This window comes from Thermobia domestica, chromosome 1 (genome assembly GCF_964235325.1).
Source record: "Thermobia domestica chromosome 1, izTheDome1.hap1.1, whole genome shotgun sequence".
NCBI classification, from domain to species: Eukaryota; Metazoa; Arthropoda; class Insecta; order Zygentoma; family Lepismatidae; genus Thermobia; species Thermobia domestica.
In genome coordinates, this window is record NC_137454.1 from 139296985 (window position 1) to 139576893 (window position 279909).

The 279909-nt window shown below is 35.8% G+C and overlaps 1 protein-coding gene across 3 annotated transcripts; it reads left to right on the forward strand.

Annotated features, from left to right (window-relative positions):
- The first annotated feature begins 13759 nt into the window (after nucleotides 1-13759).
- LOC145666620 (coiled-coil domain-containing protein 125-like) lies at nucleotides 13760-163211 on the forward strand. Of its 3 annotated transcripts, none has more exons than XM_081734074.1 (8): nucleotides 13760-13880; nucleotides 23221-23329; nucleotides 130134-130232; nucleotides 149823-149980; nucleotides 153587-153788; nucleotides 158817-159013; nucleotides 161274-161388; nucleotides 162089-163211. In XM_081734074.1, the coding sequence occupies exons 2-8, from the start codon at nucleotides 23228-23230 to the stop codon at nucleotides 162221-162223; spliced, it is 1008 nt and encodes a 335-aa protein (XP_081590200.1). In that variant the 5' UTR covers nucleotides 13760-13880; nucleotides 23221-23227; the 3' UTR covers nucleotides 162224-163211. The 3 variants fall into 3 exon arrangements, with proteins under 3 accessions (XP_081590200.1, XP_081590192.1, XP_081590186.1); XM_081734066.1 differs by lacking the exon at nucleotides 13760-13880 and adding an exon at nucleotides 19429-20138; XM_081734060.1 differs by lacking the exons at nucleotides 13760-13880; nucleotides 23221-23329 and adding an exon at nucleotides 121672-122007.
- Nucleotides 163212-279909: the final 116698 nt, after the last annotated feature.

Here is a 279909-nt window from a genome sequence, read left to right on the forward strand (position 1 = left end):
GTGATCTCCAGCAACAACCAAGTAATTTAACAAATATGGCAGCCGTCAGGTGAGTGAAACATCATTTAAAGTAGCTCTAATCGGTACGTTCTTTTAGTATATGCGTTAATGAAGGGATAACAGACAATGATTTCAGGACCAATCCCTGTATACCACAGGTTTCGATGCCAAAATTCACAATGAATTACAGAGGTGACATCTAGCTCAGGAACCCATCTTAAATTGGTTGTAAAAGGGGTTCAAAGAACTTGTTCTTCTTTTTCAAGTGTAATCAGAGGCATTCCCCAAGGTTCCCAAGGCATCGCCTCTCAAACCTCGTGATTCTTTCCGTCCTCTATTTTCACGAGGCCTATCTTCCACAGGTACCTCGCGTTCGATATGAGATGTTCCTGGTTTCTCTGATAAATTGTGCAGATCTATACACTGGCTAAGCACAGTAATTGATCTTTCCCTCCGTCTCTCACACTACTATTTTCTTTCAACTTTTCTCTTACCAGGCTATTTCTTGCGTCTCGTCCTATGACTTTTAAGCTTCTCTTCTGATTCGGATGCAGAATCATTCCCATCAAAATCCGGAGCTTTTACGCTATCATCTGAATATAGTAATACAGGAGAGGAATTTTCACTCCTGGGCCATTCCACGCGAAAGTGAGCCTGAACCCAAATTTTCGAAAACTGTGAAAACCAATGCATTTTTACATATATATGAAGTAAATAGAACGAAATTTACTTTTTCACAAATAAAAACTTATTTATACTTAGAATTCACGTAAAATTTTAAATCTAAATTGTGAATTTGTAACATGACAGCTGCGAGGAAATTTTTTATTCTTTTCGGCAGATTTTACGGAAATTTGTGCATGTTTGGCTGAAGTAACTTCTAGCTATTCAAGATGCTTCTTTTTGCTACAAGCTGCAGTTGAAAAGGTGTTTACAGGATAAAAATTGTTTATAATATCATTAAAGATATAAACGTCAACTTGCGTGTCCTGCCCGTGACAGAAAACTACCAAAAGTTATTGTACTGAATTATTAAATTTGAGAATGTGGTTCGTACTTAGTAGAAGTAACAATTTGCATGCGTACTTCACATTTACCAAATTTTGGACTAATGCTAATAATATATTTCGATTTATTTCAATTTGAAAACTTGTCCTGCCCGTGACAGTGGGCATGCCATTGGTGGGAAAGTTTGTGTACATTGGTTATTCACGATAGAAATTGATTCCATGAGTACTAAAATAAAGTTTTCTAAGCATGAACATTATTTACTTAAATAGAGGATTATTTATTACTGTCAGTATGATGTTTTAACTTAAAATAAGTGCCATATAAATATTATCATTAGCGTCACCTTTCTGTTCGTTTCAAGGGAGCAGTAGTTGGGATTGGGGTACGTACAAAACGGCCAGTATGGAACTTGGTGAAACAAAAGAAAGTAATTTTAGAATGTGCTGCTGATTTCGTAGCAGTTATAAGCTCTTCGTTTCAAAATATATCTGTTTTACTACTATCATCAGCAGAAACTGAAAAAAAAAAAAAAAAGACGCTTTGAATAAGAGACGGGAAAATGCTCTTGTCAATTGAATGTCCCCAATCAAAACAGTTTTTCCTGCAATTTGACAGCGAAAATTTGGTAGTTCGTCGAACTTTTAAATCAGAGCTTCATCCCGTGTAAAATCTTTAACTCCTGACAGACTTTTATTCAGATTCTGAAAATGATAATTCCGAAAGACATGAAGCTATCCTGAGCGACGACTTAGGTTTGCATGTTAACAAGGCTTGTGTTAGGCCAGCTGTTGAAGATATAACACAAGGAACATTTTTGTTGATGGAATTTTTCTCTAGTGGACAGAAAAAGAAAGCATAGACATGCAACCAAAGATGTTATAAAATATTAGATATATTTTATAAGATCCTTGCATGCAACTATCTCACATAGCCCAGTGGAAGAGGACGAAGAAGTCAAGGAAATTCGTATGAAGACCGTAAGCGATTGCGGTAAAATTTTCAAGACTGTTGAAGTGTCTTACATGCATTTCAATCAAACCTATGATACCAACAGTGCCGTGGCGTTGGGGGGAAGGGACGAGCGGGGCGACAGCCCCGGGCGTCAAAGTGTGGGGGCGCAAAATTCAGGAGGAAAAAAATAAAAGATATATAAAAAATGGAAGGAAAAAGTATTAAATAGTGCTCAAAATCAACGAAAAGCAGGGTTTATTTTTGAACATTTTCTTAGACATGGCGCCAACCATCGTGACGCTTTGCGTCTGGTCTGTCGACCTCACTCATATTTACGGGGGCGCCGTCGTATACTCTCGCCCCGGGCGCTGATTTTCAACGGCACGGGCACTGGATACAGCACCTATTTTATATACTGTTAGATAGTGTGTTGTACGAAGTTCCCTACAAGGTGCGTGTAAATGGGCAAATAAAACCATTTCCTAAAGTGTAGGTGGTGAGAAATAAGTGTACTACATATTTTTACATTATGTGATAAAAGCGAGTCACAAGTAAAGTAAATAGAACTATTTGTGTACAATGATATAACAGAACAGCAGAAATTGACCTATTTTCGATTTTATTTCAGTTTTCAAATCATTCTTATTGAGATTTTGTGTGTTGATTCACACGGTGTCCTGCCCGTGACAACCATGTGTCCCGCCCGTGACACAGTAAAGTTGAGTTTTTTCATTAATATAAATATTTGGCAAATTTCTCTTAAGTAAAGTTTGGTAAAAAATTTCATCATTTATACTTTTCCGTTTAAATAAAAACATCTTGAGCTAAGAATTCACAGAGTTTTGTAACATTCACTTGGTGTGTCGAAAGCCACTTCTCTTTTTTGTCCCCACCCGTGACAGACGTTTAGGAATTAATATTTTCTACTCTAAACAGAAAAAAATACTGAAAACATCAGCTACATATACTCCTAAGTCTGTACTGCTCATGTATCATACAATTAGCAGGATTTGTGTTGTATTTTTAGAAATATACAACATTAAAGCATCAAAAATGTAGTGTAAATGTCCTGCCCGTGACGATGGAATGGCCCTCCTGCAGTCTGTAATGAAGGAAAGAAATTTTGTATTGGCTGAATACTACAAACTCTCTCTTTCTCTCTCTCTCTCTCTCTCACACACACACACTCCACACATCCATCCATACACTCACTCACATTCTCTTTATTCTCTTTCAACACATACGTTCTTCATAAAATCGTATAAAGAACTGGTTTCATCATTATACATACACTCTTGGTTTTAATTTGTTTTCTGAGTTCAATCTATTGGATCATGTATTAATAACTTGGAGAAGCAGTTAATATGATACACTGTTTGGAAAGTGTCATAGGTTCGACCCTACCTCATGCTGGGAGCCCTAGCCCTAGCTAGTGATTTAGTATAATTTTTTATCGAGATTTTCAGGACTCCATTTACCTTCACCCTATGCATTACTCACATCCGTCTCTTAGAGACCTGCACGGGCCGACTCTGTTATTTCTTTGGGCCGGGCCGGGCTTGGGCGGACCGACACTGATTTCTCTTCAGGTCGGGCCGGGCTGGGGCCGATTAATTGCAATTCTTTAATAATTATTGACTTTCGTTAAACGATAATTAGATTAAAGGCAACTGTTGACGAAGTGTGCCCGTGAAAAGTGTTACAAAATGAAACTATTAAAATTTTCGAGCCCGGGCCGGGCTTGCGCCAATAATTTTAAAAATCTTATCGCCAAGGTGACCAGACGTCCCGTTTTAGCCGGGACAGTCCCTTTTTTCCAACCATTGTCCCGTTTTTTTCTGATTCTCGAACGGGACGCCTAAATGTCCCGTTTTTAAGTAAAAATGGCCTAGGTGTCCCGTAATTATTATTCAAAATATAAATCGTCAATGCAAATTCTCTCTTCCGTACCAACACTAGTATCCAAGGTTCAGCCGTGAACTTCTGAATTTTCAAATGGAAATTGAGCGTTCGTGGTTCAAGTGAGAATTGAGTGGGAATTCTGATGTTCAACTAGTTAAAAGAATTGTTGGGTAGAATTTGCAATCGGAAACCATTATTTGAAATGAAATCTTTGAGTTTTACGTCCCACGATTATGCCGGTTATGCTAAAGGAGACGGTGATTATGAGAAATGAGTGAAATGGTGGAGTGAAGAAAGTGGGAGGAAACGTGAGAACCCCGAGAAAACCCACACACACGGTATTTGTCCACCACAAATTTCACTTGGCGGGGGCTGGGATCGAACCCGGAACCCCAAGCACCAGTGGTGAACGCTCTACCACTGAGCCACCGCGGCCCAGGGAACCATTATTTGTTGTGTGGTACACGCACAGTTAGAAACGGTGTGTTATTTCTCTTACTTTTGTATTTTGTAAATTGAGAACACTGCTGAGTCCCAAAATGCAATCTGGAAGTCAGATACGCTCCCTCCCCCGTAGCCGATTCGTATGCGTCCCGTTTTCGCAAGTTAAAATTTTGGTCCCCTTGCTTATCGGGCCGGGCTCGGGCCGAAAATCTCCAACACTTTTCGGGGCCGGACCTAGGTACGTACTTGCCAGAATACATAATTCCACGCTGTAGGTACTTGTGTTAGCAATCTGAAAAGAAATTGAAGAATAAATACACATATACGTACAAAGAAAAGGGGGAGATGTCAGCCATCTAAAAAAGAAAACAATGAATAAAAATACACATACATACAAATGAAAAAAGATCGTATCGTAGCCATTTAACAAGTATTTATAAAAGTTCTTCCCCATTCTGTTTCTCTCACAAGTAGTATTTTGGGGATAACACTATATTCTTAGCATTAAGAGTACTGGGCTACTGTGGCTCAGTAGTAAAACTTTCACCTCTGGTGTATGGGATCTTTGGTTTGTTCCCAGCTCTCGCCAAGTGAGCTTTTTGGGGAACAAACATCGTGTGCGTGGACTTTATCGGGGTTCTATAGTTTCCTCCCACTTCCTTTATACCACCATTATCATCATCCATTCCATTATAACCTTCTCCCTTAGCCTCAGTGCATAATCATTGGATGTTACACTTAATTAAATAAATAAAATTAAATATGAGAAATACTGGCTGCTAAGAACATTATTTCAACAATAGAAAGGAACAATAGAAATTCGTTTAAATTATAAAATTTTGAATTTACTTTATTTGTTGTAATTGTTTAAAAATCTATTACCATGAATACACTATTTTTTATGTTAAGAATATATTTATCCGCAAGATATGAATGCAAGGTGAGTTGATAGTAATTTCTCTCATTCTTTCTTTCATTTTTATTCATATATTTTGATTAATTCATTTGCAAACTTTACGATAAAATCTGGAGAATTTGGATTTTTGGAGGAAAAAATACGTATGTGGGATTTTCTATAGGTAATATTTATTTATAAATAATAGTGGGTGTGTAGCCTAAGTATCTACGACGATGTTTGAATTTAATCTTATTATAAAACAATAGGCCAATGGAAGAATGAAAATTTACATATATTGGCCTAAACTATTTGATGAAAATTTATTTGCATGTAAGCATATTGTATGTTAATAGTGATGATTAGTGTTTCCAGATTGACAACTCTAATGCTTTAAAATTATTTAGTAAATCATTCGTTTATATATAATGGATATAGCAAAATTTGGTGGTAATTCTCATTTGAAACTGGATATAATTGTCCTTATCTACCATAAATTAAATTAAATCTTTAAGTTTTACGTCCTACGATTATGCTGGCTAGGCTAAAGGAGACGGTCCTCACTAACAGTTGGAAAGATGAACATAATACATCTATGGTGGGGATTAGGCACATAATTTTAACAAAAGGAATTCGGGTACTCAAACTCATATTCTATCAGTACAAACGTGACTGAACTTTACTTTTTCATAATATCTTTCTCAATGTGGAATTAAAACCCGAAAATCCCTCTGACAGATTTACCTGTACTTCGTAATATAAGCTCCAATTCGCCTTTACGGGCACCGAGAAGTAGGACTCGTTTTCGAGTGTTTTGCGACAGATTACATTGATGCAACTTTCGGTTAGCTCAGTAACTTTGTCTTCGTTATGTCAAGGTTAAGATTGAATTACTTTTCGCGACAGATGGTGTAACCTTGGGTTTAGCTATGTAGCATGTCTTTGTTGTGTCAAATTTGATGTAAATTTATATTACCTATCGTCTCTGCGACAGATGATATTGATTAAAAAGTGGATCAACTTTTCACGATAGATTTGTTAATGCAGTTGTGGTTTATCTGTATAGGCGTCTTATGCTATTGGAGGAATTTTCTTTTTAAATGAAATTGAGTATGCATCAAGTTGTGCAGTTTACAATTCTGATGTGTTTTTGTTTAAGATTAAGCGGGTATAGGGTCAGACATAGTTTTATTGAGTATGAGCTTGGCTATTGTCTCAGACGATTGTTGATCTATTTCATAGAATGCTTATATTGTTTGGGAGTTAGGGAGTGCCGCTCAGTAGGTGAGAAGAATACTAGCTACAGTGTTGTAGCTGGAGCACACTTTTTTAAGTTGACCATTATATAATAATGTAAACGTATTTACGTAATGCATCGTGAGGAGAAGCAAATATCCACAATATAAACCCTCTGCCAAAGTCCTCATAGCGTTTCTCTAAGTTACGATTAAAACTTGTCGACTGGTGAAATTATGAGCGTGGCTACTATAATTTGCTACTGCCAGTTAATCAAACATGATTTAAAGTTTAAAAAGAAAGAAATCGTTAAAGAATCATTTAAGACAACACTTTAATTGGCTTTCTAGCTTTAGTTGTAAAAATATCAATGAATTTCCATATTTCTAACATTGTTATGTTCCAACGTGGATCAATAGAATTGGAGGAAGTTGAGAGAAAATAAGTTGAAACTCGTGAGAAACATTGAAAAGTATATTTAAAGAAGTATAATTTATACAAGGAAATATATTTTAGTTATATTTAAGGAATAGCACAGCGAGAGGACGATCAACACAGCATTCAGTTAGTAGAGCATGGACAATTGAACAGGAAACATACCATATGCGTATGTGTCAATATGCCTCGTCAGCATAGGAGGGCTCAATGTAGCCTATTAATATACTGTGTTCAATGGAGTTCTAGGTTTTCCTACAAAAAGGAAGACCATGAGAAGTTTGTGCACGTGCAAAGCACGCCGCCAAAACAGTGATACGCGTGTGGAAACAGAAGATAATCATACGCAGGAACGATTGGGACGTGGACACACCACTGGATAACAGACATATTTTTCAGATGGCTATGACAGTGAACACCGTCGTCCACAGCATCAGCTAGACGCTAAAGGATAATGGATGTAGATCTGTTTGAGTTGACTGTTTGACAGCGTCTGTGGGGCACACATGGCTTTACTTGACTTCCATTGACCCAGAACCAGAAACGTCTCAGGCCACAGTGGGCATGTGAATGCCGTTGCTTACCATGTTGAGCGGCCCAGACGAGTCGTACTGTGACGGCTACCTAGTTTTAGACGCTGTCATTATGAGTGTAATCTGCTAGCGTATTGTCGAGTATCATGGCAGCTAAAAGACAAGCATTACGGTTTGAGGCGACAGCACTGGGCGCAACACACGATTTCAGCTACTACCAATTCAGAGCAACCTTACGAGTTGCCAATAAATCAGAAAAGTTCCTTCACACAACAAGGATGCTATTTTAACAGGATAATGCCCAACCACATATATCCCAAAATGTAGACGCCTTCTTAAAGGAATGACACGTACGCTGCTTCCCTGATCTGTATGTCGCTTGATATGTCACTCGTCAAGTGTGATATTGTTGGTCGGTAACTTGTTCATCAGAGACCTTTAACAGACAGTATCGATACCTTGTTGACACGAACCTTAGCTAAGATTACCTAACTCAGAGAATCCGTGAACTTTTCAATTTCTGTCAAGGAACATACATATTTTGCTTTCTAGTAACCTTAATTTCAGCTGCGTGGCAGGCGATTCCTGGGGGATACATTCAACGCCTATTTGATTGGTAGACGTAATCTTGATGAATCAGAATGCAAGGGTAGAGGGTTGTTCAGTTCTGTAGTTGTACTTATTTCTGCATAGTCATGTAATGAATTTGTTACATAAATTTCACTCCACTCCCACAAGTCTTTCTTGGCGTGCAATTTTTGCATACAGTGATGCATTTGTTGTACACAGTCTATCAGGGACGTCATTTTCGAGTTTTGATAAATACATATTTTTAATCAAGGAATACTAATAACCTAATAAATAAAACGTGACATTCTTATTTCGGTAGAGGATCTTGTACCCCCAGAAACAAAATCTGAAACGACGCCACAGTTGTCTATAGCTACATAAGGGAAACAGCAGAAATGGGCACGATAACTTTCATCTATTTCTTTTGATCCATTTAGAATAATCAACACCTGAAATAGAGAGCGATGGATAAGCACTATAAGTACGGTACAGTCAGGGGTGTAACAGCTTTATCTAGGAGGGCCCCGTCGCTTTTGAAGGGAGACCAGCCACAATGTACAAACCCCAAAAAAGTTGTGTTACAGCTCATGATTTTGAGACCTGAAAAAAAAATTGAAAATTTTGCTTTCCGTCCGGTAAACTAAAAACAGTTTTTTAGCTTTTTTTTCTTTTTCTCCATAAATATTATGTTCCAGGTAGTTTTTAATATGCTCAACCAAGAACTATTGCCCCGGACCAAACGTTATACCTTTGTGCATAACTATTTGAATTTAAGCCCTTCTACATTGAATCTGTATACATAAGACTGATTTTCTTTGACATTTCACTTATTTCTTTACGATTTCCTGACAAAAATATTTATTTATCATTCGTGACTAAAAAAACACGAAAATTATTTTATTAATATCTATATTTCACTTCCTGTTTTACATCAAGTAGAAAATAATGATATCCAAACTTAAGAACTGAATAAAAACGTTGTTTTTCACCAAATTTTCCATCTGATAAAAGTTTTTTTAAAAAAAAAAAAAAAACACTTGTTACAGCATATAAAAATATACTTTACAAATCAGTTTAGTACTATTGTTTTATGGCAGTATTTATAGTACATTGTTAAAACGTTTGTCTTCAAACTGTCAAATATAAATAACAGTAAATTGCGTAATCTGCTATCACAAAAAAAGTATTTTTCAAAGTCCATTTGTTTATTATGCAGTTTACGTTGACACAAATCTAAAAAAGAATTACACACACACAAATTATAAATGGTATGGAATAATATAGTTCTATTATCTAAAACTTTTCCATCCAATTTGGATGTAATTGAAACTGAAATAAAAGAAGTTCACAGTTTTTTTTTTTTTTTTAACCACTTGGGTTAAAGCAGCTACAACTTCTGTTTTTCACAGAACCGTTACAAAAACTTGTCAGGAGAGATATTTTGCAATATGTCACTCTACAAACACAAGCAAAGTTAAATTCGGTAAATAATTTACCATAAATTATTAATTATATGTAAATTTTGTTATTTTTAAATGACTGAAGCGAGGAATCTTACAATGATGTTTTAAAAACTGGTTATTTGAGGGGTCTAGGAAATCATTTGCGGGGTCTGGCCCCGATGCCCCCCTATGGCTATACCTCTGAGTACAGTTGATGTTGTTGGTAGTACAGTATCATTTATCTTGGTGTGTCTATTTACAACAGAATGGCAAAACTCTTGAGTTATGCTTATAGGTGACATCATGGAAATTCTTGCCAGAACTTTGCCAGATTTGTTCCGATTTTTTCACTGTTATAGCAGTTAATGCTGTCGTTAACAACAACTCCTGTTGCTAAGGACATGACGTTGTGATTTCGGAAATCAAAAGGCAGGTGATCTTGTGGTCATTTTTCAAACATTTCAATATCTTTCATGTCACGGAAAGGTGCGGAAGTGTGTTGGTTTCCTCCAACATATGATTAACAAACATTTCAAGTTGAGAACAAACTTCAATACAAGCTGGCATTTCTAAAAACCCATTTGGATAACGTTGATGAGGATACTCCCCTTTCTTGAGTCAGGCCTCCAGAAGTCTTCATGGATCGCATCAGCGTCTGCTCAATTGTCATGCCAGTCCATGTTCCTGTCCATGCTCTTCCATTTCTCCGTACGGTGAAGTACCCTTCTTCCACAAAATCTTCATACTCTTGGGTAGTAAGTCGATTTGTACGTTCAAGCATTGCTTGCAAATATAATAGAAAACTCTTTTCACAACTATAAATTGCGTGTCCTGTAGTGAATTCCACTGACCTTTAAGGTCCCGCGGACCACCTGTTGGAAACCACTGCTTTAGAGAATTGCAATTTTCTTCAATGTACTGGAAATTTAATGCTTTACAAGAAAGGTCCAATAACATTTTTGCGTGTCTTGCATAGTTTTAGCACAAAAAACAAAATTGTGAAGAAAAAAAATGACCAAAAATAGTTTTTTCAAGGTGGCGGCAATTTCCCAGGTTTCCCACCATTGCCATCAATTGAACTCTCCAGTGTTGCTTCTAATGCTACTCTGAACGTGTGTACCAAAAATCAGCTTGTAACTAATTTTTATCAGCAGTATACAAGTGAACCACTGATTGGAAAAAGGGAATAAGTACAATTTTTTGCGATTTTAACCTGAGATAGCAGATGTGTTCCTTTAAGATAGTTACATCGTTGAGTAGAAAATAGGAATGTTTGGGCAACTCTATATGACCAATGTAGAAGACAAAATATCTCACTGATTAGAAAAAGGGAATAACTACGTTCCTTATTTCCTTCTTCCAGTCACTTCAGGACACCACCACAACTGTGAGACTATGTGTAAGTAGACTACCACCAAAGCCCTCTGCTGTCGTTACGATACTTCACTTTCTTTTCGCATTGCACAATCTATAGAGAACTTTTTTGCCCTAACCAGTTACAGATTTACATGTTTTCAGTGATACAAGTGGTGGTCAAAACTGCAGTCATGCAATGACATGAATGCTTTTCAGCCTGACCGTGTCATAACGGTTCACCACTATACAGCAATATTTGCCTGTCAGTGGTCACAGTTTTTACCATGTGACCGAAATTTTGCTTTAATCAAACGAGAACTCAAACGACACTTACCAGCACAGTATAACCACATGACTGCGAATGCAAGAAATACTGATACTCCATTTCAGGTTTACGAAGTTGTCAATGAAGAAATCATAGATTTTAAACGTTGGTGGTAACCGATTTACAAGAAATCTTCAGGTAGCATTGTGGACAAAACAGTGAAATTCCAAGTAAGTAAATAGAGACCTGTTTACAAAGCAGAATTTCCAGGTTATGTGCAAGCTCATAGGTTTATCAATGGAGTAAGAACTGATATTTTTCGATTACTCAAAAGTAATGTCACAAACGTTCCACTGCTAACGTCAAAGGCATACGATTGGCAAGTCTCGATCAATCAGAAAAAGATCAACGATTCTTCACAAATCATCCAATACATACCTGACCAATACAGTTTTATAGGATGATTTGTTCATGGAAAACCACTGATCAAAAAACTGTAGAAGACGAAGATGCAGACGGATAGGACCCTATGTAAACCCATTCTACTGTGACAACGTATTTTGCTACGTATTTTGTTCAGTTGTCTATTTTATTACTTTTCTTGCTGTACGAATAACATGTGCTGTACAGAAAACGATGACAATAAAAGTGTTAGAAGCCTAACATGCGTGATATTTCGAATAAATATATCCAAGATTTACATACAACATTGCATTCAACATGTAAATTTTCATAGCTTTCTATCATAAACTGCACATTACATACCCTACAAACAATTACAATTGCGTCCAACCTTAATTGATTGGAAAAAGGGAATATTTTTTCCATTTTTAAGCTTTTCTATCCAATTGCAGTGCTGCAATACAAGATTCTTCTTAATGTCTTAGTGTTTGTTAGTAGCTTTGCTACAAGTAATCAATTATACACTTTTTGCAACAAATACAAACAACGCCTCTAGAAGGTTTTTTAGCGTTATTGAAAACTTAGGTCCAATGCACTTATTCCCTTTTTCCAATCAGTGATTCAAGTCCATTTACCTGTTTTCTATTGTCACCAGGAGGAACAAGTAAGACTGATCTATTCTTCCTTTGAATAGTCTTCAGTGTTATAAACAAACTATTTTAAAAAATCAAAGTAAGAATAAAATACAACTCATTCAACGAAGTAATTTCCTCTCGCATTATTATTATTATTATTATTATTATTATTATTATTATTATTATTATTATTATTATTATTTCTTGTTGATGTTTTTTGTGCAACTTAGAATCAATCTCATATAAAGCACTTACTAGACCAGGGATCTCCAAACTACGGCCCACGGGTCAACACCGACCTGCGAGCACCATCAATCCGGGGTGCCACAGTTTATTTTGAATTGTAAAATTTACTAAGTAAATCATGCAAAATAATAATCAGGTATTTTATTCGATCAATTAAGAAACACATTAACTGACATACATAATAAAATTCAACATTTAAACTGAAATTAAAGATATGAAATTTATTCTTAAACTTACAACAAGTTACATACATAGGTAATTCATATAATTAAATTAAAAATTATACTTATGATTAATGAGATTTATGTAATTTTCCGTTGGCAATTGTCCATTTGTGGATGAAATTTACTAGTGGAAATTACCAACAGTGACTTCAAATGCTCATCAGTTAACTTGAATTTGTAAATATTTTTCTTTTTGTATATTTCATTTTGGATATTTTTTTTTCACACAGATAAGCAGTTCCGAAAGTTGAAAGAATGCTTCGAGCAAATTTGTGCAACTGATCAACCTGTGTGAGTGCGACTCTTAGAAAATTTCACCAATGAGGAATTTAAATATTTTTCTTTAAAACTATCGCTACACTGCAAATCAATCTTTTCCAATATATTTACGTTCTGTGGCAAGAGCCTCTATGTCGGCGTTAAAAGGATTTTGAAAAAATCTTAATGTCGTTTGTAGTTGTATCACAATTTGAAAAACGAGACTCAAAATTTAGTTTTAAAGTATCCAAAGCTTCTATTGCAAAATCTACCGGAAATGGAGTCTCAGTTTGCTGACTGAATGTTTGACATGTATTAAAATGCGTGAAACTTTTTCTTTTAAATTGGGATTGAAACACAATCATTTTGTCCAAGGGACTTAGTGTCAGAGCATAAATCAGGCAGAACCTGGTCTTCTTCTAGTAATTTTAAATTAAACTCATTCATATGTTTAGTTAAATCTGTATAAAATCCTTTCATAATCACTCACTGTTGAGTAACTCATCCAGAGGACGATTCTTCTGTTTCAAGAAAATTTCTATTATTGCTCGACGTTCAAAAAATCGCGTTAGAACTTTCCCTCAGCTAAGCCAACGTACTGCAGTATAATATGGTAGATGACAAACGATCCTTATAAAACAAGGCGAAATTTCCATTGCATTTGCATAACACTTCATAGTATACGCACATTGTATTTTTTCTTAAGGTACACTAGCATCGTCAGCACGAAATACACAAATTTACAAACTTACGACTACTTTCGCAAAGTTAACCAAAAGACCCGTTTGTTGAAATGTGTAATAACTGTCATAAATCTGTAATAAATGTGTAATAATGTGTAATTTAAAAGTTCTCAATTATAATTTGGGCACCCTGTGTTATTCGGAGTTTTTAAACAAATAAATAAATTACTTTAAACTGCATGCCAATTATTATTTATTTCATTTTATTTCCAGACTTTCCCTGATGTCACTGTGTGACCCTACATATGATATTTAAGGAATGTTATTCCTTCAACTGGTGAAAAAATCTGTCTTGATCCGAGTGGGTCACGTGTGCTGTGTAGGCAGCTTTGGTAAGCTCCTTATCAAGTAGAATAAAATAATTGTTTCTTCTATTGACCTTTTTTTGAAGGTTATCAGTGAGGAATGTCATTAGAGAAAAATATTAAAGGCATCACGTTCACATTAGTATGTCGAAACCATGAATACAAAATTTCAATTAACATAATTGTCCATAGTAGAATTTATTTTTAGTGCCTCTTTTCAGCATTGAGTCTATATGAGACAGTATACTGACAATTTGATGGGATTCGAATCAATGTAGAGCTTTGTGACTACGGTTATCGTACGCGCTTTCGGTCCGAGAAATTCCATCATAGACTGACTGTCCGTGAAACTACGGAGGCGTTAAATATATCAGTTGACTCCAAATTTTACCAAATCATACATGAAGATCTAGGCGTGTATTAGCGAAATTCCTGTCGAGGATTCTCACATAGTTCCAGAAGAACGCTCATGGCACCATCAGCAGGGGATTGAAGAAAACAGCCGCCAATGGTCCGAAAATTCTGGGTAGTATCGTCATACAAAATGAATGATGGGTTGACGGGTACAGAAAACCGAGCTAATGCCATCCCATTGAAATCATCCTAAAAGGCAAGAGAAGGCCAATCCTGCTGAAATTGTTACTGTGTCGTATTTTATTGGCATGTTCGGAATCGCACATCGTAAATTTGTTCTATGTGGCCAAACTGTCAATAAGGACATGTACGCAACTGTGCTACGACGATTACGCGATTCCGTTTGACGTAAACGTCCGGACAAATGGGCATTTGGATAGCAGCATTTGCACTATGACAGTGGTCTGCGTCACACTTAAGGAATGGTGTTTAGCTTCTTGCAGAAAGACATCACCGTCGAACACCATTGCTCCTAATCATATGATCTAACTCCATGTGACTTTTTCCTGTTCCCTACTGTTGATGATTGTGTTCGAAAACTCCATGGGTTCGATCCTCGTTGATGTCAATTCAAGAAATTATCTTTAATTATATATATATATAAACACATTATTGATGTGGTCTCAAGCTCTCTTGAGCGCTTTTGTAACTTTTTTTAAAATTAATTTTCTCTGTACAATAAACTCAGGTACATTATGCAGACTTCCTTCTTAGCCGACTTCCGCTGCTTTTCTCTTTTACAGCAATTCCTTATTCTCTCTCCTGTCATTGCACCCCTTTGCCTGTATTTTGCTTCCCCATGTGTCAGCTTGTGGAAATACAATGGATTGCTGATGGAGTAGAATTAAAACTTCCTAGTTGTTTTTAATGAGGACGAAAAAAGTTCAAAGACTCTTCCGTAATTTTGGTCACCGTCAAGAGTTTCATTCCGCTTTTTATCTACAAGATTCCACGATGTAGTACGATGGCATCAAAGAAGGTTTCAAGAAGACGTACGTATCTGAGGTTCACAACCTTCATGGACACCCGAGATGACGGCTATCTTCGTCATAATTGTAGATGTTACACTAAGTACCAGTTTACAAATTTGCAATTGGAAGAGACCGAAGGTGGGGCCCGAAAAACGAACCGAGAACAAAACTATCAATCAGAGAAAGGGATTGGAGAACCATATTTCGATGGATTCACATCAGCTGATCGACCAGCGAGAGAATGGATCTTCACCTGCAAAGCAAGATGATGTGCCAAACCGAGACTTGGGAACTCTTACGCCAAACACTTTAAGAGCTCATACACAAAGTAATTCACAGCTGTATACCTTAACTTTAGTCTGCAGTGTCTTTCAAAAAATAATGTGTTCATGTTTTATTTAAAATTCTATAACATCAAATGAAATCCCCTAATAGATTATGTTACTTTTGGCATACAGCTGTCAAGCCTGTTAAATCTTTAAGTAAATTGTGTTTTATGACATACTCATTTTATGTATAATAGCTTTAGCTATAACTCTATAACATACCATTTAGGTTACGTTTCATTACCCTGAATCGCATTTAAAAGGAAACTATTATTGAGAGCATTTGGGATAATACAAAGGAACTCCGGCACATTTCACAGTTTTAATAGACCATTTGCTGAAAGAACATACAATTAATTAGACACCTTGGTTCCAAAATTGCAAAAAATAGTGATCATATTGACAAGAGCATTGCAAAAAATAGTGATCATTATATCCAAAGTACGGTATTGTCTTTTGCATAGCCGGAGCTAGGAATTATCTGCTGGAAGGGCAGTGGGGGGCAGACTTTTTGGTCTGTCTCGGAGGTCTTGGTAGGTGGCCATCTTATAGGTGGCATTTTTATTTTTTCTCAAAAAGTTGGGGGGCAATTCCCCATGCCCCCCATAACTCCGCCTAGGGATGCGCACGAGACAAGATTTGTGGCTGTCTCGTCTCGAAAATATGCTGAAAAAGTGATGTCTCGACTCGAAAAATATATATTTCTCTATTGGAAGAGCCGTGTCTCGACTCAAATTTTGTCAGGAAAATCCTATCTCGACTCGTCTCGTGCGCATCCCTAACTCCGCCCATGCTCTTTTGGTACATCAAGGCTCATGTCCTTCGGTACAATCATCGACCTACTCATAAACAAAATCAAACTCTAGTAATGAAGAGCATCTGAACGTAGAAACAGTGGATGCGTTATAAATGTACTGGAATATTTGCTTGTCACCTTCATTTATATGTAGCAGGGTAAATAATTTCAAATATTGAACATAAAAATTACTTTTATACACGAAAAACAAAATGACCTTTCCGCTAACTTGTTTTATTCCAGTACGAAATTATTTCATGGGATGCAAATCACTCTTAGAAAAATGACATCACTGGAAGAAGAAAAAGTTGCCAAAGAAATTCAGGGGGGCTGCAGGTGCGGTGTTCCTGGCATATGCTATCCCTGGAATAAGCAATCACCCCTACACATTTTTTCGTCTGACTGTAATCTGGGAATTTTAGTAATGTTTTCATTCTATTATTTTATAGTTTCCTTCCCTCGGAGTTTCACACTCCAATAAATAACTTCATCAAACACATTTTGGAAAACAAAAGCGAAAAGATCTATTGCAATTTCACGTCACAAATGACAACATTATCTAATCGAATTCTCTGCTCAGATTTCAATTGCACTAAACTGTAGAGTCTCAAACAGTTGTTATGAAAATTATATATAGCTTTTGCTATAGTTCTATAGGGATTTTGTTTACATGACTCATACAAGCAGATCTATCTGTATAGAGTACGAAGTAGCTAGGAAACGAATACGTACATTGATGGAAGGAACAATTATTTTATTTTTGCACGATTATTTTTTCTACTTCTTCCGTAATGTATGCTGGGTCAATTATAACTCTGGGTGGCGTAACTAGAAGAAACTTTTCCCCAACAAACAGAGGTTTTAAACTTTTTTAAAATTATGAAACTAAAGTTATATTTGTTTACAATTAATTACTGTACTTGAATTATTCAGAGTTTATTTCTGCCACCTCCAATTTCGTCCCCCATTCACTAATCACCATCTCTCGTTTAAGGAAACATTCCGAGAACAGAACTTGTGTCCACAGAGTATAAGCGGCTCATTTAACATCTGTGTGCACCCAGGAGGAATAGCATAGTTGATTAACAAAAAATAAAAGATAAAAAAACGAAAACGAGCCCCCAAAGTATCTTTCTCTAAGCAATGTACTCAGATTAGTCTAGATGCATAGGGTTTAAACAAAGCTTCAAAATACTCCAAAAAAAAGTTCTAATAACCTTTATGGGAAGATAAAAAGGAAAATGTCCAAGGATTAACCTATAGTAAATCTTTATTCATACTAAGAGGGAAAAAAATGTCTCGGATCATTTTATCTGGAAGTAATGAATCCAGCCCTTTATAGGAGAGAACCATTTATCACGCATATCCCCCCAAAATTGGCAGAAGAATACTAAAAAATCGCGATTTTAACGAAAACATCAGATTAGTCTAATCTTCCCCCACCTATGATTCTCCTGCTCTTATATAGTAGTCACAGTCAACGGTCACAAGCCAGAAAAAATTTAAAAAAAGCAAGATTAGCGTTCGTAACTGGCTCTCCCCTAAGTGAGCTGTTAAAAAAAATTGTTTCGTAAAGGAAAACTGCTGTTAGTTAACAAGTAAGCTAAACAAAATTATATTAAAAATAAGAATTAATATACTGTAGATTATATATACTGGAATAATTAATTTGCCCGGCCGAAATTTCTTTCTAAATCAATATTAACTAAGAATACATAAGATATACAAGAATAATAAACAAAATAGTAATTGCAAATATTAATAGCAGCTCCCTAAGAGGGGACTGTATTTCTGATTACCATAGTTGAAAGCGAAATGTGTTTTTGAAAATACAGTATTTACGAACAGATAAGACTTTGATGTGTTGGGCGATTAGTGCGTTCTGTCTTCCTGTCAGAGAGTTTCAGAGAGTTCGCACAATATTAACTACTAAATGTAATTATTTGCTGTTGTTTGTTTTCATTAGATTCTTAGCCTGAAATTATGAATATACGAAATAGTAATTTATTCAGATATTAATAAATTTTAAGAATTTGAATTTATGAAGGCTTGCTCCAACATTAGCAACAAGTGTGTTTTCTCATCAAAAGATATTCTCCACTAGCAACATATCTGTGTTGCATACTCATCCCCAAAATCACTTTGATGTTTTATACTTATTGATGAGCTATGTAATCTTAAGTACAATAAAACAAAGCACAATTCTCAGCTAGGAATCAGTTTCTTCCAAAATGTGATGATAGTACATTGATTAATAGGCAATATAATTGAAATATCTAATATTTTAAGAAGTGTAGACTCTTTAAAGCGTTTTGTCTTTACAGGCAGATTCTCATTCGTCAGATCTACCAATCAAAGGTTTTCCTTTGAATCCAAAAATACTCCTTCAGGAATCAAAACGATGGAAGAAGGAGTTACATGTGTTTAGAAGGAGTAATGGATCTAAACTTACCTTGGATATATTCTTCGCAGAATGGAATTAAAGAAAAGAACTGATATTCGTTGTGCCATGAGTACAAGACCTACAGAGATAACTTGTGATGCAGAGGGAAAATGTGTACATACAGTCCTTAATTACATCTTTAAGAAATGCTTGGGTTGGATGATTAAGAGAACAATATAGCGCCTAACTTCATATTATAGGAAGAAATTAGTAAAATATACTGAAAAATATAGTTTGATAAAGCAGATAGCTTCGACATGATCATGAGTAACACAATGAACACATCTGTGAAACAGATACGGTAACTCCTTGCTTTGAATGCACTAATCTTATGTACTTCTAATACGCTAAAAAAAAAAAAAAAAGTTAATTTTAAGAGGGGTTCCATAACTTTTGTGATCCATTTATCAGAAGGTTGTAACGGAAATAAATTTGGAGAAGAAATATTCAATATAAAACCACTGCATTTGCAAAAACAGTTGCTCTTCTAATTTCAAAGGGACTTACCAGGTTTTAAATATAAAAGAAACTAAAACTGTGTAAATCGATAATATCTATCACACACCAAGACTTTTTTTGAATTGCCATTAAATGCCAATGCAAAGTGAAGAACAAGTCAATTCAAATAAACGACCAGAAGAATCTAGAAAAGATGAAGTTGAAAGAATATACAATTGTGTACAACCTTCGTCAACACAATATTTTTCTTCTTTTTTCCATGGACATAATGTTGCTGAAGATGGAAAAAATATATACTCAATCAATTATAAACTACATGGACAGGAAGTCCCGATATGAGATGGAATACTTCGAAAACTTCATAACATACATACGACAAGACAACATTCTGTACAAAATATTTTATGACTAGTTGCATGTGAACAGTATACACGAAAACTCAAAAATTATTGAGGTTTAAATTGTGAATAAACAAAGAAATTCAAATTTTTAACTGGCAGTGTCCATCCAAAGAAGAATCTAGAGTACAAAGTTGCTTCTCAACGCTTAGTAAATGATTGTCGAGACATCGAACAACCTCCCGTGATTATTTTAGGGAAGATTCTGTAATGTTTCAGCGCTTATAATTGACTGTTCAACACTCTTTAACCTCTTCAAGACTTTGCTATTAACTTTTTATAGTGCATTTGAGATTATCATACTCAATATTACATGCAATTAGCAGAAGATTCTAACGTTACATGTTCAAAGAACTGAAATATCCAGTACCTGCAATGAAGTGTCGCTGTTACTGATGGATGTTACAGTTGTAGATTTTGCAACCAGCTTCTACGTTAGAATTGCTGTCTACGCCTGCTTTAAATGCTATGGATGTTAGTAAGTATAATGATAGATCTAAACATTATGTTACTATAGCATCTTTCTCTTTATTTTCAGAAACAAGCTTGTTGAAGAGTCAAAAATTATATACATACACACACACACACACACACACACACACACACACATATATATATATATATATATATATATATATATATATATATATATATATATATATATATATATATATATATATATATATATATATATATAACCATTTGAATTGTTTTTCAGGAAACTCGCTGAGCAAGTTCAATTTTATCGCTGTTCCAGACTCTCACAAATTCCTTGGAAATGACTTTCCCGAAGTCAAGAGTTGGTTAAATCGCTTTCACTTACCTGAAAGATGTGAATTCATCTTATTTGGTGGTAATTGTTAAGCAATCAAAAGAAATAACTCAGAAGACAAGAGTTAAAGGCTGTTAGTCAATTTTACACACACCTTGTTTTCACCAGTAAAAGCTTCCTTAGAATTGTCCAGTAGCACAGGCCAACGCCCTAATCTCTCTGATGTATCGATTTCTGTATAATCATTGCTGAACTTGGGCAATACTTAGATGAGATGAATGGGAAAGCAGATGGTGATGGCAGTGTTGCTTTTACTTAGCGTTCATCCTTCCCTTGCCGGTGGCCATGGTCCTGGTCCAGTTCCATACAATGCATGTCGTATTTCATTTGTATAAATTGGGGATAGAACATGTTTTGAATAAGCATCATTAATTTTGACTTGGGTTTCGACCTTTCCTCTATAGCAGGAGAAAGCAAAAGTCATAAAATCTTTTGAGAAACTTTGAATTGATGTACCAAGTTACATAGACCTTTTCGACGAACAGCTTTGTAGGTGATGGCCGACCTTTTCCACAAACCCTTGACCTTTAGGTAAATTTAAGCTTCCTGCATTATAACAACAAACATCCAGCGGTACTAAATAGGTGGCGCTCGTACATCCTTCTGCCCTTGCTCTTTTGCTCCATAATGTTAACGCATGCAGCTGCCCTTGCGGACAGTTTACAGCCTCAATTTGTAATGGATTGCACGTAGGCCACATGTAACCGTTTGACCGTAACATGCTGAGGTAGTGGGTTCTCATAGGCAGCCATATCTCAGATCTTCTTTAGCTCAGATCTTGTAAGTTCCACTGATGTCCTCTTTAGATGCAATTCCTTTGGTAATAAGAGCTGTAGAGAAGAATGCTGTGCATAACGTTTAATTAAATCACTAATGGCCCGTCTCATGACAAAGTCATTATTTTGACACTGTTCTACTATGAAGGATATGTTAATGTTTCCATGGGTCAGAGCCATGACGTACATATCTTCTTATCAGCATTTTGCCTACTACAAGACCTTCACTCTGCTACATAAGTGAGAGATTGATTCACATTGCGTACAGTTTTCTTGCTCTGTAAAACCCAATTTGACAGGTGTCACTGTATTCAAGTTGTTTGGATGGAAAAAGGAACCGTTTCTGCAGTGGAGTGGAAGGAGGAGTGAACTCAATGCTTTGAACTAACTACACACGTTGTTTGTTGGAGATGGTCTTTTCATTATTTTTAGTTTACTTCTGTTGTTATTTTTTGAGCTGAGCGAAGCGAAGCTCTTATACTCGGGTTAGCCGTTTGGTTGTCCGCGAACTCCTCCTAGACCGTTTGGCCGATCTCAACCAAACTTAGCACGCTGATAGAGTATGTCGTGCTGAGTGACAACATAGGTCGAAATAAAAAATCCGATGTACCATCGAGGAATAATCACCGAAAAACGCTTCCTCCTAGACCGTTTGGCCGATCTCAAGAAAACTTAGCACGCTGATAGAGTATGTCGTGCTGAGTGACAACATAGGTCGAAATCAAAAATCCGATGTACCATCGAGGAATAATCACCGAAAAACGCTTCCTCCCAGACCGTTTGGCCGATCTCAAGAAAACTTAGCACGCTGATAGAGTATGTCGTGCTGAGTGACAACATAGGTCGAAATAAAAAAGCCGATGTACCATCGAGGAATAATCACCGAAAAACGCTTGCATAGACTTAACATGGGGAAAAAGTTTTCACGCGATTTTTTTGTCAACAATTAAAAATGGCATTTATTATTGCATAATGGCCAGGAATGATTACGTAGTTTAAGCTCGCTCAGCTCATTTCATTGCAATCGGGTACATCCATTGCATTCCTAGTATTAGTTATGCATTTATTGAATTCTATGATCCATGATTTTGACTGACAAGATAAAAAGAGCAAGTAAAAACAACTGCAATGAAAGAATGATATGAAAGGGGTTATCCGTTGATTTCTAAATTGTTGATATTGAGAATGTTGAATTCTAACTTAAATATAATACAGTGAAAGTTGTCTTTAGTGGAATCGAGCGAGACTCGTAAAAATTTCCATTAAATTCAGGTTTCCGCTTAATGGAGGTAGAATTTTCCTTAAAAATATATGCTAATAACGGACATACTGGGAAAATATATTGCTGTACGTACGTTGTTCAATTACAGTACTTCTTTCTTCTACAAATTAATACACAAAATCTTCAAATAAACATAATATATGCTATGCACACGTTACCTTTATTTTTTCCAATAGTCAAGTAGGCATTTTTGTATATATTGCTGCTTGGCTGCTCCATTTTCTGCACACATTTTAGCCTCAGATACTACACTTTAGTAAACCAGAGACGTTTTTCCGTAAGGAAAATTGTCCAGAAAGATTTAACAAAGGAACAGAGAATTTATTGCAGATAGTATAATGTATATGTTTGCCCCTCACAGGATGTTTAAAAATTTTCTAAACGCTACAGTCCGGAACTCAGAATTTTCCGTTAAAGGTTTATTTTGTCTTCCGTTGTCCACATAACACAGTTTTCACTTAATGAAGGTACTTTTAGGCGTTTTTTAGTCCAAAATTCATGAGACTGTGAAATATTTCCGTTTAAGACAGTTTTCCGTCTAATAAAGGGTCCGTTGAAACCAGGTTTTACTGTAGTAAACAAGGTAAGAAAACTCTTACAGAGAACATATAACTTCTTAAATATCATTGAATAAAGTGAACAAAACTTTAATATTCTTCATTCTTTTCAGGTTTTAGATGTCTTCAGAGAAGAAAATATGGTTGAATCACCTTATTCTTGCCAACTACCTTGAAATTTACATAAAGAAGAGCCAGATGTATCTCTTCCCTCTCAAGAAAGTAAGCTTTTTCTTTATCTTTGTTTAATTATAGACATTCCTTCTACTTCCATTAACAGTAAAATCTTGGTTTCAATTACAAGGAGTGTAATGTTTTTGTATATTTTTAAAATGTTACTCATATTCTCGAGGATCTCAGCGCTTTATATTTCTTTCTATTAACGGTTTACTAATGTGTTATGCTCCCATCGAACCACAGGGCCTTCTTGCAATGTCTTTCATGAACTATGGTATCGAGCTCGATTCCTGACGAATGCATAGCATTCTTTTGTTGTCTCACCATCGTGAGACAATCGGGACCATTGGATTAAAAGGAAACGAACTCCAGTCTATACAGAACGAGACAACAACGAAGTAATGTGAAGGGCTGACCACACACCAACCAACTGAAATCCGTCTAATCGGCCATAATACTTCCTGGGTTGAAATAATAGAAAGAAAAAATAGTAGTGGTTATTATTCATTTAGCTATGCTATTAATTGGTTTAGTTTAGATTTAGCGTCCCTCTCAGCATCGAAGCTATGTGAGACATGAACCTAGAGTGTGTGATCCGAACCACATGATCTCCAGCCGGGAATCGAACCCGGAACTTTATTAAAATCACTGATTCTACATAGTATAGGGGTTTGGAAAGAATTTAACCGCTTTTCAAGAAAGATAGAAAACATTTGAAAAAAAGAGAATAAATGAAATACAATATATTTTCGGTCGTACGATCGGAATGTCTGCTTTTATGTTTGCAAAGAAACCACTCTCTATAATGCAGCCAATGAATAAGCCGAAATCACGCGTACGACTTCACAAACTCAGTAGATGTTCACTAAACAAACTGAGGTGCCCAGTCAGTCAAGATGAAGTGTATTGTTCAACAGGATCGGAGACCACACAGTTGTGAGTGCTTACTCTTTACGAGCTTAAACTGAGGCATTCTACTATCTAGTCGCGAAAAACATCAACAGTGCATTTTCTTGTCTGTGACTAGGGATTGATAAATGAGAACTACAGCAATCAACAAAAGGGATTTCTGGTGAGTTCCTCAGCAATATTGTGGAAGCAAACCCTGGAAAAAGTATTCGTATCATTGCAGACGAGTTGGACGTAGACTCTCACCAGTGACTTTCGGTGGCTTCCTATAATCGGTAAGGTGATAAAGTTGGATTGGGTGTCACATGAGTCGACACTGGGCGACAAGGATCCTCATCTGGTAGTGTGCAGTTCTCTGAGTGTACTTAATAACCGGGAAGGTTTGCTACATCAGAGTGTCAATTGGATGAAAAATGGCTCTGCTGCGACAACCACAGACGGTCAGAACTGGTTGGATCGTGATCAACGTCCAAACTCACCTCTCCGCCCTCATCATGTTTTTCTCCATCAAGGTGAAACCGTCACTGCTAAACATTATAGTGGAGAACTCCATCAAATCACCGAAAACTTGTCTACAACCATCCAGCAAAAAGTGGCAAATATAATGTCTTTTTATTTCACGAAAATGAACTTCCATGTTACGCTCGAAGGATGGCGCAGACACTCTATAAATTGAAGTATGAAATCCTTCCTCGCCAATCATATTCTACTGCTCTATTGTATTTGACTATCGTCTCTTCTGGCATCTTGATCACTTCTTGGCAGGGAATCCATGACAATCGAGCGGTGCAATGTGCATATGTATATATACATATGTGCAATCGGGCGGCACATATGTATATATGCATATGTGTGTGTTGAGTTATGACGTCTGTAAGCAGTGAAGTACTTACGTTCGTTTTTTTTTTTTTTTCACCATCTTCAAAACAGATATATCGCTGTCGTTCCATGTTTGGGTGAGTAGTAAATATGATATATAACAAAAATAATGCAAAGAACTAATCTCGTTTGGAATTTTTAGATTGATCATAAACTATGTTCTCATACTTTAAATTGGATTAGCTATAGGGAAACAAAAGGAACATTATGGGTTTTATAGTTTTAGTTCTTATAAAATTTTGCTTTATATTTTTAGTTCTAGTTTTCTTCCACATAATTGTGAGAATAGCATCTCGGTGGTATAAAATTCTCTTCTGGCTTAAAGTATCGTACTTTAATCTCGGGCCATGTGTGTTCAAATTAATGACATTAATCCCGCAGATTCTGCTATTTTCTTCCACTTCCTAACTTTTCCCCCCAAATTTATTCACTTGCATCTATCAACTAAAAATTTTTATTCCATTTTCTTTCTGCAGCACAACTCGTCCCATGAAAAATATCTTGGGTAGTATATTAAACAGAATCTCCTTCTTTTGTATTTAGTCATATGATTGGTGTGAACCAGTCCATAATGCACGGTCATTTGGAAGCCCCTGTCAGTGTGCCTTTTGTAAGTGTTTCGTAGCTTTTGCAACCGGTATCTTCAATTATCTGGTGTATGTACTATAATCTAGGTCTTACCCTAGGATTCTCTCCCTCTCTAAATCCTTCTAGCAACCTTTTAACTAGTCATCATGACGTACGATGTCTTCACACCAGATATTCCTCTTTTCTCGTATCTAATCCTTTTCAATATTTTCTGATTTGTTACTTTGTCCACTCTTGGAATTTGTTACTTTGGAGCACCACATTTTAAAGGCTGTTATGCGTTTCTTATCTATTTAGCCGAGCATCCAGGTCTTGCTACCATTTAAAAATAAATTTAGTTAGCAAGCTCTTGTGAATTCTCGTATCAATATTACAGAAAGTAAATATGTTCTGTTTACTGTTAAAAATGGCTTTAGTTTGATTTATTCTGCTAACAACTTTTACCTTTTACATCTGGTGTTATATTACAACCAGGCACGTGAAAGCTGACACATTCTCCAACTTCTCAATAAAACATCTTAACTTTGTTTTGTTCTTGCTTGCTACCATTATCTTTGTCTTAGCTGTCTTAGAGCAATTGATCTTCATATTATAATTTTTGAGTACTTCAACCAATCATATTAAGCATGGCCTCCTACTCTTGTTTATCTTCTGCTAACACAGCCATGTCACCGGCACTTCCAAAGAAGTCCACTTGCTCACTATGTATTCTCACTCCTTTATTTATTTATTTATTTATTATTATTATTATTATTATTATTATTATTATTATTATTATTATTATTATTATTATTATTATTATTATTATTATTATTTTACTTATTTTCTCTCGTAATTCGTCCATTCTATTGAATATATCCATTAAATAGAATAGGTGATAAAGAACCTTGCTTACACCTTACCGGGAACCTCGCAGGTTGCCTTACACCTTCTTGATAGCATCTTCCTCAATATATTCGCCACATCTTATCACAGTGGTTTCATCTCTATACAGCCGTTGTATTACCAGGCTATTTCTATAATTTACGCTCAACCTTTTCAGCATTTTAAACATTACTTTCCAATCAACTCTACCAAGTGACTTTTCCACATCGACAAAGGCAATATACGTATACTTATCTTTCGTATCCTGTTCTTCAAGATTAAATGCAAACCCAATACTCCTTCGCGTTTCCCCTTCCTCTTCTGAATTCAAATTGATCATCTGAATTACAGATTGCAGCTTTCTTTCAGTTGTCCATAGAACTTTGGCCGTTAGTATTTTCGTCACGTTACTGAACTCATGGTTCTATATCGTTCACATTTGACGCCAGACGCTGTTTTGCGTAATGATACAGTAAGACACTTTTTAAAGCCTTCTAGAAGTTGTTCTATGGCATAGATCCTTTTGCACCTGGCGAAACAGATTATGTATTTGACAACCTGTGTCCTTGATAAGTTTTGTTGGAACGATATCAATACCTCCTTTCTTCTGTTTGTTTATGGTCTTGTCAAATTCAGCGCGCAGTATACAATCTTCTTTCTCATCCTGAGCAATCTTATCTTCCTCTTTCAGTTCATTCCATCGTAGAACTTTTCGATGTACTATTTCCACTGAATAAACGTATAATACAGAGTACATTCTGTGAGCCACTTCAGATAAACATAAGTATTCTTTGAATAATACATACATTCAGTACTGAATTTAAATATAGAAGAGAATATAATAAAATATTCTATTGCCGTTAAACCTTACAAGCAATAGACAATGTCTAATTAGTATATAAACATAAGTAAGATTATTCATCAGTAATAATAATCAACCATAATATACAAAATTCAGTGGTGGTTGATGTAGTAACAAAATATAATAAACTTCGTAATATTACAGAGATGACGAACCTTACCCCGAGCTGACACTCACTCTTTTTCTTTTCTTTTTTTTCTTAAAATATATAGTTTAGCATATAAGTCCATATGTTAACTAATACTACTAAATACTTTGTACTAGGTACATACTTAAGTGTTCTGTGGTAAAAGGGAAAGATGTCATGGGCTCAGTTTTATAAAATGTTAATATTGATTTCATTATCATAATCATAATTTCTCACCATCATCCTTGTTTCTAAGATTATAGATGTGAAATGTAAAATTCAAACAAATAAAATTAGTTAATATTTAAAAAAAAATTAACCGAAAGAGGTATTGAGAGTACGAAAGAGGTTGAGAAGTGACAAAAAGGGGAATAATCTACACATATAGTTCTTAGGGCATTATTGTTTAATAACTTTACCTGGCCTGGAGAAAACTACTCTTTGTACTTATAATGTCTGAATTTCTCAAAATTTCAGTCTATGTTAGTAAATAGATTATAATCATAGTGAATAGAGCGGATTGTCCATACATTGAACTACAAATCCTTTAAAACATTCAGTGATTTACTATCCTGATTTGAAAAAGATTTGTTCGTGAAAAAATAAATGTATCTTTTTCTCTTGGTTTTCTTTCAACGCTTTCAATTATAATCTGCATTAGTTCTTTGGCCCTTCTGATGATAGTTTGCATTTGGTAACCTTAGTTTGCAGTTAATAAAATAATATATAACAAATAAGCAAGCAATTGTTAATTTTTACATGTATACTATATATTATGTATGGTTTGAATTAAGAATCTATTCCTATTGTTTCTATTTGTTCCTCATTATAAATGTGTTTAATAGTTCTCAATATTTGGCGAGTTAAATCTATTTCTTTTCAAATTTTCAGATCACTAGGGGTATGCAGAACTGATTTTAGGTTACGTAGCTTTGATTAAATGGGGTGGTCGGATCAATGGGTGGGTGGGGATAGTGTACCATCAATCTTCAGAGACTTCAAAGGGTCAAAGGTGAAGATTGATGGTGGCTGGATTAACAGACAGGGGAACAGGCAGTGGAAGGAGGGCGTTTGGGCCGCTGGGCAGACGGTCGGATGTAGTTACGTCTTTTTTTTTTTTCAAAATCGGCACTATACATATTGATCTTTTTTTTCCTTGGATGGCATTAGATTGGGTGCGTGGGATGTCTTACAGAGGCAATGCCAATTAAATCTAAGAGACATCCCAATTAAGAGGCAGACCGGTATTACTCTGACACACACACATCTACACATAAACATATACACTTATGACACCACTTCCATGCACGCATACACACGTACATATGTATAAATATATTAAACTACACGCCCCCCATCTACATCACTAACACCTCCACCCCCACAAATACCTACCCATCCACACACACACACACACACACATATATATACACATATAGATAGTAATCTGCAAGTGGTCTAGTTGCGGAAATTTGTCAGCAAAAAGACCACTTTCCATTATCTACTTTTATGAAAGTGGCCTATTTGCTGATTGAGGTGGTCTATTGGCGGAATCTTGGTGGTCTATTTGCTGACTTGAGAAATTTGTGGTCTAAATGCGTAATAAGGCTTGCCAACCTCTGCATTTTCTACAATATAACTATGCTCAGTAGATAGCCTCATTGCTTGGCAATCATGCGATTTAAGGTTTACCGCTAGTCGGCAATATTTGCTTAGGTTTATATGGGTAAATCCCACTTCAGGGGTAGACGTAACATATCATTTCCATCAGAATTTATACTTTTTCTCTAAAAATTTCCACCTTCCTAGTTCATCACATTTTATTTCTCTCACGCTAGTGACTACGCCTTCTTCTACTCATTTGACATAGTTCTTATCAGCTTAAGCCGCTAGGCGGTAACAGTTAAATTCTTTTCAGGGGTACACATTTTATAAATGAAACCAAAAAAGTTATATCGCTTTTTCACCCACCATCTTCTAACACCAATATGTCACCTAAGACGTACCTCGAAGATCAAAAATGATCCCCAAAAACATCGATGAGCTTGCCAACGTTTCGGATGACCATGGATTCCATCGCGGTGGGCCGTGAAGCAAAGAAGGTATCAAGTGCATTTTGCAGCTCTACTAGGAATTTGAACTGGCGTCCTCTAAGGTGATTGTCCAAGGAATGTAACAGGTAATAATCTGAGGTGCAATGTCCGGGGAGTGTGGCGGATGCAATAGGGTTTCCAATCCAAGGCGTAGAATGGTGTCCCGGATCATCCTAGCCTCGTGGGGCTGAGCGTTGTCCTCTTGTTCCTTTGCGATTCAGAAATGCTGGCTCCAGAGTTTTGACTTTTTCTTGAACGCGGTTCAACTGCTTGTAACAGATCTCGATGCATGATGCCGCGAGCAGTCCATCAAACACACAGAAAGACGTTCTTCGGTGCAGTGCTGGTTTCGGCTGTTTTGGAACCGCTTCATGGGATGCTAACCAATGATGAAGGTACCGTAAAGCTTCATACAGGACCCACTTCTCATCACATGTCAACACCCTGTCCAGAAATGGCCCCTTCTTCAGACTAGAAGACAAACAAACACATGTGTCTGCTCGTGTTGCCTTCTTTCCCGGAGTCAATTCATGTGGAACCCATCTTCCCAACTCGTAGTGCTTCCCAAGTTGATGGAGGTGCTGCCGAATAGTTTATCCACTTACACTGAATTGTAGTTCCAGTACCTCGTATGTCTGGAAACCACTCGCCTGAATCGCTGGCTGACGATCTTCATTTTGTACATGTCTTCTGGCACGTGGTGCGTCTTCGAGTGTTACGTCACCGTCCTTAAACTTGTTAAACCAATGCTGCACTGTCCGCGTATTTCACCAAAGGCCTGGTATATCTTCCGCCCCGCTGCAGCAGGGATTGACCCGAATTTGAACTCGTACACCATACATGCACTTATGACGTTCTGTGGAGGTCCCATGCTCACTCTGTCCTTAAGCAAGTTCACGGTGTAAATGAACTGCCACAACCAGGTAGTATGTTGGATATACCCACAACAACAACTGGCCTTGGCATTATCTCCATCCGGTTCAACTCACGATGTGGGAGCCAATTGAACATAGGTCTCAACAAAAATCGACAGAATTTTCTTGGTTACCTTTATAATAAGTTGTCGTGGAAGCCCGTCAGTACAGTTTTGTTAATAGAGTCATCTTTTAATACTCTCAAAGTTATAAGACACTGATATTCTTGGATTAGGATTTCTAAACGACCGACAGTTTATGTTAGTGAAACTTGTCTGCTTTTCGTTAAATAGGTAAAGAACTCAACTATAAATGCTCAATGGTAAAGCGCTTATCTATGGTGCGTAAGGTCCCCGGTTCGATCCCGGTTTTCATTAAGTTGTTTTTGTGGTGGCAAATCGTGTGTGCATCGACATTTCAAGGGATTCTCCTGTTCTCTGTCGTCTTCATTCCATAATTTCGTTCATTATCATCATCATCATCTCCCTTAATTTAGATGCATAACATGAGACGTTAACTAAAGAAAACATTGTGTTCGTGGGTTCTCCCTTTCCTCCCATATTCTCCCTCTGCACCCCTACGAGTAAGTCTATAATCTCGAACAAAATACACACTATGTTTTATAAAAATAGGAGACCTATGAAATTGCTATTGAAATATTCTATTTACAATCAGGAGGGATTCACTCCCTCATTATTGACATATCAAAATAGAACAAATGTTACGTATGTAATTGTAGAACACTTATATATTTGAACACCAGGGAAATGAGATAATTTCAATGTCTAGTTCTTGATTGATTTTAAATTCAGGTAGTAGGGATGATTGTGAAGCCTCAAAAAATATGCATCATATTGAGTCAAATTTATTATTATTATTACGAAAGGTATAGTATAGCTTATCCTGCAAAATTGTTTTGAAGGTTTACAACATGGGGTTGCTTTGATCCACCTTTCCCCCCTTTAGGGGGAATTTATCCTATACTAGGGGTAAAGCCATCGATTTATTCCTGACTGGTCCCAAGCACTAAAGACTATGAAGAATCCTAAAAGAAAATAGTAACTAAAAAACTTTTATCAAAATCGATTAACATTTATTTGATATCTTGGATTTTTTAAAAAAATATTCGGATGGTGTGTAATCAATCTCTTTATACTTCACTGATTTCAGCTCCTCCCAGAGAGATTCAAAGAAAATATATGCCATATTGCGTCAACATTTTTTTTTAAACGAAAGTTACCCTAGAACATATTTCTTTAAATGAGGTATAAATTCACCTTTCCATTCTTGGCAAATTTTCGTGGCGAACTGGGATATCATTGGAATCCCATAAAAAATTACATTGTGTTTTCTCAAAATCGAATAATTATTAAGAATATTAATATAATATATATGCAATTATTAATATATATACATTTATAACTAATGTAATGTATTGATCAAAAAGGAGAATGTCGTAAAATAAGCTACTAAATGTTTTATAAAATAAAGTACGTTACATTGTGTTTTTGCAGGGAAGAATTTGCTATTAACATTATTCCTAACAGGAATATTTTGTTCTATGAACTAGCTTTCGTTCCTGTATACACTGAAACTGATGGAAGGATGTAACTACAGGAAATTTTATAGTAATTTATTCATGCAATAATCTACTTCTACACTTAAGGTTTATAAGATGTTCGTATTAATACACTTCTAAAACAACTACATATATTATCTGTTTAAATTCTACAATAGATTATTGTACAAAATTGTCCAAAGATGAGATATGCATATCAATCGATAAAGCTAGTTGAACCTAAGAAACTGATATGCGGGAGGACAAAACCTTATGTGTACTTTTCGAGAAACTCTGCAAAAATAAATACTTATGGTGCTAAAAAAGTGTTATTAGTGGCCACAAATAGCAGACTCAGTAACATTACACCTATTAAAGCGAAATTCATATAAAAAAAACTTCATAAATCATTTCATTATGACACCAGCAAGAAGTCAGTACACTCTTTGGTTAAAAATACAATAACTTAAAATTTTCATTAACTTTATTTTTAATAGAATATATAAAAAATCCAGGATTGTAATTCTAATAATTTATCCCCTTTAACGAGGACCATATGAGTCTTTCCGCCTCGGACAAGGCGCTGATAACAACTATAGCAAATATATGAAAGACGTTTGTGAATTGCCCACCCGCCACTTTCTAATTTTGATTCGGAACCGAAGTCATACATTAAGACCCGTATTTACGTAAGTGCTATTCTGTGCTCGAGCACAGAGCGGTGGAATTTAGTGAACTGCAAAATTTTGGCCTTTTTTACGATTCACAATAAAGTAACATTTAAAACTAGCAATTCGCAGAGTCCCGCGCAAGCGCGAGAAAATATCTTAATGTGTTTAATTCGCTCTAATTACAGTAGTTACTAATAAGCTAGGTTATCTGATTATTTTAAAGAAGTCACTTTCTCCCACACTCACCCTAAGGGGTGAGGATGAACTTGAACATAATAAAAACTGATACCATTAAACTCAGCGACCTCGAAAACTATGAATTCAACACTAATATTTGTCGCTTTCTATTACCTTTAAAATCTCGCTCCCTCCCTGGAGAGTGAAGTAAGACCTTAAAGTTGAATTGGACTAAAACTGTCACTATTTATCTCATTGATCTCAAAACCTATGAATCAACTCTAATATTGGTCGTTTTCGATTATTTCTAAAATGCTCCTTGTTATTCTTGTGGGTACTTTGCACCACCCATATCTCAGCTCAAGTGTGACCTAAGAACCTGGAACGGTGATTTGGATCATTTCTCTTAGAGCCTTAAAACATATTAAAATTTCATTTTTCTATCCATTATGGTTCTCGAGTTGAAAAGCGCTACAGACAGACAGGCAGACAAACAGCTTATTGTATCATTAATATGGATGCTATTAAACCATTGCTGATGGTTAATAATGCAAACAGTTATTTTTCTTATGTTATCACCAATAATTATTGGTGTCTCAGTGATGGATGTCAGCCAATCCCAGCTTCGAAATCACGCCCCCATTAGATCTCTAGTAGACTACTCTCTCTCTCTCTCTCTCTAGAAATTAATAAAATGTATTTTCTCCGAACAGTAAATTATGAAAAATTAATAATAAATGAATAAATTACATGCCAGTATTGAGAGAATGTGTCCCCAATGAATGAGCGGTTAAGCTCATTGCCTTGTAATCAAAGGGTTCTGGGTTAGATTCCCGGTGGGGACACAAGAGGTTCGGATCCCAAGTTAAGTTGTAGGTCCCGTCCTTGGTACGTCATCATCATCCCATGGAAGGCAATGGCACTATCCATGGGTTCAGCTTGTCCAGGAACCTTCAGATCAAACACCTATCTTTGGACAGAATACCACATCATAGTCATCATTGAGAGAATTAGGCTATTTAAAATTACGTTGTAACGTTTGTAACTTGTAATACCTAAACTGCTACTTAACAAGAGCTGATATGTTTGCAAAATCAAAGCTTGTTTCCTTGTTTGAGACATAAGTTTGTTTGGAGCTCCTTCGTGGCTAAGCGGTTAGCGTACGCACTTATGGCGTAGGACACCCGAGTTTGATTCCCGGCGGGAGCTCGTATGGTTCGGATTTCACGTTACTCAGTAGGCCCACGTCTCATATAGTCTCGCTGCTGAACGGGACGTTAAACTCAATATCATAATCATCAATCATAAGGTTGTGTGAGAGGGGGTGGCAAATTATGTAGAACACAGGGGCGCACAATTAATAAATACGGGGCTACAAACCTTTGCTTTTTGTTTGGTATTGATTATTTTGAATAATAAATCGTTTGTTTTGAAAACAGAGATATATACAAAATTAAGTTAGTGTGGGTAGTGTGAAGTGGTTCTCTATCAAATTTCGATTCAAAACCAAAATCAATAACATGTTTTTTGTTGGTTATCGATTCTTTTGAAGAAAAATATTTTGTTTCAAAAATCTTCAAGAGATATTTATAAAATAAAGTTAGGGGCAACTTCACACTGTCCCTCCACTTTCAAATTTTGTTTTAAAACCGATCTCAATCGTTTGTTTCTAGTTTGTTATTGATTGTTTTGAAGAAAAAAATCGTTTGTTTCGATAAACGTACTGAGATATTTACAAACTGGACTGTAGTTAACTTTCGGATTGGAGTGTAACTAACTTTACTTTCGATTCTCACATTTCAATTTTGATTCAAAATCAAAGCGAATCGTTTGTTTTTCGTTTGTTATTGATTCTTTTGAAGAAAAAATAGTTACCTTCAAAAATTATAAAGAGATATTTACTCTTTCACTGTAATTCCCCTACTTTTAAATTTTGATCCAAACCCAGAGCCAATCGTTTGATTGTTTTGAAGAAAAAAATATTTATTTCGAAAATCATAAAGATATATTTACAAAACAAATTTGGAATATGGACAGGATAGCCCTGGTCCCTGTACTTACAAATTTCGATTGAAAACTAAAATCAGTCGTTTGATATGGGTTTGTTGTTGATTATTTTGAAGAAAAACAAGAATATATTTACGATATGGTTTTGGATGAAAGTGGTTTGTTTTTTGATCGTTGATTGTTTTGAAGAAAAAATTTTAAAAAAACAACTAGAGGTATTTACAGAATACATTTGATGGGCTACTTCACGCCGCTTATTCTACTTTTAAATTTCGATTCAAAGCTCAAGTCAAGTTTGTTTTTCGTTTCTTATTGATTAGTTTAAGAGAAAATAGTTTGCTTCGAAAAATATTAAGAGCCATTTACGAAATAAAGTTGGGTGGGTCAACTTCATACTAGTCGTTTAAATTTCATATTTCAGTTTTAAAAAACTCAATCATTTTTTTGTGTGTTTGTTATTGATTGTTTTGAAGAAAAATCGAAAAACATTAAAATATTTTGATAATAAAGTTGGTGGTCATCTTCACGTTTGCCCTGCACTTCCAAATTGCATTCAAAGCAAAAAGTAAAAAAAAAAATGTGAAGAGGAACACAATCAGTAGCGTACGCAGAAATTCATCAAGGGGAGTCCATACTTCAAAGTTCATATAATTTCAAGTGTTTATATGTATGACAGAATATATAATATCAATTGAAAGTAGAACATATTTTATGATAAACTTTAAAAAGGAAAAGGCCAAATAATAATACCCGATACGATACAGATTTCATAAAAAAACAGTACGATATTTCATTACTTTCTTTTATATTTTTATAGTAAGAAGTGAAACACAACGTACTTTATTTACTACAAATTGAAAAGAAAGAAAGTAATACTATTCGATGGAACAAAGACTGAATAAAAATAGTCTTCATTCTCCCTTTATACATTAAACAAGTGTCACATATACACCACGTGATGGTGTTTAGTTTTAATGGCATATTTTTTCAATTATTATTGAAATCATAAGTAGTTAAAATTTATATCACTTCAAAGTTTTAGTAGAGATATTAGAGTGGAGACCAAATATATTCTTGGGATGCTTAATTGATTAGAGATGATCGCGTATTGCTAATGCCGGTCATCTGATAATACCGTTTTCACTTTATGATGATCAACGTCGGAAGCGGACTCATATTGTTTTTGTTATATATAGAGCAATACTTAAAAATTTTCGAAGAAACTATTTCTTTCAATAGAATCAGTAACAACTGAAACACAAACAATTGGCTTCGGTTTCGAATCAAAATTTGAAAGTGGGGTCAGGGTGAAGTTAGTCCCAGCTTTATTTTTAAATATCTCTTAAAGTTTTTTCGAAATAAATTATTTTTTCTTTATTCAAAACAATCAACAAAAAATGAAAAGAAAACGATTGATTTTGGTTTCGAGTCGGATTTTGAAACTGAAGGACAATGTAAAGAAGCCCCAAACTTTATTTTGCAAATATCTCCTAAAGTTTTTCGAAACAAACTATTTTTTCTGCAAAACAATCAAAAACAAAAGCTTGATTTTGGTTTTGAATTGAAATTTGAAAGTGAGGGAGTTAGTGTGAATTTGCCCCAACTTTGTTTTGTATATATCTCTTAATGTTTATCGAAACAAACGATTGTTTCTTCCAAAGAATCAACAACACACCAAAAACAAACGGTTCATTTTAGTTTCAAGTCGAAATTTGAAAGTCCAGGGGGAGGAGGGGGCAAGCAAACTTTATAGATGTATGTGAAAGTAGTCTCACAAATATCAAGTATGACTAACTTGTAAGATAAGAAAACTCTGTCTCTGTCTGTGTAATTTTCTGCATCTCCTCCCTAATGTTCGTAAATATATTTTTTTTTGCCAATATAATTGTATTTTTCCATATTTAAACGATTCAAATCTAGTTTTAATTTCGTGAAAAAAACATTGTATGGCAAGTAAAATTCATTTTCGACATCAGAAAATTTTATCTATTGTGTATCGTTATATTGTAGTTTATCTACTGTGCAAGGTTGGCAGCCTTGCTCCGCATTTAGACCACAAAAACACAATGTTGCAAACTAAGTAGCACGAAATAAAACATTAATTGGGCAAGAAAATTAATCATGTGACGATTGAAAGGAACTGCATGGTGCATTTTCTAATGTCAATTAGGAATTCATGTTCATAAATTGAATGTCACCATTAACTTACACTCGGTTTTAAGTATTTGATTTAAAACACCAGTCAAATGACATTGAAGTTTTCAGATAGGAGATGGTGACACTGAATTCTGCAAATAGACCACAAGCAGCTTTAATTATTGTATGTGCATCATTAAGCATTTTATTGAAAATATTGAAGTAAAAAATGTCATGTACAATCTCACCCTAAAGGGAAATATGTTTCAAACCTTATTTTCGTTCAACGTTTACAGAAAATTAGATTATTCCGTTTTTTCGCGAAATCTGGTTCTTTTTTCCGCATATAGACCACTTTTTTCGGTTTATAATAAATATTTGCATATTAAACGCTCAATCAAGATGGAAAACCTATTTTAATGGCTAATAATATCACATTAAATAATTACAGATACTCACAATAGTTAATATCAGAAATTTTAAAAATTCATTTTTTTTCACTTTTCCCTCTGATGACTGAACATCATTCTTGACTAACACATTGACTTTTTTGTCCCAAAAATGCAAACTTTTTTATTTGAAGGTTGATAATATAGTTGATAAAGATTAAATTGTTCCTTTCAGCTCTCTAATGCCTATCAAACATCAATATTCCAAAAATAAAACACTTTTCTTTGTGATTTTCATAGTCGGCAAATAGACCACTTTGGGACATGTTTTTCTCAGTTGATAGCACAATTTTGCAAAGAAACAGTAGTCGGCTTTTGCTTTTTTGGTTAATTCTACGCAATTCACTGTACCTACTATAATGTATTATGCCGTAGTACTATTTTTAGACCTATAAATTGCGAGTCCGCAAATAAGCCACTTTCAAGCAGCTATAGATAGATAGATAGATAGATAGATAGATAGATAGATATGACACACACACACACATTTTGACGCGGGAGATCCGGGTCCGATTCTCGGCGGGAGCTCAAGTTATTTAGATCTAATGTTAAACTGTAGTCCATGTCTCATATAGCCTCATTGCTAACGAAAGAATTCTAAACTAAAAAATCTAATACATACACACACACACACACATTTGACACTGCGACACCCACATCCATTACGTCATTCCTAGAAGATACTTGTTAATTGAATCCTGGGAATATCCAAGTAATCCTAACTTTTTCGATGACTGTGCCTTACAGTTTCTTGCCAACAATAATCAAACGTTAATATCATTCCAATTGCATCTATAAATAGTTATGAATTTACTTTTTAAAACTAAGTCTACTTCTTACAGTTTTTCTCTCCATTCCTAAAACCGTACAAGGACACCATTCAATTTTAATAATATAGAGAAATGCCGTAGATTAGTCTTCTCTTTCATCCACCAAATTCCATAAATGACGTATAAATCATAACATGTTTTGATCTTAATTTGAACTTCGGAAATAGTGACAACCGTATGATTCATTCTTTACCAAATCCAGTGTTATTCCTATCATTATGTTTTTAATATGCATTTGTTATCCTTTTTATTATATTCTTTATAATATCTATAATTGTTTTTTCCTTCTCTCTCTACAACTTTTATTCCAAATGAATTAGGTGTTTAGTGTTATCTTCTTTTGTTTCAATTCCTTTGATATAATCACTTTTCTATAATTTATTTTCCAATTCTTTTACTTTCTGAAGCTTTCACCATATTTTTCTTTTAATAATAATCATTTGTTTCTACATCTTTTTATCAAATTTCAATCCCGCTCTTCTTTCATTCCCAATACTCTGTTCTTTTCTAACTATTCGTTTCATTACTCCGACATTCACCATAATTCAATAGTTATTTTGGAAATAAAATACTACCCGTATGGTTATATCCATAGATATGTCTTTGATGCCTCAATATTATAAAGCTTATTTTTAACTTTTTACAGCTGGTATGAGCTTTTGGCTTTTCAATTTACCGCCAGTGTTCCATACAGACTCATACCGGCTTAATTCAATCACTGCCTCTATCATCTCGTATCGTAATCTCGACTTTACATATTTCTACTCATCAACATGTGTACTACGCATAATGACACCCTTTCATACGTAAAAGTTATATACATAGTAACAACTTATTATTTTCAAGTCTTTTTCTTTCTTCCTTAATTACTGATACTACATGAGACGTGGATCTATAGCTTAACATGAAATCGAAACCATTTGATCTTCCAAAGATAGTGGAACCGGAGACACCTGCTATTTGTAGAGATTGTTTAACTTTTTTTTAGTTTAACGTCCCACAATTATGCACTGAGGCTAAGGAAGACGGTGATGATGAGATGAATGATAATGATGAAATGACGAAAGTGAGAGGAAACGGAAAACCCTGAGAAAATCCATGCACACGGTGTTTGTCCATCATATAGTTTACTTGGCTGGAGCTGGGGTTGACCCAAGGACTTACGCATCAGAAGTGAGCGCTCTAGCACTAAACCTCGCCGCATTCTTTTACATAAATATACTACACTACACTGATATTTCCAAATACGCGCACTCTAGCACTTCAGTTCGTAAGTAAGAGGGAATACCCAAACCAACCAGAATTGCAACACAACATGCACGCATTTTGTGGTTACGGAAAGCATGTCACTAGCCGAGTGGTGTCACCTATTTGTGGAGTTGGAATTGTTTATCATTAATATTGCATTGTGTATGTTCCTGCTCATAGCGTCCAGTGTGATGTATGACTACAAGGACTGAAGGGTGAGCCTGAAATTTCGTTGTTACTCGACGACTGTTACACTTCCTTGATGAGTTCATCCACTTTAGCAACATGCTGGTCTGTAACACGCTTCGGTGCACCATCCTGCTTGTCATCCCCGAGCGACGTCCGTTCTTCGCGAAAGCGCTTGTTCTACTCATGAACTTTGGACGGTGATATACTGTCTTCTTTTCTCTTTTACTCTTTCTCTGCTTATGTGGGATCGATATTTTTGAAAATTTGATTCCACCTTACTCAGTTGCAAACCCCAGTCTCTATTAACCTCTTTTCTTCTAAGTTAGGAGTTATACAATCTATCCATCTTCCTTTTGGTCTTTCTCTTCCTCTTTTGGCTTCTGCTTCCCCATTTTCTTATCGGCATAATCATCCTTTTCTCTCATAATATGACTATACCACTGGAATCTTCTCTCTCATAATTTTTATTTATTTATTTATTTATTAGATATCTCAGTCTTTTTAAAGCTATCTGTTATTCTTTCGTTTATGATCTTGTCTAACATTGATCTTTTTGTAACACCACAATTCATCTGAGCATTTTCATATTGGCCACGTCTAGTTTCTTCTCCTACATCTTTTTTGATTTCCGAAGTCCCTGTTCCATACAATATTGTGAGTCTTATTATGCTTGTAGACTCTTCCTTTCACCCTGAAACTTACTCTTTTATTACAAACAAAACCTGAGATCTTCCATTTCATCTATCCCATCTTAATTCTCTGCTCTACTTCCGCATCTAAATTACTATTCTTATTTACTGTGGAACCTAGGTATTCAAATCTGTTTACTTTCTTTAGAACCTGTCCTTCCATCTGTACGGTTTCGTATCCATCTCCTCCAAAGTTCATATATTCAGTTTTCTCCCCACTGGTTTCTTATCCTCTATCCTCAAAGGTCTTTTCCACTGTTCCAACTCTTTTCTGTTGATATTATATTAAACAGTGTCATCTGCATATAGCATACCCCAAAAGTGATTGGTCTTTCATACCTTCCTTATATGTATTTTGGATGAGGCGAACAAATTTTCTGGTAAACCTCTACTTCTTATGAATTTTTAGATCTCTTGACGCGATATACAGTCAAAGAGTTCTTCAGGTGAAAAAACACTACATGTAGTTCTTTCTTCTTTTCTTGATATTTTTTTATCATTTGTCTAATTGCAAAAATCATACCTGTTGTTCTTCAACATCCATCAATCTGAATTATTCCTCTCCTATTGATGTCTCCTCCCGAAGCCATTTCTCATGGATTCTTTCCCAAATCTTCATTTTATGGGACATTAGCTTAGTCCCACTATAATTATCGCAGCCTTGAATATCTTCCTTCTCCTTGAAAATTGGTATTATTGTACTCTTCATTCTTTGGGGTATTCTTTCTTTGGCAAATACCCTGCATCAAATTTAACAATAGATTTTTCCTTCTTCGCCGAGGCATATCCATATTTCCACAAATATTTCATTCGGGCCGGTTGCGTTCTTATTCTTTGTTTTGAGTACCGCTAATATTACTTCTTTTTCCCTTATGTTGTCTTCAACCACTTTGTTTACTACACTGTTCTTTAAGGTTACTTTCAAGTTTTCTTCATTTAACAGCTTTTTATAGTAGTCCCCGATCTTCTTTTGACTTTATTCTTCCTGTGGTACTTCTCCTGTTTCATTCTTTATCTGAAAATATCAGAAAAATATTCTGTTTCTTCATCTCGTTCCCTGGTTATCTATAGGAGTTCCCTCTCATTTTTACTAGTTTCAAGTTCTTCGTACACTTTTCGCTAGGCGTCACTTTGCTTTATTCTACTCTGTTTTTAGCTACTGTGTTCAGTTTCCAGGATAGTTTTCGATCCTCGTTAATTTCTAATTTATCGCATTTTACTTTCATATCTTCTTTCTCTTTGATTGCTTCTGAACGTCTTCATCTCACCACCAAGTGTGTTTATTTACTAGACCACCTTTCTCTGAAATCTTACCTAATACTTCTTCCCCTATCTTTTTAATGACTACAGTATTTATCTCCCACCATTTGCTGGCACCTTTCATGGGTTGTATTTTGTGTAGTAAGCTTCTTTGAACTCGCACCTTAGATTTGGATCTTTGAATTTCTAGTACTTAATGTTAGCTGTAGTTCTCTGAGCGATTCTTTTCATTTTGCATTAGAATTGCAATCAAGTACTAGGATTCTGTGATGTACTGCTTCTTTGTGGTTGATTTTACAATTCTTTGCAAGTTGTCTTCTGCATAAGAAAGAATTTATTTGGCTCTCCCTTGTTCTGCTTTTATATGTAACTAATTGCTTTGTATTCTCTTGGAATAATGTGTTACATATATAGATAGTATACTCACATGCCTGTGCAAAATTTAATATTCTCATCCTTTACCCATCCCTTTCTCTAGCATTCCAACCTTCGTGGACTTTTGACGATATAACTCCTCCTCTGCATCAACATACCCGTTTAGATCGCCAATTATTCTTCCTTCCTTTGTTATGTTCACACCAAATAATTCCAGAAAGTGTCATTTTCTTCATCTTCGCATCCAACTTGCAGATCGTACAGGCTCATAATACTAAACATTTCTTCAAGACAAGATTTGACACCAATTGTTCTATCACTCCTATTTGCATTAACTACACATTGAATTAGCTCACTAGTCAGGACAATTTCTGCTCTCATTTCTATCTTGTTGAGTTGCTCCACCATACAGTAGTTTATATCTACTTCTTAGGTTCTTCGCTGTATATCCTCTCCATCTTGCTTCCTGAACAAACAGTGCTTCTATTCTTCTTCTTGCCATTAGATCTGCCATTTTCCTTCCTCTTCTGCTCATTGACCCCACATTTAAGGTTATTATTTGTAAATTGAGTAGCTTGTTGAACAGTTCTCGCGCATTACTTGGCAGTCGTTCCTCATTTCTTACAGGAGGCAGGCTCTTACGCGTTGCTTCCGAAGAACTCTATCATTTTCCTAGGCAAAATGTTGGTTTTGGCTAGGCAATATGTTTTTACGTCCGGATGCACTTCCTAACGCTAATCCTCACCATTTATTCGGGCTTTGAATCGGCACTAATTATACTGGTATGCACCTCCAGTAGTTGGTTTAAGAATGATATTCAGTTTTCCCCATAAATCCTTTCCGTCCTCTTTATTCCTTGTGGTCATACATCACAATAACCGCAGAACATTAAGAGTAGGAGGATACACAATGTAGTATCAAGAAGGAACCACTTCACAAAGACTGACGCTACTCATGACATTGGCGAGGAAACCCCAAGCTATAATGTCTAGTGGCACATTCCGTAACTACAAAACGTATCCATACTGTGTTGTAATTCCGGTTACTTTTGTGTATCCTCTCCTATTGCTGATTGTTATATGAACAATTACACTTACACGACACCATACCCTACCTGTCTCTCCATATGTTATGTATGTTTCTTCATAGCTTATGGCATTTTAATCAGCGCCCTAACACTTGGTCTGATGCCTACATTTTCATCTGACCCGATGTCCTATGGCCCAGATGTCTCTCCTGAAGTTTTCGCGCTCCTCTGTCTGTCTTCCCCCTATCTAGCCATTCTTTCAGCCACCCCATTGAAGCTGAAGGAGGAAAGCTGTTCTAAAGTTGGTTTGATAAAAAGGAATACTGAACCAAAAGCAATGGAAGAAAAGAAGAGGATCAATACCCAAGATAGAAAATACTCTTTCATTAAGAAGAAAAGTCATGCTAGAAGAGATTCGTGATTTAAAGCCGAGTTGAAATCATAATCCAAGGAGAGGGAAGAAGATCAGTGAAGTACTAGTAAATGGAAAGCTGTATCATCAATGGAATGAAAAGAACATTTAACTCAAAATTGGATAGATTTGATGTCAAGATCAATTATGCACATACTTAAGTTTTATAAATAAATGTCTTTGCTTTCAATCCAACGGGTCTCTTTTAATTTCTTCAGCTTGTTTCTTAAAATATGTTTCTTTGAGACATGTTTTAACGGTGTTGAATACCTGCGCCATCTTTATTTTTAGACCAGTGATTTTTTACGGGGAAATATTGTTTCTTTGTTTGAAGTGAAATTTAATTTTTAGTAGTATTATTGTATTGATTTCTCTTTGAAATCTACTTAACTTGTGAAAATTAAGTTTTATAATACAACTAGCTGAACCTGCGCTGTCTACTCAGCGCATCGTTCTCTTATGACCATGAATCTCCTTCCCACTGTGCATCTCTTCTTACTCACACAAGTAAAGGATAGGAGACTTACAAAGGAAGTGAATTGCTATGTATAGATGTTGAAGTGAGTTTGTGTCAAATTTCTAGAAGTAACACGATATCAAGTGGAAATATTTTTTCTAGTAAATTCATATCCGTCCGAGTACGCCTCATTGCGTCACTTGAGGCATTTGAAGTAGGGATGGCCAGAACCGTTCCTGGTGGAACCGGTTTTCGGCTCTAAATTGATTCGGTTCTAGAAGATCCGGTTCCGGAACCGATTTTTTTCGGATTCAGGATTGGAACCGGTTCTCAAGATCCGGTTCCGGAACCAGGTTTTCAGATCCAGGCCTGGAACCGGTTCTGAAAACCGGATATGCAAGAACCGGTTCCGGCGGAACCAAAACTTTGTGGCCATCCCTACGCTAAACCCGAGCTGCTGCCAGGCTGTGAACAGTATGCTAGATGAAATGGTGAAAGCGACAGGCAGGCACCCAGGCGGCGGCCGCTTGTCTCATTTGGCTAAACAAACTGGGTAACTGACAAACTCATTTGCTAAACAGGCAAACTCGCAAACTCATTCGGCTAAACATTCACTGGTGGACGAGGGATCCCTCGTCCCTGTCTACCCTTGTCCAAATAGAAAAACAAATGAATGATGAAAAAATAATAAAGCAAAGAAGATTGCAATGATGATAGCCCTGTTTCGGTTAAACTTTCAGGTGCCGAAACTGAAAGGCGAGATCTGAGCAAAAAAAAAAAAAAAAATCACTGATGGACCGACATTTTTTCTCGGGGGCACAAACGGTTCTGGGCGGGAAGGGCACAAGCGCGTGGTCCTCTTTCCAGTGTTTTAAAGGTGAACTTTGTGCCACCTTGTCTTTGAGAGCTTTCGAATCCAGGTCTGTAAACGGTTCTTAAGATACGGTTCTGGAACCGTGTTTTCAGATCCAGGTCTGGAACTGGTTCCTAAGATCTGGATCTGGAAACGGGTTTTCGGATCCAGGTCTGGAACTGGTTCCTAAGATTAGGTTCTGGAAACTGTTCCGGAACCGGTTCTGAAAACCGGATCTCCAAGAACCGGTTCCTCGCGAAACCGTTCCCGTCGGAACCGGAACTTTGTGGCAATCCCTACTTTGAAGTCGCCAGCATACAATAATAAGTTTCGCTATTCATATTTAAGCAAAGCGCCTGCAATATCCGTCAACCCGCCATACGTAACTTCTCTACTGGTTGCCTAACACCGTAGTTTCGGTCTGCAACAATGTTAATCTTATGGGCTCAAAATGACCCCTAAAATGTTGAATAAACCAATAACGATACGGTTTTTGAAATTTTGAATGAGAACTGGACAACCTACACAAAATTTGGAATCGACCAGTGAAAAACGGCATGTTTCTAGCACTTTTGGTTTTCGAGATATCATTGTCGAAAGGATTGACGACAAACATATAAACCTAGCATTTTAATATGTAGACTAGCTGAACCTGCGCTTTCTATACAACGCATCATTTGCATATGAGCATAAATATCCTTCTCATTCCTCACATCATCAGTACATGTCCCTTTACAGACACAAGTGAAAGACGTCTTGATAAAAAAAAAAATCGGCAAGGCGTATCATAAAGGGGAGATTTTATCGATTATTTTTTCCCAATGTCTCGCGCTGTTTGCAAGATTTTAGCCTTCATCCGGTTGGAGTTTCTAATTCATGCATGGCCAGTGTTTTCTTTCTTCTAGCATGTAATAAGCAAATACATTACATACACAATTAATTATAATGGCAGTTATATATGGTGTTCATTGGAAAAAACACTCCAAAAATAAAGATTCATCTTACACTGGAGAAATGGTTATATTTCCTTTTTCATTATTATTTGGCCGTGAAACAATAAACACCTGAGACATATGCAACCCCTATACCCAACAGTATGATGATGGAATGTATAATGCTTTGGATATGATGCTTTAGTTTTTTTTTTTTTTAATTTCAACGCTTCCAGTGTACCCTTAAAAATGTAATAAAGAAATAATGGCCATGTTGTTTTGAAATATTCAATTAGAAGTGGACAATCTACGCAAAATTTCCAATCGATCAGTGAAAACGTCATCTTTGCAGAGCCTGTAGTCTCCGTGATCTCATTGTCGAAAGGATTGACCACAAACATATAAACGTCCACAACATATAGTTTAAAAGAACTCGGAAGATGGAAGCATAATTCACATGCATAGATATTAGAGAAGGATTATTAAAATACAAAGGCTTTGAACAATAATTTTAAAACAAACTTTATGCAAAAGATCTAGTTAACTAATTTATTTAAAGTACACATGCTCAAAATGTTTGTCTCTGTTAAATGTGAAATCACACATAACCGTAAATGAAAGATTTGAAAGCCAAAATTATAGGTTGGAGCTCAGTCGCTTTTAATACAATTATTTCTTCTACAATTTTCTGCCACTTATACAGGTCCACATGCTCACTTTTCCATAACATCTACCAAAACAGATCCAGAATGGCCATCTCTGTAAATACAAAACCCATCCAAACAACTTTTCTCATGTTCTCAATCACCATGGCAGTCATCTTCCTCTTCCTTAACTTCGATCTCTTCTCACACACAAAGCAGTTTTTGAACAACTTCTCCGAGAGGAAAAAGTACAGACTTTTACCCTAAATGAAACTTATCTCAAACCTACCGATTATATCCGCATTCCTCAGTTTCAAATACAACGTCATGACTGTCCTAGACCTTATCAACGAGCAAATGGTGACACAGCAATTTGAACCTATCATACTATTCCTGTGCGCTCTCATACTTTCCCAAAACCACATGATATCCCAGAATATACAACACAAATCTTTGCACAAAGATCATTACTCTCTGTACCATATATGTTAGACCAGGCCACCCTATTCCCTACGAATTTTTTCAATACATCGACAATACGTTCAGACTTTATATAATCATGGCAGACATCAATATTCATAGTCGCCCACAGGCAGAGAAACAACATTTTCAAAACTATATTTCTAATATTCTAGCCGTTGACTACCATAATCTACCATCGCAATCACGCCCAATAACAATACTTCACCGGACATAGTTATCAGTACTCCTTCTCTGACTATTCACAATCTCCGAGTTCTAGCACCTTTCGGCAGCGATCATGCTGCGATACTCCTTGATCTTATTATCACCACACCCCCTAAAACACAACCCCCGCCGATTCACTTCTTTGATTACACTCATGCAAACTGGGCTAATTTTCAAACCGACCTCACAACTTCACTACAAAATATACAGGAGCCCAGTAGTGAAGAAGAACTCTATAACCTTGTGGACCAAATCACAACATACCTTGACACAGCCACCCAAAACAACATCCCTCTTCGTACACGTCATCCGCACAAACTTCTAATACCTCCACAATATCAGTCTGTCGTTGCTGCTTCTAGATGCTCTTTCCGTGACTTCCAACGTACACGTAATCATATATCATTAGAACATCTTCGTCGCTGGAATCGCATGCTCCACATTACCTAGATGCCTCTATAAACGAAAACGTTGAATCTCAGCCTGCAACACTCTATCCGCTACCTCGCACCCTACCAAATTCTGGCAAAAATTTCATCAGTTAACTGGAAAAAACCGTCATACTGCATACCCTATCATCTCACATAACAACCCTTTTCAAACCGATACTGACAAAGCAAATGCTTTCGCCTCTTTCTTTCAAGACATTTTTACCCCAACCACACAACCACTTCATCCAACTCTCACCCTCCGTGTAGAATATCTTGCAAACCCGCACACACCCCAACTCCAACCCAATGTTCACCACCAACTTACCGTTTCCCCTCTTAACGATCTCATAACTCCTGAAGATATCTCTTCCACCATCCGATCAAAACGAAACACGTCCCCCGGCCTTGATCACATTACCTATAAACTCATCAAATCATCTCTTCCCATCCTCTTTTCAGTTCTCGCAACCATCTACAACTTCATTCTTCGCAAGGATTTTACCCTCTCCAATGGAAAATCTCAAAAACTCTCCTTTTCATCAAACCAAACAAACCTCCTACTGCACTTTCATTATGCTGATCCATCCAACTAACATCAGTCCTTAACAAAATCTTCGAAATCATTCTAATCATCCGTGTGCATACCCATCTTTCCGACCATAATCTCATCCCACTACATCAAGCCGGCTTTCGTCCACATATTAGTATTTCTGACCAGCTTCTGCGCCTCACCACTGCTATAACAATTCATTACAATACCTCAAAACCATCTTGTCTTTTACTGTTCGATCTGGAGAAGGCTTTTGACAAAATTTGGCATGCCGGCCTCATCTCAAAACTTCACTCTTTCAATCTTCCTATCCCATAATCCGATGTATACATTCTTTCCTACCCAATCGTATGACTTATATTAATATCAACCAATCCGTTTCCTATCCGATCTTTCTTCACTGTGGCGTCCCTCAGGGATCTGTCCTTTCACCTCTTCTATATATTCTATATGTTGCCGACATGCCCCCTCTCCCACCAAATGTCTCAGTACACCAATATGCAGACGATACCGTTTTTCTTGCCACATCTAATACTGTTCAAAACATAAATAAAACACTCCAACAGGCAATAGACGCCCTTACCTGCTGGTGTTCAAAATGGCACCTTACCATCAATTCTCTAAAAACACAAACCCTTATTTTTCTCGCACCTCGTTGCCGCTCACGAATCCATCCCATTCCTTCACTTCTTCACATTCATGTAAACGGCACTTTCATCCGCCCATCATCACAAGTTACCTACCTTGGGATCATCTTTGATTCTAAACTCAGTTGGAAACCCCACCTACAGAAGATTCGATCACAGGCAACGAACCGCTTAAACCTCCTCCGACGGCTAGTGGGCACACCCTGGGGCTTACATACCGACACAGTCATAACGACCTATAAAATATTCCTCCGACCTGCTCTCACACATGGCCATATCTGCTGGATCTCTGCCCCTGATGAACTATATAATAGACTTGCCATCTCCAAAAGATATGCTCTCCGACTTGGTTATCGTATCAAACTACCAGCACTGACTGCCGACCTCTATCGCCGAATCACCTTTCCAACCATAGTTCCACACTTAGAAGCACTTCGCACTAAATATATTACAAAAGTCATTGCAGAAGGAAATCCGATATTCCTAGACACCTTTCAACAGGACATAATACATGATACGCCTCCACATCACCAAGCCAATCCTCTACAACATCTCACTCTATACCATAACACTTTAGACGACAATAACCCTCAAAAGGCCGATTTGTCATTTACCATCCACCTCATCTTAGTCCATGCATTTATCCATCTCTGCACTAGTGTTCCATCAATGTTGCTAGCAGCGCGCTTCATCTGTCTTCATCAGTCCTGTGACGCCCCAGGGCAGAAGATAACCATTCACTCGTCCATACTAACATTACCTTTATGTCTGTGATGTTCACCTGCACTTCACCTCATCTCTCATAACATGCCAATAGCCCGGCCTCGAATTACAATAGTGAATAATAAATGCCACCTACCTACTGCAAATTGATGTCTCCAAGGATATATTAAAAAATAAATGATGCCCACAGCTAAGAATGAAATAAAATAAAATAAAATAAAACAATGCTCCCAACCCTCAATGAACCCTACAAATAAAGATAATTCCCCATACCTATAATCCTCGCCCCGAGGAAAGGGCGTAACCCTAAAAAATCGTTTCTAATTGCTATTGTAGTATTTTAATAGATAGATAACTTTAATATTTAACTGGGTGAACCTGTGCTCTCTACACAGCGCATCATTCACATATGGGCATAAATATCCTTCTCATTCCTCACATCATCAGTACATGTCCCTTTACAGACTCAAGTGAAAGACGTCTTGATAAAAAAAAATCGGCTAGGGGTATCATAAATGGGAGATTTTTCGGTTATATTTTCTCAATATCTCGCACCGTTTCCAAGATTTGGACCTACTTCCGGCTGGAGTTTCTAATTTATGCATAACCAGTGTTTTCTTTCTTCTTGCATGCAGTATGTAATAAGCAAATACATTGCATACACAATTAATTATAATGGCAGTTATATATGGTGTTCATTGGGAAAAACACTCCAAAAATAAAGATTTATCTTACACTGGAGAAATGGTTATCCTTCCTTTTTCATTATTATTTGGCCATGAAACAAACGCCTGAGACATATGCAACCCCTATATCCAACAGTTTAGTGTTGGAATGTATAATGCGTAGGATATGATGCTTTCGTTTTTTTTTAATTTCAATGCTTCCATTGTACCCTTAAAAGTGTAACAAAGAAATAATGGTCATGTTTCTTTTAAATATTCGATTAGAACTGGACAATCTACGCAAAATTTCCAATTGATCAGTGAAAGCGTCATCTTTGTAGAGCCTGTAGTCTCCGAGGTCTCATTGTCGAAAGGATTGACCACAAACATATAAACGTTCACAACATATAGTTTACAAGAACTCGGAAGATGGAAGCACAATTCACTTGCATTAATTTTGGAGAACACTTATTAAAATACAAAGGCTTTGAACAATAATTTTAAAACAAATTTTATAAAAAAGATCTAGTAACTAACTTATTTAAAGTACACCTACTCAAAATGTTTGTCTCTGTTAAACGTGAAATGACATATAACCGTAAATGAAAGATTTGAAAGCCAAAGTTATAGGTTGGAGCTCAGTCGCTTTTAATGCATACTGAATCAAGGAGCATAACCTCTCTTGTGTCAGTTAATGTGATAGCTAAGACCAAGTGTTGCAATATGCATTTGTGAGTAAAGCACATATACAACACTTAGAGGATTGACGGAAGTTTTCACTTTCGGATGGTAAACTTGCTTCTTGAACTTCATTTCATCATCTTTTCTTTCACATTCATCTTAATTTGGGCTTCGGCCCTAGGCTACCTTCTTACGATGCCGGACTCTGGCATCACTAACGGGCAATCGATTCTCGGTAGACATATATGATTAGCAGCCTCAGTTCCTACAAACGCAAGCACTTTACTTGTTCAAGCTGCACCCGTTGGAACTTCCAGCTGCACTAGACCTTTCTCATGGGGAAGTCAACCGGTAGCGAGTACATTTAGGGATAGACACCCATCCACTGATTCTACCCAGTCTGGAAAAAGATTCCGCGGTGGATCCCATCTACTAACATTCAACCAATTCATGTGGACAACGCCATGGGCACAGGATCATTATGTTCAGAATCATCATCAGCTTTTCTCGGCAGAACTCCAGACCCGGTTTATAACTTTCTCGTTATTGATTTTGATTCTAAATACACACATCCGAAGATTATCTTTCTGCAGATCATTAAATGCGTTCCACGTGCTAATGTTGAGCAAATAGTTCACACTAGAAATGGCTATATCATCAAGTCAAAAGATCCGAATTTTGGCACCCACTTGAGAAAAAAGACATCCTACGAAATCTTTGGGAAAAATGCCGAACTTACTAAGAAAACGGATTCTAGGATCAAACAACCTCTCCCTCCGAAGAAGAAACGCTCTCTGTGTCATTCGTAGTGTCCTACCTGAATTTACAGATGAAGAAGTTCGTGAAGAACTTATTTAAGAAGGCATAAATGTTGACAAATGCATTCGTATCAAGAATAATATGGTTCGGGTATTATCCCAAAACCAACAAGCTATTGATCACTTATTAGCCTACGGTGCACCCATTTACGAAAAGATCCATAAGGTAGAAACGTCAAAAACTACTGGACCAGTGCCTATCAAATGTGAGAAATGTCAAGTTTATAGTTCTCATTTTACAAACTCCTGCCCTAATTAACCTAAATGTGGCTATTGCTTTGAACAACATAACACTAGGTTGTGTAAAAACCAACAGCAATCTCCAAAATGTGCCACGTGCGGAGACGCACACCCCACTTACAACAATCGCTGCAAGGCAAAGCAGCAGGCAGAACCTACTTGTCCAGAGTTTACAGCACCCCTCCGAAGTTCTGATAAACCAACGCCACCAGCGCAATCAATCTTACACCCTGTCAGTGTTGAGGATCTTCGCTGTTTGACTATAGTGCTTCAAAACATACTGCCTTTTCAACGTGATCATATCCTTCGCACTATTAGTGACACAGCTAAATCACTCTTCAATATCAATCTCCTTGCTACCTACTCCAGACAATATGCTAATTTTCAAATCGCACCACTTGAAACAACCGTATAAAACCATGGCACTCGTATTTCTCATTATGGCATTATGAATATTCTATTTCTTAATATACGATCGTTTCTACAACATAAACTTCTACTGGAACAGCTACTGCTAGAGGAACACATTGATCTATTTGCATTAAATGAATCTCCACTCAAACATATCACCACAATACGTCTACCAGGTTATCAAATATATCGCCATGACTATCCAGGGCATGGTGCGAGAGCACAGGGTGTGGTCGCAGTTGGGTTTTCCCCTAAGATATCGTTAACGTCAATATCATCAACAGATTTTCACCAATCATCTGGAGCATCTTCTTTCGTCAATTTATTACCCATCACTTGTTATCAATATTGCTACAATTTATGTACGGCCGCGACACCCGATCCCATTTGATTTTCTTCATTACATAGCATAACTTCCGAAATGTCATAATGTTGGCCGATATGAACATTCATAGTCGAGGCGACCGAGAGAAACAACACTTTTTTGACTGTGTAACTCAAAATTTCAATTTACATATACGTCGTTTATCTAGTCATTCACGACCAATTAGTCAAACAACACCCGATGCAGTGATAACGTCTCTTAATCTAGTCAGTGACTGCACTATACAAATTGTTGACACTATAGGCAGTGATCATGCAACAATTAAGCTATCGTTGATTAGGGGCCGTTGCCCACAGTCTAAAACCGAGTCCTGTGCTGTCAAACTATATGATCGAGCAAACTGGAGCACATATAGGCAGAATATTGATAGAGATATTACGGATATTGCTGCACCGAGTAGCGAACACGAATTATATAATACTCTCACTCTCTTACTGGCACCTTAACAACAAACTCACGTGTAATTATTCCTGAAGACAAAATATGTGCGTACAAACCAAAATTACCACCTCAATATCTTGCACTTGTAAAGCGTTCACGTCAACACATTAGAGAATATCACCGAACTGGTAATGAGGAAGAGCTCCTTTACCACAGGCAATGACAAAGAGCACTTAGGAACTACCTTATTGCATACAAACAGAAGCACTGGATTAGTACTTGCAACAAACTGCGAGACAAAGTACATCCAATCCGATACTAAAGAAATTTCACCAACAAACGGGTGAAAGTACAATAAATATGTATCCGCTTCAACTTAATGGTGTGCCACTTCACACTGATATAGATAAGGCAAATGCTTTCGCTGACCAATTACAGACAGTTTTTACTCCATCAGAATCGCCTTGCCGTGATGAGCGGATTGATATCTCCACCCTCTGTTCTCTACAACCTTTTACATCACATCACATTGATCACAATCATCTTCTTACAAGGCCTATTACACCGAAAAGATTCTAGTAAATCGACTTCATGCTCATCTTAAGGCATATGATTTACTACAATCAAACAGGTTTTCGGCCTAAATTCTCTATCAGTGATCAACTGCTTCCTTTAACTACAGTCATCACAAATCAGTACAATAAGGGCCCTCCATCCTGTCTAGTCCTCATGGATTTAGAAAAAGGATTCGATAAAGTGTGGCATTATGGCTTACTACGTAAACTACAGTCACTTCGCCTGCCCACTTGCTACCTTCGACTCATATACTCCTTTAAAAGTAACCGTATCGCATATGTTTCAATAGGAGATGCACTATCAAGGCCCATTTTCCCACATACAGGTGTACCACAGGGTTCCGTTCTTAGTCCATTATTGTATATATTATACGCTTCCAACATGCCGAGCCCACCGCCTAATGTGTACAGCTTTCAATACGCAGACGACACTGTCTTTTATCGCTTAGGAAAACAATCCTTCAGGTCAGCAGAAACCTACAAATAACCTTAAACAACTTTCTTTCTTACTTGGTGCAGTAAATGAAAATTAACTGTTAACACTGCGAAAACACAAGCCCTTGTTTTCCTCCCTTCAAAACGACGCAGTAAAGTACACAGAAATCCTGGAAATGTTCGTGTGTCAGTAGATGGTCATTTCCTTAGACCAGCAGTTTCTACAACATACTTAGAAGTGGTCTTTGATTCAAAACTCTCGTGGAAACCACATTTCCAAAAACTGGCGTTGCAAGCAAAGCGCAGGTTAAATCTCTTCCGTCGTCTCACTGGCACAACTTGGGGACTAAATGCAAAGTTACTACTCAATACCTATAAAGCATTCTTACGGCTTATATTACATTTGGTCACATTACCTGGTGCCATGCCTCACCTACGCTATACGAAAAGCTTGCAATTCTGGAACGCCATGTTATTCTCCTTGCATGTCGTATTTACCATATCCAAATTACCTCACGTATGAACACACTGATTTTCCCAACATCATTGACCATCTCTCTTCTCTTAGGGCACGATAGGTACGCTCTCGCATCACTACTTCTCCTCCCTTATATCTCGATACATTACGAGTTGATGCCCTACCGACGCACCGTACAGATTTCTACCCTCGCCACTCAACATCCTAACAACGATATATATTCAAACATCGAATCTGGACGCAGCAGAAAGAGATATCCTTGCCATTACATGATTCACGAACATTTACCTCACATTCTACCATCTTAGCACTTGTTTTCCATTCATGATTAACAATGGGCTTCCATCCTGTCTACATCAGTCTGGAGTCGCCCCGAGACAGAAGATATAACCCTCATATCCGTAAACTAACTTACCCATTGTGATTGTGGCGTGAATGCACTTCATTTCATCTATTCATATCCACATTATATTTATTTACAATTTCAAAATATGTATTGTTTTTCATATCCAGCACCTTAGTATCTTGAATGTATTCCTGCACTTATGTTTCCTCATTATATATATATATATATATATATATATATATATATATATATATATATATTCTCATCAAGATTATTGTATTTTGTTTTTTGTGTTAAATATTAATCTACTCACAGTCGCACTTAGACCAACTACAATCCTTTAAATTCAATTAACTTGTCTTAAAATCTGTGCCAAAGAGAGGGCGTCACGCCATTCGACTTGCGCATCGCATAAGGCTGCCGTATCCCAACTTTCTCACTTAAGAGCATGTCGATTTTCCTCAACTGACTCAACATCTCGCAAATATCCGTTTGAAATACATACTTTCTCGTCTGACAGTCTCACACCCATTTTTTCTTGATACTTTAGAGACTGATGCTGAAACTGACGCCCCGTATAGGTACTTGCACACACCATTAAATGTCCTTCTTATGTAGTATCTCAATACTGAGCATCCTACCGCCAACGAGCGCGATATCTTCCATATTTATCATATACCATATCACCTTCCTCATTTGTTTCCATCTTTGCACCATGTATAATTTCATCACTAACACTGGGCTTTTCTCATGTCACCATCAGTCACGAGCCGCCCCGAGACAGAACTAATCTGCATTTGTCTTCTTAACACTGTGTCTGTGATTGTGGCGTGCATGCACTGCACTTCATCTTTCATCTGCATTGTATTTATTCCTAAAAACACAACTCTCTGTTTACACACTCTTTTCTCTAAATAGTCATACAAAAGTGTTTCTACTTGCACTACTTATGTATGTATGTTTATTGTATATATATAAACACACAATTGCACATAGTCCATCAACCAATGCAATAAAACTAATGTGTAATAACACCTTTGCTAAACAGAGGGCGTAACCCTTTAATGGCTAGGGTTAGGAATATTATCCCCATGACAACAAATGATGAATAAAGAATTCCCTAAATCCCTAACCTTTTACTATTAAAAAACGCTTTTAATGATACTATTTCAATTCCTAGCTTTACTTATAGCTTTCGGTGCATAATACAGTGATCAGATAGTGTATACGTATCTGTGAGACATATACATTCACTCTATTTCAAGGACTGAGAAAGATCATCTTTCGAAAGGGATTGAGTTACTTAAATCTTGCGCTTATCATCTGTACATTGTTCACAGGTGATTCCTTGTGATCTTGCTTTGTTTCATACTAACACGGTTTGTCAGTCCACTCAAAAGTAAGGCGATGCGCAACACTTCAGTGTTAGCGGTACGCCGAACTATTACTAACAAAAAATCAGAATTATAACTTGTTTGGCATAACTTAACAACTGGTAAAGTACTGATCTATACGTTCAACCTCATATCCATAAGTCAACAGTTTCGACTTTTCCACCCTCTTTACCTCCTCAATACTTACCACTGATCAAACGGTTCCGACAGTTTTATAGAGATTTTGCTGCCACTGGCAACCTTGACTCCATCATTACAGGCAGTTGCAACGAACGGTGCATAACTATCTTAAGGCTTACAAATTGCGATGCTGGGTCAAAGCTTGCAACAATCTCGGCTCACTTTCACATCCCACTCAGTATTGGAAAAGATTCCGACAGCTTACAGGTCACAGGGACAGGATACTCGTACAACATATCCTCTTATCGACAACAATACTCCGCTGCACACTGATACAGACAAGGCCAATGCATTTGCAAGATATCTCCAGGACATCTTTACGCCTCTCGCACCTGAAATTCCACATCATTCTCATCCAGTCGACAAACTCAATCTGAATTCTCCTCATCTCCAGCCTAATGTTAATCACACTCTGCCTGAAAACAATCCTCTTACTGCACCGATCTCTATATCTGACATCAATTCAGCTGTAGCTCACAGACGTAATACAGCCCCTGGCATGGATTCTATTACATATAAACGCATTAAAGAAAGTCCGTACGTAGTGTTATATCTGCTTTGTCACATCTTTACCTTTATTCTTCGCACTGGCTTTGTACCTGCTGACTGGAAAACTTCAAATAACTCTTATGTTTCTCAAACCACATAAACCTGTTGCTTCTATTAGCTCATACCGTCCTATTCAACTAACATCAACCTTCAGCAAAATACTGCAACGCATCATTGTCAAACGTCTTCATTCATACCTGGCACATTACGACGTCATTCCACTCGAGCAAGCTGGTTTCAGACCTTCTTTCAGCATTAATGACCAATTGCTCCGCCTCTCAAATTCCATCTATAATCACTTTAACACAGGCAACCCTTCCTGCTTGGTCCTGTTTGATCTCGAGAAAACATTCGACAAGGTCTGGCATCCCTCTCTCATCTATAAACTCAAACAGCTCCGCCTGCCTATTGCTTACCTTAGATTCATCTTTAATTTTCTTAGCTGTCGATTGGCTTATGTCTGTATCAACACTAGTTTTTCATTTCCTATTTTTCTTCATTCTGGAGTTCCCCAAGAATCGGTTTTGTGGCCCTTACTACATATTCTATTCGTTTCCGACTTCCAGCAATCCCAGATACTGTTAAGCTCTTTCAGTATGCCGATGACACTGAACTTTTTGCAACGGGCAAAACAATTCATCAGCTTAATCTGGCTCTCCAGGATGCTGTCAATGCCTTTGTTGATTGGTGCTCCCACTGGAGACTGATAATAAACCCAGCAAAAACTCAATGTATTGTATTTCTTGCCCCGAAGCATCGTTCACGTGTACACCGCGACCCAACACTCTTAAACCTCTCTGTACAAGATGTACCTTTAAAACCTACTCGCAGTGTCAAATATCTAGGAGTAACCTTCGATCATCAACTAACCTGGACAGCACATCTGAAAGATATCTCCAAGAAGGCGTACTCTCGCCTCAATCTTCTGAAAGGTCTTGCTGGAACTACCTGGGGACTCCATACTCATACACTTCTTAACACGTACAAAGTTTTCCTCCGCCCTATTCTGACGTACGGATTTATAGCTTGGATATCTGCTCCGACCTCATACTATGAGAAATTATGCATCTTGGAACGTCATGTCTTGCGAATTGCTTTTCGTATCAAATTACCAAGTCCCACTCAAGATCTCTATCATAGACTTACATTTCCGCATATATTATATCATTTAGAAACATTACGCACTAAATATATCACCCAGCGCCTGCACAACAATCATCTACTTCTTCAGCAAACTTTTGACGACCATGCCCGAAGTACCTCCCCCGTTGGCGCTCTGTTCCCTCCGCTCTCATTACTATTCACTTTGTATCGTTACACTCTACCTCCAGACCACCCTGACGCCGTCTACTACGAGCCATACACTACAGCCGCTCATCTATCTCACATATGGCCATTATATGCACAGTGACACCTTCTAGACTAACAGGGCTCCTCTGTCCTCATTGATACCTAGCGCCGGCCCTAGGTGAGAAGATAACCAGCATTTGTTCAACTAACAGAACCTATGTGTTGTAGTGAGTTTCGCACTTCATTTCATCATTCCACATCATATCACTTACAGTTATGGTTTTCCCTCACTGCAGTTTATGTATTTACCTTTCCTCATGATTATGGTTAAAGGCCATAATGACTGTGAAAGTTTGAATAATAAAGTTTTCTGTACCTACCCATAGCCCAACCACTGTTTCCTGAACAGCACAATATACTAATATACCTCTTCCCTTACAGAGGGCATAACCCTCTTCGGGTAGTAGCTAGCGTAGGCTAACTGGTTAAAATTATAATAAAATAATATAGTTTTAGAAACTCCAAAGATAACAGCACAATTCATTTGCATTTATCTTGAAGACGGCTTATTAAAATGCAAAAGCTTTGAACAATAATTTAAAAGGATAAACTTTATGGAAAAGATCTCTTTCAGTAATTTATTTAAAACACATACTTTAAAATATTTGTCTTTGTTATAAACGTGAAATCACAAATAACCGTAAATCAAAGGTTTGAAATCCAAAGTTATAGGTTGGAGCTCAGGCACTTTTGTTGCTATTGTAGCATTTTAATAGATAGATAATGAAATTTAATTTGAGTAATATTGTAACGTAAATTGATTTTGAAAAAGCAAGCCAACTTAAAGAAGGAATCAGTAAAATAACATAATTAAAATCCCACCCAGTTCATTAAAAAAAACAACAGAAAAACAGAAAAATAATTTTCCAGACAATAAATCAATGGACTAAGGAATAAGGATGAAGAAAGACATTTACCTAACATCGCGCATCTACATAACTTTTAACAATAACGCTATCCATGAATTTCTTAAGAATCCAGAAAATATACAGTATCCATCGTCACTACTACCTATGTTGAGTGTCTTACCTTTCCTCTACAAAGAGGAGGGGCGGAAAGCTGCTATTTTTGTGTCTTACCTTCAACTGGGGTGACTTCGCCCAATGATCGAGAAAAGTACTGATTCGACATTAATATGTTTTTTCTTCTTTAAAATAAATGTTTTTACGCTTGTTTACCTTCCCACTCACTAGAAGTGCAAAGTGTATCTTACCTCCACAGTTTTTTCTTTTATGTGTGTGTGTGTGTGTATCAAGTTTAGTTGAAATTTCTCCAAGTGTCCCAGATATGCTGTAACATACACACACTACTACGTACTACTATGAGCAAAATAAATGACGCGACTCTTCATTTTGAAGTTTTTTGAAAATATCTCCGTTTTTTTTATATATTCGAAATTTCGGAAGGTTTCCCCAGCAGGACAGGTTAATAACAAACCCGTTTTTAATATTTGTGTTAGATATTAGCTTAAAATAAAGAAATTAGAAGCAAAAAAACATTAAATCGACAGAAATCTCGAGAATTACCAACTCTGCTAAAGTGGGAAATTTTCAAGAACGCGAGGGAATTCTGCAGTTCAACACGAAGCAGCGACATCTATGTCATTGAGAGAAACGTGGATTAGATCTACAAACGAAAATTTTAACGAAGTATTTCTAATATGTCTTATTATATGCATTATCAGCGAACTCCAAATATATGACTCTATGCTAAGTATTAACGTATAGATAGAGCAAATAGTGGAAATTGCCTATGGAAAACGACGAATTGTTAGCACAATCGTAATGAAAAATAGTCTTTACCGTAAAACAGGTTCAGTTCACGTAAGAAAGCAAATAGCTCAGTTAGATAAAGAAACGGGTCTGTGTGCCAAAGATAGTGGGTTTGAATCTCATGGAAGTGCTGTTGTCATTTTTATCACTATGTTATTTTATTTATTTATTTTTTATTTAGGAAAGAATCAAATTGTAACATATGTGTAAAACTCATGACGATACCAAAAAAAAAAAGAGAAAATATCGTTGTCGCATTTGCATTAGTGTCTCTAATTTTTGTTTGCAAACAGTTTCGTAATTATTTCCCCTGTGCTCACTGCTCACTACATGCTTACTGATGCATAACGAATGTTTTTCAGTAAATGTTAATTCTAATTTGGAGAATTTTATAAAGTTTCACAATGTTTCTCACTCGATAGTCTTCTATCTACGTGTTTGGATATTTTGATAACAGATTTCCCTATTAAATGTTTAATTTTCCCTATAAATATTTGTCTTAAATTGAAATTGTTTTGAATTTACTACATAAGGAAAGTTGCCCGAAGGAGAAGAACTCAAGTAATTGATATTCTACGTAAAAGCGACCTATTGTAGAATGATGATGCCTCTTACCTTCAGCACATAATCTTAACGTTAGAGAGTCAGACAGAGAAAAATCCTGTTTTTTCCTCCCCTATGACCACTCATCATAAAGCTCTACATGTAATGATTCGTGTCACATAATTTCGACTCTCCAAAAACATTCATATATTATTATTATTATTATTATTATTATTATTATTATTATTATTATTATTATTATTATTATTATTATTATTATTATTATTATTATTCCTGAATATGCCACCCTTACATAATGTAGTAACTTTAGATATCTTAGTTTAAAGTGCTTTCTTTAGTAATAATTCGAGCAACCTCGTCACAAAATTTAAAATGTATGAGGGGGCACGACGTTTTATTTCCCCCCTCTTTTTTCAGCACCCTCCAACAGAAAGTATATATATTCTGAGAAGCAGGGCAGAAAAAATGAATAAGAAATATATTTACAACATCCTTTCCTCCTTCGTGAATGGAATATCACGTAGCATTTTTTATTCTACCGAAGACGACCCTAGGCCGTTATAGTTAGGTAACAATACCTAATATATTTATAGCGCCCCTTGACTGTAATATTATCTCTTCTTTATTTGTTCGAAGCTGCCCTACACAACCAAGGGTGACAAAAAGAATAGGAAAAGTGTCTAAAGATTACAAAGCACTTTATATTTTGTCAGAAACAAGGTAGTATATACACAGCATTGCTTTCGTTAACAAGTGTTTCACCCTTGAGTCGCTTATAAAATTAGGCAGAATAAACTTTTGCCGATCATTGTTCTAGAGGGATTTGTCCAGGATGGTTCGGTGTCGGGCTAATAACGATGAGTATGTTTATTTACATCACCGTTAAAGAAATAGCAAACTTTCTGAAAGGAACTTACTTACGAAACATCAGATCTTCCTTCTACTTAGCCAGAACACACTCTGAAAAATTGCATCTGGCGATCTGAGTGAAAGTTCTATGGGACTATTAGAAAAATATATATTCCCGTTTCCACGCTGATGGTAGAATTTCTTAAGCAGTTATTGAATTAGTTCGAAGCATAGGCGTAAATAGCGCCCCCGCAACCCTGTGGCGTGGGGACCGCACAAGCCGCAAGGCCAAAAGATATACAGAAATTACGCAGGGGAGGACCTGGCCAAATTTTCACACGTGCAAAGTGACTTTTTGGCGCCCTCCCTCTAGTACTAGCCTATATTTTACATTTTATCATAGTGTTTTTAATATTTTAAACCCATTTTTCAAAAAGAAATTCATTACCTAGGAAAATTTCACAAAGAATATGGCCCGCTTTAAACAATACGAACTCCGCCCTCCCCCCGCTTGCCACGCCTGCCTTCTGTGGTGCCGGGCCCAATTCGCGGTGGATTACTGTTGAACGATAAAAGTGGTTCGGATTCCACTATAATTAGTATCCACATCTCCCCTGGCCATTAAGGCATAACCGTGGAACGCTAAACTCAAACAAACAGACATATAAACAATACTTACTCCCCCGTCACTCTTTATTCTACACGCCCTCTCTCCATTTTTCGATACAGCCCCCTTAATACTATGAAACTCTATTCTTCCATGGTGAAATGGAAAAAGATCATGTAATTGCCACTACTTTACAAGAATATAACCAAAAACGTCAGTAGAAAACACATTATAAAATTTACTTTTTGAGGCTCGTTTTGGCGCCCCGAGCATTCGCTCAGCTCTTGGTCCACCCCTGAAAGTACGAAAGCATAACTAAGGACTGCGGAGGAGAGGTTAAGCTTCATGTTATGCCACTGGTTTCACGTGTTTGAAATGTTCAGTAAGTGATCGGTTAGTGAAATTATTTCGACAGTTACTGATGTTTAAAGTTTAGCTAAGACAAAGTTACCTAACCAAATACATTTGATATCGCGATGACACAATTTGATTTTTCCTCACATAAAAAAGATAAAAACAATAGTCATAAAAACCCTTACTCATACTGGGCTCGAACTAAAAACCTAATTCGTACAGACTAGTTGCTCTGACCAACTGAGTTTCGATTTCTTACGCGAAAGAAGTCTGTTATATTACGAGGCATGCTTTTCATTATCAAAACTGTTCGAAGTAATACGAACATGGCTTAAGAACAGAGACGTAACTGAATTACCACTCGATTGACCTTGAGAGCAAATCACCAAAAGGTAGCTATAAACGTAAGTTCAGCATGCATTTCTTTGGAGTTCTGTTCAGTATTCCTATCTGCCAATCATGCTTGTTCGTTGGAGTAATATTTTACAAACCTAACCTTTCGATAGAGCACAATGCCAGAGAAAGGGAAGGAATTCTTGTCCTTGTGAACGTGGGATACCACTATGTGCAATAAAACTGTCGCGTCTCCTTGAAGTGATATTTCATCGGAAACAACTCGTTTTCCTTTATATATCCGAAGTTTTTGAGATTTTCAAAATGAGGAAACGTTACTGACAAACAAGGACGCATTTAGAATTGGGTCCAGGGGGTCCGGACCCCCTCTGAAATCCCAACTTTTCTGTAAATTTAGCCTAATTTTGGGGGTTATCTTAATTTTATTATAATTTATCCTAATATTGAAGTCGGACCCCTCCCGAAATAAATTACTGCATACATGTCTGCTGACAATTTTCAATATATTCGTTAAATAGTAAAGTAAAATAACTAAATTAGGAGCAAAAAGCTTCAACACGGGCTAACTTTTGTCCACTGCCAATATTGTTAGAAGGGATATTAATAGCAAAAACTGCTAGTCAATGCTGAACCTTGGAACGTCACCCCGAACAACAAGTCTATTATTGAAAACTACATATGAAACATGTTACCAAAACTAATCCAGCTTTTATCTGGCATGAAATAATTATATACACCAAAATTCACTCTCCTAAAATGTGTATCTAAACATTGCTCTACTTATCTATGAAGCAATGAAAATTTTTTATCGAAATATGTGAGTAGGAAACTAACAGCCATTTTATTTAAATCGTAATAAACCCTGTAACCGTGCATTAACGTGAATACAAAGCTTGGTCCATTGGTAAAGAGTTGGAAGAATGAAAACTCAATGTTCGTAGATTCGAATCTATCCACTCATCACAACATTTTATTCTTATGTGTAACGATGAAATAAGAAAAAAATGTATAATCGTTAAGACAAAACTTCAACCAAATCTGAAGAGAACAATACTAAAATAGTAACACAATACGTCAACCCAGAATTATTTCATGTAGCGTTTGGACGAAATTACAGCTGTCAACAATTGCAGAAGTAAAAACAGGTTGATAGGTGTAATGCAGTCTAGACCTCTGAATGCATCTACTTCCTGAAAACTTCCGTCTCGTCATTGGTATGCCGTAAGTCACGGTAAAACCTTTCAATTGGAAGTGAAATGACACAAACTAAAACAGTTTTAAATCAATAAATGTCTGTGTAAAAGTAGGTGTCTCTTATCTGTAGTTCTGAGTTCCTTTTACTTTGAAGTGACAAATGAGAGAAGAAAGTATGGTGTTCGAAAAAAAATTAAATTTGAGATTTCAACGAATTTACACGTATTAACTTATAGCTCCTAACACCGAAAAAGTTATTTGTCGATACATGTCCATCTGTTCGTCCATCCGTTCGCTACACTTTTCTGTGCACTCGCCTAGAGGCCATACCGTTCAACTTATCTGCACCAAATTTTAGTTTAAGATTTTCATAGTATTTCCTATAGTTTTTTTTATTTCCCTTCTACTCCCAAAGCAAGGGTAGTTTCCTGTACGATGAAAATAGAAAAAAAGATATTTTCTCATAACTGGCTCTAACGGTCTTGTTTTATTTCTTTTATATATATATAAACAAATTTTTAATTAGCAACCCTATTTTGTAGTATAAGGCATTTATCTAAGAAAAATCTACAAGGGGTAGTTTATACTAAGGGGTGAGTTTTTTCTCAGTGATTTTCTCAAAATGGACTCAAGCGTTTTCGTTCATATTTTATAAATAAATATTTCATTAATAACTTAACAATATGGCATAACTCGTTTGTCCTAAAAAATTCGAGGGGTAGTTTATTTTTGGTGGAGTGTGTTGTCTGGGCGATTTTCTCAAAAACGACTCAAAAGAGTTTGTTCATATTGCAAAAATAAATATTTCGTTAATAACCGAACAATATGGCAAAACTCGTTTGTCCTGAAAAAAATATGCGAGGTGTAGTTTACTCTTGGGGGTGTTTTTCCTCCACGGTTTTCTCAAAACTGAGTCAAGCAATTTTGTTCGTACTAAGAAATAAATATTTCATTAAAAACATAATAATATGGAATAACTCGCTTACCCTGAAAGAATCCTCAAGAGATAGTTTATTCTGGAAGTTATTTTTCCCTCACGATTTTCTCAAAAATTACTCGGGCAATTTTATTGATAATTCATAAACAAGTATTTCATTAATAAGTCTATATTTTAGTATAAGTTATTTTTATGAAAAACAATTACTACGGATGTTTTATTTTGGGGGTCAAGGTTTTTTCCCGACTATTTTCTCGAACGACAGGCGATTTTGTTCAAATTTCGCAAATAAATATTTCATTAATAACCAAAAGTATATCTTAACTCATTGTTCGAAACAATTCACAAGAGGTAGGTTACTCCTGACGTGTCCTTTTTGAACGACTTTCTCAAAAATGACTCATTTGATTTTTTTCATATTTCATAAACAATGACTGCATTAATTGGTATATTATATGTCTAATGAAAATGTACTCAAAGTGTGAGTTAGTTTTGTAGTGTGGATTTTGTTCTTCAATCGAAGTTTTTTATTCGATAATCTGACATTCGATGTAATTGAATAATACGATAATTTTATTCGTATTATCCAAATACACACTTCAGTAACAACTGCGGCCTAACACAGTTAAGAAATTGAATTTAAAAAGTTTAGTGCGGTGGCCCTGTAACTGAATATTTTTGGCAAACTCCCTAGCTTTTTGTGGTAAACTCAGGCTTTTCTTTTTCGAGAGAAGAGAATATAGTGATTGTGAAAATAATATATCAAATTCAGATTTCAACGGATTTACATGTTTCATGGCGTCTACATACCGAAAATGCGACTTTTCCACACCCGTCCTTCCGGTCCGTCCGTTCGGTACACTTTTCTATGCACTCGCCTAGAGGCCATACCGTTCAACGTATCTACACCAAATTTTAAACTTAGGGTTTACATAGTATTCCTACAGGAGATTTTCCAATTTTTTCCTACCACCTAAAATAAGTGTGGTTTACCAACAGCCGAAAATCGAAAAAAGCTATTTTCTTAAAAATGGTTTTAACAATTTTGTTTATTTTTCATTAATCAATATTTAATTAACAACCCTATATTGCAGTATCAGATATTTCTCTTAGAAAAATTTACGAAGGGTAATTTATTCTGGGAGGTGACTTTTTCCCGACGATTTTTTCAGAAAAGACTCTGGCAAATTTTCTACACACTTCATAAATAAATATTTAATCTTACAACATGGTATAAGTCAATTGACCTGAAAAATATATGAGTAGGAGTTTATTCTTGGAGTTGAATTTATTCCCAGTAAGTTTCTCAAACACGACCAGTTGGCAACCCTGTATCTCGACAACGAAGCTAAATTCGAAAACTACAAGAGGATCATTTGTCTCCTTTGGATGTCACGAATCCTCTCCCAAAGTTTGTGGACATCTTTCAGATTCACCCTTAATGAAGCTTCTTTTCGAAAAGTTAACTATTAACTTTAGGCATTGTTTATCTTTTTTAAATCACAAATGCCGTTATTAATTTTAAGGCAGAGAGCTATTCTGAGAGAATAGATCTTGAAAAATAATTTTAAAACCTAGACTTTTGTTTTCGAGCCATTCCAGACAAGACGAGACATTTTACAAGCTATCTCTTGTCCAAAACATTTGTCTCGTCTTATCTTGGATGTCACAAAGCGCGTCTCGTCTTTCTCGAGACATGTTTTATCTCGTGCGCATTCGTTAAAACTTGGAAAGGATTATCTTTCTACTCAAAGCATTGTTTTTATAATGATTGCATATTTATGATAATTGCTGTCAACATAAATTACAGTCCTTTCAGTTGAATTAATTTTTATTATTATTATTGAAATTAAAATTAAATGCAATATCTAGTTTAACGTTGCACGATTATGCACCTACGCTAAGGGAGAATGATGATGAATGAAATGGTGAAATGAAGAAAGTGGGAGGAAAATCCCAAGAAAACCCATACCCATGCACACGGTATTTGTCCACCTCGAATTTCACTTGGCGCGAAGTGGAATTGAGCCACGGACCCCATGCACCAAAGGTGAATGCTTTATGATTATTATTATTATTATTATTATTATTATTATTATTATTATTATTATTATTATTATTATTATTATTATTTTATTATTATTATTATTGTTGTTGTTGTTATTGTTGTTTTTGTTAATAATAATAATAATAATAATAATAATAATAATAATAATAATTGAAGCGAGCTTAACGAGTTGAGTTGATTTTGAGTTTAACGTCCTGTTCAACAGCGAGGCTATATGAGACGTGAACCTACTGATTAACGTGGAATCCGAACCACATGAGTTCCCGCCAGGAATCGAACCCGGTTCTCCCACGCCAAAGTCGCGTACGCTAACCGCTAGCCACGGAGGAGCTCCGAGCTTAACGAGTTTCAACCGTCCGACTCAACCAACGTTTGGGTGCCTGTTCGTTCGTCTGCTCCATGACAACTTCTCATAAAAGACATTGTGCCATCTTTTAGCTTTGCGAAGTAACTATTGCTTCGAATTTGAATCTGTAAAGTATAAGAGGTTAAAGTAACCAAATGGTGCAAGTTTCCACTCATGTATACAAAATAATTTTGCAATATCAACTACGTGAATCTTATCCCATAAAGAAGCCGACACCCCTACACCGAAGAGCCCTCCGAGATTTGATCATTGTCCACACGGACTGAAATTGTCGTTTGAAGCCAAGACTTTAATATGAAGCCAATAATTTCTTTAAAATAGACGAAAAATTCGAAAGTTAAAAGCATTTTCATATTTTTGCCTTTTCCCATAAGGGAGCCGTAGCCCCCTATACTGAAGACCCCCCCCCCCCCGAGATTTGATCAGTGTCTACTCGGACTGAAATTGGCATTTGGAAACAACACTTTAATAAAACTAACTCTATGGCTTATGGAACCCGGAGGTTCAATGCCGCGTTCACAAAAACTCTCCACTGACTTCTATCCTTAGCTAACTGCATCCAGTTTCTACTTTGTATTCCAATCTCTGCGAAATACCAACACTTTAATACGAAGCAAAATATTTCTTTAAAATAGACGAAAAATTCGAAAGTTATAAACATGTTAATATTTTTGCCTTTTCTCATAAGGGGGCCGTATTAGCCTACACTGAAGAGCCCCACGAGATTTAATCATTGACCACTTGGACTGAAATTCTCATTTGAAACCAAAACTTTAATATGAAGCCAAAAATTAAATTTTTACACCAATTTAAACTGACTGGGTTCCGGTTCACCCCACTATTGTTGAGTTTAGTTAAATGGTAATTTGTGACAGCTTCACATCATCAAAAGAATGTTTCATTTCCCCCCCCCCCCAGAAGTTCGTGCTGGATCCGCCACTGGATTCAATAGACACTTTTTTCCTATTCTTTTTGTCACCCTTGATTGTGTAGGGGTTCCCTCGTACAAATAAAGAAGTAGTAATATTACAATCAAGGGGCGTTATATATTAGGTATTTCTTTAGTTGCCTTCCCCTAACCGCACAGGGCCATCTTTGGTAGAATAAAAAATGTTACATGATATTCCAATCATGAAAGGGGAGAGGATGCTGTAAATATATCTTATTCATTTTGTCTGCCCTGCTTATCAGAAATTATTTTCTGTTGGAAGGGTACTGAAATGAGAGGGGCAAAATAAAACGTCGTACCCCCTCCTACATGGTTGCTCAAACAATTACTAAAGAAAGCATTTTAAACTAAGATATTTTAGATTTAAACTAAGAAACTAAGATATCCTTACATTATGTAAGGATGGCATATTTAGGATTATTATTATTATTATTATTATTATTATTATTATTATTATTATTATTTTATTATTATTATTATTATTATTATTATTATTATTATTATTATTATTATTATTATTATTATTATTATTATTATTATTATTATTATTATTAGAATGTTTTTGGAGCACCGAAATTTTGTGAGACGAACAATGGTATGTAGAGGTTTAAGATGGGTGGTTATAGGGGAGGAAAAACCAGGATTTTTCTCTGTCTGACTCTCTAACGTAAAGATTATGTGCTGAAGGTAAGAAGCATCATCATTCTACAATAGGTTGCTTTTACGGAGAATATCAATTACTTGAGTTTTCCTCCTTCGGGCTACTTACTTTATGTAGTAAATTCAAAACAATTTCAATTCAATACAAATACATTGTAAAACTTTTCCGTAATTAAACATCTAGGGAAAATTAAACATTTAATAGGGAAATCTGTTATCAAAATATCTAAACACGTAGATAGAAGACTATCTAGTGAGAAATATTGTGAAACTTTATAAAATCCTCCAAATTAGAATTAACATTTACTGGGAAACATTCGTTATGCGCCAGCAAGCATATAGTGAGCAGTGAGCACAGAAGAAATAATTACGAAACTGTTTGCAAACAAAATTAGGGACGCTAATGCAAGTGCAAGAAATTAATCATATTCACGGCGAAATTAAATGTCGACTAAAAGCAGGGAATTCGTGTTACTATTCGGTTCAAAATCTCTTATCGCCGCGAATTCTGTCGAGGAATTTGAAGCTTAAAATATACAAAACGATAATCATGACTGTTGTTCTGTATGGTTGCGAAACATGGTCACTTACTCTGAGGGAAGAACATAGACTGAAAGTATTTGAGAACAAGATCCTGAGACGAATATTCGGATCCAAGAGGAACGGGAATGGGGAATTGGGAAGACTTCATAACGAGGAACTACACAATTTATATGGTTTACTCAACATTGTTAAGGTCGTCAAGTCTAGGAGGCTTAGGTGGGCGGGTCATGTAGCTAGAATGGAAGAAAGTAGAGACGCTTTCAAAGTCTTGACTGGAAGACCAATCGGAAAACGACCATTAGGAAGACCTAGGCGCAGATGGGAGGACAATATTAAAATTGATCTCACAGAGATTGGAATACAAAGTAGAAACTGGATTCAGTTAGCTAAGGATAGAAGTCAGTGGAGAGCTTTCGTGGACGCGGCATTGAACCTCCGGGTTCCATAGGCCATATAGTTAGTTAGTTAATGCAAGTGCGACAACGACATTTTTTCTTTTTATGGTATCGTCATAAGTTTTACACATATGTTACAATTTGATTCTTTCCTAAATAAAAAAATAAATAAAATAACATAGTGATAAAAATGACAACAGCACTTCCATGAGATTCAAACCCACTATCTTCGGCATATAGACTAGTTGCTTTAACTAACCGAGCTATTTGTTTTCTTACGTGAACTGAGTCTGTTCCGGTAAAGACGATTTTTTATTACGATCGTGCTACCAATTCGTCCTTTTCCATAGATAATTTCCACTATTTACTCTATCTTTACGTTAATACTTGGCATATATTCATATATTTGGAGTTTGCAGATAATGCACGTAATAAGACATATTAGAAATATTTCGTTAAAATTTTCGTTTGTAGATCTAATCCACGTTTCTCTCAATGACATAGATGTCGCTGCTTCGTGTTGAACTGCAGAATTCCCTCGCGTTCTTGAAAATTTCCCACTTTAGCAGAGTTGGTAATTCTCGAGATTTCTGTCGATTTAATGTTTTTTGCTTCTAATTTCTTTATTTTAAGCTAATATCTAACACAAATATTAAAAACGGGTTTGTTATTAACCTGTCCTGCTGGGGAAACCTTCCGAAATTTCGAATATATAAAGAAAACGGAGATATTTTCAAAAAACTTCAAAATAAAGAGACGCGTCATTTATTTTGCTCATAGTAGTATATTCGGGCTGCATTGGGCTCGGGCCGAAAAATTCGGCCCGTGCAGGTCTCTACCGTCTCTCTACTTTGCAAAATACTCAATTTGATAAATCAAAAATAGTTTATTTTCATCCCTGGGGTGTTGAATTAACTTTAAAAGTGTAACTTATTGAATGAAATACTCATAAATTAAAAAAAGAGTGAAAGTTTTAATAAATAAGACCATCTTACCTTTCTTATCAGAGGCGTCAAAAATTACATTTCCTGAATCATTTGAATGGTATATCATTGCTAATATTCGTTTTCCTCTTGAAACATCCATCTTTGGTGAACAATATAAGATGATATGAAAACACACTTTACTTTCCTAGTTGCTAAACTACGAATGAGTTCCTTTACAAGTTCTGTTTCGTGCTTTATTAAAAAGAAAAAGATCATAGTATACCGCACGAAGGCTAATACATTGTTGACAACAAGGAAAAACAAAAATTTCTATTGTTGCGCATTTGTGTTGCTCATAAACATCCTGGAATTGTATCCTGGGGGGCAGACCGTTTGTCTGCTGGGGGGCACGGTAAATTCAAATGAGAATTGAAGGATCTTATAGGTGGTATTTTTATTTTTTGTCAAAAAGTTGGGGGCAATGCCCCGCTGTGCCCTCCATAGCTCCACCTATGTGCACGAAGTTGGGAAAAACATGTTAAGTCCACATACCACGGTCTTAACTTGTTTTGCACGAAATATAATCAGTATGTGAAACGTGACTGAAAACGCACGGGTTTGTAACATCATTGAAAAACCTGATAGGACTTAGCCGATCATACACAGTTGTAGAGAAAAATTTTCTTATTCAGGTAGCGTGAAAAGCTCATTTTGGACCATTTTGGACTTAGCATGTTTTGCACACCCACCCGAGAATGCTTCTGTCTAAAACTAGCCTTATTAAAGAGAATGGACCCAATGATGCAACCACATTACTTGTTAAAGGCTCATCAAAGTATATTATAAATTTGGTCAATAACCGACCATGTGGTTAAATTAATATTTGACATGCTTTTTACTCGCAGAAGGAGATAAGTAGGACCATCCAAAATTTACAGTAAGGCCTAGAGAACATTTACTTAATTTTATTTTATGACAATTGTCAAATTTATAGGGTGAGCCAATTTACCCTTCCCAAATTTTTGAAAGTGTTTGCATCAACAATACTCATATATTATGAAAAAGAAATGGACACTATAGGCCTATTCAACTATATAATCATATAACGTGATAAACATTTATTGAATGGTATTAATTAGGGATGGCATCGAGACGGAACGAGACGAGACTTTGTACAGTCTCGGTCTCATCTCGGTTGATAAGTAGCGGTCTCGATCTCGTCTCGAGTCAAAAATCCCCGTCTCGGTCTCGGTCTCGTCTCGGTCAACAGATGCTTGTCTCGATCTCGGTCTCGAAGGCAAAGTCTCGGTCTCGTCTCGAAAGTCTCGAAATAAATAGTATGAAATTAAAATTGTGAAAGTATTATTATCGTACAGTCTGTCGTTTCCGGTTCTTACTTTTTGCCTTCATTCTTGACAGAATTCTGGTATGATGTACTTCTTCGTAGCTATTTGCTAGCGCTAATGCTTTCCATGCGTGTGTTTCGAGTTCAATCATCAGTGGGTATATCATACCTGGGATAAAACCCTAATAGTAACCCATATTTCACTTTCAGCAATAGACTTTGTCTCAAATAGCCTCAGTACTGCCTATACCATTAAACTCTATCAAATTAACTCCAGTACTATACAGTAGTTTATTTACTTCCTCTGAATCAGAATTGTTCAATACCTCCTAACGGATAACGTAACACATAGCAGCACGAATGTATTTAATCGTACCGAAATTGAAATTTTACAATTTCTCAGTTATTATCCAAAACACTCTCCTTTGATTGTCATTTTAAAAACAGAATATAACGTTCATTATCTTAACAAATAGAGTAAATTATTACTACCATATAGTTTGTTTCAAATTGATCAATTGCTTTATTACCGTTTAACATCTCAGTGTTTAATTGACACTTTAAAACAGGCACTTCCTTAACCTTATGGTGGGAGCTAAGGGACTCATCTTTGCTATCTGTGGTCTCGGGTTGGGTCACCAAACAAGTTAGATTTAAAGTCTTATGTTTCGTATAGTTCGCGTCTCACTTTAAGTACATTCTGTTTCTTATACAAGTTTATAAAGTCGTAATGTATTGTCGTATAAGCATATATCCAGTGCCGTAACATAGATTAAGCTTATTCCTGAGTTCTCAGCGGTGCATGGGGCCGCGGTGGCTCAGTGGTAGAGCGTTCATCTCTGGTGCTTGGGGTCACGGGTTCTATCCCAATTCCCGCCAAGTGAACTTTGTGGTGGACAAACACCGTGTGCGTGGGTTTCCTCAGGGTTCTCCCGTTTTCTCCCACTTTCTTCATTCCACCATTTCATTCATTACTCATCATCACCGTCTCCTTTAGCATAACCGGCATAATCGTGGGACTTAAACTAATCATACGTTCATTACGCTGAAATTTTACGCTTGAAAATTACTTGCGAAACATGGACATATTGTACATATTATGTAAGTATATAGGTAATTCGAGTTATATGTATCTATTTTCTCTGTCCCGGCAAAACAAGTGATTCTTAACTTTCTAGTTTTCTTTAGTATTAATTTTCGTAGTTTTCCTGCAATATGAAGGATCAAATTTGTTTTTCGCTGTACGAATTTCATTAATTTTTTTATGAACTTTAGAGGTAGACTATGCTAAGTCATTTTTTGGTCGAAATTGAGTTAAGAATACTTTTTAAATAGATTATGTTCTTTCTAGTTGTGTAACAATGTTAAGTCTAAAAGCATCCTATTACTTTGTAACTACTTAGTATAGCTTGAAAACAGTACTATAGGTCTTACTTAAGGAACTGGTGTTTCGCTTCTCTTGTAAAATTACGAAATTATGACTTGGTTTAGTTTACCTCTGAGGTCCAGATATAATAAAATCATAGCCATAATCATAATCAACCATTGTCAATCCACTGCTGGATGAAGGTCTTTTCAAGTCTTCTCCACAACTATCTATCTTGAGCAATTCTTTTTCAGATTACTACCCAGTTGTTCTTGATTTCGTCAAACCTTCTTGTATAAGGACGTTTTCTAGGCTGTTTTTATCTCGTGGTGTCCTGTCTAGAATTGTTTTTGTTCATCGATCATAATTTCTTGCAATATGTCCAGCACATTTTCCAGCCCGTGTTAAAAATTATTCAATTAGTACCAGTCATTAGTTGCCAAATAATTCATTTCTACTGTATATATTTGGCCTACAAATAGTTCAAATCCGCTACTTTTGGAGCACAGAACGCTACTTTTTGATCTTCGAATCTGGCAACACTGACTCAATGATTTAAATCAACACAATGTGAAGACCTTCATTTAGTCTAGCGGCTAGCACGCTTGACTTCGGTTCGCGTGGTCCCGAATTCGATTTCCGGTGGGGGTACAGTTGAACGACCGAAGTGGTTCAGTTTTCATTATAATCATTAGCTCCACGTCTCCTTTAGACACCCTAGCATAATCATGGGACGTTAAACTAAAACAAACCAAACAAAAATCAACACTATGTGTATTCTATTACTAACTGTAAGTCATTGAATAATTGCATATAGCTAATGGTATGGATCGAGTTTGAGGTGGTCAGTGGTCAAACTAAAACAAGTGAAATGTAACTAGAGTGTATTTAGAACTTTTAATTAAGCATGGTTTTGTGTACGTCAGGCCTAAGGCTTAGGGGAACAACTAGTGTTACTGAAAAGTTATCAGTTACAATTAGCATTTACATGTATTGCTGGAACGAAAACTTTGACATTAAAATTATAAATAGCCCAAAGACTATGAAAAACGTCGTCTTTTGAAACAATTCTTGCACCATAAAATAAATTACGAGTTATTAAAATATTTTGCAGCTTAGTTACGTTGTTTGCACTATATTTAGAATAATATTTAGCAATTTATTTAAGTTGGCAACACTGCTTAAAATAATGGAACTGCAACTTGTTTTAATTAAAACAACCAAAAATTATTGTTATAATGTTATAGAAGCGAACTAAAACAACAATCATTATAAAAACTTAACACAAATGCGTTATTTTAAACAATAAAACAATCACTATCCATGTGTTTGGTATTTCAGAAACGGTTTGAAATAACAATTCTTGTAAATGACATAATGATCACTTAAGTCTTTTGGAAGCATCTACATGATGACACGTGATATGTCAGCACGTTTTCGAAGTAAAGTCTTTAGAAAAAGTTAAATTTTTCATTTCTTATAACTTTGTTCCTTCATTCATTCAAAATATATTATACCCATGATCATAGTATTTGACGCTAAGATACAAATGATGCGCATTGCACCGTCTATGCTATTTGAGTTATTAGAGATCTCCAAAGTGTTGATGTTAGTGATACTGTATTGTCTTTTGTTACACTGAATAATATATGTGGTATTGTGGTTTTATTTAATATCTAAATTAGAAATAGGTAATACCTTACATAGTGCAATTTGAGAAAATATAACTTTATTTTGCGTTGGTAACACTACTTGTTTATATATCCAAGGGAAGGGCTATACGGACTATATCCCCCCTTAACGCTCAGGTATACACTGAATAAAATGAGCTTCAATCCTGCTTTACACTGGATAAGGAGGCAAAGTATGGTTTAGCCTCTCCCTTGATCATATCCTGGATCAGTTCCTGTATATATATATACCGGAAAACGGTTGAACATAAATAAACTGAACAAAAACTCAAGTAGGAAGTACTATGGGACAAATCGAATGGTGATAACGTGGTGTCCCCCAGGGCCGCTCTTCAAGGGCGCCCGGGGCCCAACTTTATAATTTTAAATGGAAACATGGGGCGAGTGACACGTCGTTTGATAGATCTTTAAAAACTGAAAAGGAATGTGGCAAAATATTTTTTCATATCGGTCACCGTTTTCAAAATAGCAGCCAAGATAATTATGTTACCTGTATCAGTTAATTGTCCAGTAGCACTAATATGAAAACGGTTGAACATAAATGAACCAAAGAAAAGTTCAAATAGGAAAGTTATGGGGGCACATCGAATGGTGTTGTCGCGGTGTCCCCAAGGGCCGCCTTTCATGGGGGCCCAGGGCCCAACTTTAAAATTTTAAATGGAAACGTGGGGCAAGTGATACCTCGTTCGATAGACCTTCAAACACTAAACAGAGTTGTGACAATGAACAGAACAAAAAGTGAAACAGGAAAATCACATAAAGCACGTCGGATGATGTCGTGGCGACCCCCAGGGCGCCTTTCATGGGAGATCAACTTCAAAATTGTCAATGGAAAAAACATAGGACAAGTGATGTCTCGTTCGATAGATTTTTAAAAACTAAAAAGTGTTGTGGTAAAAGATTTTTCATATCGGTTACCGTATTCAAAATGGTAGCCAAGACATGGCGCCTGTATTAGATAAAACGTTCAGTACCACTAATATGAAAACGGTTGGAGATAAATGAACAGGATAAAACTCGTATAGGAAATCGCAAAAGGTATTTATCATTCCAACGGAGAAAAGATTATTCAAGTATAAGTGAGATAATGCTAAAGAGGAAATCTAATTCTTAGAAAATTATCTTTCCGATCTCCCTCCGTAAGTGGGTGAAGCGGAAATGAATGGTAAAATCTCAAATGAGCAGGGTGCGAATTACTGGGGGGGGATGAGGGGGATTTCCCCCCCTCAATCACATTTGTCCCCCCCCCAAAGAAGTCAGCTGAAGTATCCCCACCGGGGATGCTCGCTTTCCCCCTCAAACTATGCTTAGTATAACTCCAAATTTCACTAATTTTTGTTATTTCTTGTAAATTTAATCTTCTAGCTGTATTTTGAAATGATCGATGTAAACTATTCAGTTTGGTCATTTCTACTTACCACCTAATTACCCACTATTTTCAACGTTGTTTAGTAGAACTATATTATTATGACTACGGTTGTTACTTGCAACTCTACCTTCGTACCCTTCAATTTGTCATCGTTTGTGAATTTGAATGTACTAATTGTGTATAACAAAGCCACATATAGATTTATAAATGTTCTTAGCGGTTGGCCAAGAAGAAGTAAACAAATAGTTTCTTCTACCATACTTGGCGAAGTTCGGATATGTCATATTCATCCTCTATATTTGTATTATCATCTTATTTTAATTTTTGTTAGAACATGTTATTTCATTTTCCAGTGTACTCTTTGTTAGCACATGGTCTTCATTCCCTAGTAGGTTGTGTGTATGCAACTCAAAAGTTGCATTTAATTTGTGATAATTAGCATAGTAATCATGCTTTTACAGTTTACGGAAATGAACTTTTGAAACTGTACTCAAAATCTGAGATATAGGTATTCTCTCGTAAGTATATGTTAACGTACACGCTGGGGGATACGCTCCTAGTGAGCAGACATGTTAATGAAGGTAATTTTTAGGTGAATAAGCGAATAATTCAAGATTTGTTTCAGCATTTGTTAATACGACTGGTTCTCCGTATCATTGTCCGTGTCTGTATAAGCATTTCAACTGGAGCGGGTTTTTTAAAAGTTAACCCTTCATTTTTCCATCTTTTCGCTGTACAGTTTGCTGTCCACGCAATTAATGTTGTCTGAAAAACTTCAGTGTAATGTTTTACTTTATTTGAATAACCTAGCCCATAGTGAATCAACTCATCTTCAACCTAACAGTAAAGTAATTTTTAAGTGTTGACTTTCCGTGCCCATCACGGAATCGATATTTGGAGAAAAAAAGTCGTGATGAGCACAGCTTTAGCGGGAAGTAGAAGCACAAGCTCGAAATTTGAATTGAGAAATTTTAAATATTTGGCCTTCGATTTGACCTTAATGTGAGAAATCGGGACCAGCAACAATCCATTTCTTATTTGATAAGCTAATATCTAGATTTTCTTAAAAAAAAAAAAAAAAAAAAAAAAGGTCCAGTTTAACTGATAATTTTAGTGATTTTCACAAGAGTGAAGTAGGTTTCTTCTCGCAACCTGTATGTATTAATGCAAAGTGGAAGCTTTCAATATGAGTGGGAAAATTAACATATGCTTGTGATCATGGCTATCGCTCAAGCCGAATTATTAACTAAATAAACCTTAGAGAGCTACGGGGACAAGAGTGAGTACATTAAAACACGTTCAGAAAGGTTTAGTGGGGTGTGTGTATGTCAGACAATATATATGTGCATAATTATTGTCGGTAGATTTATTAAATTAATAAATCTCTTATTTATTACAGATGTCACACACACACACACACACACACACACACATATATATATATATATATATATATATATATATATATATATATATATATATATATATGGGAGGTAAGGCATTTATTGTCTCATTTTGAAATTTGAACCTTCAGACTATGTCCTTTGGCCTAATTTTATCCCCCCCAATATAGATTATCTAATTCGCACACTGCAAATGAGAATCCCACTTTTACTTGCAATAGGTATGATTTGTCTGAAACACTTGGGTGTATAAGTGAGTGGTACTGTAATGAAGTAATGAACCAATATTGTGCAGACGACTTTTGAGCAAAACCAACATTTGTACACGTTGTTCTAAAATTGCATTGTTCGACAAATTCGTTTCGTATTTCAGTTGATTTATTTTTGCATAAATCATTACCTGCAATCAAAATAGAAAGTAATATTTAACAAGAATTTTACCTACTTTTTTTATATATAAAATCACATTTCAGATAATTTTGTTGTGTAGATACAATTTGCAAAAACTAAGGTTCTCATTTGCAATTTCACCGTTTCTTCCCGTCCCGCTTCACCCACTCACGGAGGACGTTGGAACGATGATTTTCTAGGAACTAGATTTCCTCCTATGCATTATGGCACTTTAGCTCTAGGCATCTCCTCCTCTATTGCAACATTTTAGAGTCCTAGAGTGATAAATACCCTCTGTGATTTCCTATAGAAGTTTTATTCTATTCATCCGTTATTACCTTCAACCGTTTTCATATTAGTTGTACTGGACTTTTTATCTGATACAGGCGTCATGTCTTAGCGGCTATTTTGAAAACGGTGACCCATATGAACAATCTTTTGCCACAACGCTGTTTAGTGTATGAAGATCTATCGAACGAGGTATCACTTGACCCATATTTTTGTTTAAAATTTCTAAGTTGGGCCTGGGCCCCCATGAAAATAGGCCCTGGGGGGCACCGCGACAAAATCACTCGATTTTCCCCGTGGATTTAATATTTGAATTTTTGTTTGGTTCATTTATGTTCAACCGTTTTCATATTAGTGCTACTGGACTTTCATCTGGTGCTGGTAACATATCTTGGGGGCTATTTTGAATACGGTGACCGATATGAAAAATCTTTTGCCACACCACTTTTTAATTTTTAAAGACCTATCGAACGAGGTGTCACTCGACCCATGTTTCCATTTAATATTTTAAAGTTGGGCCCCGGGTCTCCTTGAAGAGCGGCCCTGCGGGGCACCATGACATTGCCATTCGATTTGCCCCATGGTATTTCTTATTTTAGTTCTTGTTCAGTTCAATTATGTTCAACCGTTTTCGAGATATTTCCGTGGAAAAGTTAAAATGAGCCACCCTATATATATATATATATATATATATATATATATATATATAGAGAGAGAGAGAGAGAGAGAGAGAGAGAGAAAATTATATACAATAGCAGTGGATTTTGTTTCGGGAGAGGCTTGAGGAACGGGTAACAAACATTTGTGTTGTACTTGCAATGCGAAAAATGATTACAAATTTATTTCGGGAGGGGCTTGAGCCCGATACCTACCCCCTAAAAACGCCACTGTGCAGATACATCAGTCAACCGTTCCCATATTATCTTATACAGCAACGAAACAAATTTTGAGTAAAGGAAAAATAACTATCAATATTCGAGACGAGACCGAGATTTTCGAGACTGACCATGGTCTCGTCTCGGTCTCGTCTCGACTTATAGAGGTCTGGCTCGGTCTCGGTACCATCCCTAGTATAAATTATGTCAAATCCATCCTAAGTTTATTTATTTATTTATTTTTTGCACTTTTATATCCATGAAAGGGAACGACTTAGACCACCCTTTATAGTGGTATATATACGCACTTAGCTAACATTTACCAATTACTGTTTTTCTGACAATTCCCAAATTTTAAGGGATGGATACATGTACTCCTCTCAAAATTTAAGAAGGGAGCATCAATGTACTCATGCCCTATGAAAAGGAATGAACCCCTGTACACATTTATATAACCATATAAAGTAATAAGACTTCATAAAAGAGGATAAAATTTGTCAAAATCTGCGAAACTTTAAAATTTTTGGCGATTTTATATCCATAAAAGAAAACGAGATACACCACCCGAGCTTACAGTAGTATATATCTTTGATCCTAGAGAACATTTACCAATTAATGATTTTTACAATTCCGAAACTTAAGGGTTGGTCCTAGATACACCTACCAAAATTTAAGAGGAGTTCATAAATGTATCCATGTCATATGAAAGAAAATGGACCGTTTTACTCCCTCATATAACCATATAAGGTAATAAAGCCCAACGAGAGAGGATAAAATAGGTAGAAAACCTACTAAATTTTCATTTCTGACAATTGTTTACCCATGAAAGGGAACGTGATGGAGCACCCAACCTTACACAGGTGCATATTCCGGTTCTATGACACTATACCGTACCAAATTATTAAATTTGACAATTTCTAAAATTTAATTGGGATGATCCTTTGTACAACTTCCAAAATTTAGAGGGTGGTCTTATGTGCCCCTCCTAAAATTTAGGGGTAGGCCAAGGTACTTCTGCCAAAATCAAGAGAGCATTGACCTTCATGACGTCATAGCATATGATTAGCTCACGTGACGTCCCCACCAAACAGAAAAGTGCAACCAACTATCCCCAGTACTACTTTTGTAAAAGAAAATCAGATGAAAGTATATCATTCTTTTTTAAAAAATTGGGACAATATTTTGTCTCTCAAAACAGTATATTCCCGATTAATCTGGGCGTATAATCACAGTATGTGCACGTGCGCTTTCAAGTTTACAATATGGTAATCACATTAGAATATAAATCTAGAGATATACAGAAATAAGAATGTGGAAGAAGAAATATCGATAAGAAAAAAATATATTTATTTAGTAAGGATCTACATCATTATTACACTTTTTTAAAACTGTGTATAATATGTACATTTCGTACCTTGGAACTTACCCTTACCAGCAAAGCATGTTAACAATTCATTGCATTTTAATAAATTTAATAACTGAAATTAATTACCGTGACAATAATGGTAATTCTAATGTCTTCACTGCTAGAATATTAGAGATTATCACTACTATACTAGGATGCACATAAGAAATTATGGCAAAGGGTGTTGCTGTACTTTCGAATCCAAATATTTTTACGCCAAGAATTAGTGCCGAATTAGCGCTAATTAGTGTCCGAGTCCAAGAAGTAGCACTAGTCTCATTAAGAATTTAGGGCACATTAATAGTGGCTGGCCAACAATGCGTGGTGAATTTACACTTCTAATGTAGGGTGCTTCATAGACTGGCAAAAAGCATTCGACAGGGTCAATTGGACCAAACTTGTGCAAATACTTAAAGAAATTGGGATCAACTGGAGAGACCGACGACTCATTTGCAACCTCTACGTAGGACAAAGAGCTAAGTTGCGTTTGAATGAAGGAGAAACCAATAGTGTGGAGATCGCAAGACGAGTCAGACGAGGATGTAGTATGTTACCCCAATTATTCAACATTTACAGTGAATGTTTAATGAAGAAAGCATCACCGAGAATTGGAGATTTCAAGATTGGAGGGCAGGTCATTAACAAAATCAGATATGCAGATGACACGGTTTTTATAGGTAGAACCGAAGAAAGACTACAGGAGTTTATTGACAAAGTAGTTGACACTGGAAAACTATATGGAATGGAAATCAACATTGAAAAATCGGAAGTCATGAGAATATTCCGTAGAAATGCGCATTAAGGGTCAGAATAGAACAAAGAGAGCTTAAAGAGGTCGATCATTTCAAATATCTGGGAAGTATTTTGACGAAAGACGCATACTGTACCAAAAAGATCAAGTCAAGAATTTCCATAGCCCCCCCCCCCCAAAAAAAAAGTTCAACAAGAAAAGATCACTCTTAACTAGCAGCCTTAAGGCTGTGTCCAACCCTCGAAATGCGTTGGGATTTCCCAACATAATAACATAGTATCCAAAATATTATGAAAACTATTTACTTTATACATTTCAAAATTCGTCCAAATGTTTGTTAGTATTAATATTGCATGTTCACTTTTAGTTTTTCTTGCTAGGGTAATATTAGAGCGCGCTAATTAAAAATTAATTTTCTTCCATTTAAAAGCTGTGTAAGATAATGGCTGCATGTTGCAACAGCGCAGAACAGCAGATAGGAGGCTAATCAGGTAGGTTTCTTTCATTCTCTGTCCCCCGCTAGGTCACGTGCAGGAACTTAGGGTTGTCTCCGGAGATGAAGAAACCAATGGAATGCAGATTGACAGCAGATAAGAGCAAAGTCTGTTTTTTCTTTCTTCATAGATTTTCAAGATTCCATTGATTCTACATAAACATCTCCACGAATAGTTACCTGTAGAGGCCTATTGGAGCTAACGACGTACTAAAGTTCCAGAAAATCTGTCTCTGTTCCTTTCAAGTGAGGGAAGTGTTCATTTATACAAGTAGTTTAGAACTGTATAGTGTAAGAGTAAATTAGCTTATTTGTCGCATCAACTGACGAACGTTTACGCAGAGAGAGAGAAAAAAAAAGGATTTATTCTGTTGTGATATGTAACGAGCTGCAAAATAGTTAAGATATGTGTAAGAAGAAAACGACCGAGAACTGATTTTCGATATATCATATCGTTAATGCTCTATGAGCATCAATATTGAAACCGAAAATACTAGTAAATTTCTACCAGTTCCAGTTTTCAATAGAGAGATATGATTGGAGATAGTAAGTACACTTTCTAGAGACGTTGAATCAATTCCCTAAAACCGCTTGTCGCTAGGTATATAGTTTTTCATTTATGGCCCGTAAGTGGTCCATCTCTATTACTTCCGATTTATATAGAAGATTGACGGAGGAGATGGAACCTATTCTTAGGACGCTAAATCGATTCCAGAAAACCCTTCTCGATATCTCTTGCCGCTTTTCATATTTTTTCATATTCATTTTTTTTTTCATATTTTTCATTTTTTCATATTTTTCATTTTCTTTTAAATTTATACTATTAATATTTTAATTTGTTTTTATTATTTAACTTGTATTTTTCCTTGTTTACATGTATTTTTTTTATTTCTTTCAGTATATAGATATATATGTATTTCAAATGTAATTGTGTGTGTGTATACATATGTTCCTCTGTAAATGGAGTTTGGCTCTGTAGAGGACTATTATAAATAAATAACTAAATAAATAAATAAATGATGCCTGTTATGTTAACAGACAGACGGACATAGCCGTTCTATTAGACTTTCGAAAGCTTTGCATAGAATAGTTTGGAAGAAGAAATAGTATTCATCAAATCTATTTTCGTGCAGATTAAAAATATGGAAATTTCAAAGATTCGTTTACATAAGTTATTATGCCCTAAAGAATAACGGGGACCGCGGTGGCTCAGTGCTAGAGTGCTCACCTCTGGTGTGTATGTGCTCCCGGTTCGATCCCAGATCGCACCAAGTGGGCTTTGTGGTGGATAAACATCATGTTCGTGAGTTTTCTCATTTTCTTCCATTTTCTTCATTCCACCATCTCATTCATTCTCATCATCAGCGTCTCCTTTAGCCTAGTCGGCATAATCGAGGGACGTAAAACACAAAGATTTCACTTCATTTCTAAATAATAACCTAATGCATTCTACAGTGTTCTGTTCTTGGCTAATGCCCAGGCTCGTGCTGGCCCACCGGGACACCGGGACATGTCCCGGTGCGCCCTCCGAAATATCACAGTATAAATAAAGGTACAAGTTTTTAATAATAAATTATTACAGTTTTATTGGTAAAGAACCCGTGAAAGGTGCAGTGCGCCCTTTACATTAGGCGCCCTTCCGAGACCACATCAAAGATGAACGATTTTATTTACTCTTCTGGTATAGCACAGTTCTGTACAATAAATACACACAGTTACTGTTGGCGAAGAACCCGTGAAAGGCACAGTGCGCCCTTTACATAAGGCGTCCTACGAAACATCACATTATAGATAAGTGGTTTTAGTTATCCTGTATACCAGCTTTGTTTAATAAATTCAAATACTGACTGGTAGTACAGAAGCTGTGAAGAATACAAGGCACCCTTTACATAAGATGCCCTGAGAAATATCACTTTTTATTTTATTTCATTCTTCTGTATTTCAGTTTTGTATTATAAATTCATACAGTTGCTATTGGCAGAGAACAGGTAAACAGTATAATCACTTACAAAAATATTATAAAGTTATATAGCTATAGAACGAAACAATGTGATACATCAAGAATAGTTCGCGTACGATGCATTTATGTAATACTACACTGACACTGACACTAGTCTCTAATTTACGATTTTTACGGCATCGAAGATTTCACGGTCTTAATGTGCATCCATATATCCGAACATATTCATTGTTCATGTGTGTTTTTATGCAGTGTTCGGATAATCAGTACCTGTTGTATTTCTGAAATATAGCTGTATTAATTTCCGTAAAATGTGGTCTTCCTGTCACCATGGCACGGCGCGTCCTCAGGTTGTGGATCGAGGGGAAGGCCTCTAGGTATAGAGGTTAGCTGTGAATATACTGAGTAAGCAGTCGCGGACAGACAAGGGGTGATCATCCAGCTTCAGAATTTGGTATGAGGCTAACAACCTCATCCTGTAAAAAAAAAAAAAAAATGGTTCAGATAAGTTCGCAGAATACTCGGATCAGAACTGATAACTTGGCACGAACTCCGCAAAGTAAAATCGACATGAGATTTGGAACATGAAATATAAGAAGTCTCTAGGGCAGGCGCGTTAAAATTTGTAAAAAATGAGTTTAGAAATAGAGGTTGGAACTATTGAGATATCAGGAAGTTAGATGAAAATGAAATGAAGGAGTCAAGTTGGGAAATTTTACGTTCTTTTACGGGGAACAAATTAAAAATTACCAACTAGAAACAGGACTTTTCGTTTACAAACGAATACGTAATATCAGCAATTACATAGGTTGAATTTGTAAATGATAGATTTTCTTTTACTTCTCTTAAGGGTCGGTTGTGTAATATTATCGTTTTAAATGCACATGCCCCAACAGAAAATAAGGATGGCGATTTAAAAAATACAGTTTTTATGAAAGAATAGAACGGGTATTTGATCATCTTCTGCAATACCATATGAAAATTCTGTTAGACGGTTTCAATGCGAAAGTAGGACCAGAGGGTATTTTCAAACCGATTATAGGAGAATCAGGTGAGAGGGGAGCCAGATTGAAGTGTCGAATAGATTCTCGGTTTTAGAAGGTTCAGACTGCACTAGTGTTCAAGATACTTGGTTGAAATTAGAGATAACATTAAAATTTCAGCAGAAGAAATATTGGAGCACGCAGAAATACGTAGGAACAAACCATGGTTCAACCAGGAATGTACTAAAGTAGCAGAGAAGAGAAAACAGAAGAAACTGCGTTGGCTACAAAATCCGAACGAAATAACTACATAAAATTTCATTGTCATCTGGCAGAAAACTTCTAAAACTTTTAGAACAAAGAAACGCGACTTTTGAAAGTTAAAATTAATTAATTTGAAGATAATAGTGAAAACAAAAACATTCGGGACATGTATAAATGTATCAACGAACTTAAGAAAGGCTATCAACTTCGTGCTTATATATTAAAGAAACCTAAAGGAACAGTTCTCACTGATACAGATAGCATCTTAAATAGATGGAAAGATTTCTTTGACGATTTGCTTAACACATAGCCAAAAACTAATGCGCGTGAAGAAGGTGAAATGCATGCAGCATAACCGTATATTCCAGAACCTAACCAAACAGAAATAGAAATCGCTATTTAAAAAAGTTAAACACACATCTCCGGATGTAGACGAAATTCTGGCTGACTTAATTTTAGCTGGAGGGGAAAAATTGTAGAGCAAGATACACAAACTCATTCTCATTATCTGGAACAAGGAGGAATTACCACAAGAGTGAAGAGAATCAGTCATTGTTCTAGTTCAGAAGATAAGCAACAAAACAGATTTAATAATTATCGAAGCATTTGTCTTCTGTCAACATCCAATAAATCCTCTTAAACATTGTATTAGCAAGATTGACTCCATACGCAGATGAAATTATTGGAGATTATCAGAACGGAATTAGGTAAAATCGATCAACTATCGACCAGATATTTACCATTCGACTAATACTTGAAAAGAAATGAGAGAATACAACATCCTGGCATATTAATTATTGACTTTAGAGTCTGGTAGGAGGGTAACATTGTACAACATGCTTACAGAATTTGCAATACCGAAAAAGGTAGATTAATTAAGATATGTTTAAATGAATCCCAAAGTAAGGTTCGAGTAGAGAAGTTCTTGTTCACGAGCTTTCACGTTGAGAATGACCTGAAACGGAGACGCGTTGTCGCCATTATTGTTTACTTTGTTCTGGAGAACACGATAAGGAAAATCAAAGACAGCAATCAGGTCCTAGAGCTGAACAATTGTATTTGCCAGGTTATAGCATATGCTGATGATGTAAATTTAATAGGTAATGATAGAATAATAGAAAGGAATGCAGAAATCTTAATTAACACTTGCAGGGATATAGGCTTAAAAGTAAATGCAGAGAAGACTAAATAAATGGAAGTTTGTCGGGATCGTAATACTACATTTTATGGATGCGTTAAAATTCCAAATAATATTTTCTTTCGATAAAATGGATACTTTCAAATATCTAGGATCATTATTAACAGATCAAAACCATAATCACTAAAAAAATTGATGTCAATTGAAAGCAGGGATTTCATGCTATTATTCAGTTAAAAATCTTTTGTTGTCACTAATTCTGTTGAGGAATTTGTAGCTCAAAATACAAAACGATAATCATGTCTGTTGTGCTGTATGGTTGCGAAACATGGTCACTGACTCTGAGAGAAAATCGCAGACTGAAAGTATTTGAAAACAAGATTCTTAAACCAATATTCGAACTCCAAAAGGAACGGGAATGGGGAAAGGCAGAAACTTCATAAGGAGGAACTGCATAATTTTATACCGTTTACCAAAAATTGTTAGGGTCATCAAGTCTAGGAGGCTCAAATAGTCAGTTTATGTAGCCAGAATGGAAGAAATTAGAAACGCTTTCGAAGTTGTAACTGGATATCCAAATAGGAAAATGACCGTTAGGAAGACCGAGGCGCAGATGGGAGGACAATATTAAAATGGTTCTCGCAGAGATTGAAATATAAAGTAGAAACTGGGTTCAGTTTTCTAAGGACAGAAATCAATGGAGAGCTTTTGTAAACGCGGCAATGAGCTTCCTGCGTCCATAGGCGTGCTATATTAAGTTGTTGATATATTTAGCTTCTTTTTGACAGAAATGTTATTACAGGTTAAAAAGTTTTTCTGTAGTAAAGAGGATTTCGATTCGAGATTAAAATGGCACCCGTACTTTCTTTCAAAGTCTCTCTCTCTCTCTCTCTCTCTCTCTCTCTCTATATATATATATATATATATATATATATATATATATATATATATATATATATATATATATATATATATATATATATATATATATATATACACCCCCGTTTGTATGGGCGCCCTTTTAGTAGACTTGTCCACCGCCCTCATTAGTATCCCAGCACGGCCCTGCTAATGCCCCAATACCCTAATTGCACCAGAATGATGAAACACTTGCAGATTGATATGCCACAAAATCGATTATTATTCATGTCAAAAAAATGTTGCACCAATATCTGCCAAGATAATCACTACAAGCAAGAATCTATCTATTTCGTTCAAATAGTGTTCCCCATGAGACGAGATGAGAAGTAAGGTTTTTTCGTCTCGTCTCCCAAATTTAATAGGTCTCGTCCGTCCCGATCCGCGAAGACTTCTTTCGCTCTTGTCTCGACATTTTATTGTTCTGTTTTGGTAATTTATGTTTTTAATAAATTATGCCCTAATTTTTCTTAATTTCATCTGGAAGTGTCACAACCGTTCCTCCTCACGATTGGTCCACGAATAATGTTGAATAATAACATTTAAACCATACTTATTATTGGTCTAAATTGTGTAACGATTTGCATATTTTAAACGTAGATAAATGCTCTTCATTGCTTTTGTATCATCATTTTACCAATTTGTAGCTTTTTACGCATGAATCATGTAACACTAAAACAGTGTTTGAGATCAAAACTTGGATGAATCAGTGTTGCCCACGGGACTCGAGAAATTTCTCGTCTCGAAAGTGAGACGATAATTGTTGTATTTCTTGCGCCGGCCGTCTCGAATTTTAAAAGATACTTCTCGAGATTATAATCGATGAATTTCTGGTCTCGTGGCCAACAAACACTCAGAATGGGATGAACTGGTGGACTTGCGCGGGGGTGCGTCTGTAGGGAGCAGGTGCGTTAGCAACGGTGGGTATGCGCGTAAACTAGAAGTTTATCCAATCAGTATGTGAATAGAAATAAAAAATACATACGTTTCGAATTGCTAAAATTTAAATACATTACTAATATCGACCGATATCCAGTTTTTGTTTTTCTTACGCCATAGTGAAATATTAACCAGTATAAACTGCCAAAGCGCTTGTCGAGTACCTATAATATCGATTCAAATGTTATCATAACCAGTGGCGTATTTAGGATCTTGTTCCGGAGGGGGAGGCTTGAGAACCAGTAAGAAGCATTTGCGTTGTACGTATAATTTGAAAAAAAAAATAATAATGAAATTATTTCGAGGAGCTCTTGAGCCTGATAGCCTCCTAAATGCGCCACTAACCAAAACATATTTGTTATCATTATTCAGGAGTGCCTACAAGGAGGGGCTATGACGCAAACTGCGTCATTGAAATATTTGGAGGGGTTAAAAATCTATATAAATATTTTTGAGGGGGTGTAAAAATTACTCAAAGTTTTTTTTTATGGAAGAACACCCTTACGGATAGACAATTAAGGGGGGGTGCATCATGGACATGAGGGGGGGCACCACTACATTATTAGAGCATAAATGTAAATTATCCTTCATAATATTAATAATGGAGCAAACTTTTCAGTGTTGTATCTCAGTTACATAAGTTACATGTTATCCAGGTATTCGCCAGGCGAAATTGTAGGCCGCGAGATTTTGATTGAGATGTTTCACCCGCAAATCATCATCAGATTAAGTATTAACTCTCTTCTGATGGATGGTCAACTACAAAATAGAAGTAAGCCTATGTACGAATGTGGATATATGGACTAATATAGCTTTCTGTGGATATACTTTTATTGATTCAGTGCGATTTGTGATCATTCCAATTTGCGACAAGGTTCATGTATCGGCCAAATTTGATTGAAAATTTGATATTCCTCAGTTGAAAATAGTAATTCTAGTTTGCGACCAACCATACTTCGTTCTTTAAATGAATCAGGAGAGTAGAAATAATACACGTTGCCAGATATTTTTTCCAAAAAATTATGGTGTTATGAACTACATAGGGGAAACACAACGATAAACATCTCTTTGTTCAAAAGTGACGTAATTGTAGATTCATAAGATGTAACGTAACTTTGATCAGTAAACTGAGTCCAAATATACTATATAACACAACACACACACATATTATATATATATATATATATATATATATATATATATATATATATATATATATATATATATATAGATAGATAGATAGATATAGATATAGATATAGATATAGATATATATAGATATAGATATAGATAGATAGATAGATAGATAGATAGATAGATAGATAGATAGATAGATAGATAGATAGATAGATAGATAGATATGCATATTACTGTTATGCACACGCATGAAATGCCATGATTTGTTCTTTCATCTTCCCAGATATTTCTTTTAAAGTTTTATTTTTTAAAGTTATATTCCTTATTTTGGAAAGCAAAATATTGATGATAGTGCTTTTTAGTGGAGTAGGGTAATGTCACGAGATAGGGGAATCTTGCAAATCATGATACAAAGATGCCACTTAGTAATGTAGTAGATATATACCTAAGAATGAAATTTAGATGTAGACTCCAAAAATCAAATCCTTTGTTTGCCCCTGTGACGTCATCATACAACATGGCCGACATGGGCATTACAGAAACACAGTAAAGACACATAAACCGTTGATTACAAACGATACATTCTATATTTTGATGTGATGAACTGAATTATTTCTTGATTAAGGTCTTCTACATTGCCATAATAGAAAAAAAGTATCACTATATAACGAGTATTAAGCAGAGGCGGTTCGCGAGGGAAGTCACAGGTAAGATTTCGATTTTTCTATTAAAACTCAAAGATGGAAACTTTCCTAATTTACTGATTGTTATATATAACAATTATTATATTAATTAACTTTTTTTTTACTTAATTTGAAGAGAAAAAACATTAATTTTTACCGGTGCAACTTCCCTTACAAGCCGCCTCTGGTATCAAGATTATCAAGAGTGTGCAGATTACACGATATTTCTTTCCTCTAACATTAACATACCTCCGTCACTCACAGATCACTAATTTCCATTGAAAGTATTTGTTTGACACTGACCATCGCACACACACAATGGTTTGCAGGGAAGAGATAATTTAGCACATTTACATGTACGCGAATACAGTGATTTACACTCACAGTGAACAAGCTCTTGGCAGTGTTCAGACATTTGTTTCAGTAAAGACCATAAAGGTGAGTATGAAGCACCAGCTTTCTTCCAGCCCCATTGCTGAGGATCGGGTATATTAGGTTTTAACTTATGCCACTGAGACCAAATATGTCCACCTTGAAACACAGCTTGTTTCACATGCTGAAGAAGTGTTCCCTCAGTTGGAGGCACACTTTCCAGTGAACGACCTTGCTTGGTGACGAGAATTATCCGACATTCGTTAACACTTTCTGCGTTGCTGCTCCAATCATACAAGTACACAGTAAAGCGCTGCACTTCTCTAAAAGAACTGTCTGCAATTTCCGAAGGACACTGTGAAAGCTCCACAAATGCATCAGTGACACATGAGTTTGCTTGTCAAGCTTCCCAGGCTGTTTTCTTCCCACGTCCTGCAAAGGCTGATACAATATCGCAGCCCCTGAATGCGTGCCAGAATGGAATTGCTTTGCAAATCTTGGTTTCAAGCTCTTTTGCATACTCATGGACAGGAAGATATCTTCGATTCCTTCCAACTCCATAATCAATCCATAGATGAGACAGGGTTAGGTTGGGAAAGGCATGTAAAACTAGCCCCACCACATTAGAATCAACTGTTCTGATGATAATCGATTTCTGACCAGAATCACTGGCATGTTTGACATGCAGAAGTAGTCGCGTATCGGCTTCTTCATGTGTACAGGGTGCGAGTTTGGAAACATCAACATTGGGTGAGCTCCATATGCCAATGTCTTTAGTGCAGACCCCAGTCTTGCCTTCTAGTGTGTCAATATTTGACAAGAAGTCTGCAATGAGTTGGAATAACCTTTGTTTGTTGTCTTCATTATGAAGAAACATGGTCCAATTATTAGGAATCCGAGTAGAGTCCTCAACTCGTACTCATGGCGAAATCCCTCGTTTTCGACGCTCTTCACTTTTCAGGCTGCCTGGTAGATAGCGGTCAAAAAGAAAGTCCACTCTAGTTTTGTCAGTGAGGATTGATAATATATATGGTTTCACTTTCGTATCAAAGTAATCTCCAAAGGTTTCTGTAGGAGATGGTTTCAACATATGTATGACAGCAGAACCATCAAGTATCACACATGTGGCCTGGGGAGCATTATGCTGGGAATTTCCGAACTTTTCCAAACACGTAACAACATCTGACTTAGTTCCCTTGCAAATGAAACCATCGTCAGAAAGTGATGGAGGATACTCCAAATTTTCATGAGCGAAGAAGTCAGAAAGATCGCCTTGTCGGCTCTGACAAGCAATAAACATTCAGCTGAAGAGAGAACAATCATTTTTCATGATATTAACTTTGCAGTGTGCGGCAGTGGTCTTTGTGATTTGTTTGCGTTGAAGGGCTAGATTATTTCGATGAATTGGTTCAAAAATTGATTTACTGCACTGCATTAAGTGTTCTTTTTTAAAGTGTCGTACTGGTTTCTGCCGAGCTTTTCAGCATTGTACACTGATGCAACTGCATCTTCGCTCATAATGACGTCAGACACTATGCTTACAAGGTCAGTGCCGTCTTGCGTGAAAGGATTTCTGTTGTCTTCTGAAAATGTACACACTAGTCTTGAGACGTGTTTTACAAATCGTTTATTGGCAGCCACAGTGTCTTCGTGATATGTCTGACAATCACCTTCATCAAGGAACAACCTGCATTCCTCTTCAAAATTGGAAATGAGATTGGCAATAACTGGATCAGTCACCATCCACTTCAAGAGCGCTGAAGGATTGTCAATTATTCCAACTGCTCCACCTTCAGACTTGACGACTTTGTTGCATTGTTCATGCATTTGATTATGACCCATACAAGAATGAGGACGACTTCTCTTAGTACCAACGAAACCTCCTCGCACAAATTCTTCATAAATGGTACGGTGTCTGCAACTGAGCTCCTGTAATGACTCAACAAATATTGGCATCCAACGTGCGTAGTGCGTGTGGTCCAAGGCGAACATCCAGGGACACAACTCTGATAGGGAACTGGTGTAGAGTTCAAAATCTGCAGAACGCAAGATGTGCAAGAGTCTAAAGAGAAGCATTTCAAGTTCCAATACTGTGTACCAGTATTTAAACTGAACGGATTCATTCTGTCTAATTTTAACCCACTCTTCAATTCTTTGGGGCACATTCAAGCGATACACTCTCTGAGTATGCTTTCTTCAGCATTATGTATAGGGCTGCAGATGTCACTTCGTGAGTATATCTCGCCCGCTTCTCGTGGAATCCATTTAAGCAATTATCTGCTTTTCCAGAAGTGGTTACGCCTGCTTCCACTAGAAGATTAGTCCAACCACTCTCAGTCAACCAGTTACCCAACATTTCTAAGGTTGCCATTTCAATATGAAGTGGACCCATCATAACTACCATCTTGTTATCCCCATACTGAAGAGGCTGGGACCACTGAACTTGCTTCGCTACAGCAAAAATGGGTTGATCGCAGGTAACCACGGGGACTTGAGAAGGATTAAGTGATGACACAGTCTGAATGATTATGTCAAAGCAATGACGAATCATGGCAGGCGAGTTTATGGAGTCTGGCAACAAGGGTAGTAGAACACATCAACTTGTAGGTTGAATCTTACCACAAAGTTGCTGGAAATGGAAAGCTGCCCAGGTAATATGTTTTTCGGAAATACTGCCGTTCTCTGTCAATAGTCTCGATTGCTTTCAACCACATATTTGATAAAATATCTTCCTGTAGCGGTAATTCAATACTATTAACGGTAGAAAGAGGCACATATGATTTTAGGATTGACATCTGAGGAACATTTGTGAACCATGCAGGGAAGTCACCTTTGCATTTGCGGGACCACTTGTTAATTATAACCCCAGTATCGCTGCGAGGATAAGATGGCTGAATAATAGATATCCCTATGCCGTGAAATGCTTGCGTAGAAGTTGCTGACGACGGGTTGTGATCGATATTATCTATGGTACCACAAGCAAAACGCCTGCTTGAAGACTATCTTGATGCAATCTTTTCTTTATTTCAAATTGTTCACACAGTGCATTGGTCATGGTGGCCGATACCTCCCGAACTCGATCATATGATACACTCACAGCTAGTTTATTCAGTCTATCTATAATCCCTCTGTTCCGCGTTTTTGAATGGATCATTAATCCAATGTACAGGGGCAGGGGAGTCTCGCTAGATAGTGGATGGCGTACATTCATCTGTCCTTGCTTTCTTTCAAGTCTCACTGCGTTATACCAGAGTAACTGAGACACTAACAGTGCAGCACGGCTTACATGAACGGTTTCTTCATTTGGAATATTAGGACCTTCAAGAATCATCCGTACAAGTGTTACTAGTGATTGTGGATCTGATTGCTCCTGGCAAGCTGTGGTAAAATGCCCATTGAATTGTGGGAAAGCTTTAAACATGTGCTTCCGCACGATGGAAGCAGACCTAGCCAAACACATTCCATCTTCTTCTGTATTCTGTAAGCAAGCACCGTAAATCAATTCTGCAACGTCTCCCTCACTCAGATATATACCTGGACTTTTGACTATTATAGTTCCATTACTTGAGGTTCAGGTACTTCGCCCATTTCCAACAATTTTTCTCCTTTTACATTTCTTTATTTCTGCAATAATAACGGAGTTGGCCGATTTCAACGGACTTTTGTTTCACCCTGTATAATACTAATTACAGCATTCAGTGACAAAAAATGTACTTTTTATTAGCAATTATGAGTAATAGGAATTCAAAATTTGATGTGAATCGTTTGTAATCACCGTTTTATAAAATTTTACTGTGAGAAACGGAGTTTCTGTAATGTCCGGGTGGCCATGTTGTATGATGACGCCACAGGGGCAAATAAACGGTTTGATTTTTGGGGTCTACATCTAAATTTTATCCTTAGGTACTGGTCTACCACGTCACCAAATGGCATGTTTGTATCACGATTTGCAAGATTCTTCGGTTACCCTACCCCACTATTTAGTTTTGCGATTCCTCTGACATGTCTCCTTTCTTCTCCACGCAAGAATCAAGATATAGGATCAAAAATAGTTGAAATATGAAAATAGGGAAAGCGCACGCTGTTTGACAAGAAGGCTTGTTACAAAATACAACTAAAAAGATACATAGATAGATAAGATTGTCTCATTTCTGACAGCAGCCAGTCTTGCCTCTCGCAACCTTATGTTCTTCCGACCATGTGATCAGGTTATCAACGAACATAACTTCGAAGATAAACACTCTCCGCATTTTTAGATAAACGATCTTATCTCATTTCGTAACTTGTTTCCCTCCCCTACCAACTTTTTGAAGATCACTGAGGAACAATGTTGTGAATTGATCAGGTATCTGCACCTCCACGAACAGGAAAAGAAATCCTACTTATATGCTTTCCAGCTTTCCAACGTTGTCATATTTATTTGTAAAAAGTAATATTAATGAATAATAAGAGCTAGATTAAAAATAAAAAAGTGAACATGTAGTATTGGGGTAGGCTAACATCTGGAGAAATTTTGAATTGCATAAGACAAATAGTTTTTATAATATTTTGGAAAGAAGTTCACCATGTTATTATATAGGGATTGATTATCTCAGCTGAAAACGTTAGACACGGCCTTAATATTGGGCTAAGGAAGAAATTGGTCAAGTGCTATATATGAAGTAGTGGACTTTATAGTTCAGAGACTTGAACATTATGGAGATTAGAGAAGAAATATTTAGAGAGCTTCGAAATGTGGTTTTGGAGGAAGATGGAGCATAAAATGAACAGAAAAAGTAATAAATGAAGATGTTTTAAAACGAAATAGGAGAGAAGAAGACGCTTCTAGCCACCATTCTTCGTAGAAAGGCCGACTAAATTGAATACATCTTTCAAAGAAATTGTCTTCATCATATCGCCATAGAGGGAAAAATGGAAGGAAAGCGAAGAATAGGAAGAAGAACACAAGTGATCGATGATTTGAAAAATAGAAGAAAATATTGGGAGTTAAAAGAGGAAGCTGAAAATCGAGACATGGAAGAAACATTTCCAGGTCCAACCTGAACATTAAGAAGAAAAAACCCTCATTATTTCCAGGACCTGCCAAAAGGCAGAATTAATAATAATAATAATAATAATAATAATAATAATAATAATAATAATAATAATAATAATAATAATAATAATAATAATAATAATAATATAGGGGTGAATTCTTTGATTTTTAAAAAATAAGTTCCAAAAATATCTATCGTAGAAAGACAAATTTTGATGCAATGTGATGCATGTTTTTTGATGTTTCACATTCATATCCACTATTTGAATTTAAACCAATTGATAACGGGACAATGAACTTTCCCGTGTCAAAAAATATATGTTCCTCGATTTCTTACACAATATTTATTCCATTTTGATTCAATATGATGGAACAATGAGTACATCCGCGAGCATCAATGCAGCTGCTAAAACATGAACATTGCATTCGCGTCAGGAATGGTGAACGAACGGTCCATATGACTTTGCTTTAAAAACTTTCGTGCAGGTGACAGAACATTCAAAAATTATTCATGCTGTTACTGACCAATTATACCTTCTGATGGATCTCTAAGAAACACAATGGAAGCATACCTTCGAATAAGTGTTCGCTACAAACATGTTAGTCATACTACTTCGTTTGAGGACTTCGTCAAGAATGCCACATGAATGACGACAGTCAATGAGAATTACGTCTGAAAGGCTACAATTCTTTGACTGTACGAAATATCTGGTATTGTCTCCTGCATCAAATTTTCACTTCTGACGAGAATGTACAGTCATAACAAATTGTAAATAGTAAGAACAGTGGTTTAATCCTGACCAACGTCTCGGACGGTTTCCAAAACACATTAGAGCTGTTATTGGTGGTATGGTGGTCTATGGTTGAAAAGATCCATCATGTTTTTCTCAAGCAAGGTCAAAGCATCTCTTTTTATTGTTAGAGTGCTGAACTCCATGAAATACACCCTAAACATGACTGCAATCAACTAGCAATGATCAATAAACATTTTCCTTATGTTGCACAAAAGTGAAGCCTACATCTAGCTCAAAAGATGGTGCATACTCTCCATGAGTTGCAGTATGAAACCCTTTGTCACCCAGCTTATTCTCCTGACATCTCAGCCACCAATTTCTACCTGTTCCAGCATCTTCTTCGCTTGTTGGCAGTTATGAACTTCCCTGATGACAGGAGACTGCAATGTGCGTTTGAGAAGTTCTTCGTATCGCGGAATCGACTTCTTTCGTTATGAAATCGTGGCTTGGTGTAGGTGCCACGAAACCAATCCATCTGATTCCTAAGCAACTCGATATGATCGAGTTTATTTTGGGTTACGATAATTTATGACACCATTCAGACGCCTGATGCTTTTGGTCCCCTTATAGAGGAGAAAAGAGGGTGTTAAAAGTCGCACATAATAAGGCAGTGGAACGTGAAAGAAAAAAAGGAACAGAAAACATACTGCGTTTCTTCTGTCGAATAAGAAAGAGCCTATCTTGAAGTAAGTTTCAAAACAAATTACAAACTTCCCATGTTTTATTCTTACGATGTTAGGCGTATATATATGAATCAAATTGCAAAGGTATGCAGCCACGGGGGAAAAGGGGGCCCTGTCTTTCCAAACTATTTCCAACTCCAAAACGAGGTTCGTCTGGTATATTTAATAAACTTATTTAACACTTAATGCAAATGAGGAACGTTTATAGTGAAATATGAAAATTAAAAAAAAGCAAACATCATCAATACGGTTTCTATACCTAATTGAAACAACTCAAATTAATCATATGCTTTATATTCTCATTTCCCTAACTGGGGCACTGTGAACTCGCTACTGTATTATTGCATAATAATATCTGAGTTGATATTGTTTCGAGCTTTTTCCCTTTAGTATTTTAACCTACATGAACACAAAGTCAGATAAACAGACTGCTATAAACAGCATTTGTTTTCTTATGAATAGCTTATTCATTTATGTCTTACAATCCGGTTTTCAACTTCAGTGCTGTAAAGATCCGTCTTTTGATAAGGTAGCATCGTGAAAACATAATATGTGTATAGCAGAGTTGGCGTGGGTCAATGAAAACTTGACCCACGACCAACTGGCCCACCACCCACCGTGACCCACTCTGACCCACTGTGACCCACCACCCACCATGAACCACTCTCATCCACTGGGACCTACTCTGACTCACCAAAATCCATCGTCATCAACTCTGAACACGATCCACGGTCTCTTCTGTACTGACTAAAGTGTTTACACTTGTAATAAAACAAGACTGTGAAATTGTCACTAATCGGGGTTTGAATTTCTAGTCAATCGCTCAAGCACCACTCTGTTACAATAACGGTGGATCTGACCTTTACGATATAATATGGTGAAGTATTTGTCAGTGAGGAAATTGAAACAGTTCGAGGTGGAGGGAAATTAGTGTGTGCCTAAAATATACTTGTACTAAGAGAGTATTCTTGCAAGTGTTAATTTCTGAACGCATTCCAAAAGTAACTTCTATTCGCAGGGAAATACCACTGTACAATATGGAAAAGGTTATGGTTTCTCAGTTTACAGAATATTTTTTCACAAAAGATTTGAAAAATCAGTTTTCCATAGTGTATAAAGGTGCTTGGGTACCCTATGTGAGAGCATTTTCATAAACTATGTTAATAACTAGCTCGTCTACTTTGAGCTTGTCTAGCAGTGGGCCATAACATTGATGAACAACAAGTTAGACAATGTTTGAGCACTTAGTCTATTTCTAATATCAGTCATCTGTAAATTCATAAGGGGAAATCCCAGTTCGCACTCTGTCGTGGAAATTGATATTTCTACCTGATTTCTGCAACTCCTCATCGACAATTTGCTTGCTAGACTTAAGTCTGATAACGATTTTTCTCGGTCAGTTTTGAAATACTCAGCAAGAAGTATAATCTATCACCATACATCTTTTCCATATCAACCATGTCAGTTGGCAATGTCAACTCATGGAGAACAGAAACTTCATCTACCACACCTTCGATAGGGAATCTTGTGCATAAATTATCAATTAAAGCCTGATAAACTGATGATTTCTTATGTGTTTATAAATTTAATTTTTGTAATTACACATGAAGGTTTGATGCCATTACCAAGTTTCCTCCCCCCTCTAGAAAGCGAAAGGGAACGAGGTTCCTGCAAAGTGTTCAGAGGTGAATGGGAATTTCACTCCTTCTTCCCCTTCAATTACCACACTGCTGTTTCCTATGTGCCAAATTACGATGAATTTAAATTAAATTATCATAGTATAATTATTTCTTTGTTGAATCATCGACACTTTTCAGTGGAAGATAGGATGAAATTTGAAAGTTCCAAATCAAGGTAAGTAGACCAACGTAAAGGGAAAAAGAAGTGTAAAATTTTCCATATAATTATGCGTACAATCCAAACTTCAAATTTCCGTGTAATTAAGCTTACAGTACAAATTTTATGCCTATTTTTCTCACAACTTTATGGGTTGATTGCCCTGTGCTGTAAGCGCTCCATATAATAAACATAAGCTTCAGCAATTATTATAGTGGAAAGCAATGGATATATGAAGCCAAGCACTGTATTGTTTTGTTTCTGATTGTTTTTCTTAAATAACATCGATCGTTTTCGATCCTTTTTACAAACCAACTCACTACCAATTTTCCATATATAGAAAGTGCCACCCCCGTATAAAGGAGAATTTTAAAAAATGCTAGGACACATTCTGTTTATTTTCAATAAAGAGTTAATACACTGAATTTCAGCTCCGTAAGTTTAACGGCTTGCGAGATACTCATTTTTTTTCGCAAAAATTCGGATCCTCATACCTCCAGTTTGGATTAAGGCCTAACTATATACAGGGTGCGGCACGTAAAACCGGCCCGTAAAGTGAACACATAAAATGAAATGTAATGTATTGAATATGATTAACTACAACACATAAATGAAATGTAATGTATTGAATATGACTACTCACCTTCACAGCAGCCTTCACAGCAGGTGCTGAAAGTGTCCTCCGCCCACTTCAACACACATGTGAGCACGATTGAGGAGATTCATATATACCCTTGTCAGTTCTTGTGTTGTAATGCTATTGGTGACATCCTGGATCCTGGTCTTGAGTTCTTCAATTGTATGTGGATTTGTTTCGTATACTCTTCCCTTTAACAGTCCCCATAAGTAAAAGTCACACGTGGACAAGTTTGGTGACCGAGAAGGCCACAAGCCTTTGCTGATTGTCCTCTCTGGTGTAAACATCTCATGCACAAGGGACAATGATGCAGCTGATGTGTGGCATGTTGCACCGTCCTGCTGAAAGTAACACAACTGACGCTCCTCTTTGGTCAAGTGTGTATAAAAACTCCTCTAGGATTCCCATATACACATCACTGTTCACTGTCGTCTCAAAGGATATGGGCCCAATAACGCGTGTGGCGGAAATGGCACACCGAACACCAATCTTCTCATCATGCAAGAGTACCTGGTGGATTGCGTGTGGATTTTCTGTCGACCAACACCGGTTGTTTTGGGAATTTACGTACCCAGACAGGTGGAACCACGCCTCGTCACTCATGATGAGCATTAGTGGATCCAAGAAACCACTGGCAACATTGCTCAACAGCCATGAACAGAAATGCACCCTCATCTGCAGGTCAGGCTCCTTCAGTTCTTGCACAACACTTATCCGGTAGGGTTTTAACTTCAGTCCCCTTAAAACACGTCTGCAACTTCTCTCACTCGCATGAACCTGTTGACTCAATCTCCTGGTTGACTTTCGAGGACTTCTTGTCACTATCTCCTCCACCTGCATCTTTAATTCAGGTGTGCAGACAGATGGCCGTATGTTCCTGGGAGCATTTTGAACCGATCCTGTACGCCGCCATTTTTCAATCAATTCCTGAATGGTGCTTTTTGCTGGCACAGAACGTCCTGGAAATTTCTCCCGAAACAATTTTTTTGTTTTCACAAAAGATCCAGTGAGAATGAACCCTTCAACAATGGCAACACGCTCGGGTATCGAATACGGCATTATCACACACTGACACTCACCCGGCTTAACACAACGAGGCCTTTTTCTCAACTGGTTTCGACAAGTTTCACTGGCTGCGGCTGCACGTGACTGCTGCAGGTCACGTAAGTCGACCCGACCTCGACACGCCATCTCTTGATAGGAAGGTGGATTATTTAAGTGTTGCCAAAAACACAATATATCAGAATATTACGACGGGCCGGTTTTACGTGCCGCACCCTGTACCAAAAGTATTTTCATTTGACTTGGCAATTTGACCGTGATGATCAGGCACACATAGTTATATTCAATTTTTATATAATAATTTATATATTACAGTGATTCAAAAATGTATTTTTTCCAGTAATTAGCTCCTCTAAAAACTCACAGGTCTCGAAAGCCAAGTAGTAGTATAAGCCTATTGCTATTATTACAATTAAAAATATCAATATCCAAAAGTGCCTGAAGTTCTTTTTTCACTTGGTTAGATATACTCACCTCAGGTAAGTAGACAGAAACAAATGGAAAAGGAAGGGAAATGAAAGTCTTGAAAGTAAAACGAAGACAAATTTACCAGTCTTCAGAAGATACTGTCTACAATGCAGTGAGCAGAGTGAGTCGGTAGATCATCCTGAGTCGGTTGGTCCCAGTGGGTCACGGTGGGTGGTGGGTCGCAGTGGGTCACATGCTGTTGACCCACAACTCACTGACCCACTCAGAAAACTTGACCCACTCCATCTCTGGTGTATAGTATACATGGTGAGTTAAAATGCTTTCATATTCTGAAAGAGGTCTGTTCTGGCCATTCCACATTTTAAGAAACGTAAATAGTTGCTCGTATGTTCGCTCTGTTTTATATGGCAGCAGTGCATAGAAGACTGGTATAAGCAACGTCTTATTATGTGTGCTTCCCATATCTGCATGTATGGTGTACAATTGAGAACAATACTTGCAGCAACTCTAACAGTCCGTCAAAAAACCAATGCTCGCTGTCCCTCAGAGTACAGAGTGAACTAAGAACAGGAAAAGAACAATCACAAATTAAAAGTTTATTTAATTCATCTACCTATTTTTACACAATGGGCCCCGATTTGATTAACAAAGTGCTTATTTTCTTCTTTATTGCTGGAATACGTTTGTTTTCGATAATACAGAATTTGACCAACTTGGCCACAGTATGCCTTGAAAGTTGATCTGTGGAAACGATATCAATTTCTGAAAACAATGGATTGGAAACCAGCAACACATTTTAATCTGTTTTCGTAAGACTATCTTTTTTATTTTTATTTTCATCTACTTTAATTTGCTATTATTTTTATTATTAGTTTCTTTTTTAGTTTTTGTTATTTTTTGATTCTCCTTTTTTGTAACTTGTGTTTGCTCTTTTTCTGTTCTTACTTAGTTCATATTTGTTCTGTCCTCCCTTCCACTTTAGTAAAAGTGTATTCGGAATGAATCACGTGATTGACAGGTGGACCCTGTGAAAATGCACCACACCTGCAGAATGATTAATCCGATAAACAGGACCGTGTGAAATTGCTCGATAATGAGCACCATGTAAAAATTCACGGAATCAATATCTTCAAATATTCCCTGGAGCTTGACCAATATTTTTCTATAATCGGAATTTCAATTCGCTGAAAAAAAAAATGGCAAGAGATGTTCTGAAACACTATCTTCTGCAATGCATAAGCATACCCGGACAGTGTTCGGAGTACCGTTCAGGATAGTTCCGCAGCCGACCGCTCTGGCGCAGCGCGATCAGTTTGAAGCACCAATTTCGCCCGATTGGCAACAAATGAAATGCCGGTGGTGAAAATGATATTCGTATTCATTGTCAGTGCCAGCCTATAGTGGATAATTTATTTAGATTAACTTTATTTTAACAATAAACTGATTTTTGTTTTCCACTTATGATAATGTGTTGTGCGCCCCAGTGCTGCAAAATTTTTGTTGGACAGCTTATCTGAGCAAAACAACACATTAGTGACAGAGCCTTTTAAGAAAATATTGGTCTTACTCCTACCTACAGAAGGGAAAGAACATCACAATATAGATTATCACAAGATTAAGTATGAATACCATGACGTTTTTAATTTAATTTCGCACGCCTGGCAATACGTTTCGGAGACAAATGTCATTGTTCAGTTTGAAGGTGACCACACAGGAAAGTGGTATTTGAATGATAATACAGCCGGATAGAGGTAGCAAATACATTATATTACCTTATCGATACTGTGTGCCAAACAGAAGGCAATTTGCTAGTTGTAAGATGCCATTACCCTTCACCCCCTCCCCAATAGGTGCCCTTGTCTTGCAAGCTGCTTGTTTTTACCTCACCACTATGTTGGGTATCCCCCAAAACTCCCAGAAATAAGGCGTCTATACTCAAAAGTGCTAACTTCAAACTATTCGCAAAATCTGTTCAACTTTGAACGCTCGTAATTCGAACACACTTCCGATCGAGGATTTCTCCGTTTGCGTAATTGCTTCAACTGTAAAAACGAGTCGATTGAGTATAGTATGTGTACCTCTCGACCTTCCCTAGTTAGATATGCTGCGGTTTAACTTATTGCACCAACCCTCCACTGGATTGTTTGTTCTGTGTCTTTGACCATTGCAGTTCTATATTTCTCTGAATGTTTTGAATGTCCATCCTTTGTTCAACGAAATAATCGTTTAACTCTTCGATTTTCTAGCCAGACGGACAGTCCTCCATGACGATGAGACGTTATCGATCCTGTTGATGATATTAATGCTAAGGCATTATATATTAGGGATGGCCAAAAATTTTCGGATCCGGATATCCCGGATCCAGTGAGATCCGGATCCGGATCTTGCCGGATCCGGACCTAGATCCGGATCTCGGATCCGAATCTCAGATCCGGATCTCGGATCCGAACCTCAGATCCGGATCTCGGATCCGGATCCGAAATTCGGATCTCGGATCTGGGTCCGGATCCCGGATCTGGATCCGAAATTCGGATCTCGGATCTGGATCCGGAACTCGGATCTCGGATCTGGGTCCGGATCTCGGATCTGGATCCGAAACTCGGATCTCGGATCTAGATCCGAAATTCGGATCTCGGATCTGGATCCGAATCTCAGATATTGATTCGTATCCAAACCTACATCTGAAATTGTGATGATAAAATTGAATATCTAAAATTCGTCAAAACTTTTTTCGGATTTACTAATATAGTAGGATGCTGTGCTTTTAAATGTTTCCATAACACGTTTGTGCTACCTTTGTTTTTTATGTTATTTTAACCTTGCAATATTTACTTTCTTATATAAACTTTCTTATTTTCTCATATACAAATGAAATATCTTTTAAATAAGACCCTTCTAATCGCAGGAATACTGGACAAAACAAACTCTTTATTAATAGTAGTTTCTGACTCACTAGAGTCCAACCATCAACAAATCTTTCACTTCGAAGGTACAACAAAAAATATAGACTGGTTGGCGTGGAACAACAGTAGATCTTTAAACATACACACGAGAATTTCAGGAGAGCGATATGGCTGTGTAGTATTATTAGTATTAATAAAAGTGTTCGTTGTACGACTTTATTACCTAACTTATGGCTTGCCCTTCTGAGGTCAGGAGTTTGTTGAAGGAGTAAATATAAAAAGAGATTTCTGTTATTTCTTCTTCACCCTCCAGGTTTCTTTAATCATACATTGCAGGACGTAACCAAAACATATCCATGCATCGTATCATTGAAGCGTTTTGTGTTTTGTATATTAGTGTTCAAAAATATTTAACATATTCGCATTTGTTCATGTGATCTCAGGTTCAATTCTCGGTGGAACATACATGAGATAATTGAAAGCTGAAACAATATGAAAATAGTATTTAAAAGTCAGGAAATTAATATTAAAACTTTAGCTATCTATTCTGACTGTAAGGCTATAGTTAAATTAACCCACACGTTTCGTGAAGATATATTAAGTCGTTATTGTTTATTTACTATAAGCTACCAGATACATCCTCAGAGGCCACTTTACACTGTAATAATCAACAGATGAAAACATTGGGAAAGGAATGGAAGGAAGGTCTCCAGAGCCTTAGATCAAGGTACTAACCTAGCATTTGCCCAGTATAACTGAGGAACAACCCTGGAAAATCCTCAGTCAGGATAGCTGGTCTCCGAATTCGAACTCGGTATAATCCAATTGCGAAGCAAGAATCCTAACAAGTAGCCTGAGCTCACTCCGTATTATTATTATTATTTAATTAACGTAATGTTCTAAAATTAGTGCAAATTAAACCCTACTTTCTTTATTGCTGATGATATAGTTAATAAGCCTACATGAGACATCAGTCTCCCATTATAGGCCTTGCTCAAGAAAGAATACCAGAACTGGAATTCAGGAAGCGGGGGTGAAGAGATTAATGAGGATGAGGAAACTATGTGCGATGCAAAAACTGAGAAATTATGACTTCATCACAGATATATTCACTTACATACGTCAATTAATATTTCTCTGATACAGGGCACTCTACTTTCTATAGTGGCAGGGAAATGGCCCGCTTTTGTAAACGAACACATTAAGCACGTGCATATAGGCACAATATCCGTGCAAAGAAACATAGGTAAAACTAGAAAAAAAAAATAGGGAAAGCGAGGGGAAAGTGATAAAACGCCATTCAGCTTTTTTTTTTAAAAAAAAAAATGAAAATAACTTAGAGCTACGAAAGACGCGAGGCGAATTTTATTGAAATGATTGTTTTTCCTTAGTGATTAGCTGTGCTAACTATGAATATGAATTAAAAAGAAAACAAGTAGCTAGCTCTGAGTTTCGCAAACTGGTTGAAAAGAAAATATTGGATAAAATTTAATAATAAAGAAGGCATTTATGATAATTAAAACAAATTAAATTCTTGGCACGACAGTCCTTTGGTTCCTACCATCGGGCTTACGTTCATTTGAAGCGGGATTTGAATGCAAGACATTTACAGTAAAAGGATCCACAGCCTAATGCCGCAGACCACTCGACTATGGCTGTCGGGTTTTCTCGGCTAATCTGTAGCACATTTACAGTAACTGATTATTTTAAAAGTTGCTCCTAAATACTGACAATCTAAGTTTTATGTATCAAATATTTCCTGCGATAATACCATACACTCTCCGACTTCTATAGACGAAAAGCTATAGTTACCCACATTATCTAATACAGAAATAAGTTCTGATTCTCTAATAGCTGCTGATGGTGATAGTCAAAGTTCACCGAAGCATGATCCCAAACCCAAACTTGTAACACAATTGGATTGTGTTGGGTTCGGTTCCAGTTCGGGGCAGGTATACTTACGACTTGTGGGGCTCGTGTCTTGATCGGTACGCCTGGATTATGATTTCACTAAGTATAATTATTTTATTTAGACACTGAGAATTCCCATTTGTAATGAATGTGAATGATGGAACGGAGTATAAAATTCTCTTTCGTGCAGTAGTGGTTAGAGATTGTGGGATGAATTGCATGTAGTCATTAATTAAGATGGGTTCGATCCAAATCAGTTTATGCGCGTACCCACGCTCAGTGACACGCCCGATGCACATCCGTACAATTTCTACACCAACCAAATATTCTTACCGTTCCAGTAGTGATTTGCGTGAGAAACTGGTATGGAGCAACTGAAACATAATACATGTAGGATATTGATTTACTTAAACACAAGTATTATACATACAACATACATACTTACTTCAACGTTTTAGTTTGATACCTCTGTAATTTTTATATTTTAGGATTTTCATTTGTCATTTACCATATTGAATACAAGCCCATGAATTTTATTGGAAAAATAAATAAAAATAAAAAGGGTATTTTGAACACTTGAATTTGAATTTTGAACTATAACGACGAAGCCGGCAAATTGCTTAACAAATCACCAATTCACACACGCACTGGGGCTTTGGAGATTTTGAAAAAGGAAGGGGGAGGCCAATAGATGTATTGGAGGGCAGTTTTCTAGAATCTTCTTTCCATTTTTCTTCGAAGGGATGTCCTGTTTTCCAACATAGTTTCTATTCTCATCATTCAGCTGCGTAGTTGGCAATGTACTGGCTTATGTTTCCACTGATTGACAATTTACAAAATATATTGATCTCTTGTTTTACCTATGTTCCTTTACCATAACATGAGTGAAATTCAACATTAGATTTGTTGTTTAGAGCTGAACAACAACGCTGTCACAAAACTGAAAAGGTGTGCTCGTACTTAGTTGGAGCTGTTTTGAGGCATTTTGTATTATTTTCGTAGAACTTCACTGAAACTTACTTGAAATATAGAATAACACAATTTCTGCAGTTCACTTCGACTTATATTGATGCGATTTCCCAAAGGATTGGTGAATTAACTTAGGATTTTGATGCTGTCCCAAGTACCTCTTCTATTCATTGCTGCATCCATTTTCGCGCACACCGTTCCCGCCTTCTTCTTCTAGCGTCGGTTAGCTTACTCCAATCACACCAAAGGATTATTTTTAAAAAAAATATCCATAAGCAGTATTGTTAACAAAAATATGGATCACGGGTGATAAATAATCTTGCCATTGATATATTATACTTAAAATTCTGAAATCAATAAAAACAACTTAGGATGGCTTTTGAAACTACGGCACTATTTTTTGGAACATCACCACATCACGTCCTTTTTGTTCGGTCAACCGGAAATACAAGTTACTGCTCACAGCACTGCCAACTCATAAAAAGGATAAAACTAACACAAAGTTTGCGTCGACGTATAATCCATGCGGCCTCATTCCAATTCAGCCAAGGAAAACTGGGAGAATTTAAAATGGAATGGGAGTGAGGGGGGCCACACGCTCACAAACTGAGATATTGATGTCACTGGAACGCCTGAAAAGTCATTGTGGGTAAGTGAATTGCCCACTTGTCAGGATGAAGGGCGATGGTGATGTGAAATGCAGGGCTGTCAGAGGTACTACTTATAATAATTGGATTTGTAATATTCTATGTTGCCGTAAACCCTCTTCAAGAAGATAACTGTTAATTTTAGCTTTGAAAATGTTACATAAAGAGTTTTATTGCTATCATTAGGTTGCATATAAATCTCTTTATTCCGGAATTATCGGATTTATTTTACCGCTTAACTTTCACATCTCTTCTGATTTACGAATATTTAAATCACGATTATCCCCTTAAGGTCAATTAGTGATATTTTAACTTATTTTGAACCGACTATGTATATGGCTAGTCTTGTTATATGGGAATAATTGAGACTAGAAGCAGTCTACAGGCTACGTTCAAAAGAATCTTGTCCGACCTCCTGATAAACCACGTCTTTCAGCAAGGTGAATTGTGGCAATCCGATACTAACATGCGGAAATCTTCCGGTTCAAGTGAAAGCTTCCATAAGAATCAGCACCCTAATCAGTGGTACGTGCCTTGCTAATTTTTCTCCAATGTGAAAGTACCTAATTTTATTGTTAAAAATGAAAAGGTTTTTATTTCAAACAAGTTGTCATTACAGTTTTCATATTTGAACACAACACTCATGAAAAGTCATGTTAAAGCGCGACTTACTCCTGAAAAAGAATATTTATCTGTTTTTAATTTCTCGTGTTCCTCAAACTACATGCGGAATTAGTGCAAGTGCCTTCCGCTCGCATTACCTAGGTACAAACGCAATGGCGTATTTAGAGGAGAGGCTTCCGGGCTTAAGCCCCCCCCGAAATCTTACTTACTATAGTAAACTATATGAAATATCTTGCAGAATTTTCACATTTTCAGGCAAAGCCTCCCCCCGAAAGTTAGCAAAGCCTCCCCCCGAAACAAAATCGTAAATACGCCACTGTACAAACGGCTACGATCTTGGTACTAGCACATGTTTCGGTTTCCAGATCTCAAATATTTATTTTTCAGCCTGATTCTATGTATGAATCCGAAATTTCAAATCTAGATAAGAGGCACCAAAATTCATAGTTTATTCTCGGTGCTCATATTGTGATTTACTAAATAATTATTAAATCTAATTGTAAGGTATACATTTGATATTTTGAGCAGACTGAGCAAGATAAATTTACGTAAAAAGTAGTCAATACTTGTCTTAACTGTTTATGTTTTCTTAACTGTCAATAGGAATTTTAAATATTCATCTCGGTCCTGCAACCGAGTGGAACTAGATTCGACATTTGAGCTCTCATCCGGATCATTTTTTTTCTTAAGTAAGCAAAACATTTGATCTTTAGAGTAGAATGAAGGAAACAAATAGACTTGTCAATATTCGTCTTAATTTTCTGTTCTCTTCTTCACTGTCAGGACTTCGTGAAATTACTTTCGGCGAATTTTAGATATTCATGTTTATCATAATTTGGATGGGATGTGGGTTTGGATAAGAATCAAGATCCGAGATCCGAATCCAGATCCGAGATTCGAGATCCGGATCCAGATCCGAAATCCGAGATCCGGATCCAGATCCGAAATCCGAGATCCGGACCCAGATCCGAGATCCGGATCCAGATCCGAAATCCGAGATCCGAGATCCGGATCCAGATCCGAAATCCGAGATCCGGATCCAGATCCGAAATCCGAGATCCGGATCCAGATCCGAAATCTGAGATCCGGATCCAGATCCGAAATCCGAGATCCGGATCCAGATCCGAGATCCGGACCCAGATCCGAGATCCGGATCCAGATCCGAAATCCGAGATCCGGATCCAGATCCGAGATCCGGATCCAAAGGATCCGGACCCAATCAGATCCGGATCTTCGGATCCGGCCAGATCCGGATCCGGCCATCCCTATTATATATAGGAACATCTGTGGAAGTACCCTTCGACGAGACCTAAAAAGCTCCCACCAGATGCTGTGGTTAAAATGGTAATAGTAGCCAGAAACCTATGAATTAGAAAACAATGCATTGATTACAGCTAGCTCAAAATCCACCTTCAGCATCCGAAATTCGTTCTAGCCAGAACACATTTTAAGAAATGTAAACAATTCCTTGTATGTTCGTTCTATTTTATCTGGCATCAATGCATAGGTGTCTGTGTCTGTTATAACCACTGTCTTATCATATGTGGTTCCTACATCTGCATGTATGGTATACAACTAGGAAAAATACTTGAAGCTAGTATTAATTCAATTGCTCGCAGTGGCGGTGTAAGGGCGGGGCGAGCGGTGCCCCCGCCCCGGGCCCCACATTGTGGGGGCCCCGACGGTAGGTAAAGAATAATTACTAAGGAACCTTGTTAGCATGAGCCGTACAAGGGCCGTCAAGGTTTATAATCCATACCTTCCCTAAATGTAAACGCAATTAATTGTCAATCAATATTACACCAAATAACGCATGAAACATCACAAATATATCTATAATAAAGCTAATCAATGCTGGATTTCCGTATAAGTTGAAAGCATCGGGCCTCACTCTCTTGGGGACCCGAAAGGAATTTAAAGAGAAAACTGATTGTAGATTAAAAATAAATAAAATAAAAGTTTCATTATCCTGGAGGCTCCCAAAGAAATTTAAAGGAGAAAGCTCCGAATATAGGTGAAAAATAAAGTAAAGGTTTCATACTCTTGGGGGCCCCAAAAGAATTTTAAAGGAAAAGACTGAATGCAGGTAGAAAAATAAAACAAACGTTTCAATTTCTTGAAGTCCCCAAGAAAATTAAAGAAAAATTTGAATGTAGGTGAAAAAATAATAAAATAAAAGTTTCACTCTCTTGGGGCCCTAAAGAAACTTAAAGGAAACAATGTATGTGTATTGAAATACAAATAAAATAAAAGTTTCACTCCGTTCAATAACCTCAGAGAAATTTAAAGGAAAAAGCTGAGTGTGGATTAAAATATATTAAAAGAAAGTCAAAGTATATTGTGTTGTTTACATTGTAAGGTCTTAACGATGCAAGTAATGGGGCCCCGTCTGCTAGCCTGCTTCCTAAAATATCACTGTTTATTTATTTATTTATTTATTTACTTATTTATTCGTATACCAGTTCAATAGAAGGGTAGAAAGAAGGAATCAAAGTACATAATGCTTTATTAGGGTACTAGCATTATGTTGCTAACTAAAAGCTCTTTGGTGCAGACGCTATAGTCGCTGATTCATTTCTGTCTTTTTTTCTTTTGTCCTTTACAAGTCGAATTTTCAGCGACCGAAATCCTTTTGCATAGCTGTTTTCCCCATTTCTTCTCTTTGGTTTTTGGCGTATGAATTTACATTTCAGCCCACAAATTTAGAGTGAAGAAAATGTTCAATAAGAAAACCAGAGTTCCAACTTTGATAGGAATATAAGTCCTTTGACCATTTTCGTTCCTTGTAACAATAATTCATTGAACCTTGTGGCTTACATGCTGCACACGTTAACGTTATGGCGGTCACTTTGTTTGGAGCAGTGGAACGTTTGTTGGTATTCTTCCCTAGATCTACTCACCGATGGAATGTGCTGTAAAATCATATAAAGATTGGTCTGAAACATGAAAATATTCAATAGCAGAAGATTGCGTTCAAAAGCAGAAGCTTTAAAGGCACTTTCTAGCCTACATTGATCTGTTGGAAGATCTGCGTGACACTTCGATTGAAACGCTTGATATTAGAGGAGATGCTGGTCTTCTTCTTGCAAGCATCCAGTCATTTAACTTTATGAGCTTTACTATATTTCTGGTCTGTAGATCTCTCATATTTTGATCGGATCCAAAAATGCCTTCAATCTCAGGATATGAGTTTCAATCAAACTCTTGTTCAGTTATAGAGCCTGGTTGACACCATCGATACCTGGAGACTTGAGCTGGGCAAGGAAATCTTATCTGCAGCTGAAGGAAGTTGCAGGGCATGGAACATAACTGTGGGTACATACAGTAGAAAGAGATGCATGCCTGAAGAAGCAAAGAATGAACTCCTGACTGCACATTCCGAAGTGAAGCGCTCTATCAATGAAATTCTAGATGAGATGAGACAACAAATGTAGGATTATTTTACTCAGATGCATGAACTGAAAGACAGATTTGTATTCCTGTGTTCTATGGCCAGCTTTGTGCAACAGCTAGGTGATGAGAGCAAGGAGAGGCTAAAACCATGTTGCTATGATTTGGCTTTGTTCTACCCGAATGACCTGGGTGGCTTAAAATTATTTCAGGATTGTAAGGATATAATCCGTTCACTACGGTGTACTCAGAAAGCTAAAGAACAACTTGACTTTTTCCCACAAGGCATACTGAAATATGTATCTTAAAATGGGGGTTGAAATTTACTAAAGATTGGCAACCGTTCTTCAGATTTTGACAACACTGCCTGTATCTGTCGCATCATGTGAAAGGTCTTTCGGCAAATGAAATTGATAAAATCATACTTGCGTTCCACAATGAGTCAGGAAAGATGCACGAATTTGGCTATTCTTTCTATCTAAAATGAAATAGCATCCACTTTGGATTTTGATAATATAGTTGAGACTTTCGCAGCTACCAAAGCAAGGAAGGTATCATTCTGAATGTTGGTGGAACACAGGCTAATATGGTAGTGGAAGTATTGTCGAAATAGTTTCATGTTTCAAGTAAAGAAAATAAAATACAAAAGCCCCAAAAGAGTAATAAAAAGCCGTCAAGATCTATCAATTGACTGGTGATAGGTTGTAATGAAAAGTAGCATCGTATAACCCGTAGAAGAATTCTGTGCTCATACATTTAATCTATTATATATTCTCAATTATTCAATATATTCAGGAATTTTTGTTATAATATATTATAACACTAAGTACGTTAGTCAGTTGTAATGGAAATAGTCATAAGTGGCAGAATATAAACATGACTGAACTATTAAATACAATATAATATAATCATAAAACAAGTGTAAATTCTGGAAACAATAGTAAAAAGGAAACTATTCATTGATACTTCGGCAAAAGCAGTGGGACTAAATGTACCGTGTCCTGCGAAAACGAACTAAGCGACACTTTCATACTTTTGAGAAAATTACGTATAAAGATTGATGTCCAACATTAATGTAGCCATAATCAAAAGTGAAATTATGTTTCTTTTTTTTGAAAAGGTGTTGGTTTTCCTCTCTTTTTGATTGTTCAAAACGTTCTAATGCCTATCAGGAACCAATCGTCGCATTTACGTGGATTTTCAAAGTTTGGCGCTTAGTTCATTTTTGCATAACACGTAATAGACCGTACATTATCACTGGAGAGAAACTAGTAAAGATGAATGAAGAAGACACGCAGGGGAGAAAGAGAGATATGGGGGCCATTCTCCCCCCAACTTTTTGACGACTTCACTATCTTTATTTTTGACTTCATGACCATCTTTATTCCTGAAATGAAAAATCCGAAACCGACCAAAAATTTGCCTCCCTCCAGCAGACAATTCCCAACTCCGCTTATGCTGCGAGGTAATTTTCTTTCAAAATTTGTAAACAAACACTTTGCATTCATTTATACGATATATACGCCATTGAGTCTGGCAACGAATGCACTAGTTTAGTTGAGTTAAAGCCTTGGTGCTTGAAGTATTGAGTTCTATCGACGCATTCTTGCGCTTTGCGTATTTTAAGTTACGTTATTGTATCTCAACTTCGGTTTCTTTTCTTTCTTTTAAGAGCTCATCCGTGGCTAAGCGGTTAGCGTACGCGCCTTTGGCGTGGGAGGCCCGGGTTCGATTCCCGGCGGGAGCTCATGTGGTTCGGATTCCACGTTAATCAGTAGGTCCACGTCTCATATAGCCTCGCTGCTGAACGGGACGTAAAACTCAAAATCAACTCAACTCAACTCAGTCGTTTGGAATTTGTGAATTAGTAATTATGAGGATCTAGCATAATTTGACTGAATCTAGCATAATTTCGATCAGGTTTTGGAATAATTTTGAGCTGTGAGTCTGGCAACGCTGAATACATCCCAGATTAAAATGATCTAAACACACACACCAACGGGAAAGGGGGAGGAGTATACAGAAAGAATGATTATGTAAATGAATGTCAAACGTAGAAGTGTATGTCACGATTTTTCGAAAAGGGGCCCCGATCTACTTGACTGGCCCCGGGCCCTAGTTTGCCTTACGCCGCCACTGATTACTCGTATTTATTTTACCTTGTGTTTGCTCTGTTTCTGTTCTTACTTAGTTGACATTTGTCCTGTCCTCCTACCCTCTATAATGAAAGCGGTTTCAGGAAAAATCACATGCTTGACAGGTGGATCGTGTGAAAATGCACCACACCTGCAGAATGATTAATCCGATAAGGAAGACAGTGCGAAATTGCTCGATAATAAGCACCGTGTGAAACTGCACTGTGCGAAATTGCATCGAATCGTATCGAAATTAGGCCTAAAGTCACTAGTTTAGAATTAAATTAGATGATTCCGTTTGGAAAACTAAATTTGATTATCTGTGAATTATGAAGGTGTTTTAACAATAACTGACATTGGTGAACAAATTCCAAACGACTGAGTTGAGTTGAATTGAGTTTGAGTTTAACGTCCCTTCCTGTAGCGAGGCCATATGAGATAGGATCTACTGATTAACGTGGAATCCGAACCACATGAGCTCCATCCGGGAATCGAACCCGGGTCTCCCACACCAAAGGCAGGTATGCTAACCGCTTAGACACGAAGGAGCTCTCCAAACAATAAAATCAGCATTATGAACAAATTCGCAAAGTACACAATAACGCACGTATTACATCATACATAAACGCAGACAAGTATTGTGAACATGCATTCCGTTTCCTGATTCAGACACAGAAGAAGTTAGATATTCTGTAACATTACCTAGATATTTTGTAACATTATAATGGTTCTTTTGTCTTTCTTCTTACTCAATTAAAATTCATTTTACTGAAAATATCTAGCTTTAGTTTTAAATAGCATAATGAAAATAGAGGAATCATCCTCCAAGCCGGCTTTCCTTTTTTTATAACTGTTTCATTGTATTAATAATCTTAACTATATATAAAACTATATGAGCTTACATAAATTATTGAGCACTTCCTGTAAGGCTACAATGATTAAATTTGGCATGGTTGTAGCTTTCCGGAACTAACTCACAGGAAAATTGCCAAAAGTAAATATTTTTAATTTTTAGGGGGTCTAAAGAGGGGATGCAAAAATTCCCCATGTTATTTAAATGGGCCTTTTTTTGGACATATAATCTCATGTTTTAGGTACGTAGAATTGGAATAAAAACTTAAAATTCGGTATGCTTGTATGTTTTCTTTAGCATTACCTAAGTAAATCAGTAAAAATTAAAAAAATCCAACTCTAGAGTGGTTTTATGGAGAACTGAAAAATCTTTCCCGTGTTATTTATATGGAACACCTTTTACACTCCCAAATTACTGAGCACTTCCTATAGGGCTACAATGATTAAATTTGGCATGATTTTAGCTTTCCGGGACAAACACACAGGAAAATTGCCAAAAGTGAATATTTTTAATTTCTAGAGGGTCTACAAAGAGGATAAAGAATTTCCCCATGTTATCTAAATGGGCCTTTTTTGGACCTATAATCTCATGTTTTAGACACTTAATATTGGAATAAAAACTTGAAATTCGGTAAGCTTGTACGTTTTCGTTAGCGTTACCTAAGTGAATCATCAGAAATGAAAATTTCCAACCGTAGAGTGGTTTTATGGGGAACTGAAAAATCTTTCCCATGTTATTTATATGGGACGTCTTCTCCACCCCAAAATGTTTAGGCACTTCCGTCAGGATTAGAATGATGAAATTTGGCATGATTGTAGCTTTCCAGGACTAACCGACAGGAAAATTGTCAAAAGTTAATATTTTTAATTTTTAAGGGGTCTAAAGCGGGGTGAAGAAATTCCCATGCTATTTAAATGGGCGTTTTCTTGGGATACAAAATCTTATCTTTTAGGTAGGGTAGTTGAAAAAGGAGAAGAAACGATAGAATTGTGGGTTGAAGGGGTGCGAGGCTGTAGGCGAACAAAGATAGTGTGTGGGGGCGAAGCCCCCGGATGGGCAGATTCAGAAAATATGAAGAGCAAGTTCACGAAATTCACTGTTGATGCAATGGCCGATAGATAAGAAATGCGAGGCCGTAGGCCGAGCAGACTCGGGGCTCTGAGGGCGGAGCCCCTAGCTAGCCAAAGGCTAGTCTTTCTATAAAACTCAAATAACAATTTATTATTCCAAAGCAGTATAATTGCCTTTTTATCTGATTAATTCCCTTTTCTGACGATTAATTGTCCTCTTACGATAAAATTAAACTTAGCTGGGCCTTATGCAGAGTCGTTCTGACGCGTGATTAGTGCCATACTAAAGAATTCGACTAACATATGTTTCATGCAGTAGTCAGGCCTTTAGAATGACGCTAATCGTACGTCAAAGCGACTCCGTATAAGGCGGAGCTGGGTCCAACTAAACTTTACTTTCCAGTACGTTTTCTTACTCGCATTATATCGACATTCATTTTTTTATATAGTTTTAAATCTTAAGTTTTTTTTTAAATAAATAAATTTCACAGATTATCTTGTAGATTCACACGTTCTCCCAATTGTCTTAAATCTACAGGGTGCGGCACGTAAAACCGGCCCGTCGTAATATTCTGGTATATTGTGTTTTTGGCAACACTTAAATAATCTACCTTCCTATCAAGAGATGGCGTGTCGAGGTCGGGTCGACTTACGTGACCTGCAGCAGTCATGTGCAGCCGCAGCCAGTGAAACTTGTCGAAACCAGTTGAGAAAAAGGCCTCGTTGTGTTAAGCCGGGTGAGTGTCAGTGTGTGATAATGCCGTATTCGATACCCGAGCGTGTTGCCATTGTTGAAGGGTTCATTCTCACTGGATCTTTTGTGAAAACAAAGAATTTGTTTCGGGAGAAATTTCCAGGACGTTCTGTGCCAGCAAAAAGCACCATTCAGGAATTGAATGGTGGCGGCGTACAGGATCGGTTCAAAATGCTCCCAGGAACAGACGACCATCTGTCTGCACACCTGAATTAAAGGTTCAGGTGGAGGAGATAATGACAAGAAGTCCTCGAAAGTCAACCAGGAGATTGAGTCAACAGGTTCATGCGAGTGAGAGAAGTTGCAGACGTGTTTTAAGGGGACTGAAGTTAAAACCGTACCGGATAAGTGTTGTGCAAGAACTGAAGGAGCCTGACCTGCAGAAGAGGGTGCATTTCTGTTCATGGCTGTTGAGCAATGTTGCCAGTGGTTTCTTGGATCCACTAATGCTCATCATGAATGACGAGGCGTGGTTCCACCTGTCTGGGTACGTAAATTCCCAAAACAACCGGTATTGGTCGACAGAAAATCCACACGCAATCCACCAGGTACCCTTGCATGATGAGAAGATTGGTGTTTGGTGTGCCATTTCCGCCACACGCGTTATTGGGCCCATATTCTTTGAGACGACAGTGAACAGTGACGTGTATATGGGAATCCTGGAGGAGTCAATACATTACATTTCATTTATGTGTTGTAGTTAATCATATTCAATACATTACATTTCATTTTATGTGTTCACTTTACGGGCCGGTTTTACGTGCCGCACCCTGTATAACGCAAACTCCATGACTTTTCTGAAACATCAACCTTGTGACGCCCAGAGTGTGCTCACATTGGAGCATTAGAACATATAACTAAAGTAAGGAGTCACTATCGAAATTTCTCGAATTTATTTATTTATTTATTTTTTTAAGAGTATTAAGAGTATTCAAAAGTCATATTGTTGTAAATTCTATTTTGGGATCTTAAACATTTTGTTGAGAACCGGAGTTCTTATGTTCTAAGAGAGAGCAAAATGAGGAATAAAACGAAAAGCATTTCCTGTGTCCATACCTTCTGATTCTTATCATTCTTTCCTTTCCTTTTGTCTTGAACTTTTATTAAGCGGACGCCGTCCCCTTACATACCTCCTTATTTCCACCCCTTGATCCGTGCAGCCCACACCATCCAAGAATGGCTGACCGACAATTTTCATAACCATATCACTCCCAACATGTGGCTCCCCAGCTTCCCAGATGTTAATCCAATGGAACTATTACATTTGAGAAGTGATTGAAAGCGACTACACTTCAATAAGCATCCACACAACACTGTTGCAGCTCTAAGGACAGCTATTGTGGATGTAATGGCGAACATTTCGAAGATTCATCTTACTAGGCCTACTGCCTGCAGGCGGTTTCGACAGTGTATAGAGGCTGTTGTTTCGGCTGACGTTGGTTTCGTTGCATGATGTTGTCCGTTGTTAATGTGATCCAGGGGGGGGCAATCGCCCCGATCGCCCCCCCAGAAGAGGAAACTTTCTTATTTTATATATATATAAATAAAACCCATCCCAAAGTTTGGAGCCCTTAAAATTAGCAGTATGACAACCCACCGCCCCCCCAGAAGTCGGTCCTGGATCCGCCCCTGATGTGATCACCTATACAGAATGTTAAAAACCAGCGGCGTAGCGTAAGGGAACGCCGGTATGCCCGGCATCCCCTATTAATAAGAAAAAATACGTATTTCATTGTATATAAATTGTTTGCTTGTAATTATCACAATTATTTCCACTGCAATCTTCTGGATGTGCTCTCTCGCCCTACTTTGATAAGCGGAACATACGCGTGCGCGTCACTCAGATGCACATTTTCTATCTTTCCTCTTGCGTATGCTATGTTCCTTGGGCATCCAGGCCTACTGCAAGAAACGGGGTTTTCGTCTGCTTTCTGTGGAGTGCGCATGCGCAACTACTTGCTTTCTTAACTCCCTTCACCCCTTGCAACTCTACATTTTGCTTTAGATATACGCTGGCATATCTTCAAGTATTTCCAACTCTATTTTGAACTAAGCTATAGTTTCTGTACAGAACGTACGAGCGCTAACGTCAAGAAAAGACAACAAAACAGAAATGGCTAGTTCAATGCCTTTTTGAAGCATGTCGGTTATGTAAAGAATAGTATAAAAATAGTTATACTTTAATCGTAATTAAATGCATCGTAATTGTAATCGTAATTAAAGGAGAACTATTAATCTTCATCATAAATACATACCGTATTTACTCGCGTAATTTTCGCACTCTTTTAGACGAAAAAAGTTGTTTTGAAAGAAGGGTGCGTAAATTATGCGGGGGAAAAAATTAGCCACAACAGTGAACATCATCTATCTTTCCCCCAGTCAAAATAACACGAAAATACCGGTACACATTTTCTTTGTAGCATGAATTGACAACAAACAACTAATTCTAAATTTGTATAAAAATAACATTAAAAAAATGATTAAGAAGTCGTGTGGTTTCTTACCTTAGAAATCACTGTCAAATCCTCGCGTGCGCAAATTACGCGAGGAGAATAAAATATACAGAAAATGCTCTTCATAATTGGGATGCGAAAATTATGCGAGGGCGAAAATTACGCGCGTATTTACGGTAGTATGTCCAGTGGCGTGGTCAGAAATTCTTTGAGGGAGCTCACACACACAAGCATAAATATAAAGCATTCTGTAGAATCACGGTTACCGATCTGGTACACCAAGAGAGCCAGCATTCTCGCCCCTCGCAAAGATTGCTTGGACCCTTCAGTCATTGGCACATAACCCGAGGAGATGAGAGGGACATGTCCCCTCCACCCGATTTGAAATTGTGATGATTTGTATTCGAATGCCACAAAGGAAAGTGGGATGAAATTGTTTCCCTTGACTTGTTTCATTTTTAAAAAATCGTGTTTTTTTAAATATTTCATTATCATTTATTATTGTTAGTCTATTTTCAACTATTTGTTTAATTCCTGTAACGATTCCTATAATGCTATTGTGATCATCATAATTTTGCTGAAATAAGAGTATTGTTGCGCCATACATAGTTGATTTTCTTTCATAGTTTTGGGGAAGTCATTATTTATATTATTATAAAACAAGTGTCCTAAAATTTTAATGTGGATCATTGTGGATGCGTAAATAGAAACATATCAATTACTAGCAGCGTTCACCCCGCTTCGCTGCGGTCACCCCGGAACGCAATAAACTTTGTTACTTAGATAATTTTTACTTTTTCGCTTTCAAGTGATATGATGAAAACCATAGAAGATTGCAGTAATGGTACAGCAGAATCGCCTGTCATTTATGTTAACCCGCCCCGCTTCGCTGCGGTCATCCCGCTGCTGGCATATTGTAAAAGTGTCTGTAAAAATAAGCAAATCAATTAAAAAATTTTAAACAGAAGATTCAAGCTATTTTCCGCTGTATATCGCCTGTCATTTATGTTAACCCGCCGAGTGACACGGTCATGCGGGTTGCATATAAATACGTTTATTTTTACCTATGATGAACTAATAACAAAGGATTTGTGGACACCTGAATGGTCAATTATCTCAAGACACTGGTAATTAAAAATTAAAGTGATATGATAAAAACCATCTAGGGTCCAAATCCTAATAACCCCCCAAAAATGAAAGAAATTGGTTCAGCCGTATTAGCGTGATGAGCGGACAAAGGATTTTGTACGTTCTCTTTTATATATATAGATAAATATGCATGTATTCAGATTTCAGAATGTGTTCACGACACTTGATACGTATCACAATTTTATCTACATCGCCTGGTATATAATATACAACAGGTTCACCTCAGAAATCAGATTCATCTACCGTAATATGAGTTTCATCACCCCTCCCCCCAGAGTAAGCCTCAAATCTGCCCTCCTCCCTCAAATCTGCCCTCCTCCCTCAAATCTGCCCTCCTCCAAATGTTGAAAACAACTCTGATCCTCCACAGCATTGTTTTTCAACTTCATAAATATTTTGAACATCGCTTTAAAAAATGGGAACGGTCTTACCCGTTCCCCGAACGTTGGAGACAGATTTGCGCCCCTGCCTTCAGTATCTGGATATCTGACAACGAAATACATACTCAGAAGCAGGCCCCCAGAGCTGGTTTAAGTGTTTTCTATTTACATCTTCAAATGATATACGTATACACTCAGGCCCATATTCACGAATGGGCGTCTGAATTTCGGACTCAAGATGACAAATTTCTAGGGGGTGACTTTTTGAAGAACGAGATTGAAGTATGGTATGCGGAGAAAGAAGCTGCCCACGAGAAAGAAATAAAGGGAACTATACTGGAAACAATGTTCATACAACAGCGGGGCCGAGTTTTCTTGTCACACGGTAGTGGTAAGAAGAAGCTGAGACAATTGCTTATTGGCTTCTGACGTAATCCACGCATTTGCTTCTGTATGCCCCACTAGGCCACCAATTAGGGGGCCTCCCCCCTAAATTTTTTACAACCCTATATTTCCCATCGGTATAGCTATGTATTGCTGATTTTGGTAGTATTGTATCGCACAAGTGACTAACTTTGGCATCCCCATTTCGGAATACCACGCTACGCTACTGTTAAAAACTGGTGAATAGGTTACATTTCAATCACAGAAGGCTGTAAATAGAATAATGAATACAGCTTCTCTTACAGCTTCATAGTAAAGTTTTACGCTTTCTTCAAAATGTAACATCGGAAGTAGTATATCTCCTTAATGAGCATTATTATTATTATTATTATTATTATTATTATTATTATTATTATTATTATTATTATTATTATTATTATTATTATTATTATTAAATTACGTTGGTTTATTATACTATGCCCATTCAATAACAGGTTTAAATTAACTTTAATGAGAGAGTTTAAAATAATTATATACGTTATATGTTTAATTGTATGTTTATAATTCTGTAATTTCTGCACAAAGATCTGCACAAAGATTTACAAATTAATCGAAGGTAGTATTTTTGTTAAGAATGAAATCTAATTCAATAAATCATATATCTATACAGCTGAAGAGGAAATCAACTTCTATAGGAACTAAATAAATGTTTATACATCACTGCTATCCAGGTACATAAACATTATGGAAGAATACTTTCGTATGTGTATGTAAGAGAACATACATACGTTCTATTCTTCTATTCGATGTGTTTCTCGCGTATCAATGGTTATTTGCTGCCGTCATGCATTGCGACTTTTATGTGGTTTTATGTGACGTACACATGAGGAGGAAACAGCGGGAGAGTAAGAGAGAGATTTTATTAGCACTACGTGTCGCGATAAAGGGAACCCATTTACAACATGAACATCTGTGTGGAAGGTGATTTGGGGCTTGGTTTCGGCTTAAAAACAGGACGGCTTTATAATACACTTTTATTTCACGATTTACAGAGATCTGTTTCCGAATCAAATGGTATTAGTATTGATAAAAAGAATTCATCTAAACCTCGTCTTTGGCGTTCTGACTCTTGTCCGCTGTTAAATGTGAAGACAGATGATAAACAGAAATGCAAGAAAAGCAGCTGTTCTCATGAAAGTGTTATGTCTGAATTCGACTCCTGTCATTTGCACTGTAGTCAGGTAAGTTGGAAAATTACCTTAATTCTCTCTTCTATCATGGAGACTAGAAGTAAAATTACATATGGGGGAGGGGCATCGTAGAACCAAAAGAGGGAGAACAGGACCAGAAATACAAGATTCATTATGCGGGTAGCCCATAGGCATCATATCTATGTCTGGTTAGGATGTACTCAGTGACGGCTCTTGGGGGAAGAAACATGATAAAAATGTAAATTTTATCACTACAAACCTAAAAAAGTGAAATGCAATTTTTAGTTGGTCTCATGCATATGCCCTTTAGTCTAATAGAAACGGATGTTTAATGAAAGAAAATGGAGGTCAAATAAAATTTTCTTTTCTCTTCTTCCGGGAATCGAACCCGGGACCATTTTGTTCTCTTCTGTAGGCATATACAGAGCCGCCCACAGGGGGGATGTATGGCGCAAGCTGCGCCACTGACAAAAATTTTTGGGGGGATTTTACTCTACTTTCGAACTAGCAATTTTACTGTCGGAATAGCATTAAAACACGATTTTGAGAAGCTAATTTTCAAAAATTTTCCGGGGTGAAGCCCCGTACCCCCTGCTTCGATACTCGATGAATGAAGTACCGCGCAAGTAGCCGTATGAAAGGAAAGGTTGGTTCGTTTTAAGAGAGAAGGGCCGCCCACAGGAGGGATGAATGGCGCAAGTTGTGCCATCGAGAAAAAAAATTGGGGGGAATAAAAAAATTGGGGAAGAATTTTACTCTAATGTCGAATAAGTAATTTTGCTGTCGTCAGAATAACATTGGAACACGATGCGATTTTTTTAAATCTCGAGAATGAATCCCCCTACCCCCTGCTTAGAAACTCGATGAATGTAGTATCGCGCAAGTTGCTATATGAAAGGATGGGCTGGTCGGTTTATCGCTTTGTGTAGGTAATTTATCCATTTTCTGCTGGGAGCATTTATTTATTTCTTATTTATACCATGTACGACACTTAATAAGTAATGTTGTTCAATTGCTACATGATGTATAATAAATGAATTAATGATAATATTTTGTATAGTTTTCTGTTTGTGCGATTACATTTTCCAGGGCCTGCGGTAAACTGAAAACCAGCTCAAAAGTGGCATCACTGTGTACAATAGAGACTTTTCGTGAGAGGTCGCTCCAGTAGTATTCTATATATTCAGTTCCATGTATTGTACAGAGTGAAGCCAGCTAGGCAGTTGTTCGTTTTTCGCAGATCCTGGAAAATGTAATCACACATTCACACACACAGAAAACTATAGAAAATATGATCATTCATCATACATCAAGTAGTAACAGAATATTGTTACGTATTATATGTCGTCCATAATAAATAAATAAATAAATAAATAAATGTAAACGTAACCGAACAATAGATCGGTTAAAATAGCCTTGAGGAGGGAAAAGATTATTAGTTTTGGGGGGCAGTGCGCCATCAGCTTTGGGGGGGATGGGCACCCCTGGGCATATAGAAGTCCCACTCAACTCTCTTCCTCTTCGCGCACAAGAGCATCACATGAAGAGTTCACTACGGTGGACACTGCCGAACTCCCTGATCGTTTTATTTTTTCCTAATTTCTTCCAAATGTTTGTTCTTTCATCCCCATTTTCAAGTTGTTGTTTTTTTATAGCATGAGATAATTCATGTTGTACAAAGTGGACAATGACTTGGTGAATCATGCATTTTTTTTTCTTTGTCATGAATAGTGAAGAGAGCTTCGTACTGAAGTAATTATTCTACATTTCATATAAAGTTACTAAACACCATTGAAAGAATATTTATCTTAATTAAAACTAAAATTTGACTGAAGCAAATCACTTTTAATAAATAATTGTGTTACAGTTACTATAACATTATTATTTATTAAAAGTGATTGGCTTTGGTCATATTTTAATTTTAATTAAGAAAAAGAAATTCCAAAGCAAGAAATGAACGGCATTTTTAAATTTATTTACTTGATAAAGAGGCGTAGCATATATAATTCTTTGTAACAAATGTGTAATTTCCCCTCATAAACTCGTGTTAATTGTAAGTTATGTGTTCCAATATGAGAATAAACAAATAATAAAACTCTGCTAGAAAAAAACAAAAGATCACGCAATAGAAGTTTCAGTTTCGTCCGCTGGAGAATATTTGTTAGCATCTAACGGGGCGATGTGTAACTTGGTTTCAATAGTAGAATACGGGATGTGGATAGCTACCGATAAAGTAACCGTTTCCTGTGAAGATGTTATCGGATTGACTCCAATAACTAACCGAGCCGAAATAATCGCTGTAGCTATCTCTTGTAGAAAACAGAATTCAAAAATTCGCTTCCGTTCAAGAGTTATTGTAGGGAATGACGTACGAAGTACTAACATTACAATATTATAAACTCCCTTCCGTCATCCAAATAAGAAAAAAAAAAAGTTGAAATCTAATGTCAAACATGATGAATGAACATTTTTTCCATTGATATTTTTTTTAATGCGCTGCTATACAATACTTCTGAGCTAACTGATTACGGGAAACACTTCGTTTTGCGCATGCGTTGATTATAACTAGTCGATTTGAGATTCAATTTCAGTCTGTTACTCGTGCGCTTAAAACAATGACCGCCATGTTTGTACGTCATCTGTCAGTTCAGGGGAAACTGTCTGCGCCGCTCAGCAGGGAAACGGCTTCGAGAAAGGTACAATGCATGTCTTTCAAATATCTACGATGTTGCTAATAAAACGAAGAATAAAACAGTAACACAACTTAAGGTTTCTCTGAAAAGCAGATTATTTGTCTATACGTTTATGGTTAATTAATCTAATATATTCGAATATCTAAGGACAAGATTATTGTGTACTAATTTGGAAGGTTGTACAACAAAGTGTCTAATGTATATTTCTGAAGTATTATTCAGTACTAAAGTCAATGCATTTAATTCACTAAACCACTTAAATATTAACCAGTGTTATCTTCCTTAGCAGTACAATACAATCAGTGTCTATGAACATACGTACTCATCCAAGTTTCCAGCTCTTTAAAAGCTGCAATATAATGTAAAGGAATATTTAGTACTTCTACGTACGTAAATGGACATTGTTTGCACCATGAGTTAATACACTAATTAATGTCCTCATGTTTGACTAACAAACCGACCTTACGAAGCGAATTTATCATTCCTAAGAAAAAATTAACGATATAAAAGCACAATGATTTGATAGTAAAGTGCTAATATGTCATGACGACTAATGTACTAAATGTACTGTTCCAGTGAATGAAGCAATGTAAGGGAAACCAACATACACTGACAAAAGTTAACAAAAGGCTAAATTCTGCAAACGTTTACTTTCATGATTTTTTTCTTGTGAATCTTAGAAAACGTACAAGACCCAGTACTTCCACGATCTAATCTTTTGCAAGTGTACACTCCGCATCAAAAAAATTGCGACAGCTAACGCCGTGCAGTTAGGCCACCCAATATACACCTTCTTATCCCATAATCGTGTCAGGTAAAGAGACCCCCTCTCTCTCCTTCTTTCTTCTCTCCCATACTAAAATTAGCTACCAACATGAGCGCAATTCTAATTTCAAACTACACATGTATTAGTTTCAATAAAACGAAATAACAAAACCGACACGAAATAAGATTCATAAGTTGATGTAGGGAGAAACTGAAACACACACACAATGAAAAACTGAAACCAATGGATATCTATTACACAGGGATTCAGACATGAGGCAGAGGACGAGAGAGAAATTGAGAGAAGAGGAGAGAAGAAGGAAACGAAAAGGGAGAACAGAGAAAAATGTAGAATTCAAACGTAATAAGAAAAGAACGTAACATTATAAAGTTTCGTTTCCAGGAATCCATCAGTAATGTAGAAGTAACGCTTCTTTTTACATATTTTTTCAGAACTATTCGAATATATAGAAGATGCTTTAAACATTCATTAAGTTACTTTCATAAAGGATAGCATACTCAATTTCCAGTAGAACTGTAGAACTCCGAGACACATCTAGGATAATGTCAAAAGTTTAACACACATGGTTTGTTTCCGCGTGGTTCGATTGAAAATTCGGTAGTGTTTATTGGGCGTACTGATCTAAAATACATTCTAATAAACCCAGTAGGTAGCGTTGGTGATATCCTCCATTTCAGACTACTAATGCAAACTGAACAAACAAATAAAAACAAAAAGAAAAGAAAAAGAAAGAAAGAAAGAGAAAATTGAATGAGTGCTATTTTACTGCTAAATTTCTATAAGAAATACCCTATATTAAAAGTCCAAACTGTATCGTAATGAAAAGTTACAAATATTTGAAAGGAAAAGTTTATGTTTCTCATAGATGTAGCATGTTTCAAATTTCAACATGAATAAAACACATTGAATTATAGGATGGAAACAATTTTTTTGTCGACCTGGTATAAATAAAATTTTGTTTTCAAATAATCAAAGAAGTTCCATTTTCTAGTCTTTTCCGAAGATTTATCTGTTCCGAACATCCAGCATCGATTTCCTCTCTTGCGGATATAACGTAATTTGCACAGAAGGAATGAACAGGCTAGAGCTCAAACGGATCATCGTGTCAGTCGGATGATGTTGGTTAGGTTATAGACCACCACTGGGTCGAGGATTCAAACTCGTAGTGACCCGGTAATTAATTACAAAGTGAACTTCGTTATACTTTCTGTTGCCAGGTTCTTTTTCTCTTTTCAATTACATCTAAAATTGATCTTCCCTCCCTCACTATTTTTAATACTTCATTTGTTTTTCGTTCGACCCAGCTAATTGTCTTCATTCTTCTTTAAACCCACATTTCAAAAACCTCCAATATTTTAAAATCGCTTTTGTATAATGTCCATGTTTCTGCCCCATGGAATACAATACTCCACACGTAACATTTTATGAGCCTTTTTCCTAACCCTCTACTCCAGCGTTTCCCAACCGGTGTGCCGCGGCACACTGGTGTGCAGCGAATGGGTTGCTGGGGTGCCGCGAGGAAATTGAAACACAATTATTAATTCTATAGCAACCAAATTGCAAGACAAGAAAAATGTAAATGAAAATATAAAAAAGCCCTGTAAATTTTATATTTATATTTCACATTACTATGAATACCTACAATGGAAAAAAAATACTGTAATTGTAATATATTATTGTACCTGCATTACTGTGTATTACTTTTAATAGCTGCTAAAGGTGTGTAGCTAATAAAAAAATTTTCTTGTCATTGTTATGACCATTTCCGAAACCAACAGAAGAATCAGTATTTGAGAAGTTAGGATTAATATACCTACCTCCAGAAGAGAGAGACCATTGATTGTACTAAGCTTAGCTTTAATTTTAACTTATGTGCATAATGTCTTATATGTTATTGTATTGCTTCTTAAAAATGTAAGAGAGATTTAAATCTTTAAATTGGTAAAATAAAATAAAATAAAATAAAAATTATTGTTTCTTTGTTGTTGCAGACTATTTCGTAACTTGAAATTTTAAAATATAATTCTATCCTTTCGACAAAGTAAACACGCATGCAAATTACCTGATTCCTATATTTCATTGCAATTGTTTTCTAGTTTTAAATTAGAATAAAAAAATAAGCATAATGATTTACAACGGGGAAAAACCGTGATTGAGCTTTCTTCTCTGTGAGAAGGAGATCAGTAATCACAGAGAAAGATGCCACGGTATTTTATATATAGACCTACAAATTATAATATCTATGAGTGTGCTGCGAGAATTCAAGTTACACCCGTAGTGTGCCGCAAGTTGGAAAAGGTTGGGTAACGCTGCTCTATTCAAAGACCTACAAAACAGTCTTTCCTTTCCAAAAGCACGAATAAATAAAATGAAATCATCCATATTTTAGAGTTTGCATATAATAGTAGCTGATATTCAGAGTGTATATATAATACCAAAAGGTGGGCAACATCACGAGTCCCGCCCTCCTCGTTCATCAAGCTCATTAGATTTACCATTCACGCCTAGTCACAGAAATAGAATCAGCAATTCCTTGGAGAGAATCTCAATGGAGAATATTCAATTGCATAACCTGGGATTCAATTATATTTCATTAATAACAATAAAGCGATTAACATTCAATTCCAAATGTCACATTAGTGGCATACATATTCAACATGTCTAATAGATGTTGACTTAAGTAATTTATCGATGCACATTTTCTTCAAAGTCGGAAAATATCTTAGAGTGAATACTATACTTGTGGAAACTAGATAAAACAGAATATTTTGTACAAAATTATTACTGGTATATTTAGGTTTGCATCTTTTCAATAAATCTAATAGATGGTCTCATAATAGGGACGACTTTGTTCAAAACATATGTAGTGAAATATAGCCTACTGATGTACACTGGAGTAGCATAGCCAGGGGAAGATGACCTGGTTCAAGCAACCTTCCCCTCAATTGTTACAGTGATAACCGAAAATTGATTGTAGCTACCTCGTGGCTAAGCGGTTAGCATACACACATTTGGCATAGGAGATCCTGGTTCGATTCCCGATGGAAGCTTATGTAGTTCAGATCCCACGTGAAACTGTAGGTCCACTTCTCATATAGCCTCGCTGCTGAAAGGGACACTACATTTAGATGAATATTATAAAATTGATTTGCTTATAAGCAATATGCTCCATTTGCGATCCCTGATGTTACGTCGTTCTTTGCAATTTATATCTTTAAAAAAATGTACAATCTTGTTCAATAACTACCTCCCAGAAGCAAATTGATTGTATAGTGCATTATTAATCTTTTTTTTATATATAAAAAAAATAAAAAAGATTTTTCTCATTAGTATAACCTATATGATTCAAAATTTACTATCCCCAGGTGCGAAAAGAGGTCATTAAAAAGAAAATGATATTCATTTTTTAAAAATATTACTGCGACCCTAGCGCGCTCGACTTCAGTGTGCACGGTCGCTGACTTTAGCCCCGATGGGAAAACTATAATTTTCGACCTATCATGATGAGGCTATTGGAGAACTACCTGAATTAAGACGTAACAAACTCTGATCCAGAAAAACAGAAGTAGTGACTCTTAGAAGCCGATACGCTGAACACGCATAGTTTAATCCAACGTCGTCTTCTGGTCGGTCATAGAGCTTCATTTGGACGGCCCGGAATATTTACTATAGAACTTCTTTCTATCTGTTAGCTAATTTCATCAGTATTTCAACACCATGCAAACTAAAAAGAATGTGACTTCTTTATTATTTGTCTCTCCTGCAGTTCGACGCACCTCTGTGTACTGAAGTAAAAAAGTAACAGACCATAAACTGTAGCCGACAACATGGCCTACATTTCAGCTGGTGACGCATAGTCAATCTATCGGTTTCTAACGCAAAATTTCTGACCTCATGACAGTATAGTATATATGTTTTCTATATTGCTATATAATGCCGCGCATTTCTTTTTTTCCCCCTTTTTTTTGTGTGTGTGTGAAGTTTAGCGTCCCTTTGCAACACTGAGGATATATTAAATCTGGACTTGTAGTTTAAGACGGAATCCGAACCATTTTAATGTGTTCAAATTTTAATATTATCCCACCAAGAATCGAACCCGAGACCATGTGTGCAGCCTATACTTTTCAACATGGCAATTATTAGCTCCTCTGATTATTTCTGGTTACGTCATTGGTATACTGAAAAGTTCCATTAAACTACAAACTTTTAATATGTAATTGTTAATTGAATTTACTTCGTTATTTATCTCAAAAATTTGATTTGGCTCTTGAAATCACCATTTTAGTTACAAATATATATACGCGTGTCTTCAGTTCGCCTTTATTTCTATATTATTAATACAATCAACATAGTAAGCATATAGACTCTACAGGATGAAAAAATGTTAGTATCTGCTATTAATTGTGCAACGTTTTTTTAAAGAAATAATCGTTCTTATTTAAAAAAAAATGATTGACGCAGAAAAATTATAAAGAGTGAAGCAAATCCGTTACCAAACGCTTGATTAAATATTGGGCTAATGTATGAAGTAAACCTAAGTTTGAGGGAAGTTAGGCGTAAACTTTCATGGAAACTTTGCATTCAATGACTTTATATGTTTACTTTCGTATTTATGTAAATTATAAAATTGTTTCCCTTAAGTAATTATCATTTCTTTTCTCTACTTTGTGTTTTAGCTTCATAAAATTGCTGATAGACTAATAATGGAAGAACTTGAAGTTTATAAGCGATTAGTAAAAGCCAAAAGTTCTGCAGCGAATGTTCTTAAGACACAGGTGCGTAGATCTTGCCTTTTAAAGATGTCACAAAGTAGTATTATTATAACCATTGTTAAAACTTAATTACTGTTCTATACAAATCTTTTATATGTACTGCATACTTTTGTTGTAAAATCTTAAATTTCGTAGTAAATATTTTTCTTATTTACGTAGGTACTTGACTTTGTATCTTTTTAATTCCCCCCTTTTTTAAAGTAACTCGAACGCAATATACTTAAGGTACACAATATACATACATGCTTAAGGATAGCCAAACTTGAACTTAGTATTAAGTTAAGAGCCATACTTTTTAATTAATAAAATTAAAACCTTTGTTAATTTCTGAGTGTTAAGATGCTATTTCTTTGAGTTTTCCTAACATGAATACTGACAGTTTCAACTAGTAGCTCCGTTAAAAAAAAAAAAAAAAAAAGTGAATATCAATTAAATGTTTTATTTTCTCAACAATTGTTTGTCTTTTTTTTATGCACTTCGCATAGTTTAAAAATATTGACAATTTATATTGATATTTGCTATTCTTATTAATAATTACTACAGACAAAACCAAGTTTTATAGAGGCACTTCTATCCACGTAATACATCACTTAGGGTAGTTGACAATTGACAGTGATGACTGCTGATGAATCTACAATCTTTCAGTCCTGAATATGCTCCTGTTTTGTTAATTTACACTTGTATTCTCCCTGATATCCCCAAAATTGTGTGAGGAGTTGTGACATCACTTGAGTTTCTAACAGTATAAAGAAAGAGTTCAATGTACCAGTAAAATACAAACAATACAATCTCAATACAATATAATCTCAATACAAACAATGTAAAAAGTTCTTCCTGTTTCCGATCTTATCTTGTGTAAACTGTTTATAACATACATTTCCATGTTAGTTTTAAGAACCAGTAGTCAATTGGTCTTAACACTTTAAGTGCTACTGTGATACCTTGAACAAATTTATATGCCGAGGGTATCCAAGTTGATATCCCTCAAAGGATATAGAGACGCCAAGGGGATTAATTCGGTTACCTTCTTGTGTTTAACGACCGCTTTGATAATACTCAAACTGCAAACTCGTTATTTTAAAGCATAGCTGGATGGCAATCAAGAAAGAATTTACAACTATAAGTAGGATATCCAATTGGCACTTTTGTCTGAATATTATAGTACTTTTTCGTAATGTATGAGGAGATTCTAATGCTCTTTTCAGACAAGTTATTATTTACTATACAACTAGTGAATAATAAGAACCAAAATTTGAAAAGATCTTTTCTCTATACATCGTAGCACAGATGAACTGTTTCTGCAATTACCTCATTAACACATTGCACGCGAACGAAAATGGACATGGTCCACGGTTCAGCCTCTGACCCATCAATTTGCTGGTCACTGGAATTGACAATCTGTGAACTCCTTTATCTACATATTCACAGGTTAGCTAAGTCCCAGAAATATGAATGATCCTATTGTTCTAAAAACTACGCAGTTCCTTCAATATCCGTGAGAACGAATTCTATATAACGCAGCAAGTCCCAATGTTAAAGAAAAGTACACTGATCCTGAAAATAAAACTTTAAAAATTACGAAAAAATCATTCCCAAATAATTAAGTTCAAAAGTTTTTTTCTTTCTTTTTAAGTATAAGAAACACGGGAAAATGTTTCGTTGGTAAAAATAACACCGAATTTGGGTATAAAGTTAAAGCTAATTCAAGGGGAAAATACAATGAGAAGTTCAGGTTGTTACGTTGTAGATATGATAAATAATCACCCGCGAATGAATTTGTATTTTTAATGTTGTTGTTGTTAACAATAAATTTGTGTACGTGCAGTGATTCATTTTAAAGTAGGATGGCCAGACTTCCCATTTTTAGCGGAATTGTCTTTTTTTTTTAAGTCCAGCGTTCCGTAAAAAAAAAAAAAACATTACATTTGGATATTATTTCCCGTTCATATAGCCATCAACAATTTATATAGAGGACAAATACTACTCCACATTATTATTTTTAGTACGATGATTAATCTTAATCATATCATATTAGATATTTAAATTTATAGTTTTCGTGCGATATAATGGCTGGTACGTAGAAATTATAGTCTTGTAATTAAGTAACATTGATTGTGGATTTTATTGGATGGATACTCTTTCCAACGATTTCTTGCTTATAATGTTACTGATAATCGAACCCAAACTTTGGTTGAAAAACATATTAAGTAGTTAAACAGGACATTCGCTTATACAAAGAACCAGAAAGTCTCTATTATTTTGACGATCTCAAAACATATTTTTAAAAACTCAGACAAGGTCATACAAAGCAAATTATAACTTTTCGAACTGGAAAGCTGAGAAGAGTCTGGATGCCACTGAAACAATACGTCCCGTGCTTCACAGCCAAGGCATTGCCAAAAATTATAAATTGTTAGACAGTATTGGAATTATAAAATTTTAACAGAAAGTTGTGCTTTACTATTATTATTGCTTTAGTCGTATAGTATAAAAACATTTACTTTCCGTGTTTTTTTTTTTTTTCGGCGTTAAGCTTGTTTCAGAACATTTTAAAGAATGATTAATTCATATCATGAATATCGATTAACGATTTGTTTCTTTACAGTAAAACACAAAATAGATTCCAATCATCATGATCACATTTAGTGAAAAATTTTTCGCACACATTCCACGTACCTTTTTCTTTTTCTTTTTTTTTTTAGTTGAATCATAACTGGTTCAAGAGCGAAATTCTAGATCACGTGTCGTCGAATTCTTGAAAAGGTTGTTGTGATTACAATTTGCACATGACAAATGTTCTTCATATCATGCAGTAATACGCATGACCTTGAACTAATTTTTCCGTTTTTATTATGCAATTCCATTTGCGTAAATACATGAACAAGTGTTATACGTAATTTCTCTCTTACTGACGTGAGAACAGCAGCTTCACATGAACCATAAATGTGTTGCCTACTTCCAAAATATTTCTTATCCATTTTGCAAACTTTTCGGTAAATCAGGTTTCTTTTTATTATTATCTTAATTTCTACACCTGAAACTAAGCAAATAATAATAATAATAATAATAATAATAATAATAATAATAATAATAATAATAATAATAATAATAATAATAATAATGGGATAAATAAACTGAAATTAAATACTAGCAAAGTAAAAACCACAAATACATTCCAGGAAAGTGGACAAGAGACGTTTTCGAATTGAGCATCCCAAATGTATTTAGTGATAGTTTTACAACAAAAGTGAAATACTTTTGGTGACTTTTTTTTTCGCAGAAACCCTCACTCGGCTCTTAACAAGATCAGAAAATTCATAATTTATGTATCCTCGTCGCCAGAAGTGCCTTTACATCGCAGTGACGGGTATGTGACCGCGCAGTACTCCAAGGAAGGGATGGTTGTATAAGAATTTTTGATTAATTTTGAAGAGTTTTTATTTTGACTAGGGAATTAACATAGGTATAGGGAGTAAAGACACAGATTTGAAGCATCAGTGCACGAAAAGATTCGTATTCTCAGTTTTTCTATTTATTGTTTTATATGTTAAGTTAAACACCACAATATGTATCACTGATATCGCAGATCGTATTATTTTGTAAAATCGTGTCTGTAAACTATTGTCAAAACATTCATCTCAAGACATGATGTAGAGAAAAGAGAAAGAGATGAGACATCTGTAATATATGTATAATTACTCAATAAGTAATTATAAGTAAATTAGACTCAATAAGTAATTGTAGAAATTAGTTAAAGGACACGTAAGAGAGCGAAAAGGAGGTCTGGAAGTCTGAACTTTTTAGAAACGTCCTAGATAGGTGAAAATATAGTTAAAAATTGCAAAAGGTATCATGTAATTTATCTTTCTTTTCTTATATCCTAGTATACTTTTTTCTTTCACATCCAAACATCTCTATTCAGAATTACGAGATGTTTGTGAAGAGAGGTGAAGAGAGAAACATTTCCATCTCAAGAATTATATCAGAAAAAAATCTTTTGACCTAGGCTAGATTCGAACTCGTAACCCTTAAATCCATAAGTCTGCGCTCTACCGATTGAGCTAACAATTGCTGTTGCAAAAGCCTGATTTTTACAACTACCGGTTGCTGAATGGTGTGTATTAACGAAATTGGCCGAGATAATTGCTTCATATAGCTATTGCAATAATAATAATAATAATAATAATAATAATAATAATAATAATAATAATAATAATAATAATAATAATAATAATAATAATAATAAAAAGATGAAGAACAGAATTTAAAAAGTCGCATTGTTAAAAGTTTGGTGTGCGAAGTTAGTCCTAATATGTGATTTTATTAATTATATATAATAAATGTAAGCGTGGTTTATTCGTGCGTGCTACTCAAACTGCGCAACTCATAAGGGTTGTACGCGTATGGTACAGTAGCCTTGCGTCCTCCAACCGTGAAGAAAGATTCGGTTTGAACCTATGCGTGTCCTAAGAGGAAGGAGGAGATTCAAAGAAAGAGAAATGGTTTAGAAATTATGCAAAAATAGAATATCTCACGAGGTGAGGTGATATAGAGTTCAGCGTGTCTTTCAGCTGTGACTCTATACAAGATATGCATCTACGACTTAACGTGGAACCCGAACCACACGACTCCTGCCGGGAATCGAAACCCATATCACCTCTAGCTCTATCATGGGTGACACAGATACATGTAAAAATAATCGAAAATAAACGATATTAATGTTAAATCCATAGCTTTCGAGGTCCTAAAAAGTCCTAATTGAAAGATATGAGTGTCTATTCAATAGTTTTCGGGGTCGCTGAAGTGAATAATGACACTCCCGATACCATAAAAGCCCAAGTTTTTATTCTTCGTTAGCGGCAAGTTAATTCATTTGCTCCTGCTGGAAATGGATTCGTACTATTTCATTCCGATTCAAATATGTATTCTACTGGGAAAACTAATCTCAAATATATCTGAAATATAAACCCATTCTTCCCGTGCAACGCCGGGTATTTCAATTAGTAAATAAATAGTTTAAGAAACAATGAGTATATTTAATGGAAACAGACATATGTATTTTCGAATGTTGTATATGAATTGCTAATTCATACTTTATCTAGTAGTAGATATCTAGTAGTATCCTAGGTGCATCCATTATATATTCTGAAGCAATAGGGAGAACTATTGGAGGTGTATTTTATTTATCTACTGTCGAATTTAGTGTGGAATAATTTCAAATAATTTATTTCGAAACTATCGAGACGAGACTGAGACCGCTATTTGTCGGTTGAAAGGAGACTAATACTGTAAATAGTCTCGTATTGTCTCGTTTTCATACCAGTCCTACTTCGGGGTTTGTTCTCTAGTAACTGGTTGCGTAGTGCACCTACAGCATGTAAGACGTCGTATATTTAAATGTTTGAGAACTTACCCCACCTCCACTTGACGAATCGTTCTAACTAAAACTACCAGACCGTTTATGTAATTTTGCGTTTAAGTACAGGTCCTATCCTCATGTCAATTATTTTCTTGCAACAGAGAATGAAAAATGTAACAGTTATAATGTTGATCGCGCATAATCCTGTATAGATAAAAGGCACTTTGTAGAGTGTGGTGTAAATACAGTAGTTACTGGCTTGGTAAGTTCATCACTGAACGCGTTTCCGTCATATCGTGCAATGACGTCACCTTCGACACATGCTCGGGACAGGACTACAGGAGGAGTAACGCTGTTGTTTGCTTACTCGGTGCTGTTTATTCTCTTTGGAACCTGATGTGAAATTACTGCTTTCTCCTTACTTTCAGCTGTTTTTGCTATTTCTAATTTAGATGTCTATTATATTAGTGGAATTTTATTCCATCATGGAAATATATTTTATTTCTTTTTAAATGTAAATAAAAAGAAAAGTCTATTTGGACAAGTTTCCCCACAACTCTAAAGGTATTGTCTTGGGTGCGCTTTTCTTTTCTTTTCCTTTAGGGCCGCGGTGGCTCAGTGGCAGAGCTTTCACCTCTAGTGCTTGGGGCCTCGGGTTCGATCCCAGCCCCCGCCAATTGAACTTTGTGGCGGACGAACACCGTGTGCGTCGGTTTCCTCGGGGTTCTCCTATTTCCTCCCACTCTCTTCATTTCATTCATTACTCATCATCACCGTCTCCTTTAGTCTAACCGGCACAACCGTGGGACGTAAAACTTAAAGATTTCATTTCATTTCTTCAACACAAATGCAATTAAAACCTGACTCTGAGAGCGCAACAATGTTATCTTGTTCGAAGGGTCAGTGGAGCTCCTCCGTGGCTAAGCGGTTAGCGTACGCGCCTTTGGCGCGGGAGACCCGGGTTCGATTCCCGGCGGGAGCTCATGTGGTTCGGATTCCACGTTAATCAGTAGGTCCACGTCTCATATAGCCTCGCTGCTGAACGGGACGATAAACTCAAAAAATCAATCAATCAATCGAAGGGTCAGTGATTTTGTGTTGAAGGTAATGCGTCGCTGTTTACGTTTGGCAACATTGCTCTTGGTCAAGTGGCCTATTGCTTATGCCTTTAGGTATTTGCCCTAAAGCCATACAGCGAGCTGTGTGCGTTCTGTTACTCCCTCCCTGCCCCTCGCGGTGTTTGCGAAAATATAGTTTCGAGGTCGCTGAAGTGACTAGGCGTAAAGCTATCAGCTATTTTTTGTTAGTGGTTTCTTCATATACGTCTACCAAGTTAACGAACCTGGACTTATCCGCGTACAGTAGTTGGTTAGTGTGTCCTCGATGGCTATTTTTACTTTTTCCATGATCATCCCATACCATACAGTATTTTTTTTTTGTTTTGAAAAAGCTTGATTTTATCAATTCGTTAAACAACAATGTTTCTTTTTTTCTAACCATGTTTCTTAGTATTATTCTCTTCATTCTAACTAATTTAAATATTTTCAATAATTCAGAATTTTGACTAAAAAATGTTACAATGATCAAGATTTGTATAAGAAGAGGAGCCTTCATTTCTAATCATTGTCATAAACGGAAGGGAAAACTTATAAAAAATTGAAATAACTTAGTAGACGTAGAAAATCGATAGAAATAATGAACATCAACTATTAGTTGACTGTTAGAAGTATAGTAGATATAGTTCTCAACCCAAGTAGAAGATGCACTCTTTGCTTCATGAAAATAATAAACATTTTTGAAAAATAATTACAGAAAAGTAATTTGAAGACATTTACTGAGCGAACGAAGGTTACTGGTTAGTGTTGACGCTTCGTAATTGAGAGTCTCCCAGTACAAATTTCGATACGAGGCATCCTGACTAGTGATTTTGCAGTACCACTGGGGGAATACCAGGATACCTTTAATACATGAGCTTTGGCAAATTTTCTTGAAATCTTTGTTCTTATGTTGTTAATGTTTCAGTGTGAAATGGCATTTTGCTGCATGGAAAATATTTTTAGTAAACAAAATATAATAGATGAATAATTAGTGTAAGGAACTCCTACTTGTGTGGCTTAGGTTCAAATCCCGACTGTTCTTATTGATTTTTTCTTTTAGCTACACTCATGTGTTGCACTCCAGAAGTTCAATTTTGAATTAAATGTAGTCGCAGCTAGTTTAAACTGAAATTATTTTCAAAACTATTTGCTATTACATGTTTTTGTTTTACTTGCGATGTTTCAACTTTGATATTAGATCTTAGAACCCTAATGTAACTCATTTCCCTACGTCATATCATGAATGTTTTAACAACAACGATAGTCGGGCGGTAATACAGAATTTCATTGTTACTGCAGGGCCGGATCTTGAAGCCTGCGAACTACGCGTTCGCAGGAGGCGCCAGGTGAACAGGGAGCCAAATTAGAAAAATGAATTTTGTTTTAAATGTAAATATTTATTTCAAAAATGTTATGATAAATTTTTTCCTCATATAGCTTCAAATAAATATTGTACAGACTGAGATACAGATAAAATACATCAAAAGGACAATAAAGTCGAATCTTTGCGTGGTTGGCTGTAAAACACCCTTTACAAATGAAATGGACTCGTACATCAATTGATGCCAATACCACACGCACAAGTGATGCTAGTTTGAGGAAAATTTCCACAGCACAGGATAGATCTTTTTAAAGAGGGAAAAGGGATATTTTACGAATATGAGATAAAATGAAGGTAAATTTTGCTTTCCAATAGATGTTGTATTAAGCACTATGACCGTAGAGCTAAAGACAGTGGTATTCTTTCCACAATCCCACCATATGCACAAAATACAAATATAACAGACTCTTCATTCCTTCCTCAACAATCCTTCCGACACCTTGCTAGAGAATATCATTGCCAAATATGTCTTTAAAATCCGAATGGATCAACAAACGAAAGGAATTCAACCGCAAGTATTGTTTATGGATTGGGTGGCATTATCACAGTAGAAAGAAATGTCTCTCCAAGGGTGCTCGTCCATCTTGTCTTAAACAGTGTCTTCGCATAGTACTTTGGTTCAATGACCTCAGTTAAGGGTTGAGAAAGATCACCGTAAATGAAATTCACATTATCAAAGTTGAAACAAGCATGGGCGTCCAAAAGGGGACGAGGGGGCCTTGCCCCACCTGGCTTACGACAAGTATAATATATATGTATAATTTCTTAAGATTTTCTTAATACAAATAAAAAATACCAAACGTAATATACCAACCAGGAAGATGACCCCTCTAAACAATTCTTCGGGCCCCCGTGCAAGCAAGTAGGCTTTTCTTGTCCATTCGCCCAGGGAGTGGAGCGAATACTAAGAAAAGACGGGCAGTAGAAATGGATTTTTTAAAAATCATTTCTGAGGGAAATTTTAACTTAAGTTCCTAATGGCTCAAATCGCTGTCCACTGCTTAATGCTCACTTTGTTTAATATCTATTAGTTCATTTGTCGTTCGTCAAGATTTTCATTTCTATCCTAAGTCATTTCGTTTTTGTTTTATTTTTTAAATTTATAATGATGTGTGCTTTCACTTTTTAATAGTACTTTGTTTTTCATGTAATAATAATGAGCAACGATATAAAACCAAGTGAGCATTTTATCGGAAAATAAAGCTACAAAACATGAAAGAAGATAAGATTCAACCGAAGGCTCTAAAAGGTTTCTTTCGCGTTCTGGACAAAATCATACAAATGTTGAGGTGGGGAGTTGTCAATACCAGTCACTGTTAACGAAGCATTTGCAGGTCGACATTCTTTTGAAACTGTAAGGTTATTTTACCTGATTGCAGTAATTTAATTGTTGAATTAAAATGGGACGATGCGGTCATTTCTGTTACGTGTCTGAATTAAATTTCATGTATTTCAAAATATGTTTGAATACAATTAGTTTTCACGCGGCATATAAGTATATAACTTGAAAGGATATAATCGAAAGCGATGAAAGGTCATTTGGATGACAAGTAGTTTTTTTTCAGTACTCTCACTTTCAATCACAGCAGCATATACAGATGCTTGTTGTTTATAACAGTATAACAATAAGTATTAATCCATTCTCTGTTATTAAATTTAGATGGAGCGATATTTTAAATTAGTAATAATTCTAATGCAAAGTAGAGTTTTGATTATTAGTTACTTGTGTTCAGGGATGCACCGACATAGGTGCTAGGGATGCGCACGAGACGAATCGAGACAGGATTTTCCAAACAAAATTCGAGTCGAGACACGGTTCTTCCAATATCGAAATATACATTTTTCGAGTCGAGACATCATTTTTACAACACATTTTCCAGACGAGACAGCTACACATCTTGTCTCGTGGGCATCCCTAATAGGTGCAGTGTTCCTTTCAGAAAAAATCTTCCGGGGGGTACACTTAGTATTCAGAGGGCCACTGCTGCTATTCTTTTATTTATTATTATATTACAGACGTATTATTTTGATCTCCTTCCGGGGGAAAATGGCCCCCTAAAAATATGTGTGGACGAAACACTGCACAGGTAGTCTGAGAGTCTGGATCCTTCAATTAGCACAATTTCAGGGGCAGATACACAAAATTATTTGCATTTGTAGGCTATTCCGAAAAATCTTCGAACCCGAAAGAAAAATCTTAGGTGCATCTTTGCTTGTGTTTATATTGTGTTACTGCCTGATTTCGTACGTTTATGTTGGAAAGAAACATGAAAGAATTGAATTGTTCTATAGGCCTAAAAGGCCCTGAAAAGAATTTTTGCGAAGGAACCTGATTTTAAAGTGCTGCTACTGGATCGAGGACAAATTAAATATCAATTAAGACACACACTTTTGTCATTTGTTGTGTATTGAACTAGTTTAACTAAAATTAATAAAGAATTATTTGAAATCAAGTACATCTCAAGAACGATTAAATGGACTAGCTTTGATGGCCATTGAAAATTACATTCTGAATGAAATTGATATTGATGCAATAATAAGAGATTTTGCCAAATTGAAAGCCAGAAAAGTGTCTTTATAACATGAACTTTACAGTAACAAAGAAAACGAGAAATTAATCTCACTACAATATTTGTATCACTGGAAAACACTATTTTAATATGCTTTTAATGAAGTGTAAGAGCATATCTCTTTGTCAAAATCAAACCTGTGATAATGTTAAACTTAAAGCTCATTAGGTTTATTCTATTTCGGCTTTTATGTTTCAACTGTATTTGTCAAAATACATCTTAGGTATACATTTTAGTTGTTTCCTGTGCTTATTTAATAAAAAAATATATAAATTATTAAAACTGGAACTTTGGTCATGATTCATCCACAGTTAATTAGGTTTAATTTCGCCATTTTCCTTTAATACTCACAGGAAGACTGAATTATTATATATTGAAGAAATTTGTAACTGTAACAATTATCTGAAGAATTTTTGTCCATTACAGCATTCTATTCTTTTATTATCATTTAGGCGGGGGCGACTAAATATTGTTTATTTACACTTACAAAATGTCTACAACCGATCCTGTTACTGTTTTATATATATATATATATATATATATATATATATATATATATATATATATAGAGAGAGAGAGAGAGAGAGAGAGAGAGAGAAAGTTTTGATTCAGAAAAAAGTACAGTTGAACGTACGATGCAACATGGGCTCCTGGAGGGATTTTAAACGAATTTAGTATACGTATACATTACCATCTGAACAATTTAACCCTAAAAATGCTTTCGATCACTGAAATAAATTCCTGCCTACGCTCCTGTAAAGCAGTAAGAATTTTAGGGACTGATCATGGGGTAATGCCTCCCTGGAGCAACGACAGTTCCCCAGAAATACCTCTGATAGGTCCGGATGTGACACCAGTATTTGTGTATTACCACTCCTCACTCTAAGTGTATTGAAACTTAAGTCAAAGGAACTGTTCTGAAATCTTCACCGGTTCTCTCCTCTGAAACCGCATGCGAATGGGGCCAACCTTGGTCATATACCACATCTGGAATATTACTGTTTATGTCAGAGATCCCGAAAACTATATATTCGACACAAATAAAGGATGTTTTCGATTTTATTTTATTTTATTTATTTATTTATTTGCCTGTCACCCTCCCACTCTGACCTCCATGCCAACCAAGGCTTAACTGGAACTTAAGCAACATCGACAGCGTCACTATTCATCTGCGACTACGAAAACTAATACCATAACGATTTCGATATTAATATTGTTCATATTGAGTACTTTTACATGCCACTTGCCCCCTTATTACGGATGACTTCAGTGTCTCGCCCCCACAACTATGGAGCAATTTCAACAAACTTAAATATAGCTATAAACCACCATCTGTAAAATAAATGTGCGGTGACCTTTTTCGGGGAGGAATTCATTAGCTACTTTTCCAATATCAATGTGGTGGCTTTTTTCTCTTTCCATGCTAAAGATTGCCGAAGAGCTCAACTGCATTTGCACCACTGTCCTATGAATATAGATTTTAATTGCATTTACTTTACTAAGTGCTTGCTTAGGTGTTACAGGAAAAGTGAGATTCTGTTATAAATGAGTAGGGGTCTAAACAAATACGGAAAACTATTAGCAATGACACTACTCGAAATGAGTTTTCGCAATATAATGGATCAATATTTTATTCGAATGTGAAGGAAATCATTGCATAAATTGGCCCTTCCCCTCCTTAGAAGTCTAAGCTACAATACGTATCTAATAATTTTGAATTAGAAATATATGCATGGAGTTTCATATCCTTAACTTTAAGGTCTCCTGAGTTAAGTAAATGAATAACGTTCCTGCTAACGAAAGAGTAAAGCTTTGGGCTTTAATGGTATCTGGAGTGTAATTATTAATTTCAGCAACCCCGAAAACTATTGAATAGACACTCATATCTTTCAATTAAGAATTATTAAATTTTCACCCCTCCCATTAAACCTCCATGCCGATAATGCTAAACTTTGATGTGAACGATATAGAAGGTTTCATAATTCATGTACTCAATAGCTATGGATTTAACATTAATATCGTTTATTTTCGATTATTTTTGCATGTCCCTGTGTCTCCAGGGGCGCCCATTAAGGGAGTAAGAGGGGGCGATTGCCCCCTCTAGAGGAAATTATACTTTGCAAGATCAAAAACCCAAAAATTGTTTGAATATTTACCCCAAAATTTGGAACTATATTTGAAATGTCGCTTATACTTGCCCCCTTTGAAAACCACAATATGGGCGCCCTTGTGTGTCTCTCATGATAGAGCTAGAGATGATACGGGTTTCGATTCCCGGCAGGAGTCGTGTGGTTCGGGTTCCACGTTAAGTCGTAGATGCACATCTTGTATAGAGTCACAGCTGAAAGACACGCTGAACTCTATATCACCTCACCTCGTGAGATATTCTATTTTTGCATAATTTCTAAACCATTTCTCTTTCTTTGAATCTCCTCCTTCCTCTTAGGACACGCATAGGTTCAAACCGAATCTTTCTTCACGGTTGGAGGACGCAAGGCTACTGTACCATATGCGTACAACCCTTATGAGTTGCGCAGTTTGAGTAGCACGCACGAATAAACCACGCTTACATTTATTATATATAATTAATAAAATCTCATATTAGGACTAACTTCGCACACCAAATTTTTTAACAATGCGACATTTTAAATTCTGTTCATCATCTTCTTTATTATTATTATTATTATTATTATTATTATTATTATTATTATTATTATTATTATTATTATTATTATTATTAGTATTAGTATTAGTATTATTATTATTATTATTATTATTATTATTATTATTATTATTATTATTATTATTATTATTATTATTATTATTATTATTATTATTATTATTATTATTATTGCAATAGCTATATGAAGCAATTATCTCGGCCAATTTCGTTAATACACTCCATTCAGCAACCGGTAGTTGTAGAAATCAGGCTTTTGCAACAGCAATTGTTAGCTCAATCGGTAGAGCCCAGACTTATGGATTCAAGGGTTACGAGTTCGAATCTAGCCTAGGTCAAAAGATTTTTTTCTGATATAATTCTTGAGATGGAAATGTTTCTCTCTTCACCTCTCTTCACAAACATCTCGTAATTCTGAATAGAGATGTTTGGACGTGAAAGAAAAAAGTATACTAGGATATAAGAAAAGAAAGATAAATTACATGATACCTTTTGCAATTTTTAACTATATTTTCACCTATCTAGGACGTTTCTAAAAAGTTCAGACTTCCAGACCTCCTTTTCGCTCTCTTACGTGTCCTTTAACTAATTTCTACAATTACTTATTGAGTCTAATTTACTTATAATTACTTATTGAGTAATTATACATATATTACAGATGCCTCATCTCTTTCTCTTTTCTCTACATCATGTCTTGAGATGAATGTTTTGACAATAGTTTACAGACACGATTTTACAAAATAATACGATCTGCGATATCAGTGATACATATTGTGGTGTTTAACTTAACATATAAAACAATAAATAGAAAAACTGAGAATACGAATCTTTTCGTGCACTGATGCTTCAAATCTGTGTCTTTACTCCCTATACCTATGTTAATTCCCTAGTCAAAATAAAAACTCTTCAAAATTAATCAAAAATTCTTATACAACCATCCCTTCCTTGGAGTACTGCGCGGTCACATACCCGTCACTGCGATGTAAAGGCACTTATGGCGACGAGGATACAATCTTATCTTAAGAGGAGTAACTCCTAGATAATCAAAAATATTTTTACTGTAGGTTTTCTCACTCCAACATCCACAAATTCATCCCCGTGAAAAACTAAAGTCAACATTGATTAGAGTTACAGACAAAAATTCCAGAAAGGGGGAACCTTCAAATAATATCCTCTACAAATCAAATCAAATATTGACCCCAACCCACGTAGGCTAGGCTATATATCTAGGTTTCCTCGGGACTCTTCCATTTCTTTACATTGTTTTTATTCCATATTCATCCAGGAGCGCTGACTAAACCTCTTCTTCTGCTTCGATTGGAATATCTTTTGGGTGGTTCCTTTTGTCATATAATTCCTTTATGTGTTCCTCCCAGCTTCTAAGGGTTCTTTGATGGTCAGTAACTACAGGCCTTGTCGATCTTAGATCCCAAACGTGCGCATACTTGTGTTAGCCTTCCCTCCTAATTCTTGTGCTTTCTGATACATCAGATCATATCTGCCGCGTCGTTGAAGTTTCATTAGTTCTTTCTATTTCTGCTCCATGTACTTCTCTTTCACTTTGTCAGTCTCTCTTCTCGATTCATTATTCAGTCTTTTGTATTCGTAGATATTATTGGTTATCGCCCTTCTGCGTTCCCCCATCTTCTTAAGCATCGCTTCAGTTATCCATGTTTTTCTCGGTGTTTTTCCATCCTGCCAATGTTGTTATGGAGTGTGCCTTAGAATCTGTTTAACTTTTCCCCAGCTATTTTCTACATCGTCTACCATATCGGCCAATGCACAGAATTTTTGTTCAATGTTTTCTTTCACATCACTGTCCATACTTCTTAGTCGCTCTAAGTTTCATTTTCGATTTCTACTCCCATTTTTCTTGATTGACTTTGACTATATTTGCATTTCCGCCACTAGAAGATTGTGATCCGAATTAATGTTTGCTCCTAGAAGTATCTTTACGTCTCGTACACTAGTCTTGAAACGTAGCTTGATAAGAGTGTAAACGAGCTTAGTACCGGATTTTCGCATAAGCTAAACAAGCTATAGCTTAGGGCCCCTCTCTCTCTTGGGGGGAGGGGGGGGGAAAATTAAAGGGAAAAACTAAACTGGATGTCCAAAATATAAGATAAAAACAAAACCAACCCACATACAGTAACGTTTTGTGTTGTGTAGGCTTTTATGATGTACGTAATGAAGACGTTCCTGCTAGCCTGCTTCCTAAAATGAATTGGGTCCATAATCACCATATAACACATTCAACACGAAAAACAGCTACAATTTGTCATTGACAAAGGACAATTGGATATATAAAGGATTTCAGTAGCTTAGAGCGTCATCAAACCTAACACCTTTTCCCTTCTGATACAATATGTCACTAATCTCGTCATATATTACTTCTACGTCATTGTCATTATGGTCTTTTTGTTGATCTATACCAGAGCTGTGCAAATGGCGACCCGTCAAACCATTTTCTGCGGCCCACAAAGCTCTCGCAATTTACAATTGTTATTAGTGATAATATTTTCATTTATATGTATTCATTCTCTTAATGTTTCCATTCTTCTTTCGAAAAAAAAGGCATCCATTTAGCGCTTTTGTACAACAAAAAGGCGCGGTCATCCACAACAACACTATAGTCGGTAATGTAACTACCGGCAAGGCACCGTTGCTGAAAGGGACGATTACTTCAATAAACATAACCAAACCAAACCAACACATCTGATCTAGCTTTGTAGAGCAGACCCTTTCTTCATCGAACTCTGCCTAGAAGAAAAATAAGTTAGCACACTTTCCAAGTTCCAATCGATTTTGAAACGGAAGCATTTGATTTTTCTTAATTCTATAGACAGCGAATGTATCATGAATTAATTTAATGTAAGATTCCCAAATTTTGACAAACTAAAAAGCGACATTGCATTATTTACAAATCCATTGACAACGGACATCGAAGAACAACCTTCAAACTTACAGCTCGAATTTTGTAACCTTCAGGATAATCCATTCTTTCAGAGAAGGACAGAAAGGAGTAGATATTTTCAGGCTGCTTTCTAACAAACGTTTCCCTAACTTTTGTGCGTTTGGTCGGAAAATAGTGTCAATGTTTGGTAGTTCTTATTCGTGTGAAAGTGCATTTTCCACCATGAAAATTGTGAAGAATCGCTTCAGAAGCTGCCTTGGAGATTTTTTTTTTTTTAAACATCTTCCACGGCTCGCAACAACAGGAATGGATGTAGGTACCGCAGTCCTTGTAAGCACTGTTAATCAACCTCATTTAAGAGGTATATAATATTTCAAATACATTTTTTAAATATTTTTCTTTTGTAATGTTCTAATAATAATATTAATAATAATAATTTTATTATTATTGTTATTATTACTATTTGCGGCCCTCCACCTTACTAGTAAAGACGGTTATGGACCTTAGGCTCATTATAATTGGACTGATCTATACATTTGTATTATCACAATATCCATTGCTTTTTCACTTAGCTTTACAAACATGATACGGTCACTGCAGCATTTCATTTTGGTTATGCTTTGTGTCATGTCGGTTCTCATTGCTATCGCATCATTCTTGGCCTTAACGCGAACCGAATAGGATATTGTGTAATTACTCGATATCATCTCACCTTTATCTGCCCATTGTACTTCGTCCTTTCAAGTTTTCAAGCATGTTGTTAAGGCCATATGTTCCAGCTTTCTATGCCGAAATAAAAGTTATTATTATTATTATTATTATTATTATTATTATTATTATTATTATTATTATTATTATTATTATTATTATTATTATTATTATTATTATTATTATTATTATTATTATTATTATTATTCTTTGATAATTCTTTCCGGGTAGTCCTCAATCTGAGATCCGGACGGGGAACTATTTTAGCTCAAGAAGAACCATCATTGTATTTATTCACCTCTTCGCTCCTCCTGGGAGAAAGATAATGTGGTAGTATTCCCATTTTCTTTCCACATAATCCAAAAGTTAACGTTCAGAATGGCATGGCGAGTTCCAAAATAGGGGGGTTAGAACATATGAGCTCCGTGGTTCATACTCTCATTCAAGAATATTTTCCATTCACTATGAAAAAACTAAATTTTAATTCAAAATATCTAACACTGTATTTTCAGAAAGATCAATTTTTAAAAAAAATCCAAAGAATCCCTAGATCCACCGTTAACCGTGGGAATATTCCTAGAACCCTTGTTATGCTCAGGCCCGTAGTTAGGTAAGTGCTGTTCTGTGCTCGAGCACAGGGCGGCAGAATTTAGGTGTGGCATTTTTTAAAAAAATTCACGTTAAAATAATATTTAAAACTAGCAATCCGCAGAGTCCCGCGCAAGCGCGAGAAAATATGTTCATATGTTTAATTCGCCCTAAGTACAGTAGTAGTATTTAGCTAACTTATCTGATTCTTTTTTTTAAAAGTCAACCTCTTCCACCCCCACTACAAGGGGTGAGGATAAACTTGAACATGATGAAAACTGATACCGTTAAACTCAGCGACTTCGGAAACTATGAATTCAACATTTATATCTGTCGTTTTCGATTACTTTTAAAATCTCGCTTTTCCCTGGTGATTGGAGTATGACCTTGAATTGAAAAAATGAAATGAAATGAAATCTTTGAGTTTTATGTCCCACGGTTATACCGGTTAGGCTAAAGGAGACGGTGATGATGAGTGATGAATGAAATGGTGGAATGAATAAAGTGGGAGGAAACGGGAAATCCCCGAGAAAACCCACGCACACGGTGTTTGTCCACCACAAAGTTTACTTGGCGGGGGCTGGGATCGAACCCGGGACCCCAAGCACCAGAGGTGAACGCTCTACCACTGAGCCACCGCGGCCCAAACCTTGAATTGAATTAAAACTGTCAGCATTCATCTCAGAGACCCCAAAAGCTGTGAATTCAACTCTAATATAGGTCGCTTTCGGGAGGGTTGGTGGTGAAAAATTTTGTTTGGGGGCGGCAAATTATTTAGAGCACAGGGGCGCACAATGTATAAATACGGGCCTGGTTATGCACTGTGAAATAGAACACCTCCATTGATTTTCAAACACCCGGAGCTCCTGCTTCCACCACCGTTAGGTTGGATTTATCATCCACGTCTTCTTCCGTCTATCTACTTTGGATGATCATTAGACGTTAAACTAAAGATTTCATTGCCGTCTCTCTAATAACACTTTTTCTTGCGATTCAAATTACGTTTAAGGTAGATCACCACCCGGAAGTCAGTACGTATTTTTAGCTCATTCCCTTAACTACTGTGGAGCTCCTCCGTGGCTAAGCGGTTAGCGTACGCGCCTTTGGCGCGGGAGACCCGGGTTTGATTCCCGGTGGGAGCTCATGTGGTTCGGATTCCACGTTAATCAGTAGGTCCACGTCTCATATAGCCACGCTGCTGAAAGGGACGTTAAACTCAAAATCAATTCAATCAATCAATTCCCTTAACTACTGTGCAATGAAACATTACATATTATAAATATTGTAGTATAAGATAGAGTTATGTTTCAGCTACAACATAAGACAGTGATTAATTTTGTTGTGTCTTCTGATATCGAAAAAGGAAACAAATAAAAGAAAATATTTTATTCGTTTTACAATGAGCACACAAGATGTCACTTGCTGTTAGATTTTACTAAAAGTGCTCAGTTTTATGAAATATTTCTTTGTATGTGTAAGGTATTTTAAAGTAACGATCTTATTACGAAATAGATATATTGCTTGACCGTTTTTCGTGTTGTTTCACATTTTATTTAAATATTAATTTACATTTAAGGATATAGATTTTGAGAAGAAACTTGCGCAGAACGTCATAATGCTTTGTTGCCAAATTTGTACGTTTACTGTGGTAGTCACAATGAGAAAAGTTTTAGATTCTAGCGTTGCAGTTCAAGAAGCGGAACTTAGCTGTGAATTGCGATAAGGGTCGAAAACTAATTTCTCCAGTAAGTATCCAAGCAGAATGCCATGATTACTTCCTTTATTATCTGGCATCAGTATACACCCGACATTATCTGGCAACACTGCACTATTTAAGCAGCGTTTAGCATAGCATCGAGAACACCTAGTGATCCACCTTAAGATCACTGGTAGAGCTAGAAGGTAGAAACTGGGGGAAGCCAGAACCCAGACTATGATAGGTACACCATGAGCTTACTATAAACTTTCAAATATATATAAATAATAAATTATTTTTGTCACTCGAAACTGGGGGCCCTGGGCTCCCTTGGCCCCGGGCTAGGTCTGCCACTGTTTAAGATTAAATTGTATACTGGTATTTTTGAATACTAACTTACACTTTGGAGCTCTTCCATTTGTAGATTACCTACATTGGTACTAAATATGAAAGTTCGCATCTTTGGCACACGCCTAATACTCATCTAATTTGTTGTTAGAGAGACTCGTTTGGCATTCATAATGAATTTATACGTAAATAAAACCTGAAAGCATATAAATTTAATTTATTGTGTTTTGGACTTCGAATATATTTCAACAGCTGCAACAAGTGCAAGGTGAAAAGGCTGCACAGGAAGCTGCAACAAGCGCTCTAACAATTCAAGTGTCGAAGGAAATAAATCATATTCAATTTGAAGCCGATAGAAGAATAACTCAGGCTACTTCAATGCAAGATAGATGGAGAGAAAGACTAAATAGGTAAGAATTTTGTCCATATGTTCTCTTCTGTTATGAGTCATTAATAGAAGAAAATGTTACATTGAATTAATTTTAATGTCTTAGAGCAAAATAAATTTAGTTTTTCGCATTCTACGTACAACAATAATCCTTCTTAGGGATGCGCACGAGTCGAGTCGAGTCAAGATTTAAGTCAGTCTCTACTCGACTTGAGAAAGTGTTGTTTCGACTCGTGTCTCGACTCAAAAATATGTCTCTGTTTCTACTCGTGTCTCGACTCGACAGTTTCTGTCTCCACTCGACTCGAATTCAAGACGAGACGTCTCGAAATTCGAGTCGAGACAAAATATATGAGTTAAAATATACACACACATCAGCCAGAACATTATGACTACCTACCTAATTGTCAGTATGTCCACCTTTGGCACTGATAACAACGGCGACGCGTATTGGCATGGACGGAATTATCCTTCGTAGATCGCTGGAGAGAGTTGGCACCACATGTGCACACACAGGTCATCTAATTGCTTAAATTCTGGAGAGGGAGGAGATGCGCTCTGACGTCACATTCAATCACATCCAGATGTGTATAATTGGGTTTAGATCCGGCGAATTGGGGGCCAGCACATCACTTGGAACTCGCCCCTGTGTTCCTCGAACCACTCCACCACAATCCTGGCCTTGTGACATGGTGCATTATCTTGTCGAAAAATGTCACTACCGTTGGGAAACATGGTCGTTATCAAGGTGTGTAAGTAGTCTGCAAGCAGTGTGCGATCGCCTCGGCCGTCAAGGTGTCTTGCTCGAGCTCCACTAGACACATGGATGCTCACGTGAATGTTCCCCAGGCATAATTAAGCCGCCGTTAGCTTGTCTCCGTCCCGCAGTACAGGTGTCAAGAAGCTATTCCCTTGGAACACGACGTGCGTGTTCCCATATGCGATTTAATCACACACGACGTGCGTGTTCAATCACAATCCCATGTGCGAATGTTCGCAACCTCCCATCGTCATGTTGAAGAAGGTTCGGGATTCATCAAATAATGGAACTCTCTGCCACTGCATCAAGGTCTAGTGGCGATTGTTGCGTGTTCATTTCAGTAGTAGTTGCCGATGTCGTGGTATTAACATTCGCACATGGATGGCTGTCGGTTGCGGAGGCTCATCGTTAGGAGTGTTCGTATCTGTAATGAGGTGAGGGGCGCCCAACCTCTCGACGTTAGGACGTCGTTTCCCCTTGGTTTCGTCACTTGTTGAAGACACTCACCACAGCACTCGAACATCCGATAAGTCCTGCAGTTTCTGAAATGCTCGTGCCGAGTCTCCGGGCCATTACAACTTACCCTCGGTCAAACCCAGATAGATTGCGCGCATTCCCCACCCTACAATTCACTAATTAACTGAATTGAGCTGAACATTAAATGTTGATCTCAAAAGATTAAGTATTAAGTTTATGCGTTCTGTACTTTTCTAAAGTAATAAATAGTGGAATTGGTTTCATGGCTGTTTATGAATGAATACCGGTACTTTCTTCAAAATAATATTTAAAATTATACAAAGATTTTCCAGACATTCGAGTCAAGTCGAGATTTTTAGGAGCAATCTCGACTAGACTCGAATTTTACAAAGTGTGTCTCGACTCGTGCGCATCCCCAATACTTCTTACCATTTCTAAGAATTTCATTGTCTTTCCATTTTCTTATACTCATTTTCAGAAATAATACTGCATTTGTCAAATTTCATTAAATTTAAGAACTGCGTTCTTTTTTCCTTCTTTCGTCCATTCAACTCTTATATTTTTTGTTCTTAGTTGTTACTTTCTTTAGTTTTTCTTATCATATTTTTGACCGTTGTTAGTTGTGATTCAAGTCGGCCGTCAGTAACACCCAAACTAAGAGGAGCTGATAAGCGAAACTGGTGTTCCACACCAACTTGCACGAATATCAACATAACGAACTTTAGTATTATATAGCAAAGGAATATTTACATCGTTTAGTTATAAAGAAAGGTAAATGTTTGAATTAAAGAAAATTAAGAGAGAGGAATAAGTAGCCCGGAAAATTAGATAGACCAAGAGGATACTTCTTTTTTCTTTTATGAATAGAGTAAAAGGTTAGATTCACTGCTAAATTTTTGTGTATCATGTCACATAAGATTCACCAGTCTGCAATTCTTGTCATTAAAACTTCAATTTATAAATAAATTAAAATATATTTAATTCTCACACTCATGTGAGCAATTGCCCCTGATTCTCCGTCTTGTGCATAGCCCCTCGAAACAAAATCCTAAATACGCCACTGGTTCTATGTATATGTAAAATCCTGCCCTCCTCGCTGGTTTAGTGGGTAGTGGGTGTGCCTTTGGCACCAAGGTGACCAGAACTTTTACTTTCAAGAACGGGACGCATACGAATCGGCGACGGGGAGGGGAGGGTAACTTCCACATTGCATTTTAGGACTCAGCAGTGTTTTCAGTTTACAAAATACACAAGTAAGAATGATAGCACAGCGTTTCTAACTTAAGTACTACCCAACAATGCTTTTAACTACTTCGACACTCAGAATTCCCACTCAATTCCCACTTGAACCACAGAACACTCAATTCTCATTTGAATATTTAGAAGTTCTAGGCACGGCTGAACCTTCCCAATGAGTGTTGGTACGGAAGAGTGTAGAATTAGCATTGACCATGTATATTTTGAATAATAATTACGGGACACCTGGATCGTGTTTGCTTAAAAACGGGACATTTAGGCGTCCCGTTTGAGAATCAGAAAAAAACGGGACACCGGTTGAAAATAAGGGACTGTCCCGGCTAGAACGGGACGTCTGGTTACCTTGTTTGGCACACGTGGTCTCAGATTTGATCCCGAGTGGTGAACACAAAAATATAGTTTTACTATCACTTATTTTCAATAATAATTTGTCCCCTTTAGCCTAAACGACACAATAAAGGGACGTTAAACGAAAATTTCATTTCATATAAAGTTCTATCAAATAGGGTACCGGCAAAAATCGTTCTCTTCTCTTGGAATCAATCATGTGGACGCTAATTATGTGATATCGACAGTGACGTATTTATAGGGAGTCTAGCTTACCCCCCCCCCCCGAAATTTTAGTAACTATATTAAAGTAAATTAAATATCTTGCAGAATTTTCACATTTCGAGGAATAAAGTTAGCAAAGCCCTTCCGAAACAAAATCGTAAATACGCCACTGGATACCGATTATAGCAAACTAAAACGCAAACCAATATGCACTGGGGTTCCAGAGGCAAATTTCCCAAAATTACTAATCTTGTTTTTTTTTTTTTTTTTTTTTTTTTTTTTTTTTACAAGTCATACTAGAATTTTATACAATATTTTTCTAGAAATACTAGAAAATAGTAGACCTCATTTCTAAATGCTAATGCTGATTTCTCTAATTTTTCATGATATCGTGGTATATACGTTTGTGAAACATTCGATTTTGAAAAGTTTCACACTAGTATCACAAGACTAGTAGTTTTGAAAAGTATACTCCTTAAATCAGTAGTGTTACTAGCATGAAATTGTAAAAACTGTCTAAATAATTTTTTTCGAGGTAATTTAGAATCAATTGACATTATAACTTCCTTTTAAACATTTCAGTTTGATCTTAGACAACCATAATCTGGCTTCTGCTTTAACTTCATTTAAAGAAAAACTTCGAATTGCGGAGGCTGATAAGGACATGTTAAGAAGAGAAAGAGATGAACTTCTAGCATTACTTGATACGCGACGTCGATTTTTCTTTCGACGTTCTAGCTCTGTGTCATCAGATGAGGGTACAGTCGCTACTTCGAGCTTCGAGGTAAGGCATAATTATATGCATAGTTTTAGCTTCAGCTAAAGTCATGTATTTCTCTATATTTCAGCAGTTTCGTAGAAAGGAAATGTTGAAGTGTAAGATTTTATATATTTGTAACAAGAATCCAGATGCGTTCTCAGGTCAATTTATAGTATTTGAATATGTATTATAGACTTCTAAACTATGCTGTACATATGGTCTACGTAATTATGAGTTCTTATGGAAGAACTACGTAAACCTGTCTGTCTGTCTATAGGCATCAGAGCAGAAACGGTCAGAAGTAGCAAGTAATGTTCTCTTGATTGAAATGGATTTAGCCTGAATATATTTCATTTGCGCCCTCATGTCTCTACTAAAACCGGAAGTGATGGAAATATGTTATCACTTCCGGTTTCAGTATTTGGTCGCCATGAAGCAAAAACGGTAATAGATAACGAGAAACTGTTTTTATTTTAATATGGAATCAACATATGTATAACATGTTGTATAGACCCTATCCTATCCTTATTTCTCTATTGAAGACGGAAGTAATAGATCACTTCTGGTTACAATGTTGGAATTCATAGGTTGAAAGTCTACTATAATTTCACAATATGAAATAAACTTTATTATTATTATTATTATTATTATTATTATTATTATTATTATTATTATTATTATTATTATTATTATTATTATTATATATAAACATGAAACTTATAATACTAATATGGACAGGAGTCTTGTGTCTCAATCTCTATTTTTTTCTGTTAATGGATTACTTGTGTGTGATTGCGTTGCAAAAAGGTATCTTCTTTTTCGATATTCATAACATAAGAAAAAAGTTACTAGTAAATTAACAGGATGTAATGGGATTATATGGCGCATACCCACTTAGTCCAGCGTATACTTATCTTAAATTTTCGGAAGAACGAGCGTGTATTAGGGTGAATATAAGCTATATTTTTGAATACGATTGAGTGTATACCTACTAAAACTTCTACTATTACACCACTGTTATAGTAGTAATAATTCAATATACTGTGATACTCCTTGGACATGAATACACTATTTTCAAATATCTTCCTGAACGTACATCAGTGGGTATTTAGGGGGTTTCCGGGCTTAAGCTCCCCGAAATTTTGTTCACTATATTAAAGTAAATTAAATATTTTGCAGAATTTTCACATTTCGAGGAATAAAGTTAGGACCCCCCCCCGAAACAAAATCGTAAATACGCCACTGACGTACTTTGTAGTATTATCACAACGAATGTGATTTATTTTACATTTCTAGTGAAACAAAGTCTAGTTGGATGACTCTGCAAGTATTACTAACTTTTCATTCATTTTCAAAATTTTTCAATTGGTTATGTATGTTTTACATTTTTTTTCGTACTTCATTTCACTTCTCTGAAAAAGAAACTCAGTTATATGGATATAATACGCAGTGGCGCAGCCAGAATTTTATTTCGGGAGAAACCACGATTATGTAGTACAGTAGGCTGCAAACGACGTGCTGCACCATCTGATATGGATGGAGAAAATTGAAAGTTTGAATTCTCCCTACTACAATAAATTTCACTATAATTAACATGCTAAAATGCCTTAAAATAATAAAAAAAAATCAAATTCACAAATCCCCTATTATTAACGATTACAATTTTTAAAACTTGTACTCTAATTATTTTGTACATCTTTATTTTTGCATGTGAGTATGCGCTTTTTACTAACATTTATTACTCTAAAAAATTAATTTAGGGTTTTCAAAGATTTTTTTTCTTTTGTACAGTGCTTTGACTTAATTCAATATTCATCTATACATTGATCTATTTTAGGTTTATTGATACACTACAAACTTCGCAATACTCCTCAATAAAATGTGCAAAAAAAAATACACTTTACAATTTTATAACGACGGACTTTTAAATGTAGTAGTGAATTAATCTAAATGTTTAAACCTTATGATACAGGTGCAGGTGATTTTCAAGATAAAATACTTAAATAGCTTTGAAAATACAGTTAAATGCTACAATATTATGAACAACATATAGCTTTCAATTTTAATTATTGTTCATGTACATAACTTCACAAAATTATGAAAGAAATGTTTAAAAATATACTATTTATTTATTTATTTATTTAATATGCAATACAACAGGCTTAATGCCCAATTATAGTGTTGTGTACATACAATAAATGTTACATACATAAAATTCTCAACTATTTCTATAGAAATTTCTTGTTTCACATGTAACCGGAACCTATTTTCTGATAAACTAAATACATCCACTTTATCACGCTTATTTACAATGTCATTGTATAACGTACACAGCATCCACCTAGGGGATTTAAGTAATATATTGCTTCTGGTTTTCACACAATAAAATGTCCCTGTATTCTCTGCTTTGGTTTTTTCAAGTGGAAATTTGGAGTGATATTTTCGAGACCAACACCATACAATCAATCTTATTATTTAATAACTTGTATAATAATTACAAGTCCAACATCCATCTTCTCTTTTCTAAAGTTTGAAAATTAAAGTTGTTTACTAGATCGTTGTAGGAAAAATATTTGGGATGAAAACTATATATTTTTTTTTTGTATGCATGTAAGCATTTTCAAGAATTTCGTTTGAATGCTTTCTGTTTCTTCAGAGTATTCATTATTATTGGGGGTCCATATAGTAGAACAATATTCTAATTTTGATCTAAAATATGTAAAATAAAGTGTTGTTAACGTTGTCTCACTGAAAAAGTCTTGCCCTATTCTGTACATTAAACCTAAGTTTCTATACGCACTGTTTGTTATCATATTTATGTGTTGGCTGAAAGTTAGTTCAGAACCAAAAATAACGCCTAAAGCTTTAACAATTTAGTTCGGCCAAGGCCTAGACAGTTTAGTTTCTTACAGTGTGTAGTCAAAGGTGATGGGATTTCTTTTTCTCGTAAAAGAAAGGGATTTACACTTAGATACATTTATTACTAATTTGTTGTCATCGCATCATGTTTGAACTCGCTGTAGGTCTTGGTGTAGTTGTATGCAGTCTTCAGTTGAATTAATTCTAGAATATAATTTGAGATCATCAGCGTATAGGAGAATCTCAAACTTTTCAATAAAAAGCGGAATATCATTAATAAGTAGGAGAAATAGCAGAACACCCAGATGAGATCCTTGAGGAACCCCAGACAGAGTAGCAAACTTTTCAGTGATATGTCCCTTGTATAGAATAGATTGTTTCCGATTACATAAATACGACACAATATATTCTATTGCCGACTTTGTAAAGTTTAGGTTTGCTAATTTCGCCACTAGAACATCATGATCCACGACATCGAATGCCTTACTGAAGTCGGTATAACAACATCTACCTGACCGCCTCTGTCTAACTCCGTTTTGGCGCATAAACCTTGACAATTTAACAATTTCAAACATATCACGTTCTTGTTAATGAAATGTACTCTGTTAAATGATCACTAAAGTTATTCAGTACAATATTCTACACTTTATTCACAATTTGAGAAGTTTTCCATATTTACATTTTGATATCAAATCTCCTTGGCTTCTTTGCAAGTCCAGTTATTCGAAAAGAGACACCAGCAAACCGCCGCAAGACGATATTTCGCACGTGATGGTTCATGCCTCAATGCAGATTAAGAGCACTTTTCATGAACGGTGTACGTGTGTGTGTAAGAGAATTTGCATATTTTTAAACATACTAGACAAGTAATAATGATTTTTTTGAAATTTCATCAAAATTTGTATGCAATGCTGTTGTATAAGACAGGTGAGGTTAGTTTCGGGAGGCTAGGCTAAAGGAAACGGTGATGATGAGAAATGAATGCAATGGTGGAATGAATAAAGTGGGAGGAAACGAGAGAACCCCGAGAAAATCCACGCACACGGTCTTTGTCCACCACAAAGTTCATTTGGCGCGAGCTGGGATCGAACCAGGAACTCGACGCACCAGAGGTGAACGCTCTACCACTAAGTCACCGCGGCTCCTCGTATAAGAAATGATGTAAAAAGATCACGTGGATATTTTGGACTAGATGAACAGAAATTTGTGGGTAAGAAGTCTTGTCTGTGTGACTTGAAAGAACTGTAAGTAAAAATTGAAATTTCCATTCATAATCCTTGTATGGAAACTAGTAGCAGAAATTAAGCGAGTTCCATCAGTGATATCTCCTTCTTACAATAATTATTACTCGTGGGTGATCTATGTTAAACACTGATGACTTAAGTTTTCAAAGCCTAAGTAAATAGAAATTATTAGAGAAAAAACTTGTTTTCAGAACGATCTAGCAATAAAATCCTCATACACATCAATTCAGTAATTATCATTTGTATTACTTTTTTAAAACGAAATATATTGTTAAATAGTAATTTATTTAAGTAAAATTTAGTTTGTAAGATCGTAAATAAGGATATTCAATTTACATAGTTTTAGACAACTCGTAAAAACAATAGCCTCATAAGCCTTACGACACCTAAGAGAGAGAGAGAGAGAGAGAAAGATAAAACTTTTCTTTCTCTTTCTCTACTACTATTTCGTGTTTAGACTTCTCAAAAGATTGCCTTGGTTTTGCATTGATACTTTCTGTATCGCAATATTTTGATAGTTTCGATATTTCGATAATATCTACTGTATATTTGTCGATATTTTTCAATATATAAATCGAGTTTTGATGTTTTGTAGATTTCGATTTTCGATATCCGAATCCAGATATTACAGAGCCTTACTGCCAGATTCTACTCTTGTTAAAAATATGTCCATAATTGTTTTGAATGAGCATGCATAAACATTCTTTTTTTTTACAAGAAAATATTGATTTCTTCTTCTTCTTCTTCTTCTATTATTATTATTATTATTATTATTATTATTATTATTATTATTATTATTTCTAAGCTGAATTAAGATTAAATTGATTAGTTAGTCTTCTGTAATATTAATAAGTTAAACATACTGTACACAGCTATTTGTCTAATCTTTATATCATCTAATGTTATATTTATTATTTAACTTCAACCGTTCGTTTTTCTGTATCACCAGCTAGCAATTGCAGGAGCCTGTCATTGCAGAGAAGAGAATAATGAACCCTGTGCGTGTGCCAAAAGAGCGTGTGTAAAACAGCGCCATCTGTCTATTGTGCTGGCCCAGTTGGATGAAGCTAAACGAAGTGCCAGAGAAGCCTGGAAAGTTACACACATTCATCGAAGAGCATTGGAAGAACAGATGGAAGAAAACAGGTACCTCTACTATGGAATAATATTTTGCCAGAAGATGTTTGTATCTTGAAGTTTTTTTGTTGTTGTTTGTTTGTTTGTTTTATTCTAATTTTTGAAATTGGCATTTATAATGTTCTATCAGTGGTTCAACATCCACTCGCGCCGGGAAGTTTCGGGAAATGAGAATCTTCAAAACCTAATTTCCACTATTACCTATTTTATTTTGTCATACTTAAAATATATGATACTATTGGTCACTATTATCCACTATTTCCATTAACGATTTATTTGGTTGTACTTAAAATTGGCTTCTTATGGTATATACTAATATAAGTATTTTAACCACATACAAATCAATCGCTAATATTTACTTTCAATTATTTACGGTTATCTTCAGAGCTCCTGTGTTTTGACGTAGAAGGGAGATCACATTGCAATAGAGGCCGAAAAATTGTAGATGGGTGAATATTCTTCTGAAAATCTTAGTTTTTTGTGTGGGGGTGGGTGGGGTAGGGGGTGATCAGTTTCTTAGTTTAGAAGCTTCACTGCTATGATAACAATGGACTTCAATTGAATGTCTATGAGTATTTCGGATTGCGTGCTTTTCTCTTCTATCCATTGTAAAACATCTTCTTTTTTCTCTCTCTCCGTCCATTTTATCTTCACCTTCCTCCAAAATTACATTGCAAAACATATTCCTTTTTTCTCTCTCCATCCATTTTATCTTCTCCACCTTCCTCCAAAATTACATTTCGAAGCTCTCTAAATATTTCTTCTCTAATTTCCATAATGTCCAAGTCTCTGTCAATAGTCCAATACTCCAGCACTTCAATACATTCTTCCTTAGTCCAATATTAAGCCTGCTAGTTAAGAGTGAACTGTTCTGTTGAAGCTCTTTGGCTATGGCAACTCTTGACCTAATCTCTTTGGTGCAGTAAGCGCCTCTCATCAAAATACTTTGCAGATATTTGAAATAGTTTACTCCTTCAAATTAGTTTTGTTCTACTCTGACCCGTAAGAATGCGTTTCCACGGGATATTCTTATGACTTTCGATTTTCCGATGTTGATTTACATTCCATATGTTTTCCCAGTGTCAACTATTTGTAGAAAATGTTTATTTCATTAGCAAATGGTAAAATTCTCAGAATTTCAGCTGTGGTAGCTTTATTCGCTTATTCATAGTCAGTAAAATCTAAATTAAAAGGTAAATCAATCTTCATTTTATTAAAAGTACTTCGCGTGACGCATTTTTGTGTGCTTAATTTTGTTTATATGTGCATTATATGCTCTAAGTGTATTCAGCGTGCAGTAGAGTTATCATACTGCTTTTTTCTATCGTGTTAGGAAAGCATAGATTAATTTACTGTGGGTTTAATGAGTACGTCAATGACACGGTTACCTTTGTCCGTTAAGAAAAGCGTGTATTATATAAAGTATGAGTAATGATAATAACTGAACTTACTAATCTTTATTTATTTTTTATTTATTTATTTGATATTTTAAGTCAAAATCAAATACAAAGGTTAAATTTGGGAATCAATGCAAACTTGAGAATAATCTTATATAACTTTTTTTTCTTTTTCAAGAGTTTGTGAAGAGTGTCTAATGTAAGGAAATGGTTTAGTAAAGATAAGGGAATGAAGATAAATGAGAATGGGGAATGACCTTAAGACATATCAGAATATGAAGCCGATGGGAATTGCTTTGTTTACAAGAAACAGAAATTTATACTATATTATTAATTTATTGATTTCTTTGTAAGTGTCCAGCTCTTGTAGCGGCACCAATTTCTGTATATATTAGAGGGGAGGGGGTTCAAGTGTATGTTTCTTTGTCAGATATCCAGGCAAAGATTCAAATCAAGATATCCAGATCGTAAGGGGCTAAGGAAACTTTAAAAGTGACAGGCCCACTTGGGCCCACAGGATCGGTGCTCGTCTTTCTATGCATGAAAACACAGCAAAGTTAGCTTTTAGCGGAAACATATATGCAAAGAACTTTCTTTAGTGGTAATATACGAATTTCCACATATGCAGCCATACCTCGTAAATTAGATAACTCTATATGTAGTACTGTATTATGCTCCTGCATCTCCACAAATGACTAGTTTAGTTATAGCATTTTTGTAAATCTAAGAAGTTGTGCTGTATGTATATACAATTTTAATATTATGCCATTTTGCAATATACATTTTAAGTTAAAAGGTTCTGTGGGATTTCACCAAAACCTTTCATGATGTGTTCAAAATGGTTTCTAACACTATTTGCATTGCATTTTCAGGTTACTGTTGAAACAATTGTCCACTTTAGATGGTCAATCAGGAGATAGAAGGCGATATTTTGGTTCTAAGAAATCAGCCTGTGAGAATAGAGTTACAGAAACCCTGCTTACTATGGTAATTCAATTACGTATGATTATTTATTCTTACGAGTTTACAATGCATAGTCCTCTCATTGACTTAAAAATTTATACTTTGGTTGATAAATAGCTACGTTACTAAAAATATAATCAAGCAAATTATGTGACTGTATTTATTCTAAAGGTTCAATGCTCTAGAAAGAAAAGAACAAAAATAGGCTCTATCTTCCTATTCCAATCTTATCCAATCAAGATGGTTGTTACTATTCTTTCTAAAGCCTTCTCATTCTTCTTAGTTACTCAATTTCTGTTTCAAAGGCATCACATTATGAGTTCTTAGGCTACATCCCGTGAGTGTTTTCCATGAAAGCGATTTGCACTTCTATCTTAGATGCCTACACATAATATTCACTGATGAACGCAATTGTGAAGTTCCATGATTAGTAATTTATTCATTCACTTGTTTGTTCATGTTTATTTTTTTTTAAGAATGTTAATACCCAACTTACAAGATATAATGGACCCTTAATTAACTTCGATTCATTCACTATCTCCCCGTCATCATCGATTCTTTCCACAAACTTTTATGCTAAAATTATTACATTACAAAACAATTATTAATAACAAAACTTAATGATTAGGTGACTGAGACCTAAGAAGATACAAAACCTCAACTGAGATTCAGAAATAGGTTACTTACTTTTCGCTGTATTGTCTAATGGATTCTTTCATTACAGTTATGTGACAGAACGGAGGCGCTCACGCAGCAAAGGATTCTGGGAAGGCTATTAGCTCAACAAGTGCAAGAATTATCTCAACATGTGGATAGATGCCGAGAAAGTCATCCATGTTGTAATTTTCTGCCAGTGTGATTAAACATTATGGTATTAAAACTTTACGAGAGTAGGAAGGGACAGATAAAGTATCTATTTCACGAAGTTACATTGTAATTGAGATTATTCGTCATCTATCGTTGTTTCATTCTATAGATTCATTTAATGGGGTGGCAGAAACAATTTTCTGCTTTAGGTATTAATTTAAGATCTAATTAAAAGTAGGGGACGCGGTGGCTCAGTGGTAGAGCGTTCACCTCCGGTGCTTGGGGTTCATGGTTCGATCCCAGCTCGCGCCGTGTGGGCTTTGTGGTGGACAAACACCGTGCTCGTGGGTTTTCTCGGGGTTCTCCCGTTTCCTCCCGCTTTCTTCATTCCACCATTTTCATTCACCGTCTCATCATCACCGTCTCCTTTAGCCTAACCGGCATAATCGTGGGACGTAAAACTTAAAGGTTTCATTTCATTTTTTCTAATTAAAAGTAAACACATTTAACAAACCAAAATCATACATGCAATATAATTGATCACATGATTCAGTTACCACACTAGAGATCTGTAGACCTATTCCATCACCTTACAAAACGCAAATGAACGCAAAAAATCCTTCCATATGAAAATGACGAAGTATCGCACTAATATTTTCATTTATTAGCGTTCTACTTGAAGTCGTAGCATTACAAGAAATTTATACAAAGATACTCTTTAGAATATGCATAAGAATAGGATATGAAAAGTTAAGCTTGAAATATATTACCTATTGTTGAAGACAAAGTGATCATTGATCCGAATTAGTTCACTATAATATTTGAAGTGTCATTTTCACTTACATATAAATATATATATATTTGTAAAGCACCATATATACAATTACATAACATATTTTAATATAAATTATATTTTGAAACTTTCTGAAATTGTAACTAAGGACCATAGACAACTATAATCAGTAGGATACATGAAAATGCATTAAAGGGGAAAGTTCAAGCACACAAGTTGATATCCTTATATTTTAAATAATAATAATAATAATAATAATAATAATAATAATAATAATAATAATAATAATAATAATAATAATAATAATAATAATAATAATAATAATGCCTATACCTAATCTAATGTATCTTCACGTTACTATTTTTACATAAGAAACATAGTCTATCATGTACATATTTGTAAAATACTGAAAATACTCAAACAAAAAAGTCCAAAACTTATAATAACAATTACATAAGAATTGAATTAATCCAAGCGTATTAAACTCATCTAAGAAGATGTCACGACGTCGAAATCACACCATCCAATAACAAGCCTATCATTACATTTCGTTCGTACCAACTGTTCTGAAGCACAAGACGTAAAATAATTATTTACAACCGGTATATGAGTATGTAGTATCTTAATAAGGTGTTCAACCAGTGTTCCCTTCAGGCATACTTCTGAGGATGATTTGTCCCCCGGAGTATATATCCCGGAGGAGTATATTCCTCATCCCGGAACTAAGCTTAATTGTGATTACATGTTACTCTTGTGTAGAGACATACTTAGCAAATAATATTACAGTGCAGCCTCCTCACATTATGACTTCGTCTTACCCTCTCAAACAAAATTTTCTGGAAGAAATTCTCTTCGTAACTTCAGACGGACAAGGAATGCTCTTTTGACTCACCAATCTTCGTGTTTAACTTTCTTAGAATGAAGTGCCTTTTACTTTAATTAATAGCACGGAAGCAAACAGGATGAAAATGTATCATCACTATCGTTTTCTATTTTCTTTAGAAATGCGTACTTTTATATCTTATTTCTAATACTGAAGACTTTAAGAGTATTCACACTCCAGGACAAGCGCGATTTTTGTATTTATACGTTATCGTAAATTTATATTTGATAACAATATATTTTGGGGAGAGGTGGTTGTTTAAACCCTCTTTGCATGCATCATTGAGCGTAGTTTCTTTTGACACATGTCCTTTCATCTTTTATATGTAAAATATGGTAAGCCTTAAAAACTATTTTGAACATGCATTTTTCTTAAAATATATCTTCCTTTAAGTTAATATTTATTTGTATTTACATATTTAATAAAACTGTGTTACAAGTTACAAATACTATCTTACTAAAACTTTTATTTTTTAATGAATAACTTTCGTTTAGATTTTATTCCACCTGAAGAAAATATAATAGGCTCTTTGCTAAGTTCCTCAATGTCTAATATTAAAATAAAGAGGATCATCACCTATAATGTAGTTATATGTGTACATAAAAACTATTTATTCTTTATGTAAAAATGTATTATTTATCTGTAGATTTAAGGTGTACCTGAAAAAGTATTTGTCAAATACATAAGAGTTAATATTTATTAGTTTGTATTCTTTATTTGCAAAAATACACAAGGAATATCTATCTATCTATCTCTCTCTCTCTCTCTCTCTCTCTCTCTCTCTCTCTCTATATATATATATATATATATATATATATATATATATATATATATATATATATATAGATAGATAGATAGATAGATAGATAGATAGATATAGATATAGATAGATAGATAGATAGATAGATAGATAGATAGATAGATAGATAGATATTCCTGCAATTATCATAGCTACCAAACGACACATTACAGAGGAAGAAATACACAAACCTTATTAAAATCCATATTAGGAATACTAAAGACAGCTCTCAGTTCATTCAACATTAAAAAATCCCGAATTTAAACTGTAATGTGCAGGTAATCTCCGTCTGTTTGAAACGCATTACATATTAAAATATTTCTATAATAGTTCTTAGTATAGTGTTACTTATTTTCAATTTTATCAGATAATTGTTTAAAACTTTTCGTTGAGATTATATTTTAACATTAAATTATGTAGGTAACAAGTTATTTAATCTGTATCCTAAGATATTTTGAGCAGTAATAGGAAGAGGAAGAAACAAATGAAATAACTGTGACACTTCCAGGATTTTCTATTACGATTTAGTGAGTGAGTTAAGGAGGATATACGAAGGATCTGCGCTGCGTTCGAAATGTGTGTACAATAATCGGTGTAGCCAGGAAAATGATTTGAGTTGTGACCTAATGTTTGGTTTTTTGGAAAGTGAATAGATCAAGAAAGATTTGACCTCCCAATAACACACAAACAATTAATTTATTTACGGGTTATAAGTCTAGATTAGTATTACAGTGAAAACAAACACTATTAAAAGTGACTACACGAAAAAAAACTGCAATACTGTATCGCAATTCCTGTTTGTGGCGAGATCTAAGCTTTTTAATTAATTTTTATTCTTGCAATTCTCAGTGTTCTTGTGTGTTTTCCAATTGAGTTTTCTTTAGTTCATTAATTTGTGGTTTAGTTATTAGTTGTAAATATCTGGACTTTTCCTTTAATATGCTTGTATATATTTAACAATCAATAAAATGGCGGAAGGAAATGATATGGAAATTTCCAAACCGGTAAAAGATTCAGAATATAATAAGGAGAATATAGAACAAGTTATTCAATCAGATACAACTGGTTATCAAAACAAAAACACGAATATAGACACGATTTCATGTTCAAATGAAGAACAGTCAAAACAATATTCAGTTTCCTTAAGAGAAAATAAGAAGGAAAATAATGACCTTATCAATAGGTATACTTTACTACATACAGGCCCATTTTTTGTTTTTGCAAAATCAAATAAAGAAGACTTAGGACGAAAACATTTAATGTCCATTAGTAGGAAACTCTATCTGGCTGGCATAGAAGGCATAGCTAACTTTCAAACAATAGGGAAAAATCTAATAAAATTTACTTCAATAACGACATTAAAGCTAATATTTTTTTGATACATCCCATCCTCAAAGAACAAGATTGGATTGCATTTATACCCAATCACGCCATTTATACTATATGTGGTGTGGTTAAAGATGCTGACCCAACAGTAGAAGTAGATGAACTACTTCAGGAAATCAAAAGAGATGTACCAATAATTTCTATTAGAAGAATTTACAGATTTAACGAAGAACGTTAAAAAATAACAACTCCTATTATAATAATTACATTTAATTTCCAAACTTTACCACTTGAAGTAAACGTATTTTATCTTAAACTGAGAGTTGATCCATATATACCGGCAATTAGACAGTGTAAACTGTGTCTACGATTTGGTCACACCGACCGTACATGCAAAGCTAAAAGACACTTTTGTCATAAATGTGCTCAAGATCACCAATTCCAAACATGTTCAAACACGGTCAAATGTATTCATTGTGGTGAAGATCATGATGCCTTTTTTACCGACTGTCCAGAAAGACATAGGCAAAATAAAATCATGTTGATTATAGCTCAGCAGCATATATCTTTGAACGAAGCTAGTGCTCAAATAGGTAAAACCTCACATAATAAAGGCATATCACTTTACAGCAAGGTAGTCAAGGATTCACTAATGAATCGTACGGAAATTTCAAATAAATTTAGTATTACAAATCCTGAAACGCAATCAATGAAGCCTCCTGCAATAACCAGTTCTCAGATAGTACAAAGGGATCACTCCCCTCCCCCGTGGAAGCGACGTAGAAATGCTGATAACTCAGCGACTGCAACAAGTCACAGATTTTCAAATGATAGCGTGATAAAAGGGTATAACTTTAATGCTACTAGCAAAAAAAGCAACTCTCGCTTGTTCAACTTAGTAAAAATTCTGATAACAAAACTACATCACAAAATTGGGATACTAAATACAAGTTTGGTTCCACACAGGGATACTCTCGAAAGATAACACGTATACCTCTAAAGAACAGCGAGTAAACTCTACGCAGATAGGAGAGAGAAAAAATCTCAAAGGGAACACTAATATGGATTATTCCAAAAAAATGTGGTCAGATTCTCAGAATCAATTTTCTCAAGAATCTACAGACCTATCATACGAGACAAATGATAAAACAAATTTTCACATAACTAGAACAAAGACAGCTATAAAACAAATTTTAGGAAATATACTTACCTCAATCAATGGCGACATTACTAGTGAAACAATTAAAAAAACTAGCACAACCTTTCTATAATCTTCTCATCTCCATACATGATTCTAAAAAAGTTCAAATCCATACATAGATTATAGTTATTCTTCCGTATACTTATATATAATTTATCCGGAAAAATATTCTGTGTTCATTAATCGTTAATGGATAGTATTTTAAGGAAGAGTCTGGTAATAATTCAATGGAATTGTCAGAGTCATTTTACTAAAAAATATACAATAAGACATCTCATTCAAACTTATGAACCGGATATTTTGTTTATCCAAGAGACATGGGGGAAACCCAACATCCCAATCCATATTAAAAATTATGTAGTATTAGAACATTTGAGAACAGATGGTTATGGAGGTTTGGCAACCATTATTCATAAGAATATTCCGTTTAAACAATTAAATATTCAAATTGCTTATACATATCAGAATGTTCAGATGCATGGCATAGAAATAGCGAATACAAAATTTTTAAATTTATATGTACCTCCTGATGTTATTCCTAATAGCAAATTTTGGTCTGATATTTTTCAACATCAAAATAAGTTTGATTATATTTTAGGAGACACTAACACAATCTTCTTTAACTGGTAGCACAAAAATAAATAAAGCAGGAAAAAAATTAATCAAGCATTACTAACTTCACCGTATTTATTGTTAAATGATGGCACACCCACTAGAATAACTTTAGAGGGTGTGAGTGTTCCAGATATTACATTATGTAAAATTTCATTATATATTTAAGTTTCATGGAAAGTATATTATGATTCATTTGGTAGTGATCATCTTCCAATAATCATATATACCCATCCAATATCTGTAAAAAGATATTATCAATTTCAGCAGGCTAAGGAACACTATTCTATGGTAAACAGAATTGAAACTAAATTAAATTGGTCAATTCATAATAATATAATATTCTATCTAGAAATTGAAATCAGGACAATATAAGAAAGGATAACTTGAATGATCAGAACAACGTAATAATAAAGTCGGTTGCAAATACAAAATCGGAATGTCTTAAAGACAGGGATCAGTCTGTTCATAAAAAAATATCATAAAAAACAAAATAGCAAACCCATTTGGTGGAATATTGAGGCACAAAAAGCTATCAATATGAGACAAAAAGCTTTTCGGAATTTCTACCAAACTAGAAGTAAGGAAGACTCTTCAGTACATAAAAATAAAAGCAAAAACTACTAAAATTCTAAAGCAAATTAAAAGGAGTTATCGGATAAATTTCTGTAATTCACTAACGTATCAAACTCCTAAAACTTCAATATGGAACTTTTTACGAAATTAATTCAATAGATTTAATAAACAACCGAATACTAATACAATGTTTGAACAACAATGGATTGAAGACTTTCACATAAATCTTACCCCAGATACGACTCATACGGATAGATCATTTTTACAGGCATACATCAATTTATCAACATCAACGGAACTTGAAGAATCTTTTACAAAATTAGAACTACAAATAGTATTAAACAAACAAAAAAAGAATTCTGCTCCGGGCATTGAAGGGATTCATTACTGGCATTATAAAAATTTAATAGAAGAAGGAAAACAAATATTACTCAGCGCATTTAACTTAATTTGGGATACTGGTAACATTCCCAAATTATGGAAAAAATCTTTAATAATCCCTATCTTAAAATCTAACACCCAATGTAACATAGCCAAAAACTACAGACCAATTGCATTACTATCATGCAGTCTTAAAATCTTTGAACAGCTCATACTGAATAGACTACAGTGGTTTGTGGAACATAACCAACTACCGCCAGAAAATATGTCTGTTTTAGAAAAAAACAACTCAACTTATGACGCAATAGCTCCATTAATTCTAGACATTTGGTATTCTTTTCAACAACAAAAATTTCTAATAGCTATCAGTATTGATTTCAAAAAAGTTTACGACTCTGTTAACTTACATATTTTAATACAAAAACTAATACGACTAAAAATACCAATAAAATTTATTAGAATAATTCATAACATCCTCTTTGATAGAAAAGTTCATATAACAATAAACAAATTCATGACTAAGGCAAGAACTACGTCCGGGCAAGGAAGCAAATTAAGCCCATTATTATTTAATTTATATATAAGAGACTTAATATATCAAATTAAAACAACAAACCAATGTTCATGCATATGCTGATGACGTAATAATTTGGGAGTCGTCTTCAACACTTGATACGGCGGCAGAAAAGTTGAGCAAAGTCTTGGAGATCCTTCAACAATGGAGCTTCCTTAATGGTTTAGATATCAACTGGTCCAAATCTTCATACATCATTTTTACGAAGAAAAAAATAACAACAGTTCCAAAATTCAAAATTAAGGGTTCTTATCTAAATTATACCAAGCAATTGAAATACTTAGGACTCAATTTAGATCAAAAATTATCATGGAAAGGTCAGTTAAAATATTTATTCAATGAAACACAACTATATATGAATATAATGAAAAGCTTAAGTGCAAGGAAATGGGGCATAAATCCTGTTATTGTGAATAAAATAATAAATAACACCATAATTTCAAAAATATTATATGGAAGCATATTTTACTCTCAACAATTATCACAATTCTACGACAAAATTCAGCATTTACAATATGAAACCGCGAAGATAATTTATTCACCGAAACCATCATATCGTCCAAAGAATGCACTTTTAGAAATATCTAATAATATCCCTATTGACATTCAAATATATAAACTTACTGCCAGTTGTATTTACTTTCAAGAATGGGCAAAACTTCGTCTCTATTATTCAAATACTTAGACAAATTAATAATAATAAATACAAAGAAAAACACGTCATACCAAAACAGTCTTCCTTGGATATTTCATGTGTATATTGAATACAACCAATATAAGACAAGTATTTTAAAGCTCCTTCAATAATTCCATTCATATTTCAGTATAAAGTTAATTTAATTAAAATTCCATCAATAATCCCTAACTATATACAATTTCATTCAAAAGAGAAATTACCAAACATACATAAAACATATGGAATTATTATAAAGACCAGTTGTCAGATGATTGCACATTCATCTTCACAAGGGATCAAAACAGCAAAACTATCCAGTTGGTGCTGCGGTTCTCATTCCTAAGTACAAGATTGAAAAACAATACAAATTACCAAAAAGTACGTCAATATTTGAAGCAGAAGCGTTTGGAATTCGTCAAGCTTTCTTATTAATCAATCATCTACAGATAAAGAATGCCTGCATATGTACCGATGCTTTAAGTGTTATAACAGCCATAAATCACCCTAAATGGTCTGTTTCTACATCATGGAATATAATGTTAATTAAATCTAATTATTTCGCTCTAAAAAACAAGAATTTTCAAATCCATTTACTTTATACTAAGGGACATGTAGGCATAAAATTTAATGAATCAGTGGATGAATTATCAAGAAAAGCGACTACAACTGGCATTAGATACAACATAAAACTTCCATTTCACAACTTCAAATATATAGTAAAACAACAAAAAAGGAAAATAGACTTATGGAAAAAGAAAATTAGACTTGGTCCTGGAAAACACTACTGGGAAATAATGAAGATCAACGATAAACCGTTATCCAATATCATAGAAAAATGGTCAAAATACAAAACGGTATTACTCATCCGAATGTTTCTTCATACAGTATTAACTCCGATAAAACTACATCAAATTAATAAAAAAGAGAATAATCTATGTTGGTGTGAAAAAGATCATGGTTCGATTAATCATTTGATATTTCAGTGCGAAATATATAATAAAAACAGAAATATTTTATGTCAACAATTAGTAAAAACTATGCAAACTTTGCCAGTTAACATTAGTATGGTATTACATTTAAAAGATCTTGATATATTAAGCTATCTCATCCAATTCATGACTCAGAACAATCTAAATTTATAAAAAAAGGATAAAATAACAAACAAGAAACTCATCAGATATTCTTATATTATACAATCCTCAAAACTTAGTCAAGAGCAAATGCATAAATGGAAACACTAAAAAAAGTACAAAAAAATCAGTCATAGTATTCAACCTTAAAAATTAAACAACCTACTTAATACTAACTATTATAATCTCAATTTTCAGGATATAGGCAATCAAGGATGCAAGATCTGTGTCTTTAATGAATAATAGAACCTCGTACGAGGTATGAACGAACGAACGAGAATAAGAGATGGCGATTCCTGCACTGTTCGCCGTTTTCCGTTTCGCCTTATGACTTCTAGCAATAGAATTTTCATGTAAAACCTGTTTCACTTTCACTTTCCATCTGAATTAGTCTTAGAAGCGACAATCCTATTAGCGATAGGAACTGTTATCTGTCCTATGAGCGACCGATTCATTTACATCGAGATGGTAGAAAATGATATGATTCCCTCTCGTAAAATATATTTGCGTCTGCCGTTATTAGCGTCCGAACAACTTTGCTATGAAAAATGTACGTGCGAGTGATACTTTTCGTTAAATATTCTTCCCTCTACTGTGAGTGCAAATAAAACTTATTTTAATTTTGAGTTAGATTTGACATAAAACATATCAAATAAATTAACGAGACAAAGGACATTTCCATGAAAAATATGTTCCTACGTAATGAATTTTTGAAACTCCAATTGTAATATCCCCTTTATTCAAAAACTTTGCTTTCTGTACTTAATTTAATTCAAATCTACCGGCAATTACTCACTAGGCAACATTTTATTTTGGAAAACTTAAACGTATAACAGTTTCGCCAACTATCTACTTCCTAAGACTCTATGAATAAAATGGGAAAAACATTTCAATAATAAAAGACAGCTTTTGAGATCCCATACATCTAATTGGCTACTCCCAACTAATCCTACCAATTACAATGCAGTGCACTCTAAAGAATCCAAAAGATAAACAAACTCTTTAAATTACCTTCGCCCCTGTTGTAATTACCTTCACCTACCAAAATGTAAACTAATAGCTTAATTCGCATTCTCCCATTGTTTTGACTTATACATAAAAGCTTGTCGTATAGCAATCTGATATAATCCCATGTAACTAGATGAACTGTTAAGTCCTGCGAGAGATTTGTAACTTGTGTAATAATTTCTACGGATACACCATGTTTTTTTTAAAGATTTCTTTGATATTCTGAAGTGGTGAATACCCTCTTTTCGATTTCTTTCTTATGCCATAAAAATATTCAAGCTAAACTTATGCTCCGTATCATTTTCACATGCAATTTTTAATTACATTAGAATAATACACACAAGCGGAGCTACTCTACCGAATTTTTCATAGTACGTTTTGTTAGGTTCTAAATTACACTAGCATGAAACAAGTTTTAAAAGAGGGAACCTTATCTTCTCCCATTTTCTTAGTATGAACGAATCAGTGACTCATAGGCCAGTTAACAGATCGAATCGGTCGCTCATAGAACAGTTAACAGTTCCTGTCGCACATAAGACTGTCGCAAGTGGAACACCTTCCATCTTGATGTAAGGCGGAACGGGAAATCTCGATGTGTATTTTTCCGTTTCGCCTTACGAACTTTATGTTGGTAGGCTTGCAAATACATTCATAGATACAACTTGATTTATTTATTCATGTAACAAAATAAGTTCAGTAACTACAAGAAGTACAGAACACCTATACAAGATGCTATTTATCTTCCATATGTATACAATGAGCAAAAGCATCTAAGTATTGCATTAGAGAAATCTGTTTACGATTCATTCTACTCTTCAAAGTATGCAGGCGAATGTTTAATTGTCTCCACTTATATTTCTGGTGTCTGTAGGATGCCCTGCTAAAAGCATGGCCATCGAATCTTCATTTTCGAATTGCTCCTGTTTCAGTAACTCAATTAGCCTATAGTAGAGCGTTCACCTCCGGTGTTTGGAGTCCATGGTTCGATCCCAGCTCGCGCCGTGTGGACTTTGTGGTGGACAAACACCGTGCTCTTGGGTTTTCTCGGGGTTCTCCCGTTTACTCCCACTTTCTTCATTCCACCATTTCACTTATCTTTCATCATCGTCTCCTTTTGCCTAACCGGCATAAACGTGGGACGTAAAACTTAAAGATTTCATTTCATTTAATTTTTTCAATTAGCCTATAATTTTTCTACATATTGAGGTGAGGATTCCCAGCACTTTTATTTGAGTGCCAACCCTCTGCTCGATTTATAGTCCTGTCCCCCTTCATTATCAAAATGGTTTCAAATATGCCCAAAATGATTCCAAGTAGATGGTAATCAAAATGGGCCCAGAAAGGAAGCAAAAAGTCGCTTGAAAAATTCTCAAGTAATTACCAATAGAATACGTCGTAATTGAATTAAAAACATAATGAGCTTATGTAATAAAGACCATTGCATATTGAATTTGATAATTGGTAGGGCATTGGCATACTATAAGGTATTTGAAACAATCAGAAGCTGTTTTTTAAGAACTGAAGCAGTGTATATTAATCTAACAGCATAAAATACATTTGAGTCAAGTTTGCAAGGCAGAGCTCCAGACTTGTAACGGTCCCCCATCCTTATCACAAGTCTATATTTGACGTATCTTTTAGCCTACCCGCTATAACCGTGGGACGTAAAACTTAAAGATCTCATTTCTTAGATTTATTGAACATCACAGCTTTGTAAATAAATAAATTAACAATAACATAATAAATCAAGTTTTTTTTGGACCTTATTCTTTCTCAGGGACCCCAGAGACTTCTAGTATGTAAGTGCTTCTCTTCTATTTACTGCTATTTGGCCAGTCTTCAGGGGCCGCCGTGGCTCAGTGGTAGAACGTTCACCTCTGGTGTATGGGATCCTTCACTGAGAAAAATTTACGAGTAAAAAGTACGTAAATTCAAGTGATTTTGAGGACCTTTCAGAAGAATGACTTTTCAACATTATTGAGAATGTTAATTCTTCTTGTCCGTTCTACGTATATTTTCTCCTTTATTAGATAAAAATGATGATGTCAGAACTTATTAAAGATATGACGTCATAGTTAATAACAGTAATAATGGAGCGACACCATTACCGGTCATGTCAAAACTCAAGTGTAATGGGAAAATCACAAAACAGGAATGTTATATTTCCAGCTGTTCCTAGACATTCACCAAGTCAAACATGGAAATATCACATGAAGGAATGGTAGAAACTCCGTCCTTCACTGCATTTAAATCTGTATATGGAGCCTTAAGCACTGTATATTCCAGTTAAATCTGCATTCGCTACTGTGAAAATGCCATGACGAAAGGATACGAATACATGCTTTGACTGCAATATTTTCCTTATGCATACACCTTCTTACCACGGTATAATGAAATGTTTGCAATCAGTCAGGGACGAAATTGATGAAAGGAAGACTAAAACCCAATTGAGCAATGTTTGTTTCTCATCTGCATAGAGACTATTTCTCCAAGCAGCGGAATAAAGCTTGCACTAAATAGTGCACGAAAATACTAATAGAATGTAAACTCCACTACATAGGATTGAAATATACTCCTTCGAAATATGCAAATTGTAGGCACCCATTAAGAAAAACTGCCACTAGAGGGTTTCGCCCTCTCCCTTGGCATGGGATGTGGGAGCATCAATTATTTTTGATTGCATTTTAGTTGGGTAGTGAGCTGTCAAAGGAAACTTTTTTATAAGTAACAATATACGAAAAGCAAAATGTTGCAAACACATATACGTACATTATTATAATCGGAAATAGTATTTGAAACAAAAAAAAAAAACAAAACATTTATGAACAGTAATAATATCTAAACTAATACATAAATAGTATAAGAGAATAAGTGCGTAAAATAAAATAAATAAGAGGTGCAGAGAAAGCAACAAAATAAATGAATAGTCAAAATATGAATATACAAAAGTGCTAATGAATATAAGCGCATTGTAAGGGAAGATTTTCATGCTCATGATAATGAATGCAGTGCACATCACATGACAACACAACACAATGAAATAAGTTAGTGATACGAATGCTGGTTAGTCCTCTGTCTTGGGGCGACTCAAGACTGATGGGAAACATGGGGCAGCCCGTATTAGTGTTGTGGAGGACAGTGCTATAATGGTAAGAGATGAGGAATGTCATCATGGATGAGCTGTCGTCGGAAAAATCTTGCATGATGATGATCATCTGGAAGTTGTCGAGCATAAATGGAAAGGAGGATGCTGAGAGGTGTATAGCAGTATCGGTACTGAATGTCTTGTTCCAAATCTGTGAATATGGTGTCGTGAAATATATCTTTATATGAATGGAGACATTTAGCTATATATTTTTGGCGTAAGAGAGCTATGTGTTGGACAAGCGGAGGAAAATCAATCTTATTATAAAAATCATTATTGGGGTACGGTAGTTTTATGCGAAATGCGAGTCTGATAGCATGACGTACAAGAATTTCTAATCTATTGTAAAACTTCTGCCGAGCAGAGCACCAGGCTATATGACCAAAAGTAAGGAGACTACTCATAAAGGATTTATAACTATTCAGTAATAATTTAGAGTTTAAACCCCAATTTTGACCCACAACACGACGTAGAAGCTGCAATCGGTTTTCTTTGCTTTCACAGCAAGTTTCTGGAGTTGGGCTGTCCACCGCAATTTATCATCGAAAACAATACCTAAATATTTAACAGTTTTAGCAGATTGTAAATGATGATCGCCAACACATATCCGTAGCAAATTTGGATTTCTATTAACCCTGCTGCGGCGGTTGGGTAGTAAAATTACTATAGCCTGTGTTTTGTCTTCGTTAACAGTGAGTCTCCATTTATCACACCAGTGAAGAAATACTGTAATTGTAACTTGTAAGTGAAGGTTAATCTGCTGGATTGTTTTACCAAGAGTGAGAAAAGCGGTATCATCCTCATATTGAAACAGATATGTATTAGGTGCTGGAGATGCAAATTTGAGGCATAGAGGATGTAAAGAAGAAGTGATAAGCTTGAACCCTGTGGCACACCGATGAATGGAAATATAGGATGCGATAGAGAGCCGTTGATGTTCACATAGGCAATACGGCTGAGTATAATGGAATATATAACTCGGAGATAAGTGAGAGGAATTCTTAGTTTCAAAAGTTTATAAAATAATCTGTAATGCCAAATGCGGTCAAACGCTTTCTCCAGATCCATAAGTATGAGACAAGACGGCAGTGCTTTGTTATAATGATATGTAATAATAGTGGTAAGGCGAAGTAATTGGTCATTAATACTATATAACGGCCGGAATCCTGTTTGGTGAGAAGGTAGGTATGCTCATTAAGATATGGATGGAGAGGGTGTACTAGGATTTTTTCAAATAGTTTACCTAACGTAGAAGTTAATTGTATGGGTTGATACGATTTCACGGAGTGAGGTGGTTTGTTAGGTTTTAAGAACATACAAACTTTAGACATCTTCCAGTCCTGCGGATAATAGCCAGTTCGTAGAATAAACGTATAGATTGTTGCTAAGAAGACGAAAAATTGTACTGAGCATTCTTTAAGAATTCTGTAAGATATAGAATCAAATCCAGGAGCAGTATTACGTTTACGTTTGAGAGTTCCACGTATTTCATCAGAAGTAATCTCATGAGTCAAGGGATTGGAGTTATCTAACTCATGCGATGTCGAAGGTTGGAGCAATCGGTTAAGTGCCGGCTCAGATAGTCGGGGATTGAAACGGTGTGTGGATAGAGGTGGTATAAAGACTGCTTGCAAATGAGATGCAAAAGCATCAGCTTTTGCTTGAACTATCTGCAAAAGGTGATCATCCTGTACCAGAGGGTAAGTAGTTACCAACTTTCTGTCCAGTCAATAGGTTAAATTGCTTCCAGTATTTTGTAGGGTGCGTTTCCGTGTTCAGCTTGTTGTACACTTTACTCCAATTAAGTCTTTTGTGGGCAACAATGTAGTTGTGAACTTGCGTTGCCAACGAGCTAAATATTCTAGGTTTCGTGTCCTCTCGTATTCACGAAAACACTGCCTGGATTTTCTTACAAGTTTGAGGTACTGATGTGGTAATATTGGTTGATAGTTTTACCATGGTAGGTAGGGATATTCTTGTTAGGACTTGTTAGCTTTATCGTGCAAGAAAATATTTCTTGTGAATGATGGAGACGGTGGTTGGCGTGCATGATTGATTTGAACCTTTATGAGTAGATGGTCACTACAGATACAATCAAGAACAGTTATAGTGACTTTAGCAACTAATGAAGCTGTGCTAATAAGAACATCGGGAGTAGTTTGACTACTGGACCTGGTATGTCTGGGTAGATTGTATATATGTCCATGCAAACCTATCGATATATAATCAGAAAACTGAGTTTTATCTCTATCGGAGCGACTGTGAATAGATGACGATACTGAGAAAACAAGTATCGAAAGAATTCTAGTGGAAGTATATGTTCTGGACGGACGTAGATCGTAGCTAGTTAGAGCCAAGTTTGGTAGATTGTCGTCACTAAATGCTCGGGTAATGGAGCATACGTTGGTACGGAGTGATGTCGATAAGGAAGTTTATTGCATATTCCAATTGCTACGCCGTCTTGTGCTCTGGCGTTGGTGTCTGGGTAATCATGCAGTACAAACTGATACCTGGGAAAGCGTATGGATTGCGTAGGTTTAAGAGCTGTCTCGTTCAATGCAAATATATTGATCTGTTCTTCTAGAAGCAGTTGTTCAAATAGTATTCGATGTTGAGTCAAAGATCGAATATTCATAAAAAGAATAATAAGACCCATACTGAAACAGAAGGAGTGGGTTTTAAACTGCAGTATCGCGTGGTGCAATATGAAAGTGAACAAAGGGACCAGAATACGTGGCATATAGATTAACTTGCAAAATAACAGAGGCTGCTGCAATAGCATGGTCGAGAATGAGCTGACGTTGGAATAGAAAAGTTTTGCAAAATAAGTGATATATCGCAGGAAGTTTTCCACAGTGATAAGTAAGGCCCGAATTTTTTTGTTTTTACACATTTTTTCCTTTGTATGTACGCTGGTGAAAATATGAAATGTTTGCAAATTACGAAGTAAGGAGCCATATAAACCAAAATCACCTTACATATTTTTACACATTTGAAGTCTGTTACATATTTTCCGTCTACTGTACATATTTTTACATAAATTCAGTTTCCTTGCTCCTTTTCGCTAATTTTCTTTAAAGAATACTCAAATAAAAAAATATATATGGATCAATAACTCAAAAAGTATTTTATTTAATTATCTATATTTTTCTCTCTCATTTGTTCAACCGACTTGCATTGCGGGAAAGCTAGGTTAAAACAAATCGTACACTCTACAATATGCAAAGAAACGTCGTCAGTTATCGCTTCCAATCCTGAAAAAAATCTGTTTTTTATATATATATAAAGAAAGAAAACAATATAAGGATGTTTGTGCTTATCGCCTTTGCAAGCAGACGCCACTCGGATGTGTGTCGACAAAACAAACTAAATCGCACACAGTTGGCTGGCTTTCTCACCTATTTTGTATGTGCAACCTCTACGGGTGGGGGTGGGAGTGGCGGTAAGAGGGAGGTGATTGGAGCGGCTAGGCTTTATTGTTTCTTAAATCGAATAAAAAAATCGATTTTATATGACTCGATGGCTACTCCACCACTTCTTCCTTCGAACAAAGGGGGAAAGGATTCAGTTTTGCGACCGGTTTGTTAGAGTGCATGCTTGTGACCGAGTCAGTTTGTTATTTTCAATGATGGCTTCGTCTTTAGCGTCAAAATTGAAATCGTGGATAGCTATGGATGACGCTTATACCACAGACGGTAAAATTGTTTTTTGTCAAGTATGCGATAAGAAAGTGGGCTATTCAATGAAGTCGCAATTGGATCAGCTATTCACTTGAAAAACAAGGTGTTACAGCGTGCCGCAAAACAAAAACTTTTAACCCAAACAAAACCAACATCTGCAAACAGCAGTGAATTTTACAAAGACCTTGCCAATGCGTTCATAGCAGCAGACATACCGTAGTACAAATTGCAAGTCCCACAGTTCGCGTCCTTTTTGGAAACATATTGCAAGAGACACATTCCTGACGAATCTACTATCCGCAAGAATTATTTGGATGTGTGCTATGAAGATGCTGTGAAACACATTCGAGCTGAAATTGGTGATTCGCATATATGGTTTGCGGTGGATGAAACTACACACGTATTAGGACGTTTCGTTGCCAATCTGGTGGTAGGAAAGCTTGATCCTGATTCTCCATCACGACCATTTCTGATCTGTTCAAAAGTGTTGAACAAATCAAACCATTCCACAGTTGCATGTTTCGTAAACGATGGACTGAGAGTGTTGTGGCCAGAAAGTGTTTCTGCACAAAAAGTGCTTCTGATGTATTCTGATGCTTCGGCGTAGATGTTAAGAGCTGCCGATGCGCTTAAAGTTTTCTACCCAAACCTCTTTCATATGCTCTGTTTGGTCCATGGATTACATCATGTAGCAGAGGAAGTGCTGATCAACTCCCCTGAAGCCAATGAACTTGTGTCTTCTACTAAGAAAGTTTTTGTGAAAACCCCTGGTCGAGTGCAGTGCTACAACAATATGCTACCAAATGTGTCGCTACCACCGCAGCCTGTACTGACACTGTGGGGTACCTGGATACAGACTGTTAACTTCTACAATGAAAATTTTGATGCTGCAAAGTCAGTTGTCACCACATTTCCTGCAGAGTCCAGTGCAGCAGTGCTTGATTCTCAAAGTGCGTTCAAAAATCCTGTTGTTCAATGTTCACTAGCGTACGTTGCAAGTAATTTCGGGTGGATTACAAACGTTATCGAGAAACTAGAAACTTCAGGACTTACTTTGAAAGAAGCGATGACAACAATGGATGATGTTGAGAAGAAACTCAACATTGTACAGGGAGAAACAGATGCGAAAATTTCCCGGAAGTTCCAGTCAGTTTTGAAGAGGAATCCAGGATACATAACATTGAGAACTGCATGCAGGATATTGGATGGAGAAGAAACGGAGGCCCCTGAGGAAATCAGTCCTGGAAAATGTCATTTGTTGAAGTTCACGCCTGTCACTTCCTGCGACGTGGAGAGATCTTGCTCAGCCTATAAAAGGATCCTGACTCACCAACGACTCTAACTCTTAAACACTTGGAAAAGTATGTAGTGGTTCATTGTGCATCAGCAAAGTAAGCGCTTTTTTTTCTAAGATTTTTTTTCATCATATACAATAATGTAGTTTTCATTTTTCTGTGAAACAATTTCATTTGTTACTAGTGAAAGCCGAAGTATCTGTGGCAAGTTAGTGAAATTTTCGAATACCATCATATAAAATACTTAGTGGCTCATGGTGCGCTCCGAAAGTAAGCGCTCGTTATTTTAAATAATATATCTTTTTTCTATTTCGATATTCAATAATGTGATTTTCATTTCCCTATTAAACAATTTCATTCTTTTTTTAATTTGAACGTAATTGTGTCAAGTTAATGACACGAAGTGTTTGAATACGCAGTTCATTATATAAAATACTTAGTGGTTTATTTTTCCTCTGGAAAGTAAGCGCTTTTTGTTTTGAAGATTTTTCTATTTTGATATACAATAATGTGTTTTTAATAATGTGTTTACGAAGTCCATTTGTTCCTTGTTAAAGCTTGAACGTATCTATCGAAAGTTAGTGGTTTTCAAACGCGCAGTTATAAATTTGAAAGCTCCAAAGGTAAGCGTTCTTTCTCTTAAATATTTTTTTTCTCTTTTGATATTCAATAATGTGATTTTCCTTTCTCCACGAGACAATTTTATTTGTTCTTAGTGAAAATTTGAACGTATCAGTGACAAGTTACTGACAAAGTTTTTCCAAGAATATTCAAACTGCCTCCACTTCATACATTGCATGTTTTATACACATTTTAAAATTCAATTAAATATTTTGTTTCATTACACATTGTGGTACACAATAATATTTTCATTTGTTTCTCCTGAAAATTTGTACCTATCTGTAGGAAGTTATTTAAACTTGTTAAGCTTTTATTACATAAATGTTACAGTATATTTACTAGCTAAGAAAATAGCACAGACACAAAATAAACACGAAAAAATATTTTTACATATTTTCATATTTTTAACATTTCATTGATTTTTGTTACATATTTATGTATATATTTCGGTACTTTGTACTACATAAAAATCCGGGCCTTAGTGATAAGTGAAGCAATAGATTGTGAGAATTGGACTGAAGCATCCATTGTACGGAGCGGAACTGTCATTTCTGGTTGATTTGGATCAGATGCCGACTTAGACTTGCATTTGTAACTGTAAGTAGGATGCGTTGTGCTGGAACATGTGGAACAATGTGGTTGCTTTCCCGTATTCGGGCATTCCTTGGTTTCATGTTGCCCTGCACAATACCCACATTTGGGAACATTTGGACATTTTGACGTGATGTGCGCATTATAAGTTTAACACTTCTCACATCTAACTGGGAGAGGTGAGGTAGTACGGGATGGCTCTACAACGGTGTCGTTTTATGAAGATGTAAGCTCCCTCTTGTAACAAGGTGTCAATAAAAATCTGGGACGTGGTTAAGACACGGACCATGTATGTAGCACCATTGTTATTTTTAATGCGAATACATTTCGCTACATCAATGCTTTCTGCTTTAAGTTCCTCGAGAACTTCATCATCCGTTATTTCTGGCAAAACGCCTCGAATAACCAGACATCATCGGTGTGCGAGGTGATGGTGGATTTTGCTTTACTTTGTCAGTCAGATTCGAAAGCTTGACATTTTTACCAAATATTTCATAACGGGCTTTGTTACGGAGTGCTATGCCGACTTTTTCGTCATCTGACTTTATGATAACACCATTCTTAGTGAAAATAATTTGCTTCACACTAGCCCGCGGAAGGTACTTCATGATTTGATTTAAAATGTGCCGACTATTGCTGTGTTTGGCGTCATAATTGGTAAATAGAAATGAAAAAAATTTCTGGCGGGTCCGTGATGCAATATATATAGGAGGTGTTACCGAAGTAGACTTTGTAGGCTCTGGCGGATATGTGATAAAATGCATTTCTTCCGTACGTTCAGGCGGTTTCTGTATATAAGTAGGTGAACGCGATCGAGACCGTTTATCTACAGATTCAGCACTACTTTCAGACAACGGTCGACCTCTCCGATTTCTGCGAGGATCACTTCCTGGATCTTCCGAGGGGTTGCAGGTTGGAGGTACAACTATTCCCGGTAACCAATGCCTGATCCAAGAGGATCAAAGCAATGAAAACAAGAGGTACTTAGGAGTAGTTAGTATATAGGCGAAGAGCACCCCATTGGGATAGGTGTTGCAAAAGACAAAAGAGTTGGTCAGAGTATGAACGAAAACAATGACCTTTAAAATTTAAAGTTAAACCCTCCAAAAGACGAAGATCTTCTGTCAGCCTCCTAAGTAGAGTATCTGTACTGATCGCAGCGTAGTACAGTAACTAACTACAAGAGGAGTTAAGTTCGAAATATATGTTTTCAAACACCGAGCGCTTTTTACGGAAAGGAGAAAAGAAAGTGAACTAATTACACAAATTATGTGTTTCTGGAAAATTATATACTTCTCCAGCCTCTCAGAGGGTTACGTCCTCTCTTTGGCAAGTGATTTTCTACACAAATATATATTATTGAAAAGAATGCGATGGTCTAAGGGAAGCTTGATTATTAACAGTGGTATTTGTGCAGTAGTTTTGGAAGGGTTATATCATCATTTTATTGTTCTTTATTTATTTCATTTTTCATCTTTATTATAAGGTACACAAAACGAAACAGTGCAATCAAGGTGCCAAATATATAACAAAGTATATAATTAAATAAGGCAAGAAAATGATAAAAGTTATCATGTGAATAGCGAAATATAAAGTGAAGAATGCATAGGTGCAAATGTGCAAGAATATATAAAAAGTATATATAATGCGAGATAGTATTTTAAGTGATTGAAAATGTAAGATAATGTAAATGAAAGATGAGATGAAGTGCCAGCACATCACAAACAAATAGAAATTAGTTGGACAGATGCTGGTTAAATCTCCTGTCCCGGGGCGACTCGGGACTAATGATCACAGGGGGAAGCCTTTGTTAGTTGTGAGGATGTCTGTGGTAAGATGGAAAAACATGAGGAATATGATCATGAATGATATAAATGGCATAGATGTCACGTTCGTCCTCTGTGAGGTTTGCATGTTGGACATATAAGGAAATGAGTACATATAAAGGAGAATGCTTGTAGCGGTATGCGGCATCAGTGACAGCATCAGACTGAAGAATGGCTCTTTTTAATGTGAGATGTACCGAATACGGAGTTGTGCAAGATGTTCTGTGAATTTTGGAAAGTTGATGTACTCATACGTGAGCCACGTGGAATATGGAAGCTTAAGTCGGTGAGCTAGTCGAATAGCATGACGCTCCAATATGCAAAGTTTTTCGTAGAAGGAAGCAAAAGCATTGCACCAGGCAGTATGTCCAAAAGTGAGTATAGGTCGGAGAAACATCTTATAGGTGTAGAGTAAAACATCTGCTTTGAGGCCCCAAGTGGTGCCTTTGAGACGACGTAAAAGATTTAATCGAATAGTAGCCTTAGCTCTTAATTTTTGCAAATGTACATTCCAAGTCAGTTTGGAATCGAAGACGACGCTCAAGTAGGTAGCAGTGTTGGCAGGCCGTACAATGTATCCATCAACTCGTAAGAGTGTGGGGTTTCGATAAACCCTGGAACGCCTGTTAGGTGGTAGGAAAACAAGTGCTTGCGTTTTGTCATTGTTAATAGTCAGATGCCATCTCTGGCACCACTTGATGAAATTGTCGAGAGTTGGTTGTAGAGCAACACTAATTTGCTGGACAGTGTTGCCAAGTGCAAGAAAAGCTGTATCGTCAGCATTTCGTGGCACTGAAGGAATGTCGGAAGCTTAAAGAATATATAATAATGGGCTGAGTGCAGACCCCTGGGGTACTCCAGTAAACGAAAATATTGGCCAAGAGAGTGTTACCAACTGCGACATACGCAATGCGATTTGTAATGAAAGAGTAAATTACCCTTAGATAGCAGACGGGAAGTTTGAATGACTGCAGTTTTTGAATTAGCCCATAGTGCCGCACGTTATGAAATACCTTTTCTAACTCCATTAGAATGAGACAGGATGGAAAGCCTTTGTTAAGTTGATTTGCAATTGTGACGAAGCAGTTGGTCATGGATGGAGAATCTAGGCCGAAAACCTGCTTGATGAATAGGTAATAGACGAGTATTTTCAAGGTATTTATGAAGGCAGCAGACAAGGATTTTTTCCAGGATCTAGCTGAGAACAGATGTGAGTTGGATTGGTCTGTATGAACAAACTGAATGGACAGGTTTATTTGGTTTATGAAACATACAAATTTTTGAGACTTTCCAATGAGGAAGATAGAAGCCAGTTTGAAGTATGAAAGTATATATTGTTGCCAGTGTTAGCAGAAATGGGTGTGGAGCTTCTTTTATGTGTCGATAAGAGATGTCAATCCCAGGTGCTGTATTTTTCTTCTGTTTTAGTGTAGAATGGATTTCATTGGTAGTAATGGGTGTAGTGAGTGGATGCTCCGGATCAATGACATGATTTGTTGGAGGTTGTAAAGCAGGAATGCTAGATAGGTCTTTCCGTTCAGAGCGTTTAGAAGCCACTGTTGGTGTAAAAACGGTCTGGAGCTGTGTAGCAAAGGCGTTTGCTTTTTCTTCGTTGGGGAACAGAGGAATGCCATCTGCAACTAGCGGGTAGGTTATTGTGGTGCTCTTGCCAATAAGTTGATTAAATCGCTTCCAGTAGCGAGATGGATGCGCTTCCTCGGATAAGTGTTGCAAGTTTTAATTTGTGTGCAACAAGGTAGCTATGAACAGCTCGTTGCCATTGGCGATACTGACGAAGACATGCGTCATTCCCAGTCCGATAATATTCCCGAAGATGTTGTCGGGCTTTCTGTATGAGCGGAAGATATGTCGGTGGTAGGACCTGTTTATGCGGATGTACTTGCTGCATCGGATTGTGCTGCTGAGCACTGGTTTGAATTGCCGCAGTAATTGCAGTAAGACAGGAAGCAAGTTCAGTTTCAGTAGTTGGAGGTGTTATGGTAGAAAGAAAGTGCTCTAGGTCTTCCCGGAAATGAGGCCAATTCGCCTCATCAAACCTCGGAACTCGACGAGGTGCTAGTACAGGGCGTGGGGGTTGTCCCGAGTGAACGTTAATTTTAATGGATGATGATCGCTGCCAATAGTCTAGTATTGTAAGCTGACAGTCATTAAGGAGATTCATAGAGGTGATGACGACATCCGGTGTAGTTTGACTGATAGATCTGGTGTGTGCAGGAAGAACATGAATATGGAGCTGAAGATCGTTACTTAAGTAGTCCTGAAAGTCGGCTTTTTCGCGAGCAGTACAACTGTGTATATTAATGTCCGCCATGATGATAATATTTCGAAAGTTGGTGGCTATGTATCGGAAATATTCGAATGAGATACGTTGACGTGGTCTAATATAGATTGTACTGAAGTTGATAATGATCGATGGAAAGTATATAGTGAATAATAGGTATTCCGGGAGATTACCTAAAGCTTGTGGAGTATAGGCTCGAACTGGATACTTTGGGAAATATCCTATTGCTACTTGCCCTTGGGCTCGTTGAGCTTTATCTTGAAAGTCGCAGCGTTGCGGTTGGTATCCAGGAATACGTACAAGTATACTCGGTTTTAAGGCGGTTTCATTTAAAACAAAAACACTAATGTGTTTTTCCATTAATAAAGATTCAAGTAACAGTCTATGTTGAGAAAAGGATCGAATATTGACAAAAAGAAAGTTAATTCCTATTATGAAGAAGATGGTGTAGATTGTTTTAAACAACGGTGTCCAGGGTTCCAATGTGAAAATGCACATAATTATTAGAATTAGTTGCATGAAGATTAATATTAAAAATAGATTTGGCAGCAGACATGATATGTTGAATGATGTGAGCTCGTTGAAAAGGAAAAATGTTTTGTAACACCAGACTAACATAGCATATGAGATCTTCGACTGTTAACAGTGGCAATAGTGATTGTGTAGGTGGTGTAGTTTTGTCTGCTGTTTTTAATGGAATAGTTAGTTCCGGATGCTCAGGTGTGGGTGCTGGTTTAGCCTTACACCGATAGTTATATGTAGGGTGAAGCCCACTACCGCCGTATTACATTCAGGTGGTCTTTTTAAATTGGGGCATGTTTTGGTGTCATGGAGACCGGAGCAGTAACCACATTTAGGTTGATTACGACAATTGGCCGTAGTATGGTCGTTGTATAACTGACACTTTTCGCAACGAATTGGAAATTCAAAATTTTAAATAACAAGTGCATATACAAAATATGATTTAGGAATTATCAGTAACCAGAATAATTAGTGGACAAATTATACTTTTGCAACGTCGAAAGTCGTATAACAATGGAAGAGCGTCCCAAGATTCTCCTGAAGGAATTGGTTCTCCAAACAACTGTGGAAGAAGAATACGTACTTTGTCCTCAAGAATTGTTGCGCATTTCAAATAAATTAGTGAAATCGTGACATCCATGCGTCCTTATCGGCATCGTATTCGCGTCCGTTAAAACCGGAATCTTGGGCCACTATTTCTTTACGAGAATACATGGTTGTTTGTGTTATACAAATGTGTTTGTGATTTCTTAAAGAATAAAATATATGGTGTGAAAATATTTATTCTGAATGTTAATCTTCAAATCAAATGGTAACACGTAATAGTGCAATTGTGCATATGTCATAGTGTTATTCTTTTTTATTGAACATAATAAGTATTGTTGTATATTGCATTCATGTTTTAATATTTCATTTTTGTCGTAATCACAATGCATTTAATGTAGTGCAGTGCAAAGATACATTGGTTCCTCTCTGCAACCATCCGGTGCTAATTTTACCTTTTGTGCTCCTCACGAGTTTTCCTTTTGAGGCTATAGAAGACACTCGGAAATGTAAAGATAATTAATATGAGACTGTTGGTAACAAAAGTTCTAACCCATCTTTCGCATTGCGATTGGCCCATCAGTAATGGTGAGTACATGACTAACTCTCTCTTTATTAATTCAATAGCGCCCGAACCTAGAGACCGTGATAGTGTATTGTTCTCTCATCGGAACATGAACCCCAATACCGTTATAGAATGACTTTCCCCCACAGGGACGTTAAGAATACGAACCCAGGACTGTCATAGTTCATGGCCCCAAGAAAAATTCCGAGTGCGAGTGGATGGTTGTGCTATTGAAGTGCTGGGGATTGCAGGAGATAAAGATGGTAAGCCCGAATGTTTGCCAAGATTCATTTGTCCAGTGGTTTTGCCAGAGTCAGTCATCGTGTGTAGCCAAGAGCCGAAGCCCAAATGAGGATAAAGGTGAAAGAAAATATGATAAGATGGGGTTCAAAAATCAAGCTGCCCCCCGAAAGTGAAAATTTTCGTCAACCCTCTAAGTGCAGCACGTGTTCATTGCTCACAAATGAGTTTTGCAACACTTGATACTTGTTCGCACATTAACTCACACAAGAGAGGTTAGGCCTCTTGATCCAGTACCAACACCGATCACGGTCACGGTCACGGTAATGTTGAAGTTGTGTGAAGAGTATCGGACCGAAGCCCCTGACTCCATGAGTAAGATGGCATAAAGAATATATGTAGATGTGCAGATGGCTAGTTGGATATTACTATTGTTTTATTATGTCTGGAAGTCTACATCTGCAACTGTCGCAGAGTAGCTGATAATGTTATTACGAGCTATGGAAAGATACTAGATGCGTGGCGTGCGATGAACATTCCGTAGAGCGCATTCGGTGCTGATGGTGGCTATAGCTGGATTAACATGTCTTGGTAAAGTATGCCAGAACTTATGTTGGAGATGCCGTAGAACTTCTCTAACAGGAGGCAGCTCTAAATCTTCCAGAATTTGGCTGTTGCGAGTATATCTGTCGTGACCAGTGATGATGCGTCCGGCTCTCGTTTGCACACTTTCGAGTGTTTGAAGATGGCTATTAGAAGCATGTTCCCAGGCAGGACATGCATAAGAAAGTGTGGACAGGACTATCATCTTGAAAATGTGCACGCGGACCTCATGAGAGATTGAACTGCAGCGAAAAATGGGGTACAAGGCCGAGATTTTCCGTAATGCTCGTTGCTTTATATCTTTGATGTGTGGGGCGAACGTGAGCCCCTGATCTAATATCACACCCAAATATTTCGCATGCGGGGCGTGAGGAATGTGTGCGTTCTCATATATTAGAGTTCGAGGGGCGCGGATGCGTCTTCTACTGTGGATGACAGCGCAACTTTTGTCGGCATTTACTTTAATTCTCCAGCGCCTGGCCCATTCCTGAAATCTGTCTAGTTGACGTTGCATATAGATGTAGCACTGTGCAAGTGAACTACTTGTTGTGAAAAAGGCGATATCATCGGCATACGTTGCGAAAAAGCAGTTTGGTGAAGTTGGAAGATCTGCTGTATAGAGATTATATAAAAGCGGTGAAAGTACAGCGCCTTGTGGGACACCTGCTTTAATTGGCCTAGACGAGGATTTGACACCATCAACCGACACATGAAAGATTCTGCCAATGAGATAAGAACGAAGTAAATGCAGGAAACGATCCGGAAAACCTTGAGTGTATAGCTTATATAATAATCCAGCTAACCAGACTTTATCAAATGATTTTGACACATCCAGGTATACTCCAAGGGTGTGGTGTTTTCTGTTGAAAGCCACTGTTAAGTGATCAACTACTCGTACGAGTTGGGTAGTTGTGCTATGTTGAGCACGAAACCCAAACTGATGGAAGGGTAGAAGACTACTATTGGCGACATGTTGTTTCAACCTCCAGAGGAACACACGTTCAAATAATTTATTTAAGTGTGACAGAAGAGTTATCGGCCTATAGTTTTCCGGAAGCAGCGGATTATTTCCGGGTTTAGGGATGGTGATAATACGAGCTTCCTTCCAGGTCTTTGGGAAGTAGCATATTTGAAAGATGGCATTAAATAAATATGCCAAAAAGACCAGTAATTTTCGAGTTGGATGTTTCAGTATCTCAGGTCGAATCCCATCAGGCACAGATGCTGTCTTTGTCGGTAGACATTTGATGTGTTTTTCTATTTCCCGAGGTGTAACTGGGTTGATGCCATGTGTAGGGTTTTGAGTTCGTATACTATATAAGATAGTCCTAATGTGCTGGTGAAAATAAGGATCGAGTTGACCTCTATTGGGCTGGAACTGTGCTTGCAGAGAGTCAGCGAAAGCATCTGCTTGCAACTGAGGGTCTTGAGTCAGTCCTGGTGGTCCTTGGAGGACTCTAGCTCTGGAAGCATTAGTAGCCCGTTGGAAGGATTTAGGGTATGTCCAAATTTTACGATCATTTACTGTGAGGTTACGAAAAGTATCTTCCCAGTACTCTTGGTTTTGTCGCTGAGTCAGCATCTTGATCTTTGCACGCAGTTTATTCCACAGTGTCTTGTAGGCTGGATGAAGTGTGTGCTGCCAGCGACGTCTAGCCCAACGTTTTAAATGAATATAGAGTTGCAGATGTAGACTGTTGCATTGACCTGTTTGCGTTGGAGAGATTGTAGTAGTGGAGCTTGCTGCCTCTGCTGTACGAAGTGCTACTGCGATATGAGAAACTGCCTGATCGATGTCCTGAATGGTGGCGGGCCGATATCTTAGGTCGATCAGTGTGTTTAATTCTTCTTTAAACAAATCCCAATCAGTTTCTATGTGTTTAAGAATAGGAGCAGTGTGGGCGATGCTACGGTAAGAGACATGAAAAATGGCTGGATCGTGATCTGAGTCTAGGTCCAAGAGGACATATGGATGAATACTAAAGGATAAGTTTTTGCAAAGAGCAACGTCAAGCACGTCGGGTTGTCCGCCGAATTTTGGATGATGAGTTGGATCTGGTGGGGCACTGATGATAAAGTTGGACGTGAGGAGATATTCATGTAAAGCGTCTCCAGCAGTGTTTGGAGTAATGGAGTTCCATTCTCCATGCTTTGCGTTAAGGTCACCAGCTAAGATAACTTTGGGCCCTAAATTTGCGATGATGTCGAAGTCAGTCGGTTCTAAGTATGTGGCCGGAGACCTATAACCAGTGACCACTACTAATGGAACTCCTGGAGTTATTAGCTCAACAGGAAGTGCCTCTAAAGTAAATAGTTGTGGTATTGTAAGCGACCTTACTGGTAATGACTTTTTGATGATGAGCAGCAATCCTCCTTTCTGTCTACCCACTCTGTTCTGTCTGTATACTATGTAATTAGATAGGCGCCAAGAAGTGATGCGAGCAATAACATGTGTTTCTTGGATGAACATGACATCAACTCTATGCTTTATTAGAAATCGAAGAAGCGTTTGTTTCTGCCCCTCAAGACCATCTGCATTCCACGTAGCAAGTATAAGTGTGTGGTGTAGGACGCCGGATTTAGAAACAGCCATCGTCAACCATTTCCGCTATTGTTTCGATTACTGCTGCAGCCTTGGAATCTGAGTCTGCAGCTTGTCGAAAACGTGTGATACCACGTTTAATGTGTGTAAGTATTTTACGGAAATGTAAGCCCTTGAGAAATGAAAGAACCGATTTTAAGTCAACATCTTCATTAGAGTTCTCTTGTTGGACAGCAGTAACTGGTTGGGTGTGAGAAGAAGTGGGAATCCCTAGTCAAGGATTGTATATTATCAGCAGTGGGAATGGAAGTTTTCTCTGAGGATGGTGTGTGGAAATTTTTCTTAGGTTTATCTGGGAGTTTGTTCGGTTGTTGCACCGGCAATTTGAGAGCTTCTGAGTAGGATTTAAATACCGGACAGCCACGGTAATTTGCTGGGTGATCTCCCTGACAGTTTGCAAAGGTAGCGGGTGTGGATGTGTCTGGTTTGTTATATGACTGGGTGAAATGTGATTGCCCACATTTGAGGCACCTCGGGTGGGCTTGGCAGGTGTCTTGCGAATGCCCCAAGCGTTGACATCTGTAACATTGCAAGACTGAGGGAGGCTTGTAAGGTTTAATTTGATTCCGGTAGTGAAGCAAGTTGTTTATGGCATATATTTCTTTAACTGCTGCAGTTCGTTCTAAAGCAACCAAGAACAGTGGCATCATTATTTTCTTGGCATCCGTCTTGCTTTTACGAGACATTTGGTGGACGCTGGTTGGTTTGTACCCCAGTCGGGAGAATTCTTCCTTTAGATCGTCTAGATCTGTGTCAATAGGTAGTTTTCGGACAACTACCTTAATAGGTCGTTCACTTTTGGTCTTCGTTTGTTCACAATAAGTCTTGATAGAGTTATAATCATCTTTGTTAGCCGCTTGAAGTCGAATTCGCTCTTTGTTGGGCTGTGCTAAGGGAGGCTCCTTCAATGCACGTGACAGGGTCTTTATAAAGGTATATGTGTTGGTAATCCCATATATGAAAATCGGAGGCGGCTTGAAACTGAAGGGCTTGTTATTCGGCGCAAGGTTGTTACTGGCACTAGTATTGTCTGTTTGTTCAGGTGACAAAACAGCGAACTTATTGCTAGTGGGAAGAGGTGGATATTCTTGGGTGCTGTTAAATTGTTTTTCAGCCTTGTTGAGATTTTCCAAAGAAGACCTCAACTACTGTGAAATCCATATCTTCAGTGTTTGTCGACGTTGATGGCTGCGAAATACTTGTCTGTTTAATTGCAGATGTTTTCAATTTTGTCTTCGCTGGAGCGGTCGTTTGCTTGTTTTTACCTAAAGGCACAAGGAAGTCTTCTGGTTTATATGTAGATCGTATTATTTTGACCCTTTTATTAGGATTTTTGGATGATTGGGCCTTTTTCTCAGATTTGACTGGTGTCTTCTGAGAGATCAACTTTATACTTAAAGTAGGAGATGGCGCCAGCTTAGCAGAAAGGGGGGTAGCGGTGTACCTCTTAAATGGGTTGTTCTTAGAGCAATGCTCTAAGTTTGTAGGTTACTAATCTGCTTCCTCCGAAGAGGAAGCACAAACAGTAATCGATAACCAGTAGAGATGCCTAAATCGTCAACTAATTTGTCTTGTCTCTTCCTCCGAAGAGGAGAGTTACAAAATAAATCGTGAAACCAAAAGAAATAGCAAGGTCGTCAACAGTGTAAGATCAAATTGGTGGTAGCTTCCGTGGAGGCTTAAAATCAATTCGACGGTTGTTTCCTTGAACTCAAAGAGCCAAGTAATCATACCGTACAACATGTTCGCGACTAAAATAAACCAATGGGGATGGAATGCCTAAGTGACTTGGTTATTTTTCTCCGCCAGCTACGGATACCCTATTTTTTTTACCTGGTTAGAGATACCAGGTGGCCAGTTCAACACCGAGCGCATCGTCTTCCGAGCATATTAGGAATAACTAGCTACTGGCTGTGAGAATTTGCATGGTTTATTGTTTGAAATAAGTAAAGATTTACGCAATATCTTTGGCATTTATACCAAGTAACAAATAACATTATAAGTTTTCTGTATGCTCAATCTGTTTCAATAATAGTTTTTTAAACGTGTGAATTGTCGGATAAAAGTTACATGACAACAGTGCTGCCATCAGTTTTCCATATCTGTTATTCTTGTGTCCTAGTACAAAAACATCCTGTTTTGTCATATGGTGCGGAATTGTGGGTGATGGAAATTTTGCGTTTCTCTTTTCCCCACTTATTATAACCGGAGTAATGCGTTACTGTCTGTATGGTAATATTAAAGTAACATGACAATACAGACTTTAATATCAAACAACTGTATGATTACACAGAGTTTCAGGACTTTTTTCATTACTTACTGTAAATTACTCGTTTTAAATGTATTTATATTTATTTTCTGGGATATATAACATTATAATGACTTTTTATCATACCTTTACGTACTTTATTTGTTGCACTTTCCGAGTGGAAGGTCAGTTGTACCTAGGTACACTCATGTCCAAAATTATTGTCGCATGTCTATAAATATGTTGTTGTGGAATATAATTTGATAACGAATTCGCCCGGTATTTCTTATAACGTTTGTATGTGTATAATCGGCAGAGACATGTATGTGGCATATTTCATGTCAAAAGAGCAGTAAATAAGAACAATAAAATGAAAACAAAAATTTCTTGTCCATTTAGCAACATTTTGTTTTACTCATTCTAATTTTCGTATTTATAATTATTTTCCTATGAAATTTACCACAAATATACATTTCACGATTATACACATAGTATCAGTATTAAAAGTATCCTGCAAAATCATTATCAAATTATATTCTTACAAAATGAGAGTTATAGATATGCGAGAATCATTTTGAACATGAGTGTACATAGAAATTGTACGTAATCATGTTTTCCTTAGACTATCTTTTAATAGTAACGATAAAACAATTCGTCTCCTTACATAATGTCTATATAGTACGGAATTGTTTGCTCTTTGCAGTGTAGAATGGGTAGATCTCATTATCATGACAAAATTTCATTCCTGACGTGAAGTTTGCACTTTACTACGAACGTTTTTACATTATTGAGTTTCTTCTAACATTATAACGTAAAAAGTGCATTACAAGGACAATTTATTTTTTTCTTGCGATATTTTCCTTACTCATGTCAAAAAAAAACACGTACTGGATAGTAAAACCTGTAATATTATCATTCTGAAAGACATTTATCTCTCTTGGATGACGTCACATTTTCTGTCCGCTTGTAGAACCCACAAAAGTTCTTCTCCCTCCCCTTCATTTAAAGTTGGGTATCATGCACAGTTCGTACGTGCTCTGGATAAGGACGGTGCATGTTTCAAGTACATATGTAATGTTTTTCCCAGAATAACCCTGGAGAAACTGAAAGCAGGTGTTTTTACTGGGTCCCAGATCAAGAAACTAATGTGTGACCCCAATTTTAACCTTACAATGAACCAAACAGAAAAGCAATCCTCGCACAGCTACAACGATGTTATAAAAACTTCCTAGGAAATTCAAAGAGTTCAGATTACAAATGCATTGTGAACGCCATGTTGGACAATTTCAGGAAACTAGAATGTAACATGAATGTAAAGTTACACTTTCTATTTTCTCATCTGGACTATTTCCCACACAATCTTGGCCTTTACAGCGAAGAACATGGTGAACGTTTTCACTAAGATATAAATGACAGGAACGAAAATACCATGGTGGGTGGACTACGAACATGATGGTAGACATCTGTTGGTCCCTGAAAAGGGAAAATACAGCTGATGATACGTACGGACGAAGTGCAAAGCGAAGGAAATTTCTTCCTCATTAATAGGAGTATCATTGTCAGTGGTTGTAAGCAATTTTGGTAATTACATACCTGTCTTAAGCATGAAAATGGTCTTTTCATGTAGTGTACAAATATAAATATATTGTGTAAGTGCGACATATTGGTTTTCATTTTTTGTGAACAAACTAGACGTGATAGAAGAAAACTGATTACATATTTGGAATTAGCGTCTCAAAATTAGAGGGAAACAACATTCAAAATCAAAACATTAAATATTTTTTTAAAGATTGTTATTGATTTAAGATTTTAAGATTGTTAAGACGTTTATTTAGCGTTTATGTGGTATCAGACGTTTTGAAAGATTTTTTTATTTTTAAAAACATGAGAGAGAAAAAAGATGTAAAGAGCTATAATAACGTGAGAGAGAATTTCCAACACTGAGTGGCAAGTTTTGCTTGCGAATCAGCTGCCTCGTGAGGCTGACTTGCTCTTTTGACTCCGTTGGTGGAGTTGGGCTCGCGTGTGCTTGTTCACCGTGTGTTTACTCGTAGCTTGCATGGCGCGTGTTATTGTTGAATGCAGAGTTAAAAGTGGAGAAAAAGAGTGGCCAAAGGTGAAGTGTGTGTATTGAAAATGCTTTCGGTGAACATAATTGAGTGTTTAGTTAGTAATTGTGAGCTCAGAGAATTTTGTTCCTTTCTGGAAAAGTAATTTTCTTGAAATTTAATGGAGTTAAACCGGCATCGAGGAGTCGGTGCTTGAGTGAGCCTTGGTGGTCAGACAAAAGTGTCCATTAATGTGACTTTAATCTGCTCCATTACGTGATTATATTGCTTGGATTTCAATGCTTTGTAATTTTTTTAAAGCTATCTTTTCCGCCTTTTTCTCGATAAAAAATTCAATTACACTCACTTCGTCTCGGGCCCCTTTTGGCTGAAAGTCAGTACTAGACCATAGGACATAACCTGTTCCAACCAGAGGGAAGTAATAATATCCGCAAAGGTAAAACATTACTGGGGCTAAATTGCGTTTCGCTTAATCCTGGTAAGTTCGGAGTTAATTAGTAGTTTGTACATATGAGTTTAGTTGGTTTCGTAGTGTCATTAATGAGCTGGAAATGGTGTTTTGAATGGAAATTCTTGGTATGATTCTTGGTCCAGTATTCATTTAATTACTTTTTTTAATGCTAATTTTTTTTGGTCAAAGCTTAGCGTTTAATGCAAACTCTCTCTCTCACGTCATTATCAGACTCGGAATAAAAGTTGAGTTGAATATAATGAAACTGGTCTCCAGAAATGCAATTTGGAATGTTTTGAATAGACAGAATTGATGAGGTAATTAAGAGGGTTGAAATTATATATACTTTTATTTAAGTTGAAGAAATTGAATGGTTCAAATTGATTGCTCTGGATTTGAATTTTTTGGGCCCTAAATCTTGCTGAACTGGATTTGATTTCTTTAAATTGTGATTATGTTAGTATAATCTGTGGGAAGGACCTCGTTTTGCACAATAAGAAATTGTATTTAAAAAAGGCTTTGTCTCGCGGGCAACATTAAGAGGTAGAGGACAGAAAATTGTAGAACTATTGAGAAATACTCAGAAAAAGACAAATATATTTTAGTATGTATTTTCTTACATTTTCATGCATGTGAAAATACTTAGATGGTTTGGATATCTCTAATCAGTAATATTGATCAATTAATAAATTTGGGATCGAGTAAAATTTTTCTCTGATAAGGTGCGAATATTAAGCGTTCAATTCTTATATGAGTTGTTTGACTAGTAATTTATTTGCCTTCGCGCGTGATTTGCTTAAATATTGCGATAAAAATTTTTAGAAATTAAAATCAGAAGATCAATAATTTTTCCTAGGGTCTTTGCTAGTATAACGAGTTGATCTTAACTTAAATATTTTGTGAGAAATCAATAAATTCAGAGTTTAGTCTGAAACTACAAGAAAAAAAACGAAACTTTGCGTAATTGCTCTGAAATTTAATTTCAGTGTTTGTATTTTTTTCTTTCTGGATTTTTAATATGTGTAAGTGAATATCTGTTCTTCAAACGCTTGAGCAAATATTCACCTCCCTCTTGGAATATCTGTCCATATTGATATGTTCAGATATTCGTGACTTGTTGTAATAAAACTTGTTATTTGAAAGCTGAATTTGGGTTGTTATTTTTGCTATTATTGTTGTTTAACCTTGTCCCAGAGTGAATACTGGATAATCACAGTCTAGCCACAGGTTAATCAGGTGATTTTGAGCCGCGCGGATCCACCTACCGTAGTCCCTTCTTCGGTGGAGTTCGGGGTTGGTTTAGAATTTTCTTTTTTGTTCTTTTTTTTTTTTTTTGGTTGAATCAACCTCTGACTCCTGGGGAATGGGGCGTTACACAGAGCAGTGAAAGCATTTTCAACATTTTGATCACTAATCCCATTCTGCAAGATAAGGCCATTGGTACTGAGCTCATTTTTGTGAAGAAAAATACAGATTTCATGTAGTTCCTTTTAAATGTTTGTAGCTCAAGTCCTAATTGGCCTAACCTGGACACGTGAAACAGGAAGCAAGATACGTAGAATAGAACGAGGAATTAAGAATAGAAGTATACTATATTCTTAATCTGCCATCGTTGTATTTTATTTTTATATATATAAGAACTATTAGAATACACAATTGAAATCTTCTATTAAAACTTATTCTTAATCTGCACCTTATCTATCTTAGATATTTCAAAAATCAGTATCATTCATAAAACTCCCAATCACAAAACTCCCAATTGTACATATGAGTTTAGTTGGTTTCGTAGTGTCATTAATGAGCTGGAAATGGGTTAATATAACTTGCATTCAATCACTGACATGTTTTCGATTACTTTCCAGAGTATAAGCGTATTTTTTTTTTTTTAGTTTTTGCGAAAAATTTAAAAATCCCCTCCCCCGATTTTTCGACTCACCTCACTAGTCATGTTTAAATGGTGTTTTGAATGGAAATTCTTGGTATGATTCTTGGTCCAGTATTCATTTAATTACTTTTTTTAATGCTAATTTTTTTTGGTCAAAGCTTAGCGTTTAATGCAAACTCTCTCTCTCACGTCATTATCAGACTCGGAATAAAAGTTGAGTTGAATATAATGAAACTGGTCTCCAGAAATGCAATTTGGAATGTTTTGAATAGACAGAATTGATGAGGTAATTAAGAGGGTTGAAATTATATATACTTTTATTTAAGTTGAAGAAATTGAATGGTTCAAATTGATTGCTCTGGATTTGAATTTTTTGGGTCCTAAATCTTGCTGAACTGGATTTGATTTCTTTAAATTGTGATTATGTTAGTATAATCTGTGGGAAGGACCTCGTTTTGCACAATAAGAAATTGTATTTAAAAAAGGCTTTGTCTCGCGGGCAACATTAAGAGGTAGAGGACAGAAAATTGTAGAACTATTGAGAAATACTCAGAAAAAGACAAATATATTTTAGTATGTATTTTCTTACATTTTCATGCATGTGAAAATACTTAGATGGTTTGGATATCTCTAATCAGTAATATTGATCAATTAATAAATTTGGGATCGAGTAAAATTTTTCTCTGATAAGGTGCGAATATTAAGCGTTCAATTCTTATATGAGTTGTTTGACTAGTAATTTATTTGCCTTCGCGCGTGATTTGCTTAAATATTGCGATAAAAATTTTTAGAAATTAAAATCAGAAGATCAATAATTTTTCCTAGGGTCTTTGCTAGTATAACGAGTTGATCTTAACTTAAATATTTTGTGAGAAATCAATAAATTCAGAGTTTAGTCTGAAACTACAAGAAAAAAAACGAAACTTTGCGTAATTGCTCTGAAATTTAATTTCAGTGTTTGTATTTTTTTCTTTCTGGATTTTTAATATGTGTAAGTGAATATCTGTTCTTCAAACGCTTGAGCAAATATTCACCTCCCTCTTGGAATATCTGTCCATATTGATATGTTCAGATATTCGTGACTTGTTGTAATAAAACTTGTTATTTGAAAGCTGAATTTGGGTTGTTATTTTTGCTATTATTGTTGTTTAACCTTGTCCCAGAGTGAATACTGGATAATCACAGTCTAGCCACAGGTTAATCAGGTGATTTTGAGCCGCGCGGATCCACCTACCGTAGTCCCTTCTTCGGTGGAGTTCGGGGTTGGTTTAGAATTTTCTTTTTTGTTCTTTTTTTTTTTTTTTTTTGGTTGAATCAACCTCTGACTCCTGGGGAATGGGGCGTTACACAGAGCAGTGAAAGCATTTTCAACATTTTGATCACTAATCCCATTCTGCAAGATAAGGCCATTGGTACTGAGCTCATTTTTGTGAAGAAAAATACAGATTTCATGTAGTTCCTTTTAAATGTTTGTAGCTCAAGTCCTAATTGGCCTAACCTGGACACGTGAAACAGGAAGCAAGATACGTAGAATAGAACGAGGAATTAAGAATAGAAGTATACTATATTCTTAATCTGCCATCGTTGTATTTTATTTTTATATATATAAGAACTATTAGAATACACAATTGAAATCTTCTATTAAAACTTATTCTTAATCTGCACCTTATCTATCTTAGATATTTCAAAAATCAGTATCATTCATAAAACTCCCAATCTTTACATAACTCATTATCTTAAACGTATTTCTTACATTTGTAATCTTTCACATAATCATGAACCACAGAATCAACCTATCTTCCAAACTGTATCTTTATACTCTCTACTCTTATAATCTATATCTTCAAAATCTCTATCCTAATCATCATACTTGCTCGCACAGGTTCTCTCTCATCACAACGCAACAGTTTGTATCTTATTTGGAGTACTTTTTACCATTTTCATATCCTAACAATTTATATATTTACTTTTAATTTGGCTGGCTCCGAAATATGATTCTTGTTTTGTCCTTGTCCTTAGCTATAGGTAAATTGACTATCACTAGTTTAGACAATCGATCACAGCAATTAGTAAAGAACGCCAGAGGATTCTTTGACATGAGTGAAATGATGAAAATAAATCTATGGGGGATACTTTTTCCAAAAACTATATTGCAAATAAAGTTCTCTCTAACTCTTACCACACTCTTTACAAGTTTACTTATTATTTTTATAGTAAATGATTACACCTATCAAAGAAAAATTTAATATCACTTGTATTTCAAGTACCGATATACTTAATCTAATACAATATCCTTTATTTTCTCATAAGAGATCTGGCACTGAATATGCCAATTTCTATTACACAGGGTGGACCAAATATTTGAAAACACCTGAATAAAATTAGATGATTGCAAAAGAACATACGCAAGAACCATAGGCTGTGATATCATAGTGCATACTCTTAAACATCAGTGTGATTATTTACGTTGTATATTTATATCTACCGTTATTTTCAACATTGACAATAATTATACCATCTCATTTTTGATATTTAGTATTTTCACATAGTGAATTTGAAAATATACAGGGTATTCTCCTATATACACAGAAAATACACGAAACAGTAACAGAAAAGCATTGAAAGCCGAAAAACGAAACAATAACAGGAAATACAGGAGACAATAATGTCAAAATACATATGATGATCTCTACAATTGCATTTTAATGCTTCATTTTATATTAATATTTTATAACAATAACAACGATATTATGTTCAAATTTTGTTTTCTTCCTAAAGTAAAAGTTTCTTTCATTATGTCAGTGTGGATCTGAGACATAATAAAATTGAAACGATCTAGAAATACAAAATCAAAAATTATGGGTTCGATACGGAACAGGAAGAAAAATATAACAATACACGTCCATTGTCCCTAAAGAGGAAACCCTCTTCTTTGAAGGAATTTTAAAATTGTCTCCAATAAACGAAATACACTATTTCCCATGACACTTTAACGTATGTCATACACTTTATTACAACTATATTTAAATTTGATATTTGGTATTGAATTGTTTAAATAGAATCAAGAACTTCATTTTCAGACTCATAAATACAATTAACTGTTATTTAGGCATATATTATTAAGAGTGGAAAACAATTCGGAAAAATATATGAAAATACCTTTTTCCTTAATATTACTAACCAAAATATACTGGATTTAACAATTACCAAAATAATCCAAGGACGGCATCGTCAATGAACGACGCATTAGTCCTTCGTTCCTAAATGAAGTCCAAAGGCTGAGAGCTTACTGCCATCATGCTAGAATGCCAGGTGTGCATTTTGTATGGTAAGTGCGCACACACTTGGAATTTCCCCTCATAACTGTCTGCACATGCACAGCTATGGATCTCTCGTCTTTAAATGACTCTCCTCGCTGAATACCACTGTCCTCCATTCTTCTTGCCACTTCAGTCTTTCCTGACCTGCCTCCTATATGCACAAGTTTTATGCTTTACATAAAACTGTATCAACCTTACGGTCATTGCTTCCTGTTGTTCGAGAAGCTATTAGGTTTATGGAAGCAAAGACGTTACAAAGACTTCTCAGGGATTTCGCTTCCCTAAGTACAAAAAGAACAGGCACTTACTGATAGAAAAGGAAGACCTAAGTTGCCAAACGAGTATACTTTCTTAAGCAAGTAAGGGCTAATAAAGCAATTGGAAACATGAGAGTATAGAGCAGTTACGTACTTGAATGAGACATACATTCATCCAATATACACAATTAAGAAGAACTAACAATCAGATTATGTAAACGGCATTTACACCACTGAACGTGTTGGTCAGAGGTGGATTATTATATACGCCGAAGGAAAAAGCGGATTTGTGCAGGGTAACCTCTGCATGTTCAAAGCAAGAACGAAATTCGGTTATTATCATGATGAAATGAACTGACAGAATTTTGTTAGGTGGGCTCGTGAGCAGTTAATTCCAGGCTTACCACCTGTAGTGCTTTGGTAATGTATCATACCACCCGGTAAGAACAAACAAACCTCCAACATCATCTGCTCTTAAAGCTGACATTCAAAATTGGCTAAGGGCAAATAGCGCTACTTTTGGAAATGATTTTCGAAAAAGTGAACTAGGTATTAAGCTTAGTGAAATGTTACCACTGAGAACTAGAATATGTTATTGACAATATTTTAAAAGAACACGGTCATACTCTTCTTCGGTTGCCAACGTACAATTGTGATTTGCCGCCCATAGAATGAATTTGAGTTTGATAAAAGAACAAAAAAGACAAGTGGCGGAAAGAAACGTTGAACAATCAGCTGCAAATACTAAAGATATAACTGAAGATGTGTTCAGGTGTATTACACCGGATGAGTGGGAAAAGCAATGCAACCATGTGAGGAGACTAGAAGATGAATATTGGGAACGAGATCGGCTGATTGAAGAAACCGTCGAAAAATTTGTGATAGAACTTGATGCTCATTCTGAAGTGAGTGCGAATTCCACTGAAGATAATGAAAATGAATCAGAAGCAGTGTTTCTTTCAGACCTGCTTTTGGGAGGCACTGCCCGCCGGAGCTCTGAAAGTGCCCCCCCGAAGGAGATCAAAATAATTCGTTTATAATATAATAATAAATAAAATAGTATCAGCAGTGCTCCCCCGGAATACTAAGTGTGCCCCCCAAGAACATTGTTTCTGAAAGAAACACTAATCAGAAGGATGTGACATGTCCATTACCGAAGGAATAATATCAAGCGAGATGAGGTATGACTTATTTATGTTCATATTTCCATACCTTTGTACGTATCATCGAAGTGAATTTTTATTGTTGGAGGGGACAGAGGATTGCCCTATTACTGTATCACTCCCGTGACAAAACTATGATTTCAAACACGGATCAATTGTGTGAGTGATCCCCAATGTTCTTGCTCACACTAAGAAAAATCCGTTATCTCTCTATAGTGTATGTACACGAGCTAAAGTGCATTCACACTTCCGATTTTCATATCCTGCGACGTTAGACAACCAACAATACTCCTAAGGTTTGTTGGTTGAGAAGTAGACAAGGGTTCTACAAGTGCTCTAGTTTATTTGAAAAATGTCAGTGTAGCAAACTTCAAAAAATAGCAAAATATCCATGCCTCTGCGGCGAAAAAATCAATTAGAAGACACCGTTTAGTATCTACAGAGCGATTGATATCATGAGAGAGTTAAAGAGAAATTTTAACCTTAGATATATCAAGGAAAAGTCAATATTGGTCAAACATCACTTCATTTCACAGGTTACAGTGTTTTGTAAAGTCTCTGAATGTTTTACGTTATTCGTTTCAACGCTACCTTCACTTTTGTTAGTTATCAGTTTTAATATTTCTACTAAAACTTTATGAAAAAATATCAGGTCGAGACGAAAAAATGTTTAATATTTCTACTATCAGTCTGTTGTCAGTTTTAATATTTCTACTAAAACTTTATGAAATAATATCAGGTCAACTCCCGACTTTGTTTCGCGAGAATATTTTTTATCAGCAAAACCATAGTAGTTTTTTATTATTTTTTAAATGTATTATTATTATTATTATTATTATTATTATTATTATTATTATTATTATTATTATTATTATTATTATTATTATTCATTTACACATTATAGCTAACTAGAATATTTTCTGGAGTATATTACTGGTTTCCAGTGTGTTCGGAAAATGAAACATAAAAAGAAAAAACGGAAAAGAAATACAACGGAAAAAGAAAGACAATTTAAGAAAGTAAAAATAAGATTTGCAGTGAGTGTCAGTTCAATTTGCGAAAACCATTGCATCAGTAGAAAACATGCCATATGTTTTAAATATGACAAATAGTCATACTATGTGTGCACATAACATGAGTTTGTGTAATTTGATCCCCAATTAATAATACAAGCATGTTTTTTTATATGAAGCATATACGATATCACAAGAATACAAGTTCTCTCCAAGGGTGGATAACTTAACGAAATGTGCAATATTTACAATTTGTTATCTGTTACGGTTACAATTTTGTAACCCATTTCTGCACCTAGTTAATAACGTTATTGGTCAGTGTAACTTTTAAAATGGTACGCTCTGAATTATGTTACGCTGAGTAACGTTACTCAATGGAACATTCTGCATTTTGGTATTGTAGTTACGGTCACCAAGGGATTAGCGTTACTCGAAATACCCACGTATGTCGTACCTGCTTGAGATTGTTAAGATAAAACTGGTTCCACTGAATACCAGTTCTCTCTCGAACCTAAAGGGTTTTGTTCCTTGATTTTAGCGATATGAAACGTATTGAAATTCTGCAGAACATTTTTGTGTAAGTAGACATATTTTTGTTATGATGAGTACCATTTCTATGTTTCTCTTTTCTTTATCGGTTACCTTTTGTACCTGTATTTCATCTTCTTCAATTCTGATGGTCTTGGAGTTACGCTTGAGTAACGTTTAAACATCCTTGGCGACAGGGAGTCTAAGGTTGGCTTTAAAAGAATCTCCATTATACTAGTAAATAAATTCCACGTTTTTCAGTCTGTTTTCTTTTTCCTCATACTTAAGATTCAGTAAACACCTTAGGCCAGCGTTTCCCAACCGGTGTGCCGCGGCACACTGGTGTGCCGCGAATGGGCCGCTGGTGTGCCGCGAGAAAATCGAAACAAATTATTAATTCTATACGAACCAAATTGCAAGACAGGGGAAAATGTATATTTATATTTCACATTACTATGAACCTCTACTATAAATCTACAATTTTAAATTTCATACTGTGTTACTTTTCTGTACATTTTTAATGTTGGAAAACGTATTTATCATTGTCATGACCATTATTACTTCTTTATTGTTGCAGATTATTTCGTAACTTGAAATTTTAACATATCATTCAATAAATTCAACAAAGCAAGCATGCATACAAATTACCTACATTTGTGTTTTAAAAGTATAGGAGATTTGTTTATTTGTTCGTTATTTAGTGATCTTCCCTTTTAGTTAGAGGTTAGATACAGTTTTCGAAAGAGAAAGTGGATTTTTAAAAACCCGAGTCCTATATTTCATTGCTATTGTTTTCTATTTTAAAATTAGAATGAAAAATAAGTATAATGATTTAGCACGGGGGAAAATCAGTGATCGAGCTTTCTTCTCTGTAAGAAGGAAATTAGTAATCACATTAAAATACCACGGTAATTATATATATATATATATATATATATATATATATATATATATATATATATATATATATATATATATATATATATATATATATATATATGGGTGTGCCGCGAGAATTCAAGTTACACCTGTAGTGTACCGCAAGTTGAAAAAGGTTGGGAAACGCTGCCTTAAGCCCTCAGGTACATGTCCTTTGAGAATAGCATTACTTTGATTGCTCTGTATTTAAAAAGAGGAAAAAGAGAAATGATCAAAGAGTGAAGTTTTTAATGTAAGCTTATTGATAAGATTTTTACTTCTTGTGATGACACTGCCGATAGTTGAGTTGATTTGGAGTTTAACGTCCTTTTCGGCAGCGAGGCTTTATGAGACGGGACCTACTGATTAACATGGAATCGAAACCACATGTGCTCACGCCGGGAATCGAACCCGGGTCTTCCAGGCGAAAGGCACGTACGCTAAGCGCTTAGGCATGAAGGAGTTCACTGCCGGTAGTCACCATATATGTTTATTTTACAACAGTCTTGCACTGACCAATGTGGTTGAAGCTCGAGCTCACTTCCCAACAAGGATCGAACCTGGAGCTACATTCACCAAAGTTACACATATACTGGCCCCCAGGGAAGCAGGAAGGACATTTCATTTGCTTGCAAGCAATTTAGTTTATAAATCAAATACATATCAGACATCAGTGGCGTAGCGAGAAACTCATCAAGGGGGACCAACACACAATATTTGGTAGAAAGGATCTTCTGAGGGGTGCACCAATAACTACCAGTAGGCCTACATTTGAATTGAATTGGATTTTTTTAAATGCCTTTAGGCACCTGTGGTGTGAATGAGGAAATGCCCTGGATATCCTAAGTATCTGTTCTCGGTGAATCCTTTTGTTGAACTTTTAGAAAATTGACTTAAACTATCGATTTTGCAAAATTTCCCTTTGATTTAAGCCCAAATCGAAACATGACAGAGGAAAATTTCGGAAAGTGTTGCTATTTTCACTCCTAGCTTCTCACTTTAGGTAGTGTATATTTACAAGGAAGGGGGTGCACGTGCACCTTTGCACCTTTAAACATATTTCTATTTTATCTTATTTTTGTAAAAAAAAATCTGCCAGAGAAAGAAAATTGTCAAAAAGTGCTACCCATTCAGAAGACTATTTTCTTCTCATGTGAATATTTTGACTTCTCGTGGCAATGTGGTAATCTACAGTTTATTTTGTCTCTTTTTCTCCCTTTGATTTTTAATGTTCATTGTATTGTTTAAATGCTTATAAGTTCACTTGCGAGAAAGTGTCATAGTCGAAGGTTGTACTACTTGTAGAACTGATATTAAAAAGTAAATAAAAGAATTATCATGGAAACAATGTTTTCATGTTGTATTCAGAAAACAAACATTTTTTTAAAATTTAATTTGATTTATTGACATATAACACAACAGGCACAGGCCTAATTACAGTGTTACATAGTATATCGTTATACAGATTATATAGGTTAATAAAGCTATTGGTCATAATTACATTTGTCTTACAAAATTAATAGACTTCTTAAAACTACTTACATCCATTGCCAGTACATCCAGGTTGAAATTTTCTTTAACTAACGTGTTGTAGGTTGCACTAACTCTCCATATAGGAGATCTGCTTAAAACGTTTGTTTTCGCTGTCATACAAAAAAATGTATTTTTCGAAGCAGTGCGCAATTTAATAGATTGTACTTGGATACATATTTTTTCGTTAAGATCAGGACAGTCTATTTTGCCATAAAAGAGTTTGTGTAAAAACAATAAATCAATATTTCTTCTCCTGAGTTCTAATGTTTCAAAATTAAAATTTTCAACAAGGTTAATGTAGTTTTCAAATTTTGGATAGAATTTTGTTTTCTTAAGGGTAAGAAACCTTAGAAACTTATTTTGAGTACGCTCAATCAAGAATGAGTATTTCTGTATATTGGGGTACCATATATTACTACAATATTCTAATTTTGACCTGACGTATGCATAATACAGCACAATTAAAGTTTGATCATTTTGAAAATCTTTACTGACTCGATAAATATATCCAAGATTTTTGTAGGCTTCTTTGCAAATAGTTTCAATATGTTGAATAAAGGTTAATTTTGAGTCAAAAATAACTCCCAAATCCCTTATAAAATCAAGCTTTTTTAGTTTTCCCCCTAATATTGAATAATTATATTGAATATAGTTTTCTTTTCTAGTGAATGTTAAATAACTGCATTTACGAACATTTAACTTAAATTTATTGTTTTTACACCAAATTTCAAGATTTTGTAAGTCACTCTGAAGTTCTAAACAGTCCTGAATTGTTTCAATTCTGTTGAATATTTTAAGGTCATCAGCAAAGAGTAGATTTTTAGAAAACTGAAAGCACCCAGGAAGATCATTTACCGCCAAAATGAAAAGTAGAGGTCCCAGATTCGAGCCTTGAGGGACTCCAGATGTTGCATGAAAGATTTGAGATTTATGATTACGATACAATACAGTTTGTTTACGATTTTGAAGGTAGGAAGCAAAATATTGCAGAGTTGATTTCGAGAAGTTAAAGGATGCCAGTTTGTTTAAGAGAATGTCATGGTCAATGACGTCAAATGCTTTAGAAAAATCAGTATATATGACATCTACTTGTCCTTGCTTGTCAAGTTCCTTCGAAATGTAGTCTGCTATTAGTGCTAGATTTGATACACTAGATCTGCCCTTCAGAAATCCATGCTGACTGACAGATAATGCAGGTTTAACATGATCCATTATTCGCTTATGCAGTATATATTCATACACCTTGGCAAACGCAGATAAGATAGAAATTGGTCGGAACTGTTCGATGTTGCTAGCTGAGTTTGTTTTGGGTATTGGACACACAACTGACTCCTTCCATTTTTCAGGAAAGGTACATGTTTTTATAGATAAATTAAATATAATATTCAGAGGTTGTAAGAATATATCTGAACAGCCTTTCACAATGTACGTTGGGATCATATCTGGGCCACTTGCTGTTTTCGATTTCAACTTCCTTACTGCTTCTTTTATTTCTTTTTCAGATATGAGAGGTAGTGAAAATATATCAAGAAGAGCACTGGAACGATCATTTAGAGACATGCTCGATACGTCATAGTCCGCTCTTGAGGAGCCATAGACTGAACTAAAATGTTGCCCGAATGCTTTAGCTATGTCCCTATCATCAGTAAGGTCGTGACCATTGTACTGTATGCGATCAGAAGACAAGTGACGCGATTTATTTTTAATGAAGGACCATAATAATTTCGGATCATTCTTCAATTTATCTTCTGTGCTGCTTAAAAACTCTTTATAAGCAGCAGTTATTTCTGCTTTAATTTCTCTACGCAGTTGACGAAATTGCTCTTCATGGTACTTAGTGTTACCTACACTGAGACGACTTTTTTTACGATGATAAGTTTTACGTTTAATTTTATTAATAATATTCAGGGTAAACCATGTAGGGTAGATTTTATTAGTTGCTCTTTTACGGGGAATGCAATCATCAAATATTTCATACAATACTTCATAAAATAGATCGACAGCGTGATTGACATCCTTAATATTCTGCAGCATTCCCCAATCCACAGCTAATAGGTTTCGGTAAAGTTTTTCAAAATCTGCTTTGCTAAAATTATAACCTACTGTGTTAGGCACTGTTTTAAGTTTGGTTGAATACAATGCTGTAAACTGAATAAGAAGGGGAGGATGATGTTTATCTTCTATTACCAGTGGATCGCATTCTCTTTGAACTGTTACTTTTGAGAGATTTGTGAGAACAAGATCTAAGGTTCGGCCATTGCTATTAGGAATATTATTAATTGAAATCAAATTAAAGAGGGACATAAAATTGTCAAGACTTTTACATTTAGCTGATGACGTCATTAAATCTAAATTTGAACTAGTTATTTGTCGTAGATTCAGATCCCCTATACAAAGAATTGTGCAACCCACAGGACAATTTGATTCTACAAATTCAAAAAACTGTTCATATATATGAAGTGGTGAATCAGGCTCTATGTAAACAGTACAAATATACACGGTAATTGAGTCCAAAACCAGTTTGACAATTACACTTTCAAAGTTAGTTTCCCAGCTATTTACTTTTTGAATATTATATTTTTTAGGCGCAGCAAACAATACTCCCCCACCCTTAGTCTTTTTTTGTAGTTCAATATTTCTGTCTTGTCTCCAGACTACATACCTATCATCAAAGAATTCTGAGTCAGAATAATTTGTCGTTAAAGAAGTTTCTACCAAGCTAATAAAGTCATAAGAGTTAGATAAAACAGCATTATGAAAACAACTGGCTTTAGTACGCAGGCCATTGACATTTTGAAAGCACAAAGAAAATGTTTGGTTTTGATGTTTTGATTTTGATGGGTCACTGATTCTACCAAAAGAATAGTTACTTACTGGAAATGTTGGCTTCTGTTGTCTCTGATGGCAATTTTCCCGGCCATTTATTTTGGCGCTTGAGCTGCACCCCTAGTGCGAGGGTCCTGTTGTTTCCCTGCCCCGCCTAACACTGCCTTCCTTTTGTCCCCGAGGGGTCATCCACCTTCCGTGTTTTCCGCCTTTGGATTTCTCTTGAAAGCTGTTTTCAGTATTGCTAACCACACGCACTTTTTCTCTATCCACACTCTCGCCTTTATCTTCATTACTGGTACACACCACAGAATTATTAGAAACACTAGCACTAGCACCAAATTCACTTCTCTTGTTATTTTCATCACTGCTACGACTTTCACGGAAAATTTTAAACACTGTGTTACTTGTTGTGTCAGCACGATAGATATCCCCTTCAATCTTCAGTTTATTAAACACTAACACTGCGTACCTTCCTTCCTTCCTTGCCTCTTGTAGTTTTTCAGACAATAATCGTCTTTCAGCAAGCACTTTTTCTGAAAACTGCTCATGAATATACACACGGGATCCCTGCAACTTGGGTTTCGCTTCCAAAATTTCTGCTTTCTTTTTGTACCGCAGAAATTTCACAACTATATCCGACTGGTTACGCCCCCTACCTAAGAGATGTGCACGTTCTATGTCATCATGTTCTATGTTAATCCCCAACTTTTTTTCTATAATATCTTTCACAGCCGCCTCACAGTCTTTCCATGATGGTCGCAAGCCTTCACTTTTGACCTGCACATTTCGGAAGATAAGATTGTTTCTCTTGCTCTGATTTTCGTTATAGTCACACTTCATTTCAAGTTCATCAATTTTCTGTCGCAAATCACTGTTCTCGTCCTGCAAGTGGGCCACTTTTGCTTCTAGATCTTTCACTTCCTTTGAAAGGTCATCAAACTTCGACTGTAATTTGTCAATGTTTGCATCAATTAATCCAATCTTGTTCACGTTCGGTTCCATAGGGTTCTTGCGGTTCTAAATTGCGGTTCTGAAATTAATATATCGCAGGCATTCGTTGATATAGTAGCCTACATGTTGGTTTTCACCAGGTACATTCGTGAAGTGTCCCCTCGATATTCGTGTAAAATTGATTTAAATACAAAGTTCTCTGCTGTCTAATGTGTATTGTACTAAATTTAGCTGCCCATGCCGGTAATTGGCATATTTATGGGCCTTCATATATCCGGAATTCTATCATACACTACCATAACGCTCGGACACAAAATTCATTTTAGTTTCTTTAGATGTTACTCACTGGACATGAATATGGGCATATGAAAAGCAAATTGGATCAAGTACTGCTTTTGACACATGTTACCCATCCCGGCCGCCATCTTAGATCTGCCATATTAGATTTTACTTTTGTTTTTTCAAATGGAAATAGGTGCAAGTGTTACATCGGACAGTTACGTTTACATTCACTGGTGTAATGTATTTTACCGTAGCTTGTACCATTTGGAAGGTATTACATGTTCATTCCCTCCAGCCCCTTTGCGAATAGACATTGCAGGTTAATATCAGTTACGCTTACGTTTTTGGTGTTGACAAATCAAAACAATTTCTAACTGGTAAACTCCTTACAACATAGGTGTCATAATCTTATTACATTTCCATGAGTGATTGTTATTACTTCCATGTTATACTATAATAAGGAAGTATTGTATTACTGTCAAAATGCCTAATGTAGATCCAGATACGGCCAGATTTGGGTGAAGACCTACCATTTCCGTATTGACATCTGTGTGTCTGCATGTATATAAGTTCAGAGAATATTTCATCAACGATAACACATAAAAGATTGCATATACACACGGGGCCCTGCACAACTTTCTATTTGGTTCAATATGAAGTGCTTGATATTTAATGGTATATACAAGCTACGATAAAACTCAGTACACCAATGAAATTCCGAGAAAAGTTTACATTAATTTGATGTATCATTTGAACCTATTGCCATTTGAAAAACCGAAAGTTAAATCCAAGATGGCGGCCAAGGTGGGTAACATATGTCAGAGAAGGAGTACTTGATTCAATTTGTTCTGCATATGCCCATATTCATGTCCAGTGAAATCTAAAGAAACTAAAAGCAACTTTGTGTCCGAGTGTTATAGTAGTGTATGATTGAATTCCGGATATATGAAGGCCCATAAATATGGAAATTATCGGTATGGGCCGCTTAAATTAGTACAATACACATTGGGCCACGGAGAACTTTGCATTTGAATCAATGTTACACGAATTCCGAGGGGACACTTCGCGAATGTACCTTGTCAGTCTCCGTACAACTTGGAATAGCTTAACATTAGTTTTACGGGAATTAAAAAACGACATCATTTGGAACAACTTTCCAGTTTCGATCATCTGTATTTCCTCCTTATTTATTCGGTGTAAGGACCTCAAACTTATTTTGTTGGATCTTGCTTATCGAAAGGTTTTTAAAACTGCCTTACTGCCCCCAAAGTCTGAAATTCAGGGTGGGGTGGGGGCGGATGCCCTCCTGCCCCATTGACGCCCCTATCTAGCGGCTGTCATATGAAACTATCCCACGGCCTTTAACGTGGTTTTAGTTATACTTATTGCGGACTCTTGACTGCGAAAATATTACGTTTGGAAATAGAATTCATTTGCTGAACAAACCTGAACCTTATTGAAAATGGACTTGGATTCATAGTGCTCTGAACGCCTAATATATTACTTTTATTCAATGAATTATTGACTTAAAAAACAACCAATTACATAGGCTTGCAGAAAATATTCTAAAGTTAACACAACATGAAGTGTGCTTCAAACTATCATTACTTTTCGAAAATTTATTATTTTAAGATAATTTCATTAGTATGAGTGTTCTGAAATAGTAATCAAATTTTTGCAATTAAAAATCACACCCGCCTCCATGAAACGCGATCTTAGCCCCTAAGAGCATAATTAGGAAATTTTCAGAAGCAGTAACTCCGAAATGACTTGTTTTAAGGCTAAAGTAACCGCACAAGCGTATTTCTGGTAAAGTTCTAGCCTTAAAACACGTAACATGACTCCATTTGTATTTGAAATTTTGAATTCCAATCAAAAATGGCAGCCATGATGCTTGATAGCACTATCTGATGTGTTAGACCACTTAAAAGTTTCATCATTCTCCCTCAACCCGTTCTCAACGCACAAGGGTGGTGAGGACTTTTGTTTCACCATGCATATTGATAGATTGTGTGAAATCTCCACAGTAGGTAGATTTTAAAATCTACCTAAAAAGCTAATTACAACCAAGAAAGTACTTATGAGAATCACTGGCAAGAGGGTGTAATAAAAAGGGGTTGGAATATGAAATAAGTTGAGAATTACTAATCTATACTGAAATATTCTGTACCCAGCACAGTGTTATTAATCAGGATAAAATAAATGAAAAGGTCGGTTGCTAGTAAAGAGCAAAAAGTCCTAAGAAATAAGTTATTACATGATTTTGAAACATGTTAAAAATCATGTTTTAAACTGTTCAAAATATTTGACATGTTTTTTTTCGTCTGTTTTAAAACATGTTTAAAACGTTTTGAACATTTTTTTATGTTTTAAACACATGTTTTGTTCTTTTTTTTAAAAAAAATAAAACTATTTTTTCCAACCCTTGTCTGGTGCCTACACTGAGAGAAATGCATACTCCAGTCGGCATGTAAATGCTGTTTTTACCAGGTTACGCGTGTCACCTCATTAAGTAATGTTGTTTCATCCGTAGTACTGTCTACACCACCGTCCAGCGAAAATTTTGTATTGTAGGACCACCATTTCAAATCTAGAATTAACGCCATGCCCATTCCGACGGTGGTAACCTACGTATATAATGTTGTTACCACCTTCCTACGATTGTTCCCTCCTGCTTCTTTCTAAATCTGTGGCTCCCTACCTTACGAGAGTAATAGTTTTCAACACGAAACCAATCATGTGAATAAAATTATCCAATCACAGCGAGTCTAGTTCGACACCGAACTCCAGACTTGGCATGGTGTTCCCACCTGCTGTACTTTTATACATGAAATTACATTACTTAAGGAGCGCACCCGCGTAAATACGATGTATCCACACGGAAATCCTAGTCCTTTTTTTCTCAGTGTAAGTAATATAAAACAAAACCATGTACCAAATTGGTCGCCAGGTTGGAATTTTTGATCGCCAGATCGCCAATGATGACTGAATATTTCAGTTTGGCGATAGACATTTGCATAAATTATATCTTACAAAAAAAAAAGAAAAAAGAAAAAGAAAGAAAGAAAGAAAAGGAAAAAGAAAAAAAAACTATATGATCTTGTTGCTGGATTCAGACTTGAGGTTTCGTGGCGTGCCTGTAATATATAGCAAATCAATATATAGAAGTCATTACATATGCCGGCATGAAAAGGTAAGAAATATGGCGTTTGAAGCGAATAACTGACAATGTACAGGGCCAAATGAACACATTCTCACACCCAAGATTATACTTCAGCCCCTTCACCTTCCATCAAACAAAATATATTCGTAGTTCTTTTGTTGTTGTAAAGGCGAACCTGTCCTTTGCCCTGTCGCTGTGTAAAGTATAGCGATCTTTATTCTTTGGACAATGGGCTATCTGCGCACCATATTTCGATTATATTCAGCCAGTAGTTACGGAGAAATAAAATAGAACATACAAGGCAAGCCGAGCCGAGCCTATCGCCGGCCGAGCTCGGCCATCACATGTAGTGATCTTTATTCCTTAGATGATTGGGTATTTTCGCATCAAGTTTGGTTTAAATTTAGCTGATAGTTACCGAGGAATAAAGTACTACATATGCACACACATAATTACAGTACATCTGGAGTAAAAGTACAACATCCGGTCAGCTTACGCCGGGAACTAAAAAGAAAAGTTCTAACATCAGGATCACAAATAGAACATACTATATGTAAGCGGAATCCACTTTCAACATCGCAATATTAATGGGGGGGCTTGATCCGGGTGTTCCTCCCTGACTACGCCACTGTCAGACATGACCTACAGCTTAAGGTGATGTCTTCCCATCATCAGAGGCTTCGGAATCTTGATAAGATAACATGTAAAATTTAATTCATAAATATCTTAGAAAATACTGCATTTAGGAACTGGTAATTTTGTTGCCAAAGAGTAATACAATTCAGATGACTGTCACAATTTTGCACCTAATTACTTGGATTAATTGTAATGCATTCTTCCGTATTGAGTTACTGCAGGTAAAGAGTCAAAAGACCACTTGCAAATCTCATGAATTACTATGGATGACATTCTTTGAAGAACAAATGCTGAGGAGGGATGTATTATGACAATTTGAAAAGTGAAACCCGTGTCTACCCCTCCAGTTTCATAATCATTTATGCCTTGAGCAGTCTCCCTTTCCACTCCCACTTCCCACTGATTTCCCACAACTTTACGACACAACTATCTGAATGTGCTTTTTCGGCGTAAGTTGGTATGATTCACGTGTCAACAAAATACCGTACTTCGTAGAACAAAGATAATGATCTTTGAAACCTCAGTATGGAATGTCTTTCCAATTGCTTTTCTACATCTTTTGTTGGTTGAAACGGATGGATTCTCCTTCGAAGCAGTAGCTTTAATCTCTTCCACTCCAAATGTAAACCAAAAAAAGTCTAAATGTTTCTTATATATTTGCCTATTTCTTTTGTTTTCTGGAAGAATAGATTTCTTTTCATTTGTATCCATGCAAACGTCTCATACAAACTTAGTGCTGTAAAGGAAAGCTAAATTTCAACCATGATCTATCAAATTGTTGATCCTCCTCTTCAAAGTATATACTCTCCCCTATTTTCTATTGTTGAGGCAGTGTTATTACAAAGAGTTGGAACGTACTAATATGAAATTAGTGGTTAGCAATAATTATCTAACTAGAGTTACTAGTAATGAAGAAATTGGCGTTCTCTACCTGATCTTTGCTTTCGCAGTATACATCATACAGCATGAAATCGCAAGAAGCAAATATTTCAAATTGTCTTGGAAGCAAATATTCTTTCTTTGTAACATTTACAGAAAATCTATCCGCTCTGCAGAAACGAAGGAAAGAAATGGGATGAGGGTGGCACCCCGCGGCGTTCTACCACACCCATTGGAAAAGGACTTCAGAGGGGGAGGGAAATACCTGCCTGTCAACAGGACATCTGTTCGCGAAGATCACATTGGAAAACACAACCTTCAATATATAGTCCATTACAATGTTACATTAAAAAGTTCATTACTCTTGATCTATGTCATTAAGCGTGAAATTGAAACAATCATTTCATTTCTATTGCTTTTCTGTATACATATGAAAAATTTTAAGTTGTTACGTACCATATTTCGTTAGATATTCATGAAATAAAGTTTACACGTTATCTTATGGGGACTGAGAAACCAGTGGCAAAAGGTATAACATCCCCTTAAAGATAACCTCCCGACATTCACTTTGTGGAACAACGAAAAAAGCTGGTAAAACCGGTCAGGGTAGCAGGCCACATGCTTTGAACCCAGGATCTCCCTTTTGCGAAAGAAGAACGCTAGCCACTAGGCTATGCTCGCTAGACATAATAATAATAATAATAATAATAATAATAATAATAATAATAATAACAACAACAATATATTTTGATTCAATATAGTGAACAAATTGGGGATGTGCCAGGATTAAGAATCAGCAAACAACGGTGAAATATTCCAAAAATAATGCAGATTGATAGCCAATGACGTGGCCATGCATCACACAATTTCCTAGCTATTTTGTGGGCTTTGTTTTAATAATAATAATAATAATATGATTTTCACAGGCTTGCGCCCACCATTCATGGAACAGTTCTAACATAAATTAATCCTACTCTTGTTGTGGACAGCTAAGAGCGCTATGAAAACAAAGCAAGATGAAGAATGAAAGAGATACCCCCGTGAAGTTAGCGACCAAAAGTTTAATAAATCGACATTTTTTTTAGAGTTCTGTGTAGCACTGAAAGAGTTCTAGAGTTCTTGCTAGGTTAGACCAATAGTTCTGGGTAAATAAAGATTTTATAGCGATTTTAAAGTTTTGGTGCTAACTTCACGCAACACCAAAAATCTTAAAATCTCTATATTTTTTTAGAGTTCTGAGTAGCACTCAAAGAGTTCTATAGTTCTTGCTAGTTTAGACCAATAGTTCTGGGCAAATAAAGATTTTATAGCGATTTTAAAGTTTCGCTGCTAACTTCACGGAAAACCAAAAATCTTAAAATGTCTAGATTTTTTTAAAGTTCTGAGTAGCACTCAAAGAGTTCTAGAGTTCTTGCTAGGTTAGACCAATCGTTTTGGGTAAATAAAGATTTTATAGCGATTTTAAAGTTTCGGTGCTAACTTTACGCAACACCAAAAATCTTAAAATCTCTATTTTTTTTAGAGTTCTGAGTAGCACTCAAAGAGTTCTAGAGTTCTTGCTAGGTTAGGCTAATAGTTCTGTGTAAATAAAGATTTTATAGCGATTTTAAAGTTTCGGTGCTAACTTCACGGAAAACCAAAAATCTTAAAATATCTATATTTTTTAAAGTTCTGAGTAGCACTCAAAGAGTTCTAGAGTTCTTACTAGTTTAGACCAATAGTTCTTGGTAAATAAAGATTTTATAGCGATTTTAAAGTTTCGGTGCTAACTTCACGGAAAACCAAAAATCTTAAAATCTCTATATTTTTTTAGAGTTCTGAGTAGCACTCAAAGAGTTCTAGAGTTCTTGCTAGGTTAGACCAATAGTTCTGGGTAAATAAAGATTTTATAACGTTTTTAAAGGTTCGGTGCTAACTTCACGCAAAACCGAAAATCTTAAAATGTCTATTTAAGAGAGTTTAATAAGTTAACGGATTGATTTCATTTTGTTAGAATAAAAAATAATTAAATTTCCATTGGGCTTAATTGAAGCATTCTTCAGTGTACACTGAGAAAAATCCATTATCCGGACAGCGGTATATTGTACAAATACAAGGATTCGTTACGTTTACTAAGGAAATCTGTACGGAGCGTACTTTATCCATATACTACATAGGTACTGCCTTTTACTCGCTTAGATATTACATCATGTCGCTGCAGGATGTCTGACATCTCACAATCTTCCGTATTTTACATACGAATACGTATGTTAAATACTTCAGCTATATGTTATATACGTCCATCTGTGTGTGAGATCCAGACCGCCTATAGACACTCTTTCTTTCGAAATGGCTGACGTCATTGAACTACCGTCTTTTGCTTGCGAAACGAGGTTGTTTACAAACGGAAAAGAAGAGAGGAAGGAAACGAAAGCTTGGGTAAGTACAATAGTTAACTATTACTTTAGTTAAATATTCCATTAATTATATATTCTTTTAGTGTAACTTGCTTTAATAGAGTACTAAGTAAGTAATGTAGTTTATGACTACAATTCTTACTGTTGTAACTCGTTAATGATTGAGGAGAATGGAATGGGTGAATCTGAATTTTGAGAAATCTTTGAATATTAATGTTTTGAAACATTTTACGGTTCAAGGTAGCAAAATGAATGTTATGTGTTTATTCATTCCGTTTTATATGTGACGATTTATTACTTGGTGCAGATTTACTACAGGGCTGCTTAACATAATTGCTAATAAACCGTTTTCAGCGCGAAAATTCCCTTGTGTAGTGAAGATTTAGGATTTAGATTTCTGGGCTTTCGGCATCAATGGCCTTGTTAGCCCGTCACATATGAGGGATGATTTCCCTCGGTGAGTACACTATCCGGGGAAAGGAAGGGAAGAAAGGATTGGGGAAGGAAGAAAACGGCCTGGGACCTATATGTTAGGTACCACTCTGGCATTTGCGTGCTGTGAATGAGGAAAACCCAAGGAAACCTCATTCAGGATGGCTGGACTATCTTTTGATACTTTTTCGACCGAGTTCCCCCACCGGGATCGAACCCGGGACCGTTCGCACCGAAGGCGAGAGCGTTAGCGACTACGCTACGCGGGGCCACTTGTGTAGTCTACAAAACTCATTTTTACTAGGCTATTTGCAAGTTTTTTTTTTTTTGGCTTTTAGCTTAACGTCCCATGATTGTACATCAATGTAAGAGAGAAGGTGACGATGATATACATGATAATGGTGGAATCAAGAAAATGTAAGGAAACTGGAAAGTCTTAAGAATAACCACACCTACAGTGTTCATCAAAAGCCTATTTGTCGGGAGCAGGAATCGAACCAGGGACCTAACGCGTCAGAGGTAAGCGCTCTACTACAAAACTTTCTTTTGTTTAAAGAACTTGTTTACATTGAAACATATATATTTTACGAAGATATTGACATATTTTACAGCCTCACTGAAATTTAAAAAAAAGTAGTCAGGGAGAGTTTACTTGTCAGATTTTTATTTTTTAATTTAATTTATTTTTATTTTTATTTATTTTTGCTTTGTTATGTTCCATAGTTAATTAATGTTTGGGTTACTGAAAATTAAAACCTTTTTAGTATTATTGTTATGTCATCACTTTGGAACCAAAAAGTTAGATTTTTTTCTTGTGTTTTCATATAGGAAGTTGGTGAGTTTGTGACTTAGCATTGGTTTGGTTTCTAGAACGTAATTGAAGGTCATGTTGAGTTGAGTCTTGGTGGGTTTGAGTTCGTGAACTGTCAGGCACTGCTTGTGCCCCTGTCTTCTGTTTGTGATGTTTCCTGGCTTTGGGCTGTGACGTATTTATGTTGAGGAGTACCAACGCAGGCCGCGTGATATACAGGAAGCTACAACACAGCTTTAACAACTACGAGTGCCAGGCGTTTGAATTTCAGCTTTCGTTACGGCGTGACTAATACAGTATAGTACTAGGTTCAAATTCTATGGCTGGTAAAAACGGTATATTACTTTCGTGCTGTGGTAAGAAATACAACGTAATAGTTATTAGTTTAATTAGTGTTTCTTCATAGTATTGTTTCACTATTTCTAGAAGGAATTAAGTATTAGCGAAGTAATGAATAAGGAAAAGCCCACTTTGATTGACGTTTACTATTTCTCATACTCCATTGAGAATGTTTTGATCCTCAGTTGCGCAAACATCCAGTGTGCGTTTTTTTTTCTTTCTGTTTTTTGGGGGTTACACTGCCTCACAGATGAGCTCCCTCGTGGCTAAGTGGTTAGTGAACACGCCTTTGGCGTGGGACACCCGGGTTCGATTCCAGGCCGGGGGCCGCGGTGGCTCAGTGGTAGAGCGTTCACCTCTGGTGCTTGGGGTCCCGGGTTCGATCCTTGTAGTGGACAAACACCGTGTGCGTGGGTTTTCTCGGGGTTCTCCCGTTTCCTCCCACTTTCTTCATTCCACCATTTAATTCATTGCTCATCATCAGCGTCTCCCTTAGCCTAACCGGCATAACTGTCGGACGTAAAACTCAAAGGTTTTATTTCATTTTTTCTTAATCTCTTGCACCGACCGACCAATCTAGATCAAATTTCCAACGTAGATGCGGTTCTTGTCTGGGAGTGTGTTTAGCTATTTACTTTGACAGTAGAACTTAGGGGAGGGAGAGGAGGGGGACAGAAAAAATAAATAACACTTAATTTACTTTGAAGTGTAAATGTGCGAGCGTTTTCCTCTCTCTCTCTCTCTCTCTCTCTCTCTCTCCCTCTCCCTCTCTTCACTCCTCCAGTCTCCTCTCACTTTGATTTCATGATTTCGCACTCTGATGAAAATTATTAAATACCGCCAGGAAAAGTACTAATATATAACCTCTCTTTTAGGCGCCCCTCCAACCACGCGCCCGGGACACGTGCTTTGCTTGCTCGCCCATAGCTGCTGCTCTGTGAGCTACATAAGTAACATACAATGCTTACGTAATACTTTGGGTAATAAATACTATTAAAAAAGGAAGAATTGCATTTTTTTAACTTTCGGAAAGAAGCTACTATGGGATTAAAGATAAGGTAGGAAAGGCAACACATTCCAGTCTATGCTTTCACCCAGCAGACATATTGTTTGGAACCAAAAAAAAAAAAAAAAATGTGACTTTTGGAATCTTGTACTTAGGTTCACAGCGGAAGCGACGAAATAACTTGAATAATCCATTGTAGCTCTCCCCGCAACCAGTTTCTAAAATGTTGGCAATAAGTTTGCGAAACGAGAGGTGACGACTCCAATTTTGGGTAAAAAGTCGCTATAAGAAATAATCGAGAAATTCATTGTCTATAAGCATTGTTAAAGTTGTAGATGTAAACTAAACAATATGTTCTACTCACTGGCGCAAATCCCGGGGGGGGGATGACGGATACATGTCCCCTCCAATCTTGGAACTGAGGGGGACTTCTCCCCAATAATCCGATTTGAAATGTGTTTTTGGGAGAAATTTGATCTTTTTTTTGTCCGATTGCTACAAAGGAACGTGAGATAAAATAGATGTCCCCCAAGAATAAGCCTCAAATCTGCAGCCTCCCAACGCTGAAGACAACTCTGATCCTCCACAACATTGTTTTTCAACTTCATAAGTATTTTGGACATCGCCAAAAAAAGTATGGTAACGGTCTTACTCCCCCCCCCCTTCCAATGTTGAAGACAGATTTGCACCGCTGGTTCTATTAACATCTTTGTAAACAGGGCGCAACCAATCCTTTAATTCAGGGATCATTTCAGGTTGTTTCGGGTACTTTAATTCATGTTGTGGTCAAAATAGTTCCAAAATAATTAACACTACAGTACTTACGTTAAGCAATTTTTTGTAAAAGAAAAAGTGCAGAATAATTAAAAAGACCCCAAAGGACAAATATAACAAACACCTTCTTCGCCTTTATTCACGCATCTATAGCTAATCTTGTTGCTATCGGTAATGATGTATTACTGTGTCTCTCAACGGAAACTCTGCGAACTAAAGGACATCAAGTTTGTAGTTGTTCTTCGTTAGAGGGCAAGGGTAACATAACAATGCAGGATTGTGGGGTAGTGAGTACGCTGTATTTCCAAACTCTTCATCACTTGCGCTGATTAAAACAAACAAACAGAAAAAAAGAACGTTGCTTCTCTACAGATGAACATTTTGTTTGCAGCAAAAAATCGCTAAATGTGTAAGTAGGTAAATCGTCATTTAAAAATCACCCAAAAAAGTCTCCAATCGGAAAAAAATATTTTTTGTCGCTATCGTAGGGCGACTATACGTCCCGTTTTGACCGGGACAGTCCCGTTTTAGGGGCGTGTCCCGGCCGTCCCGTCAGTAGATGGAAAAAAGTAGTATTCGTCCCGTTTTATGTAAATGAAAGAAGTAAATAACAAACCCAGTACCTTTACTCCTTTTAAAAGTATTAATAATTAATAATAACAAAGAGGCAAAAATTGAACTGAAATTCCCTATATTAAACATACCTATAGTTCGCAGTACTGCTCGAAAGGCAGCAGAGGTTTTAGCAGTTGGTTGTGTGTTAAACAAACTTGAACGTGTCTTTCCTTTTTCATAAGTACCCGCTCTGTAACGAAGAGAGAGAGAGAGGGAACTCTGATATCAAGGCACTGATAAGAACAAAGGTAGATCTAAAAGTCTAGGGTTGCAAGAACCTGTCCCGTTTTTAACTGAAAATTTTATGGTCACCCTACGCTATCGTTGAGGTCGAATTCCCCTTATTTAGCGACTTTACCCAAAATTGGCAACATTGACCCCCACCGAACAACACCCCGTCATCTTTAGCCTAGCCAGCATAATAGTGGGACGTAAAACTTAAAGATTTCATTTCGAACAACACTCCCAGAAACCTACTGTTATACCATTCTCAAAACACCCTTTCGTACAGTTCTCCCTATTCGAAAAAAATTGTAAATAGCAGTGTTCATACATAAATATGGAACTCAATTTCCCTTAACTTTCCAGGTTTTCCAGGTATTAATTTTGCAATTTCCAGGTCTAGTGGAAGAAACTAATAGTACGAGAACACATAAATTTTAAGAATACTATATTTATATATTTGAGAATGGCCACCCTTCTCCCCAATGAACGATTGCAATTAAATATTGAGTCACAAGAAAATAAATAATTAAAATAAATAAAATTTAGGTTGAAAAATATTAAGTTGAGAAGCCTACTAAGGGAATTATATGATACTTTTGTTCCATACTTGAATACATTCAAAATATACAAAAATATTGGCTTGGGGAAGAAAAAAGGGCCCGCGAGATTTTAACTGATTCTTGTAGTACTCGACGAGAGAAATCGATTAGTGAAGGAATTTTCAAAATCGGCGCAGGCAAACATGGAGAAAATGGCATTTTCATGTACCGGTTCAAGATGGGGAAGGAACAAGGTCCCGCGAGTTTGAACCGCTACGATGTATGTTCACGAATATGCCCGTCTTCTCAAATTTAGTTAATTACTGTGACGCTGAAACATGTGACACAGCAGGGACGTGTAGTGCATATTACCGCTGTTACCGGCGGTAACGGTAAAAATATTACAGTTTTTCGTTGTTTTCATATATCTTCAAATTTCATTATCGACATGGGAAGATGTTTACATTTTCCTTTTTCTTTTCTTTCTCTCTTTTTTTTTTTTTTTTTTTTTTTTTTTTTTAAGTTTGGATGGCCTATGCTTCATTTACATTGTGAACGAATGCAACATGCCAACACCAAATAGGAGCATACTGTTGTTGATACCGCAGATTTCAGAGGTAACGCGAACCCCGATAGCGTTCGTTCACTCCAGAAGCACCTTTTAGCGTGCCAGCCAGAAGCATCCTGAGAGCTCGTACAGTATTTGGACTTTCGGAATAGCCCTTATGTTACCGTTCGGCTGAGTGGAACAGGAAAAAATAGGAACGTTCCCTGTCAAAACAAGGAGAATCTAGAATACCATCAACATGTATATTCTATTCACCGCCAGCTTCTCTCGCTGTAGAGGATCGAGCGGGCGGTAACTCTACTATATTGTTTCGTTTGCTTCCCCATTCTAAGGATAGAAACTTGGCTGCAATTTCAGTATTCATAAGGTTATTTCATAGTCTTAACAGCATACAATTTCGGACAAATATAAGTTGAAGTTTTTTCATACTAATAGCATTTAACACGTGCTACTATGAGACTGATGTTCCAGTGCATTATTTATATGTTAATCTATCATTTTTACACGACTTTTGTATGTTAATACGTTATCTTCAAATTTGAATAATACAGCAACAGTGAACAAAAAGAATATAGTCCATAGGATATTCTAACAAAAATTTAATATAGGTTTACTTTGGTTCAAAATAAAGTTTCTCATTGAATGTTAATTTGAGCTTACGGGCATTATTTTTTTTTTTTTTAATTGAAATTTTATTTCTGTTTAAACGGTATATATAAATTTAGATGGTTATCTCATGCCTGAAGGAGCAAAGATATTGTCGGTCCCTGAAGTGTTATTAAATATATAGAAATGCCTATCGATGAAACACATTGTGCTATATGGGAACTGTTTCAAGAGCAAGGGAGAATAGTAATAATTAGAGCGAAGCAGAGATGTTGCCCGCGCTCATTCCAATTCGAGTAATTATTATTATTTAGGATTTATGGTAATTAAGTTGAAAATATTTTGTTTTTAATTTAGTATAGAAAACTTTCGATGCAACAAATTTCCAACTCTAGCCGCTAGTCTACTAGTTGAATTTGCACTTTGATGCAGTTTGATGTGTTGAAAAAGAACTGTGCAATCGTCTTCATCGTGCCGCAGTTTGACTGTCTGACTAATTTTCAATACGGAAAACTTGTTGCTCAAACATACGATGAAACTCCAGTTATGGTTGGTGAGGTAGGGAACTGCAGCCTCTTGTTAATTATATTTTCATTCTTGTGCCCATAGACTTACTTTAGTTTTAGAAAAGTCCGTTGATTATAAAAAAGGGCACAGGCGTAAATAGCACCCCCGCAACCCTCGTGGCGGAGGAGGGTCGCACGAGCTCCAGGGTAGCAAAATATATCGAAACTAGGGGCGCATAACTAGGTTGCGGGGGCTCTGGAGCTTAAAGTTACGCTACTGGAAAAGAATATAAGTTGTTTTTTTAAAATTGTGTTGGGACTTGCTTCTTCTTCCTCGAAGTCTTCAAAAAGAACAAATGCTCTGGATTATTTAGTCAACAAAAGTATCCCAACAGTCTCAAACACAGGGTATGGAACTATAGAAGTAGGGTAAATGATGTGCTGTATGTCTTTAAAGATGAACTGTTAGGAGTCTTTAAATCCATGGTGGATAAAACGGACGAATAGGATTCTCAAACCAGAGTTTGTGTAGCAAAATTCTATCAAACATTTTAAAGTTTTGACTTCAATTTTTTACTTGAACTGTTTTCTGCTATAGCATCAAGATAAGAAATCTTGTTCAATATCTTACAAAAAAAAGTTCATGATGTAGGTTACTGCAGAAAGAAAACAGTTGAGTTTGAAGAATGTCTAAGATCATTGAGAGACAGTTTCAATAATATTTAGTAAAAAAATGAAAGAACCTGAAGAGTCACATTGTTCAAAAAGGTCAAAAGAAAATGAAGTGGGATTTGACCCCTTTGCCAATGCCTATAGTTTGAAATGGTTGATACTCTGAAAGAAAAAGTGAGTACTAGATTTTCTGTTATTGAGTTGAGTTGATTTTGAGTTTAACGTCCCGTTCAGCAGCGAGGCTATATGAGACGTGGACCTACTGATTAACGTGGAATCCGAACCACATGATTTTCTGTTATTGAGAAACAAGAGTTACTTGTAGTATCAGCAACCGGTAACAATCGTCAAAGTGTCACGCCACGTCACTGTGACACAGAGTCACATTGTGGATGACTGCAATCGGCAACCACTGCACATATACTCCTCCCGCCCCACAGTTTGATTATTTCGATCCATTCCTCACGTGCTAACGGCATGGTTCAACATCTGCAAGAAAGAGGTAAATTTAACGTTCAATTGGCAATAGCTTTTCACCAAATTAAGCTGCATGAAATCTGACTGCATATTTGACATACTGAGAAAATTCTAGCCCGTGGCCATATGTATCACATATCCCACCAGTTCATAAAAATTTTGAACACAAAATTACGGTCGTCCGTGTGATGTACTCCCTAAAGGCCTAATGTGTATCACCCACCTCACATTCAATGAAACCACATCCTTGTAGAATTTAGAAATGAACTTCTAATGATGTATACAGGATGTCTCAAACGTTCCCTGACATAGGGTAACTCTGTTATTATCAGAGTTACAACAAAATGTAAGAGGAAAAACATCTCGAAATATGACGTTTTCAATCTAAAGTGAACACTTTTTTAAAAAAAAAAATCGGACGAGATGTTTGTGCTGTATACTCTTTATGCACCCAATTTTAAATGAAAATGCAACGTTGTCATTTACCTGGACCCACAACATAAGTGAATGAAGTTACTGTTTGAAACGGGGGCTGGCCTTCGACATGTTAGCGTAAAAGACAGTAACTTCACTCACTTATGTTGTGGATCCAGGTAAATGGCAACGTTGCATTTTCATTTCACATTGGGCGCATAGAGAGTGTACAGCGTAAACGGGTCATTCGATTTTAAAAATTCCTTCACTTTAGAATGAAAACATTATATTTGGAGATGCTTTCCAAAGTAGTATAATTTAGTTTGTTTAAATTTACAATTTAATACAAGTAGATTCGGATTTACATGCGTAGGATTTTGTATGCATCTAACTAATGAATTCTTTATTTTCATGCTTAACTTAGTGACTTGGCTTTGGACTGCAACTGATTATTGTAACCCATTATTGCTTGAGAAGAAACAAGATATCCGAATCTTCATTTGGAGAAATCAAACGTCTATTGGAAAGCTGGGGATTACAATCATTAATTTCTACATTTCAAGGTGCGTAAATTATATATTCTGTGTTTATTGTTAGATTACTATTACTATTATTGGGTATAGAATCAATCAAGCACTTCATGATATTTTATGGGGATCAAGATGGGTGCCGGATAGATAAGTATTTGAGCGTCAAGCTCTTATTTCTTTTCAATTTAATATTTAATCAATGATTATTTTTCTCCCTCATTATTCCACCAAATCGTATTCCAAGATCATATATCCATTTTTGATCGATATATCCATATTTTTGATCTCTTTCATATTTCTATATTTTCGATTTTTGATATTGTTTATATTTCGATATTGCTGTATTTTTCGATATTTCGAACAAGTTTCGATAGTTTGTCGATATCGATTATCTATATCTAAATTCGGATATCCCAAAGCCCTATCGAACCCCCTCCGAAATGAAGTTTTTGGCTATGGACCTGATTAGGGATGCGCACGAGGCAAGACGAGACAGAATTTTTGCTACGAAAGTCGAGACAAGATAGAGCTCTTCCAATAGAAACGGATCCAATTTTCGAGACGAGACATAACTTTCGCGGCACCTTTTCGAGAGGAGACAATCTCAAATCTTTTCTCTTGCGCATCCCTAGACTTGATCATGAGTTATCAAAAAAAAAAAAAATGTTAATGAGAAATAACATGTAAATACAATATAGGTAGCTAAAACATTTTTGTTTTCATTCTTCAGTAATGCATTGTTATTAATCTCAGGGGGCGCGGTGGCTCAGTGGTAGAGCGTTCACCTCCGGTGCTTGAGGTCCCTGGTTTGATCCCAGCTCGCGCCGTGTGGACTTTGTGGTAGACAAACACCGTGCTCGTGGGTTTTCTCGGGTTTCTCCCGTTTCCTCCCACTTTCTTCATTCCACCATTTCACTCATTTCTCATTATCACCGTCTCCTTATCCTAACCGGCATAACCGTGGGACGTTAAACTTAAAGATTTCATTTTTTATTAATCTCAGCATTTTATAGTGTATTCTTAAGCTTAAGGTGATGTATAATTAAATTTTGAATTCAGTTAACTTATTTTGTTTCTCAGATTGTTTTTAAAATGTATGTACAAACGTTTATGTTCATTCTTGAGAGTTTAAAGTGACGTATAGTTATTAAACATAGTATTTAATATTGTACTCTTAACGTGGAAGTGATATACAGTTAACTTTTGAATTCAGTTAACATTTTTCTTTCTGAAATTGCTTTAAAAAGTATGTAAAAACGTTTTTATTTTCTTTCTTGAGTGCTAAAATTGATGCAAAGTTATTAAGCTTACTACTTTATATTGTATTCTTAACCCTAAACTGATACACAGTGCGTTTTTGAATAAATTATGTCAAGTTATTTGAGTGACGAACACTGGTAGAAAATCCTGACTACTACTGAAACATTTTGATTTTAAGGTGACGACTACTGGTGCAAGGATTTTAAAATATTGTTTTCCCTCCAACGGCTACTCCTTTTTGAATTCTGACTACATGGTCATTATAGGAAGGATCAGTGAGTCTTTCCAACTATGGTACAGCTCCGACAGATTCACGATGCTCAGAGAAGAGACAAAATAGTATGATTTCAAACTGGCGTTTTTACCTTGCTATGCAAAAGTAAGTGAGTACTCCAATGGGGTTCCAATGCGGTACCTAATTTCAGCATTTTAGATATATGGAAATACATGTCTCTAAAATGTAAAGAACTATTTTTTTTGGGGGGGGAAATAAACTATAGGTATGTGGGGCTTGCATACTTGACGCTACAATTCGGAAATTGGATTAAAATATGACTAACGGCTATGAAGATGTCAAATAAAGGGAGGACCAACACAGTTAAGGGGTTTTCGTGTTAGATGCTAAAATTTCCGAAATCGGTCATGGAAAGTTAATAAACACCAGTAGCAATTTTATCTTAAAGTAATTAGATATCTTCATGGGGTGTTAGAACATCATGGAGTCTACCAAAATTAAATTTTAAAAGGTTTTGAAAATATAATCTGACATTTGTAAACAGTATTTGAAATATGTGTTTACCCAAAACTTCCAGCTAGTACATCTAACATCTGGAGAAACACTGTGAAATAAAAGCTTATGAGATCTTGAAATTTCGGAAACAATTATTGGTCGCAACAAAATTAAATAAGATGGTATTTCTATGGGTTAAATCAGTACCTCAGTAAAATTTCGATCGAAAGATTAGTTCAGTCCCAGGTTTTCTTCAGGCAATTCCAAGGGTTCATCGAGCTGTGCAAAAGAGTGAAAATTCGCTGTCAATATCTAAGATAGTAACTAAGATATAAGGAATTATATATTTTATGACGTAAAAATAGATATCTTTATGGATTTGTACTTTTGGGTCTTTCCTATAAGAAAAAAAAATTCAGAAAACTACTGTATATACCTTAATAGACAATTCAGTGGGCGGGGACACAGTAGCTTAGTGGTAGGGTATTTAACTAATCTTTTTTTGCAGAAACTATTGGAGTATTCACTTAACCCATAGAAATACGATCATACTTAACTCCCTATTTAATTTTAAAATTAAATAAAAGGAAATATTTCAGTGTAGCGACCCACGATTATGCATTTTAGTCTCAGGGAGATTATGATTAAAGCAAGTGACTGTTGTTGATAGAATTGATGGAATACAAAGGTGGGAGGAAAGAGAGTACTCCGAGAAAACCCACGAATACGATGTCCACTACAAACTGACTTGGCCGTGGATCGAACCAAGAACCCAATACACCAGAGGTAAGCACTCTACCACTAAGCCACCGTGCTCTGGCCCATTTAATTGTCTATTAAGTTATATACGGTTGTTTTCTGAAATTTCTTCTTCTTACAGCAAATACTCAAAAGTACAAATCCATGTGGGTCTCTATATTTACGACGTCATAAAATACATAATTCCTTATATCTCGCTTGCTATATTAGATATTGACAAAAAATGTTCACTTTATTTCAGAGCCCGATGAACGCTTGGAATTGTCCAAAGAAAATTTAGAGCTGAATTAATCTTTCGATCGAAATTGTACTGACGAGTCTGAGGTACTCACTTAACCCATATAAGTACCATCTTATTTAACTTTTGTTAGGATCAAAAATTGTTTTCTGAAATTTCAAGATCTAATACGCTTTTATTGTATGGTGTCTCTCTAGCTGCTAGATGTACTAGCTGGAAGTTTTAGGCAAATACATATTTCTAATAATCTTTACAATTGTCAAAATATATTTTCCAAAGCTTTTAAAATTTAATCTTGGTAGACCCCATGATGTTCTTAAACTCCATGAAAATACCTAATTATTTTAAGATGAAATTGCTACTGATGCTTATTAACTTTCCATGACCGGTTTCGGAAATTTTACCACCTAACACGAAAACCCCATAACTGTATGGATCCTCCCTTTATTTGACAATATCTTGATAGTCATATTTTAATTAATCTTCTAAATTGTACTGTCTAATATGCAAGCTCCACGTACCTATGGTGCCGCTCTTTATTTCACCATATTTCGGTAACTGTTAGGCGTACCGACTTGCGGTTTCGGTAAACACACACCTCTAACGTTCTTTAAAACGTTATTAAGACATATTTTAGAATATTTAGAAATGAAAGTTCTGCGAATATCATGGTACCCGAAAACGCCCATCAGGGCGTGTGTGTAGTGTATTTAATTGAAACTACTTTTGAGGTGGTTGTAAGCCTTCGTAATTACGTTTCCGAAACTGCACCACCTAGTACGCAAACCCCACACTTCTATGGTGTCGCTCTTTATTTTCCCATATCTCAATATCCCTAAGGCTTACCGAGTTGAGGTTTTCGGTAAACAAATGTCAGTTCCCTACATTTTAGAGACATACATTTCCACATATCTAAAAACTACATACATTAGGTACCCCATGGTACCCCGAACACCATTGGGGGACCCACTTACTTTTGAATAGTAATACATCTTGAGTTGTTGTTCAGCATCAATAAACACTTCATAGTTTTTCTACGTGCAACCCAAAAGTCCATACCTGACCGAACAGATTTTGTCCATTTAATCTCAAAAATGTTAAGATACTTTGTATTGTTAAGTACAACCAAGTTAAGCACACTGAATTTAATATTTTAAATATTTTCTGATTTTTGTTTCAGGTATTTCGTGCATCAAAACAAAACCAGGATTCTGCTTGGAAGACAGTGAAAAGACGCAGTGTAGGTTGTGGCTAAAAATACGTCCTCTCTGAAGACAGACCCAATTGTATTTACATTCTTTTGTACGAATATATAACCCTAATAAAAATACTGTACTACAAATTATTTTTTTCTTCCATAAATTAGAATAAAATATTATCTCTGTTTAAAGAAAATGTTTGTTAGTGTTAACTCATTTCAACTCTTTTTCTCTGTAATAAGAACATTATCCCTCGCAATATTTTTTATCTTTGTGCTATAACGATTGGATGAAGTAAAATTCTATACGAAGCACTATTATTTCAGATATGCATTAAGGAGTAATGTATTGTTCTGTATGTAAGGCAATGTGTATACTGAACATGTCTAGCGAAGGTGTTGTTTTAATATAGAATCTATAACTCAGCTTTTCAGTAGTCAACTTTATTGGGAATCCGAAGAAAGAAGTAAAAAAAAAAGTTGGACTTACCAACGTATGTGTTCGAATTCTGGACTAATCCAAATTATCCAGAGAAATCATTATATATTTCTTTGTTGCTATTTCAGATGTATCCTTTATCCAAGTCGTATGAAACTGAGACTTCATACATCGCTATACTTTGTATGAACTATGTTCCGTATTTACTTAATCACTTTGTAACTTTCTCTAGGGTTGACAAGGCCGCAGGTGTCAATCGGATAGTTTAGTGTTTCACTCATGTCACCTTGTGACTAAGGTACGTCCTGTCGGTATATATATATATTGTACTGGGTTCAATTAGCGATAAAATACATTTTTAGCATTAAACAAATGCAAAAATCTACACGAAATGAGATACCATGATCTCTGACTTACGGATAACATCAAGCAACTAATGGTACTGAGTGTGATTGAGTTTACTAGTTACTATCTGGCTAAAATCAGTGTTCCTTTAGCTATACTTCTTTTCGTGCTCTGAATTGCAAAGATTGAAAAAACCGTTTTAAATTATTGTATATATATCTTCTGAGTAATTCTGAGAATCATTGCTCTTTCTTTAAGCAATGTATGAGACTGCTCGTTGCTTAAAATGTTGCACTAAGAAGGATGCATACCGGAAAGTCCAAATTTGCAGAATGTCTAGAGCAGGGAAGGATAAATATGTTTAGTCGATGGCTGCACAACGCCTCCGCTGTCACCACGTTGTCACAGCGAATACAGCGGACGTTTAAGAATATTCTGCACTTACTATTAGGTATCTGCCTGGGAACTTTGGTGCATCTACCCAGTCTCCTTCTTGGTGTTGCATTTTTAATGGCGAGTACTGAGTAGGAATCATCTTGTGAGCGAACACGTTTTCGGCTGTCAGCATACTTTTAATTATTGCGACATTAAAAAAACATACCTGTTAATTAAAATGTACAGAGAAGTTATTTCTGGAAAATTCTATTCAGGCCTCTTGTGGTAACAACTGCACTTTAGAAGAAGATAGTATTAAGGAAAAGAATGAGGTAAAATAATCTTTATATCGTACAAGCAATGGATGATAACAGCTTAATAAATGATTGTACGTAAATCTTGTTTGAGTTTGAATATAAGATTGTATATGGCTGTGCATTTTGCATTATTATTGAAGTGCTGCAACTAACTAACTGCAAACCATATGATAAATTCTTACAGTAATATATCACATATTGATTTACTCTGTATGAAAACTAAAATAGTTTAACATATGGTTAACCTTCTTTGTGCCCATAATTTTAAAATTAACGCTTGTGTCACTTTTCAACACTTGGCTTTGCAGTAGCTTTCCAACGAATTAGCAGGAAGCCCAAACTTACAGGACACCCTGCAGGTAAATACATTTCTTTGGACAGTTTCACTGCTCCAAACTAAGATTTGAAAAGTGTAGTATTGTTAATTTTATTATTATTGGCACAAAGGAGATCAACCATATTTTAAACTATTTTTGTTTCCATACAGAGAAAAACAATATGCGACAACATTACAGTAAGAATGTATGCATTTTGCAGTATGTTGCAGCACATCAATAATGGTGCACTATACGTACAATCTAGATCCTGAATGTGTCCAGTCCATATATTACAACAAGGCAATACGTATGATACAGGTAAAATCCGTATATTTCATATGGACAATCTATAAGCTACATACATCCAATCCATACATTACATATGGCCAACCTGTACGCGACATACGTATAATCTATATGCTGCATGCAGACAGTCTGTAAGCTACATATGTGCACTCTGTATGGTGCATACGGATATTCTGTATGCTGTATCGGAACAAGCTGTGTGCGACATAAGGAAAATCTGTATAATACATACGTACAATACGTATACTGTATCTCTAGTCGTACGTACGGGGCACAAGTACAATATAGATGCTGTCTCGGGATTGAACGCAAGAAACATATGTACAGAACGTATATTGCATACTTCTTGAAATTATGCTCCCTCCTGATAGTCAGTGAGTGTCGTCATTATTAACCGACATGCTACATACGATCCTGACGTCACAAAGCTAGATATCACCTCCGTATATACTTGTTACTGAAGATGACGTCACACGAATGACGTCATTGCACTTATGCAGACAGTACGTATAATGCATACTTTTTCAGCTATACGTTTGCTGCAGGATGTTATATACGGTTGTACGTTAAGTCCAGAAACTACAGGAATTACGAATGTAACCTACGTTTTTAAGTATGCCACCTACATTTTTTTTTCTCAGTGTAGTATGTAAAAATATTATTTTTTAGATAACACTACTTGCATTTAATATGCGATAATTTTGTATAAAAATAATAATTGTACCTTTTACTAGAATGAGATAATTTCTAAGGCGGAACTATGTGGACTACTCGATGGTCACCTTAAGCTACTACTTCCGCTACGTATACAATTTTAGCTGAAAACACTTTATTTTATTATATTGTTAATATAAATTTCATTTTGTTTTTTTTCTATATACAAGGAATAAACAATAAACGGAAACAATGTATATAGTATTTTTATGGTATTTGCTGAAGAGTTCTTGTTGACATTGTTAAACACAATGATTGTTGTTGACATTGTTAACAAAAAAAGTCGGGCGACAAAATTAGTTTTTTAAAATTATAATCAGGTCACAAAATATACGATAATGCCCATTAGTCAATACTTGGAGGTTATGCTGTTTCCTATCCGAGAATGGTTAACTTTTTATTTTATAGCAACTTAAATCAACAACTGAGGAGCTTGTTTCCAAAATGTACTATATCACAGTTAGGAATTTTTAAAGGAAATAGAAAAACAAATATTATTAAATTTTGCTGTAGAATGGTGATTCAGTTTCATGTAGGTAGAATATTTTACAATTTATTTTTTTTGATACATAATTCAGTGAATACATGTAATTAGTAATTTTTAATAAAATATTTAAAATTTTAGAAATTATGGATATGGTACCTTCTGGTTTTATATGTTGATGTAGTATATTTTGGTACTATACATTTTGGTGCTGGGTAAGAGTTCCGAGTAGAACTCGAAAAGTTCTACAGGATTCTGTTGGTAGAATGGTTAAATATTTATTTCTAACAATTTAAATTAACAGTTTATGCGCCACTCACGAACAGACTCTGAACAAGGTGATAGAACTCTTTATTTCGCAATGAAATAGATTTCTGATGAAAGTTATGAGTAGCGCTACTCAAGCCCTATTAAAATATTCTATAAAAATTTAGATTAACAATTTATGGGACGCTCGCAAGCCGACTGTGAGCAAGGTGTTAGAACTCTTTTATTTCGTAATGAAATAGAGTTCCGATGAGAGTCTTGTGTAGCACTTGTCGATTTCTATGTTTTGGGTAACATTGTTCGAATTTTATTAGGCACGTGTTATATACTTGTTAATGATTTGCACCGATTGCATGTGTGGTCAGTAGATTATGACGAAACATTTATTTCCCATTTATTCCCTTATTTTGCGAGAATTGTTCTAAATTTTCATGAGAAACTTTAGAATTCTTCAAGTGCTACTGACAATTGTAAATACATAAACACTTTTCAGATTTTCGGTTTTAAATAAAGTTAGCAGCGACAATTTAAAACCGCTATAAAATCTTTATTTACCCAGAACTACAGGTCTAACCTAGCAAGAACTCTAGAACTCTTTGAGTGCTACTCAGAACCCTAAAAAAATATAGACATTTTAAGATTTTTGGTGTTGTGTGAAGTTAGCAGCAAAACTTTAAAATTGTTATAAAATCTTTATTTACCCAGAACTATTGGTCTACGTTAGCAAGAACTCTAGAACTCTTTGAGTGCTACTCAGAACTCTAAAAAAATATAGATATTTTAAGATTTTTGGTTTTTCGTGAAGTTAGCACCGAAGTAGAAATGGAGCTGTTTCTCGTAGACAATAGATTTTATTGCCCCCTTAATTGCTTTATTACCTAACGACTTTCGATGTCAATATGGCCGTGTCGACCTTGGGGAGACCGGCCCCGGGCTTGGGGGAAGTTTCTGGGGGAAGTGGTTTTATTACTTGTGCAATAGAGGTTGTTTGGAAAAGTGGAATGACCTCCTTTCTTGTTGAAACATGCTCCTATACGATTCTTGAATCGAAATTTTAATCAAATTAGAATTAAAACCATGATTTAGATAATTAGAGCATTGGTATACGTCATTGAACGCAATCCCTAGCTTCAAACATGAAACAACACGATATTTGATTAAGGATACGGCTTTGAATGCTGTTCATAGCTTCAAACATGATTTAATACGTTTATTGAATCGAAATTATAATCAAATTAGAATTAAAACTACGATTTAGATAATTAGAGCAATGGTATACGTCATTGAACGCAATCCCTAGCTTCAAATGCGATCCAACACGGTTTTTGATTGAGGATACGGCTTTGAACGCTGTTCCTAGCTTTAAACATGATTTAATACGTTTCTTGAATTGAAATTATAATTAAATTAGAATTAAAACTATGATTTAGATAATTAGAACTTCAGTATATGGCTTAAAACGCGGTCCATAGTTCCCACAAGGTTTTTCCCCATTAATTTAATTATGATCTGACTTGTAAAGCTCGTAACTAATTGAACACTCTTATTTGAACTAGAAAATTATGAATGATGAATATGATTACACCCTTTAAGCTCCAATGTTTAGCAACGATTTTTAATGGTGCTTTGTTTTACGGAGTAAAGTATTAAGATGGGAGGGAAAAAGGAAGGAAAGGAAGAAATATTTATTTATTTTCATTTATTTTTCTTGTTGCGAACTGCACTTCTTTCGTTTAGCTTGCGTGGTTCTTAAATGACAGACTTAACTTTGCCATTTTCAGCCGCGCTCAGTACGAAATTTGCAGACTGATGTGTTCTTTCTTCAACTGCTATTGCAATACTGAGGGTGAAGAATGAAGTTCAGTTTCTCACACCCTATGCAAACAACCTTGCGATATGATTGGCCAGGAAAAACCAGTTTGCTCCGCCTGCAATGTTTAACCATGGGGACCAATCATTCCCTCTAGTTTGAGTGAACGGGAGAACCCACCCGTCCCCGCCTCTCTTTCCATCATCAATGTCTTGTGTGAACAAGTTTCTACCCGCTCCCCACCCTCTCTTCCCACCCGCAACAAGTGACATACATTTTTCTCCCCACCCTTCACTGCCTCTCTTTGCCCGCATCTTGTGTGAACATGCTTATACCCTCTCTCCCCCCAACGGGGACAACTGACACATTTTTCCTCACAAAGGATGTTTTCTTCAAACCACTTGTGGTGAGTGGTCTTGCGATCAACAACCTTTTCCCCGCCCATTTAGACAAACAAACAAGGTATTGTTAGGCTGTCCTTGTACTCAATGCCAATAACCTGATGAATAAATGGATGTCCTTCATTTTGAGTTTGCAAAACAACACACACACAAAAAAGAACCCGTAGAATGGTTTCTGTGTTTTGCCACATACAATAATTATGCTGTTCTTTTCGGCAAAATACAAGTTATTGAAACAGATAGCTATATAGCTTACTGAATAAAGCCGGAATTTTAAAATCTAGGAACCCAGTTAACGAATTTTATTGCTTGGTAAACAACTATTACCCTGAAAAATACGACAATTTGGCGTCTTTGATGTACGAATTCAGACATGCTGGCGATGTTTTTCAAACTTTAGGCATTGTGTGAAAATTCCATGGTATTACCTCTATAGAAAAGAAATATTTGCTTCGATTCGGCAAGAGACCGACAAAGGAATTCTTTTCTGCTTCTTTGCAGACTGAGGCAATGCTGTATTACAAGGCAAATTCATTTACTTTATTTTTTTTCTCCCCCTATTCCATTCCCCTTATGTTAATGAATAAATAAAAAATATATTATATAAATGGAGTACACATTTCCTGTATTAACAATTTTGCTCGTGAAGTTTTCTACCTTGCTTCTGCCTTGCTTCTTTAAAGTGTTTTTTCTGGATTTTTTTCTGTGTTTGTTCAAAGAAGAAGATATTATATTCAAGTAAGTTTTATATCATTATAATTGATTAGATATATTTGCATAAGTATCGAATGGTGGGACTCCCCTAGAAAATTAACACATATTGTTTTTTCTTATGAAAATAATTAACACAGTGTAGAAACGAACTAAGAGTTTGCCAATATGTTTTAACTTGTGGGGAGCATATCGAGCCAAAATCGGGGGAGCTGTGCATGAGGGATAGTCCCCCAAACAGGGGAATCGCGGCTGCCTTATAACGCATTCCGTGCTTACCGAAAATCGGGGGAGCTGTGCATGAGGGATAGTCCCCCAAACAGGGGAATCGCGGGTGCCTTATAACGCCTTCCGTGTTTACCGAAAATCGGGAGGGGAGCCGTGCATGGGGGAATAGTGCCCCGAACCTGAGGGAACCGCGTGTGACTTATATTGCTTTCCGTGTTTGCCAAAACAGGGGGGATTCATACATGCGGGGCATAACACCCAACACCGGAAAAGCTAGCTTCCTGAACGGTCACCACGAAGGAACGAAATATTTGTTTTTTTTTTTTAAATTGTTTGAATACTATGTTTGAGTTTTGATTCCGTTTCGGTTGCGTTTTTGGACAAGTTGACCACAGGAAAGAGTGAAGAATGGAACTAGCATTATTATTATAGTTAAGAATATGTGGGGACACGAAAAATATCTTGGCAGTGTTAATCTTTTTAGAGAAAAAATGCGTAGTGACATCCCTTAAGAACCGTCAATGAGATACTTTATAGTTTTAGAAACGTGTGGTGACATCCGTTAAGAACCGTCAATGAGATGCTTTATAGTTTTAGAAATGCATGGTGACGTCCCTTAAGAACCGTCAATGAGATACTTTATAGTTTTAGAAATGTATGGTGACATCCGTTAAGAACCGTCAATGAGATGCTTTATAGTTTTAGAAATGTATGGGGACATCCCTTAAGAACCGTCAATGAGATACTTTATAGTTTTAGAAACGTGTGGTGACATCCGTTAAGAACCGTCAATGAGATACTTTATAGTTTTAGAAATGCGTGGTGACATCCCTTAAGAACCGTCAATGAGATACTTTATAGTTTTAAAAATGCGTAGTGACATCCCTTAAGAATCGCCATTGACGGACGGACTTATAGTTTTAGAAATGTATGGGGACATCCCTTAAGAATCAACAATGACGGACGGACGGACTTATAGTTTTAGAAATGTATGGTGACATCCCTTAAGAACCGCCACTGATGGACTTTACGGCAAAAATCAAGTGTGCAATTTCTTTGAATCTTTATAACTGAAATTGTGATTAAACAGAATTGCGTACTGTCCAGTATGTTGATGGTAGATTTTATATAAATACATTGTGTCTGAATGATTTGTCATGAATCTGTATTCATATTGGATTGTCTTTTCGGAAAATAAGCAATTTACACATAAAGAACACTTTTAGAACAGATACATATTCAATATTTACTACAGATAATGTTCAAAATATATTGTTTAGTGTAAAATAATTAAGTTCAACAGAAAAGAGAAACATTTGTCTTGCTTGTATCCCTAATATTTAGAAAATCAGTCAGTATTAAGTGTACAGATGTATTCACAAAGTGTTCAGAAGTGAACAAAAAGTGTTTAGATCCGCGAAAAAGTGTTTTAATGTGTTTTCACACTGAAAAATGTACTTATATAAAGAGTTCTTAGTTGTAGTGGATGCAATTTCCAAGATACATGTGAATATTGCAATTTTACGTAAATGTGTAGACTTTTCTTTCCCACAGTTAGACTCCAAAGAAAAGAACTACGTTTATTGATTCATTTTGGATCATAGCAACGGCCTTTTCCCTTTGAATTCGTGTTAGTATAGCTTGACTATCACGAAACGTAGTGAATACTCAAATGGATCTTTTTCCAAGACATGACGAATAAACGAATATAATTGAGTGAGAAGTGTAGGGAATATATTTGAAAAATATATAAAATATGAACTTGCGTATTTTTAACATGTGTTGCAGTATTCAGAATTTTAATCATATGGTAGTCACATGGTTTTTGTACATACTAACTCTATATTAAGCAAGGTAATGAGTGAGAAAAATAAATATTGGCTTTGTAAAAATGAAATGAAATACGAAATATCTTGTTAGGGGATGCAGAAAGAGAATCCAATGCAGTGTGAACGCGGTCTTTTGCGTGGAGGAAGAGGGGGGCTATACCCGGAGTGAATTTCCCCTCATAACTTTTCCAAATAGTGAACGCGCTCTGTTGCGTGGAGAAGAGGGGACACTATGCCCGGACTGAATTCCCCCTCATAACTTTTAATTACTGAATGCACTCTTTTTTGCGTAGAGAAAAGGGGGTATACCCGTCTTTAAGAGTAATGCCTCCCATTACTGAACGTTACTTGTTTTATATATGGATTTGGAGTGAGAGATCTCGGTTTTATCCCGTCTTTTTTTTGGCACTAGGATTTCAATGTAAATGTATGCAGCAGTACTAGTAGAGGGGGTTATCCCCCTGAAAGACTGGGGTTCATATCCCAGAAATGATGTGGTACCGCACCACTTAAGTAAATGTTTGCTTGTCACTGAAAGACATGGGTTTATATTCCTTATTTAACCCAATAGTTTTACTTATACTTGCTTGATCTTCAATAGTTTGATAGAATATTAAGACCAACAGAATATACAAGCATGTGCTATGGTTTATTACACATTGAAAACATATATACTATACTCACCTGAGAAATATACGGAACTTTGTCGCACACGCGTCAGCACTGCGGAACTTTCAACGCACAACTAATCTTTAATTATGACTTTTGCCGATAGGTGTCACTAGTAGTTCTATTAAAATAGTATTAAATTACTATTGCTAATGTAATGGTTCTGATTTTTTTCTTGGAAAACATATTGGTAGTATTAGTATAAAAAGTATAAGGAATCCGCAGAAATAGTGTTTGTTCAGTTGGTATGACCTAGGATTGAACTACAGACCCCCTAAACATATAAAGTGAACACCTTACCACTTTTTAAATAAATAAATAATTTTGTATGAATTCCGTTTTATAACATGTTGTTGGAGTGGAGTCATATAAGTTTTTTTTTTTTTTTTATCGGGATTGAGATATAGGATTTTACAAGTGCAAGAGTTTTTGCGGGTGAATTAGATTTATCTTTTATACGATGATGAAAGATTGATTTGATTTTATATTTCCGATCTCTAAACATTTTAACCTGTGAGATCAGACAACTCCCAGCAAGCATACTATTTGGGAAAAGAGGGAAATTAGGTATCACGCAAGACATTTTGTTTGGTGTAAATGAGAAAATCATTATTATTATTTTTGACTGAATGCCACGTCGGTAATTGGACCAGAACCGTTTGCTTTGAATGCGTTTTCGGGTACGTCCGCGTCGCGACACCTTTATACCGGGAATCGGGCCCGGGGCCGCTCACATTGAACGCAAAAGCGAAAGCAAGTACGCTACGCGGAACCATCCGCATTAAAGCCAAAACGCGTTAGCGACTACGTTGTGAGGGAACACTAGTTCCCCTACCGGGAATTGAACCCGGTGGTGCTTGCACTGAATGCAAGAGCGTTAGCAATTATATTGTGAGGGGGAACACTAGTTCCCCTACCGGGAATTGAACCCGGTGGTGCTTGCACTGAATGCAAGAGCGTTAGCAATTATATTGTGAGGGGGAACACTAGTTCCCCTACCGGGAATTGAACCCGGTGGTGCTCGCACTGAATGCAAGAACGTTACCGATTATATTGTGAGGGAACACTAGATTTGATCTTAAGTTATTGGTACGTTCAGCTTTGGGTTTTACACAGCACAGATAGTTTGCTTGTACAGATTTATTGAGAATTCGAAAATGTATAAAGTACTTTGCCAAAATTCTACATAGCTTTTGCAAACTAAAGATAGTTTTTATAGGCTAAAAGAAACTGATTTTGTACGTGGATAGAATAACAGAATTTTTATTTCTATTAAGTATAATTTGCACTATTTTGATGAAATTATGTTGTACTAATAACATTTTTTTTTTTATTTTCCAGAAGAAATGGAGTCCCAACAGGAAGCTTCTACATCAGCGACGAAAATTCATGATGAGAAGAAAGGGTCTGTAGGCAAGGTCACGAAACAGAGGACCAAAACATACAAATTGTCAAAAAGAGATATAGAAGAGATATTTATTATATTTGAAAAAGACTGCAATAAAGAAAACCGGACAATTAAATTTGGTGCTGTGTTAAAATATATAGCTCTTGAAGAACGAATGAAGAAATGAAATGAAAAATAAGTTGTATATATATTTGTAAATAAATTGTGTGTTTTTGTTGAATGGGTGCTGGGAAATTTGTGTTTTCTTTCCTCTGAATTTTTAAAACCTTTCCAACTTTTTAACAGTACTGAGGTATTTTGATAATAGTCTCAATAACTAATGTGCAAACATATAAGGTTTCTTCTTCCTTTATATATACTTGAAATTAATGCAGGTTCTATTTTGATGAATGGTTGAATTTTGAGTTTATTTTTGAGCAAGAAGTCTCTATTTTTTTCTAAATTCTTAGAACATTCCTTGTAAGAATTAATCTGTTGTCACATGACCTATCTTCGGGAATCGAATCCTTGACGAGTGATATTAGAAAATGTTTTCGTACAAATAAAAGTATTAAATGTCCAACACTGATGTACTATTCAGTTAGCCAAGACGATCATACTAACCACTTAGCCATGAAACAATTTTAGTTGGTACAGTAGAAAACAAACTGTACACGGAACTATACTGTACAAACCTTGAAGATTTCAAAACAATTGAAAAGAGAGAAAGAAAATTGCTTATTTGATTTTTCACCAGTAATATTTCTCTTTGTCTTGTGGTAAACTAATCAAAGTTTAAACTTGGATAGGCTAAAGGAGACAGTAATTATGAGAAATGAATGAATGATTTAATGTTGTTTCGTCTTGAAAAACTCCAAGAGAGTTCACTACATGTCTAACTGCTGGTACTACCACTGACCCAGTGCTGTCTTATATTGAAATTTGAAATCAGATTCTTTACTAATTAAATAAATAATTAGTGGTCTCTCTTCGCTATGTATTGAAATGATTTCCCCATGACTGTGTATTAAAATGAAATGTGATACCTCACAATTATTTTGTCTAGGATAAAGCAATTGGTAAAATGAAGAAACTCTGAGGGGAACGCTTGGAAAATGCTCAAGAAAAAAGTTACAGACACAATATGTTTAGCCATAATTTTAGTTGGTCAACCCGGAATCTCAACCATCTAAGGTGAAGTTTGGTTCCACAATTAGTTTGAAAATATGTATTCGTGAGGATAGAACAGTAAGCAAGTGTATGTCAAGTCTCATTTTAACATTTAATTGGTGTAAACCTCCCTTGGTTTTGAATTTGTGAGCGTAATGTGAAAACAATCTTATTTTATTTGACATCACATTTGCGTGGCACGATTAAGGAAAACTTTACGTAAGATAGTTATGATACGTATGAATTTGTTTGGAGTTCACCATCATCAAAGCTATTTTCTTTGTAATCCTTAGACAGTAAACTGATAGACTTTGAAGTTCTTTTAAACATTCTACTTGGGAATCAATCCTCTTATTACTTATTCTTTTGAGTATTTCTTTTATTGGATTATCGGCTTTGCGGTATGTATTTTGACTTACCAATTACATTTTTAACGAATCGCTTGTTCAAGCTCTGCTTTTGTGTTATTTCGTTTTTATTAAAACTCAGCTTTTGAATTCTTTCGTGTTATTTATAATAACACTAAAGTCTATGAACATATTAAGAGCTACTTGTGAAATAAATGGAAAATGATATTAGAAAACTATAAGTACGAATAAAGTTTAGATGTCAAAGACATGTACGCTATCCGCTTAACCATACAAACTTTTGTTTCATCTCGTCTCATCTCATAGGCAAGATAGAACAAAGAGAAAAACTATTCTTATTACTTTTAGTAGTGAGGTTATATGAGACATGAAATCGATACATTGATCATTTAGTGTAATCTCCTTTCCTTATGCTCTGTAAGCTAAGAGAAATGAATAATGCTGACAATCAAAACAAAACAAAATGTACATTTAGAGGAAGAGAGAGAGAGAGGTCCAGAGATGGAGGGAGAGAGATGTACAGAGAGGGAAGGAGGGAGAGAGAGGAAGAGAAGGATAGAGAGAGAGAAGTTCAGAGAGAGGTACAGAGATGGAGATAGGGAGAGAGAGGAAGAGAAGGATAGAGAGAGGTACAGAGATGGTGGGAGAGAGAGAAGTTCAGAGATGGAGAGAAAGGTACAGATAGGAAGATAGGGAGAGAGAGATGAAGAGAAAGATAGAGAGAGAGAGGTACAGAGATGGTGGGAGAGAGAGAAGTTCAGAGATGGAGAGAAAGGTACAGATAGGAAGATAGGGAGAGAGAGATGAAGAGAAAGATAGAGAGAGGTACAGAGATGGAGATAGGGAGAGAAATAGGATGTACACTACAAGAACTTTGTATTCAATAATCTTCATGGTTTTGCGAAATATGTTCCTATCTTTCTTTACAACGATTTGATAGTTCACATCATTTTATTTCTTCAGACTCAACTGAATTCCTCATAAGCAATACGAAGCTAGAACTAACCTAATGATGGATTTGTCAACAATTTCATAGTTCTCACTGTAATTTTTCGTATTATTTTAGAGAACATATGCGTAGCAGACTCCTTGTTAAAATTGTTTGAACACTAAATAATGATAAGTAAGCACTTCAAAATTAGACCTGATATATAGCTGAAGCTATTAAATACCAACAAGTTGAATGGGCTCAAGTCAGAAAGTATACTTGAACTGAAATCTTTATTTCTAGTGGGTATGAAGAACACCTCTTAAGACATGTGGGTGAATAAATGAAGGAAAACATGGGTGTTGGGAATCGAATCACAAACTACCACATCAGAGATGTGTACCCTATTACATATAAAGCTATTTGATTGTACAACAGATAAATAAATAGGCGATATACCACACTTTATCCGTAAAATAAATTCCAAATTCATGAAACGTAAGAAGGAAAGGGGGCAGAGGCTGATGTTGGAAACTTTTATAATTTGCTCAGTTTACTATAAATATTATTAGGAATTAGATTTTTTTTTCTTTCTTTGTTTGAGCTTATCAGTATTTAAGGACATGTTAGCTATGAAGGTCTCAGTATCTATTTATCTATAAAAAGTGTACTGCGCTGTGATCAATATCGTCACTCGGAGATTTATCAACTGAATATGAGAATTTGTATAAGTTTGTAGCAAAATAGCTGATTTGGACAGCGAGTACATCTGCAACATATATTCGCAACCTACACTAAACAATGCTGACAAACATTCTCGTTCTCCTTAAACAATGAAATAAATGAAATCTTTGAGTATTACGTACCACATTTATGTCGGTTAGGCTAAAGGAAATGAATAAAACTATGAGGGAAAACGGGGAAAATTCCCAAGAAAAGTTACGAACACAATATTGTCCGGCACAAAGTTCACTTCTCAGATCCTTAAACAATTTATTACTCCCATTTGATCTTTCCTATGACCAATATTATTTTAGATATTGTTTGTTGTACTTATCTGCCCACATACTTTTCTGCATTAGTAGAGCAACTACCCACATCCGGTTGACAACTCTGATGAATTTTACGCTGGAACCAAGTCAAAAGCAATACCGAATGCAAATAGAAATGGGGAGTAAACCGCTAAGGCTTCAATGGGTATTAGGATGGGAGGAGTGTGGACAAAGTAGGAAACTCAGCATAAGAGAGAGACTGGTCAAAAGTAAGAAAATGATAATTAGATACAGCTTAAGATAATCATTATTGGAAAATAACAAGAGCAAAGGACTACTTAAGAATCGGAAAATCTAGTAGACATTGTTAAAATCTTCCCTTTAACTTTTAAAGGGATTATTTATGGATCAAATCAAACTGTCACATTGCGTTGGAATCCAATAGTCTAATTAAAACAAACACATGCAAAGGATCTATTGGTGTTCAGGTATCGTGATTTCTAATTATTAATTTAAATGTTAGTATATAGAAATTCAAGCAAGCGCGGGTAAACGGGATGGGTGACTTTGTCAGTTATAAGAAAACTGTTGCAAAGATGTGATATTCAAGCAAGCGCGGGTAAATGGCATGGGTGACTTTATCTGTTTTAAAAACTGTTGCAAAGATGAAATATTCAAGTTAATTTGAATATAAGAATCACTTCATAATCATAAAAGAATAGCAGTTAAAACTAATGGGGGTGGAAACTATGAGTTTCAGGTCTACTTTAAACTTGTTCAAACCTGTTTTCAATAGTTAATCCAGATAATACAATACATCCTACGGCGAAACGTATAAATACCAGGGTTAACAAAGGTACATATAATAATCTTGTGCCGTTGTAGTCGATGAAAAAGATTTCTTCTCCGTATGGTGGGCAGTGAAAATATTTGTGCCTAGTGTTTTAGAAAAATACATAAAAACAACAATATTTTCAAACTGTTGAAAATTTAAACTGAAAATGTCTAATGCTGAAAACGTATGGCTTTGTTTCTGCGATAACATTCGCATAACCACGCAGTGCTTAATAAATGCGTTTCAACTGTGGGAATCTAAAAGAAGAAGTATGCTTCTTTGCAGTGGATGTGCACGCGGATTAAAAGACGCAATAAACCATGACTGTATTCTTTTAGATAAAAATATATTGAAAACAAAAGTACTAAGCATTGTTATGGATATTGACATACAAGATGAAATTTGGCATGAGTTTCAAAAGATGCACGGCAATACTTTTAATAAATTAGAACAGTTTTTTCATATATATGATGATGCCATTCATAATGATACATTTCTTAATCAACTGATAGAAATATTCTTGCAGAAAGATTTTAAGAAATTCTTAATTTGGAATAAAAACCATAGTGATAGTGATAGTGTTTGTGATTGAAAAATATGAAGAAATATGAAGAAATAATAGACGTATGGATAAAATGTTACTCCTCTGTAGGCGTATTACACATACAAAGTGTAAAAAAAGGATTTGGTATGACTTGATTTCTTCTGTGAGCGTAAAACTGATAACAAATGAATCTAACTGCTGTAATTCTCTAAGAAAGTTGACAATGGTTACTGCATAGTTCGGTATAGTGGAATAATTTTAAAGATATGTTTTGATAATGATGAAAAGAATGTGGTAAATGCTGCAAAGAACTGATTAACACCAATACAAATGAAAACTATGTACAAGTCAATTTAAAATAATGAAAGATATGCTTCTGCTAGAATTATTTGGGAAATAAGTAATAGTAAGATATTCACTATAATACATGTAAGATCCTACAAACAATAACCACAAAAACATTGGGTTACAAACGTTTATGTAAGTTAGTTATCAATTGGTTCTCATACAAGGTGTACATTTTGTTTGCCATCTTTAATTCACGGGTATATTATACTCTTAACTCATTTGTTCTTCTCATAAATAATAATTATCTGGTGTTCAGAGGCTAGTTTGTTTTCGAACTTCTTCGCATCTGCATTAGTACAACCATGTTAATGGTCAATACTAACATTGGGATCAATGCACAAATCCTTAGTCTGTTTTAATACTAGCTCAGGATAATTCTTTAGTTTGTACATGCAGTTACGACGTTGATCAGTCTTACCCATTCCGAGGATGACAATATACATTGTTTCTTCATTGGGATGGAACACTTTTTCCGAAGCGTTACATAATCTTCTTATTTGACCGAACCACGGGTTCAACCTTTTCCCTTGCATGGATCTCCCTTCTTTCCAAATGTTCATTACTATTTAAAACATTTTCAACTATATGGAACAATACATCGGGATTCAATTCCTTTTTAGGATGTCATGTCATGTACATCGTTTGTTTAATTTTGACGCGAACTTTCAATAGTAATACCGATAAAAATATCATCATCATTGACGTCATTTAGTGTATGTTCTTGTACAAATTCGAATAATGAACTAACATATGTTTGCGGGTCTTCGATACCACTAGTGTGCATACATTCAATGGTAACTTCCTTTCCACGCAGACCAAAATAAGGATATTGCATAGTTTTACTATTAACAATGCAAAAGTATTCCCGACTGCCTGTACCATACAATGTAGAACATATACTATGTTCTGGTGCAAAACTCGTGCTAACCTCCCGAAAAACACCCATTAACTAGTCGGAATCATCAGCAGTTAAGACCGTAGTTTTCCCTACAGACACAAATTCACTATTTTTTTTTTTCACACGTAGCTTTCAGCATATTATCTTGACGAAAGAAGCCTACACAGTACAGATCAATAATATCTTTTGCGGACTTGCAACTTTTCAACACAATAGCCGGTACACAGCCAAAATGCAGGAATGCTGCCTGCAGTAAGTTTACATATGTTTACCCTCAGACCCGTAGCATAGCGTTGCGTTAACACCAAGTAAAACAAAATCTTTTGTTTTGCAATAAGTGTGATCGTTATGTCCATTTTCCGTGCAATGAAGTGTAGATTGTTTCATGCATGGGTTCATCCTAATGTTATCTTCCATTAATTCTATTCCTTCATATACATGATACTCTTTCATGTATTTTTCTTTGTCTCCTTTGATTTGACATAAGGTAAAATCTTAAAGCTTCCTGATATATTTAAATGACTAAGCTCAGAACCAACAGTTCAAATTCCCATACTTCAATCATTTGCAGAATTTTATATCCAGTCTTTAACGCTTTATGAAGTTCTGGGGTACAATATGTATCTGTTAAGACATGTTGAGTGTCACAATGTGTGCATTCAATGATACCTTCTTCCTTACATGTGCAACATAAGCCAAACATAAGTCAACCGTTACACGTATATGTCCACTGTTACATGCATAATTCTTTACTTTGTGTATATGTTCTGTATCATGAAACATTACAAGTGGATATAGTACTGTAACATTCAAATACTGAATTGTCATCCATTAAATCTGTATGAATAAAATCATACTTTCTCACACTATATTTTCATAAGATCATGTATATAATTAATGTTATTCTTAAGTTAATATTCAATCAAAATAAAAAAGTGCAGTTAGTCTGACGTATCAAATTAAATATTTTTTTTAATATTTAAAATACACAGAATCTAATTCAATACGTAAACAAATATTGTAATGGGAAAAAAACTTTTAAAATATTCATACTATTTTTCTGCGCATTTGTTTCGCGCATCCCCTACCTTTGCACTATAAATCCTGCGCATGCGTGTACTTGTACTAACACAAATAAAGTGGATGATACGTTGTTAAGATGTACAGTCAAAAGGTAGATGTTTCAGCAGTTGCAAAGCGAGAAATAAATAAAGACCTGCATAATGTTAAACAATTAAGAACATATTCTTCTTTTCATAATAGGAAAAGGAAAGGTGAAATTGAAACCAATCTTTCCTTATCGCAAAGTAAACATGTAAAGTACATTTCACCACGTGAAAAACGTTTTGAACTTGAAAAACAAAAGAAAATTATTGTTGTACATCCAAATGATCCTGACATTCCTGAAGAAGACGCTGAAAAATATAGGATTATTTATCCAACACAAGAAATTAGCATAGACGATAGTGTGTATAGACGAAATTTCAGATACCCAAATGAAATACCGTTTGAAGAGGAAGTAGTAGTGCTAGATCAAAATACAATTTCTAATGACATTCTGATATTCAATGATGTGAAGTGTGGTTGTACTCCTAATGAAGTAAATGAAGTTTGTGTAAAACAGTTACTAGAAAAATATAAACTTTCTGAACCATTACTTTGTGAAAGTTGTGCAATTCATAGTGAGAAAGAAACTGAGCATAAATGTGTAAGTGAAAGTGATGAAGAATTAAATACTACTGTGTGGAATTTCCTAATTAAGAAATCAACACGGGAAGAAATATTAAAACAATATCTAAAAATGCATGTGAAATATATAGACGTAAACATTATTCCGCATCTTATAAACAAATTTAACTATACATATCAGGAGATTACATTCAATGATTATCACATTTCTGATTTAAGAGAAACATATCTTGAACACGATAAAAATGTGTATCAACAATCCATACTGTGAATACCAGTGTCGTTTTCTAAATACATACAATTATTGCGAATATCGGTGTTCTTCTTTTTCTATAGATGAACAGTGTTTGTTATTATGTATTGACCGTTGGAAACCACAGCGAGAACTTTTGTGTTACGGGTGTTTTCAAAATCGCGCAAATTTAAATGAACATGAGTGTATTACTTTAGACTATGATATGTTATGCTATAATGCATGGCGTAGAATGGTAAGCACACAAAGTTTTGATGACTTATATAAAGATTTTGCAACAGTACATTGTGATACTGAAATTGATGATTGGACATTTACATATACATTATATAACATTTTGTTAAACAAAGATAACATTCAGTTAATTACAGAGTTATTCTTACAAAAAGATTTACATTATAATATGCACAAAAAGTAATAATGGAAAATAAAAACTTTTCTGCTAATCAATTACAAAATAATAATAATAACAATGTGTATAAATTAACAAAAAGAAGTGATAAAAGACTTTCAGCAAAAAATTGGCCAATATGTAATTGTACATATACTAATATAAATATAGATTGTATTAAACAATATATCAAGGAATGTTAAAATCACAAATGTATCTGTATGTAAACTATGTATATCTATATCTTATTGTAATTTGTAAATAAAATTTTATCACTGTATATTACTTGTTTTCATTTATATTATTTCCTTAGATGTATGATTTTAAAACTTTCTTTTGTGTAAATGCGTTTTACATTATCGTACTTAAAATTATTTCATGCAACTAAAAACTTTAACATGTGCATATGAAACTTTAACATATGCATATAACAAAAATCCGTATGTTATGATCCACGTGCCTAAAATTTGTGGGTTACATGCACAGGACCGACACGGCGTAGGATCGACACGGCATAGGATCGACACGGCGTAGGATCGACACGGCATAGGATCGACACGGCGTAGGATCGACACGGCATAGGATCGACACGGCACAGAACCGAAACGGCACAGGATCGACACGGCATAGGATCGACAGCAGAACTTTCATACGATCGAAATAATAAAAAATACATTATTTTATAATTACGCAATATTAAGTAACAATTATTTTCTCAAGGATATATAGGAGAGAACCGTCATACGATCGAAACGGCATAGGAACGAAACGGCGTAGGATCGACACGGCATAGGACCGAAACGGCACAGGGCCGACACGGCACAGGATCGACACGGCACAGGATCGACACGGCACAGGACCGAAACGGCATAGGATCGACACGGCACAGGATCGACACGGCACAGGATCGACATTCTGTAGGGTGGTCAACACTTTCTGAAAATATCAATATCGCATATCCCTCACCTTGAATTTGTGGATATAAAAAATTGTAAGAATAAATAATTCTAAATGGTCTATTTTTTTTTTAAAAATATATATATATATATATATACAAATTGTATAAAAATATTGTGCGTAATATATCCATGCCGTAATAAATACACCTTTAATTTTGTGATATTAAAAAAAATACGCTAAATAACTCCAATAGTTGATTCGAGGTTTTCAATACCGAATAAATAATATTATTTGTCTGATATTTTTATAATGCTGTAATTTTTTATGTATACTAAGTTGAAGTATGTACATGTAACTGCAATTTTAAAACTGTAGGCTTAGAATTTGCGTTTGGATTTTTTTTTTTTTTTAAGCGAAGCAATGCACCTATGTTAAGTTGCCTCCTTTCAAATTTCGAATTGAAATCGGAAGCCAATCGTTTGTTTTTCGTTTGTTATTGACTTTTTTGAAGAAAAATAGTAAAAATCGTATCTTTCTTAAAACATAAAGAGATGTTTACAAAATAAAGTTGGTATATGGCCAAATTTACTCTTGTTCCTCCATTTAAAATTTTGATTGAAAATCAAAATCAATTGTTTGATATGCGTATGCTACTAATTATTTTGAAAAAGAATAGTCTGTTTCGAAAAACATAAAGAGTCTTTTCAAGAGAAATGGGTGATGGAATTTCATATTGGCTCCACTTTAAAGTCTCGAATCAAAACCGAAGATAAGCGTTTCTTATTGGTTGTTTTTAAGAGCAAATCGCTTGTTTCGAAAAAATAGAGAAAGAGATTTACAAAATAAATTTAGAATGTGATCAAATTCAATCTGATTCCTTTACTTACAAATTTCGATTCAAGACCAAAATCAATCGTTTGATATGGATTTGTTGTTGCTTGTTTGGAAGAAAAGTAATTTGATTCGAAAAACATAAGAATATAATTAAGAAATAATGTTGATGAAGGTGATTTGTTTCGGGGCGGTTTGCTTATTTTGAAGAAAAAATCACTTGTTTCAAAACAACCAGTAAAATATATCTATTTCCAGGATACATTTGGTGGTCAACTTCATACTGTTTTTTCTGCTTTTAAATATCGATTCAATACTCAAGCTAATAACATGTTTTCCTTTCTTATTGATTGGTTTGAAGAGGAAATAGTTTGTTTTGAAAAGTTATTAAGAGTCATTTACAAAATAAGGTTGGGTGGGCCAACTTTTTGGTGGTATTTCAAATTTCGATTTAAAATCAAACTCAATCATTTATTTTTCGTTCGTTATTGATTGTTTTGAAGAAAAACTAAGAACCATTAAAGAAATTTTTATAGTAAAGGTGGTCACCTTCACAGGGTTCCTGCACTTCAAATTTCGTTCAAAGCATAAAACGGTTCAAATAATAAGAGAAACACAATCAGTACTCTACGCAAATGTTTAGGGGGTTCAGGGGCTTTAGGAACACAAGTTTATATAATATCAAGTGTTTATATATATAAACGTGCTAATATGATAAACGTGCTTAATTTTGCATAATACCTTGCTCAAGGGGGGTTTCAAAGTCCTTAATCCCTTTACTTCAGTACGCCACTAAACATCAATTATAAGTCATTCGTTATCCAAATTGTACTTCTTGTACTGATTCAATCCTTAATTTTAAAGTTCAAAATTATATGAGCACTTATTATGCTATTGGAAAAGAGCATATATTTTATGACAGTGCAAGGTAGTTTCTTGTTTTAACAATTGAAAGAAAGGAAAACACCAATAAAAGTAATAATAATACCTGACACGAATTCCGATAGTAAATCATATTTTATTATCTTATTTGAAACTTTGAGAAAATTGAAGCTCTACACCGAATACAAATTGGATAATAAGCAATGCTTTATAATTGCTTGATAAATTTCAAATTGAGAACAAAGAGAGTGATACTGTTTAAAAGAAAGATTGGATAAAAACAAGAATTTTAGGAATGATCTAAAAAATGGATCAAAGTATTATGATCTTGGCTAATATTAATTTTTGGATCAGTTACCATAAAATATTCGAACGGTCTCTAAATCGAGTTTTCTCCAGATATGTAGTTCTCCAGGTATAAGGAGTAAAAGAAAAATTTCGATTAATTAAATATTTTGGATTTTTTTTTGTAACGGGCCACAAAATTTTTGGACGGTCCCTAAATCGACTTTTCATATTTTTTACGCAATAAGCATATCACACTGAGTTAAGTGATATCTTGGGTTGGGTTACACTATATGTAGTTCTCCATATATAAGACATACAATAAAATTATTGATTGAATGAAATATATTGGACTTTTTGGATCAGGGGCTACAAACGTTTGGACGGTCCCTAAATCAAGGTTTCGTATTACTTTCGGAATAAGCACATCATGCTGAGTTAAGTGATAGTTTTGGTTTGGCTGCACTATATGTAGTTCTTCAGATATAAGACGTACAAGATTTTTTTTTATTGAATGAAATATATTAGATTTTTGGATCAAGGGCAACAGAATTTTTGAATGGCCCCTAAATCGAGCTTTCGTTTTATTCAGGCACTAAGCACATCATACTGAGTTCAGTCATAGTTTAGGTTTGGGTACACTATATGTTGTTCTCCAGATATAAAGCCTACAAGAAATTTATTGTCTGAAATATATTGGATCTTTTGATCCAATAATAGTCCTTCATCCTCCATTTATACATTAAGCAAGTAACAGTATAACGTGTACATTACGTGATACACTTTGTATTTTATGGTGTGATGTTTAATAATAAATTATTAACAGAATACCCGTTCTTCGCACGGGGAGAATAGTTTCATTTTGAGCATAAAGGGCAATGGAATCTGAGTATGGATTTAAACTGCATCGGGAGTGTTACTGTTCGTCTGAGTGACTCCAAATACTATTTCATCGACACTAATATCGGTATTATTTTTTATCATTATATATATAGTGTGTAACTTCATTAATGTAATGAACGTCTGGAGGTGATTCCTGGACTCGGAAGAAGAATTTAAATGAAACGAAGTCTTTAGCTTATCATAATTATAACTTCTATGCCAATGGTAACGGATGATCAATCAACGGCTTCCTGTTCAACTTAAGAGTGTGTAAAAATGAGAAAAAAATAACTTTGATCCAGAGTAGGTTTATAACAACTGTGCATAAGACAGTCAGGGGCAAAAGATCATGTACGATGAACTAGAGTATAAGGGATTCTTCACATAACAACAGTGATTCCCACAAATTATGTGAATATAATTTGAGCCAAAGTAAGCTAGATTAAAAGATTTCCTCCCCGTAATGCGTAAATCCGTGGAAGATAATAACTACGAGTACAGAAGGAATGAAATTCGACGATACTCAAGGTGTTGCGCGTGTTGCACAAGGAAAGAAAGAAATACAATTTCTAATTATCGATTTATTCTGTTTCGTACAAGGTAGGATAACTGTGAAATACTCAGAGATACCTTGTACAGTATTTGCGCAATGCAGTATGTGTACACGAGACAGCTATGAAGAATAACAGTTCACAGTCTGATATTGTCGACCGTTGACCGCATTGCAAAGATGACATCGGCGAAGCAAATTTTTCCGCCTGTGATCAAGCACACCTGAAATTTCGTAGATGATTGCCGCAGCTATATTACATCGAGCTACAAGTTCTTCGACTGTCGTGGCCGGAGTTTCATACGTATCCCCGAAATAAAAAATCAAGCAGCGTGAGGTAGAATGAACGAGGTTGTCATAACACAGGTTTTTCTCTCCCAATCTGGGAATGTTTCATTTAGGTAAGTCTGCATATTCCTGTCAAAATGTGCAGGTGTACTATCATACTGAAATCACATCTGCTGTCTTATGTTCAAGGGCACATGTTCTATCAATTTTGGGAGACAATTACGTAAAAATAAAAGATACGTACTCCCACACAGGCAGACCGATAATAAATAAGATCCTACCACAAAATTATCCACCACACCACACCAAATTTCTGCTGCTGATCGTTTACTAGAGTTGCATGTGGGTTTTTACGCCATACACATGATAGTTTCAAGACGGTTTTGATCATTCGACGTACGCTGTCTTCAAGTTCAGCTGTCCATATGGGGCTATTTCCTCCGATTTCACGTACGAGAAACCGAAGGGACCCCTCTCTCGAAGTCGAATATGGAGGCGTGGAAAAATACAAGGAAAGTTACTCTCTTTTGAGAGCGACGGTCACGATGTAAACGCCTCACTTCTGGGCTATTGCCCTTTGCTACTCCATAAATGAGTTGCATATCTGCCAGCTCGTGGACAGGGTAATCTTCCATCGCGCAGGCGTGTACAGGTTAACACAATCAATTTTACTTAAACACCAACGTCTACACTTTTACACGACCTTAAATACCTGGACACAACCCTCTACCGTTGAACACAACATTTCCCATCCTGTTATACAGCAATTACACGTGTAACAGTAGAGCATCTGACTATGTATATCACTCACAAGTTGCGTAGATGCTTATTACAACTCAGCTATGCTAACTGAAGCCATTCCACAATAAAACTTCAAGACAGCCTTCTGTAAGCCACTCGCAATTGGCACACAAGGGACGATAGTTCCGTAGGTATTCCTCCGTGTAGGTATTCCATACAGCTCTAAGGTATGTACATTAGAATGTCGAAAAAAGACTATCCTTTTTTTAAAATGTACTTTCAACGAGCTTCCTTTGAGAAAATTTCTCCGGCAATGATAAAATCAAAATGTAAGTGGTCTACACTAGGATAGTATTTTGGTATATTCACAATAGCAATGAAGTTTTTCATAGCTCAGGGAAAAGTTGAGGTTTGCCAACTCGAAGGAAGGGGAAAACGCCATCAAAAGTATTCCTGGGAGAAGATTCATCTAACGGATAAATCAAGTATACTATTCCAGCGCACTTCTTGGTATCGTTATGCAACGTGTACAACATCCCTTGTTTCCCCACTTTTGTTGCTTCTGTGCACAGAAGTACCATATTCCACGGAATTACATATTACGAGGAAGAAACCGTTTAATGCAGCTTACTTTTGCCCCATATCTATTCACACAATATTTGGAATCCCTGGGTCATGTGGAGAATTCCTTGTACACTCGTTCATCACATATGATCTTTGCATTTTTCGATGTTATATTTATTTACATGCCGCCTGACTGTCCTATGCACAGTCGTTTTAAACCTAATCTGGATCAAAGTTATTTTTCCTTTTTCACACACTCTTGGACAGGAAGCCGTTCATTTATCATCCGTTACCATTAGCCTAGAAGATATAAGTGTGATACGTTAAAGACTTCGTTCCATTTAAAATCTTCTTCCGAGACGTCATTATGTACTGAGACAAAATAGATGAATCACACATGTGTATCTCTCTTTCTTTCGAATTCTGAGTGTTCTTCTAACTTGAACGATGCACTATTATTTTTTAATGTTAAATCTTGTACTTGATTGATCATTTCTTCATTCAACGTTTGATAAAATACTCAAAGGAATACTCCAGTTTCTTTGGAAGTCATCCTTGCATCGTCACTGTACACTAATCGAATCTACGACTAAAAACAATGGACATTCTTCTGCCCGACTTCAATCCGACGTTTTGTTCATGAGTTATGGCGGTTTATACATTTTTCCGACAAATTTTCGGGTGTTACACCCAGGTTGTTGTATAGTTTTTGTTTTATTTCGGTGTCAGGAATCACCTAACGACGTTTGTTATATTAATTAAGTTACACCCTATATATATACGGGCGCCATTTTATGTATTAAAAAAACCAAATTTGTTTAGTAACGTAAATAGCTAAACTATGAAAACGTATTTACTAGAGAAACACTTTTTAGTTCTTGTAATAATTTTCTCTCAAACGAACTGAAGGTAAATATATACCAATAAATCAATACAGCTATATTTTAGAAAATGAAATGAAATCTTTGAGTTTTACGTCCCACGCTTATGCCGGTTAGGCTGAAGGAGACGGTGATTATGAGAAATGAATAAATGGTGGAATGAAGAAAGTGGGAGGAAACGGGAGAACCCCGAGAATATCCACGCACACGGCGTTTATCGACCACAAAGTTCACTTGGCGGGAGCAGGGTTTGAACCCGAGACTCCATGCACCAGGGGTGAACGCTCTACCACTGACCCACCGCGGCTCCAGCTATATTTTAGAAATACAATAGGCACTGATTTTTCGAAGACTGCTCTAATACATAGGAACAATCAAATTTGTAAATAGAGAGTTTTCTTTTTAAATAAAACAAACTGAATTGCTTAAACTGCGCTATATCGATTGGTTTCAGCATCTGATTTTTTAAAAATAAATAATTAGCAGCACGAAAAATTCCTATATTATCTTCGAAAATAGACCTACATGTTAATTGCTTTACTGGCTTTATACATTTTTTTTTGAAAAAGTGATTGTAGGGGAAGATGGGGCTAGTTGCAACAATTTTCAGGTCTGTTTTTTTACTCGAAAATTATTATAGATATAAAAACTATATTGAGTGTACTAAAAGGTACATGCCTTAACTACATACCAAAAAAAGAGAAGTGCAAAACATCGAACGGCAGTTTTGATAGCATCCACTTTTTGAACTAAGTCCGACTGTTGACACTTGCCCCACCCATGGGGTAAATTGCAACATCATCTGGGGTAAGTTGCAACAATCGGACTTGATTCAGAAATTTAATGCTATCAAATCTACAGCTTCAACATCGCTTCACTCATTTTCACTGTGGCAGTCAATGTCTATAATCTATACAGATGTAGTACGGATTTCTCTCGGAACACGACCAATGAGACCACTTCTCACAACATAAACACTGTACCCAGTCTTCTTCTGTATCCTGTTCTTCGTACGGTTCTTCAGAAACCAAACAGACGACTTGAGAATAAATTCTTCTCAGCTGATGATTTTACATTTTCGGTTGCTTTTAGATGCTTCTTTTTCATTTCGAAAGTACTTTTTTCTAGAGTGTTTGTAAGAATAGCACATCTCTTCCTTTTCCGAGCTGTCAGTTTTCTAGTTCCAGATTTTGGATAGAACCATACATGTTCAGGAGATCATCTGAAGGATTCTACACTATCTTCTTAGATGCATTTGCAGGTGATCCATGAAGCTCACTTTGACCTGCAGTCTGAAGTTCTAACTGAGAAGATGAAAGGAAACAACTACTACTAGGCACTGCAAGCAATAAGCCATCACTGTTGTCCTATAATAATAATAATAATAATAATAATAATAATAATAATAATAATAATAATAATAATAATAATAATAATAATAATAATGGAATAATAATAATACTCTTAGTTTTATTACCAACAACAATTGTTCATATAACAATGCTTAACCGCAAAAATTTCTATTTCAATGGCATGCGGCATGTTGCAACAGATGTTGCAAGTTACCCCATCGAAATATTTATATATAAAAGCTTTCCTCCCCACTAAATAGCAGGTAACATGGGAACAGAAATATAATGTCATTGTACTTCAACTGTTATACTATTTGGGTACTACATCTTACTTATTGTTATTACATATATGTAAGGAGTAGTTAGTGCTCTCAAATGGGTCAGGTCGGGTCGGGTCAACTCGCGTCGGGTTGTCGTGTCGGGTCAGTCGGGTCAGCTCAAGTCGGGTTGTCGTGTCGGGTCAGCTCGGGTCGGGTTGTCGGATCGGGGTCAATCGGGTCAGCTCGGGTCGGTTTGTCGGGTCGGGTCAATCGTGTCAGCTCGGGTCGGGTTGTCGGGTCAGGCCAATCGGGTCGGGTTATCGGGTCTGGTCAATAGGGTCAGCTCGGGTCGGGTTGTCGGGTCGGGTTAGTCGGGTCGAGTTGTAGAGTCGGGTCAATCGGGTCAGCTCGGGTCGGGTTGTCGGGTCAGGTCAATCGGATCGGATCACTGGTCGGGTCACTCGGGTCGGGTCGGGTCAGTCAATTCTAGTCACGGGTCGGGTCGGGTCGGTCTTGAACCCGACCCGACCCGTTGAGAGCACTAGGTATAGTAAAGAAAGAAATGGTACCAGGTTATGCGTACGCTGATGATGTAAATTTAATAGGGGATGATGGGAGAACAATAGAAAGAAATGCAAAGGTCTTATTAAACGCTTGCAGGACAAGGGTTTAGAAGTAAATGCAGAGAAAACTAAATACATGGAAGTGAGTTGGGAACGTAATACGGCCAATTATGAATGCGTTAAAATATTAAATAATACTTCTGATAAAGTGGATACTTTCAAATATCTAGGATAACGAAAATCATTTTCACGAAGAAATTAAATGTCAACTAAAACAGGGAATTAGTGTTATTATTCATTTCAAAATCTCTTGTCGTCGCGAATTCAGTCGAGGAGTTTGAGGCTTAAAATATATAAAACAGTAATCATACCTGTTGTTCTGTATGGTTTCGAAACATGGTCGCTTACTCTGAGGGAAGAACATAGACTGAAAGTATTTGAGAACAAGATGCTCAGACGAATATTCGGACCCAAGAGGAATGGCGGAAACTTCATAACGAGGAACTACATAAATTATACGGCTTACCAAACATTGTTAGGATCATTAACTCTAGGAGGCTTAGGTGGGCAGGACATATAGCCAGGCAGGGGAGAATTCAGGGGGTGGCCCGGGGGAATCTCCCCCCGAAGAAAATTCATCCCCCCCCGGAGAAATTCAAAAAAAATTCAGTCACAAAATGTAGAAATTTGCTTTTCTTTTCGTGCACGTGCAGACAAAATCCGATCTCTCAATATACATATAAATGACGCAGACCCATTCTATATAAGTATTAAGCATATAACATGTAAGATAGAATACCAAATAGCAGCGGCGGCTGGTACTAATGTTGCATGGTTGTGCAACCGGACATTTTTTTAATACTTAAAATATTTTTAAGTATTAAAGTAGTGTATCAGTGAAAAATAAACCTTTGATCTTGAGCGCAAAACAGTATTGATGCATTTCTGAAAAAAGTCAATTAAAAAACGGAAAGAAAGAGATGATTTACATTTCCAGTGGCAGCCAACGTTGTCACTGGAAGCAGTAACATTGAGCATATGGCAGCGAGCTCCTATCTCTTAACATGGAGAAGTGGATTTATTCTTGCATCGCTCCTATCTTCCCGTATTGCTCTTTTGCGATTGCATTTTCTCCCGCAACTGGTCAGCTTCTGTAATAGTTACGAATTCCTCCGCTTAGCAGCGCTTGACTCAATTGATAGGGTGAGAGAGATACAGAGAATCTTTATTAAGCCTATTACTAATATTACATATTAATATTAGCAATAATAATAACGATAACTAAATTCATGGCGCAACAGCCTTTAGAAGGCATGGACTTATGGCACTCATTTCTGTGGGGTAATGTGTTTATAGGTCTGCACGGGCTCGGGCTACTATGATAACCGTAATGGGGCTAGCCATACTGAGAGCTTTATACAGTTCTACCTGAGTTAGAGCGGCAACGCCGGAATCTGGTTACAATGAAGGATTTATGGTAGGGACAAGTAAACCCTTAGATCTTTACTTACTATATATATATATATATATATATATATATATATATATATATATATATATAGATAGATAGATAGATAGATAGATAGATAGATAGATATAGATATATAGATAGATAGATAGATAGATATCGAGTGTTGCAAAATAAGTGTTACAACTCTTGAGAGGTGACTCCTGCCACTGAGACAAGAAAAAAAGTTCTCTTGAACTTTCGGCTATCGGACATAGTTTCGGATCTACAAAGCGTGGAAAAATGAGTTTCGGACGCCAATAGTTCGGAAACTAACCAACATAAAGAGGGCGGGTAAAAAATTCACTGAAGAAGTCATACCTGCTCCATTGAAGTTTGCATGTTTCACAATCCTACCATGCACGCGCAAGGGTTCCCCAAAGGAACGTAGGGAGTCCCGGATAATCTTCCAAGTGAAACTTGGTCTAAATGGATATGAATTGATAAGCTTGTACCAGGTAACAATAATTCGTTTGTATTAAGTCGATATCTGGAACAAATATAAAATGGCGGACACCATGCCCGTTGTGTGTGGTTGCATAATCGCCAGGTATGGATGCCGGACAACAGTGATGTTCTGAGTATTAAGTATAGCGAATTTGTACTCAAATGCTCTAGAAAGACATCTGCAATGTCGGTAGAGCATAACAGTGAAACAGGGTGATTCAAATGTGTGGAAACACTTTACGAAAAATCCCCAGAATGCACTCATACTCAGTAAACGTGAGTTCAAATCGTCGGAAATGTAAGGATTAGCGTCAAGAACATGAAAGCCATTGCCAATTCATCAATAATATTCCCTCAAACTGATGCCATGTGATGTGCACGGTTGCATACCAATAAGGATGCGATAACTGAAGCCAAGTTACTTTACATATATATGATTGTTATTAGTAAGAAGATAAATAAGAAAATAATCAGGCAGTATATTATAAGGAAAGAACATTAATGATCATAACGAAGGATTAGGTATAGAATGCACGATACGTATGATATAGTAATGGGCGTGAATGATGTGGCGAGATGCATACACAGGACAACACGTGGGTGATATTAGTTAGACAAATGAGCTTATCTTTAGCCTAGAGGCTGCTCTATTCAATGATGAAAATGAATGAGTCCCATGTTAGTAAATAATGGTAATCACTGTGCTGGAAATGATGGGTGAATGAGAGGAAGATGTTCATGAATGACGTAATCGGCGATGATAAGTAAAGAGGGATCTAACGGTGGTAGATTATAGGAGCGAAAGTGGAGAATGATAGTAACGGTGAGGTGTTGGGTGAAATGCTAAATAACGCATTGTATCCTGAAGTAAAGGATGTCGGTTTTCCAAACGTCTGGTGATATATGTTAGCCGAAGTTTTCCAAGAAAGTATTGTAAGGTCGGAAAGGTAATTTGGCGGAGTGTGCAATTAAAACAGTTATCGTGGAATATGAAAAGAACACGAGAAGCTGACTTCCAACACGAGGCCGAAACGTGTAAGTAGCCAGTAATGAAATTTAATGCATAAATGATATATTTACTCTTAAAACAATTCTAAGCGATATAGCCCAAGACTTATCCTATGTCTGGCGTGTTATTTCAAATCATTTTGCTAATATGATAATCTTTGTAAGTCAAACAAAATATCTATTATTATTTTAAACTCTGTTAAACTAACCTTTGTGACACACAGAGTTTGACCCTGGTTTAGCAGATACACAGTAGTGACCAACAGATTCCCTTTTGTTGTATGTATACCTTATGTAAATAAACTATCATCATCATTATATATTTTCTCAATTATTCCATTTTGCAATTGTTAAATAAGATTAACAAAAGGTTGTAAGAACTAATAGCGTTATATTAACAAAGGTTCACCAAGTAGTTTATAAAATAATATCGTCCTTATTTGTAATGGAATTGCAGGGGCTTATCGCCCAGCCTTGTTAGGAAGAAGAAGCATATACAGTTTATTGCATTGCAGATAGCATACCCTACAGGGAAATAAAATCATAGGTCACACTCTATCACTGTACTACCAAACCAAACTAGTAATATTCCAAGACAAGAACCATTGTCTTGTTCTAAAAATAACACTAGACTAGTAAGTGATAACACAATACGTGTACAGAAACCAATACATAGTCATTCAGGGTATAGCCAGCAAGTTTTTCTAGAGGGCCTTCATTTTTACAAACTAAAAACAAATCAAAAGTTTCTTTCAAGATTATGAAAGAATTAATAACACATAGATACATATGTATTTCAGAAGTACATATTATTATTATTATTATTATTATTATTATTATTATTATTATTGTTATTAATATTTAGTAGTAGTAGTAGTAGTAGTAGTAGTATAGTAGTAGTAGTAGAAGTAGTATATTTCATATATGCTACATTTCTGAGACTTGAGTCTTGATAGTACGTGAAGTTTAAATCAAAGGTTATGTTACGGACGGCAAATGATGGCTTAACACCAAAAACATATTCTGGCCGGGACCGGAGGTTAGTCTGTTTTATGTTTATTAAACGTGTTTAATAATTACAGCAAATGAAATATGTTTATAATAGAATGTGAAAGAATACAGTTTTAAAAGAATTAAACTACATCAACATGTTAAAATAATTAAAAGAACCTAATTCATCAGCCACTTTGTACTCTCGTTTGCTTAACTGGATGAACCGAGGCCTAAAGGAAAAAGAGTTTTCTGCCCAAATCTCATAAGCAGTGGGATATTTTAATATTATAGAAACTGACCCTCCTTTCGCTTAGAAGTGTAATTTTCAAGACGCTGAAACATATAGTATTTTATTACTTTTAGTTAAAAGTTCAAATGCCGAGTTTCACGCATCTAGCTTAAACAAATCCTTCCTTAATTTATTTACATATTTTCTGAGTAAGTAATGGGGAAATCGAACATAAAAAAATGTGCTCCCTTTGCTCTTTCCCTTTTATGTGTTCAATTTTCAATTTTCAATTTTCAGTTTTTTTTTTTTAAATAGGAAAGCTTATATGCCAAGTTTTATTTTACTAGCTTTAGAAACTTGCGAGATACACTACCCTTTAAAAAAATCTTACCCCACCCTTTTTACGATACTTATTTCCAAAAATTCTTTCTTATGTACTGCTTTCATAAGAAAATTATATTTTATAACTAAAATTTATCGACTCTACTTGTAGTAGTATGCCCAAAAATCACTCATCTTTACTCTTTTATATAAGAGTACAGAAGATAAATACAGTCAAACAAATGGACTTCCATGAACAGTTTCCGATTTCTTATAACTAACTTATTCGTACATTTCCCACAAGCTGTGGTTTTAAATTTACGCTCTGTCAAGGTCCAGGTTTCAAAAAGGAACTAACTGGAAATACAATAATATTATGTATTTATGTACATGTGTAATATGTATAAATTTATTGTCTTATTGAAGCTTTTGTAATCTGAAAATAAACTTTTGATTTGCTTTTAATATATAAAAATCAAGCTCCCCTAGAAAAAATTGCAGGCTACACCCCTAAATGACTATGTAGTAATTTCTGCAAAAATGGCACACGACCTAAAATTTAGGTCTAGTGCCTATATTTTTAGGACTTGTGCCGTTTAGAACTTATGAATGTCACCCAATGTATTGCATAGTAAATGTTCTTTGTTCAATTTTAAATTTACTGCGTTCTTTATGTATACCGTTGGTATTTAATGTTCACTCGTGAAATGTCTAGTGAGCTTTTGTCTTAATTAAGTAAACTTTGGTGGATTTTTGTCTTACTCTTAATAAAATTCGCTCCACACAGTATATATTGAAATTCTGAATGTTTTCTTGCTTTCAGAAGTCTGGTAAAATATGCTTTTTAAACATTTTTTCAATTTTTTATTTATTTATTTTTGTTTTAGGAATTTGTCTTGGGATTCTCGTATCTCCATTCGAAGGAAACGAATTTCTTAACTAATTATGTAATTAATTCTTAGAATGAAATAAGTTGTATTATGTAATTCACGTATAAGTGCAGAACAGATAGTGATAATAATAATCTTAGTAGTACAAATATAGTTGTTATTGTTGGAATTAGCTACGTTCGTGACATTATTGCCAACTAGTTGCTGCATCGTCGCAATTTCGTGGGGTGGTGGCGAATTTCAGAACTAAAGCAAGTGAATGAAAAAGGCACAAGACCTAAACGGCACAAGTCCTAAAAGGCAGAAGTCCTAAACGCCAGAAGTCCTAAAAATCATATCGCGGCACAAGTCCTAAACGGCAGAAATCCTAAAAATCATACCGTGCCACAAGTCCTAAACTGCAGAAGTACTAAAATTCAGGTCTAGTGCCTATATTTTTAGGAGTTCTGCCGTTTAGGACTTCTGGATGACACCCAACACATCATGCTGCCTCAGTGATGGTTTGGTGGGGAGTGAGCTACTCAAGCACAACCCAGCTGTATTTTTGCGAACAAGGTGTTAAAACATCTGCCAAGGTATACCAGAACACAGTGCTAACACCTATAGTGTAACCACTATCTGCTACCATGTTCCCTGGAGAAAGGTGGACCTCCCAACAGGATTCCGCTCCAGGCCACACAGCGAAACCAACTTAGGACTGGCTGGCGCGGAACGTCCCTCACTTCATTTCTACCATTGATTGGCCTTCTAGCAGCCCGGATCTTAACCCGTTGGACTACAAACTTTGGGCAGTACTTCAGGCAAAGGTCTGCCATAAACGGCATCCATCTGTCGACAGTCAGAAACAATCTTGGCCCGAGCAGTGAACAATTTTCCCATGGACAGTTTTGGGTAAGTTACATGTAAAAATGTAACGCGTTACAAGTTACTTTACTTTTTCCTAAAATGTAACGCGTTACTTGCCCCCAAAAAGTAACTGTTACTTTACTTCGAAAGTAACGCGTTACTTTTAGGTCTGAAACTTAGAATATGTGAACAAATGTTATCACTTCAATTTTCCGTACTACTATTACTATCGCTTTTTTTTATTATTATTATTATTATTATTATTATTATTATTATTATTATTATTATTATTATTATTATTATTATTATTATTATTATTATTATTGCCCTTTCTGAATTGCTTTATGTAAATGCAAGGACACATTTTTACTTGACAGCTATAAGTTATGAATATTTTCATATAAGGTAACATTGGCTAAAATGCCATACTGCGTTACTCGTACGGATGGGCTAGGGTAACCAGACGTACTGATTTTCGCAGTACAGTACTGTTTTTCAAAGAGCTGTCCTGCGTGTTGCGAAGATGTCTAGGAAATCGAGAAATATCCTTCTTCTTTAAAATGTCCTGCGAAATGTCCAGAGTTAATTTATTTGCAATATCTTAATGTTTCATTCTTTATTCACAATATTTTGAATCAAACACACTCTTTTCCTGAATGATGAACCGCTGTGTTTTTTAACACTCCTCAGAAGACTAGGGATGGAGAACAATCAACAAACCATTTTTTACAATACATCGCTTTTACTGAGAAGGCCTTGTTGAGATATCGGTAAAGTAGGAAAGGTTTCTTATTGAACTTATGACAGTGATGCTAACCAAGTTAAATAGCAGTTCCTTTGTGCCGGACTAAATTTTCTTTCATTTCTTAAAATAATACCACGCTTCGAAATTTATTATTATTATTGTTATTATTATTATTTAGCCCAACACGAACTTTGACTGTACGTTCATAAAATAAACCAATTTGTTATTCATCAAAGCATTTGGAGTTGTGTTTAATTCCTTTAATAATTTTGTTCAGTGCTTCTTCTTAACAAAAATGTTCATTAACTTAAGGTTAACATTAATTGAAATAATGATATGCGTATTGCCGACGCAGTAAGATATCATATACAGTACTATTATACTTGTGTCCTACTTTTCGATTGTTAGAATGTGGTCATCCTACGATGGGCACGAGTGAGTACGAGCGAGTATTCTTTGAAACTCGATTCGACTAAAAACAGACATCTTTGAACGCGATTCGAAAAATTTCCTCCAACTCGACTCGAATTCGGGTCGAGTCGAACCAAATCTGGTTTGTAGTTTCGAGTATTCTCTTCAAGTATCTTGCATAGACAATATAGGTTATCAATGATACTAGTACTACTACTAGTACAACTTTTATTATTATTATTAATAATAATAAATAATAATTATAATTATAATTATAACAACACTGTGTTTAAACATGAAAGAAACGCGGTCTGTGTTTGAATACTAAAAAACTAGTTGATTGCTAACCTCGGTAGTCGTGAATTCTAGGAGTCAAGGATATTGTTCACGAGCTTGTGAATTTGGGTTGAGGGTTTAGGTTGAGTATTCGGGCTCGAGCCAAACATTGTTAAAAGTTATAGGGCACTGGCCAAATATCTTCAAAACTGTTCGGCCCGGGTTTACAATTGTAAACAACTTGAGCAGCTGGGCTCACAGCTCACTCACTATGGACCCGAACCGAGAAGTGAGCCGAGCCAACAGCTCACCGAACCGTGTCAGCAAGAGCCTTCGGCCCAGATGAGCCGAACCGAGCAGATGGTTCATCCAACCAAGCCAGCTCGAGCCGATGGTTCACCCCAAGCGAACCGGCTCGAGCCATCGGCTCAGTTATTACTTCCCAACTGAGCTTCTTATTAAAAAAGTCTCTTGTGGTCTCGATATCGAGACGAGAAGACATGCGAGCATGTTTCCTCTAGTGAGCAACATTAAAAGTATTCCATATTACTACTTAGCTTACATTTCTCATGGCTTTCGCTTTCTAGTGGAATCAGGCCATGATTTCAAAACGAGTTAAAACGTAAAAATAATAATAATAATAATAATAATAATAATAATAATAATAATAATAATAATAATAATAATAATAATAAATATAAGTATTCCATACATATAGAAATGCTTTTGACCAAGCACACAAGAAATTATATTTTGTCCATTTAGCACTATCATTCTTTTGTCACTCACAATTATTAATATTCATATAGTAAATATCTTATAATTCTTATATTTTAAAATCAATTGACAGGTCTCTGATGCTTTTATGAGAAATAAATATTTGGTTTTATAGATACTACGCAGTGGGGATGATCGTGCGTCGTTTCGGTCCTATGCCGTGTCGATCCTGTGCCGTGTCGATCCTGTGCCGTTTCGTTCCTATGCCGTGTCGATCCTGTGCCGTGTCGATCCTGTGCCGTTTCGTTCCTATGCCGTGTCGGCTCTATGCCGTTTCGATCGTACGTATTCTATGCATATAACTTGCACAGGCATAGAATCGACAGGAGTTTATAATTTGTAAGAGCAAAGATTAAACAGATAATAAAAATATTATTTTTTAGGCACATGATTAAAAGTTAAATTATTTCAGAGCAGCGGCGTGAGAGCAAAACGGCACAGGATCGACACGGCATAGGATCGACACGGCATAGGACCGAAACGGCACAGGATCGACACGGCACAGGACCGAAACAGGTTTCTGAGCTGAATTGTCGGTCGTATGCCGTGTCGATCCTGTGCCGTGTCGATCCTGTGCCGCATCACCAAATTTGTTTGTACACTTTTATATTGCATGCATGTGAAAAACTTCACATTTTCATTTTGACAAGTTGTATTTTCATTTTGACAAGTTGCATTTTTATTTTGACAAGTTGCATTTTAGTTTTGACAACTTGCATTTTTATTTTGACAAGTTGCATTTTAGTTTTGACAACTTGCATTTTCATTTTGACAAGTTGCATTTTTATTTTGACAAGTTGCATTTTCATTTTGACAAGTTGCATTTTAGTTTTGACAACTTGCATTTTCATTTTGACAAGTTGCATTTTTAATTTTGAAATTACATTTTCATTTTTCACAAGTTGCATTTTATTTTGACAACTTGCATTTTCATTTTGACAACTTGCATTTTCATTTTGACAAGTTGCATTTTTATTTTGACAAGTTGCATTTTAGTTTTGACAACTTGCATTTTTATTTTGACAAGTTGCATTTTTATTTTGACAAGTTGCATTTTAGTTTTGACAAGTTGCATTTTAGTTTTGACAACTTGCATTTTTATTTTGACAAGTTGCATTTTTATTTTGACAAGTTGCATTTTAGTTTTGACAACTTGCATTTTCATTTTGACAAGTTGCATTTTAGTTTTCGTAAGTTACATTTTTTAATTTTAATTTTGTTCAATCACTTCATATTTTTACGGATCGTATGTTATACATACTCTGAACAAATTTATTTGTGAACGTTTTAAAATTGGTGTTAATTATTTGTTTTTGAAAAACACTTTTCGACATTTATACCACATGTATGTGAAAAACTTTTTGCATGTTATGATTTGCGTTTGTAAAAAAAAAAAAACATTTTCTGCATGTTATGATGCTTGTATGAAAAACACTTTCTGCATGTTATGATTCGCGTTTGTAAAAACACTTTCTGCATGTTGTGATTCACTTTGTAAAAAACATTTTCTGCATGTTATGATTCGCGTTTGTAAAACACTTTCTGCATGTTGTGATTCACTTTGTAAAAAACATTTTCTGCATGTTATGATTCGCGTTTGTAAAACACTTTCTGCATGTTGTGATTCACTTTGTAAAAAACATTTTCTGCATGTTATGATTCGCGTTTGTAAAACATTTTCTGCATGTTATGATGTTTGTATGTAAAACATTTTCTGCATGTTATGATTCGCATTTGTAAAACAATTTCTGCATGTCATGATTCGCATTTGTAAAAACATTTTCTGCATGTTATGATTCGCGTTTGTAAAAACACTTTCTGCATGTTGTGATTCACTTTGTAAAAAACATTTTCTGCATGTTATGATTCGCATTTGTAAAAACATTTTCTGCATGTTATGATTCGCATTTGTAAAACACTTTCTGCATGTTATGAATCGCGTTTGTAAAATTAGTTTCTGCATTTTTATATTACATGTATGTATGTAAAAAGTTGTTGCATTTTTAATCATACTATAATATTACTTCATAGTATGCATATTTAAATTCATTATTAGATCAGTTTCTGTTTTTATATGTATTCTTTTTCCCATTGCAAAGTCGGTGTTAATTTTTTGTTGTTGTTGTTGTATTATTTAATATCTCGTAATTATTTAATCGAACACTTTGTGTGAACGTATTAAGAATGCGATGAACAATCTTCTTATTTCGTTTTACTTACCGTAATACTCTTACATCAACATAGTTATGTAGTGTTAAATAATTACTATGTAAAATACTAAGGACACTTAAGTGTGAACTTAAAAAATCCTTTCTCATTGCAAAGTCAGTGTTAATTTTTTTATTGTAAATATATTAAAAAAGTTTCTGTGGAACTCTGAACAATCTATGATTGTGAATATAATAAAAATTCTTGCAGAAACTCTGCTTACTTTTCTTAACACAATACTCATAAAGTGTAATTCATCAAATATTTGTTGCACAAATTCGTTCTTATTTATTTATGTGGATCTTTCGTTACATAAACTCTTCTTATTCAGGGTATGTTTTGTTTGTTACACAAACTTTGAGGATCTATGTTTCAAATCGCAAACTTGTAAAATACTCATCAAACTTTTAAATACTTCAAAGTATTAGTAAAATCAAGAAAAATATAAAACACTCATCAAATACCAATTTTAAACGATAGAAACCGTAAATGAGTTTCACTTTGTAAAATGCCAATGATAGCTTTTATTTAGGAAAGTTTCTTTTATTAAATAAAAATCAAGAAATGAAATTCGTATATATTTATTTGGAGATAAAGATATATACAAGCAAACAAGTATAGAAAATAATATACATGTACAAACACACACACACACACACACACACAGAAATAATATATACAGATTATATTACATACAAAAAAAAGAAATCACTTTGTCGCGTTTCTATCTTTTTCTAATAAAATGTTCACTAGTCCTTCAATATAATTTGGGTTCTTTAATAAGTTGTCATAGGTTTCATGAAATAAATGTTCACTTCTTTTGTTAGCAGAATGCGATTTCACATAATTTGAATACACATTGTCTCTCACATCTTTGCTTGCCATAATTTTCCATGCTTCTGCTTCGAGAGTTAATATATTCACAAGAAGACACCTGTGCCCGAACTGGTTGAAAAAATTTAGGGTACAACCAGGGCATAGTAAAACTGTATCTGGTTCCCACTTTAAAATACTATCTTTAACACAGGTTTCACTTACAAAGTCACTATTACACTCGCACTGGTACTGCACACGCAAATCCAATGGAACCTTTTGGGGTGAAGATGGATAGTCCAACGGTGAAACACTTGGTGATGGCGTGCTGGGTTTGCACTCTTCTATCTCGTTGAATAACTTACAAATTTCTTCCTCCTCTTCCTCATTAAATAAATCAGGAGATGTTGATCTTCCTTCTTCTGCAAGTGTCCACTTTATCGTTGGAACTTGAAACTTTTGCTCCGGTGTTCCTGTTACTGGTACTGGTGAAGTTGGAATTAATATTGGCTCTTCTCTTAAATCAATGATTTCTTCCTCTATAATAACATCTGGAGAAGCCGGTGAGCAAATTTCTTCCTCTATAATGACATCTGGAGAAGCCGGTGAGCAAGTTTCTTCCTCTATAATGACATCTGGAGAAGCCGGTGAAAAATAGCAAGTTTCTTCATCAATAAACAAGTCCGGAGATTCTCTATGCAATTTAAACTTTTTGTTGGGAGATTCAACATAGTCAAATGTAGAATCCCAATCTACTTCGTTGCAAAGTTGAATTTCTCGCTGTACTGTACTGGCAGACGAATCCATGATGATACTATGTCAGTCTTCTCATCATACCCAGTATATAAGGAAAACTTATGTCGACGTCATATCACGTGGTACTTTAAAACACGCCCATTACATCATTTAAAATATTTTCAAATGTACTTCCCCAATTCTCTATACAACTTTCAATAGGTATAAGGGACGGAGAAAACATATACTTACATTGCATTTATGTTCTCATGTATCATTTATTGATCAAACATTCTTTTGAAACAACATTGTCAATATTATTTACATTGTGTTACGATCATTCACATCTTACAACGGTATTCCCTCAATAATGTTATTCATATCCTGTACTAATCACTTAAAATGTTATCTACGTACAAAGAAAAGTGTCAACACAATTCATACTGCAAAACTTCTTTTGTGTTTTCATTCGGTATCATATCAATGTAACAATCTTCTATTGCATTCAGTACCCCTTCATGTTTCAACAGGATCAACACTTCTTTTGTATTTCCGTTCGGTGTCGCGTCATGTACCACAATTCGTGGTGCCAAACTTCTTTTGTATTCTTCGTCAACAATGTTTTATTACTGTGTTATTATCTACCGTAACCTTAATCTTCTTTGTATTCACCATCAACATTGTTTTGTGTTCACCTAACGCATTACCAAACTTCTTTTTATTACTCTGTTGGCACTCTGTGATGTTTACCTGTCACGACCTCAATCCTCTTTGTATTCTTCGCCGACAATGTTTTTTATTGTCATTTCACATACCAATAAACTTGTTTTTATTACTCTGTCGGTATTCTGTGATGTTTATCTACCGCAACCTTATTCTCCTTTGTATTCACCATCGACATTGTTTTGTGTTCAACTACCCTGACGCCAAACTTCTTTTCTATTACTCTGTCGGCACTCTGTGATGTTTACCTGCCACGACCTTAATCTTCTTTGTATTCGCCGTCAACAATATCTTGTGTTCAACTACCATGACGCCAAACTTGTTTTTATTACCAATTAGCATAGGGGCATGATTCAACATGTTTACCTGCCACGATCTCAATCTTCTTTGTATTCGCCGTCAACAATATCTTGTGTTCAACTACCCTGACGCCAAACTTGTTTTTATTACCAATTAGCATACAGGTATAATTCAACATGTTTACCTGCCACGACCTCAATCTTCTTTGTATTCGCCGTCAACAATATCTTGTGTTCAGCTACCCTGACGCCAAACTTGTTTTTATTACGCTGTCGGCACTCTGTGATGTATACTAAACGTGTCGTCGGTTTTCCTTTGTATTTGTCTTCATGTTTTAACACGCACCTGTTACCCAACAACGCCATCTTTCCCTCTTGCACAACCAGTTTCCAAAAAGCGCGCGAAAAGTTCAGTTCATGTGTTAAGTTCACCAGCGAAAGACGTACGAAAACCACGCTCTGTATATGTACCAGCAATGCATATCGTACCGCAGTATACATATTCTATACACGAAATTTCTAGTATGCTCACACAGTGTTCGAGAAAATAAAGATACGATCCGTCAAATTAAGAAGTCCCGCATGAATAAAGTTTATTCCCTCCAATTTATAACAACGAGTATTATTATAAATAATACGAAAGAACAAAAAAAAAAAACAAGTTGCTATGCAAATGATCGAATTAATTAATATAATCACAATCAGAGATTGTTCTATGGAGTATGCTTTAGCATACGATTTGGGAAAAATAATAAGGAGCTTGCTTAGCAAGCAATCCGTAAAATAAGATGTTCCGATTAATTTATTAAGAGAATTAATTAATATAATCACAATCAGAGATTGTTCTATGGAGTATGCTTTAGCATACGATCCAATAAATAAGGAGTTTGCACAGCAAACGATCCAATAAATAAGCAGAGTATGCTTTAGCATACAATCCAATAAATAAGGAGCTTGCTTAGCAAGCGAACCAGTACAATTGTTCCAATTAATTTATTAAGAAATACAAATAAAAGAATAATTAATTTGATCATAGCATAGCTGTTAGAAACAACCCTATCAAAATCACGTGATACATGTCCTTCAACCTCTTTTCTAGAAACTACTCCATCCCTCCTAACACTCAACCTTTTCCAGGAACCCGTCTAACCACCTAACAAACAGGGTAATAAAACCACCTCCCCCTAAACCTCCCCAAGGCCGACACGGCCATATTGACATCGAAAGTCGTTAGGTAATAAAGCAATTAAGGGGGCAATAAAATCTATTGTCTACGAGAAACAGCTCCATTTCTACTCACCGAAACTTTAAAATCGCTATAAAATCTTTATTTACCCAGAACTATTGGTCTAACCTAGCAAGAACTCTAGAACTCTTTGAGTGCTACTCAGAACTCTAAAAAAATACAGAGATTTTAAGATTTTTGGTGTTGCGTAAAGTTAGCACCAAAACTTTAAAAATCGCTATAAAATCTTTATTTACCAAGAACTATTGGTCTAACCTAGCAAGAACTCTAGAACTCTTTGAGTGCTACTCGGAACTTTAAAAAAATATAGAGATTTTAAGATTTTTGGTTAATCGTGAAGTTACCACCGAAACTTTAAAATCGCTATAAAATCTTTATTTACCCAGAACTATTGGTCTAACCTAGCAAGAACTCTAGAACTCTTTGAGTGCTACTCAGAACTCTAAAAAAATGTCGATTTTTTAAACTTTTGGTCGCTAACTTCACGGGGGTGAAAGAGATTGTCTATTTTCCCTCCCCTTTGCTACTTTTGTCTCACTCTGTGCTTCCCCCTGACCCTGCTATCCCCTTCCACCTGCCTTTTTTTCTTGTATGTGACTGACTTCCTCCTATGATATTCACAGAAATCGATCTCTTTCTTTCTCCCTGTCTCTACTTCATATTTGCAATAATGAAAGTGAAATATTCATTCTGCTTCACCACCTGAAGAACGAAATTCAATGTGACCCTCTGAAGAACAATACAATAGATACCATGTCCGAGGAACTCTCCAAAGATCTGATAAGATCTGTAACTGATGAACACAATACCTTTACCAAACCTGTCTGGTCAACTGTGTTACTCATGTGGCAAATAGTATTTGTAACGAAATAGCTTCTGTTCCACACATTTTCGTTCCATTAGATACCGGCAGAGGAAAGAATCTCATTCAGCTGGTACCAGTTGTTGATTTTCTCCCACCAAGCGTGAAAGGAATACCCGAAACAGATTTGTTCCTTCAATTAGTTACGGTACAATAACGTTACATGCTCGAATAACGTTACGGTGTCGTAACAAAAATTGGTGGTATACCTTGTACCTACCTACATTAAATAACCAATAATTTTGTTACAGAGAACTATTTTCGTTACGTTACAGTTACGTTAAGTTATCCACCCCTGGTCTCTCTTGTAATACGCCGTAATATATCATTCACTATCTCTTGCTATATTCTAAGTAATCGAGAACTGTAATTTCATAAAGAAGAATAAATAAAAATGAACTAAAACATGTTCTTGCATCTCATCTCTAGATGGAGAACTTTGAGCAAAGAGAAGTCATCATACACCCTGCAAGAACAAATTAAATTCAAAAGTATTAAAGTTGACTTTGAGTAGTCTTGAACCCATGACCCCCGGATTTCTAATGTAGTGCATATAACACCTAGACTATTGTTTCACTACTGCCTAACTCTCCCAATTCGAGAGTTCTGTCATGAAATAATGGTCAGAGGGAGAAAGAACGGAAACAAAATTTTGATTTACAAAAATAAATAAATAAATAAATAAATAAATAAATAAATAAATAAATAAATAAATAAATAAAATAAAAATAAAAATAAAAAACAGAAACTTTCGGTTTACCTAATGAAGCCTTAAGTAGCCAAGTCTCGGTTAGTACAACCCTTTTGAAGAAATCTTGTGTGTGACACAATATTTCTTTTCTACCATAGAAACATGTGTATCTTGGTAGGTATTTAATTACGCTAAAATCTAAAATAAGCGTCTTGTGTGGTGAAATAATACATTACTATCCGTCAAAAAGATTTTTGTCGCGGGTCTGCATTGTTTAACCCTTCTTGGAATCTATGTTACGAACAATCAGTCCACAAAATACGCATCCACTTCGTATTTCATTTATGTTTAACAAAGCTATTTAAGTAGAAAATATGATTAAAATAGTTATTTAGATTTATTTTAATGTTGCAGTTCAGACAACAAGCTGTAAAAAATCAGAACATAACTTAGCACTTAACATTAATACAAAAAAAAGTATTACAACTATTCCGAGATATTATGTTTGTTACTGAAATTTTTACTGTGTCTTATTGGATGAGTGGATAACGTACTTGAACAGTGATATAGTCATTAAGTGTCTTGGGTTCGAGTCTCCACCTCAGCTATTTTATGATTCTTTTTTGTAATGCTTGTTGGAAAAACAACCATAAATAAATTGAATACTTCAATCATTTCCATTTAAAGCTGACCACGTGATCCTTATGCTTCAATACTACGTCGAACAAACGTTTGTTCATAATTTTCCTTTCAGCCGACAATTATATTCCTGTATTCTGGTGTGTAGATCGCTCGCTGTGAGTGTCGTACGTTCAAATCTCGCTCTAGACATGGGTTTTTAACTTTTTACGTCTACTTGTACTCGCATTTTTGTTTGATCAGTGGCGGCTAATGTTAGTGTTTTTTGCAAAGACCAAAGTATTTCAAGAAAAAATATTAGCAGTAGTAATAGTAGTAGTAAAGAACAGAAAAATACTTTCTAATACTCCTATATATACTTTAAAGAACATTTTTTACTTCCGTAACTCCATTCCGTTAATCCGTTTTAAAAAGCGAAAAACAATCCGTCACAGAGTCTCTAATTTATATTGCGTTGCAGCGAGCATACAACGATCAGATTTCTACAGCGTGGCAGTTGGAGCTTATGTTAAGTCTCCTTTCCCCTATGTCAGAAGTGAAAAGGTCTGGTCATTGCAGTGCTTCTGCAACACGGTACGGTTTCTAGTGAACGAGAAGGTTTTTCGCACTAAATAAGATTTCTGAATTTTATTTCACTACCAATTAACAAATGGACTTTATTTTTATGTATTCATATTTTTAAATTACGGGACTATGCTGAAGCAAACCAATATAATTTCAATTTTAAAAAGTCATTGCAGAATTACAAAATAAGAAAGAAAAAATATGTAGTAGAGCAGCAAACAAATGAAAATAGACCCGCATTTACAAGTTAGTTCTTAGCTTATATAGATAATCAAGGCTTCTTGTACAGCAATTTGTGAACCAAATATTAATAATTCAATATTAGAATCCCCCCTCTGTGGATAGTATTTTAGTACACTTCTCCAAAATATAATTGCATGCCCGAATTTTTCTAAGGCCCTTAAAATTGTAGGTTTGGCAACAGCGCAGTCGACGTAATGGAGGGGAAGTCAAAGGAAAAATGTAACGAGACTTCCGAACACAGCTCACAGTTTGCTGTTTGAAATCCTCAGTTCTCTTTTTATAACTTAATGTAATGATACATTGGAAACATCATAGTACTTGGTAAATGCAGAAAACTTGGTTGTAAGTAAAGCACACACACTTTTCGACCACAATATTCGTTTTAAAAAAGGAGGGGGAGTTGTTAAGAAATTAGTTCTGTATCCATAAAATGGGAATGAAACTTCACAGTTATTTCCATACCCAGGAGTGCTAAGTTCTTGCTTTCTGTGCGGATTTCATACTTTTGAACCTGGTTGGAATCCCACTCGATGCTTTTACTTTTTTCATTTTGTAATTTTTCATTTATTTCTGCCGTACACTTTTATAGTATATGTATTGCACGGATGTGATGGCCGACTTTCTCATTTATCCAAAAATAAGGTGTACAGGTGTAAAACCTTTTCTATATATCCCAATGGGATCCCTCCTTAGTGCAAATTACTTGCATCGATTCGTATGATTTTCGTAAACCTGAAAATAAATACGGAGTTCTAGTGTCCAGGAGATCACTATCAGCCCTAATAGCTCCTTTATCACTATCCGAGCGCTATTCATATTCATATTCATATTATTATTATTATTATTATTATTATTATTATTATTATTATTATTATTATTATTATTATTATTATTATTATTATTATACGCGTCTTTAGCGAGGGAGACCCGGATCGATTCTCGGCGGGAGCTCATGTGGTTCGGGGCTTACATTAAGCTGTAAGTTCACTTCTCATATAGTCTCGCTGCTGAAAGGGGCGCTAAACTCAAATATATTATTATTGTACGCGTCTTTGGTATGGGAGACCCGGGTTCGATTCCCGGCGAGAGTTCATGTAGTTCGGGGCCTACGTTGAGCTGTAGGTTTGCTTCACATATAGTCTGGCTGCTGAAAGAGACCCTAATCTCAAAATCAAATATACAGTATATATATAATAATAACTTTTCTATGGTGCCCCTAATACGCGTATTAATGCTTGCCCCCCCCCCCCAGATAAATCTAAATTATGGCGCTGGTTATACCTATGCTGTGTATGTTATCTTAGTGTATCAGAACCATTTTAGATAAGTCTTCACGACGATCTCACATTTTTTTCACTTAAACGTCTTAATAGCTCTCGTTAGTATCACCGTTTGCTAGAGGCTATCTCACAAGAATGCCCTCAGTTTCATGAAACATTGGCCATCATCTTACCCCGAACAATCTCTCATGAGTATTTTGCGAGTGGAGATGAAGTGTATTCTCTACTGCTTTCAAATCGGTGTTTTTCAGGTTCAAAGTATAAGTGTTGTCAACAGCTAGAGAAGTTCAGCTCCCGACTCACGTCACCACCGAGTCAAACTGAGAAGTGAGCTGAGCCAATAGTTCATCTAAGCGTGCCGGCTCGCGCCGATGGTTCATTCCAACCTAGCTGGCTCGAGCCAATATCTTACCTGAGCTGAGCCGAACAAAGCTCGGTTCACCCCAACCGAGCAGGCTCGAGTCGATGGCTCACCTGAACCTAACTGAGCTGAGCCGAACCGAGCAGGCGGCTCATCTCAACCGACCCGGTTCTAGTGAATGGCTCACCTGTACCGAGAAGAACCGAGCCAATGGCTCATTCTAATCGACCAGACTTAAGCTGTTGGCTCAGATGAACCGAGCCAATGGCTCATTCTAATCGACCAGACTTAAGCTGTTGGCTCAGTTGAACCGAGCCGGAGTTCAAGCTGAGCCGGTGGGTCAGGGCTCGAGCCGAGCCGGTTTACACCACTATTTCCAACTCGACAAAGATTTAGCTTAGCTATCGTGAAGAATTAATCGATTTAAGTAGTATTTAGTAGTTTTCATCGACTCAGATGAGTAGGGCCATGGTTTTCTTGCCCCTTCTTTGGTAAGAGTGTGATTTTAAATATTTTCCATGATAAAGGAACTATGTACAGAGAGGGGAAAACCTCTATCCCTGGTTGGGACGATATTAGCTAAACCAGAAGCCGGGATGATTTTTCCAAAGGGGGAATTCCAGGTATCCCCCCTTACAAATCGAACACTGCTTTTTACCCGGACATATCCTCTTTTTTGGGGTCTAAAAATGGACGAGATGGGTTTTAATGAAAATATGGAAATGCCCTCTTTTCTGGAGAGGGAGGGTAGAAAACTACATGAATTAAATGTATGCTTCTATATTATAACTATATAGTCATCTAATTTCACTCTTTCTTCATCTCGAGAAGGAGCTATTGCAGCCCGCATAGAATGCGAGAAAAGAAGAAAATATAAAGATCTGCTCGATACATACATATTCGTGCCCGTAGCCATTGAATCGAGTGGCATTTGGGGCCTCGAAGGGCTCAACTTCATCAAAGAAGTAGACCAAAGTATTGCACACCTTACTGCTGACCAGTGGCGTATTTAAGATTTTATTTCGGGAGGGGCTTTGCTAACTTTCGGGGGGGGCTTTGCCTGAAAATGTGAAAATTCTGCAAGATATTTCATATACTTTACTATAGTAAGTAAGATTTCGGGGGGCTTAAGCCCGGAAGCCCCCCTAAGTTCGCCACTGCTGGTGACAAGCGGGCTACTACTTTTCTGATACAACGTATCAGCATAGCAGTTCAGCGAGGAAATGTGGCTTCCATTTTAGGTACATTACCTCCTGGAAAATTATTAGAAGTTTTCCTTTTATAACTAACTGTTGAGAATTTACTATATATGGTTCTGTATTATAAGACAATATTGTATAAATATGTATATATCGATATATAAGACATTGTAAAGACAGTACTTGTTAATATTAATATTGGCGGTATTGAGAAATGAAATTATTATTTTTAGTTTAACGTAATACAATTATATCCTTTAAAGTAAAGGAGACAAGTGATTAATGAAAGTGAATGAGTGTGAAATTATTTTCTTTCTCTCCCACTGGGAATCGAACCAGGCCCTTAGCCAGCCGAAAATGTAGGGGGGCCCGGCTGAAGTTAGGGGCGCCCGATGCAAGCATATAGTTCATCAATATATTATATTTCATTTGCCAGTCTACCGTGAAAATTTTAGGGGGGCAGCCAAAATTTAGGGAGGCCCGGCCCCCCTAGACCCCCTGGATACGGGCCTGAATCGAACCCGGGAGCAAGTGCACCAAAGGCGCAGGCGTTAACAACTAGACCGGCGGACAGGGCATGTAATTGATATTGTAAAAGTTTAATTGTATAAATTACATTCTTTAAATATATTTAATGAATTTTCCCATTTATGCCATTAAGAAATTTATCGAGTCAGTAACGTACTATCATTTCATCAAGGGAAGAAGGGGATGCCAGCACCCACTTACATATCGTTCCAGGACATGTGTCATTTTTATATATCTTGATATGTTAATTTTTCGCATAATATCTTGTCCAAGGAGGTGGGATTAAGCCCGGAAAGTTGCCTTTTGCGTATGTCACTGCGTCAAGTAAGTTGTAAATATTTAAACGTGTGTAATAGCTGCAAAAACTAAATGTCTTCGCCTGTCTTTTTTAAAGCCTGTCAAAGGGTAATCTTAAAATCAAGCAGCAAAATACGTATTATTTTGTGGAGAAAAACATAATAATAATAATAATAATAATAATAATAATAATAATAATAATAATAATAATAATAATAATAATAATATATAAAATAACAGTGGTAAAACTTTAACGCCTTCGTTGCGAGTGGTCCCGGGTTCTATTCCCAGTGGGGTCACTCATCGAAAAAGTGTAAAACGCTTTTTCAGGCAGCCATCGCTGAATGAGGTCTTCCTGGGATTTTCTCATTCACACCAGGCAAATGCCGGGTTGGTACCTAACTTATAGATCCCAGGCCATTTTCTTCCTTTTCCACGGATAGTGTGCTCGCCGACGGATGTCATCCCTCAAAACGTAACGGGCTAAATGGCCTTTGATGCCGAAAGCATAGAAATCTAAATCCTAAATTCGTAAAAGTTTAATTTAACTTACAATATATATTTTTTTATTATTATTATTATTATTATTATTATTATTATTATTATTATTATTATTATTATTATTATTATTATTATTATTATTATTTTTAAAGTCTCAGATTTCAGACTGATGAGAAAGCGAATTATGAAAAAGCACATAGATGCACATTGCAAAAATATCTCGTGAATCCCATGAGCAATCGTGTGTTCCTGTTTCTTTAATGAAAAATAAACCTTTACTAAACACAGATACTTAAAGATTCAGAACTACTTATTATGTTTTTAATATATAGAACTGCCATTCATCATAGCAAATAAAACAAAGTATCACACTCTATCAATCAATTAGTTA

Bases quoted from the DNA above. Each gene is read 5' to 3' on its own strand.
- LOC145666620 (XM_081734060.1), top strand. From the start codon at position 121,729: ATGAACATCTGTGTGGAAGGTGATTTGGGGCTTGGTTTCGGCTTAAAA. The intron at 149,981-153,586 runs GTAAGAATTTTG...TAAACATTTCAG, and splicing joins TGGAGAGAAAGACTAAATAG to TTTGATCTTAGACAACCATA. The intron at 159,014-161,273 runs GTACCTCTACTA...TTGCATTTTCAG, and splicing joins GAACAGATGGAAGAAAACAG to GTTACTGTTGAAACAATTGT.